A 288,358-nucleotide genomic window follows, 5' to 3' on the forward strand; every position below is an offset into this window, starting at 1 on the left:
GGACCAGACAGCATCCAGCCCCACATTGCTCACTTCCACAGGTCAGCCCACAGATCTCCTGCCGTCCATCAGCGCTCCCTCACTTGAGGATCCCCCTTCAGTCACTCACGGAAGTCTTTCTACAGATTGCCAGACAACCGTCAGCATCACCTCACCTGAACAGTCTTGCCTCTCCACTCCTACATCCACCGGAAGCCTGCTTTCTATCCCTGCCAACAAGCTTCCCAGTTCACGGATCACTCAAAAGCCCAGCTTCAAAATTCTGACCCATTTCTCCACCTGGTCCATCCAGACAGCTACTGATCTCAGTTGCAAATGCCAAGATTTGGACTGTTGCCAGCCTGCAATTTAACGCAGGTGAAGTGTAATTCTGCAAAATTTTACAAATACTAATTCTCTATACATGTACACTGAGAAGAACCAACCTCCTATGGTCTCTACAGTAACCAGTTGCCACATCAGCCCCCTCTGATGACATCATTCCCTGCGCAACTCCAGTTCTTGGCTGCCCTCTGCTCCACCCATTAATTTAACTGCCACGTCTACTCTGTTTTGCAACTCTGACGTCCCATCCATGATGCCTCTGGGCCCAACAATTTCCTCTATATATTCTTTGTTTCTTTTCTTTCTCCCCGTTTCTATACCTAAATTCTAAATTGTACTTAAAATAAATAAATATATACATAAATTAAACCTCTGCATTGTGATACAGAAAAAAGGCTGTCCTGCCCGCTTCTCTTCCCATCTCCCGGTCGGGGGAAATCCCCATGTTGACTCGATCTCTGCCGGCAGGAGTCTAAACTGTTTGGCACAATGAGAGCAACACGACCGACCTCCCTTGACATCAACATCTGTCAACCTCTCGACCATACCATCGACATCTCGACGGGGCTGTCAAAACTGTTGACCAAACGTATCAACCTCGACCTCCACTGTCAACTTCTCTACCAAATGCATCGACCTCGACCACCACTGTCAATTTCTCGACCATCCTTGTTGATATCGACCACCACTGTCGACCTCTCGACCATCCCTTGTCAACCTCAACCACAGCTGTCGACCTTGTCCTACTCCATCGACCTCTCGACATCGATGTTGACATTTGACCTTTCATCGACCTCCAGACAATCCTGTCGACATCTCAACCCTCGATAATTCCAATCGATTTCAAGGCGCCAGGACAACCCGTTGACGTTCAATTCGACAATGTTGAGGTAGACAGACAAGCCAGACGGTGATCATCTTCATCCAGGGCCTCCCCTGCGAGGGTGCAGTCTGCATCCCCCTCTCTGCCTCCTCACAGGTATCCTCCAGAGAGGAGACCACACTCCCCCAGAAGGAGATCCCCAAGGGATAGATGGTCCCGATCCCGCTCAAATCGGAGCTCTACTCCACTTCGAGTTTCACCACACCGGTCCCCTCCCCCTAGAAAGCAAGGGACACCTCCTTCCTGGAGAGAGGAAGAAGAGGAGTTCAAGAGCACGATGCTTCACCAGTTTGGGGAAGTGATGGAGACCTTGGCCAGTCAGCAGTGCATGCTGAACAACATGTGGACGTGGCTGCTGTCAGGAGAGGAGGCCCCACTACCACCCCCAGTTACAGCCGCCACAGCAGGCTAGGAGGCAGCCACAACAGCACCAGTGGAGCTATCAACAGCCCAACAGGCAGTGGCCGAGACCAGTGAAGCCTCCTCTCAGGCCACAACAGACCAGTGGCCCACAGCCTGAACAACGTCGCCGAAGCCAGCCATGGGCGAAGGGTAAAACTAGGCTCTCCAGCTGGAGACTTAATCGCCAGGGAGAGGAAGCCCCCGGCCTGCGAAGCTGCAAGTGCGTCCCTGAAGGGACGTGGCCATCATCACCACCCCCACCACTCCCCAACAGACCGACCGGACTCGACCAAGGACTCCTGGGTGCAAACGACGATGACCCACGGATACGCCCTCCAATTGCACTCTGCCCCCCCCACCCGTCCGAAAGCTCTGTTACAGGAAATCTCTGTGATGCGGGAGAAACTAGTGGCGACACAGGACTCTTGAGCAGGGTTCTATTCGGGATGCTTGCTAGTACCAAAGAAGGATGGAGGTTCAGGCCCATTCTCGACCTGAGGGGCCTCAACATGTTTCTGATGAAAATAAACTTCTGCATGTTGACTGCACAGTGTATCCTCCAGTCTGTCTGGCCGGGTGACAGGTTCATGTCAATAGTCCTCAGGGACGCCTACTTCCACGTCCCCATCCTTCCAGCACACAGGAAATACCTGCGCTTTGCAGGCTTACAAGTTCAGTGTGCAGGGAACAGACACTGGGGGCGGGTCTTCCTCCTGCCAGCAGGGCCCCTGTTGGGCAGCTTTGGTACATGGTTTCAATGATTGGCAGGTCAGAAGGCTCTTCCCATTCAGTAATGGCAGTCTTTTTCAGGGAACCATTTTCCCAGGTTTACTTTTATATATACTATATATATATATATATATATATATATATATATATATATATATATATATATATTACATATATGTAAAACTGTCCACTTGCATACAAAGACAGACACTCTTCATGTATATGCATGTATATGCAAATACAACACACATTTCATGTATAGAATCATTGGGTTAGTTAGTCAACATAAAGATCCAATTCTCTATCTGCCTTTACTATAAAGGTGGTGAAAAGTTGTGCATTTGCAGCACCATTTGCTGTGTCAGCAAAAGAGCATTGCAGCTTTACAATATAAACATGTTTAAGCTTACTTACTGTTATTATCACCTAATAATATTGTATTTTATTTAACTGTCAGGTTCAAAATGTAGAAAGATTTAATGCAGCTATTATAGACTCCTGAGTGTATATCGATTTTAGAATGTGGCTCCAGCTTTCCTTTCAAATGTGTGTTGCCTGCATAAGGAACTGCTTTGCTGGTTAATCAAACAATTTCTTCATTTTGGATGTCCATTAATGAATTCATGAAAAAAAAGGATTATATAAGTCTTCTGTATCTTTATCTATAAAAATAAACCCAACAGTTTTTTTTTTTTACACCTGCTGAAAAGTGGCTGCATTTTCTTTACATTGAACAATACCAATGGTATATCAATATCAGGCAGTATGCCTTCCAAATATCTTTCTGTGATAATGCAGTCCTTCACTAAATTACATGTATACATCTTGGTTATGTATTTTTCATTTAAAATGTGTTCTATGTTATTAGAAATCCTTACATAAATGTTGTGTTACTACAACTGTCATTTTATTGGTTCTATGATGAACAATGACATGAGCACAACATAATTGCATGTCCTTTAAATTTTGATTCAGAGAATACATATGTTGTCTTCAATATTTTGATTCCAGCACATAAAACCAAGTTTAACAATTTATAATTACAAAGTGGGAATATATTTTTAAAAAATCATATATTATATTATTATATCTCCCTTTTGCTTTGTTTATGTTTTTTACCATTAAAAGTCCCTATTGTAAAATACAGAAATAAGTTAATAGACTAGGTTATACTGTTGCTAGAGAACATGGGAGAAAGAGTCAACAGAGGCAAGGAGATAGGCAGCCCTTGGCATTTCTGTAACTATAACTATGTAGTTATTTTCAAGATTATTGTAATGGCCCCATTAGGACATAGAACTACTTCAAGACTGTTAGAAAAAGAGGCCATGAACATCTGTCACATTGTCAAAGTGGAAAAAAAGGAAAAAGGCTTCATGCTGAATGTTGAAGCGTCGTACTAACAAGAATAGGCAGTGACATTTATGGCACATCTTGTATTTTAATTTCATTTTATTTTGAGATCGTAATTAGTAATATGCATAAAGAGATGTTTCACCCTGGGGAATAAACAACAGTATGATTAATGAGCTGCTTAGGAACTGCAATATTTGAAAGATGTTTATTAATATTTAGAAGTTGAGGACATTCAGACAAATCTAACAAACAAAAATGATTAACCAAAATAATTAATATCCATATCCATATATATATATATATATATATATATATATATATATATATATATATATATGACGTTTGATGTGAGTATGATGTCTCACATGGTTATTTATCTTGAAAAAGGGCATATCCTGTTTACATATTTCAAAATAGGAAATTGAATTCATATTTTGTATACAGAAAATATATTCACCTAATGTAAAAGCAAATGTCGCCCTGTTTGTTCACATTATGAAATGTATTCAATAATTTACTGTTATTTAATTTAGTGTTATTATTATTTTACTTTTAAGGAATGATATTCTAGCATACCGTCACAGAGAAGTAACTTGATTACCAAGTGTAAAAAAAGTCAATTGTGAAAAAAATAAAAAAATCTGTGTTGTAGATGTCTTTTTTTGCTTGCAGTGTGATGATGCCATCTCGGATCAGTCAAGTTAGGGGTTGTTTCAGGCATCAATAGTTGCCTGCTTTCCTGTCAAAATACATCAGTCTTGTATTTTATGCCAAACCCCAAAACATTTGACAAATGATTTTGCAAGTTGCATTGTCTTAGTTGAGGTTGTATTAAAAGGATGAAACCGCAGTTTGCTCATAATAACTAATACATTGTATCAATGAATAGGTTTATTATAATAATAGTTTATGTCTAAAAGGTACATTGCATAGTTCCGTTGCTTTTTGTGGTTGAATCTGTAACATTTGTAATCTGTAACATTGCCCAAGAGTTATATTTCACAGATCCCAAAGCACTGAATACATTTAGCATACATACATGGTTAAAGTTCATGGTGTCACTCTGGTTTTAATTCAGGAATTTAACCATGAAGTGAATTTTATGTAAAGTCTATATAGTTATCTGCATCATAGATGGCGGAGTCTGGAGGTTTTTGTGTGCATTCAGTGTCTAACTTCTTAACACAGTCTGAAATGATTTTAAAACAACATTATGAGTAAATTAATGAAAATTGTGTTTTCTCTGTGTATTGGTTTCATAATTCTGTGTTATCGGCCAATGCAGACTAGCAGTAGTTTATTTAGCTGAACTGTACATGTCATTTAACATCATTTTTAAAACTTGTGTTTTTTAAACTAGTATTTCAAAACAATTATACTAGTGAAGCAGAGATCACATTTAAGACATAAGCAATATTATTAATACTGGAAAAAATAAGCAAAAACATTTAAACTAAGGTAGCACGTTTATGATGACAATTTCATATCTCACGAGAGAGTCATTTTCCCATTAAAATGCAATCCATCATTATTTGCTGTATGTATGCAATGTATTGGCATATCCACATTTTATGGAGGCTGAGTACTTGCCAAGTTGAAGCTGGCAGTACTTCCAAAAGCAGAAAAATCCATTGCGAAATCAGTGAATTAGACTGAGAATTGTCTAATGTTCACACCCATGGTACATTACCAGAACCAGTGGCAGGCGGTGCAGGTCTCTTTGGTGATTCAGAACAGTGTTTATTAATTTATCAAATTCTATTGACCTGAAAATTGTTAGTCTTTACAAACTTCTCAGATTAATTGGTTTAGAGAGAGTGGGCAGCAGATTGCTTTGCAGGTTATGTGAAAGGGAATATGAAACTGGATACAGTTAATGTTACTTAAGAAACTAGGTGTTACTCAGGGATATATGTTGGGCCCACAGTGCTAATGCCTATGGCAATGATTTGCTTAAGGAATTACATTAATGTATTACATTACTTAGACATTTTGTATAAGATGATGTGTTTTGTTATGTGTATTCTTAATCACATCATTGTATTTAATTTGAGAATTTACAGTAGGCTAATATGAAAATGAAGTTGCAGTCGGCTGCACATATTTGTATGCCATGAACTTAATAACTTAATGGAAATAAGTTAGTACAAAAGAACATCAGAATTTAAAAAAACAACCATGGAAGCTATATATTTTATTGGTAGACAATCTTGGCAAATCTGCAATAACTAGTATAAATGCTCTCCAATTAAAACATGTAAGCTCGGCTGATGTCCACAACTGACAGTTCTTCGGCTGGCATAGCAAATGGACTTGGCTGAAACCCAATGATACTCCCTGGCTTTGCTGATGCCAGGAACAGTCTGAACATGCCCTACTTATTCACTGTATCAGACCATAAGTATAGTTTTGTTTTCTTACAGCATTGCAAAGACCTATTAACCTTATAAGTAGCAATATACATGGCAATAAATGCTTTCCTTACACCTTCAATATCTAGTGGTCCTTAACAGCAAAAACAAACAAACCAGCACATAAAATATACTGGTTTGTTCTATTAAATCGCACCAACATTTGCTTACATACAGTTAGGTCCATAAATATTTGGACAGTGACACAATTGTCATTGTTTTGGCTCTGTATGCCACCAAAATGGATTTAAAAGGAAACAATCAAGATGTGCTTTAAGTGTAGACTTTCATCTTTAATTTGAGGGTAGTTACATCCAAATTGGGTGAATAGTGTAGGATGTACACCAATTTTATAGGTGGTCCCCCCAATTTTAGGGGCTGAAAAGTATTTGTACAAGCTAACATAATCATTAATTAAATTGTGAGTTTCAATACTTGGTTGCAAATCCTTTGCAGACAATGACTGCCTGAAGTCTGGAACTCATAGACATCACCAGATGCTGGGTTTCTTCCCTGGTGATGCTCTGCCAGGCCTGCACTGCAGCTGTCTTTAGTTCCTGCTTGTTCTTGGGGCAATTGCAAAATGCCGAGCATCACCCGGGGAGAAACCCAGCATCTGGTGATGTCTATGGGTTCCAGACTTCAGGCAGTCATTGACTGCAAAGGATTTGCAAGCAAGTATTGAAACTCATAATTTAATTCATGATTATGTTAGTTTTTCCAAATACTTTTGAGCCCCTAAACTGGGGGGGATGGTACCTATATATACATATACAAGCAAATAAGTGTATGATTATATTGTTTGCACCAATAGCATTCCTGTCCAAAATATGTACATATATTTCTGTATGTATGCATGTATGTATGCATGCATGTATGTATTCAAAACATGCAGAAGACTGACACACTGCAGTTTTAAGTTGAGACTTAACCAGTTTGTAGCTCAAACCTGTAGGATCTCCTTTTCTCTATTGGGAGGCTCATCTTCCAAGACCAAATATACTTCCTCCTACTGAACAGCCCACACAGGCACTCTGAAGCCTACAATATTACAGTATAAAGCAGAAAAAGCAAGAAGTACCCGGCAAACAAGCTCTATGTTTTATCTAAATACACTTCAGATAATGTATCTGTATTAATATATACAGTCACCTCAAAATGTATTGGCACCCTTGAGTTTTTGGTAAAAGCATTATTATGAATGTAAATATGGTCTCAGTAACTATCTGACTATCTCATGATAGGTAATCTTAAAATTGTCTGCAGGGAGATTATCTGGAATTATTTTTTAGCAAAATAGTAGAAGACGATTTTACTTCCATGTGTAAGTAAGGTATGTATGTATGTATTGTGGTGCGGTGCCGACCTGCCCTGAACTGCCCTGTACCTCTCCGAACCCCAGGGGAGGGGAATTACCAGCAGAACATCTGCACCACTGTTCCCAGCTTGACTGACTCTATGCCTCTATAAAACAGGGACGTGTCTGACTTCCTGTTGTGGAGAGGCAGTAAGGAGAGCCTGGGAGATGGAGTAGAGAGTAGCATGAGTGAAAGATAGAGAACAGAAAATGACAACTGTACAGAACTTTGCTTTGTGGATATTTGGATCATCCCATTATCAGCATAGCAGACTGTGATGTTAAATCACATTACTTTTAGAAAAACATATTCTGTTTAAAAATTTGATTCAAGAAGAGGAGTTTGAGGTTTGATCAGAAACTAAACTGTAGACTGATAGATTATCTGTCTCTTTAAATTAACAGTTACAGACTTAATAGTTAAAAGTTAAATAAAATAGTGTAGCGACCTTGCCTTTTTAAAGGTCGCTGATGAAATAAAAGCACTCGAGGCAGAGTTTTCCAAAACAAAAACTGTCGTTTATTAATCTGTTCATAGAGGTACTTCCCCTTTCCCCCTCTTTCCTTCAGATTCTCCCAAAACAAACAGAACCGTCCCTTCATTTAACTCCCACTCAACTCAGACTCCTGGCGTGTCACCACACCCTTATATACGCCCCCATCTGGTGACTCCCTCCCGTCCAATCACTGCTTTCTGGCTGTACCACCCTGAGACGGGGTGAGCCACACAGATACAAATACCCACGACATCCCTCCCTAACCCAACACAATAATACCCCACACGCAACACACATTCACAGTCATGCACACACACAGATAGGCAGCCAGAGTCCACGAACTGACTTACCCACCCTGCATACACACTTCAACCTTTGGGCTGCCCTACTGGCACATACACACAGACACCCACCAGGATCGCTACAATAGATTCATATGTTCCAGATCAATGAAATCTGGCAGACAGAGATACCAAACTTTTTTTTTAAATAATAATAATAATAATAATAATAATAATAATAATAATAATAATAATAATAAAAATATATACATTACCGTTCAAAAGTTTAGGGTCACTTAGAAATGTCCTTGTTTTTGAAAGAAAAGCACATTTTTTCCATTAAAATAACATCAAATTGATCAGAATGTTGTAATGTTGTAAATAACTATTGTAGCTGGAAACGGCTGATTTGTAATGGAATATCTACATAGGCGTACAGAGGCCCATTATCAGCAACCATCAGTCATGTGTTCCAATGGCACGTTGTCTTTGCTAATCCAAGTTTATCATTTTAAAAGGCTAATTGATCATTAGAAAATCCTTTTGCAATTATGTTAAAACAGCAGAAAACTGTTGTGCTGATTAAAGAAGGAATAAAACTGGCCTTCTTTAGACTAGTTGAGTATCTGGAGTATTAGCAATTGTGGGTTTGCGTTTATTTTTAAGTATTCGGACTTTGTGTTCTGTGTGATGAGTACAGTTCCCATCTAATACGATTTTGTAAATCAGAAAGTGTGTAGACAAGTCTTTTATAGATCATGAATTATTAAGACACATTGTAGGGAAGATAAACTATAGCATCTCTTCTGCTTTCCAGTTCTGACTCATCTCTTTCAGCACTCTAGTGTAGTGCTTAGCCACAATTTAAAAATGTACGTGCAAGAGAAATCAGTAAAATTACATCACTGGAAGATAATTAGCTCAATACTGTGTGAATACTGTCACTGCACATCAGCTAGATGTTAACTTAAACAAAACCTCACACTGTGCCTATGTGTTACCTTGCATGGAAATAAAACAGAAAATTTAAAATAATCAAATTAAGAAATAGCAATGCATTTAACACTCATAAAGAATGATAGTAATATAATAATATTACATTATTGTAATGGTGGGCATTTAAAAAAAAAAATCCAAGAATAACAGAAAGATTGTAAAAACGTCAGCTATATCCAGTTACCTATACATATTTAAACCTGACATTTTGCTCCCATTTGAAATGCATCATAAATGAGAATCAAACAACAAAACATCTTGTCTTGAACATGACATTTATGATATATAACCATGTACGTCTCCTTCTTTGCTGGAAAAGCATTTTCCTATTAATCTTTAAATTGGCATAGTTTGATGAAAATATAAGAACAATTACTAAGTTTTGATGATCAAATTGTCTTCCAAGGTGTGTGTGTGTGTGTGTAATAATCTTAATTGACTGCATTATAAAGAATCCAGATGGTAGAGATACACTCATCAGTTTGTACACTTGTCAGTCCCTTTGTAATGTACATAGAGATATCATTTTGATATGTGAGGGAGCACATTTTAAAAAATAAATAAATACTTGTTTGTGGAAACACTGTCAATGATTAAAAATCATCACTGGTCCTGTGTTCATTAATGATCCATGGCAAAATAGAAACAACTTTGTTCATTGGGAGGTATCAATATATATATATATATATATATATATATATGATAAATCTAATGGGATTAAATGTATTACTAACATTCTGATATACTGGGATATACACCGATCAGCCATAACATTATGACCACAGACAGGTGAAGTGAATAACACTGATAATCTCATTATCATGGCACCTGTCAGTGGGTGGGATATATTAGGCAGCAAGTGAACATTTTGTGTTAGAAGCAGGAAAAATGGGCAAGTGTAAGGATCTGAGCAACTTTGACAAGGGCCAAATGTGATGGCTAGACGACTGGGTCAGAGCATCTCCAAAACTGCAGCTCTTGTGGGGTGTTCCCGGTCTGCAATGGCCAGTACCTATCAAAAGTGGTCCAAGGAAGTAAAATCGGTGAACCGGCGACAGGGTCATGGGCGGCCAAGGCTCACTGATGCATGTGGGGAGCGAAGGCTGGCCCGTGTGGTCCGATCCAACAGACGAGCTACTGTAGCTCAGATTGCTAAAAAAGTTAATGCTGGTTCTGATAGAAAGGTGTCAGAACACACAGTGCATCGCAGTTTGGGGGGAAAAACACAATATTGGGCAGGTGGTCATAATGTTATGGCTGATCGGTGTATATCTTATGATTTGGTAAAAACAAGTTAAATTAGAACTAAATGTGCAATTTGAGTGATAAAATACATTGTGGATCAGATAAATATTTGAGTTCAAATTCAAAATAAAATAAACAAAAACACTAATCAAAAGGCAAAGTTGAATAATGTGTATTCATTACTTGCCATTGCCTGTTCTTTCTCTAGAATGATCATTTCATGCAAATTAATTTCAAAAATAGAAAAAAAAAATCAGCAGGTTTTACAAATTTGCATGGTAATGAGAAAATGAGACATCCTTTAGCAACAAATATAGAATTCAGACGTGTGTGAAATGTACCACATGCAAATTGTTCTTACACTTTTTTAAGTGGTCACAGCATGGAAGGCCTTCTTTTTAAAAGCTTTTAGGCTTACTAGCATTGAACACATCTTCAATGTATAACTTAATCAAGACAATACAATACTGCAACTTCTAGCTTTCAAAATATGCCCACATGTATCTGTGGCCATATACAGCAGTACACATTTTTACATTTATGTGAAATAATAAATAAACAATTTAACAAGTATGAAATCAAATATTTATCAGATACCCTAATATGGTATCTGAGTATGCTTGCACACTGCACCAAACAGTTTGAAAAAGTTGTTTCCTTAAACTCAGATTCTATTTTTGTTGACAGCTCCATTTTGTTTAATATCAGACATAATGATAAGAAAATATCAAATTTGGTTCTATGTTAAGGGATGAAGATAAATTCAGCAGTCTTAAAGATTGCAACTGGTCTCATGTATGTATGGTTTACTTTCTATATACAGTTTTATTTTGCCTAAAGACCATAGGGCAGTGTGGTACTGAAATACTTAAATCATATTTTTCATGTCTATCCAGATTTATACAATTATTTTCTGACACACAAATTGAATTTATTTTACTCTTATTCTTAGACTGGTCAGTCTTAAATTGTATTCCCACTTGTTCTAATACTGTTTTTTGCATTAACTGTTTGTTTGGTGGAGGTGCTTAACTCAGCATCAGAGAACTGAGAGATCTCAAATCAGGTAAATAACACTGTTTGTCATCAACTGTGGTTCAGCTTTATAACCCAATGGTTTGTCAGTATATCTGACTTCCATTACTAAGTAGAAAGCACAAAACATTATTTGAATCTGATCAAGAAGCTGACTTAATGTATTCATGTGAAGAGTTGCAACTTGGTTGCTGAAGTTATGTAGAGACCTTTCCTCTAAAGTAGAGAGGGGTGACACAGACCCCTGAAAGAAAGTAATTTATGCTCCACATTCATGTACAAGTGTGTCACTAAGGTTATACCTCAAAGCTCAATAAATAAGTACAGTCCTTACTATGAGGAAATCTCTTGACAATCCAATTAAAAATGCACATGCTATTTGCATAGATATGTAGACGTTACTTAAAGCAATGTGAGGGATGTCTTGGTATTGTAATTTTAATAAGATCATCATTTAAGCCAGTTATATGATTTTATATGATATGAGTTATATGAGCCAGGAAATTACAGACCAATCAGTCTCACCTGCATTACTTGTAAAATTTTGGAAAAAATGATTAGACAGAAAATAGAGGAGCATCTTAATGAAAACCATATTCTTGGAGATAGTCAACATGGGTTTAGATGAGGCAGATCATGTCTTACTAATTTATTGGTGTTTTTTTAACATGCAACTGCTGCTGTAGATCAGGTGAAAGCATATGATATGATATACTTAGATTTTCAAAAAGCTTTTGATAAGGTTCCACACCAAAGACTGATCTTCAAATTGGAAACTGTAGGCATTCAGGGTAATGTAAGTAGATGAATTATGAACCTGCTGATGTATAAGAAACAGAGGTGTCAATCAGAGGAGTCACTTCTAACTGGAGTGAGGTTGTTAGTGGAGTTCCACAGGGATCAGTACTAGGGCCTTTGCTTTTTCTAATCTATATTAATGATCTGGACTCGGGGATAGTTAGCAAACTTGTAAAATTTGCAGATGATACTAAAATAGGTGGCTCAGCAGATACAATCTCAATAGCACAGGTTATTCAAAGGCACTTAGATAATATTCAGTTGTGGGCCGACACCTGGCAGATGATATTCAATGTGGACAAGAGCAAGGTAATACATGCAGGTAACAAAAATGTCCACTATAATTACACTATGGGAGGAATAGAACTAGATGAAGTAACGCATGAGAAAGACCTAGGAGTCTATGTGGACTCCTCACTTTCTCCATCCAAGCAATGTGGGGAAGCAATAAAAAAGGCAAACAGGATGTTAGGGTATATTGTCAAAAGTGTAGAATTGAGAACAAGGGCAGTAATGTTCAGACTGTACAATGCACTAGTTAGAGCTCATCTGGATACTGTGTATAGCTCTGGGCTCCACACTTCAAGAAAGATATCGCTGCTCTAGAGGCAATTCAGAGGAGAGCAACCAGATTTATTCCAGGTCTGAAGGGAATGTCCTACTGAGAGACTGAGGGAACTGAACCTTTTCACCCTGGAACAGAGGAAACTACGTGGGGACTTGATTCAAATCTTCAAAATCGTGAAGGGCATCGACCACATCAAACCAAAGGAGCTTTTCCAGATCTGCAGGGATACACACACCCAGGGACACAAATGGAAATTGGGCTTCAAGGAGACACTTCTTCACACAGAGAGTTGTCACAATCTGGAATAAACTCCCCAGCGATGTGGTTGAAGCTGAAAGTTTGAAAACATTTAAAAATAGACTGGATAGGATCTTTGGATCACTTATTAATGGACACCAAATGAGCATGTTGGGTCGAATGGCCTCCTCTCGTTTGTAAACTTTCTTATGTTTTTTATGTTTCTTATATGATTATTTCAGTTCAAAATTATATATATATATATATATATATATATATATATATATATATATATAGCATATAGCAAAATGAATATGCCATATATCAAAATACTAACTTGATCAAAGTTTATATGTCCAAATCAAACTTAATAAATTATATACCAATTCTATCATATGGAATCATTCCTCATAGAGCAATGCAAGAGTTCTGCATTAAAACTTTAAGTATTGTACTGCTTTTTTAAATACAGGCAAATTGTTGGTAGGTAATATGTTCTGATGATTAAGAGATGTGCTGTTCAGTTACATGGTAATTCCAACTTCCCAAAAGATTCAGCTATGCAACATTAATTTACCTGGTTGTGAATGTGAGATGTTGTTAAATTGTCCATTTACAAAGTGGTAGATTCTACAGGAATTTACAAACAAACAAATACATAAATACCTTTTCTTGAGCTGGTAACTAAATTCCTGTTGAGTTATTTGTTTGATTCTGGGGGGCACATGTAAACATGAGGGGTGCTGGAACCACGCTAAGGCCACAAATCACAGTGGAAACAGTGGAGAAGGTGTCTATTTTATATTTAAATATAAAGATAAATATACAGTGGCTCTCAAAAGTATTCACCCCCCTTTGAATTTTCCACATTTCATTGTGTTACAACATGAAATCAGAATGGATTTAATCAGGAGTTTTTGCCGCTAATCATCATAGAAAATGTTCATAATTGTCAAAGTGAAAAAATATAATCTGAAAATTGTTCTAAATTAATTACAAATACAAAACAGAAAATAACTGAATGCATAAGTAATCACCCCCTTTGTTATGACACACCTGATTGAGCTGTGGTTAAACCAATTGTTTTTAGAAGTCACGTAATTAATTGAATGGAGTCCACCTCTGTGCAACTGGATTACCAAGTGATTTGCCACAATGGTTGGATTGTGGTTTGCAATGGCTGCAGAGTCTGTGGTCTACATCAACAGATAGGTGACCGGAGACCTCCCTAAACTCACATTGCTCACCACCTTCTACTGTGAGCACAGTCCCATCTCCACTTCATCAATGAAGTCCACCTCCCTAGTCTATCCAACACAGCAGCAGATCTCCTCTCCAGAGGAGGTCCCCTGGCCTCAGAATGGCATTTTCATCCACTGGTGGTCCAGCACATTTGGAGCCGCTAAGGCAGAACAGACGTGGATCTCTTCTCAACTCACTGCCCAGAATTTTCCAGGATATTGGAGACTTGGCTTGAGCGAGACTTGTTTTTGCTGGCCATCGTGTCTGCAAAACATGCGAGTGCGCTTTGGGTACATTTGCAGGTGATGGCCTCGATATTGCATATGCTGGAGTATATTCACAACAATTAAAAAAAGAAAAGAAAAGCAGTGTACATGTCATACAGGGTACAAACAAATGTGAGAGGTGATTGAAATTTTGTTTAACACATTGTAGATATTTGAATTTAATATGAAAAAGCTTTGACACTGAACTGAGTATTTCCACATTATACAAGCTATGATTGCTCCTACTTATTTACTTGCTGATGCAATACTTTTATGAATAAAATGTATCAGAATCCTTTCTCTCTTTTTTTTTGACTGCAGTATTTTGCCAGAGGAGAAACTATAAGAAAATCCCCACCACTCTCAGTAAACTAGTGGAATCTCTACCACAGAAACAAATCAATCATTTCTATGTAGGAGGTAGATCATGTGGAGCATTGCAATTAATGTTTAGAGTGTGCATGGCTGGAGGAAAAAGACAGATGGAATACTTTTCAGTTTAGCAGTAGAGTAGAATGGCATCACCAATAGTCAGCTATAAAAAGGTAAAACATGTCTGATTCTTTTTATGTAAATCAATAAAACCATAAAATAAAAATAATTAAATACTACAAGTTCATAAATGCAAATAGTTTTATTGTACAGGGGTAAAATACATGCTCATGCATTTAGTATTTTATATTGATATTATTAGTACAAAATATCTGTGGCTGTTGTCATGAATTTACTTTATATGTAGACTGCTGTCTGTTAAAAATAAGCATATATACAATATATGGGGTTTGCCTTTGCATGCAGCATCACATCTTTTATAGTACTTCATCATTAACATGGAAAATCTACCATGACAGCGGAAGACTAGAATGCATCAGGTTTAGTGCTAGATTTCTGTGATTTAATCCAAGCATGCATGACAAAAAATACAACTTCTGGTTCTAGATGTAATACTGTTTGATATGCTGTTATCACATATTGCAACTGCAGTGTGATGAGCCATGTTCTTCCTACATGTCTGAGATGATTTAATCTTCAATTGGATGTTTCACACAACACATATAGCATTTTGACTTATAACACCATTTTGAATGCCTTGTTTTTTTTTTGTTGTTTTTTTAGTTTTTTTCTGTACCCTCATGTTCGTGCTGCTTGAACTGGTTAAAATGTATTACTCTCTTGGATTTATAGTGTGTGAATACTACAATGCCTCACAGCTATTGCAACTAAACAGGAAACTGGTTTGACTATGTCATCCAGTCAATAAGCAAATGGGTAAGATGGGCATCAGTTGGATGTTGGTGTTTCATGTGGAAAACATACAACAAATGTGTACATCGATGCATAACACAGTAACGCATACTGTACAACTCGCCCATATTTATCATGTGGGACTGATCAGATTAAATCAGAAACTTTGCTGGAATAACCTGTAAAACAGATGCTATAGATCGAAACCAGTGGAAAAATCATTGTGAGGCCTTCATTCAATAGTTGACCAACAAAGGCTTCTGCTGTTCATGATGTTGATAAATATCTATATATATGTACGTGTGTGTGCATGATTGTGTATTCAGTGAAGGAATATCATCTCGATTTCACTCTATATGACTCATAGGTTATGTAGGTTATTCAGTGTACAGTGCCCTATATATATTTGTACAGATTGAATAAAGATCTTATTCATCCTCTTTAATGTTGGAGATGGAATTTACCTTTGTATGGCTGCAAACTCCTGTTCATTATTTGAACTATATTATTTTATGGAATATATAACTATTTCTCACAACCAGCTTCAGCTCATTTGAATATTGAAATAAACCCTCACATATTTGATTAATAATGAAGTTGTTTGCATTTTAAAGCCCAATTTCTCACTCTAAAACATACTCACATGCAAACAGGGATATTGCACTTTCATGCCCACAAAAGCATGAGAGATCTCTAGTAATGCTTTTCACTCTTGACATGTAAATGGTACCAGTGAGACTTTAATGAATTAGCTATATTTAATTGGTATATGTTAATGAGTATTCATATTAGTATTGCTTAAACACCTGATCTCTCTTTTGTGATCCTGGGTCAAGACTATATTAGACATTGCATCTTACCCTGTTGTCCATGTTTACCCTGTTGTAAATGCCACCTCATTTCAGATCTGGATAGCTTCACTACTGTTATTTAAAAAGCAAAGATGTCTGTGACCTACTTTCCATTCACATTTTACCTAACAGCAGCATTAAATCAAATGGAACACATTAAAACTCACACACAAGGCAGACAATAGCTTTTATGATTGCCTGGCTCAGCCTGGTAGCATTGTGAAAGCTATAAAAGTCATTTGTATCAACTCATTACCATGTCACATCATTTCATGCCCCTGCTGGCTAGCCAGCAAAAACGCACTGGCTGGTGTAGTCAGAATTGTCACCATTAGCACAAATTCTAATAGCACCCAGCTGTTGAAGATTACCCTGGACATTTATGAAGATTTAGTAGAGGGACTCCACAGCTGATTAACAGCTTTTCCACAGACTGTTTTACACACTACTTTGGTAAAGGGATTCAAGAGATAATTTTATAGATTGTTCATTGTTTGTTTACCTGTATCCGTTTTGTTTCCTCAACACTCCTAGCAGATTGTGCTTATTAAAATTTAATTAATGATCATATCATAACATCTAATCATTCTAAAGTGCTTCATGAGAGTGTCCTCTTCACTTCAGTATGGTTTTGTTTGTTTTGTATACAGATTGTACCTTTCCTGGTCAGTGCTAAGCAGCAGGAGTAAGGGGCAATATAGTGTGAGTCAGTTAAGTCTCTTGATATGGAAATCTGTTAATGGCATAGTCGCTGAATCAGAACGAAGCTTAAGCAGTTTTTGGTGAACTTATATTTAGATACAGTGAAAGTAGACTGTTAATAATATAGCACTGTTATTGGGGAGCCAGTGATTTTCTGCAATAATGGACTTACCAGAAAAAGTGCACAATTAGCCGTCTGAAACAGAATTGCATGTTTGTTTTGTTTTTAACAGCCGAGGACATTTTACTAGCATTATACGGAAAGCTTCTCTTATCAAAATATTGTTAGCAGTCACAGCTGCACATACTCTAGGCATTTTTTCCACACAACATTAACAAATTATATCCATGTATATTGCTCCTCAGCCTCTTTCAGATCCAGCTGCAGTTTCTTTTCCTTCCTCCTGTTCATGGAATAATATTCAAGTAGGGTTAAGTTTGGGGTCTGGTGAAGCCAGTACTGTCACGGTCTCCCCTGCTTGTACCTTAGTTCACCACCAGAGGTCTCCCTCTCCCGAATACTAACTCTAGTGCTTCTCCTTTCCTTTGTCCTGTTCAACCAGTTCTTCCACATTCTTTCCTTCCAGGTGCACCTGTTCTGTCCTCCTCTCCTGTCATTGGTTAGTCATTCATTCACCTAGTTCAAACCCTCTTTGCTACACAGTATTTAAACCCCTCTGTTTCCTAGCTTCTTCGCAAAGTCTTGCATTCTCTCCCGGATCAATTCTGAGCCTTGTTTCTTATTTGCTTAACCGTGTATTTGACCTTTTGCTACCCTCTCTCGTTTATCCCCTTTTTGGATCTCCCTACTAGCCTGTTCGCCTGATCGATTGACCTTGGACTGTCCTTGTTAACTTTCTCTCATTTTGCCCTTATCGGATGATCTGCTCCATATCTAAGCCTGCACTTAGATCCTTTCCTTTGGTCCTTGAGGACGTCACAGAAGACTTCGCCGTTAACATGGATCCAGCGGCTTTACCAGATGTTGCAGCAGCTTTGACGGCTCAGGGGGAATTATTGGGTGAACATAACGAAATGTTAAGACAGATCAACTCCACTTTGGAACAGCTACTGAAAAGACTACCTGCTTTATCTCCCGAGTCCACCAGAGAGACAACACCAGAAGCACACCCCGGCCCTTCAGCTACTCCAGTTCCCGACAGATCCGTACATCTGGCTATTCCAGACAAATATGGCGGCTCACCAGACTGATGCTAGGGTTTTATCTTACAGTGCTCCTTGTATTTTGCCCATCTACCAACTTCCTTCCCTTAAGATGACGCCTAGATTGCCTTTATTATTACGCTACTTACCGGAAAGGCTCTTCAGTGGGCATCAGCTGTATGGGCTCATTGAGGGGAAATAACACGATCTCTCCCAGCATTTCTTGAACACTTCAAACAGGTTTTCCATCATCCGACAGCCGGGAAGGACACTGGTGAACAACTGTTCTCTCTCCGTCAGGGTACTTCTGCCGCCGAATATGCTCTGGAGTTCTGGACCTTGGCTGAGATCAGTGGATGGGGTGAGCCTTCATTAATCACTCTCGTCATGGATTGTGTGATGATTTACAAGCAGAATTAGCTTGCAAGGGAGACTCGCTCGATCTGGAGCAATTTATATAATTAGCCATCAGACTTGATAACCTAATGAGATCCCAAGACAAACGATCTGTATCTACTACATCCCGGTCATTCAATAGATCATCTTTCAAGTCTAGCCCTGTCACAGATCCAGAACCCATGCAGATAGGAAGGACTCGACTACCTGCCAAGGAAAGACAGAGGAGAATTCAACAGCGCCTTTGCCTTTATTGTGGTCAATCTGGCCATTTCCGAGACGCCTGTCCTAGTCTGCCAGGATCTACTTCGGCAATTCCACGGAAACCAGTACCTGTACCTGTCCCCTGATATCACCTGCTCAGTGTATGCTTTCAGTACACATTCAGCTCCACAATCAACACATCTTTCTGTCTGCATTAATAGATTCGGGATCCACAGGAAACTTCATAGACAGAAGAACTGCGAAGCATTTTAGACTTCCCCTCACACCGTTCCTACCACCACTTAATGTCAGAGCAATCAATAACCAACCCATCGGTTCCAGTCCAGTTACACAGAAAACCAAGCCAATCACCATGTCCATCGGAAACCGGCATTCTGAAAAACTGCCTTTTTTAGTGATCGACTCTCCTGGAGCTGATATAATACTTGGACATCCCTGGCTCGTTCATCATAATCCTGTCATTTCTTGGATCAAGGGGACTATTACTTCTTGGGGAGAACATTGCTTTATTAATTGTCTTACTTCACCTTGCAGAGCTACCCACATTGAGAGTCCGTTTCTGTCAACCCTGCCCGAATTCCCACCGGAATACAAAGATTTGGCTGCCGTATTCAGCAAATCCCGAGCCTCCTCTCTGCCTCCACATCGTTCTTTGGATTGTGCCATTGATCTTCTCCCTGGTTCTACTCCACCTCGGGGCAGAATTTATCCTCTCTCTCTTCCAGAATCGCAGGCCATGGAGGAGTACATTAAGGAGGCTTTAGCACAAGGCATAATTCGGCCATCCACTTCACCTGCTGCAGCAAGGTTCTTCTTCGTGGCAAAGAAGGACGGAGGTTTAAGACCCTGTATTGATTATAGGGGACTTAATGCAGTTACAGTCAAGTATACAATGAGGGAAAAAAGTATTTGATCCCCTGCTGATTTTGTACGTTTGCCCACTGACAAAGAAATTATCAGTCTATAATTTTAATGGTAGGTGTATTTTAACAGTGAGAGACAGAATAACAACAAACAAATCCAGAAAAATGCATTTAAAAAAAGTTATAAATTGATTTGCATGTTAATGAGGGAAATAAGTATTTGATCCCCTATCAATCAGCAACATTTCTGGCTCCCAGGTGTCTTTTATACAGGTAACGAGCTGAGATTAGGAGCACTCTCTTAAAGGGAGTGCTCCTAATCTCAGCTCGTTACCTGTATAAAAGACACCTGTCCACAGAAGCAATCAATCAATCAGATTCCAAACTCTCCACCATGGCCAAGACCAAAGAGCTGTGCAAGGATGTCAGGGACAAGATTGTAGACCTACACAAGGCTGGAATGGGCTACAAGACCATCACCAAGCAGCTTGGTGAGAAGGTGACAACAGTTGGTGCGATTATTCTCAAATGGAAGAAACACAAAATAACTGTCAGTCTCCCTCGGTCTGGGGCTCCATGCAAGATCTCACCTTGTGGAGTTTCAATGATCATGAGAACGGTGAGGAATCAGCCCAGAACTACACGGGAGGATCTTGTTAATTATCTCAAGGCAGCTGGGACCATAGTCAACAAGAAAACAATTGGTAACACACTACGCCGTGAAGGACTGAAATCCTGCAGCGCCCGCAAAGTCCCGCTGCTCAAGAAAGCACATGTACAGGCCCGTCTGAAGTTTGCCAATGAACATCTGAATGATTCAGAGGAAAACTTGGTGAAAGTGTTGCAGTCAGATGAGACCAAAATCGAGCTCTTTGGCATCAACTCAACTCGCCGTGTTTGGAGGAGGAGGAATGACCCCAAGAACACCATCCCCACCGTCAAACATGGAGGTGGAAACATTATGCTTCGGGGATGCTTTACTGCTAAGGGGACAGGACAACTGCACCGCATCAAAGGGACAATGGACGGGGCCATGTACCGTCAAATCTTGGGTGAGAACCTCCTTACCTCAGCCAGGGCATTGAAAATGGGTCATGGATGGGTATTCCAGCATGACAATGACCCAAAACACACAGCCAAGGCAACAAAGAGTGGCTCAAGAAGAAGCACATAAAGGTCCTGGAGTGGCCTAGCCAGTCTCCAGACCTTAATCCCATAGAAAATCTGTGGAGGGAGCTGAAGGTTCGAGTTGCCAAACGTCAGCCTCGAAACCTTAATGACTTGGAGAGGATCTGCAAAGAGGAGTGGGACAAAATCCCTCCTGAGATGTGTGCAAACCTGGTGGCCAACTACAAGAAACGTCTGACCTCTGTGATTGCCAACAAGGGTTTTGCCACCAAGTACTAAGTCGAAGGGGTCAAATATTTGTTTCCCTCATTAACATGCAAATCAATTTATAACTTTTTTGAAATGCGTTTTTCTGGATTTTTTTGTTGTTATTCTGTCGCTCACTGTTAAAGTACACCTACCATTAAAATTATAGACTGATCATTTCTTTGTCAGTGGGCAAATGTACAAAATCAGCAGGGGATCAAATTACTTTTTTCCCTCACTGTAGGTATCCTTTACCTTTAGTTCCGGCCACCTTGGAACAGGTAAGAGGAGCTCGATGCTTCACAAAAATTGATCTAAGTAGTGCTTACAACTTAATCCGAATTCGAAAAGGTGATGAGTGGAAGACAGTTGACATTATGAATATCTAGTCATGCCCATTGATCTGGTCAATGCACCTTCCATCTTTCAAGCTTTCGTGAATGAGGTGTTACGTCCTTATCTTCATCGTTTTGTGATTGCTTATATTGATGACATTCTGGTTTACTCCTCTACTCTCTCGGAACATATCTCCCAGGTTTGACAGGTGCTGAAATGTTTGTTGCAAAATGGACTCTATATCAAAGCCGAGAAATGTGAATTTCATCGACAGCAAGTGGCCTTTTTGGGATACATCATCGATGCCAGTGGAGTTCACATGGATCCTGAGAAAGTAAGAGCAGTAACTGAGTGGCCGCAGCCTCAAACAATTAAGGAGTTTGCAACGTTTCTTGGGTTTTGCTAACTTTTATCGTCGCTTCATCCGAAACTTCAGTTTAGTCGCATCTCCTTTAACCTCTTTATTAAAGGGCTCTGCTCGTCGCTTATTATGGATGGATTCTGCTGAGGTCGCCTTTGAGAAACTCAAGTCCCTGTTCACCACTGCTCCAGTCCTCAAGCATCCAAACCCTAATCTCCCTTTCGTGGTAGAAGTAGATGCTTCTGAAAACGGCGTCGGGGCAGTGCTCTCTCAAAGACACGGTCAACCACCAAAGCTCCATCCCTGTGTGTTCTTCTCAAGGAAATTATCACCTGCGGAGAGGAATTATGACATCGGTAACAGGGAACTCTTGGCAATAAAGTTGGCCTTTGAGGAGTGGAGGCATTGGCTGGAAGGATCCAAATATCAATTTCTAGTACTCACGGATCATAGAAATCTGGAACACATTTGAGCAGCAAATCGTCTCAACCCCCGTCAAGCACGCTGGGCATTATTTTTCACCCGTTTTCAATTTACCTTGACTTATCGCCCAGGATCTAAAAACACCAAGGCAGACGCTCTATCTTGTCAGTTTGACTCGGTTCATGAACCCCTATCCAATGATCCAATTCTACCCTCAACTTGTATTGTCGTCCCAATCAAATTGAATTTCTTGGATGAACTTCAAAGGGAACTTTCCAATCCTGCCCCTTCTATGTGTCCTTCCAATAAGATCTATGTACCTACATCCAAACGTTCTACTCTCTTGCAATGGATACATTCTAACCCCGCTTCTGGACATCCAGGAATCCATCGTACTATTACCTTGATCAAACAAAAATCTGGTGGCCCACTCTGGTACAAGATACAACCCAGTTTGTTAATGCCTGCTCCATCTGTGCCCAGTCTATATCTTCACGACAACCCCTCTCTGGTCTCCTGGAGCCTCTTCCAATTCCATGACATCCCTGGTCTCATATTTCTATTGATTTTGTTACTGATCTTCCCAGCTCTCAAGGTTATACTACCATTCTTGTAGCAATTGATCGTTTTTCTAAATCATGTCGGCTTATACCTTTACAGAAGCTTCCCACCGCGCTTGAAACTGCTGAACTTCTGTTCCATCACATGTTCCGCATTTATTGGATTCCTGAGGACATTGTTCCTGACCGAGGCCCTCAATTCACCTCCCGCGTCTGGTCTGCTTTCTTCAAGGCTTTGAATATTAAGGTCAGTCTCACCTCCGGTTACCATCCACAATCTAATGGTCAGACTGAATGTCTTAATCAGGAGATCATCCGCTTTCTTCGTTCTTACTGTAGCACCTCCCAAGATGATTGGAGTCATTTTTTGCCATGGGCTGAGTATGCCCAGAATTCTCTGAACGGTTCTTCCACAGGGCTCACCCCCTTTCACTGTGTCATAGGATACCAACCACCTCTGTTTCCTTGGAATGAGGAGTCTACCGACATCCCAGCAGGTGATGATTGGTTCCGTCGTAGTGCAGATGTCTGGAATGCTACACACGTCCATCTCCAAAGAGCTATTTGCTGTCAAAAGACCTTGGCTGACCGACACCGACAACCTGCTCCACAATACCACCCTAGACAGTTGGTTTGGCTATTTACTAGGGATATTAAACTTAAACTCCCATCCAAGAAATTGAGCCCTCGCTTTATTGGTCCCTTTCCTCCGCCAAATCAATCCCATTACCTATCGTCTCCAGTTACCTCCTCACTACAAGATAGCTTCATCATTTAATGTTTAATTGTTAAAACCTGTATGCCCCGATCCCTCCTCTCCTTCTGATCTTCCTCAGGATTCTTCTTCTTCTTCTCCTCCGCCTCCTCCTCCCTTGGATCTAGAAGACATTCCAGCCTATGCTGTCAGAGCCCTGTTACGGTCTCGTCGCCACAGAGGCCGCATGCAGTACATTAAATCCCTGTTTATCCCTTTATCATATCACCTTCCCTCTGTATTCCTCTGCCAAAAACCTAGGTTTAATCCATGATCCTTCTCACATATAATCTCAGCATGACTTTTAGGAGACACACTCCTTCTATTTCTTTCTGAACAACAAAATCTACAAAAATCCACTCCAAGGAAGGTTTTTCCAAGGAAAATTAAGACAGATGGCTTATACAAAAGCTGTACATTACAAGTGTTAAACGTTAAGTGTCCAAATCATGCATTTGGTTGATATCAAAGCCTCTCCAACATGGTAACATAGATATTACAATATACAGTTCTTTTAATTAATTAATTAAACACACAATGCCTTGGTAAAATCGAGCCTGTGTCCCATTGCAAAACCTCACCCTCTATGCCCTCCCTTCAAAGTGATTGCTTCCAGCAGTGATTACTCCTAGCAGTAAAAACTTTGAAAGTGTGTAGGGTGTACAGGGTGCAAAAATGTTGCAATTTGAACACACTTAAGCATCATCATTCAAGGACAGAGAAAATGCATCATTATTCATCAGCCCTACAAATATGCAGTCTACAGAAAGATGGATATATGTTGGGAACTCATTCACATTTTTGTTTGTATGTGTAGAAGGATTCTGCATGTTGAAATATTGCATTGCTTAAAATTAATTACAAAGCACCAATACAAAATTAACTTTTTATCGAATATAACAAACCTTGCATTTCTGAAAGGTAAAATATCAAAATTAATTTGTCTTGACACTGTTTTAATTATTTATCTATAAGGGGCAAGTGCAATAATGCAATTAGTGTTGTAATATATAATATTGTTATGTTTTGATTGCAAATTACATTTGTAGGAATGACATGCATCTTCTCTTGTTCCATTTTTGCATTTTTCCATTTTGTCCTTAAAATACAATGTTTTGTGGGATTCATGCAATGCTTGGTGGGTTACAAATTGAAAATCACTTTGGCAGAATGTTCATCACCCCTTCGAAGGGAGCATTTTATTTTCACCACCAGTCCATGGTCCACCAATGATATGTCAGTTCTAGAATTTGTTTTAAATATATCACAGAGTGAATATTTTCTGAATTACATTAAATTAGGAATATATGTTTCAAATTAAGTGACAGATGCAAGTTTTCAGATAAAATCATATACATTAATTTGTTAACTAGTGAGAAGTTCAAATGTAGGGAATATGGATATTTATCAATAGACCCTGGCAGTGAAAAAAGGGAGAAGACTGAAAACAACTTCCATGCCAACTATCCATCTATTTATTTAATAACGTGTGTAAATAATGTTTTCCCTTTGTATACCATCATGTATCATGGGTGAATGGGGATATGTGCTGTTAATCTTGAATGGTTATTAAAAACATGAATTATGCAGTGTTCAAGCAGGAGCAGAAATATGTAGGGCAGTGGTTTTCAAACCTGTCCTGGTGTAACCCATGCGCTGCCGGTTTATGTTCCAACTGATCACTTAATTGCTTAATTGAATCTTTAATTAAACTAACTGTATACGGTTCAGTTAACTAAGGGTAGGGAATACTCCAGGACTGGTTTGGAAATCCCTGACATAGGGGGTATCTGTGGCGACTTGACTCCATGTTGAATACACAAAAATAAAAGTCCAAACATAAATCCCAACAGACAAATATATTACCCCAAAAGTTTAAATAAAATCTTACTGCCCCATAGAAAATGAGAGGAACATGTGAATTAAATGTTAAATATCAAGCAAACACATTTTTGATCCTCTCCAGGTCAGTAAACTTTTTCTTTTTGCAAATAAGAACAATATTACTGTAATTGGTATGTTTATTTAATTTGAACTAGGCATTTTTGCTAGGCTGAAATATAGCTATTTTCTTTCCTAGCTGGCCTTCCTGAATCAGCAACCGCCCTCCCCCCAATCCTACCCCTCCAGCTTATCCAAAACTCTGTATTTTCTCTGCTCCACCTCTCCAGTAAAACTCCTCTTATTTGTACTTTTCACTAACTATCTGTCTCCGGTTTCATCTAATTCAAGAAGCTTGTCCTTTCCTACTGCTCCCTTCATCAGTCCACCCCCTCCTTTCTCCAGACCCTTGTCTCTCCCTATACTTCCTCTTGTCATCTCTGCTCACCGTATGCTGGCTGCCTGATAACATCTTCTCCTTGGTTTACCACCTCCCATTCCTGTTCATTCTCCCCCCCATCCCTTAGCTCCCCAGTGATGGAAACATCTAATTGCAAACATCAGGACCTCACCATCTCAGGCTACCTTCCATCACCTCTTCAATAACTAGCCATACAGATGTACTTGTAGATAATAAAGTCTATCTATTTCTGTCTTGCATCCTATTACATTTTATCGTAAGTGATGCTCTACTTGACATTGCTTATTGCAGAAGATCAATGCTATGGTCGCCAATAATGTATCTTGCAATGCTATATCTTACTATATTAGGTGCATCTTGTCTTAGACATCTCTAAATATTCCAATGTTACGTTTTACACTTAACTGCATCTTTGTGATATTCCTTAAAATATAATCAGGTCTATGGACCTTAACCATTTATTTCTGCTCTCCCTACCTGCTAAACAGATGCAGTTAGTGTTCTTAATAAATGTCAGTGCCTCAATTACAATCCGAGGGATTGTTTTATCAATAATACATTTTATTAAAATGCATCGAGGTGATGCAGATGAATTACCTAGTCAATAAAATAGAGATTCGATAAGAGGGAATCCAGTTATTTCATTTCTTCAAACAACTCAACTGAGTTTGTGCCAGGAGAATTACACTATGGTACAGTGACTAGTTTGATACTCACAAAGGCACATTGCTCTGTAACACCTGATTGCAATTAAAGATTGTCATGTTAATCTAAACCTAATCTCCTAGCTCAGTAGTCTTCCTGTTATACACTTTAAACTATGCTCCCTCATGCTCCTTATTACTTATGTATTTTTAGCACTTCTATGATTTTACTGTAACTTCTCCTATGCCTACCCCACCCCTTTGCACACACCATGAACATAACTCTTGTGTTTGCCCTTTTTAGCTCATTTGTACTAGGACATATGCTTATTGTACTTTTGTACTGATTGTATTTACTGCACTTTGTAATGTTTTGAAAATGTTTCTTGTGAAAACTGTAGGTTGCCCTTGGGTAAGGACTTCTGCAAAGAAATACATGAATAAATACATAAATTAAGAACAATCATTAATAAATGTGTGATTAGTGATCAGATCCTGTGCTTTAATTGAAAAACAGACATGTATTAGAAATGCAAATTACAGCTTTGAAGTCAGGTAGTAACAGCAGAAATAAGTGTTGACAGTAGGCAGCCCTATATATAATTCATTTGAATTATATAACTTAAATCACCTTGGATAACACAGTCAAAATTATTATTGTTATTATTATTATTATTATTATTAGAAGAAGAAGAAGAAGAAGAAGAAGAAGAAGAAGAAGAAGAAGAAGTATAAGGAATTAAACAAAAGAACTAGACAAATTGATAAATTCTGTACATATTGATCCATTTTACTGCTGGCAGTGTGAAAATGTGAGTGTGTGTTTGAGTGGCGAAGTAGCATTGAATCACTGGCATGATTGAACAGAACAAAACAACTGCCACCTGCAGGGAACAAAACAAACAAACAAACACACAAACTTTCAATCATGTCATGTTCTTCTTCATTCAAAGTCCAAACATTGCCAGATGCACACAGCATGATATGATTTATCTGGATTGCCAAATGACTTAAAAAAAGTCCAATATAAAATATAATTTATGTATTCAAAGCAATGGGAATTTAAAGGTGAAATAAAATCCGGATAGATACACACATTACGGAAGTAGAGAAAGGAATAATTGATCATTGCTACAGAGTTGGACTATTGGTCTAGTTTTTATTGTATTACTCTTCTTTTACTCTATCGGATATTAGACTACTCTTCTCTGAGTTATAAACCTACTTTCTGTAGGCTTCTGATTATATATGTATATAATAATGTATGTTAAAAAAAATTGTCATGGTGAAAAAAAAACCCCCAAAAAACATTAATATACTTCAATGTCTCCCTTTGCTTTACAAATACAGGTTTATGCTTGTAGAATTTATAAGTTTAGAGATCCTTTTAACTGGCAAGTGTTGTCAAAATGTAATACTTTTCCAAATGAAAGGTTTTCTTAACTGTGTGGCAAAAAAGTAGACAGAATGATAATGATATGCTAACTTGCTTGTCAAGCTGAAAATATGACAAGTGAAAATCAATGCAAAACATGGGTTGAGTTTTTTTGTTTTTAAATAATGCATACATAACTGTAACTAAGTAAGGCTGTTGTACTGTAATTGTATTTTTAAGGAATAGGCACCCAGCTAATCGCTTATTCTGGTGTCTTGTTTTTAATATAAAAATAATATGTAAAATAACAAACTATTTCAGGTTGAATTGATTACAAACATATAAGTATTGTAAAAGTGTTTGTACTTTATTGTTATCTTTGGAAGAAAGCATTGGTTTCTGATCAAGCTAGCAGAGGACATTATTTTAATTAGTCCTAAATACCAGATGCAAAATTAAAAAGTGAATATACTGTGATAGAATATATGATAAACACACTAAATAACAAAACCTCCAATCCTTTTTTAACATAATAAATGCATGACCATAACTTATTAAAAAGTACATTTGTTTCAAAAATAAGGATTTACTGTGATACAATATTTAACCGTATTTGCGTCACATTTTTGTTGTGCTGAAAGATAGGTAACAAGCAGCACATTACTTAAAATACATGTCTTTCATCATGTGTTTTAAATATAAGTGTTCATTGTGAAGAATAAAATGCATTACACCAAACACCAAACAAGCATTATGGGTCAAATGGCCTCCTCTCGTTTGTAAACTTTCTTATGTTCTTATTATTAAAGATGCCAAGTTCAATATCTTACTGTCTAAGAGATTATATTGCAAGTATGTCACTTCCAAAATGGCTGTTGTGTTGGCTTCATAGACTATCTTTATTCTTTATGTCAGTGATAGCACCAATGTTAATACAAAGAAGTATGAAAAACCTAAATTAGAGATACTACTGCTGTTGCTGTAAATGTTACTTTTGTTCCCGGCAATGTTTCACTGCAAAACATGCCAGACATTATGTAAATGCAGTAGGTCTAAGTTATGAAATGTCTGCGAGTAGTGCCTGTGATAAGTGGTAAAGTAAATAGAAACATAAAAAGGCAAAGTTTACAACACTCTGATGCTGAGAAACACTGGAAATACTAAATTAATTTTATTTTAATGCTGTACATTCATTAGCAGAAGATACATCATTTATCTCATTGGTACGTTTAGTTCTAGGCTGTACAAAAAATGCCACTGCTAACTGAGAAATATGCAGACTTCTGAATCATTAATACATGAGCTGACAGAATCAAAATAACAAAGCAAAAAAAATGGTAACCCAGAAATTGGCGACCACATTATTATTATTATTATTATTATTATTATTATTATTATTATTATTATTATTATATTTTGTGTGTTGGGTGGGGGGGTACTAATAAGGCATTACAAATAGAACATTTCAACATTCATGTGTTATTCGAAATTATTTACACACACATACATAAATATATTTGGTCTTCAAACTCTCTTCAAGGATGTCTGGCAATTGACGCAGAACTATGTACAATTTTCCACTGACTCATTGTTTTGGAGGGCTCAGCCTAACCACTGCTCCTTTTTCATAGACCATCTTCAAAGATAACTTTGCCTTTATTTCTGGACCACCTACAGTGTTAATAAAAAGGAGTTACATATATAAATAATCTTAATCTGTTATGGGAACTGTTTCAAAGGCAGAACTGCCTTGAAGGGAGGTATGTTAACGAATGTTTCTAGAACCATCTGGATTTGGCAGCAAACTGTTAGGAAAGAACAACAATGTCAGCAGTGACAAGTTGAACCAACTCCTCTTCTTTTTTCCTGTCTTTTATGTGTTTTTATGGCATTAGAAAACAGACAGTAATAGTTGCAGCTGTTCTGTTCCTTCAGAGACTGGATGGACAAATACTATTAAAGATAAAACTCTACATCAGTTATACTGGTGCCTGTGATATCATATAATTCACATAACTCCAAGCACATACACATACAATACCAATAACAGATTAATCACGTTAAATTATTCTTCATACAAACTTAAAGATCTCATGTTAATAAAGAACTGAACACACTAAACCAAGAACGTGCAGCTGTGTTTGTTTGCTATAAACTCAGTCCATTGCATTACAAGTCATGATACTGACTATTGCTAAAGAGATTTATTTATACAGTCGAGTCTCCATCTCAAATTAGCATATGCTTTCATTATGAGACTGATTTGCATGACAAGATTACAGAGGGTACACCCTATTCAGCATTTCAGATCATCATGTAAATCACCTTCCCGAATTTAAACAACCAGTGTCCAGCCATCAGGCCACAGACATTTACACTCTATTTTAACTGTAGTCTGTCCCAGACTAAAGTGATCAATGCTTCAACACAAGAGAACAGTGGTCATTCATATTCTGAATATTTCATATTTCTGCAAGTCCAAAATGGGTTGCATATTTTAATAATAGAACATTCCCAACCTAAATAAAGAGGGTTTTAACAGATTTTCTAATACCTCACTTTTGTAATAATGTAATACCTCAAATGTGTGTAGAAAAATGTAACTCAATTGTCTACATCCCTTCCAATGTTTGATACATGTTAGTACTGTGTTTACCAATATTTCAATGTAATTAGATTCTCCTGATTGTGCATTTTGTTTGGTGTGTTGCAAATTGAAATTATATCAAACAGAAGACTACATATTTCTTTAATTTCTTATGGAGAATTTACAATGATGAAGATACAGAGTAATCCTAAGGTTTTTGTTTTTGTTTTTTTCATTTGGTGTTTTTCTTTATTCCAGATATATTGTCACCTTGCCAGTAGTAGATTTATATATTTATTTAAAAACAATAAACCAAATCACCAAAGATAAACATCAATGTAGCAAATTCATGATCCATAACTAGTATCTCAATTGATGGTAATAACTTTTAACTGAGTTTCCCCCAACCTGATGGACCTTAACTATACGAAGCCAGTTCACTGGTAAATAAGAAGTGATTTTCTATTCTGGAGAGGCAAGATCTTTTCCACCTTCACTTCCTTATACAAGTGGAGTGCTGAAAATATCCTCTTACTGAAATTGATCCCACTTGACAGTTTTTTTGTAAGTGTTTTGAGCTTGCAAGAACCTACAATTGCAATAACAAATGTATGGTAGAGTAAGACATTTGAAAACTTGCACTGCTACTTTGCTTTTATGCTGCTTCACATGCTAATTGTTTTCAAAGGCATATTTTCTCATAAAGAACACAATACACTTTTCTGTATTGTGAGAACATAGAGATAATTAATACGTGTTGTGCTCTAGCATCATTACAATGTTTGTCACCCACCTCTATAAAACACCCCAGATAAAATAAATCAGATAGAAGAGCTATGAAGCTGTGATGCCAGTGAAAAGCCCAATGATTTAATATCCTCCTCTACCAATTATGTTGTCCTAACACCTATTTTGAGGAGACTAGCCTGTGATTCATGAAAATAAATAGCTGCTATTGTAACTAGTAGAAGGCTGTTAATCAATGATAGCTTTGCACCAAGATTATAGCCCAGGTTTGTCTTATATGTGTGAGGATAGTAAATGATTGACTGTCACAGGTATTGGTTATCATCTCAGCAACATATGGGATGAATACCTTGTCAAAACATGGGGTGATAAATGTCTTCATATAAATGGATAGATTTAGAAAGATATTGTAGATTGATATACTTTACTGGGGGAGGGGAAGAGGAGGGGGGGTATCACAAATACTTTTAAATAATCTCTTTCTAATTTCACTTAAAATGTGTCTGGTCAACACCGGAATAAAATCTAATCCTTGAATTTTTAGTAAATATTTACAGTGTTGTAAAGGCACCATAAATCTATAGGGTATTATTATTTATTTCTTAGCAGACGCTACATGACACCGCCACCAGGGTAGATATAATTAAGGACTTAATGATATTGCAAGTATTGTCTTGACCTCTAGTAGAATGAATTTCTGTTGGTACTATTGAAATTAATGGTGTTGTGACGGGACAAAATAGCATATTGTGACCTAAGTCCTCCAGAAGTCTTTGCGACTGTAGAAAAGTAGGAAGAACCATGGAGTCAGAGTGAGGAGAGGGAAGGAGGAAGAGAAAGAGAATAATAGAGTGAGTGATCACCACGGTAACAGACAGCATGGACTGGTACAAAGATTTGGGGATTTTGGATTGGCTTTGTTTATTTGGCTTGTTTGTTGTGTATAGGTAAGCAGCTTAGCTACCCTGTTGTACATAGAGATGTATAGTAAGGCTCAACAAGGAGCTAGGTTTTTTGTTTTGGTTTCCTTTCGTTTTTATCCACATTCCAGTTTATATAATAAAGCACTCAATTTCACTCAATGTGTCTGTCTTTTTTTAATACTGATAAACCATCCATCCATTTTTGAAACTGCTTATCCTGGTGAGGGTCATAGGGAAGCTGGATCCAATCCCCCCAGCAGGCATAGGGCACAAGGCAGGAATACACCCAGGACAGGACACCAGTCCATCACTGGGCAACACACACACACACAGCAATTTAGAGAGACCAATCAAAATAACCTGCAGGTGTTTGGACAATGGGAGGAAACCAGATTGCCCAGATCCACACAATACAGGGAGAACACGAAAACTCCACACAGACAGGCCCCCCTGAGGCAGGACTTGAACCCGGGACACTGGACCCAGGACCCTGGAGCTGTGAGGCAGCAGCGCTAACCACCACACCCCTGTGCCACCCAAGGCTGATAATTGTATATAATATATAAATGGTCACTAAACACATAGAATGATACAGAACTGCTAACACCACAAAGAACCATGGCATGATGTATTATTGGATTAACAAGAAGAGACAGAAAAACAAATAAGTGGATCCGAAAACAAACAAAAATATATATATATATATATATATATATATATATATATATATATATATATATATATATATACAGTGAGGGAAAAAAGTATTTGATCCCCTGCTGATTTTGTCCGTTTGCCCACTGACAAAGAAATGATCAGTCTATAATTTTAATGGTAGGTGTATTTTAACAGTGAGCGACAGAATAACACCAAAAAAATCCTGAAAAATGCATTTCAAAAAAGTTATAAATTGATTTGCATGTTAATGAGGGAAATAAGTATTTGACCCCTTCGACTTAGTACTTGGTGGCAAAACCCTTGTTGGCAATCACAGAGGTCAGACGTTTCTTGTAGTTGGCCACCAGGTTTGCACACATCTCAGGAGGGATTTTGTCTCACTCCTCTTTGCAGATCCTCTCCAAGTCATTAAGGTTTCGAGGCTGACGTTTGGCAACTCGAACCTTCAGCTCCCTCCACAGATTTTCTATGGGATTAAGGTCTGGAGACTGGCTAGGCCACTCCAGGACCTTAATGTGCTTCTTCTTGAGCAACTACTTTGTTGCCTTGGCTGTGTGTTTTGGGTCATTGTCATGCTGGAAAACCCATCCATGACCCATTTTCAATGCCCTGGCTGAGGGAAGGAGGTTCTTACCCAAGATTTGATGGTACATGGCCCCGTCCATTGTCCCTTTGATGCGGTGCAGTTGTCCTGTCCCCTTAGCAGAAAAACACCCCCAAAGCATAATGTTTCCACCTCCATGTTTGACGGTGGGGATGGTGTTCTTGGGGTCATTCCTCCTCCTCCAAACACAGCGAGTTGAGTTGATGCCAAAGAGCTCGATTTTGGTCTCATCTGACCACAACACTTTCACCCAGTTCTCCTCTGAATCATTCAGATGTTCATTGGCAAATTTCAGACGGGCCTGTACATGTGCTTTCTTGAGCAGGGGACCTTGCGGGCACTGCAGGATTTCAGTCCTTCACGGCATAGTGTGTTACCAATTGTTTTCTTGGTGACTATGGTCCCAGCTGCCTTGAGATCATTAACAAGATCCTCCCGTGTAGTTCTGGGCTGATTCCTCACCGTTTTTTATTTCTTCCATTTGCGAATAATCGCCCCAACTGTTGTCACCTTCTCACCAAGCTGTTTGGCGATGGTCTTGTAGCCCATTCCAGCCTTGTGTAGGTCTACAATTTTGTCCCTGACATCCTTGGACAGCTCTTTGGTCTTGGCCATGGTTGAGAGTTTGGAATCTGATTGATTGATTGCTTCTGTGGACAGGTGTCTTTTATACAGGTAACGAGCTGAGATTAGGAGCACTCCCTTTAAGAGAGTGCTCCTAATCTCAGCTCGTTACCTGTATAAAAAACACCTGGGAGCCAGAAATCTTGCTGATTGATAGGGGATCAAATACTTATTTCCCTCATTAACATGCAAATCAATTCATAACTTTTTTGAAATGCGTTTTTCCGGATTTTTTTGTTGTTATTCTGTCTCTCACTGTTAAAATACACCTACCATTAAAATTATAGACTGATCATTTCTTTGTCAGTGGGAAAACGTACAAAATCAGCAGGGGATCAAATACTTTTTTCCCTCACTGTATATATATACTTTTGTTTGTTTTCGGATCCACTTATGGAAGGGACTTTTGACTGTGATTATATATATATATATATATATATATATATATATATATATCACACTCAAAAGTCCCTTCCTATATTAAAATTAAGTTACTGTTTCATTTGAAACATATCAGCAGGGCATTGTGCCACTTAAAGCAGAGAAAATAAAATACAAATATGTCTGGCAAAATAAAAAAATTGTGATTATTTGTATTCTTGTGATTCTGAAATGAAAGCTTGCTGTGAATCGTGATTAAAAAAAATGTTCCATACACCAAAAATGATTTGAAAATTCAAGGAAGAAATTAAGGTTAAAGGACGGAGAATAATTATTCATTGATCTATTAATTAAAATGAAGCAATTTGTCCATTAGGGGTTGTAACATGACAAGTAGATGTACAAGTAGATAAGTAACACACTCAACCCATACATGTTTGTATGCAGATGTACAGTGATTGGATAATGTGCTAGTTAAGTGAAAGAAAATATAATAAAACTGCTTTAGCAGTATCACATTTTTTGAAATGCTGGAAGAACAAAATATTAAACGATAACATTTGCTTATAAAAAGGTTCCCAATTACAGGGCTCTAAAAGTGTTACTGTAGACTAATTTAAATAAAGATAGAGTTTACAATACATAATCACTAGAAGAAAATGATGTTCCATTTGAGAACAATAAACCCACTATGCTCACCAATGCAAATAGTACTAAAAATGTGTTTTATCCTCATTTTTTATAGTAATAATTTGGAGAACCCTTTTGTACACTCCTTATTCCCTCCAAGGCAAATGGTTTGAGGCCACCATGGCTACAGAAAACATCAATCCTGACAGCCGTCGCAAAAAATGAGCCGTGTCAGGAACTTGGTCCTGACAGACTCTAACAAAACTGTCAGACACTGCCTGTCTCCTGCTTTACCTGTCATTCTGCTACTGTGTTATATACAGTGTTGTGTTTAGTTACAGTTTTAAATAAGTACTTATGAATTGATTGTGAAATTTGTTTATCGTTTGACACGTTGCAACCTGAGTTTATACAAAGTCATGTGATTTGAGTAATTATGAATTAAAATGCCTAATTTGTTCAATCTTTTGGCATTAAATAATATGAATTGTCCAAGCCAGAATTAAAAAAGTCCCCCAAAAATTAGGGACAATGGTTAATTTGAAAAACAAAAACCATTACAACTATGTGAAATAAATAAATTGCATCACAGTACAATTTTGTTAACTAGTATGTGTAACTTTACAAAAATCTTGAAACATATATGCAACGATTAGTGCTGGCATGAAAGAAAAGGTAAATTATTCTTAGTTCTTCAATCAATACAAACTTATCAAGCTGGACAACCTCAGTTGTTCTTGTCTCTCACTCCCCTACCTGCCTGCTTATTGCCCTCCCTTGCCCCCTTGGGGTTTGGGACTACCTACCCATAAATATCAGGAAAGATATATAGCCTGGTAGGACATTGTTTCCACAGGCTCTAAGGGGTTGCCTACGTAGGTGCTGCAGATGCTGGAGTCTGTGATGTGACATTGCGATCATGAGATAAAGTGTTTCAGCATTTTGGTATTTTATTTATTATGTTTCAATCACAAGATGAATTATCTCACAATGCTGGCATTTCAAAAATTGTAATGTTGAGAATACGAGATAAATTAACCTCAGGAGGTCTGGTCTGGCACTGCAGGTTTAAAGCAATCTAAGGAGATCAGTCATTGTTAGAAAGGGGAAACAATAAGTCATTAGGGGTCAGGATTGGACGGAAGATGGTTGTTGTGCATTATATCATACAAATATACAGTTAGTTATTATGCACTTCACTTACCAAATATCATATTGGACTTAAATGTATTATTAACAAGATTTATTTCAGTAAACCTTACTGGACATAAGGAGAAGAGGAAAACAAATACTATGTTGAATAGATATTTGCCTATACTGGCATAATTAATTCATAGTAAACACAATCCAAATGAGCAAATAAATAACTAAGTTTAACAAGGTATATCTAATCACAGTGTCTACAAATTATATAGGGAATGTATGTATATATAAGGGGCAGCAGTGTGGAGTACTGGTTAGGGCTTTGGACTCTGAGTGGAGGGTCCTGGGTACAACCAGGTGGTGGACACTGCTGTTGTACCCTATAATACAATAAACATCCAATCCCCAATTACAGGTACTTTTGTTTTAAAGTGCTTTAGTCAAGTTAATTACTGCTGGATTTCAGTCTTATGTCATTCTTACAGCAGCAAGTAGGAACAGAATATATATAGAAATAACATTAATTAGGTAAAATAAACTAGTAAGTAGAAAGAAAATGTTATGAATAGTCTGTGGCAAATCTTTTTATTTTTTTACAGTTTCTTTGAATATACAAACTATACCTCCACCCCCCCCCCCTTTATTTCACTTCATTGAAAATCCCCTGTGCTTGTGACACAACTTAGAGGTGATAATCTAGCGAGTGTATCGCCCCATATGGCACGGACAATGATTACAAATACCTTAGTATATGTGATGAAAACTGTTCAATGCATTTAGAAAGGAACCAAAATGTTTTTTTTTTTGCTACCTCCTCTGTGAATTGTGTAATTGAAAATTCATGTTAAAGACAGGTTAGCCACTGGCTGTTGAAGTAAAACATACTCAATTTCAGTACCTCCACAGTACTCCACAATCTTCTTGTTATGCATCTACGTCAAGCCTGAAGGAGTTTAACTGTTTCCATTTTTGTTTACATGGCTTTGATTTGTTTTCTTACTTTGCACATTAACTTGTCTGCAGACCTTAAAAAATAGAATACAAAAAATTACATTATTTAACAATCATATAATGTGGAAACTTGCGGTACTGAAAAATTATCTTTGTTCTGTGCATGTCTTATTGACCTTACATCAGTATGAAATTCACAATAAATGCACATGTGCTTGTACAAACACAGACCCACAATATGGATGTGTGTGTTTGTAAGAATCAAACAGTAAATATGCTCACATGTACGCAGACCAATAAATAATCATGATCAATATGTTCTTTTTTTTTGTTTTGTTTTTTTGCCACAGGATGCTTGCATCCTTGGCACGGCAGCTGGCTTTGGGATCCTGGTATTGGATAGATACTATTTTGTACGTATATGATTATGCAACATGTACTTGGAATAAACATAATACATATGTAAATATATCAAATTCTATAGAAACCTATAAGCCATTATCATAAGGGGACAGCCTCGATTTTATCTAAAAATGTGCATCTGACATTCACACATTTTTTCTAATGTAACCAGTTTTGCTAATTTGATGGAAATGAAAATAAGCTCAGTTTGTCTCTGTATGACAGTGATATCTTGCTTCCGTGTCGAGTGTATAGCATGGGACACACACTCAAAGACACATGGTACCACAGATATCAGTATATAGAGTGTTTCCCTGTATTTTGTCTGATTCGCTGTGTATTTGACATACATTTTAAGAATGTAATGGTCACGTATTTTCAAACATAACAGTAATGGAAAGCACTTTTATTTCAGAAAAGGAGAACAATTAGACCTTTTTAATTAATTAATTTTTAATTTAACACAGACACTGCTGAACACCTCTGCTAACTACTTGAATGATATTTATATTTGGGCATGGGATTGTTTTCTGTAAAATGTTGGCATTTTTGATAAAAATGCAAATTTGTGGAAATGCAAGATTTTGTATATTAAGAAAAACAATGCTACTTTACTGATATGAAGAAAGCTTCAGAGCTGTTCACCATTGGGTTTGGTCAAGTAGGGTGAACGAGCGAGGAAAGGTGTACTACCGGCCTGGGGGTTGGACCTGCCGGTAGTCACGCATAATATATATAGGGTATATAGTGGGGGTTTCACTTGGTTTTAGTTAGTTGGTGTTCCAGTGAAGTGTGGAGCTAACCCCGTGCTGGTTTTGGTTGAGCGCCCTGAGGTGTGACTTTCTGCTTCAATAAAGAAACCCCTTTGATTGAGCAAGGAGCGGAGTGCTGTTGACTTTATTCGTGCCGCTTTTGTTACAATACTGTTTCACACATTTTTGCAAATGCTCATGAGTAAAACAAAAGCATGTTTTTTATGCTAGTAAATCATGTTTTTTTTTGTAGTGACAGTTGTGGAATGAAGGATATTGTGAGCTATGACTGGCAGAACAACTTAATAAGAAAGGTAGGAAACCTGCTAATTGTGAAAGATGTTTGTTTGCTTTTCCTGTATAATGTGATAAATGTAAATTTACAGTGTTTACACAATGGAAACCAAATGCGTTCATTTTGTCTTTTGTAACACTCTATTGTCAACCTTGTGACAGCTTCCATAGTTCTTCACATACACTCAATAGCTACTTTGTTGTCAGAGAGTAAAACAACTTTATAATGCATAAATTTAGAATGTGTTAGATAAGCATAAACACCAAATTATCTTGGACAATCAATTTCTTTAAAAAGACAGATCTTTGATGGTGTCTAAATGCTTGACAGCTTTTCATATTTACATGGAATTTCAGTGTAGGTGTTAAAAGTAATAGCGACAAATAGTGGAACAGTAAATACATAAATAAATAAATAAATAAATAATACATTATTTTTCATATTTGACATACTCTTGTCAAGATACAGAAGACAGCATTAATCAATAGTATACTCCACTCCACAAAAATACTATATAGTATTCTAAAAAGGCTGCCTTTTTATACCATTACTATATGTGTGTGTGTGTGTGTGTGTTTGCGTGAATGTGTGCTTGTGTGTGTGTGTGTGTTTCTCATTAGATGCAGTACACACAAACAAAATTCAATGTATATTGAAGTATTTCTCACTGTATTTCCACATGTGTAAATATTGCTAAAAAGACTAAATGGAGTTGATGGTGTCTTGCTGTGTTGGGGGTTACCCTTGCTGTTCACCTAGCACCCGATGAAGCTTGTTACGGGTGGTCCATCTAGATACTCTGGAGCCCCTCACTTTCCTGCAGTTGCATGACATTGGCTTACCTGATCCAGAGGGAGCACTGTGTCAAATTCTGGTCACCTGCCAAGGCTCTGCATCTTGCATGTCCTTTTCTGGCCCTCTCCCACACACATCCAGTGTCCTAGTGTCTTCTTAAATCTGCTGATAACACTCTGTTCAGTGCCAACTGAATAGTAATTCAGGATGAAGACTTCCCATCTCCGGTTCAATCACAACCATATAGAGCTGTTAATCTACAAGGTGTCATTGTTGAGCCATGGCAAACACATGGCATACTGAATGCCCCAATCTCTCCCCACAGGCATTCACAGCTAGAAGACAGATGGGAGTGTGAAATTGGGCACGTGCCACCACTCATTAATTTCAGGTGTTGACCCCTGATTCAATAACTTTGACTGACTGTTATGGGATGAGTCATTGTTTTAAACAACCATGTTTTTTTTTGGTTGTGATCTGTATGATCTGATAAGAAATAATGCCATTTGTGTTTTTTTGTTTTTTTCTGTGGTGTGGTGTGGCCTGTCTTTCCAGAATCTACAAAGAAATACATTTTTGTTGTTTCATAACAACACTGTCAGGAAAATAACCTCCTACAAAATGAAACATTCAATATGAAAATATTTTCTCTCTTTTTTCCATTGCCTGTTTTTTCCATTGCCTGTTGAATCACCGCAAATTATTATTTTAATCCATTTTCTGTAGGAATGTTTACTAGGTCAAATGCTAGTTTCTATTCTATTGACTGGAGATCTACAGGGTACACAGCTAGAAAAAAATGAGACACCTGTCACTGCCTTAATTGTCCTGCCCTTTTATATTTACTATACTGACTTAGAAGAAGAAGAATTGATGGTCTTATGTACCTCTACCTGATCAAATCAATAGTATTCAACATATGTTTAATAGTGGGACCATTCACACCGCTGATTGACATAATTAGTGAGAAATTGTGTGACTTAAGGTCATATTAGACAGTAAATTTAAAAAAAGTTAAATTGCATCTCATTTCATCATAGTGTAAGTACTGGTCTGGACACTTTAAGACAAGAGACAATTTAAAGTACAAATTCATTAACAAGTGATTGCACTCCGCTGGAGCAGTATGACCAAGTAGAGTGTAACACAAACAAGCAACCCACAAACAGTTCTTTCTGGAATAGGTACTGTGTGTTTCATAACAACACAATCAATATTAAGGTGAAAACAATACATATATAAGGTGTGCAGACCATAAACCACTGGAACAAGTAAAACAACAAGTACAAATAAATCAATATTCTCTTAATCATTTCCTATATGGCTAGGGATAACTATAATTAAGTTTGAGCTTCTACTACCTGTATTCTTCTATCACCAAAACAATTTTTTGAGAAATATATATATATATATATATATATATATATATATAGTATCCAATAACTAGGCTTCTCCTTCTATATGAAAACAGAAATCTCTATAATTTACCTTTAAATATTTCACCTGGAATACTATTGCAATAATAGTATTGTTTTCTCATTAAAAATAAGGAAGAGACATTCAAGATAATTAATTATTTTTCAAGGAAAAAATCTCCCAATTTATTTCAAAAGTGTTCGCACCCAGCATTTGAAATCAATGTTTTTCACAGCTGTGCCACTTAGCAACACAGGCGGTGGACTGCTGGCTGCATCTTTCCCTATTTTATTAAAATGTTCAATTATAACCAGTGAAAAGAAGAGCTCAAAAGTAATATACTTCTCCACAATACTTATTATGTGTCATGTTGCTTCAAAATACAAGGCCTTTTATTACTAAAAAGTAATGCAATATAGTATTATTCAAAAAAGAAAAAAAAGTTAATTCTGTTCCTTCTTTTTCTTTCACATTTGCAGATCAGAATGCCTCTGGCTTTAAACATGGAATTCTCCACAAAGACAAGTATTTTAAATCACCTTCCACCCTTTACTACCTTTCTTCCAACACTGACATGCTAATTCCTTCATATTCGGTGCACAGGAACAATATGTCTTCAATAATTATGATTGTTTGAAACATTACATGTATGCATTTGAAACAGAGAAAGAGAACATTGTTTAAAGTATCATTTGCCTTTTATTAACTCTTCATCACAGGCTAGTTAATTGTGTATCTGTATTCAGAATTTGAAACTATGAAAAAAAAACATTTTGTGTGAAAAAAATGTGTGAAAATGACAGAGATAAAATCCAGTTATATACTATCATATATACTGTGCTGCTGCTGAGAGCAATCAAAGATCTGTAAAATTCCTATTTACTACCTGTCAGTCTTTTTGCTGGTCTGTCTCTCCTCTTATAAAAATGGTGTATAGGTTTGTAATATAGAATGTAATATATTTTCCAATGTATTTATTATGTGTATTCCAAAAATGTGTTGTATAACCATATACCTACTAAATGTTGTCTGTCCAAAACCAAGATACCAATGCCAACTGCCGTGTGAAACCATCCTGTTGTAAAAAAGAAAAGATAGGTATTTCCCAATTTGTGATATACAAACATATATAAAATCATATATAAAAAGAGCCACAACTTTTTTACGTTATTGCAGAATATGACCTTTATTTGACAGTGGAGCATGAAGGTTCCATCTCCTCCAGCTCCCCATTTGTTATCTTTCAAGTCGGAAGCACTGCCCAAGGGGGAGGGGTTTCTGCGCACTTCCGTAGGAATCTGTTCGAAACGTCACTCTATCAAAGCTGCCATTGGTCCCTGCGCTCGTCACTCAGAACAGGTCCCTTCCCACTTCCTGTTCTATAAAACATGACATCAGTGCAGGTTCGTCCTCTTTTGCCTCTTCGCTGGACTCAGGAACGTAAGCTCTCTGTGTCTGTGTCTGTGTTTGTAATAAACATTCAAACTGCGTATTTCGGCTGGCTGGCTCACTTCATAGTGTTGTTCACCATCGTCTCTGTCTTGTGTGTGTTTAGTTATTATTGATAGCTATTCCCGATTCGATCCCGTCTGCGCACTGGAGGTACAGCTGCGCTTTCGGTTTCAGATATGTTCACAAGAGGAGCCTTTTAAGTACTGTACTGTACTGTTTAGTTGAGTTGGATCCTCTTGTGCTGCGCGCTGACACCATGAAGGTCTTGCTGTCACGCGATATGTATATATTGTTCAGCTTGGCTACTCTGTTGACTAGCCAGCTATGTATTATGTGTATTTTTCTCATTGGGTCTGTGGCCCCGCTACTATTGGATCAGGGGTCCACTGCCATGATATTGCGCGGAGGCCGCACAAGTGCTTGATTGCTCGCGCCAGACATTGTACAAGTAGATTACGGCCTCACTCCTAGCTGCACTAGTAGAGCAGCCGGCCTTGCTCTGTAGCCCCGCTTTGTATATGCTGATTGCAGACAGTTCCCGGTAGAGCGTGACTACGGTCCTCACTCCTGGACGGCTCAGGTGCAGGGTACAGGGCCCCTGAGGTCACTGTCTGGAGTTGTGTTGCCGAGGTCCCCTAGCGGTGCACCTCGGGGCAGGCTCCCTTATCAGCTCGCTGCCTCCTCCCTTGCGATGATTTTGTTATACAGTAACCCCTCCCCCTTGGGCAGTGCTTCCGACTTGAAAGATAACGCTAAGTTGCATATGCAACCCCGGATATCTGAAAAAGGAAGCACTGCCCAAGGGTTGCAAGGTCGCGCCGGAGTCCTGCTCCCAGAAAAAGAGGAGGGACCTGCGCTGACGTCACGTTTTATAGAACAGGAAGTGGGAAGGGACCTGTTCTGAGTGACGAGTGCACGGGCCAATGGCAGCTTTGATAGAGTAACGTTTCGATCAGGTTCCTACAGAAGTGCACAGAAACCCCTCCCCCTTGGGCAGTGCTTCCTTTTTCAGATAACCGGGGTTGCATACACAACCCATCGTTCCTCTTTCATACAGCCAGAGAAAGTTTGTGCAGTTGAAAAACATGTTTCAATGTTTGGCTTATAATATAACATTAGACAGGCAATGATGACCTATTTTTGAAACGTTTGAAGTAAGAATACTAAGGGTTGTTCTTGTGAGCCACGAATGTTACAGCTGTGTGATGTCAAATTTCACATTCTTCAAATAATACATTATTTAAAAGCCATTCAAGAACAGCAAACTGTCTGTACATCACTGATACTGCCCTTTTCTGCCTCTCTATATTCATGTGTGTGTGTGTTAGTTTTGTTATATTATGTATAGCAGAAAATTATCACTTCCCCCTTTCAATAAATGGCCTGCCTTAATCTGAGTGCTACTTAGATCCAATGATTTCCCTCTTCATGCACATATTTATGGTTGACTTTACAGATTGTAGTCATTATGTTTTCCTATGTTTTTGATGAACTGTATGAATCCCACTCTACCACCACTGCACTTGCTGGGAAGCACTTTCCTTGTACATGGGGAACATTTCTGCACTCATACGTTTCCAGCTCTGATAAATGTATTATCTGCGAGTCCGAGGGGAAAACGTTACAATGTTATGTATTAGTAAATTCTTTATTTTCTCTAAATCAGTAGGTTTGTTCGACTTGTAAATAACATAACAATGTATGTAGGGCCTGATATTCATACATCGCGAAATTTCCTCACAAAATGAGTGCCACACAAGAAAAATGCGACTTGGGCAAAAAAGGAGAGATATGTGATGCTGGTGTGATTGTGGGCCAGTGTATCAAAGGGTGAAACGATTCTCTGCGAGTTTATACTTCAAACCCTTGGCTGCTGCTCCGTTGGCCACTCACTGTATATAAAGCCCTGTCCTGACCCTCCCACCAAATCCGTAGTTTGGTAAATGTTTTTAATTCAGTTTTTACTGGGAGCCAGTGTCCACTCAGTGGATCAGTGACCATTAAATCCACAGACCGCATCACTATAACACAATCAGACAATTTTATGCCCCGACAATGCACCAAAACGGCTCACATTACGTGGGCTACTGATGTACCACCCCACTGCTGTTAGAGACTGACCTGATCAAAGGCTGTATTTGCATGTTAGCTATATATTTATTTTGCAAACTCCACATTTAACATTTATATTTATATTTAACATTTATATTTAGACTAAATATTTATTTAAAAGCTATATATTTATTTTGTGACTCAGAGATTTAGGATTTAGTTAAATATTGAATCAAATGATACATATTTATTTTTCAAAAATGGAGATTAAGCATTTATTTAAGTATTTATTAAAAAAAACTAAATCTTTATAAATGTGGAAAAAAACAGCTTAAGTATTTACTAAATGTGGAAAAAATCACAAGATTTAAGTTAAATGTGTGAAAAAAGACACTCGAAAAAAGTGTACGCTATTTTACATTTGGCACCCCATACCTCGTAAACCCACCACAGTGCACTATTATCCCCAGCTTGAACACAGTATTGAGCAGTTATTGGATGAATGTGGACGTTGTGGACATAGTAGTAATAAATATTACCCAATAGCCATAATCGTCTGTCTGTATGTAGGTCGTCACAGAATCAAACATAAAAGTATGTGCATTACTGCTGCTGTGTGTCCAAAACAGGTGTGTAGCACTCTGTGTAGCCGCAATATCCTTTAGATTTCCATAAGTAAGCTTGTTTTTATCTTTTGAAAATATATTACTTACACTGCACAAAGGGGTTATTTGTTTATTTATTTTACTTAAGCATTGTTATTAAATTCAGTGGAGATTTTGATGCCCTATAATTATTATTATTAGATTTCTTACATTTAGTTTGGCTGAATTCAATTAATGATCCACTCAAACTGGATATCAGTTAGTTAATTGTCCTTGCATTGTCATACATTTGCTAGGAGTTAACATTTCCTGAACTGTGTTATTGAAACGCAATTCTAATTAAGAGAAGCTGTGTAAAAGCTGTATCGATTGCCTTATAATTGTTCGTTCTCATTTAACGTCATGAAAAAAAAAATATATATATAATTAAATAATAATAATAATAATTTTAAAAAATACATCTCACTTCGGGATTTGAACAGCACTATTCCTTAACCACTGTGCCAACAAAGATTAATATTAAAGTGTGAAACCTGTTTTAAGTAGCCTAGAGCCACCACAAATAACTGTCTTAATTATTTGTATATGATTGCACTAATGGTCACAAATACATTTGGAAATAATAAGAAATTAGAACAAGTGTGTGTGTATATGTATATGTGTATGTTGTATGGCTCTATGATAAGTGAAATCACTCATGGTTACATTAGCTCATGTGGAGAACATATGAGGGGGCGAATTGTGTCTGTGTGAGGCCGGTCACCCTGCAGCATATCTTCGCCAGGGTTGTCGGGGTTGCTGTTGCCAGCTATACAATGCAACATTACTATCCAAATTATTATTATTATTATTATTATTATTATTATTATTATTATTATTATTATTTCTTAGCAGACACCCTTATCCAGGGCGACTTACAAAACATAAGAGCATTGTAAAAGTGTAATACAGTCTAAAATTACAGATCAAAACAGTACAAATTACAAAGAGCATATGAAAATATACAATTAATACAAGTCCTACATCCTAGATTTGTGAGCTAATAATTGTAGATAAGATATAGTCATAGTTAATAGCTCAGGGGAAGGGGACATAGGGGCAATCAATATAAACACGAGTACTAGCAATTACTACGGACAGGCTGCATGCTACTAACTACGTTTCCAATGTATGTATTTATGCATGTATACACTCACCTAAAGGATTATTAGGAACACCTGTTCAATTTCTCATTAATGCAATTATCTAACCAACCAATCACATGGCAGTTGCTTCAATGCATTTAGGGGTGTGGTCCTGGTCAAGACAATCTCCTGAACTCCAAACTGAATGTCTGAATGGGAAAGAAAGGTGATTTAAGCAATTTTGAGCGTGGCATGGTTGTTGGTGCCAGACGGGCCGGTCTGAGTATTTCACAATCTGCTCAGTTACTGGGATTTTCACGCACAACCATTTATATTGTTTACAAAGAATGGTGTGAAAAGGGAAAAACATCCAGTATGCGGCAGTCCTGTGGGCGAAAATGCCTTGTTGATGCTAGAGGTTAGAGGAGAATGGGTCGACTGATTCAAGCTGATAGAAGAGCAACTTTGACTGAAATAACCACTCGTTACAACCGAGGTATGCAGCAAAGCATTTGTGAAGCCACAACACGTACAACCTTGAGGCGGATGGGCTACAACAGCAGAAGACCCCACCGGGTACCACTCATCTCCACTACAAATAGGAAAAAGAGGCTACAATTTGCACAAGCTCACCAAAATTGGACAGTTGAAGACTGGAAAAATGTTGCCTGGTCTGATGAGTCTCGATTTCTGTTGAGACATTCAGATGGTAGAGTCAGAATTTGGCGTAAACAGAATGAGAACATGGATCCATCATGCCTTGTTACCACTGTGCAGGCTGGTGGTGGTGGTGTAATGGTGTGGGGGATGTTTTCTTGGCACACTTTAGGCCCCTTAGTGCCAATTGGGCATCGTTTAAATGCCACGGCCTACCTGAGCATTGTTTCTGACCATGTCCATCCCTTTATGACCACCATGTACCCATCCTCTGATGGCTACTTCCAGCAGGATAATGCACCATGTCACAAAGGTCGAATCATTTCAAATTGGTTTCTTGAACATGACAATGAGTTCACTGTACTAAACTGGCCCCCACAGTCACCAGATCTCAACCCAATAGAGCATCTTTGGGATGTGGTGGAACGGGAGCTTCGTGCCCTGGATGTGCATCCCACAAATCTCCATCAACTGCAAGATGCTATCCTATCAAAATGGGCCAACATTACTAAAGAATGCTTTCAGCACCTTGTTGAATCAATGCCACGTAGAATTAAGGCAGTTCTGAAGGCGAAAGGGGGTCAAACACAGTATTAGTATGGTGTGCCTAATAATCCTTTAGGTGAGTGTATATGTATTGTCATTCTGTCAAAACTGTTAGGAACTTGTTCTGGTGCAGCACACATACAGCCATAAATAAAAACAGACAGCCCCATGGAATATCGCTGTCCAGTCGCTGTCCCCTGAAATAGTGATGTGCGTGGAGTTAACGCCACCCTTGTCAACGCGTTATTTTACGTGTTGCAAACCTGTTTTTTGCAAGGCACACAGCTGCAAATCTAGGAGGAATCATGCATTATTTCAGCCAGAATGGATTGCACCGTGCAAAACAGGGTTTTGAATATGGCAAATAATGCACGTTTGCGCACAAACCCCTACAAATATCTAGTATATTAACATATATATGTGGGTATGTTTCTTTATGCTATTTGAAATTACAACACCATTTGACCTTTAAATATTATAACTTATGGATCTGACTTCTCTCTATATATGTTCTTTTGGGATCTGTGCCACAGAAATTAGGGAGTATAGTTTAACCTTGCTACATACTGCATAATGTACTCTCCAGCTGTAGTCCTCTAGGGTAATGTGAATCCTATTTTACATCTCCAAAAGCAAGTTAAAGGCTAGGTGACCCTCAGACTCATATGAGCCTGGAGACTGAATGGCAGGCTACCAGGACTACTTCAAAGTTTCTCATTTGTAAAAGTATGTTGCCCCCCCAAATTTTTTTGCAAATATATAAAATAGTTATCTTATTTGGTAGTGAATTATTTTAAAGTAACACACACTATATACATACAAGTACTTATATCAGGCTGAAGGGTGCATTACATTACTAAGTGTTATTTTACATGTTTCTGCTAGTTTACAAATAACTAAATAACTAAATAAAAAGCTTTGATTGCATAAATAAAAAGCTTTTTCATAAACTCTTCACTCACTATACAATGTCAGAACCCATAGTAGGCCAGTGTTTAGTAGAGTTCAAGTTTAATAACATTGTGTGCCTTAGTTTGATTGTTATAGCTTATACAACTAACTTTACTTATTTATTGTGTCCAGAGTAACTCTCTTCTTTTTTGATATTCTCCTCTGATACGTTTCCTGACAACATAATTGTCCTGACAGCTATATTGTTCATAGTGTTTGGCAGTCAACCAATCAATCAGTTCTCCAATTCAAGTAGCTCCCCTGGGATTCTAAAGATTGCACCTTCTCTTCTATGCTTAAGGCCCAAGAGATTTCTGTCACAAATAAGTGATAGACCCCTGCCCTTTGCCTTATAGTGTGTCTGTCCTCTTTTTTTTTACCTTCTCCAAGTTACTGTGTCTGTGAAATGTTATAGTTCTCTAAATTGAACAGCATTTTACTACCTCACTGCTTCTAGGTTTTTCCCATTACAATAATGAGTCCCTCAGTATCTTCAATGCTCTATTAATATCCATTTCCTATCATTAATTAGTTTATAACCAAATGGTACCCACCTGTATTAAGAGACAGATCAATATAAAATCACTATTTTGTAGACAATATTTTAAGTATTAACATGTTTTTACAGATCTCTCTGCTGTAGAAACAATATGTAAACTGTAGAAACAAATATACTACTGGTTTAAAGATTCTGTTGGCTCATATTTATAAAACATAATTTCCGATATTGTTTATTGATAAATTATCAATTATAAGTTATTATAGCCCAAAGTACACATATTTATTTTAAAAGTTAGTAAGATTCAACAGCTCTCAATTCCAAAGAACTGACTGACTATAATTATCCCATTATTTAATACCCTCTAGGTGATAATTGTAATTGCAAACTACAGGACTACCTGAAGTTGGTAAGTTTGCTGCAAATGCTACCATATTAACTTAGACCAACAGGGTTATGCTCCATATTAACCAGGGGATCATTTGCTGGTAGTACATTCAATTTAATTTCACCGCCATTGCTCCTAAGTGTATCTGTGAATGGGAGAATTATGATGCCTAATCCCAGTGATGTGAAGATGAAAATGCTAGATGTGCATGAAACAAGGTAATTTGGACCTCTCCAGTAGCAGCATGTAGGATTTCTGTTTTGTTATTCTTTCATTATGTTCAAATTTGATTTATTTTGATGCAATCTGCTGCACTTGACTCCTTCAAGTCTGAACAAGGTACAACGTATGGATGAAAATCCTTGAACTAAAAACAGGTACAGTCTTCTTCAAATCCGTGTTATTAGGCAAATGTTATTACTGCAGTTGCAGGAACATTGCATCATTTGTTTCACTTTACTTATTTTTTAATTATTAAACAGTGCAGTGACTGCATATGGTATCTCTTTTCATCAATCTACAAACTATACTGCAAGCTTTTGATTTTTACAAATACCATCTGATAATGGTTATTATTATTATCATTATTATTATTATTGGTGGTGGAGGAGGTTTTCCTGCTTATTTATATTTGCCTAGATCAAATGTTTTCTTAATGTAACAAAATACATTTTATTCACACTTATATTATGTTTCTGATACACTGGAAGGTCACAGAGGTCTGCTGAAGTATGACTTTGAAGTATGTTAAATATATTGTCGTTTTGCCTTGTATGTAAATTATTAAATTAGGAAATATGTTGTAAAGCACAGAACTCAGTAATGTATTTGTAGAAATGTTGTATCACAGTTTTAGTAGTAGGTTACTTTCATTAAAAAAAGTCTCCTAACAGGAAATATTCAAATCATTGCCCTGAAAAATGATGATCAGCAACAATCAAAAACAGAGATGCAATTATCAAGAGAGTTGAAGTATTCTACAGGAACATATTTAGTAGTGATGATAGCAACAATGAAGAAGAGGTCTCAATGAACACAAGTTAAATAGCAGATGTGATTCCAGAAGAAGAGGGATATGCCATAAAGAAGATGAAAAATTGGAAAACACCTAGAGATGATGGAATCACAGTGGATATCCAGAAAGATACTTCCCATCTCATTTACAAAGATATCAACATATCACCTTCAAGTCCTAGAAATATAAGAAAGTTGCAGAGAATATGATCATCTGCTGTGTCAATATAGATATATATATACACTCACCTAAAGGATTATTAGGAACACCATACTAATACTGTGTTTGACCCCCTTTCGCCTTCAGAACTGCCTTAATTCTACGTGGCATTGATTCAACAAGGTGCTGAAAGCATTCTTTAGAAATGTTGGCCCATTTTGATAGGATAGCATCTTGCAGTTGATGGAGATTTGTGGGATGCACATCCAGGGCACGAAGCTCCCGTTCCACCACATCCCAAAGATGCTCTATTGGGTTGAGATCTGGTGACTGTGGGGGCCAGTTTAGTACAGTGAACTCATTGTCATGTTCAAGAAACCAATTTGAAATGATTCGACCTTTGTGACATGGTGCATTATCCTGCTGGAAGTAGCCATCAGAGGATGGGTACATGGTGGTCATAAAGGGATGGACATGGTCAGAAACAATGCTCAGGTAGGCTGTGGCATTTAAACGATGCCCAATTGGCACTAAGGGGCCTAAAGTGTGCCAAGAAAACATCCCCCACACCATTACACCACCACCACCAGCCTGCACAGTGGTAACCAGGCATGATGGATCCATGTTCTCATTCTGTTTACGCCAAATTCTGACTCTACCATCTGAATGTCTCAACAGAAATCGAGACTCATCAGACCAGGCAACATTTTTCCAGTCTTCAACTGTCCAATTTTGGTGAGCTTGTGCAAATTGTAGCCTCTTTTTCCTATTTGTAGTGGAGATGAGTGGTACCCGGTGGGGTCTTCTGCTGTTGTAGCCCATCCGCCGCAAGGTTGTACGTGTTGTGGCTTCACAAATGCTTTGCTGCATACCTCGGTTGTAACGAGTGGTTATTTCAGTCAAAGTTGCTCTTCTATCAGCTTGAATCAGTCGGCCCATTCTCCTCTGACCTCTAGCATCAACAAGGCATTTTTGTCCACAGGACTGCCGCATACTGGATGTTTTTCCCTTTTCACACCATTCTTTGTAAACCCTAGAATTGGTTGTGCGTGAAAATCCCAGTAACTGAGCAGATTGTGAAATATTCAGACCGGCCCGTCTGGCACCAACAACCATGCCACGCTCAAAATTGCTTAAATCACCTTTCTTTCCCATTCAGACATTCAGTTTGGAGTTCAGGAGATTGTCTTGACCAGCACCACACCCCTAAATGCATTGAAGCAACTGCCATGTGATTGGTTGGTTAGATAATTGCATTAATGAGAAATTGAACAGGTGTTCCTAATAATCCTTTAGGTGAGTGTATATATATATATATATATATATATATATATATATATAATCTCAGTCATCTATGCCTCTAAGAAATCAAAACATTGAGGAAACATACCTTGTATTAAATATATCTACAACAATGCCACATCAACAATTCAACTCAACCAAGATATTGACAAGATTAAGATTTGCAAAGGATTACATCATGGAGACACAATCTCCAACACAGCAACACTTCACATGTTCAAGACATTGGACTCGGAAGGAAAAGGAATCAAGGTAAAAGGAGCTTACTTGCACAAACTACAATTTGTAAATCACATCACAAAACATCCAAAGACCTGCAGCTTCAATTTCAGGTACTCTCAGATACAAGTAAGCAAATTGGACTCAAAAAGAATCTCATTTTCATTTTCATGAGTAAGCTTATGTTCAAGACAATATAAGTAGATCAAAAGATACTTGAAGAAGTTAAACATTATGTCTACCTTGGTCAACAACTCATCACAGATCGAGATCTAAAGAGAAAAGTATTTGATCAATGCATAGTATTGGTGCTCACGTGTGCCTCTGTTACCTGGTCACTAAATGCAAAAATTAAATAGAAACTGCAAACACCACGAAGAAAGATGTATACATGGCAAGAAGAGACAGAGAAACAAATATATGGATCTGAGAACAAACAAAGCATGTGGTGCCATTGAAAGAGCACAAATGTTAAAATGGAAATGGGATGGACATATTGTAAGAAAAACAGATGAAAGATAAAGGCAAAAAAATATATAAAATGCATCCCTACAGATCAAAAAATACACAGAAGAAGACTACATAAAAGATGGAAATTTTGTATAACATTTGCTGGTGTGACCTGGATTAAAAACATTGTACATGCAAAGTACAATGTAAAAACATGTCTGATAATGGTGGTGGTGGTGATGATGCATTCAAATTATATTAAAAATCTGTGGATAATTTCTAATAATTTACAGTTTCTGAGATTTTAAATATTACATTTGACAATCCATTCAAAGTAAAGGAGTTAATTTTCATAAAACAGCTGCATTTCTTTATTTACTTGCTTTTTCTTCTGGCATGTTAGTATTCAAGGTCTCAAAGTTCACAGTACTTTCACAAGAAAAAAAAAAGTATATTATGAATAGTAATTTCCAATTCTGCATATGATACACATAAGATACTGAGGCCCACTTTTCAATGTCAAACACATCATAATTTGCCTACTTTGAAACTCCCCAGGGTTTTGTATCAGTGGTATCATTTGAGAAAAATTGCAAAATACATTTTCTTTGAAGGATTTCCTTGTACCTACCAAAATAATGAATGACATACAAGGATATCTATTTGTTGGTTTATTTTGCAAATGCAGCTTCACTTTAATAATTCAAAACTTTTTGGTAACACCAGAGATACTACACAAGACACTGCAACAAGAACAATACATTATACTGTATATGTATATGTGTTTGTGTGTGTGTGTGTGTATGCTACTACTAATTATAATGCATTATTACTGTTATTATTTGTAGTAGGAATAGTAGCAGCAGCTTACAAGATAGTACATTGTTGTTAAACTTGTATTTATATGAAGAAAGATGAAATTGACAGGGAAGAAAAAACACATGCATACTTCAGTGATACAATCAGTAAATAATGCTACGTTTTGTAAACTTTTACACTCTGTAACTCTTACAGTAAGGCATCAGGGAGCTAAAATAAAAGAATCCTTGTGAAGCTTAAACGTGGATTAAGACTTTATATGTAAGAGGAGAGGGTACAATTATTTCCACAAATAAAGATTAAAACTACTTGGTTTAAGTAAATGCAACAAATTTAATTGAAAACAAAAATAAAGCATACAGATCATTTGTGAAACTTCAGACTCCTTTTTACTGTACGGACAACATACATTGAAGGTTTGAAAATCATCCCCATCCATGGAAAATGTTTTTCTCCCCCTGTTAACCTTGAATTTGGACAATGGAACTCTGACAAAAGCTTCAATCAAACATGCTAATTTCATAAGCTGATTATCATTTTTATATGTAAAAATTAACTGGGGATTAGTAAGAAATTCCAATTCAGATGGGGTTTTGAGCAGGGAGGTGAAGTTAAGTGAGGAGCATTATATGGAAACTATTTTAGTCACCCAAATAAACAATACAAAGACAATATTTATATTCAAATGTCAGATAAAGTTTCTTTACTTGTCCTCTTGTGCAGAATTAGTTTTTGATGTAAAATCACAGATTAGAATGTTAATTTGACATTTATGTTTATGCTACTAGGAATGACTCCAAGGGGGAAAACTATACTTTCAGAAAGAGTCCTTGGAGACACTGAGGGTACCACAGTGTAATGTTTAAAAGACATTCTAAATCAGACATGATCAAACACTAAATGACATTACAAAGTCTGTCACCTGGGGAATCAAGATAAGTGAAGAACTGTATTTTAAATGTGGAAAAGGGCTTTGGTCTGGTGATGGGAGAATAGACATACAAGAATAAAACTGCAAGGATGAAAAACTGAGATTTCGCTTCATGAACCAAAAACAAAATGTCAGCTCAAGACCTTTGAAAAGTTTCTAATCAGACAACCAGCAGTGACAGGGAGATAGATAGTTTAAAATATTTTTTTTCTTGATGGAACAATAAAATAATTACAATGTAATAGTTATACTGGAATAGCATTAAACCCAAGTAGTGAAAAAATTATATATATATATATATATATATATATATATAAATATTAAGCAATTATTCTGCTTTAAAGGGTGTCACATTTGTTTTAACAGCACATTCATGTCTGTGAACTTCATTTGTTTTTATAAAAGTTAATGGATTTTGGAGAACAAAAAAGCTCAGGAGAATAAAAGCGAATGAGTTTAATTTCAGTGCACTAACCTTTAGAAACTGACAGCCCATTCAGTTTAAATTCTTTTTATTTGCCTCGGCTCCATGATACTTTCTTCTGTTTTCATTAATTTAGTGTTTTTGTGATTACAAATGATGTTGCATTGAATTGGCTTATTCCGCTCATAACTGCAGAAGCACTGCATTGTGATTACCTGAGAAGGTTAATAACTGTGGGGTAATAGAGCACACAACACACTGTGAGAGTTGGTACTCGTCAGTACTACAATACAGAACTCCACAATACCACAGTGGGTCGTTTTGACACAGAGATAATATGGATGGAGAACAATAACAAGATCACTTGACTTTCAAAATGTTAGATTTTTGTTCAGCTTGTTTTTGTCTGAGATCTAAATAAAACATCTATGAAACACGAACATTAACTCTGAGACGACGTACAAATCAGAGCAAATATAGACAATATAGAGCACTAACTGATTTGTAAATCATGCAAAACCTGATGCAGGGAAATATGAAGGGAAAACTGGATGTTGTCATTCTAATATGGCAGGGCTCTGTAAAATTGGTACACCAAGCCTGTATGTATATTAATGTTGTTGCAGTAGATGGTGATGACACAGTGCAAGTGCCAGTGGGGGCAAGAACAGCAGGTATGTTTCAGGATCACAAAATAATACTCTAGAACAATAGTAACATGAAAAGAGTTCATCAAAAGGTGACTCTGGAAAATGTGTTTGTAAAATAGGAAGACTAATTTTGAATGCAAATAACAACAAAGATCATTTCAAAAGGTAGATAAAAGAGAAAAAAGAGGAATCTGAGATAAGTTTGATTCCTTAAGGAAATTAATTTGAAATCCTTTTATCTAGGGAAACAATAGTTTAACTGCTGAAATTTGTACTTTCATGTGATTTCAATCAATACAAATAACCTCAGAACATACATTCTAAACAGGCTATTGCTGTTTAACCTCTTTAAAATTACTTTTATATTCTTGCTATACTACAACCGTTTGGGTCAATGTTAAGAGTCAAATCTCATATCAGTGATTGAAAAAGTAGCAAACAGCCTACATATTATAACCTAGCAGGGTTGAACAAATGTGAGGTTAATGACAGTGAGATTGGTGGTTGAATGTTATTGAACCAATGTAATCCCAAGAAGCAGTGTGACCTTGGTTAGATTATAACCTGTAGCTAGGAAACTTGTTCCATATATGGCCATATATATGACCATATTGTAGTAGTGTTAGAAGTATAAGTAGTAGTAGTGGAGTATTAGTGACGTAATTACATTTTCTATTTTGAGAAGAAAACTCAATAGCAGTTACCAATTCATCCAAAAGACAGAAACATGTTTGTTTTGGTAAGAGCTTTGAACAATATCTCTGTGATCCAATTGTTTTATAAAACTGTGTGCATAAACTCTGGGGTTTTCAGATATGCAGAATACAGAAGACAATGGTTGCATTTCCTAGAGCTCAGTATGGATTCTTTTCCTTAGAAATACCTTCTGGAATATTAATAACAAAGAAAACATAGGCCATTAATTATTTTGCCTTGTGTGATACAGGAGTCTTCCCAAGGTCATGACTAAAATTTCAAGCTGGCGCTCTATTGATTTTACCAATTAATTCTGATGTTTTAAATTCGCCCATTCTCTAGAGAACTGGGGCACCAGGGGCCTGAAATATCACAATATCACTCAGATTGATTCCAACAATAAAAAAAATTACATTTCTAACTTAATACCACATAGATGCTATAATTCTTAAAGAAGGGGATTATAGAGACATTTGCTGGTTCTGTCTGTCGAGAGCAATCTCTAATTGATTAGGTAAGCCCCAGAAATTATAACCGGCAGATTTCCGATTATAGACTGTATAATAATTCTGTCTTTTGTATTATGTAGCCCTGTCCATTAATATGCCATCCAGATGTATGACGTTTTACATAGTGTCATAACTGCAAAAATATACTTCATATATCATATATCCATATATCATTACACATTTAAATTTACACTTTAGCGACTGGCATATTGTGTTGTTTTTTGATTATTAAGAAATTATATAAAGTGTTAAATTATTTAACTCTTCTCCTTCTCCAGACCTCTAACCCTTCAGAGGCTGGTCATTGCTATCAGGCAATACAATCCATCAAGATACTCTGTGTTATCTTTAAATCCCACAGTTTAGGGGAGTACAGACATTCTGTTAAACATCCATCATTTCATAGACAGAACCTCCGTCACATTGGCGCCAGCTGTGTCTGGAAGGTGTTGATCTCCTATATATTCTATAAGCAGAGGTGGTTTGATGTCATAAATCTACTGACAGCTAACTGATGAGCAGCCAATTAATAGGTGATCCATCTACCCCAAGTAAAACCCACCAATGAGGAACATACTATAAGGACCCTGAGCATGGCCTGGAACCTAGAATCCATTCAGCATTCACATTAACTTTCCTTGAAAACTGGCGCTCAACTTTGAATCTTCGCTCCACATGCTACATTGAAGCTTCCTGAGACCTTGCAACTTCATGTCAAATCCTCAGCTTACCTCCAAACACAACACAAATCTATGTTTTATGCTGCTAGAGTCCCAAAACAAACTCTGAACCAAGACAGAATATTAGCCTTAGCCACAGACTATATTGAGAATTTATTTTAAAGTCAGACAAAGAGACCTAGAAGACGACCACATTAAAGATGGGAAGATGACATAATAAACTTTGCAGGCGTGACATGGAAAAATTAAGCTTTAGATCGAAGCAAGTGAAAACATCTTAGGGAAGCCCTCATCCAGCAGTGAATCGATATGGGCTGATGGTGATATATATATCTATATGTTTGCAGATCGAGAGAGATAATCAACATTCTGCCATTAGACATTTGAAACCAAATTCCATATTAGCTTTTGATAGACCGCATTGATATTTAGCTTATATTTAACGCAGTTGTGCCCATACAATAAATTAAGATTCCTAGCTATGATCTGTGGGCATTGTAAGCATCTCTTATTAACTGAACCGCTGTTTGAGAACCTCGAAGTTGAATATAAAGAGAGTGTTATAATCACTACTAGAGTAATTGTATCACTTTTGGTCAGAATATCTCTCTATACATACAGTGAGGGAAAAAAGTATTTGATCCCCTGCTGATTTTGTATGTTTGTCCACTGACAAAGAAATGATCAGTCTATAATTTTTATGGTAGGTGTATTTTAACAGTGAGAGACAGAATAACAACAAAAAAATCCAGAAAAACACATTTAAAAAAAGTTATACATTGATTTGCATTTTAATGAGTGAAATAAGTATTTGATCCCCTATCAATCAGCAAGATTTCTGGCTCCCAGGTGTCTTTTATACAGGTAACGAGCTGAGATTAGGAGCACTCTCTTAAAGGGAGTGCTCCTAATCTCAGCTCGTTGCCTGTATAAAAGACACCTGTCCACAGAAGCAATCAATCAATCAGATTCCAAACTCTCCACCATGGCCAAGACCAAAGAGCTGTCCAAGCATGTCAGGGACAATATTGTAGACCTACACAACGCTGGAATGGGCTACAAGACCATCGCCAAGCAGCTTGGTGAGAAGATGACAACAGTTGGTACGATTATTCACAAATGGAAGAAACACAAAATAACTGTCAGTCTCCGTCGGTCTGGGGCTCCATGCAAGATCTCACCTCGTGGAGTTTCAATGATCATGAGAACGGTGAGGAATCAGCCCAGAACTACACGGGAGGATCTTGTTAATGATCTCAAGGCAGCTGGGAGCATAGTCACCAAGAAAACAATTGGTAACACACTATGCCGTGAAGGACTGAAATCCTGCAGCGCCCGCAAGGTCCCCCTGCTCAAGAAAGCACATGTACAGGCCCGTCTGAAGTTTGCCAATGAACATCTGAATGATTCAGAGGAGAACTGGGTGAAAGTGTTGTGGTCAGATGAGACCAAAATCGAGCTCTTTGGCATCAACTCAACTCGCCGTGTTTGGAGGAGGAGGAATGACCCCAAGAACACCATCCCCACCGTCAAACATGGAGGTGGAAACATTATGCTTCGGGGGTGTTTTTCTGCTAAGGGGACAGGACAACTGCACCGCATCAAAGGGACGATGGATGGGGCCATGTACCGTCATATCTTGGGTGAGAACTTCCTTCCCTCAGCCAGGGCATTGAAAATGGATCGTGGATGGGTATTCCAGCATGACAATGACCCAAAACACACAGCCAAGGCAACAAAGGAGTGGATCAAGAAGAAGCACATTAAGGTCCTGGAGTGGCCTAGCCAGTCTCCAGACCTTAATCCCATAGGAAATCTGTGGAGGGAGCTGAAGGTTCGAGTTGCCAAACGTCAGCCTCGAAACCTTAATGTCTTGGAGAGGATCTGCAAAGAGGAGTGGGACAAAATCCCTCCTGAGATGTGTGCAAACCTGGTGGCCAACTACAAGAAACGTCTGACCTCTGTGATTGCCAACAAGGGTTTTTCCACCAAGTACTAAGTCGAAGGGGTCAAATACTTATTTCCCTCATTAACATGCAAATCAATTTATAACTTTTTTGAAATGCGTTTTTCTGGATTTTTTTGTTGTTATTCTGTCTCTCACTGTTAACATACAACTACCATTAAAATTATAGACTGATCATTTATTTGTCAGTGGGCAAACATACAAAATCAGCAGGGGATCAAATACTTTTTTCCCTCACTGTATGTGGTCAGTGGTGTGGAGTAGTGGTAAGGTCTCTGGAGTGGACTGGACTCTTTGGCTTTGACAAGATTGTGAAGTTGCTTTCTGTAGCCATTTAAAAGATCCATCAACTCAGGAAAGATATTCCACCAATCCTCTACTACACCATCTATCCTCTACACTAACAAAAACAATACTCTTGTTTTAAGAAATGTGTGTTTTCATATAAAATGTGTTATAGGATTATGTATCAGTTGCTCCACGTTTTGACAGTCAGTGTTTGATTGTTCATGCAAAAGAGGAGGAAAGACTGAAACAGTCATTGTGAAAGTACACATTTATACATAAGGGGCATAGAAAAAGTCACAGCATTGACAGAACTCAGTGATCAAGTGGAAAAGGTTATTTGATGATACACCTTTCAACTACTTTAGAGTTCAGTTTTTATGTTTGCAATAAGTGTTGCTGGTGTGCATTATGTATTACACATAGCCATGTATGAATTATTGTTGTTATAATGCATGTTTTTGCCAAAGGCCATATTGAATGTTTAATTGTTGAACTTGTAGTTTTCTGGGATGAACTGTTAATACAATCCAATGCTTTATTATTTTTTATTGGAACTTGTCCTGCATTGCATAGAAGCAAAAAGCATAAAACACGGAAGCATACATCTTTCATAAAATATTAAAAACATGAATTTCATCACTGTAAAATCAAAACACGATAAATAAATTCATAAATAAAAACTAATACAACTATGAGTATTTATGAACTGGAGAAACATGTATCTCTGATATAATAATATCGCTATTTACTGCTACAGAAAATAAATATATCCACAACACTTTGTGTTTAATGTGTAGTATTAGAAACCTCTTGTGTAGGTTGTGCCATATTAAATAAATAGTTTCATGCAGATGAAGGTATAAGGATGTAATATGAAATGTAGCTCTCTGCTGTCTTTTAGCAAATAATTATATCAATTATCATCACAGAATGAATTGCTTAAAATATTGAGCCCTTCCGCTAGGTTAAGTGATCCCCTTGTTTCGTTTGTGGTGTTTATGTGCAATATAAAGAGCGCTGATACAGCCCGGGAGTAGTTTGGATTAATTCTAATGACCCGCATGTTACTGATGCTATACGACTAAAGGGGCCGCTATTTGTTTGAGCTGGTTCGAGTGTTATGTGATCCCCTATCACGCATTTTATCTTGGTGAAATTTTACTTTTGTCTATCAAACACTCAGAGTCTGAGTTCTTATGTGAGAATAAAATACTATTCATTGATTCTTGTGCTGCCTATGCTGGGGTGTTATTTGGTCGGTGGTGTGGCTCCCATTCAAAGTTATTTCGAACCTGGGCAGCATTTGGTGAAGGGCAATATATTTCTGGGGTGCAAATCCCCAGTGGCGTAGTCGGAGCTACAAATTTAGGAGTGCCACTGTGACACTTTTAAATTGCAAAAGCTGCACAAAATACAGCAATGGTATTGCAAGTGTTAAAATAAATGCTGTTCCAACACTCCAGCCTAAGGTAACTTTCCTACATACAGAACAATAGATGGATTTTGTATAATCATTATGATAATTTCTCCATGATAAACCTTTGCCTCACTGATCATAAATAACAATATTTATATACACAATGTATGGTGAATTATAGAAAAAAAAATGTATGTGTATGTTTTAATTATCTATTCAATCTGATGATTTTCTTATGTGATTTAAGCTGGCTAGGGGAGAGATGTGTGGCTCATGACTGTTTTAAAAATTGTGGGCCAAAGCATTTTAGGTGGTGGCAAATTGTTACCAGGATTACCTGCCATGGGGTTCAATTTTCAACTGGAGCAATTGTTAGGAACAAATTGTAGTTGGGTCAATTTTCATCTTCCTTGCCCTCTCAAACAGCATACCAGTTGCTTTGTCCCTAGTTAAACTCTGTCATGAGAAAAACCTCTGAATGCTAGAAAATGATTCCCTTACCCAACTCTCTAAAGCTCACCCTGAGCAAAATCAGGAAAAACACAAATGGGACCCTTGCTCATAATGATCTATTACTACCTCAGACACATACATTTGTTTGTGTCAATGTAGAACCCCATAAGCTGCTCCCAAGTCCACTTTTCCTTATGAGCGTAGTAGGGGGGTAACATATTACAATGTTATCTCCTTTGGGGATTTCTTCTGTTCACCGATGTATTTCTCTAGTGATTTCAGAGGAGAGCAAAACAGCATGGTGACTTAACAAAACTGTTTTCCATCAGGCCGTTAGTTATATACTTTTTTTAATGGTAAATTTGAGAATGTTCACTCATGAAACATTCTGAGAGATCACAGGTAAACAGTAATATTAAAAGCGTTTTTTGTCATGTCTTGGCAGGGAGTAGCATTACTTTTCAAGGACTTAAATTTGCTGTCAAGATGTGCTTTGTGGAAGACTGAAAGAAATGAAGATAGCAGTGAGAACTCTGAGAATGTCAGCAGTAAAAAAAAATCTGAATTTTGTGAAACGGGAACAAAGAGAATACAGTATATGTACCCCAGCTGGCATTGTGAAGAGAATGGCGCTCCACAAAAATTTAGAATATCCATGTCTTGATTTTAATGGCTAACCCCACTGAACAGCTATTCAATTTTATTTGCCCACAATTAATGCTGCTGTCTTAAACACACCTACCACCACCTATAGATAACCAGGAGAAAGGTCTGCTATTCCACTACTTGCCCATTACTGGCAGAAGCCTTATCCCAGCACTTTTGGTAATAAACAAATATGCATTGCTGAGGATAAAATACCTTATAATGTAGTTTACAATACGTTTTCACCCATAGCAGTTTATTTGAAATCTATATAATATTAGTAGATTATGAATTACATATTAAAGCATTGTTAATGCAGTTTAAACCCATATTAATAAACTATCTTCCAGGAAAGTAAAAATTAGAGCACTGAAAAGGCAACCTGCTAAGTGCATTTAATCCATTAAAATCAGATATAGTCATCATTAGAAAAAGATTACATGGGAATATATAGGAATTGAACCCCTGCATGTATACATACATCTTCTAAGCTATTTCTTTCATATTCATTGGTCAATAGGGTGAACAGCTGTTTGCACAAGATAGGGTGTAGGGCTTACAGACCTAAGTAAGTATGTATTACAAGAACGCTAAATGCTTAACATAAAGTAAACTTTGATGTGGAAATTAGAGATTGGCATCTATAAAATGGCATAGGCAGCTCAGTTCTGTTAGCAATGTCTACTATGTTTTGTATCAAAGTTCTTTTGATGGGTACATCTGGAAATCTTAAAATTATTATCTAAATATACCCACATTACCAATAACAGCTGCAAATACTAAAGTATTCTGTCTTGTACAGTTAGTGGTGCTTACTATTTTAGTCACTTCTGACTTTATCATCTCTCTGTGCATATCAGTATTTCTATTTTTTGCAACTTCCTTTAATATTTCAGTAGATAAACACTCAAAAATAGATATTGTTCTTCCTTTTAGTAATTTAGGTTCAGTCTGGTAATGTATTAAGGATCAGTCTGATGTTGAAAAACAAACCCTTCAACTACATGTTATGTTAATCAGAAAACTGATATAAAAATGAAATTATACTAATATACCAACAGGTTGCGAACATAACCCTGATGAACTAAAAAAAAGAATACTACCCAAAGCCAGGGGTTGGGATATCGCTCATTACCATTGGGAACTCATTAACATCTTTTCGAACAAAGCTACCTATAGGCCACTGTGTGCTGTCACTCAGGCCGACACTCTTCTGCCTGCTTTAAATACTGCAGCATACAGTGATGCATCATCTTTTTGCCAGAGCCCAAGAGTCATGCGTGACCTCACAACCTTTGGCTAATATTCTCTTTTCAGATAACCAGAGTTGCATTAATAATCTAATGTTAATATTCAAGTCGGGAATATTACCCAAAGACTACCACCCGTGAGGGAGGCCAGCAGCACAGTTTAAGGAAGACAGATCAATGACCACAGCCTGCAAGGAAACATTATAAATCACATATGACAAACCAGCCAATCACAGAGCAGCATTTCTCAAAATGCATATACCTCTTATCTTATGTATAAATCTCATCCCAGAGAACAGAAAACTATCAGTATTCAAAAATAAGGTAATGAGGTAAGCTTCAAGCTCCAGTTTTGTAGAAGAGGAAATGTAAACATAACTTTGCTGTACTTTCCAATGGCAATGGCTATAACTATGTCACAGCACTACAGACCAAAAATCACCAAGGTGATCTTAAAGACAGTCCCAATGTCACTGATATATGGATGTTCCAAACTTCACCCAGAACAGCCAAAGCTTTTTCCCAACTTCCATGAAAAACAATATCAAATGACATCTGGTACAGAAAACATACCCTCGGTGAAAGTTGTATTGCCAATTAGATTTAAAAAACAATTATTTCAGTTTCTGGACACAAGAGCAAACTCAATCTCAAGCATTGTGAGACAAATCCGGATTAAGTGCAAAAACAGGAGTTAAATAATAATTAAATCTCTTTCATGCAATCTTCAAGTAAGCCCCCCCGCAAATACTTATTAATACCATTCCTACACCAAATCGGAGCAACTGTTTCAACTCTTCATTTACTAACAAAGTTTCAGGACAGTTAAATGCCAATGGTGCAAGTTTTACAAGATTCACATTTGTTTAAATGCAATAAATAGTTTCTTTACTTTTGACTTGCATGAAAACACAAAACAGATTGGCTACTGTGTAGGTTAGCTACAGCGGATCCTGGACCAAACCATTCTTAGGGAGAAGGGGGCCTTGATTGTTACATTTTTTAATGCTCAGTTTCACTTTGTCCTCTGACCAAACTGCACAAGATGACATCTCTTATACAATAACAGACACCTTTCACATGATCTATTAACTTATAATATAAAGAGGGGCAGGAAACCAACAGGGACCCCGTACACAAACAATCAAAATAAAACTAAATAAATAAAAACATGGAAATGCCTCAGTACCAACCTGCCACACCATGAGGCAAAGGAGGGTATAAGAGTACAAGAAATCACATTACCCAGAAAATATGTTTTACCAGGTTTCGCAAGGTTGGAAGCTGCAGACTAGAGGTCTTCACGGGTCCAAAAATGTGTGCCCGAACCCAAAGAGACCCGGAAAAGCGCTACCCAGACCTGACTCGGACCCATCTATTATTTGAAAGTTTGGACCCGGACCCGTGCAGAACCGAGAAGTGCCGTAAATGTACAACCCGGACCTGACTCGGACCCGTCTATTATTTGAAATCTTGATCTGGACCCGGCCGGGACACACAGACCCGATTGAATTGGCACAGATCCCACAGCTAATCGCTATTAACAAGTTAATTTACAAGTTTTGAAAATAAAACTTTGTGTCTTACCTAATGTAACATTAGTAGCTTCTCTCCTGTACCTGACTGTGACGCATACAATCCATCCTCCTTGCCAAGAAAGTTGGTAAAATAACATCCATGTTGCTCCTTTCTTGCTGATTGAAAGTGCATGTATAATCCAAAGTCCTTGCATAACTCGGGTATTACACACAATGTTAAACAGACCCGGGACCCGAAGTACAAGAATGGGACCCGACCCGGACCCGGCTGACCGTTTAAAATATGGACCCGAACCCGTACGGGTCCCGGGTCGGGTCCCGTGTCCTCGGGTTCGGGTGGACCCGTGAAGACCTCTACTGCAGACACAACAGTGTAGTACAACCCATAATGCTGACCTCACACTGTATGGAATATGAGTTCATGAGTTCCGCATAGTTAAAGTGAAATCACATCCCCCTTTGGGTAGTATTCTCAACTTGAAAGATAACTATTATTTCACTAAATAGCTTGTATGCCAGCCACATAACTTAATATTTTATTTGTAGAGAAAAACAATATTATCTTTCAATGTCCTATTTTTACAAAGTTCAAACATTTTCATCTATCAGTAAGACCATTTGTAATTTGACCGACCTGTATTATAATAATTCTAGATTGTTTTTTCAAGTTATTCATCATCTGAGCAATGTTTTTCAAGCTGCACCTCTGCCTGTCAAACCAGTGCCTCAAATATGTCTCTTTATTTTGACATGTAGAGATTTGATGTGGAACTGAAATCAGCAACCATTTGAGATCTGGTTGGGAATGGATTAGCCTTAGGCTGTCTGTCTTGTTTTTAGTTCTTTTTCTCTTTTTCCCTTAGGCATTTTTTAAAATAAATTACCATGTTTTTATATGTTCATTATGGTGTGCACTCCATGATGCACACACTGACTTCCTGCACTTATCTTCCAGAATACCACTCCCTGAGAAGGTATGGATACATGAATGACACATTTTATCTTGTTCTTTGTAGCCATAATTTACAGTACACCCCCCTATCCTTTCTTTCAGCAAAAACAAACTAAACATATTTCAGATTTGCCACGTTACACAATTAATGTACAAATATATAAAAATGAGTCCAAAACAGGAATTTCTGGGTAGCTTAATGTATATATATATATATATATATATATATATATATAATGCCCAAAGCTCTCAGTTTTCAAATGCTCTAATTATTACAGGCTTTCCCTGGTTAATCAGAAAATGAAATACTCAGGATCTTTGCCTTTTGCATTGTATCTAATTCTGCTTATGGACTACAGGGACTCTAATCACAATAAAATATGCAAAACATTCATCACATTGTGCAAATTAAGGTACCATAAGTGGTTAGCCATTCATGAGCTTCACTTCATTATCTTCTCAGCAATCTGGTTTCTCTGAAGTGCAAGGTACTCATTTTAAATTTTGAATTTAAAATTAGATCTTTGATTTATATATTTATTTCTTTTTTAAAAAATAAGAATTTTAGTGGTATGTTTTTTCAGATACATGGTTTAAAATTAAGTATCACATAAAATTATTATTATTATTATTATTATTATTATTATTATTATTATTATTATTATTATTATTGTTATTTATCTTGAAATGAAAAATCTCTCAAACAGGTTGGCAGTCAAAATGATCGGCAAAAACTATGGATTCAAACCTTTTATAGAGATAATGCAACAGGGAAAATTATTTTACTCTATTTTCGTTTAATCAACAACTCCCACTTTTTAGCAATCATAGATAAAAATATACTATGCATTCTATCACACAGGTTTAATACTGTGTCACCATCTGTTGTCTATTCAGTCCCAATTATCTCTTGTACGGTATTAATTCAAGTTGGAGTCTTTTTTTCTGTTCTTCTGTACAGCTTATCCTATAATGATGTTGAGTAGTTCTCAACCCTGGTCCTAGGGACTCACTGTCCATATGTTTTCTCTCAATTACCTAATTGAACCTTTTATCCAACAAATCTTTGGCCTAATCAAAACTGTTTATTTATTTTAACAGTTGTGAATTTAAAATAAAATATATCATGATAAATGAGAATTTGAATATCCAGGTATCTGAAAGATTAGATTAAATGAGATATCAACATATTTTATCTAAGTAAGTGCTCTGCTGGAGCAAAAACAAGCAGGACAGTAGGTCCCCAGGACTAGGGGAATAATGACAAGGTCATATGCCTTTACTGTACCTCCTGCATGTGCATCAATGAATGAAGGCCAATCATGCACATTTAGTCTTTGTTGTCTACAGTATATGTTATTTTCCTTTTTGTATCCCAAACTTTTTCTGTAGGCCTGTCCATTGATGTTGCTCTGCATTAAAATATGTTTCCTATTAATATTCCTTCTGTCCATCACAGAATACAATTCACTGTCATCATATTGTATGTCCTGTGGAAGACTGTATTCTTTACTTTTAACCCCCAACCCTATGTAGTGTCAACAAGATTTAAAATCAAATTGTAAGATGTGTGGTCCCTTGTAGTGTCAGACACAGACAACAGGCATATTTAAAGTGTAAGAATTAGAAATGTATTGAGGCCACAGGAACACAAATTAATACATTAATAACATATAATGTAGTCCAACACATCAATTAAACAAGAAGGCTCAATGGCTAGTATTCAGGTTATTTTATTATCCCCCCCACAATAATTGTACTTAAACTGTCATGTACAGTGCTACCTTGGCTCAGTGCTTCAAACTCCCTCTCCAACCCCCTTCTGTTCTGCAGCAATTTCCATGTATTTATCCAGTTTTTCCCCTTTTAATCCAAAACACTCACAATAATCATCATCATCATCATCATCTACAATAATGTGCAAGGCATTTCACGACACACATAATGTCACAATATCATTAAGGAGTAGTATTACACTGTGATAACATAAATCAAGATTATAATATTATTCCCTTATGGAGACTATGCTGCTCACTTTCCACTGTAAGACCCAAGAATACAGCACCCACCAACCTCACTTGCAGGGACCGTTCTCTGCAGTGGAAGGGTAAGTAGATTTATAAATCTTTCCAATCATTTTTACTGATTTCTAAAGACAGCCAATTATCATTTACATTTAGTAATCACTGGTTACAGAATATGTGCACCTATTCTACATAATAACATATACTTACACCACCTGTGTTTCTTTTCTTAAATTATTTTGCTGGTAAGTTTCAAATGAAATTCTCCCTGGAGCAAAATATCCACCCTCCATTAACAGATATGCTTTTTAATTGTGTGTTTAAGCAGAAGTGGTAAACATAAGTCACATCTGGCTTTACACCAGTTCTGGATGTACAGTTCAGTTGTGTTGGAAAGCCTGCTTTATTTCTCTCCATCGCAAGAACTATGAGATTGTTTTCTTCTTCTGATATTTATGCTTTAAGCTCACATTATGCACCATTATGCAAAACAGAAAACAACACATCTGTAGCTCATGGCTGGTATCCTAATGATATCATCTGGCCTGCTCTCTTTTTCTGATTTTCTACAGCAGTGACATCACTGTCTAATGGCATTAAGTTCAACTAATATGAGTCTACTGAGAACATTCACTGTACATCTCAGAACTGTTTAATGAGTCTTTCTCCCATGCATACACATACACAGTGTTTGGAAATAATAAAGTTTTCCCATTTTGTATTCAAATTTCACCATTTTAATAACCTTGTTCTGTTATAGTAAATAAGGTCGGAGGAGTATTGTCATTACTAACCATTAAACAATTGCAAGAATCTGTAGTATTTTAGTATATTCTTATTTTTCCAAATTGATTTTACTGATATGAAGCTAAAGTGCATGATTCATCACTGTTGTGTAAGCATGCGTAGATGTAGGGTGTCACATACAGAGGTATTTTAAAAGAAGAGAATTGGAATTGTCACAAACACAACATTTAATTTGAATTAAGTTGGAATCTACAAGTAATGTATACTTTACAAACATGCTTTGTTTCATGTCAACAGTGTGCGGGGGTGTTTTTTTATGCAGGGGCACATATATACATACACTACAGTTGTATTGAAAAGTATTTACACCCTTAATTTGATGATGCAATTAGTTGAATTAATATTGTTTATTAATATGTGTGTTTGTTCAAAGGCTTAGTTAAAAGTAAGACAATTTATATAGATCAAAAGATACATGAATAAGTTAACAGTTATGTCTATTTTGGACAACAAATCAGTGCAGATGGAGATCTTATGACAGAAATCAAAAGAAGAGTAAAAATTGGATTTCACATTTGGAAGAAACAGCACGCTGTTGAAACAAAATCTACCAATTTGCCAGAAGAGAAGAGAAAAGTATTTGATCAATGCATACTACCAGTGCTCACTTATGGCAGTGAAACCTGGTCACTAAATACAAACGCCAAACAACACAAATAAGCATGGAAAGATGTATGCGTGGAATAACAAGAGACTGAAAAACAAATACATGGATCAGAGAATTACAAAAGTATGTGACATCATTGAGAGTGAAAATGTTAAAATGGCAATAGGCCAAACACATTGCAAGAAGAACAGACCAGAGATGGACAGAAGTAGCTGTAGAATAGATTGCAAGAGATGATAAAAGACTGAGGAAGACCACATAAAAGATAGGATGATTCAATCAGAAGCTTTGCTGGCATGATCTGGAAAAGAGATGCTGTACATATAACATACCTTTTCAGAGTTTTCTGAACTGTAAGCCAACATTTAGGTCTAAGTACCTTTGACTATACTCAAATGCAAGTAAGTGCACAGTGTGCTGCTCTCTGAGTATAAATGGGCACATTCTGATTAATAAAAATTGTAATACAGGATGTATGTGTGTCTGTGTTTTTGTTTGTTTTGTTTTTCTAAAGTAATGTATTAATTGAGTTCAATGCTGCTTAAATTTAAATCCTACAGATCACATATTAGATGGAATTTAATATCCATACTAATGTCAGACCATGTGTTGATAACATAAGGTTTACCGATTTAGTGCATTTTGATAATTAAAATTTTAATTAGGCACACATTTTATTAGAATGTTTAGTTCTGGTACAATAACGTTTGGTGAAGCAATGTCTGTAGAAACAATATTCCTACTGGTCCAGTAGGTTTTTAACAGTAAACAGAAACATAATACAGAAATATATACATTATGCATATTAAAAGATATCAATATTTTGTATCTGGCCTTTCCCCCTGTGTTTTGTTGTTTTTTCTTTTGCATGGATTATCCACTATTAATATAATGAAAATTATAATCTGATCATTTTCTACCATTTTTAATGTGATGGCCAACGAAGTATAATAATAATATTAAAGTAATAATAATAATACTAATAGAAATAATAATACAGAAATGGGCCATTTGAGTGATTAAGCAGCTGTGTGCTTTTCCCGATAGTGGACAGCTGTTATTAGATCAGTAGTTTTCTATAAAAAGAGGACTATTTCATGCTGGGTTTTTTTTCTCCTCTGAGATAAAAAAGTATGAATAAGTACTACCCTACCATGAATATGTGACCTGCGCATAACACAGCTTATATAACAAGAATGGTGGTTGGACAAGAATGGACAATTCAGTTTCCTTTGGTGGTTTTCACTGCCACAACAAAATGTGCTGCACATTAGTATTATCATAAGCTTTCTCATTAATATACATTTACAGATAAAGTTCAATATATATATATATATATATATACACTCACCTAAAGGATTATTAGGAACACCTGTTCAATTTCTCATTAATGCAATTATCTAACCAACCAATCACATGGCAATTGCTTCAATGCATTTAGGGGTGTGGTCCTGGTCAAGACAGTCTCCTGAACTCCAAACTGAATGTCTGAATGGGAAAGAAAGGTGATTTAAGCAATTTTGAGCGTGGCATGGTTGTTGGAGCCAGACGGGCCGGTCTGAGTATTTCACAATCTGCTCAGTTACTGGGATTTTCACGCACAACCATTTCTAGGGTTTACAAAGAATGGTGTGAAAAGGGAAAAACATCCAGTATGCGGCAGTCCTGTGGGCGAAAATGCCTTGTTGATGCTAGAGGTCAGAGGAGAATGGGCCGACTGATTCAAGCTGATAGAAGAGCAACTTTGACTGAAATAACCATTTGTGAAGCCACAACACATACAACCTTGAGGCGGATGGGCTACAACAGCAGAAGACCCCACCGGGTACCACTCATCTCCACTACAAATAGGAAAAAGAGGCTACAATTTGCACAAGCTCACCAAAATTGGACAGTTGAAGACTGGAAAAATGTTGCCTGGTCTGATGAGTCTTGATTTCTGTTGAGACATTCAGATGGTAGAGTCAGAATTTGGCGTAAACAGAATGAGAACATGGATCCATCATGCCTTGTTACCACTGTGCAGGCTGGTGGTGGTGGTGTAATGGTGTGGGGGATGTTTTCTTGGCACACTTTAGGCCCCTTAGTGCCAATTGGGCATCGTTTAAATGCCACGGCCTACCTGAGCATTGTTTCTGACCATGTCCATCCCTTTATGACCACCATGTACCCATCCTCTGATGGCTACTACTCCAGCAGGATAATGCACCATGTCACAAAGGTCAAATCATTTCAAATTGGTTTCTTGAACATGACAATAAGTTCACTGTACTAAACTGGCCCCCAGAGTCACCAGATCTCAACCCAATAGAGCATCTTTGGGATGTGGTGGAACAGGAGCTTCGTGCCCTGGATGTGCATCCCACAAATCTCCATCAACTGCAAGATGCTATCCTATCAATATGGGCCATCATTTCTAAAGAATGCTTTCAGCACCTTGTTGAATCAATGCCACGTAGAATTAAGGCAGTTCTGAAGGCGAAAGGGGGTCAAACACAGTATTAGTATGGTGTTCCTAATAATCCTTTAGGTGAGTAAATATATATATATATATATATATATATATATATATATATATATATATATATATATATATATATATATATACAATGTACATTTAAATCAATTACATTTATTATAATAGCTGCCATAACAAATATAGGTTATCTGAATACTGCCAATTTATCTTAGTTAGTCATGTTGTCAACCCTCCTTGCAAGGTGCATGATGACAATATTTTAAAATGTAGTTTCATTAGAATAAAAAAAAATGTATTAGAATAAGGTGCACCAATGAGAAGTTGAAGACTATTGAAAGAACAAAATAATTGGTCTGTCTTTTTCTCAAAAAAGCAACAACAACAAACAATATCCAAAAACCTAAATCAAAATTGGCTTAGAAAACTGTCTAGAGGTAATCCCCAATTATGGACAATAATACTATTTACATAACAGCTGTCAGGTTGAATTTAGTCCACAAAAAAGGTGAGAAATTGTCAGCAATGGAAAATAGAGCCAATTATTTGCAGGCCAGATGCTGCATGGTTAATCTCTCATCTGGAGCAGAGCTTTCCAAATATGCCAAACTTTGTCAGGCTGCATTTTAATGATATGGGCCAACGTCTACTTCACAAAAACAGTTCACGTCATTGGAAGACAACCAAGAGTTGGGTATTATGCTCATAAGTTTTTGGACTTTCAAGGAAGACCAAGACTCTGTACAATTATGGGTGATTGGCAATGGTGATTATGGCACACTAATATGATGAATAATTGTTATATTATTTTATTATATCCTTAATGTATAGTATTAATTTTTGAAAAAATATGTAGGTGCTTGCTTTGGTTTTTTGGACAAAAGACAAAACTGTCAAACATATAACCCAAATACTACACTTAACTTTTCAAACCTTTTCACACATTTGAACCCCTATATAATCTGTAGTTGACAATATGAATGAAACATAGTACATAAATATGTATACAAATCATGTGGTCTGATTGCGTGTGGGGAACAATATTTACAGCTTGACTGGGGACCTTACCTAAGCAAACAGAAATCTTGAAGCTTATTGCTTGAATAGATTGCATACTACATTAGTTCATAATAAAGGATTCAAATTATTATCCTCAATCTGGTTGCAGACCTGTATATGCAGATTGTTTCCCCATTCTTTAAAAAAATATTACACTGTTAAATAAAACTGAGGTGACATTACAAACAGCACACACACACACACACACACATATATATATGTGTGTGTGTGTGTGTGTGTGTGTGTGTGGTGGGGGTTCTGGGTTTCCTGTTCTCTGAAATATTATGAATCAAACTTTTCTAAAACATTCATGTTCTGTTCTGTTTCATGCTAATTATCATAATGCACAATAATTAAAGCCCAGTAATAAGCTAGGTTAATGTGACATGGACAGATTGTCCTTATTACAGATCTCATTCTAGAGGACAACTAATGTTATGAAAATAAATGTTTCTCTAAAAATGAACTTATGGTTCCTCTTTCCTCTTAGTACAGATTAGTGCAGCACACTTTGACAGTCTTTATTATATTTAATTACATATGTCTTTAGATTTTGAAACAGCTTCCCTTTTTAAAACATATTAACACTGTTTCATACTGTAATAAGAATAAAACATTAATTTTGTGTTTAATTTGGACCTTAAATTACTCAGAGCAGTAGTTTGTATGTTAAATACTAAAGACATATCATTTAATATAAAACTATTAACTGAAATTTTAAGTTATTTCAAGATTAATGCCAAACTTAGGTATATGTTATCATACAGTCTTACCAGAAAAATATATAGTTCAACCTGTTTCATATAATTTAGTCATGACATGACTGTATTTGTTCTTAAAGCTATACATTGATATCACTGCTACAGAACAACTTGACAATGCCCAACATGGAAAAACCTTAAAACTTTAATTCTGAGTTCTACTTGTTCCTGATTCAAACATATTATAATAATGTACCCCATTTGTTACAATGCTGTAACAATTTTTTGTATATCTGTAGAACTCTGAAAGTTCATGAAGTGAAATCAATGTTTTTTATCTAAGGTTTGGGATGCATTTGTGGAAAAAAATATGTATTAGTATTAAATCGTTATAGATTGTATCTCATTCCCAATAATGCTAGTTTCTTGTAGATCCCCAGGTATTACTCTCAGGTTTGAATTTGACTCTTTTCTGTGCAAATTCTTGCATCCTCCTCTTTGCAGTATTAAACCAGCTCAGTATCTTTTTTTTTATGATGGTTAAAATGAATGAAATTACTTTTGACTGAGATCTTAGGACAATTATGTTACATTGCTTGTGATAGCATATGCATTTGTTCAAGACCCAGTCTCATAACCCAGGGATCTGGGGTTATCTGGGCTAGAGCATTTCTGTGTGCTTCTACTACAATCTGAGTCATTCCTGTCATCTTTTCCTGACATTCCTTGATATTTGCACAGATCTGTGTATGATGCAGCTATCCTCTTAAGATCCCTAGCCACCATCCCCCTAACACACACACACACACACACACACACACACACACACACACACACACACACACACACCTAATTTTCATTGATATGCATTGAAAGCAAATTAAAAAAATATATCACCAGAATCCAACATGGCCATAGAAAACCTGTTTCACTTCATGGCTATCAACTATTACATGAATAGCAATTATTTTCAATAATATTTTAAAGAGTAAGAATGGACTTTAATGTCATGTACTTATAAATGTATATGTATTTTTAGATATACTATTATACTATTGATATAAACAACATTCACTTTTTTTAAGGTGGAAAATTATGAATTTACACTTACCATTTCTTTGCAAGTTTTTGTTTCCAAGGATGCATAGTTTGGAGGCAACTCTCTGCCTATATATACAACATCAGAAAATGGCAGTGACCAGTATAAAAGTAACTGAAACTAGGACAAAGTCTTATTGTGAGAACCAACAGCTATCTAACTGTACAATGTATGGTAATATATATTAAATTAATGAATGGACTTGAGTGTTTTAAACCCTATGATGAAACTGAAATGCAGTATTACCAAATAAATTATATTATGCATTGCTTTCTGTCCTGAACATAGGATAATATTTATAGTAAATGGATAAAAATAGATATGCAGGCTGTATATCTATCTAAAGATCTGATTAAGCCATAAAACATGAAAATGACAGTCAGGTGTTTTATGGGCTTTAATCAGACTCCTGAATTGAAACGAAAGCCTTAAGGTATACCTACAACAATTTATGTTGCTCTGCAGATTTTGTTATGACTTTATGTACCATCATATATGATGAAATATCTTAAGTATGTCATGCATCAAATAAAGATTTTATTGGTTTTATTTTTCTAGCTGTTTAGACATACTTGGGTAAGAATATTCAGAGAAGCAACTGATTTTTTTTCTTCTCTATAAGTATGTTATCACCTTATGCAATTTATTAAATGTTTAAAAGCCATTTTAAATAATATATTCACAATGTATTTATTCACAAAGTAAAACAAAGCTATCTTATATACTCATATATTATAAAATGTGTTAATAATGAACATTTAAAACATACTAGTACTACTACTAGTAGTAGTAATCATTATTGCAGTAGAATTGTCATAAATGCATAATTTCTAAAATTAAAAAAACACCAAACAAAACATTCTTAACACAATGACATCAAAAGAAAATTGGTAAGACTTTGAGCAAAGTCATGGCTCAGGCAGACCACTCCAAGTTCAGAAATCAATGTTATGTGGTCTCTTAATTTTTTCCGGAAAAAAATGAGACCACTAAATCCAGCAATAAAGGCTGATATAACCTACCTCAATAACCAGTTTCAGCTGTGCACTTGAATTCTCAGCCTCTTTCCACTCTTCCTCTGCTTGTCTTTGTCAGGTCAGCTGTGGTCAGGCATGGTAGCCTCAACGAGTTATTTTAAGCACAGTGTAACCTGTGACACATGTAGTACTAAGTTTACCCTCCAATAAATCTATTTACATAAATTTTCCTGACTTGTCTTTTTCTTTTCTTTGCAGTCATAAATCTGATTTCTTTTTAATGCCCAAAGGGTTGAGTATAGAACAAACTGCCAAACAATGCAAAGGAAGCTGATTAGCTGAGGTATTTCAAGACAGCTTGATGTGCTTCTTAAGTTAATATTGTCTTTACATGTAACATCTATACACATCAATTTGGGAGTTGCTTTTTTCTGTTGTTGAAACAACCTTTTTTCATATTCTCATACTTTAGATGATAGTTTAGAAGTTATGATTTGCTAACTTACCATCTCAAATGTATGTACCTATGTATATATACAAATAAATAAACAATGTATCAATGTTTTCATGTGCAATAGAAAAGGCATTTTCAAGTACAGAGTACAGAATACAGAACAACATTTAACTTAATCCATACACATTGTACTGTAGCAAAATGGCTGACCTTGGCCACACTACAATACAATACAATACAATACAATACTACTTTATTGTCCACACAAGGTGGACATTTGCCTTTGGTCTCACTCGATTAAAAACACAACAACATATAATCCATAAAAAAGTCAATACATAGAGTCAATAAATACATTATACATAAAAATATATTCTAAAATACTTTTTTAAGATAATCTTGAGTTAAGAAAGCTGATTGCAGTGGAAATAAAATATTTCCTGTATACATTTTTGGTTGACTCAGGGACCCTATATTGCCTTGCTGAAGGTAACATCTCAAACTCTGAGAACAAGGGATGCGAGTCATCATCCAGAATACTCTGGGCCTTCTTCCTAGCTCTCAGTGCATATAGATCTCCTAACTGACATTGTGGTCTATTTTGCTAGCAATGTTTACCACTCTAGTGAGCTTACTCCTATTTTTCTGGCTAAGGTTCCCATACCAGGCAATGATGTTAAATGACAAGACACTCTCGATCAGGGATTTATATACCATCTCTAGAATATTCTGATCCTTCCCAAAGCTATTCAGTTTCCTAAGTAGGTAGAGGCGTTGCATAAATTTTTGAAAGATTTAGTCAGTATTTTCCAAAAAGCTTAATCTTTTATCCAGGAAAGTGAATAGATATTTAAAATGGTCTACAAGAAATCCTTTGGGAATTAATATAGCCTGATGTCACCTGACTAAGACAGCTCCCATGATTAGTCAGGTGACTTATTACGAGCAGGAAGCAGAAGTAGGAGATACGAGAAAGAATAGCTGATTGAAGGAGAGAATGAAAAAGAATTGGAAACATGGTAACTGAAATTTTGAATATTGATTGGATTGATTTTGGATGGTGAATTAGAGATGGCCCTAATGAAGTGTAGTTGGAAGGTATATTTTTTGGGTTGTTTTCATTCATGTCACCCAATAGACCCCACCTTTCTTAGAGGCGGACACAATGTGTTACAAAACATATAACATTTTAACATTCCTCAGGACCTTCTTACTACCATTCAGAACTCTCTCTCTCTCTCTCTCTCTCTCTCTCTCTCCACACACACACATACAAGATTAACAACCATAACTTCCTGTAACTAATGGCATCTTATTTGTTAAATTAATTGTGTATCATATCCAATAAAGCTCACTCAATCTGCTTATACACAGTGCATGTGTGGTGTGCTTAATACACTACACTTTGTACTTTGTTATACCTGCCGGGCACCTGGCAGAACCACAGCAAGATATTGGAAACAAGGTTACAGACTTTTTTATTTTTAAATTAATAAGTTAATCATTGTATTTCCTTATTTGCTTTTGTGAATTGTGCAAAAAGACATTTGAACTCAATTAGAATGTTTTAAATACATCTATTTAAATGGTGTTTCCAATGCAAACCCATTCTCTGACTATAAGGAAGCCATAGTTGGGTGATCATAGTTAGTTGTTAGAAAGAAGTGTTTATGTCACAGATGGTGATGAAGGGGCAGTGGCCAGTATAAGGGGATAGACTGGAGACAGTGGACAGTGGCGGGGGCGGCAGCCGACGGGACGGTCAGCTCAATGGACTAAGGGGACAAGAGGCTCGGCTTCCCACCCAGGGCACGGTAGGTGGAAGAATGGAGCACAACAGATACAGTGTCCCTAACCACTCACTGAGAGCCTGGGAAAGGGTGTGATGGGGCTGAGCACCGCTGGTTACCATTCCGGTTCCATGGAGGTGTGATTGCAGAAGTGTCTTGCCGCTTCATTATCCTACTTTTCTTATACCCAGTTGCGGGCTGTTATTGGGTAGCCTGGGCTTGGGGGAAACCTGGGGAGAAGCAAACAGCAAGAGCGAAAGAGTAGCTGTCTGGATGGATGTGTTCCAGGACACTCTGGACAAAAAGGGAGATCAGTACGCTGGAGATAAGTGACTGTTGCCCCAGGAGAATTTGGAAGATCCTCTGCCTTCAGAGTAAGGTTGGACTACCTGCTTTTCAAAGACACTAACAAGCTGCCTGTGCTTCCTATGGATTTACTTCTCTGTTCCTGTTGTTTTTAGAATTGGACCATTCAGTGCAAGATGTCTTGTGTTGTACATGTAACCTGTGTGTGTGCTGACATGGTTAGAATAATGTTTAATATAGGCTACGAATCACATAAAACGATAGGTTGCGAATGCAACCGTGGTTATCTGAGAAAAGAAGCACTGCCCAAGGGGGAGGGGTTTTCAGTGCACATCGCTGGAATGTATCAAAGACATTTCTCTACCAAAGCTGCTATTGGCCCTTGTGCCCATCACTCAAACAGGACCCTTCCACTTCCTGTTTGTATAAAAGGTGACGTCTGCACAAAAATGTATTCTTTTTGCCGGGAGCTAGAACTCCTGTGCGACCTTGCAACCCTTGGACAGTGCTTCTTTTCTCAGATAACCACGGTTGTATTCACAACGTATCATTATCTTTCGAGTCCAAGGGGGAGGGGTTACAGTATAACCAAACCGTCACAAGGGAGGAGGCAGCGAGCTGGTAAGAGAGCTTGCCCTGAGGTGTACCTACTAGGAGCCGTACCATCTCTATGAAAGATGCCACAGGGGCCCCTTGGGGCCCACATCCGGGCTGCCCAGATGCAAAGACCGCAATCATGCTGAACTGGGAATAAATAAAGAATGGTATATCCACAGGGCAACACGAATCCTTGTGCCTACCACGAAGCCTAGTAATAGCGGCCTCCTGCTCTACTAGCCCTACTAGCTCTACTGCTCTTGGACAATACCAAGACCAATACCAAGACCACACCATATACAGTGAGGGAAAAAAGTATTTGATCCCCTGCTGATTTTGTACATTTGCCCACTGACAAAGAAATGATCACTCTATAATTTTAATGGTAGGTGTATTTTAACAGTGAGAGACAGAATAACAACAAAACAAATCCAGAAAAACTCATTTCAAAAAAGTTATAAATTGATTTGCATGTTAATGAGGGAAATAAGTATTTGACCCCTTCGACTTAGTACTTGGTGGCAAAATCACAGAGGTCAGACGTTTCTTGTAGTTGGCCACCAGGTTTGCACACATCTCAGGAGGGATTTTGTCCCACTCCTCTTTGCAGATCCTCTCCAAGTCATTAAGGTTTCGAGGCTGACGTTTGGCAACTCGAACCTTCAGCTCCCTCCACAGATTTTCTATGGGATTAAGGTCTGGAGACTGGTTAGGCCACTCCAGGACCTTAATGTGCTTCTTCTTGAGCCACTCCTTTGTTGCCTTGGCTGTGTGTTTTGGGTCTTTGTCATGCTGGAATACCCATCCACGACCCATTTTCAATGCCCTGGCTGAGGGAAGGAGGTTCTCACCCAAGATTTGACGGTACATGGCCCTGTCCATCGTCCCTTTGATGTGGTGCAGTTGTCCTGTTCCCTTAGCAGAAAAACACCCCCAAAGCATAATGTTTCAACCTCCATGTTTGACGGTGGGGATGGTGTTCTTGGGGTCACTCATCCTCCTCCAAACACGGCGAGTTGAGTTGATGCCAAAGAGCTTGATTTTGGTCTCATCTGACCACAACACTTTCACCCAGTTCTCCTCTGAATCATTCAGATGTTCATTGGCAAACTTCAGACGGGCCTGTACATGTGCTTTCTTGAGCAGGGGGACCTTGCGGGGGCTGCAGGATTTCAGTCCTTCACGGCGTAGTGTGTTACCAATTGTTTTCTTGGTGACAATGGTCCCAGCTGCCTTGAGATCATTAACAAGATCCTCCCGTGTAGTTCTGGGCTGATTCCTCACCGTTCTCATGATCATTGAAACTCCATGAGGTGAGATCTTGCATGGAGCCCCAGACCGAGGGAGACTGACAGTTATTTTGTGTTTCTTCCATTTGCGAATAATCACACCAACTGTTGTCACCTTCTCACCAAGCTGCTTTGCCTTGGTCTTGTAGCCCATTCCAGCATTGTGTAGGTCTACAATCTTGTCCCTGACATCCTTGGACAGCTCTTTGGTCTTGGCCATGGTGGAGAGTTTGGAATCTGATTGATTGATTGCTTCTGTGGACAGGTGTCTTTTATACAGGTAATGAGCTGAGATTAGGAGCACTCCCTTTAAGAGAGTGCTCCTAATATCAGCTCGTTACCTGTATAAAAGACACCTGGGAGCCAGAAATCTTGCTGATTGATAGGGGATCAAATACTTATTTACCTCATTAACATGCAAATCAATTTATAACTTTCTTGAAATGCGTTTTTCTGGATTTTGTTGTTGTTATTCTGTCTCTCAATGTTAAAATACACCTACCATTAAAATTATAGACTGATCATTTCTTTGTCAGTGGGCAAACATACAAAATCAGCAGGGGAACAAATACTTTTTTTACTCACTGTATACACTGCAGGGTGCAGTAGCCAGCTCACTGCTGACCAACAGTTAGCAGGAACAGATGCTCTACCGATGTCAATAATAAATTAACTATATAAACAGCGGGGCACAAGAGTAAACTCAAAGGACTCCCGCTGAACACAGCAGCAGCGGCCCTCAGCACAGCTAGCATAGCTAGGGTGGGGCCACAGACCGGCTGACAAAGGAACTATGTACAGTGGCAGGGTACAGGTGTAAAAACACATGCACTCCCGCCTACAGAATGAACTATATACAAGTCACAGTCCGGTAGGAAGGGAAAATGGTTCTGCATTGCTTTTCCCAAGCACGCTCAACAGGGGCAGACAGGGATAGAAAAGCCAGGAGCCAATGCCTGATAGGCTACTGAGGCTCAACTGAAGCTAACACTGGATTCCCAATAGAAGAAACCAGGCCCGTCACGTCCAGCCTGTAGAACCGAACAAAGGTGTGCGACGAGACCCAACTTGCAGCCGCACAGATGTCTGCCAGTGGGGCGCCTGGAAAAAGGCCCATGATGTGGCTACACTTCAAGTCGAGTGGGCAACCAGGTGTTCAGGCACCGGGGCTCCAGCCGACTCATAGGCCGTGCTAATGGTGTCCACAATCCAGTGCGAGAGGTGCTGCTTTGAAAGCACCTGGCCCTGCGTCCGTGATCTGTAGGACCAACTGTTTGTGTCCAAGTGCCGAATGTCCTTAGTGCACTTCAAGTAGCACCTGAGAGCCCGCATCGGGAGCACACCCGAGCATGCACCCGAGCGTGGCCCACAGTTGCTCCTCCCCCACTGGTCCGTTCCAGACAGAAGGGGCAGATCACGTCAGTGCTCCAAGCTGGTAACATGTGGTGGCTGCAAATGGTACAGTGGCGGGGGTGGGAGGAGGAGGAATGGGGTCTCTCCATCCCGCCAGTGCCACTGTGACATGAGCACAGTAAACTGGAAGAGCATGACCTCCTACAGCCCCGGTGAGGAGCCCCTCTCGCGGGCGAGGTCTCTTATGACAGACCGAGGCTTAGGACGGGCAGCCAGCCTCGGCTATTACTGCTGCTGTGTGCGCTCTCGCTGTGGAGGAAAAAGTCCTGTCACCTGTCTTGGTGAACCAAGGTGAAGGTCAAAAAGAGGAAGTCTTTGTGCAGATGTCACCTTTTATACAAACAGGAAGCAGAAGGGTCCTGTATGAGTGACGGGCACAAGGGCCAATGGCAGCTTTGATAGACAAAAGTCTTCCATGCGTTCCAGCGATGCACGCTGAAAACCCCTCCCCCTTGGGTAGTGCTTCTAACTCGAAAGATAACTACTTGTGTTTAAATCCTGTCTGAGTTGAGTTTGGCATTCCGAAATCTCTTCAAGCCTGCTGTGGGGATTTGGGAGTTGAGGTTCCTCTTCCCTTGTAAACCAATACGGGTGGTGTAGTCGGGTGAAACAGGAGCCGGTGTTGCGACCACCCGTGACACCAGTAAATTACAATTATAAATACATTCAATAAATAAGTTAAAGCTCATTAGAAGTGGTTATGATTTTAAACCTTCTCTTTGTACTGTGTTGTTAACCTGACTTGTTTATGCATTATTGGCAAAGTTTCTTTGAATTTCTACATCATACAGATGTTTAAACATGTAGTAGTCACTGACTGACAAATGCCAAGGATCTAACACTACACAGTTAAAACTGCACTTTCCTACATTAATCTGAATGTAATGCTAGAATGAAAAAGCCATAATTAAATTTCTCCTTCATATAATTTTATTCAATTTTTAAGATCTGCAACATTAATAAACACACAAAATTTATACTCCCTGTACTCAGGGAAACTTTCAGTATTTTTAAAGGAAATGTTCTTGTCTTTTATAAAGTAGCTGAACAAGCCATTTCAAATAATGGACATGTGAGTTTAGAAGACAGATGCTGAGAATAAAAGGTAACCCACCAACTGTGTCCTCTGCTAATGAACAAGGACGCTATGTCAGGAAAAACTGCACCAAAGTAAGCAATCGTTGTATTTTATATCTTACTAACAATGCATTGAATGATATGTCAGTCTGTTTCATAGTTTAGTAAATGGTATGTATATTTGAAAGGTAGCAGGGGCATAGGAGTGTGGAGGGTGTTGTTATAACCACAAAATTGCACCCATTTGTGCATAAAATATATATCGCCCCTTGTATTAATTAGTATTAATGTTATTGTTGTTTGAAAATGCAATCAAATGTGACCTACAGTTCTCATTGTTCACTATGTGTTGCCTATTCCACTGAGCTATTCAGGCATAACAGCTACATTGACATAATTTCAAATTAAAATGTTACTGAGTGGTAAATTAGATATCATATTATTTGTTTGTCTTAGAGTCTTAACACAAAAACACATATGGTTTAATGTGATACAGTGTGTTGATGTATTATTATTGTGGAGATAGAGTTTAATACTGTAAAGGGAGACATTCTAAAACTCATGTGTTTATAAGATTTTTTTAATTATATAATATACTGATTATTTGTGTAATATAACCTTAAATGCAACCATTTGTTTTATTTTTGTTGTGAAAGCCCTAAGACCACTTAATTGTTTAACCTACATTTATGACTCATCTACTTTCTTCTTCCAAAACTGCACTGTATATAAATAACACACTCTACAGTTATTTGTTAATTAATAAATTTCGTCTTACTAAATACAATATAAACTTAATAACTTAAACTGAACTGCACAGCACAGAGTAGACAAATAATTGAGTTTATGAAAGCAGTGTTGGGAATGATTGCACAGATGTTCAGTTCAATAGATGCTGCACCTACCCCGCTAAGGATGATAACAGAAGCCAGCCAGTACATGTACAGTGGATGTTCCCGTTTCCTTCCTGAAATGTTCTGTTTACTTCAGGGAAAAGTTCCAGCACGGTGGTATTTTTGCAATGCCCTTGACAAGGTACTGTACAGCTTAAAATGGTAGATTCATGCCCAATGATCAAAGAAACAGTTAATTGTGCCAGCGCTTGATGCATGTTAGACCTGACGGGCTCTTGCAAGTTTGTTTTCCGATTCTCTGTCACCAGAGGTTTACAGTCACAGTCTCTCTCACAGCAGATGTTTTTCCCTCACCTTGCCATTCCTCATAAGCTGAGATGACTGAAGTCCTTGAACAGTTGAACAGCTATTGAAAGAAATGCTAGAACAGATGTAACCATCAAACAGGAAATCTCTTGCTAAATGTTTGTATATATATATATATATATATATATATATATAGACACACACTGTATAGAATCAAAAATATGATGGACAGAAGTCACATACTGTGTTGAGGATGTGAATGGTGGCCAAAGGTATACAACAGGCACTCTGCAATACTGTTAAAGCCATTCCTGTTAGTATGCCAAGTGGATCAGAACTGATTCAGTATATAATGGTGGTCTGTTGGAATATGATATATAGACACTTATTTTTTTGTAATTAAAGGTGCTATAAAAAAATAGAAAGAACAACCAAATAATTAAATAATAATACAAGTATAGCAATTGTGGTTGTGGTCTTACCACTGGAAAAATAAAAAATAAACAATCTGTATTCAGTATTTCATAAATAACATCTAAAGAAGAACAAGTTCAGAGGAATGGTAAAAGTAATTGTGGTTATTTCAATTTTCTGTGTGGGGAAACTCTATTCAACTATCTATTAAAGACATTTCAAGTTTTGATTTACATGTTGCTCACCATCAAAGTATGTTACTTTCAGAATGATTACATTTCTATAGTATTACCAACCTCAGTTCTGGGCAAAGTGACTATAGAAATGTGTGATGCCAGTGAAAATATATCTTTGTAGTTGTATTTTAACTTGTCTGGTGACTGATTTGAGGAAACATACATGGAAATATGCACAAATAGAAAATTAAAACAAGAATGGCTAAAGCAAATTTACAGGGAACAAAGTTGTCATATTTTATACAAGCTGGGATTCAAAACAAATATTACGTATATTTTACAAAAAAATATAGGTGTTTTCCTTTTGACCTTTGTGGAATGCATGCGGTCTCATTTCCTTACCCCACTGCAATCTCAATTGAAACAGCATAATCCTGGGAAACACTCAAAGGACACAGAGATGGATAAAGAGCTGGCTGTGTATTTAGAGTGCTGTTGAAATTCTCATTAAATTAAAGAAGCATCCCCGCTTAATCAGGGAGGCATTAGTCACTGTTAATCTTTTGTAGATTTGCTTCCCACTACAAACAAAGTAAGGATGAATTAGTTATTTTTATACTTCTCCACTAGGTGGTGTAAAGTACAGGAATGATTCAACTGTGTAAAATCTCTTCTTTCTTCAGTAGTCAGAATAATTGATGTGAAATGGGAATTACTTTAGTCTGTGGATCAAGGAGCTTGAAATATCACAACGTGGGGATAAGTAAGGATCAGATAAATAGATGTTTGTTGAACATATATATATATATATGTGTGTGTCTATTTTTTACTTGGGCTCACTCTTATAGGATCTATATAAAACTTTGGTTCTGAAAATGATCGTTCAGTGGCCCGCAATTGTTACATTATGACATTCTAGGAAAAGGCTTTCAATTACTGGTACCTTTCTTTTAATGTTTCCATTATTTGTATGAATGCACGTGTGTCACGAGCACAGCTGGTCATGAGTAATATTTATACAAATAAATACCCTGAAGTGTGAGACTGCTGCTGTTATCAGGCCTGACCTTAATGTGGGAGATCAGAAAATGGATTGATATTGTGGTGTGTATGTCAGGAAATGTAATGTGACCACATGCATTTAACACTTATCACAAATGTTTATTCTAGTTTGAGCTCAGAAAGAAAATACAAACTTTGGAAACTAAAAAAACGCTGTAACAAATTTTATGTTTATGCTTTTTATTTGATTTTTAAAAGAAATGTAAGGTTGGGTTAGACAAGGGTTCAGTTTAATCTTAGAAATATCTGACACACACACACATGCACACACAATTATTTATCCCTTTTTAAAAAGAAAAACCTTTGATGGATACATATTTTTTTCAAAATTATTTCCCCCTTTTTAATGAGATAATAGAACATGAACAGTATGTTATTGCCTATGCTTTCTTAATCATTGGCCATATTTCAAATGCTTAAACACTGCTCCTAAATTATTACACTCATATGCTTCTGGACTGATACTATATTCTTGAAAGATGGGTCTACACTGAAGGGATTAGTCAAATTATAGTGACAGCAGTAATTGTGTGTAATTAGGTCAAGTCTTATTATGATCTAACTCACCCATTGAATAGAAATGCATGTTACATTTCACAATTTGGACAGTTGTCTGAGAAAATATAAAAGGGCTTGGCTGAAGTGCTTCAAAGTATTTACCAGAGTAAATCAATAACTAGAAGCACTGAAATAAGAGGAATTGATAAGGACTTGGTTTCCCCCGGACCAACCATATAGATTATTTTCAATGCTTTACTAATAGGTAAGCTTACGTTACATTTTCAAGTCAAAGGTAAAGTTTAAATTTGACTAATCTTTGGTGCTCTGATGGTAACAGCCCCAGGCCAGAACATAATTTACTATTCCAGTCTTGACTCTTTCAGTTTTGTACAAAATGTTGACTAGAAGTGAGACACAGTCCATTTACTGCTAGATGAATCATTTCACATTCAGAAAATAAAAGTGAGAGGGAGGAGCAGAACACCAGGCATGATCCAGAGACACGAACACCAGGGGCTGTAGTGGAAGCACACTACCTAAGAGTGTATTTGTAAACAGCAGCAACTGCTTTTTTGGATGATGGCAGATCGTCCTGACTTATACAGATGGCCGATTACATTTCTGGCAATGTAATGTGTAGAGAACCCTGTTGGATATTATACCTTTGCAGACACAGTGGTAAGGAGAAACAAATGTGAGAAAATAATGGAATTAGATCAGGCAGCCACCATGTCCTTTGTGCCTTCAGGAACTGTGACCCATTGGATTTATGTAGGCAGCTGTACTTGGTTTATACTTTATTGTCTTAATAGCAGCAATTACATGATACAATAATGTGCATCACTATGGTGAATGAGCAGGCTGTGCAAGAAACACATCTTCCATTACCAAAGAGATTGTATTAACGTACTGAACGTGGATAAATACAGTCAAAAGCAAAATAGTTTATATCAGTTTGTTTGTTTTTTACTTTTTCGTTGTGGATTACTATTACTATTCGGCTGAAATCTCTGAGTGTGTTGTATGTAATTTAACGCTTTGATCTTTTCTAGTGAACATAATAATAACAGAGCATGTATTCAATCATTATCTGGAACTGAAACTATTTGTCCACATTTCAAAAGCATGTTCTCATTATGTCTGAAACTACAATATAGTGAAAAAGACAGCACTGTGTGAAATATCAGTCTTCCTAGGAAATTGGGTCATAATCTGTGAAAATATTAACATTTTGTCATCTATTTATTGACAGATGTTTAAATTGTATAAATATATACATGCATACATATATAAATAATATGAAAAAATGTCTTTCCCTTCTTGGAAACTTTGATGAGCTCCATGCACCAACTCAATAATTTAGGGAGCTACACATTTCACATTTCATATTCTATTTGCAAGAACAGAATTCTCTACTCACAATGATTTTAAAATTAAATTGGAAAAGCTCCTAAGTTGCTTATCCTGTTGAAGTATCCACTTAGACATCTATGTGCCAATTGCCCAGTGGTCTCCATTGGATGTGTTAAATTGGACAAGCCCAATTTCTTGTACGATTGGCTGATCATTAGGGAGTTGTGCTTATCTCTGTATGTAAAGTAACCTTTGCTTTGTGTATTCTGGATTCAAAGTGCAAAACATATGACTGGATGATTAGCACTCATATTTCGGAGATACATGTATGGTCTCTAGTTCTCCAAAGTCAGAATATTGGACAAATTGGACTCAATACATGAATCACAATTGTTTCTTCTAACATTAGGCATTGGACAAAAATGAAAACCTGATTCTCCCAAATAATATTAAACATGTAATTTAAATGCCCATTCCAGGTTTAATTAATCTTTATTTAAATGTCATTCCTCCAAATGTAGTACCTACTTGTATTTAGTACCTACTGCTCATGGGAAGATAAAGAAAGAATACTATGATATTTGCAAATCTATTAACAAATATTATCTCCTCATGATTACATAAATACATGATTATGTATTTTACAGTATTGTTTGGAATGCACAGTGTCCCCAAGCTGTATAGAAGAAAAAATGTATTCTACATGAATGCTGCTTTTGTTATCTCTCTGTTAGTATCAAGACTATTTGTAAACCAGTAAGTGTACAGAGTAAATAGATAAGACATCGAAGCCACCATGCTATCCATTTTCAAGCAATCTGAGCATTTGTCCCTTCCAAGAATATAGGCTGCTTATCTTTTTTTGGCTTCATAACACCTTAAATGTTGTTTACATTTCCTTGGCCCCATCAGCAAAATGTAACCATATACACACACACACACATAGACGCATACATACTGTGTGTTCATGTCTGTCTTTGTGCTTAAGAATTAAAGGATTGCAACAGTTGCTCAAACATCTTATAATACATATTTGTATCAATTGCTAGTCAAAAAGAAGTGTGTATGTATGTATGTATATACACTCACCTAAAGGATTATTAGGAACACCATACTAATACTGTGTTTGACCCCCTTTCGCCTTCAGAACTGCCTTAATTCTACGTGGCATTGATTCAACAAGGTGCTGAAAGCATTCTTTAGAAATGTTGGCCCATATTGATAGGATAGCATCTTGCAGTTGATGGAGATTTGTGGGATGCACATCCAGGGCACGAAGCTCCCGTTCCACCACATCCCAAAGATGCTCTATTGGGTTGAGATCTGGTGACTGTGGGGGCCAGTTTAGTACAGTGAACTCATTGTCATGTTCAAGAAACCAATTTGAAATGATTCGACCTTTGTGACATGGTGCATTATCCTGCTGGAAGTAGCCATCAGAGGATGGGTACATGGTGGTCATAAAGGGATGGACATGGTCAGAAACAATGCTCAGGTAGGCCGTGGCATTTAAACGATGCCCAATTGGCACTAAGGGGCCTAAAGTGTGCCAAGAAAACATCCCCCACACCATTACACCACCACCACCAGCCTGCACAGTGGTAACAAGGCATGATGGATCCATGTTCTCATTCTGTTTACGCCAAATTCTGACTCTACCATCTGAAGGTCTCAACAGAAATCGAGACTCATCAGACCAGGCAACATTTTTCCAGTCTTCAACTGTCCAATTCTGGTGAGTTTGTGCAAATTGTAGCCTCTTTTTCCTATTTGTAGTGGAGATGAGTGGTACCCGGTGGGGTCTTCTGCTGTTGTAGCCCATCCGCCTCAAGGTTGTATGTGTTGTGGCTTCACAAATGCTTTGCTGCATACCTCGGTTGTAACGAGTGGTTATTTCAGTCAAAGTTGCTCTTCAATCAGCTTGAATCAGTCGGCCCATTCTCCTCTGACCTCTAGCATCAACAAGGCATTTTCGCCCACAGGACTGCCGCATACTGGATGTTTTTCCCTTTTCACACCATTCTTTGTAAACCCTAGAAATGGTTGTGCGTGAAAATCCCAGTAACTGAGCAGATTGTGAAATACTCAGACCGGCCCGTCTGGCACCAACAACCATGCCACGCTCAAAATTGCTTAAATCACCTTTCTTTCCCATTCAGACATTCAGTTTGTAGTTCAGGAGATTGTCTTGACCAGGACCACACCCCTAAATGCATTGAAGCAACTGCCATGTGATTGGTTGGTTAGATAATTGCATTAATGAGAAATTGAACAGGTGTTCCTAATAATCCTTTAGGTGAGTGTATATATATATATATATATATATATATATGTTTTTTTTTAATTTCAAATACATTAATGGTTTACCAAGACCATACATTAATAATAACAAAAATGTCATACTATCATACTTATTACTTACTTACACTACACTTATTACACTACTTCCCCCATTAAACAACCCCTAAGGACACAAGCAATCCTGGTAAAAAGCTTCATGAGCAAAAGGAAATTTGTCAGAAGCAAAGTAAATGTATGAACAGACCTTCTGCATGGATAGTATGCCATGTCAGATTGGATGAGATCTAATTAAGTGTGCAATCATGCTTTGAGCACAAGGTTCACAAAAGTTGATAATGAGCTTTGAGAAGATTGCCACGACTGATGACAACGAAAAGCTTTCTCCAGTATTACTACTGTAGAGTCTGCTGCAATACTCAGACACTTAATGTTATTTCAACCAGTAGAGAATTGCGAGTTCTTTAATGAGACATCAGAATAGCAGAAGAAAGCCGGTCACTTAGGTTCCTAAAATGCATGGATTACTAAAAGACACATCTGTTCAGACTGTACCTATTATATAGCAGCTTATTCTGCTGAGCTGTTCAGCACTCTTGTAATTGTACAATTTATATAACTATGCTCCTTATGCTCCAGCTTACTTATACCATTGGAACTTCTGGTGTTTTACTGTGATTGCCCCCTCCCTTTAATACATACCTGTGACTTAACTGTTCTATCTGCACTTGTTACCTAATTGCATTAGGATGTAAACTGATTGTAATTTTGTACTGATTTTACTACTGCACTTGTGTAATGCTTACATTGCTTATTGTGAAAACTGTAAGTTGCCCTGGATAATGGCGTCCACCAAGAAATAAAATAATACCAATGATAATAAAATGAAGCAATCCAAGAACTGCTATCCATTTAATATATATTTATAACAAAGTATACTCCATACATTATATGTTTATGTTTGTTTCCAAATGCTAAATATAATTTGGTGCCAGTAGTATAGCAACTAGTAAATGGATACAAATCACGTATGTAGCACAGCTGAAGGCCTGGGAAAGACAGAAAATGAAAGATTGTACACTGAGAGGTGAGCACTCCTGAGGAGGTATAAAGCTGTCATTTTGAAACAGCCAACATGAGAGAGAAGGTTTTTAAAACTATGGAGAAGATGCTAACTTACACATTTACAAATACTCCCTTTCATTTGTTAACAAAACTGGACTGAACTCCTGCTTTAAAAAAGTGTTCTATGAGATATTTTATTTACACACTGTCTCATTTTAAACACTATGCTGTAGTTTACAAATTACGTTAGTACTTTGTCAAGAAATGAAAATATTTTTCTCCTTTACATGGTTGGCTCTTGGCTGTGTTTTAGCATCTTGGCATTAGGTGCAGTTCATCTTGAATTACACATTGGTTTGTAACAATACCAAACCTGTGAACCTTTAATTATTCTAATCAAATGCTGTCAACAAGCACTATGTTCCACAATGTGTGATAAAACTAAACGTTTCCACCTGAATAGGTGGCAAGCAGGCTGTCTATCTAAAATGTAATTTACACAAATTAGACAATCAAAATTACAGCTGCAGTGTTGTGTTTTGGATTTTTTTTTTTTTTTTAAGAAAAACATGTTTATAAAGTTAATTATCGTACAACAACAAAACAAGCCTAGGCTAATCAATATCATCATAATCATCTTCATCATATATTTAGGTTTGGATTATGAAACTGAAAGATCTCCTAGTTTCACATCTGGGTTGCCCATCATCTGCCATCTAATTTTCCAGTATGGTTATTTTTTTAATCAGAAAAAAAATCACAGAGCTGTGGTTTCTTATACAATATCTGTACTGAACAGAACACCAACAGATATTTGAGCATGTGATCATCAGGTACATATCACTATAGCAAGTCAAATTATCATTTAGAGATATCTTTAGTTCATTTAAAGAAATCTTCAAATATTTCGAGATATCTCTAAATCATTTAAATATATCTGCAAATAAATTAGAGATATCTGCAAATAATTTTAAAATATCTCATTTCAAAGCACATTGATTTGCAGATATCTTTAAATGATTTAGAGATATCTGCAAATCATTTAGAGATATCAGCAAATCATTTAGAGATATCTTTAAAAAGCACCTTATTTAGATATCTCTAAATAGTTATATCACCAATTTATAAACACCTGTAAGTATTTCATTCTGATAAATGAAGCAGGTGGTGTGGTAAATTCAGTGCTTTAGAAACCATTGGAGCAATGATCTGAATACCTGCAGCCTCCTGAGGGAAGAATTCCCTTGGTTGACTTTCTTAATTGGTTAATAACTCACATGTGTCCCCAGTATTAAGACATTGGCGATTTAGGGTGACCTATAAGAGTAAGTGGATTTGTTTTATTTCTATACATTGTTTATATGTTTCCGGAACATCTGACTGGTTCCCCCATCGATAAAATGGGAAGAGACCTGCTTCCTGAGAGATGAGAGGCAGGGAGGAGTACCAGTGATGGACAGTCATTTAATTGAATTGAATTGAATTAGAAGAAAGAACTTGGCTCAAATAAGAGTTAGGGTTTTGTTAGTTTTTATGTCTGTCTATTTAATTTGATCATGGACCACTGTGTAAATAAATATTCACTGCCTTTCAATACATCCTGAACCCCGCCTACTACAGAGCCCCAGCATCCGGTGCCACAGTATACACACACATATAATCCTACCTGTTTTGTTAATTAGTTTGCTAGTAGTGTATTAAACAAAGATCTACGTTTGAAGGATTGCAGAGACTTTCAATCAACAATATAGCTCTGTATATTGCTCTAATCAGCCTGCATGTAGAAATGTGATTTTTAATTCCTGAAGTTTAGAAATTGTCCAGATTGAAAGAGAAAAAGTTAATCAAATATCTCTTACCTGATATGTGATATGTGATTACTGCAATGTTTATTTTAACATATAAAATAATATAATGTATTAATACAATATTAATATTACAGATCTTAATAATCTTAATGATTTGAATGTATATATATATATATATATATATATATATATATATATATATATATATATATATATTTAAAAAGGATGCAATACCCTAAATATTGCTCAACTCTTCATTATGTAATTACCCCCTATAAATAATGTGCTGCCAGTGATATGAGTTAATATTTAGTGGCTCAACATTAGCCAACTTAGAAATTAAATACAGATGTTAATGGAGAAGGATTTAAGTGTATAGTGGCTTCCTAATGCATATTGATTTCATTTATGTATTTTTATGTCCTAATTTCCAGTCCCAATAAACAAAGGTGTACAATTTACATGGACAGATTTACCTGATGTTAACTTTTAGGCTGTCGTGTCTCTGTCTTGTACTGCTCAATAGGGAGTGCATTGTGAAATATTAATACACAATATTGTATTGAGGTTTCTGATAGCAGCAGAGTGGCTGCTTTGTGGTTTTCTACTAGAGATGTATTGGTGATTCCGAGAAGCCTGTGGCGCCCAAATGGGTTTTACTTAATATGATTTTGAAAGCTGATAACATCTTTGAAGAGGACTCTGAGTTTCAAGGCTGCAGACCTTAATGACCCTAACAAATTACCCATATTTGTCAGCCCTTTGTCTTATACATTTTTTACTTGAGCAAATGCTGATGCATTAAATGAGGAAAATGACTCCTGGTCACAATAACCAAATAGCTATAAATGTCCTGACATAACACTGTAGTCGTGTGTATAAAATATAAGAACAAGGATGGTATAACAATAATAAATTAATACATACATACATCTTCACAAAATAGTAAAGGTATTTTATTATTATTATTAATAATGATAAGTAGATAGATTCTCTGATTAATGTTTAATTACTTGTATTCGGGCACTAGGGCTCAAAGAGTGAAACATCATTGCTATTTTATATATACAAAAACATTAATTATCTTGAAACCTTCACTGCAAGTGATTTTACTGAAGATGTGCCTCTTGGGAAATCTCAAAATAATGAATCTGTGGAAGCGTAATGATTTTTAGCTTGCATAGACAAGCAGAAAAAAAAAGATCTGCTGAAAAGCAAAGTGTGCTAGATATTAATATAGTAGGATCATCTGAATTTATATGGCAGGTTAAAAAAAAAATCAATGTCCATTTTATGAAAAAGAAAACAGAAAAAGTATCCAGAGTGTTTGTCATGCAATTACACTATCACAAGTGATCATCTTTCAAAAACCATTTAATATTACACTCTGGAGTGTTTCTGGTAGGATATTAACTTTTTTGTTTTACCGGTTGTTGCAGTATTTGAATTAACACACACACACACACACACACACACACACACACACACACACACACACACACACACACACACAACTCTTGAATAAGACAACATTATTTTCATATGGGGCTTTCACATATAGGTTTTTAATGAGGTTTAATTTCAAGGTCTGCATATGTGATACATGGATACACATGGCTATCATTTATAATACGCTATCTTATCCAACTCATGAACACTACAGCAGTAACAACAACAATATTAATAAAGATGATGATGATGATAATAATAACATCCACAATTTTGTAAAATATTTTATGTAGTATCACAATAATTTTGCAATGACTATTCTGTTGTATAATCTATGTTAAGAAAATGATTAATCTTATATTAATGTGTCTCCATTTATAGCTTTTAATGAAATTATAATTGCTGGTTTAATGCCTTTTTGCAAAGAATTATAGACACATAAAATTATGTGTCTATAATGATAAGTACTGATCTGAATTTTTTTTTTTTCAAATTCATTATCCCTATTTGACTTTTGGGTGATAATGTTTAAAATTAGATCAAATTTAAAATGTACCTTAAGTATGAATCTATCTGAGATTCTTTATTAAATGTACATGTCTGCTATATTGTTCTAGAATACGCTTTTAGGTTACCAAGATAATTTGATAACTTTGTCATGGAGCATTAGTATAACTATGAAGTAGCAAGTGTTCTGGAACTGAAATGTGTCTTGACTACAGATGCTTAAAATTGTAGGTAGTGTAAATTCAAAACTAAACAGATAGCGTCTGTAATTATACAGCAGTATAATACCCATATTTTAAACTGGTTACTGCTATACTTAATATATATATATATATATATATATATATATATATATATATATATATATATATATATATATAATTATTATTATTATTATATAACTTGTGTCACTGTTAGACATAAATTATACATCCAACTTACAATTTCTCCCAATATGTCAATGCAGCTTACAGGGGTCATTTTATATTTTGAGAACCACTTATGTGCCACCAAACTGTCACAGCTTGTAATTTATACAAACATACATTGAAGTGGGTATTTTTAAGTAAAGTGATTTAACCAACTGTGTATAACAGTGTTACCGTTATTACTATAATATGTAAAGCTCTGCAATCTTCCCAGGTGGATTCAGATGACTGCACAACCTGACCTCAATCACGGACCTTCGGAGGAACTGACCAAATTAATAATTAAGCCTTTTAACTTAATTAAACCTATTAACTATTATCTGACTATAACAGGACATCTATGGTCATTCTACATCCAATGTGTAAAAACTAAAGCTAATATTTATAATGACAAGAACACATTTCTCATTAATAGAGTCATTATTTGTACATTTCATCACTCCATTGAGATTTTGGAGAGAAAACCAGGTTAGTCAGTCATCCATCTGTGAATTGTGTTGGGGTATAAACATACTATTACTACTACTAATAATTATAATAATGTACTGCATCCTTTACTCACAGAAGGATAATGCAAATATATGTTGCACAATGGCTGATTCTAATTAAAACATGATTTGCAAAAAGTATTAAAAGTAAGTTAAATCTACAGTGGTGTTAAATAATTTGTGAATCCAAATTTGTAAATTAATTAACTGAAGAAATTCACACAAGTGAGTTAAAATCTAAAAAGCCATTAAAGTTAGAGGATGGGGTGTCATGCACAATTATGACACTTCACTAAATCTTCCATGCTGTGCAGTAAATTGGCATGTTCAACTTGTTTCAAGAGCCTGCATAGGAATAAAGTGAAGGCTTTTATGTTTACAGTATAGCTAATTATACTTTCATCTTTTCAAATCTGTAAACACACCATTCCACCCAAAGTCACTGAACCAGCAGTGACATTCACCCAATAATTTTATCACATTATTACACATGCAGCTAAATATTGTATGCATAAGTTTCATGAATAACCGTGAATTTCCCTGTTAACATTTATGTAGTTCTTATCATATTATGGATAAAATGAACAACAACAAAAAAGATCTATGCTTCCACTTGATAGTTTGGAGAATTGGTTTATTTCAAATATGGTCATGTTGTTAGCGCAAACGACAGGAACAATTGACATATAATATTACTGAAGTACTGTTATCAGCAGGCGACAGTAACCCACTGTTTCTTTTATGCACCTTTTTATGGTTCATTTTTCTTACATATATGTTTATGCTGGTTACATCAATAAATATTTAATGAATCCACTTAACTTTGAGGAAAATAAAAAATGGATTGCAGCTTTTTATCCTTGTCTTCCTGTATGATGTTCCTATTGCTTACATGTTTGTCAAGATATATTTACAATTTTGTTTTCACCCTGCTATAAAAACTTCTCTAAACCCATCTCCAACCAACTCAGCCTATACACTTCTGTATGCATGGTCTATTATTTTAATACCCAGTGGCTATTATGGCAGCAATGTATTATGTACACAGTGCTTTAATTTTAATATCAAGAGACAGTATAGCAGGAGGTAAAAGAGATGCATGTAAAATTAGAGTAAAATGTTTGTTTGTTATAAATCTCTAAATAACAGATGAATAAATAATCCTTTACTAGACTCTGCATTATGAAGCAAAAATGAGGAGCAAACCACTGGTTTATCAAGGGCAATTACCATGTTTATTGTAAATGCACAGCAGTGAAATTGGGTCTCAGTGGTGTTTGAACAACTATATTGATACTGACAAGAAAAAAGAGTACTTGCAACAGAAGCTCTTTTCAGTCCAAAACATTAGCTACATATTTAATCCTTGTTCTTTATTTTCTCACCATGTGCAAACAAAAACATAAAAATATTTGGCATAAAAACAAATGGTGAAGATTTCAATCAATACGAAATTAATAACATAAAATCAATGTTATTGTAATAACTAATGACTGACTTTCACTAGGCATGAAATACAATAAGTAGATTAGGTAGGATAACAGACCTACATTTGGTAAATAATGAAAATATGAATAATGAATAATGAAAGGTCCAGTAATGCCCTCATTGAAAATTGACAGTGGATTGACCTGGATTTACTCAACTGCACAGATTTCCTTTACTTTGATTACTTCATGTGACAAATATTAGGAAAAGGCACTAGTAGTTTAATAGTGTGGATTGAGTTTTGTTGCTGAACATTAGATTGATATCTGATGCTGAAGGACATCCACAAAGTCACAATTGTAACCATTACTGAATAACAGTATAGCAGTTGCGTTAGAATGTCTCACACAAATAATATGTTTGTTTATTAAGTTTCTATCCTTCCTATCAAGTTCTGTTGTATCGCAAGATTACCCATCAGAACTACAACTGGTATTGGCCTATTATTATTTTCGTGGCAACAACACGCCCCATGGTTGTTTTTTTTTCCACCCTGTGGCAGCAATACGCTTCCATACTTGACAGCATAAATAGTAAAATAAAAAAAGAATAATTATTACATACAGATCATCTCTTACTGCTGGATTTCCAAATTCAATACAAAAATAGCAAATATGTATGCACCTGTTTTTGTTACTGATATTCAGTACAACAAAAGGGGTACAACAAGTCTCTCTAAGCTGTGCTAGCAATTAAAATACAACTCCCACCATTACAAACACCAGCACAATGTGAAATAAACCTTTTATATACCAGTCAAAATGTTGGCAACAACTTTTATCATCCCACAGAAGTCAAAATGTTCAGCATATACATTGTCACCAATGCTTACAAAAATAATGTATTTTTCTTGGTAACAGGGGCAGCTGCATAAAACCTGTTACAGTCTCAGGTGGTTTTGAAGACATGGAATTTATATCTGGCTGATACAGAATGTCATTGAATCTGCCATCAAACCAGTCACCTAATTTCACACTGCAAATCTGAAAGGAAACGCATGCATTCAGTGACAATTGGAAGACAGCCACCTTTCACACTTCCACCACATGGCCCGATAGGTGCAATGTAAGCAATCGAGTGTTGCTGTTGTATCAGCTCACAGGAATTTTCCTTCTAACTGTACCTAACATAATACAAGGGGCATTTTAGACAATTTAGCACAGAACGTGGGAATCCTGGTCACTGCAGGTGTCGGTGTGTTGTACAGCCAGAATGTGAATCTGAATTGCTTATATTGTAAGGCAGTTAGGGCATGGCTGCCAAATACCATTATTAATTCATACTTTGTGCCTCATTAAATTACATCTGAAAAAAACACCATTTAAATATGCTGAAAAAAACTAAACAATCTTAACATGGTGCTCAGTAAATCTACAAACTCAAACACTTACAAAATTAAAGTGACTTAATAGGGTGCTGGACCACCATGTGCTGCCAATATGACCTGTATGCGTCATGCCATAGAGTCTACCAGTATCTGGAATTCTGCAGGAGGGATGTTGGCACAATTCTTCCAAGTTCCAAGTTCTCATTGGACTGTTTTTTGATTAAACTTGCTGTTTATGCCCCAGATTGAAATTTGCAGTCAAATTGTCTGCAGTTGCTCAATTATATGCTTCAGCCCACTGTTGTCCTTTGCTCATGATATCTTTCCCTTGGAGTTCCAGCAATGTAGTCCTAGTTATGTGCTAAAGGGAGGGGGCATAGGAGAAACCGTGCTGAATAGCTCAGGAGACTAAGCTGCTACATTACAAGTACAGTCTGCACAGATGAGTCTTGCGTAATCGTCAGAAGGTGGTCAGGGACTCTGCTTTCCTGACCTTAGTGGGAAGGTCGTTCCACACTTAGGGGCAATGGTTGAAAGTGTGGTGCAAAATAGAGACAGAGACAACAGCAGATGAGCAGCAGAGTTCTGGATGAGCTGGAGTAGGCGGGATGGAGTTGCAGGCAGGCTGACTGGCCAGGAGGGAGTTGCAGTAATCCACATGGGAGAGGTCCAGGGTCTGGACGAGCAGCTGAGTCGAGTGATCAGTGAGGAAGGGGCTGATTTGGCATATGTTGCTCAGGAAGAATTATAATTAGGTGTCAGCGTGGAGATGTACTGAGAGTAGGAGAGGGCAAGGTCAAAGGTGACTCCTAAATTGGAAGAAGAGGGGAAGTGTGTTAGATTCGTAGGGTATTGAGATGGAGATCAGATTAATAGAGGGTGAGTTTGAGGTGACATTTAGTGTATCCAGGAGGAAGTAGTAGACAGACAGGAAGAGATGTGAGAGAGGATGAGGGGATGAGGGGGTCAGAAGAGGGAAAAGACAAGGTGTTCTGGGTATCATCTGCATAGAAATGGTAGGAGAATCCATGGGACGGGATGAGGGGGCCCAGAGAGCAGGTGTAGAGAGAGAAGATGTGGGGTTCCAGGACAGCGCTATGGGGCACACCCATGAGGAGAGGTTACGGTGTGGATGAATATCTGTGCCATGTCACTTGGTAGGTCTGGACGTTGAGGTAGGAGGAGAACCAGTCAGGGCTGTCCCAGACATTCCAAGGTCAGTGAGGCAGGAGAGGAGGATGGAGTGATCAATGGTGTCGAAGGCTGCTGAAAGATCAAAGAGGATCAGGACAGAGGAGATGGAGGCCGCCCAAGCTGTAATGGTCACTGAAGCTACTGTAAAATGCGACCCAACAATCACCCCTCTTTCAAAGTCACTGAGCTCTCCTCTTGCAGCCTTGTTATAATTATAGCATTTTTATACATGACCCTAAGCATGCTGGGATGTTATTTGCTTAGTTAACCCATGAGCTGCAGTATATATAGTTCCTGAGTTTCATATTTGCCTAGAATATATATATATATATATATTGAAATGATCTTCTCAAGCTTGTGCCGTGTTTTGAGTGATTTGTGTTCAGGGGTTTGGGTTCAAAGGGATTTGGGTTCACTTTTGTAACTTGTGACAAATAAATATATTGTATGTATTTATGTAGCGTTTAACATATGCTCTGAAAATGTCAGCTGCTGACAGGTTAGTGCTGCTTAAGATTTATAATCTCAAGGAATTTTGTACATCATAAATCTTTTTAGCATGACCCCCTTCTGTCAATTTAATACCTTTTCACCTGCATTAAATCTTAGTCTCTTGCTGTTATTTTCCATTGTATACTTTGTGGTACCTGCAGTACAAAAATAACACATTTCCCTTTGCATAGACACAGGGTACACACTACCTACAGGCACTGGTTAACTCCTACATATCCAGAAGACCAGCACTTCTTCAATTTCCAGATGATCACAGTGGAACATGTTCTATAGCTGTCCAAAACTGATACTCAAAATGCCAGCAAACCCATACATATGGATATATTCAAAAATGTGTACATAATCGATGCCAACAACCTTATATACATTTCTTTGCAGGGATTTGCAATATCTGATGAAAAATATCAGTTACCCCCCAAGCAGGGTTAAGATTCAGCTTGTAAAGACTGGTAGTGGACAGTGAACTGTTTTGTGTGGGATCAACACTGCCTAAGATCACGTGTTTCAGTGAATCTTCGAATAATGTTTATGATCTCCACAAGAATGGACTGTAATATGAGATCAAGAAATGTGGGAAGACTTTACAACAGTGAGAACAATGTCTAAAGAATTAATATATTAATATCACAGAAATAAAACATCTCATGCTCTCCCTGTGAGTTCTGTTGTTGATCACATATATAAGTCCTAACTTCAAGCCGAGTCTATAAACCTAGCCATCAGCCCAAACCATAACCTTTACTGTTATACAATGGTATGAACATCAGAACTCAGAGAAAGTGAATTGGGTATTAAGGTGTTCCTGTGAAGTTCATAAATTAATGAGGAATCTGTGCTCACTATTGTAAAATATTACCAGAAATATATAACTTGATGATTACAAAGCAATTATTAGTCTCCACAATCACTTATCTGCAAGTACAACTGAACTCTGTGTCAGACACTAAATGCTGTTTTGTTTCAGAAAATGTACATACTTATATTTATATGAGAGTAATTTAGAAGAATATGATGGTCTGGTAAATGTTAATTTGTTAAATTATATCAAATTAAAATACTCAACGCATATTTGCTTTAATATGTAATACACATTGGGTAAAAGAATAATCATGCGAATACATAATTGGACTACAGGGAGTTTGCTGCTTTCAAACCTAAATTGTGGTTTTACAGAATAAAAATAATTATTTTGTATACATGTTTGCTCAAATGAGCTATAGTAAATTACTCTGACCTCCTATACTTAATGTTTTTCTTTTTGCAAATTGCTCTGAAGTTCAGAAGCACTTCATTATATTATTACATTAACTCTACTTTAAAACTTTCATTACATTAAAATCAATATCTAAAACAAAACATATAATGGAACATTGCAATTCTAAAACTTACAGCAACTTATGTATGATTCTACTGTGATTAAATGAATGAAAACATGTATGCATTTATATTAGTTAAATTGGCTATGTTGTGGTTAAAGAAAGTGTACTGCTTGGATAAAACTAATTATGTATATTGTATAGAATATATACTGTCATAAACAATATAACTTGTTATATGTAAATACCATGTAGTGTCTATTTAAAAGATTGTTATATTATATACTATATTATACTTTTATTCATTCATCTAGCTTTCCTTTTGGTATAATAAAATGGTGCTAACCTCAACATTATATAATTTGCATTAAGTGAACATAGGGCTTGACTTGAATGCATACCTTATTTACAAGTTTTAGATGGAGCTCTTGGATATTTGAGCACAGTGGACAGATAAAATTGAGAAGACACGAGCTGGCGCCACATATAAAACCCTGTCAATTTTGTTAAGTAAACAATAATACCAGAAATCTATACAGTCCTGTGCTAGTAAGAAAGCAGCATAATCATATCTGATTACCAGCTTGTGTAATACAGGACATGTGCATTGTTTGAGGGGAAGGGAGGTAGCCAAAGCTGGAAGACCTTTGCTTTGGCTGTAATCCTGACTCCGGGCACATGTTCCTGGAAATGGTTCCTCTTAACTAAATAATTAATAATGAGACCTCTCTATTGTTGGGCTTACTTGGACTTCTGAAAATCATAGATTCTCTCCACTCTTTAATTAATATGAAGAAGAAGAAGAAAGAAAAAAAGAAAACACCAAAGCACAGCAATCGTTTATTTGGGACTACAGGAAATAGAGCGAACCAGATGTGGAAGAATATGAACAGAGACAGATAAAAGCAAAACGCAAGAAAATAAACAGAACAAAGCAAGTGAAATTGATTTTCTGTCTCTCTGGGTGCAGCACATTTTTTACTTTACTTTCTGTATCCAGTCATCTCTGTGTCTTGCCACCATGTCTTCAAAGCCACTTTAATTCATAAATCCTAACTCCACATTCCTATTTAATACAGTTGACACTAAAATGGAAAATAAATAATGGTATAACCATTAGAGGCATGTGGGTTGACATTAGCATGGTGCTGAAAAAATATTTTTGTCTTAAATGTCCTGCAATTACCAGAAAAAGACCAATAATTCCCTTTGTTCTCATGCATCTTGGATGAATTAAGGTATTATCCAAGGAATCAACAGAGTTAAATTTAAAATAAACAAGCAACATTTGAAGACAGTGGTGCAACTGTCATTTTACCTTCATGCAGAGTTCAAATCAAAACATCCATTTACATTTTTCCCTTGACTTAATTACAGATTCAAGTACTGTACAAGAGGACATTATCATCATTATTTTATATAGCACAATTCAAGTACCAAACATCTCCAAGTGCTTCACAAAGTGAAGCACAATTAATGAATGGTACTTCATGTAAACAGTAAATGTATTGTGTTTCAACTCATATATAAATATATATATATATATATATATATATATATATATATATATATATATATATATAATTCCCATTTGTTCATTTCACTGGTAATGTATAAACATATATACATTTTTATTATAGTTTAAAAAACTATTTAATAATGTATTGTTTTAATTGTTTTTGTATTTTGTATTTTCTCCTGTACTGGTACATTAACATTCCTCTTTTACACTGGAAATCATTAATCCCATACTTAGAGAGAGAAAAAGAAAGTCAGAGGACTGTTTAGATTATATTTATTCCATTACTTTCTGCAGGATAAAATGGATTACATTTTTTTTTTTGGGGGGGTGTGAAGCAATAAACAATTGTACCTGGATTTGAATCCTCTGTCTGAATTTTGTGACACTACCTGCACTTGTAATAAGAAGTTAGTGTCAAGAGGATAGGAATGTCTACCCATATTACACATTTAATTTAATTATTATTATTGGTCTAAGGTATTTTTTATTGCTTTCCCAGTCTCAAGTGTGCACCTGCCTATGCTTTCACCAGAACTCTGAACTTTGCGATGGCCAACTGGGAGGGGATTCACACTGGATTCCCACTGTTTAAGTGAAAATGGGGGGTAAAGTTCATAGATGTATAGTTAGAAATAATAAAAAAGAAACATTTGTATGTGTATATCATGATGGGAGGGGTCAATATAGGTAGCAAGTATCAAATAAAAAAATGGAAAAACAAAACAAGCATCTGAACAAATGTATAGCAAATGTATATATGCTACTAAACAACTGAAACCCTATACATAAGCAACACAAAACTTTAATTAAAAAGCTTATAGCAACAGAAACAAAAAAGCACATCAATAAAAAAAAAAAAAATGTCACGCTGTCCTGCCGGGAGACAGCGCTGTGTCGAGGAGGGGGAGGGCTGCTCCAGCATTTGCATAAGGGACAGATGCATGCTGGGAGGCAGCCCCCTTGTAGGAGATGGACAAGACTGGGGGGAGAGTGGGAACTTGTAAATAGTTTAACCATCCTGTTTATATTTGTTTAATTGTCCCGTGACCCCTAGACACTTCTGTGTTCACCCTTTTCTGTCCACCTTGAGTTAATTGTAGGAGTCCAATACCACCCCTCTGATATTACCTCCCTGTCTGTGTCTCTTCAGGTGTCAGTTCATTGCTGTTCTTTTTGAATGCATGAGCCAACACTTTAGAGCTGTTTTTGCCTTAAACTGAAGTCTGCACCTACTCTGAATGCACAAATGATTGAAAGTGTTACAACAACAACAACAACAACACATAAATGTATCTATTCTGGTATATACTGATTATACAAAACTATGCAAATGGATAATAAACAGAACATTGAAATTAAATTTGAATTTGTATGTCAGATATAAAAGCAAAGGAGAGAGAAGTGGGGGAGGAGAATGCTGTGTTGAGGGCCTGGAGAAGCAAGTAGAAGGAATCAAGAGGGATATATACCTTGTACTGAGATACTGCAGCAGGAGAAAAGAAAAGCTGGACACTTGCAGTTTGGGAGTGTTGGTAGTACTGAAATGGACCTTGAACCAAACTAGCTGACAAAAAACAAGAAGACAAACAAACCACTCTCTTTATCGGTTGTGGCATTTCCCTCTAAAATAATAATGCTTAGAAACTACATTTAAAGTTGTAGCTGCCTATGGGGGTTTACAGGTGTGTGTGTGAGAGAGAGTTTATCATCATTTCAATCAAAGGATATTATTTTACTTGTTTATTGCACATTGATTTGCAATGACGTCATTAAATGGACGGATTGTCAACTGCAAAAATTAGTTTGTGTGTGTGTAATTTTGATTCTACGTGTTCATGTTTGGTTAAGAGTAAACACTTTAGTTTGTGGTTGTATCATGGTTTGAATTATATGTTCTATGTTCGGTCATTGATAACACTGCATCACTTTACATTGCTGCTAATGTTTATTGATAATTATTGAGATTTAATTGTATGCGAGTGATCTTTATTTAGCCTACAAAGTTGAAGTTATTATTTACTTGATTGTAAATAAATATGCATATCATACATTTGGCTACTTAATTTAAATGCAACAGACACTTCATAACGTTTGAACATTTAATGTAGGCAGTGTTTCTCAACCCAGGTCCTGACAAACCACTGTCTCTGTCCATTGCATTTAAATTAAGTAGCCAAATGTATGATATGCATATTTATTTAAATTCAAGTAAATAATAACAATACGTATTGTTCTATTCAACAAATTAAATTTTATTTCAAAACCACACACAAGTTCTACAAAACTTACCAACATACACTGTTTTTCCCAAAAGCCATTTGCTTTCTACATGCTGTCAGCGCCAGCACTCTCTTCAATGCCACAATGCTGACTGGGAAAGGATTACTGTGATCATGGAAAAGTCATGGAAAAAAAAAAATCTGATTTCCATGGGAACCCTGAGAATGGCAGCAAGCAATTAAAAGAGAAATCAATCAAACAGACATAATTATTTATTGTTTAATTACTTTTAACATGTAAGGTTCTATCATTGTAACAGAAGTGTACAATTAATTAATTCAGTTAATTTAGATGTAGTTAATATTGGAGTATATAGTACTGCATGGAGCCACCAGCAGAACAATCAAAGTCCCATTTTGCAATTATGAGTTATTGTTTCCATCTTTATTTTTTGATACTTTAATAAATGATTGTAGACAGTAAACTTGTTTACTTTTTGCCATAAATTAATGTCAGGAATAGTGGAGAGATTTGTGCATTTACATATATTTCTGTTTAAAAGTGTGACTTAAATTCTGCCGTGTTTCAAGGTGTACCAGTGACTATGGAGACACATTTATCTAAACAGTGATTAGTATTTTCAACATATTCATGCTGACTTATTCTCAACATTCGTGTATCTCCCTCTCTATACTTACAGCAGGCTGTGACAGAACCACTTTTATCTAAAAAGCAATTTCATGATTTCAATTTGTGGGATTAGTCATGATAATAAAAATGAAAACAAGTTTTACCTTCCAAATGATAACAAGAATGGACAGCAGTTATCACACTGAATATAAGTATGGATAATATCACAATAAAAGCCACCATGCTTATACAATTCATTATGAACTATTCAGAAAATAAAAGTGTTGGACACACTGTTATATATATATTAATCCTGTATATATCATAAAAAGATAGACATATTATATAGATTTATTTAATAGACACACTTAGGACCCAGAGTTTAAAGCAGTACTGTAGGGCATGCTAAAAAACCAAGGGGTGTTTTGTGTTAATTGTTCACTTCAAACAAAATCAAATTTGCAACGAGAGAATATTAATTCCCACAGACATGTTTGCGATTTTCAAACTAATAATGTAGAAGAAAAAAGTGTTAAAGAACACCCTGTGGTTTTGATTAAAAACACACTACATAGCACTTCAACCCACACATCTTAAGTTTTTTTCTGAAATATCATGTTGAACATGATTCAAATAGTTTTTAACACATACATCATACATAAAAGATCAACTTGTCAATTTTAATCCCAATAAAATCAACAAAACATTGCACTTAGACTCCTGAAAGTCTAAAGCTGGAGTAAACCCTGAGCTGCAACATCTAGGTGATTTATTAAATAGTTTCAGCCAACTGTCAACTAGTTTCCCAGCTAATACATTTTGTTCTGGCAAAGTTATGTGATGTTGTAGTTTGGTTTTATTTTGGTTCTGACAAAGATTATGTGAGAAAAATGTTGCATAAACATATAGCTTTGAGCATACGGAATCATTAATGTTCCTTGTGGCACAATAATGCTGTCTCCAACATTAGGTGCTTTTATACTGCCATTTCTAATCCGGATCAAATGCATCGGTAGCATTTGATCAGGATCAGAAGTGGCAGTGTAAACGCACGGCAATCGGATCCAATGTAACTCTCAGGGAGATGGTACAGATCCGGATCAAATGCATCGGTAGCATTTGATCCTGGCAGTGTAAATGCTCGACCAGCTCAAGTTCCGGCATGCACTGCAGCTGCGTGTGTTTTAAAGGCAGGTGGCAAACATTTTTCACCTCAGTGGAGCAGATAAGAGCGAACCTTCCCTACTTATTATAAATATAATATTGTTAAAATGAACACTAAATGACTTGTTACTTTATCTTGGCAAAAAATATAGAATTGTATTTTAATTTAAAATGCTTCAGCTGTGAAAAGTAACTTATATTATGTTTGCAAAAAAAAATGCAAGCGCATTGGTTTTACTTGTTAAAATAATTAGCAACAAGATAAAATGACAGTTTTTCATATAACTATATGAGGACTAATTTAATAATTGCATATAATTAATTTTGGACTTGCGTGCTAGTGTGCATGAGAGGACCCCTGTGGAGCTGTTTCAATGTAATACTGTTTCAATGTAATACTGTGCGCATACGTATCTCCAAGAACATGTTAACATGTGCAGGTTAAAAACATATACTTGTACCTCACACCATTACAGTATGTAATTTAAAATATATGTAGGATGCTACCTGATAAATTGGGATTAAGAATGAATTGAACAAAAAATACACCGAGTAAATTGTTATGATTTTATATTTTGCATGACTCTTATTGAATTGTAAAATGGACCTAAATTCAGTAGATTTTCAGGAATGCAAATAAGGTAGTGTCGATGATGTAGTCCAAAAGCATTCACAAGGGACACACGTTAATGTCTAAAATGTATTTTGTTAAGTGGGAATCAATAGGATATAACATCGTGTTCTGAGTTAGGGAGTATAAAAGTCAAAAGCCATCTAATGGTGTCAGAGAAGACCATTAAAAAGAACAGTGTGTCTCATAAATGCTAGTAGAATAAATTCAGCTTTATTTTGAATGCATTTAAATTATTTCCTGGATCCCATTTTTCTACATTTAAATGAAAAGTACATGCATTCACATGAAATGTTGATTCACATGTTTTATTTAAATAAAATGAGAATGTCAGAATAGACAGGACCAGACAAGTGAAACAAAACTTGAAAGTCAGAACCATTTTTACATGGAAACATTATGTTCACATCAAAAAAGAAAAAAAACTAAGCTCAGGTCACATAACAGTAATTTAAAGAAAGGAGTATTAAACATTAAAATCTGACTACTAAATTGAAAATATGTTGGGGCTACATTTTTGAAATCATGCCACCAATACAACTGTTTGAAAACATCACAGCCAATTTGTAAATGGATACACTTTACAATTTAAGTGGTATTGCAGAAAATTATAATAAAGCCATATACAGATGGGTGACAATTTAAAGGAAAAACCAACATAAAGTATCTCAGTAAGATGTTGGGCCACAATGAGCCACCAGAACAGCTTCAATGCTCCTGGCACAGATTCTACGAGTCTCTGAACTCTACTGGAGGGATGGAACACCATTCTCCCAAAAGATATTCCCTCATTTGTTTTCTTGATGATGGTGGTGGAGAGGTGGTTGTGCTGTCTAACATCTCCCATAGATGTTCAATTGAGTTGAGATCTGGTGACTGCGAAGACCATAGCATATGATTCACACCATTTTCATACTCCTCAAACCATTCAGTGAGCCCTCGTGCCCTGTGGATGGGGGCATTGTCATCCTGGAAGAGACCACTCCCATCAGGATAGAAATGTTTCACCATAGGATAAAGGTGATCACTCAGAATAACTTTGTAATGATTTGCAGTGACCCTTCCCTCTAAGGGGACAAGTGGACCCAAACCATGCCGGGAAAATGCCCCCCACAGAATAACAGAGCCTCCGGACCCCCCTCACTGTAAGGGTCCTATGACCTAACCTTGTAAGGGATTTGTACCGTTCTCTTGGTGTCACCACACATGCACTCGCCCACTTGTCCAGAACACTAGCCAGATGAGCGTTTTTGTGACTTAAGCTCCTGCCATTCATTATTATTATTATTATTATTATTATTATTATTATTATTATTATTATTATTATTTTTATTTCTTGGCAGACCAGGGCGACTTACATTCATGCCAATAATGACCCCTGTTCCAAAGTCACTTAGATCATTTCCTCTTGCCATCTTGATTCAAAAGTCAACTGGTCAACTTGAAATTAAGAAAATTCCTCCAAAGGGTATTGGGTATAACCTTTCCTCATGGAAGACTGAAAAAGACCTATGCCAAAGTTGCTGATAGAGCCCTGTGTGCAGTCAGTCACTTGGCCCACCCCCTGCTTCAGCCCAAGTACAGTCTGAACAGGAGAAACACCCTCTTTGTCTTTTCAATGGGACACAAGAGCCTTACTTCTGAGTTTTGAATTTTTCATTCACAAGCTCTCTTAAGACTCAATACATATATTTTACATATATTTATTATAATAGCTAGTGGTGCGGTGGTGAATATATACCGACATATATAATATATTATTTGATTCCACTAACATGTACCATCGTGGGATAAGTGTTTTCCACCTTCTTGCAGACTACAAGGACTGGTGAGTAACATTTGAGTGTCGATACATTTTTTCCATTGCTTGAAGTGAGATGCGGTTTACTGAGGCTCCAGGAAGCCTAAGCATATGTGGTTTGTTGAGGTTCAACATGCTCACAAACCTCTGCATCACCCAGGCCATTTGGCAGGGCAACTTGTTCACGACTGTGGACTTAAAAGATGCATAGTTTCACATTCCCATACGTCCTGGTCATTGGAAGTATCTGAGGTTCACATCTCAAGGCAAAGCGTTTGAGTGATGGTGTAATGCTTGGTACATCCAGGCTGCAGTCTGTACTTGGGCTGAAACAGGGTGTGGGCTAAATGACTGACTGCACACAGGGGTCTATCTGGGACTTTGGCATAAGGCTTTTCAAGTGTTTCCGTGGGGAAAGGTCATTCCCAACACACTCTGGGGGAACTATTTCGAAATTGAAAAATAATCATCTCTATGTTGGTTCAAACCTTCTTAGACACGCTATTCATTATGTGTATACCGGGTATGTGTTAAAAGCCCCTGAAAATGTAAATTAAAGATGTGAATATTCCTCATCACTTAACATTTATGAAAAGACACACTGTATTGAAATTGTCATTGGAAATGTAGGTATGGAGTGGTTGAAAATGTAACATTCTACCCCTTATATCATTGAAATTCACAATTGTATAGATACTAGAGAAAAATAAATCAATCGTGTTATGAAAGAAAGACTATGCGATGATGGGAATCAGTTGACATTTATAAATGTGATCTTCTTTTAGAAAGATTAAGATACCTTGGGGAAGGTACGATTTTTTTTTCTCTCTCTGAGAATCAGGTGTAACATCTTTATTCCCACAAGACTATCAGCTCCAACAGCATGCTAATTAGCCTTTGTAGGTTTTGCTGCTGACAAAGACCTTTACCAAAAAGACAGCCTGACACAACCAATTGAAAGTTGCTAATGAGGAAGCCAGGAGAAGCCCATTAGAATGTTAAACAGAGCCTTGTACAACTCTTACAGTTATAGTATAACCATAGATTGGCAATATTTTTCATCACTGTACTCTAGTTCCTGCTGTCTGTTCCATATTTTGTCATCATTTATTTCTTGAGATAGTTATCAGAGATGTGTACTTCATTGCTGATCTAAAGGAATTGTAACTATGAATTCCCTTTTGCTCATCAAAAGAAAATTAAAAACTGTATGATTTGTATCATACAATTATATTTAGCTGTAGGGTCCTTGCTAAATTTAATACAAAAATCAGTCTGAGAGACTGTCTGATAATAATAAAAGTTGTTGATGCAGTAAATAATTAGCAAAATAACCATAGTTAACAGAGCACGCTTTTTAAATACTATTTCAAACCAAATATTGGAAAGACGAATTTGTACTAAGAATAGACTCATTTTTAGTATAGTATGAGATGCTCAGAATTATACTGTTTATTAAAGATGTACTTTTCTAAATTAAACTTTGCAAAACTGTAATACTTAACACAATCCTAACTTCTTTGCAAATAATGTTTATCACATGTGCAATGTTTTTAAGGTCAACATCGAAAAACATTTACTTGAATATGAACATGTTTCTTACCCCTTTCAAAGTCTTCGATTGTCATTGTCACTTTAGAAATACATTTGCTTATTTTATTTTCATCTCTATACTTGTGAGTAGATAGTAGGGTCCTATGGGCACGGCCTATTTTGTTATGACGTATGACCTAACCTTATTAATATTCCTATGTCATAATTGGGGGGCGTGATTTTAGGTAGAGTTATTTCCTTAATTATTCCTACGTCATATCCGTCAGAAAGTGTACACCCATAAAACCCTGAACAACAAGGCCACCCATAACCCCCCCCCCCCTATCCTCTGAAGGCACTGCCCCCGAAACTCTCCTCTCTATTTAAGAGCCCGCACTGCTTTTAGGCAATACCGCTTTAATTCTCAGCATCTGAAACATCCAGCTTCTTCAACATGGCCAGCGACATCAACGTGAAACCCCGCAAGAAGCAAGCCCGGGCAAGCGTTCCTGCACTTACCGGTTTGAAGATTGAGCGCACCTGGGTGCTGTTCTGTGGGGCTCAATTGCATCAAATTTCAAATAGAAACCAAGATGGTGCCGATCTCTCTCCTCTCAACTCTAAACTTTTATTAGAACCTTTTTGGCTCTCAAAAAAACATTTTTAAATCACCTAGACCTATAGTCAACAACCACTAAGAATATTTCAGGCCTTTATAAGAGCTAAAAAACAACCTGAACCAAGAAAATAACTATAAAGATCTAAGATAACCATTGCTCTAATAGTTTTTACGGTGATTTTTTTTTTTTTTAAATAGTTATGCATTGTTTGGTATTAAACATGTCACAAACTACTCAGAACAGCGTTTATCACCGCAAAAGAGATATTTGGGTTTATTTTACAAAGCTTATAAATTATATAGGTTAAAAGTATTCTGAATGTTTTGATATCACACGTCATACCTACTGTTGTCTGACCCATCTCCCGCGGTGTGAGCGATTTAGCCTTGAATGATGTGATCTATTTAGCATTGAGTGATCAGCTGTTTTTATTTTTTAAACGATGCCTTATCATTAGGTATTGAGACAGCTAAAATACATTAAAAGCACATCATTATCTTAAGTCTAACTCTTACGAGCTTTAAGACCCTAGAATATATTTAAGTAAAATGAATGAACACATTATGTGAGAGAGCTAATATAAAATAAAATATAACCACAGCTTTTTTTTTTACAAAAACAATTAACCTATACAGACACACGCACACACGCTTTTTTATTTTATTTTTAATTAAATTTGTCTTATTATTAAACAAACTGGACATCCTCAGATGTTTCCAGAGAATCGTGGGGAGAGACAGAGACAGAGACAGTGTGGATAACATAAGTACCCTATGCAAAACTGGCATTGTTAGGACCTGGGACCATTACAGACAACAGACCTTGTTGATCTTATAAAATGATTGGGCGAGAGAGACAGACAAAGACAGAGACAGAGACAGTGTGGATAAGATAAACACCCTATTCAAAACTGGCATTGTTAAGACCTGGGCCCATTACAGACAACAGAACTTGTTGATCTTATAACGGTTTAGATTTCCTAATCCATTACATGTATATTTAAAAAAAAAAAAGCCCCCAAACCACTACAGGAGGATCTGACCCATTCACACTCTACAGTTGACCAACAAGAACAACAAGAACAACAGGGTTATGGGTGGCTTTGTTGTTCAGGGTTTTATGGGTGTACACTTTCTGACAGATATGACGTAGGCATAATTAAGGAAATAACTCTACCTAAAATCACGCCCCCCAATTATGATGTAGGTATATTAATAAGGTTAGGTCATACGTCATAACAAAATAGGCTGCGCCCATAGGACCCTACTATCTACTCTTGCGGTCATACTCAGTATATTCTCCTTTAGCAAAAAAATTATAATAACAAAAATGCTATGTTCAATAACACAAATCTTAGATTGAAAAAGGTTTGCTAGGCATTAGACAATTGGTCTTGTTATCAGAACCCATCATATGGTGACATATCTCTCAGAATCTACAAAGGGAAGAGTTTAGTTTACTTTTGTTCTTTGTTCATATTGAAATAAAATAATATTAAAAACTGGATGGCCCTGCAAAGCATACAGACGTGCTCAAATTTGTTGTTACCCCAAATGAAGAATGAAGAATGCACATTTCCCCTGAAATAACTTGAAACTGACAAAAGTAATTGGCATCCACCATTGTTTATTCCATATTTAATAGAACTCAGACTTTGCTTTTGATTTTGTTTTTAAAGATAATATTGTAAATAATAAAACAAATAAAAATGGCATGGACTAAAATGATGGGACCCTCAACCTAATATTTTCTTGCACAACCTTTTGAGGCAATCATTGCAATCAAACATTTTCTGTAGCTCTCAATGAGACTTATACACCTGTTAATAGGTAGTTTGGCCCACTCTTCCTGAGCAAACTGCTCCAGCTGTCTCAGGTTTGATGGGTGACTTCTTCACACTGCAAGTTTCAGCGCTTTCCATAGATGTTCGATAGGATTCAGATCAGGACTCATAGTAGGCCACTTCAGAACAGTCCAATGTTTTATTCTTATCCATGCTTGGGTGCTTTTAGCTGTGTGTTTTGGGTCAATATCCTGTTGGAGGACCCATGACCTGCGACTGAGACAGAGCTTTCTGACACTGGGCAGTACGTTTCGCTCCAGAATGCCTTGATAGTCTTTGAGATTTCATTGTGCCCTGCACAGATTCAAGGTACCCTCTTCCAGGTGCAGCAAAACAGCCCCAAAACATAACCGAGCCTCCTCCATGTGTCACTGTAGGTATGGTGTTCTTTTCTTTGAAAGCTTAGTTTTTTCATCTGTGAACATAGAGCTGATGTGACTTGCCAAAAAGCTCCAGTTTTGACTCGTCTGTCCAAAGGACATTCTCCCAGAAGGATTGTGGCTTGTCAAAATGCATTTTAGCAAATTCCAGTTTGGCTTTTTTATGTTTTTCTTTCAAAAGTGGAGTCCTCCTGGGTCTTCTTCCATGGAGGCCACTTTCGCACAAAAGGCGACGGACGGTGCGATCAGAAACTGACATACCTTCACCTTGGAGTTCAGCTTGTATCTCTTTGGTAGTTATCCTTTTTCTGCCATTCGCACTATCTTTCTGTTCAATCTGTGGTCAATTTTCTTCTTGCGGACTAGCCCAGGGAGTTTGGCTACAGTTCCATGGACCTTGAACTTCTTAATAATATTTGCAACTGTTGTCACAGGAACATCAAGCTGCTTGGAGATGGTCTTGTAGCCTTTACCTTTACCATGCTTGTCTATTATTTTCTTTCTGATCTCCTCAGACAACTCTCTCCTTTGCTTTCTCTGGTCCATGTTCAGTGTGGTGCACACAATGATACCAAATGACACAGTGACTACTTTCCTCCATTTAAATAGGCTGAATGACTGATTACTGATTACAAATTTGAGCAAGTCTATATATTGTAGGATGCATATCCTCTTCACTTCTCCAATTCTAGGGTTTTAATAGTGAACCTAACTGATTAATTATGGTCAATTCCACATTGTGTCAGTATAAAGGAAAATACAAAATGTATATACTTATTTATAAATCTCTGGAATCTGCATAGGTCTTCTTAAATTGATTATATATAGTAAATATGTATAATGTAGGGTGATGCCACACTTATACCATCATCACTTTTGTCCACATAATATTCGTTTTCAAATTCAAACTTCCATTTTGTGAACATACAACCATTCAACCATAATGTAAGAATAGTAATGTCTTCCATTTTATTTTACAACACCAACAAATATGTATGTGTAATCTGTAGACTGTATGAAAAAGTTATTTGGGTCAAATCAGTTTTGTGTATCTATAAATATAATGACAGTACTCATCAGCAATTTATTCAAATAAGTTATTTCTTGTGGTGTAGGCTATATTATAGTCAGTGGGAAATGCTGCAATCTGTGACATCTGCCTATTGTAAAATACTTAATAACATAATAGCTTTTCCGGACCAAACAAATACTTATATGAAATGTGTAAAAGAAAATTACCTTTGGAATTAATCTTGCTTTTTATTCTTGAATCCAAAATGAGTGTGAGTGAGTATCTTGGATTTAAGGCAAACTGTGAAGGGTCAGGGAGACTGAATTTGCATAATATAGTATAGGGCAATGACCTGGCAGGGGATCCAAGAGTATCTTTTTAATGAGCTATCATGTAAGCAAACCAACTGTCCTTGATTTATTTCCTAATTTGCGTCCATCTGGAGAACATACAAAATGATGTCTAAACTCTATATTCAATAATCTCAGTAAAAGCAATGTCACTGGTTAGAAAGCATTATAACAACATATCCTCTTTTAAAATGCAAATGAGATGCTGTTGAAACACATGATGAGCTGATTATAACACGTTTGTATTATTTTTACCAGTTCTCTTGCCAAAAGAAAACCAACAACTAGCTATGCACTTAGCCAAGCCAATTAGACTCAGAATAAGATGAGACACAAGGTATCATGGAGCAAGGCAATTTTGCATTTACTGATGAAGTCAATAGGTATATGAACACATCAGCAATTTTCTTGACAGAAGTTCAATACATTCTTATCAGGCTGGATCTATCAGGGTGGACCTGTACCCAGTGCTTACATTGTGGATATCTTAAATGAAAACTTCACTGGACTTCACATACTTGAACCTTAATTGTGTTAAATTTGAGAATTTAAATAAATTTTACTCTGCTATAATTTAAAAAAGATTACATTTTATACTGCTTTTTATTTTATTTATTTTTTTACGTGAAATAAGAACATTATATAGTAATGCATAATCTAGGATAGAACTTTCTGTTTGTAGAACATCATCTTATCCTAGTACAGGCCAGCAATTTACATGATGGCTATTATATTGTTTGCTAAAGAATTAAAGCACACAAAGATTAAAAGCTAGAGGGGTCTTTTAGCCCATCTTGCCCATTAGCTTATTCCAGAATTTCAAACATTAAGTTATTTGAGACATCAAGATAGTTAGCTAAACCTATGAAGCTGATATTATTATGGACACCACAGATGACAAGATAGACCTATCTCTTAAAAATGCAGTTTAGAAAATGGAGAACAATGTGTGGGTACATTGATGTTCAGAATGCCAGAATACATATTACTGGCCTCCTTCACAAAAGACAATGGTTCCAATGCAAAACGATGAGAAAAATCTATGTACTATCACACGGCTAATTCCAAACATAACAGTTGAAACAATATAATGTACATGGAAACATTGTCTGAATTGCTTGCCAGCAAATGTGAGCCTGCAAATAAAAGGAAATATGTGTAAGACTGATGTGAAGATCCAGCACAACGTCAACACAAACTATTCGCCTCTTTGCGAAAAACATCCCACAGATCACAGTCTCCCAATGTATGAACATGTAATTTTTCTCTGCTTTTAAACTGAGTACAAGAATAGCACACAAACTCAAGGCAGTAGATAATTTGAGATCAACATCAAAGTGAGTCTTTCTTTTGCTTATCTTTAGCCTGCAGGCAGCTAATTACTCATTCAATAGTTTCATGTGTCTTTACTGCAAACCTCACTTGTTATTTTAATTTTCTTCTTGTGTTTCACTCAGAAGTTCAAACAACTAGCTAAGGTATTTTACTTCCTTTAAAAAATTAAGTATGTTTAAATTTAAATTGGCTTGAACGATGGTTGTGATGTTTTATTTGTTGTCATTTTCTCTTGTACCTAGTATTTTTATAACATATTATGTATTACATGTACTACATCTACATTTCATAATAATCTGATACCAATTATCCTACAATTATCAATAATTACAGTGAAATATGAAGGCATGTGTACAGAAGCTTGAAAAATAAGACCCATATTCCAATACAGAAATATTGAGATGAAAAACATATTTTATAACTAGAAGTAGCAGTATAACACAACCTGTATTAAATTAATGGTGCTTATTAATTCTTACTGCATATGTTCAGTAAGATTCCCAAGGCTTTACTGTCACAGTGTTTCACCACTGTCATTAATGTTTACAACAAAAATAATTTATTGTTTCCCTATTGAGAAGGCATTAAACTGTAATAAACAACGGTTATAGAAAACAAAATGAAACTACATGATAATATGAACACATGGAATGAGTGTCTGAAGATTCTATTTGTATGTATTTATTTATATTAAAGAACTGACTGTAAATATACCCTTGGTATTTTTATTCGATTTTCAAGGAAAATTCTATGTTGATATCCCAGGTATAATAGAGCAAATTGGGTATAAATGAATTACTTGGTGTAGAAAATGTTCCAGAGCTGGCTTGTGTAGTTTAACGGAAATATAGAAATATTGCAGGCTACAGTTTTATTGTCAAAGATCGCTAGGTTAATAATACGTTAATACAAACAGTAGGCAAACTATAATATTCTATATTAAATTTAATCTCTGATAAGAATATGATCACATAATGTGGACAGAGGAAAAAAGAGGTTATTACCTGAGCTGCAAGATATGATTTTGGCAGCAAATATATCAATAAACAGCACCAGAGGAACATGTGTGATGTTATCAGAGGCTGCCATGAAAGTATTAAATATGGGAAGTGAACCAAAAGAAATGGTTGTCATATTCTTTACATTCATCTCAGCTGTCCCTGCATAGCACAGCATTGAGTCATACTGGCGCTGTGGCGTAGACATTCCCACAGTCTGACATCCTCAACAGGATGGTGAATAAATAAAGTGGATCCTTACTGACAAGAGAAAGAAATGCATTATGGTTTCTATTTAGTGCCTTAATACATGAGTATTCTGTGATATTGCTCATGGGATCCATCAAATTGCAATGACACCTCCTGCCGTTTGCAGAGAAAAACCTGCCCCAGTGAAGTAGCAAAGGAACAGTATTTATCTAATAATAATGAAAAGATCATAATAAACGATTCAGCAAGGTGCCATTTATATAAGAAGGTGTTCGGGGTATGCACAAATGCCAGTTAGCAAGGCCAAGGTTGTACAAGTCATGCTGTCACTTACTCTTATTAGTATTCACAGCAGGACTTGGCTCTGTCTCCAGTTATAAGTTATAGAGCATAACAAGCAGTTGACATGTTTAATAAAATTACAAGTTAACTGTCACCTACTGTATGTATAAAGTGTATTAGGGCAGCAGGGAAATCTGTTGCCATCAAAAAAAAAAAAAAAAATCTTGTTCATACATTCTAATTTTACAAATAGGTAAATGGACAGGTTATTGAATTAATAACTAATAATACATTGCAGAAATGTTAAAATTATTATATTAATATTGTAGAAGTATGCAGAACCAGGAGTGACTGGATTATTTTGTTCAGAAGGTACGTGGCACCCAATCTTTATTAAACTGCTACAAACTAAACAGTCATTTTCAGCAGTCTGTCCGTCTCTTTCTCTGGCCAACTCAACTCAGCTCTTTACAATGAACATGTTCTCCGTACCTGCAGGCTCTTGTGGTCCCAGTGGACTTCCCATTTATACTACACACACTGCCTATTGAAAATCCCAGATGTGAGCTTGCATCGCACCCCCTAGCCATTGTACTTCTGGTTAGAGAGCTGTGTGACACAAGTTAGCCTAGAATGTGCTCATAGCATGGGTAAACTTTCCAGTTCCCTGGAACATGCCTCTGGTTCAGACATTTCTGTTCCATTAATGCCGTTTCCTCTGGATTGCAAATGTTTCATCTGCCACTAGATTTTGTCCAAAACCCATTGGTCTGATCTGATTATAACACATTTGCTGCTGAAATGGACACACTATTCCATCCCGTTTTCATTTGATTGTTTCCTCTGATGCCTGTGTTTGACTCTGCTTGTGAACACATGTAATGACAAGCTATACCAAGAAAATCTGGAAGCTTCTGTTCAAGGAGTTAATGTTTCACCTGATGATTTATTTCTTTATTTTTAAGAAAGAAAAATAATGGTGTACAAATATTTGGCCACTACTCGCATAGTTTTCAGCATCTCATGCACAAGCAAGCTTCCTCTGTCACACTCTGCCGTACAGTGGCGAACTCAACTGTAGCTCTCTCAGCTCTCCCTCACTATTAAATATCTTTCCTCTATAGAGTACTTTTAAAATCCTAGAGTTTGGAAAAACCTATACATGCCACACACAACCTATCAGATAACCTACCTGGTACAACAATCTGTGTTCAATCATTGAGCTAATTGCTATATTAAAAGACTTAGGAACATGTAAATATTGTAATTGTATGTATACATGTTGGTGGTTAATTTTACAGTTTTACTTTTCAAAATGGTTATTGATATTAGAAAAAAAATTAACACATTGGAATAATGGATTGTCATGCCCTAATTCAAACTTATTAAAAGCAAACAATTCTCTCTGATACATGTTCCATTTTGTAAAGCATTTTTATTGTTTTAATGTATTCAGTGAGACTGAACTGAACACATAGCTATGGCTTAAATCATTTCTTCGACCTGTCAACCTGTTAAAAGTGCTTCCAAAAAATAAATTAAAAAATCATACTACTCATTTTAAAGTGCAAAGTACACTGCAAATAACATACAGAATTATGATAAAACAGAAACGAATAAAAGACAAAAAATATTTGTATTATTATTTGATGCAATATATAGATTTAAAGTTGTGAATTTTTAATAAACGTCAATCAGTAATTTTAAAAGTAGATTCAATATATTGGGAAATATATGCACAATAGAAAAATAAATGGACGATAGTAAATGGTATTGTTTAGCCAGTGTAATTGTTTTTATTATTTAAGTGGGCATGCCTTTGTCTATTTTTAGATTTCATATAAAAAAGCTCAATGTGAAGAGAAAGACTATATACGATTCAAGTAGATTATTATGTATACAACACAAAAGCATGGATCAGGTTACAGCTGGAAAGTATCTAAAATAAAAGCTTCAGTAAAATAGTTTTCAGTAGCATAACCATTTCCTCCTGCAACAGCATGTACATTAGATAGCAGAGAAACTCACCCAGCCATTTTACTGCTTCTGTCCTCAAAGGTTCTACTTGCTAGAGTAAATAATGTCACTGCATGCATAACAATGTTTGCTATATCAAGGCTCTCCCACTGGACAATATATCAGATTTCTGTCTTTTTTTTAATACTAGAAGAATGCCTTACTCCTGCAAGCATATTGCCACTTTATAAATGCCGTAAACACTGCAAGCCTGCCTTGGCAGCCATTCTGTTGATATTGAATTATTATCAGTCTGATCGCATAAAGCAGCAGCCCACTTGATTACTTAGATACCAAACAGATTGTTCATGACTCTTCATAACTGTAACAGAAGACTGAATATAGTACCGATGCAAGTAATGAAAGCAATCTGAAAAAAGAAGTCTCATCACAGCTGGCTGATGATTTTAATAAAGACGGAGTTTATTAAAATAAGAACTTGCTGGCTAAGCATTATCAGGACACATAAAAGACTGAAATTCATACATCACAAAACACTGGTTTATACTTAATCTTAGGTGGCAGAAATGATAGTAGTAGATAGGGAGTTTGGGGAGAAATACCTCTGGGAGCATTTATACTAATTAGATATGTTCTCCGTCACCTTTTGTGTTGGTTTGTGGGTACAATTGCATGATAAACAGTGGAACTCTCAGGATCATGCTTTGCTCGGATAACTGAGTGATCCGACTATTGCATTCAAAAACAATAGCTTTCTTGGAGGTAATGACATGAGCAAGTGACCTCAGTGAGTCATGGTTAAGATTGGTTCCCAGTGGGTGATTTCTGATTTGGTTGGGAAGTGCACAGAACACTTCTCTTTGGATGTCAGTTCCCTTGGGGATGCAAGTATGTTTGATGTACCGCATAGTCTGTAGACACTCTGAAGTCTGTGGGTTCTGCATGCCTTACACGAGGGTTAGCTGCATTGTGTTAGGTCTATCTTTTGGAAAGGTTCATACATTGTGGTCCCACTGTGGGCAACTGGGTATGAATATGTTTTGCATTGTAAGAACTCAAGAACTTAGTACTGACTGAAGGGAATGTTTCATGTGGCATTTTCATGGTTGCATGTTTTCTATATAACAGGGTTTGTTGCTGACAAAAACGGTGCAACAGTGAGAGCTGAGTAGGGCCTGGGTTTCAATGCTACATGAACAAATTATGTTAGATAGTGTAGCTACATAGAGCAATAGTATATTGTGATACAACCCTGACCACCAATGTAATATTTTAAAATGTATTTATATTTATATTTAAATAGATACATATTGTTGTAGTTGGTAACATCACATTTTAAACATTACAAGCTGAACTATGCAAATATATTTTCTTCATTTTTTCCTTAGGATAAATGTGATTAAATGAGAGTCCTGGAATCCAAAGTGGGTAAAAGGTTTTTGGAGTTTTCCATTACTTTATAGAAACAATTTAATTCATATATGTACCAATTTATTTATGACTGTGCTTCACCCCCAAGATCTCTGTAGTTCAGTTAAAGCCTTCCATATCTCCTGCATTGAATAGTTTGAAATTGCAGCCTTTTTAAAATTCCATGGGAAGTGTGCCAATGTTAAAGTGTGTGCAGTATGACACTCTCAGTGAACCTGTGTAAAGCTTACTTTCATTTAAAGGAGCAGTAAAAATAATTAAAATAACCAAATAACAATAAAAATATATATAATATTGTGTGGTTAGACAGACAAGACCTGGGCAGGGGCTCTACTCCGGCCCTCTTGTGTGCATGAGCATTAAAACTACATAGGCAGTCGTATTAAAATAACAGAAAACGAACCAAAATCATGATACATTATTAGTATGCTTTCATGGTGAGTTGCACACACCTCCAAAACAGCTACCATTGCATGTTTGTTACAAATAAATAAAACAAAAGTGTCCTTAACCTGGATAATTGATTGAATGAAACAATATTGATAAACTTCACAAAGAGTAAATTTGCAAATGCAAATTATATCAACAAAGCAGAAATATCCAGAATTTAAACTGGATCTATTAGGCTTAATCCATTATTACTTGCCAAAGTGACCTCTAAATATTATGTTTGTCCTCTTAAAAGTTGTAAATAGTATTTTGTCAGATATATTCTGTTTATAGCATGGAAAATAGGAACTAGAGTAGATGAGACTGTTAGAAACATTGATATGCATGACAGAGCAATATATGAATAGTCCAAACACTTTGTCGCAGCTGAGTTATCACAGTTTGTATTCAACTAGACAGGTATTGACAGATTCATTTATAGGGTTCTTGTTTTTCATAATAAAATGTACGCTTTTATTTGTGTGTATCATTGTTAATGGGCTATCAAATGCTGTGTTTGGTCTATAAGATAATGTACAAAAAAAAAAATAATACAGTAATTATAGTATTCACTGTGTTTAACATTGTGCATTTCCTGTCTGTAGCAGTGATGTTGAAACAATATGGGTCCAATGAAATAAAAAATGTGGAATTTGCAGCTCTGAACATCACAACGCAACGTCTGTCTGTATTAAACACTCATACTATTATTTTCCCAAAGTATTTGCTTATCCAAAGGATGTCCAACAGTCAGTATATACTTGATCTCATACTCCAAGGCAAGGTTCCAGCCTAATTCTACAATTATACACTGCTGCTCTGACTTTTCTGCCAACAAGCTTTACCACTCCCATAAAAAAATGTGCAGATATGCCTATGTAACACTTGTACAGTGTTTTAATTTTATATTTTCAAAATGTGTTTGTTTACATCTTCGCATAGTCACAAAAGGCTTTTAGACAACGTTGAAATGGTCTAAAACAAACTGAAACTGCAAGGGCATTTTCAGGTTGTTTTCTCACAAACATTTTATTGAGTTCATTCCCACAGGATTGTTTTGTAAAACAAGATCTGTGAAAAAGTGTGTTTGGCACCGCAGATCATTTTAGATTTGATACCATGAAAGTTTAGCAGTGCGATACGGATTTGGAAAAGAAATCCACATTTTCATTATCATTATTACCATTGCACATTATCAGCTTTAATTGCATTGTAATTACATTGCAGTAATTAATATTCTGTTGTTCAGATCATGGACATTTCAAAATTTTGCATCTTAATTTTAAACTCTTTCTTATATATCTCTTTCTGATTTTTAAAAGCATTAACAGAGTGGTTTTGTTTTAGAGCGCTTCATAAAAGATACTTTTGAATTTAAACCACCAGCCCTATTGAAACAATTCTCATCAGGTTGCAGAATACACAAGTACTGAATTGTGTTTTAAACAGCAAGTTGACCTACTGTTTACAGCATATGAATGAACCTGAGTACCTGTTTCTATGAAATCTATTTTAAAGAAGAAGCCATGAGTTAATTTGCATATATATGCCAGATAAGACTTTGCTCATGGAAACAAACCCTGTAGTTAATTTACATACGCACAAGATAATGTGCTTTTCAACCTTCTGGAGACAGACACCCAAGTCATTTGTATCAACCATGTGAAAGTCACACAGAGGAGAAACAGAAGACATTTTGAGGCCAACATCTAAAATAAAGTTTATATCAGGCCATACATACAACATGTGTGTGTGAGCGTGTGACCCAGCAGGAATAGGATTGGAGATTTCTAGTTTATAGACTCACTATTGCAACACTATTATATTTCTACATATGTCTAGTTTATTTAGGTGCAATACATTATTTTCATGTTTTAATTCATGTACATTTCTAGAATTATGTATCATCATTCATATTGAGCACTACCATATAGAGAGATATTAGTTCTCAGGTAGACCCAGGAATATCAAATCACTCCTTATCTTTATGTGGCTTATTGTATTCCTTTATCTGTCCTCTATTTATCAAAACAATAAAATTAAAACACACATATGTATGCATGCATATATATAGCTCTGGAAAAAATTAAGAGACCACTGCAAAATTATCAGTTTCTCTGGTTTTACTATTTATAGGTATGTGTTTGGGTAAAATGAACATTTTTGTTTTATTCTATAAACTACGGACAATATTTCTCCCAAATTCCAAATAAAAATATGAATGGAATGGAATGGCTGCCATACATGTAGAGATGCTGATTTAAGACAAATTTGCAGTGGTCTCTTAATATTTTCCAGAGCGGTATATCTGTGTATGTGTGTCTTCAAAACTGTGCATCATCCATATACATTTAAAATTACCATTGGAAATATTTAGCTTGTGTTTAGTAATATATTTTGTATACTTCACTAATAAGCTTAGAAGCCTCTTGTAGTCTAGTTTTGATCTTGCACAGATCTCACAGTTTTTAATGATCTTTTGTACTTCTTAGATTCTATTGACCTGTAAGTACATATTTTAATTATTCTGCATGATGCTGACATTTAACCAATGTTGCATAGTATTTACATTTCATTGATGCTGTAGACTCCTTACATTTGATTGACCTTTCACAGTTCCTTCATTTTACTGATCTTGCAAAAAACGATTCAGTGACATTATGTTGAACCACTTTACATTCATTCTGAAGATGTTGATAGTAAACTCCTGATTATGCACCTTTAAAATAATGATGTGAGTTAAAGTAACTAGATGTGCTATACAATCTTTCATCGGCCTCCACTGCTCTGCATCCTGGCAAGGAAATTTTATACAGACCAAAATTAGTAGTATAGTTTGTCCTGTACCTTTATATTGTTTCAGTTGGCCAATGAAGAGAACCTATGCAAAATCTTTCTGTTTTCGTTCATCCTATCAATCATGTCTTAATCTAAAGACTACATTTGTATACCAATTAGTGGACATGATGGAGTTGCAACCAAAAGATAAAACACCTTTGGAAATGCTGGAACAACTAGTTAATACATTTTACTTTTTTTTATCCCATAACACAGTCCACATTCCTATCAGAATTATTACAAGGATATTGTCATGAATGCTGTTTAAATTGCATAATAACAATACTAAAGGGAAAACTCATTTAATTTTAGACTTAAAAAGCTATGCATGACATGGTTAAGAACTATTCACTCACACTGTTCTTTATGAAACAGTAATGCCATCAAACAATAGCCTTTGGGAAGACTTTTTTCAACTGAATTCTGTTGAAATATGTTTGTTGTTGTTGTTTCTTTTAATGCTTTCATGCATATTAAAAAAAAGTGACTGCAAACCTAAATTCAAAAACGTAATACCCTGATAAGCTCTCCTTTCCAAGGGAATTATAGTGTAATTCGAATACAATTAAAAATATATCATACTTCCACATTCCTGTGAGGACATATTTTCCTAATGTTAATACGTATGATAACAAGCTATGAAATTGCTATTATGGTTTCATTAGCCTTTGGTTGACTTCCACAGAATAACCTATTATTTAGCTATCCATTGGACAGAATGCTTAAAGATTCACCAAATATTGTGTTAGGGGCTTGTTGCATTAATTTCCATAGGGTATAATGACTGAGGTTAATTTATCTTTCCAGATGATCAAACACACACTACATGTTATGGACCATATATGTATAGGACTGTTCGTCAAGTAGCAACAGTCGGTTTTCCTTAGAATGGTTTTCACTATATTTTACTGTGCTTCTGACCAAGGTCAAACTCAAATTATGCTTTTTTGGTTGATGGCAAAGCATGATGGATTAAAATGTGTTTGCAACAGGCAGCATTCAGATTCACATCTAGGCCAATATGAGATGTAGTTCCACATGTGTATGCTAAACCCACCGTGTATCATTGCTGTACATATTTTTCAGTGAGTTTCCTTGAATAACAATACAAATAATAATAATAATAATAATAATAATAAATACATATATACATATATATATAAATATATATATATATATATATATATATACATATATATATATATATATATATATATACACACACATACATGTATATTTATATATAATTTATGTGTGTGCATATGTGTATGTGTTGTTATGCTGGTATATATGTATTTGTTATATCTTATAATTTGTCCTCTAGCAAAGCAAGCAACGTCTGATTAATCAGTCCAAAACCACAATCAACTCCAATTTTAAACACAGAACTTTATTGTTAAAAGTTTACAATCACAGAAGCACTGGTGCTTACATAATTCAACTTCGTTGTCTTCCTAAATTGGAGCTGATTGTACCTGGACTGATTAGACGGGAGTTGCTGTCTACTTCGCTGGAGGAGAACTCATAGAGTATGTATGTTTTTGGACAAGGCACCCTGACTTTGAAAACAAAAGTGGAACACTACTATAGCACTGTTTTTTCTGTAGCTTTCAAGATATACATACATATATTCATACTGTATAATTATAATTTTGTTTCCAAAATATGCTCTCAGACAACAGCAAAATTAATCAGAGAATAGTAATGAGTTAAAGTAGAAACCTGATTAAAACTCAGTATTATTGCATTCTGTAGTTTTAAAGAACAAAGTACAGCATTGCAGGTTCAACAAGATTGATCCTGGAGCCTAAAATGTCAGACTTTATTTTCCTTATTCCAATGCAAAACCTCCATCTAGCACTGAGATCCCAATAGTGCTCACAAAGAGTGATTATCCTCATTAGTTAATCAAATTAAAGTTCTGCATAATGTGCAAAATGTAGAATTAAACCTTTCTAATTTCTAAGTTGATTGCATCCATCTTGTAAAATTTCCTGGAAGTGCGTCTCAGGAGAGGAGTATGAAACACTTCTGTGCAGCGCAGTGATCTTTAAACCTGGTTTAGACCTCCAGTTTCTTAACATCAGTGGTCAAAGATTTCAGTGCGAACTTAAATACAAGTAAGCAAGGAGATATGATTGTTAATAATTTTCTAAACAAAATACCACAGATTATATGGAAATGCTAGATTTCAGTTGAAAATATTCCCATCCAAATATATTAATCTAATTAATTTAAATATTACATTTATTCTACCTGTGTGTTTACAGGCACTATCACATAATACAAATGAAAAAATAAAATAATACAAAAAAACATTGAATGCCTTCCTGAAGGTGATGTATGACATTTTAAAATACATTTTTTTTTCTTAAAAAATAATATACATTATATATATATATATATATATAATAATTATTATTATTATTAATTTTAATTTTTTTACGTGATCTCTGTACTTTCCCTTGACAAAATGAAACCAAAATATTATTTCTGTGTATTACTGTGGGTTATATACAGCATTTTGACAGTCCCTCACCAGTTTTTCACCCTGTGTACTGTTTTGTCTTAGAACTGAAATACTGAGACAATGATTCATAACAATAATATTTGTATTGGAGTATTGGTATTGGAATCATTCTACTGAATAAGGTACTGATTAGGTGATCACCCGAACCAAATCTTTTTTAACGAGGAAAAGTATAAAAACCACTGCTGTGGCCATCACTATACTCTTGCAATAGGACCAGCTGGATGGCGAAAACAGTGCTAGTAGTACCTCAAAAGTAATTGAAAAAAATAAATAACCATTGACCATGACAAAAGAGTTGAAAAGGAAAGTTGTGAGTGAGGAAAATAAGTGTTCAATACTGGCTTTACTGGCAGAGGGATACAGTGATACATTGCTTCCATCCTTAAAATTTCAAAGACGGCGGTTCATAAGAACAAGGTCAAGCAGCAGACATTGGGGACAACAAAGCTACAGACTGGCAGAGGGCGAAAACAACTCTCCACTAACCGGGATGACCGCCAACTCATTCTAATGTCACTCAACAACCATAGGATGACATCAAGTGAACTACAAAAAGAATGGCAAGCGGCAGCTGGGGTGAAGTGCATGGCGAGGGCGGTTCAAAACAGGCTCCTAGGGGCAGGGCTGAAGTTGTGCAAAGATGTTCATCAATGAGAAGCAAAGAAGAGACAGGCTGAGGTTTGCAAAAGACCATGACTGTAGAGGACTGGTGTAAGGTCATCTTCTCTGATGAGTCCAGGACTCCGTTCACACTTATTAGGCCGGCCCTGGGCCACCTCAAATTTACTCCAGCTTTTTTTTGAGACCCCGTTCACCCCGGTTTTAGGAGGCATAAGTGCGTTCACATATGCGGGCGAAAAGGAGGCCTAAACGAAATGCATGCCGGGAATAAACAAATCTGCTCAAACAAACCAGTTATGCCTGATATATTAGGTATGCTTACAGGTGTATGCAATATATTTATAATTATTAATATCGATGTATATAGGCTATTGTTCAGTTCTATATTTTCTTTGAAAGTAATCTATACCCTTTGAAGTCGAAACTTTTGAAAATAATTAAAAATGTGCTGGTTCAATGGGGAATCAAATGAATATACAGTGAGGGAAAAAAGTATTGATTTTGTACGTTTGCCCACTGACAAAGAAATTATCAGTCTATAATTTTAATGGTAGGTTTATTTTAACAGTGAGAGACAGAATAACAACAAAAAAATCCAGAAAAACGCATTTCAAAAAAGTTATAAATTGATTTGCATGTTAATGAGGGAAATAAGTATTTGACCCCTTCGAATTAGTACTTGGTGGAAAAACCCATGTTGGCAATCACAGAGGTCAGACGTTTTTTGTAGTTGGCCACCAGGTTTGCACACATCTCAGGAGGGATTTTGTCTCACTCCTCTTTGCAGATCCTCTCCAAGTCATTAAGGTTTCGAGGCTGACGTTTGGCAACTCGAACCTTCAGCTCCCTCCACAGATTTTCTATGGGATTAAGGTCTGGAGACTGTCTAGGCCACTCCAGGACCTTAATGTGTTTCTTCTTGAGCCACTCGTTTGTTGCCTTGGCTGTGTGTTTTGGGTCATTGTCATGCTGGAATACCCATCCAAGACCCATTTTCAATGCCCTGGCTGAGGGAAGGAGGTTCTCACCCAAGATTTGACGGTACATGGCCCCGTCCATCCTCCCTTTGATGCGGTGCAGTTGTCCTGTCCCCTTAGCAGAAAAACACCCCCAAAGCAAGTTTCCACCTCCATGTTTGACGGTGGTGATGGTGTTCTTGGGGTCATTCCTCCTCCTCCAAACACGGCGAGTTGTGTTGATGCCAAAGAGCTTGATTTTAGTCTCATCTGACCACAACACTTTCACCCAGTTCTCCTCTGAATCATTCAGTTGTTGATTGGCAAACTTCAGACGGGCCTGTACATGTGCTTTCTTGAGCAGGGGGGCCTTGTGGGCACTGCAGGATTTCAGTCCTTCACGGCATAGTGTGTTACCAATTGTTTTCTTGGTGACTATGGTCCCAGCTGCCTTGAGATCATTAACAAGATCCTCCCGTGTAGTTCTGGGCTGATTCCTCACCGTTCTCATGATCATTGAAACTCCACGAGGTGAGATCTTGCATGGAGTAAAATGCATACTGTTAAATTTCAGACTTCAATCATACTTAGTACAAGAAAAAACAATTGCAAGTTTACCAGCTACACACACTTTTATTTTAATCGAGTAGTTTGAACTGTTTACATCATTATAACTCATTACTTAGCCTAGACTTTTTAAAATATATATAAAGATGTGAGCTAGCGAAATGTATCAGTACATTTAAGGCTATAGATTGATATGACATTCAAACAATATAGAGACAATACTGTGTGTCCAGCAGTGATTTGAACTGTCTTGGTGTGCGTGTTTATCCTGCGTCTCTTTGACTCAGACACTGAGTCTCTGGGGGCGGGGCTTGAGTTGCGTCACACACTGGCGTTTTTCAACCGGCCCGGCCTGGCGCATTCACATTCACATTTAGGTCGCCTTTAGGCCGCCCCAAAAGAATTAGGCTGGGTCTAAAAGTGGGACTAGTTTTGACCTGGCCCAGGGCTGCCTTAAATCTTTGAACCTGTTCACATTTCAGTTAAGGCAGCCCTGGGCCGGCCTAAATCTCAAATGTGAACGGGGACCGGTTTTCAGCTTTGCCCAACACCTGGTCGTCTAATGGTTTGACGGAGACCTGGAGAGGCCTACAAGCCACAGTGTCTCAAACCCACTGTGAGATTTGGTGGAGGATCGGTGATGATCTGGGGGTGCTTCAGTGAGGCTGGAATCGGGCAGATTTGTCTTTGTGAAGGGTGCATGAATCAAGCCACATACAAGGTTGTCTTGGAAGAAAACTTGCTTCCTTCTGCTCTGACAATGTTCCTCAACTCTGAGGATTGTTTTTTCCAGCAGGGCAATGCTCCATGGCACACAGCCAGGTCAATCAAGGTGTGGATGGAGGATCACCAGATCAAGACCTTGTCATGGCACAGCCCAATCTCCAGACCTGAACCCCATTGAAAACCTCTGGAATGTGATCAAGAGGAAGATGGATGGTCACAAGCCATCAAACAAAGCTGAGCTGCTTGAATTTGTGCACCAGCAGTGGCATAAAGTCACCCAACATCCATGTGAAAGACTGGTGGAGAGCATGCCAAGATGCATGAAAGCTGTGATAGAAAATCAGGGTTATTCCATCAAATATTGATTTCTGAACTATTCCTAAGTTAAAACATTTGTATTGTGTTGTTTAAAAATGAATATGAACTTATTTTCTTTGCATTATTTGAGATGACAATATTTTTATTTGGAATTTGAGAGAAATGTTAGTAGTTTATAGAATAAAACAAAAATGTTAATTTTACCCCAAACACATACCTACTGTATAAATAGTAAAACCATAGAAACTGATAATTTTGCAGTGGTCTCTTCATTTGTTCCAGAGCTGTATATATATATATATATATATATATATATATATATACCTGGACCAGCTATCAGTAAAAGTATGCAGTGGTATCTGTGAAAATAAGCAGATGTTTTACAAATGAAAATTGTGGAGAGAGCATGTACATTATCTTAATCTCTCTTGGTCTGTGCAAAACTATTCTACACCTCTATCTCATCAGCCAGCAGTCTATAAAGGAGCCCACCCAGCAGATTGTTGCAGTGCTGGAGGGCGTAGAGCACTTAACAGCCATAGAGACTGACTGGAATATTGAATAACAACCCCAGTTTGGACTTGAGACCCCAATTTGTGAACTGACCCAGCACCACACTACGACTGTGAACATGGATAAAGACCTGCTTGGAAAACAACTGAATCGATCACTCTCTTTCATTCTGAAACTAAATTAAAGTTGGACACCCACATTTAACAATAGGGAAGTAGTCTTCTTACTCTATCTTGAACCTATACAGTAATTCTACTTTTATTTAAAATCAATGGCTTCTACCGTGTATAAACATTATTGTCCTTGTTATATTTAAAATATCCACCAGTATATAGTCTCTATGTTCTATGACATGGTTTACCTTGCTTCCGTTAATTACTAATGATAAATATGGAAGTCAAAGTACAAAGATGACATTACCCTGTAGATTAACTTATTCTGAAGAAAAAAAAAGTCCTGAAGTAGATCTTCAGCTCAAGGGGCACTTTCCTAATATCACTGATCATTAAACCGCTGACACCAAATTCATCAGCAAACTTTTTCTCCACTCTTAACATTGCCATTTAACACATTTATTTATGTGTCCAATGTCGTGTGGGTGTTATTGACAGTATGCCTCCAGGCTAATGTAGTGTTATTGTGTTCTAATGACTGGAGAATGGCAGTTACGCTACATAATATTTAAACATTTGGTGGAGAGCCCAAAGGACAATAATGACTGTGAAATAAAGCACTACAGAGATAAACAGTTATTGTTCTGAAATCTGAAGACAAAGGTCTCATTCAACACTTAGCCTAAACATAATTTGGAAAGTATTTTATTAAACCTGTGCATTCATGAAAATGTGCTGTATTATGCACTCAAATACTTCTGTTCCTAATTATTAGAATGCAATACATTTATTTCTAAAACAAGCATCTTCTTTATCGCAATTTAAATATTTATTTTGACCAGTCATTTAAAATTCATGATAGTCACTTGCTCTATCACACTCATCTATGTTATCTTGACAGAATATATTATGTGTGAATATAATTTAGGGTTTCAGAATCCTGAAAGAAACAAAGTCAATGTAAACAACCATTTCAGTATATGAAGCAGGCAAGCCAAGGAATGAAGATAGCAAGTCTTCTTATCATGGAGATCACAAACCTCACTCAGTTCTTACAAATCATCTTTAATGTCAACTATCATGGCAAAAAGACTACCAACGGAAAAGACCACAATGTCCTTTAAATAGTCTTATGTTAAATTGCCCCCTGGCTTAGTATTTATTGAAAAAGTTTAACCATATAGAATATAAGGTCGAAATTGTATGTTGACTAGAAAGAATGGCACAAAATCTGATGGGTATTCCTACAAAACACCAAACAAAACCTTTCAAGAATCACCTATCATTTCAACTGTGTAGGCAAAAACAATGGAAATAAATAAGACAATAAATAAATATACCTTTTCATTTTAGACTTTCTTAACAAAGCCAGCTGCCAAAGACCTTTGTTCAATTGTACCAATGTGCTACACCCACTCAAATGCACTCCAGATAATAGACTCTCGGATCAGTGAGGCTTTATTGTACTGCCTGCAATTACATTTCAAAATGGTTCATCTTTAAAACCTTCTGGCACTGTCCTGCACACCCCATCTTACAGTGACTTCTTGTAAGAGACGTGAGTGATTTCTGAACGCTGCACTGGTGGGGCACTCACTGATGGACATTTGAACCATTTATTTAACAAGAATCTCTTGTCTGTTCGCTCTGTATGCTACCTGGCCAACATGCTCTTGCATTGCATATGCTATTTGTATATTCCCTTTTAAAAAGTTTTTAAAATACAATTAATTTACAGAAGTCAACCATCTCGAAAATCATCACATTCTCTAGTGGGTTCCATGTCAAACAATGGAAAACATAAAACAATGGAATAAAACATATAATAAAATTATAGAAATAAAACATACAAAAAAAAAAAACTTGGAACACAGAAAGGAAATAAATCCCGTAACCATAAGTGATACAAAGGCATGTTGAATATCAGTTAAGTTAAGCAGTATATACTCTAAGCTTGACAAAGCCAGATAGGCTGCAAAGTATTTTTGCATATTTAATACAGTAAACCTTAATAATGGTCACTAATGTATGTATTTTAGGCAGACTTAGGTATTGTGGTTAAGTAAGCATTAGTAAATATATTTTATTGTATGACAGGTTTTTGAACCTATGTTTAATATTAAAGCCCATGTAATACCCATAATGCTGATATAATCCATAATCACATAAGGTATATTCCTCACTCCAAGTGTAACCAACACTTAATTTAGCTTAGCTAAGTGTGAATCTCTAGATTTGTGGGCATCATTTATGTATGCATTTATTTGTTTAAATTGACCTAGAAATATCACATTGCCAGATTATGCCTTCATGGCTTTAGCCATAAATTTGACTGACAAGAAGATAATAGTTGTGTATCTTCAATATCTAGATACTGCAAATTTGTTGGCAGAATAACGCCAACCTTTACCTTTTATCTGACTTGATTATACCCCAAAAGGCAACCATCTGATTTTAGATTGTCTTGTGATTCTTAATCACAGAGGTCAGATAGATCTTTATTTATGAATTTATATTGTGCTGAAACTTCAATTAGCACATGCAGATAGATAAATAGGTATGCATGGCTGTGTTTGTGTGCTCAAATGACTACTTACAAAAAGCAGCTTTTTTATTTTTATTTTTAAATAGCTTCCTGACTACATTTTTCTTCTGCACACATCAAAGACTGGACACTATAATAGTCACAAACTCAAAACACAATAAAAAAAGCAAACATTCCTGCCATTTATATTCACCTTAGCCTGCAATATCCTTGATGAAAATGCTCTAGTGTTACTAAGGAGAGATTAGGTGAAGAGAAATCAAATCTGTTGTTTAAATTGCACTAAGGTGGACAAAACAAAAAGCACAGAAGAAATAGATGTACATATCTTAAGTTTAAAAGGCAAGTATAATTTATGGATTGTGTTAACTTGAAATTACCTGTTAGTTGTCTAGAATGTGTGCACATGTCATTTTCCTGAAGGAGAAGTCACTGATTTGAAAGAAAGAAAAACATATATCGCAGGTACCCCATTTAGGGACAAAAGATATTCTAGAAACATACAGTCTGGCTCAGACTTAGGGCTCTCATATAACAATTTGGGGAATCTTTTAAAAATTCAGCAGCATCAGACAATGTTGCACACAATGTCAAGTAGCAGATAAGATGGCTCTGTATTTGGAAAATCCCAGAACCACTTTCACTGAAGTAACATCAGAGTTATGCATGATCGGGTAGCTTGCATTTTGAATACTATTAATCTTTCACTTTTTATAAGCATGCAATTCATCATGGATCTACACTTTTTCTCCAACGCATTCATCTGTCAGGCTGTAATGCTAGAATAAGGAGGACCCTATTCATGCTACTTGTGTGTATATGCAATTCTCTAAAGCATTGTTCCCCTCTTTTACAGTGTATGAATCAATCAATCTATCTTTCTATCTCACCTAATTGTATTCTTATCATTCTTTAATTTCTAACTATAACTGGCCTAACTTACAAACCGTTGTGTCATGCAGCTAGGTAAGAATTGTGAATATTTCTTGAGAAAATGCAAGTTTCATCAAGCCCTGCCAATAATTATAATAATAATAAACCATAATATTGTAAATATAATAAGAACAAGACATTCATTTTTGTTTTAATTTAATCATGGATTACTTCATTTGCAAGTTACCATTACTGTTTACTCCACAAGTCTCTACAAGCTATTTAATTAAAGGGAGTTATTTTCAAAAAGGGATTTTCCAATTTAGCTAATATGATATATATGTTTGTACTATTATATTGTACTCAATAAAATGATTAACACAACAGATAAAAAAAAAATGATTTTATGCTGTATTGTAACAATGTTTATGAACAAATGTTTTATGTATTGTTACTAACAGAATTTTCAGTAGATTATTCATTAAATATTGCTGTACTGTCAGTGACACATGAAGGTTAAGGAAGGAGTTATTAAGTAATGAAATTATAATTTGATTTCAATAATATTTTTTTATCTTCATTGCCTGTTTTAAGTAACTTTTTTTTTGTACACTGCATAAGAGAAGATTATATAATTATAAATAACTAATAAGATATATTTGTATAAAAATAAATACTCAATGCATGTACTAAGAAAAGGAAAATATCATGTTACTTAAACAGCTGTAGCAGCATATGGGGACATACACCAATATAAAGAAACTGCTTTGCACTTTAGAAGAAAGTAGAAAAGTAGCCCTAATTGTGTATTAATAAAGACGGGCATGTTTGAAAAATAATATGCATGTCTTCCAGATTTATATACATTTGTACAATGGAGGTAAAGTCTAACATAACAAACAGCTGTTGTCTTTGGTGACTACAGATGGCAATGGAGTTTTCACTAAAGTGCAGTCTAATCAAATATCATCTCTCACAGCTGTTTGTCTAGAAATAGCCAAACACCAACAGTGATCTTTTACAGAACAAGCTGGTCACCAAACGACGACTCATGCAGATTAATGCTAAATATTTTCTCTCACCAGAAAGATTGTCAACATAGTAAATCAGTGCAAGCATGGTTCCTGAAAGCACCACATGGAGAACAGTTCATTGACTTTATGCTATTCAAATCTTACACATTTATGACACTGTCAACATATTAGTATCCCTGTACCACAAAATATAGGAATGTACTAGAATATTCAGTAATCAGGAAAAACAGATAAATGTGTACAGTGAGGGGGAAAAAGTATTTGATCCCCTGCTGATTTTGTACGTTTGCCCACTGACAAAGAAATGATCAGTCTATAATTTTAATGGTAGGTGTATTTTAACAGTGAGAGACAGAATAACAACAAAAAAATCCAGAAAAACACATTTCAAAAAAGTTATAAATTGATTTCCATGTTAATGAGTGAAATACGTATTTGACCCCTTCGACTTAGTACTTGGTGGAAAAACCCTTGTTGGCAATCACAGAGGTCAGACGTTTCTTGTAGTTGGCCACCAGGTTTGCACACATCTCAGGAGGGATTTTGTCCCACTCCTCTTTGCAGATCCTCTCCAAGTCATTAAGGTTTTGAGGCTGACGTTTGGCAACTCGAACCTTCAGCTCCCTCCACAGATTGTCTATGGGATTAAGGTCTGGAGACTGGCTAGGCCACTCCAGGACCTTAATGTGCTTCTTCTTGAGCCACTCCTTTGTTGCCTTGGCTGTGTGTTTTGGGTCATTGTCATGCTGGAATACCCATCCAAGACCCATTTTCAATGCCCTGGCTGAGGGAAGGAGGTTCACACCCAAGATTTGACGGTACATGGCCCCGTCCATCGTCCCTTTGATGCGGTGCAGTTGTCCTGTCCCCTTAGCAGAAAAACACCCCCAAAGCATAATGTTTCCACCGCCAAGTATGACGGTGGGGATGGTGTTCTTGGGGTCATGGGCAGCATTCCTCCTCCTCCAAACACGGCGAGTTGAGTTGATGCCAAAGAGCTCGATTTTGGTCTCATCTGACCACAACACTTTCACCCAGTTCTCCTCTGAATCATTCAGATGTTCATTGGCAAACTTCAGACGGGCCTGTACATGTGCTTTCTTGAGCAGGGGGACCTTGCAGGCGCTGCAGGATTTCAGTCCTTCACGGCATAGTGTGTTACCAATTGTTTTCTTGGTGACTATGGTCCCAGCTGCCTTGAGATCATTAACAAGATCCTCCCGTGTAGTTCTGGGCTGATTCCTCACCGTTCTCATGATCATTGAAACTCCATGAGGTAAGATCTTGCATGGAGCCCCAGACCGACGGAGACTGACAGTTATTTTGTGTTTCTTCCATTTGCGAATAATTGCACCAACTGTTGTCACCTTCTCACCAAGCTGCTTGGCGATGGTCTTGTAACCCATTCCAGCCTTGTGTAGGTCTACAATCTTGTCCCTGACATCCTTGGACAGCTCTTTGGTCTTGGCCATTGTGGAGAGTTTGGAATCTGATTGATTGATTGCTTCTGTGGACAGGTGTCTTTTATACAGTTAACGAGCTGAGATTAGGAGCACTCCCTTTAAGAGAGTGCTCCTAATCTCAGCTCGTTACCTGTATAAAAGACACTTGGGAGCCAGGAATCTTGCTGATTGATAGGGGATCAAATACTTATTTCCCTCATTAACATGCAAATCAATTTATAACTTTTTTGAAATGAGTTTTTCTGGATTTTTTTGTTGATTGTATGTTTATTGTCCTAACTATATAACATACTACTTAAGTATTACTTTAATCTCATTACAGATGCTAATAATGTAGTAACCCCCCCCCCCCCTATTATGGACAAAGACTAGGATCAAACAAAGCCATCAAAACAATGGCAGTATTCAATTATTTACACAATTGCACATAACCCACATATAGATTTAAAATAGGGCAAGAGAACTTCCTTTCAATTGGACAGGTAACAGTTGTTGTAATACAGTGGTTTATAGTGAAATGTTTCTGTGGTCTACATTGCAAAGCAGTAGCAGAGAATGAAATAAAGCTTCTGCATGTTATTGCAGTGTTAGGCTGATTTATTGTTTTCATGTATGAAGTGAGGGTTGCAGTGTGGATTAATGGTCAGGGTGCTGTACTCAATCCCAGTGGGGGACACTGGTACTGCACCCTTGAACAAGGTGCTTTACCTAGATTGCGCCAGTAAAAACTCAGCTGTATCAATGGGTATTTTTATATACAAATAATGTGATATCTTTGTAATTGTAATTGTAAGTCACCCTGGATAAGGGTGTCTGCTAAGACATATGATAATATTAATAATATTGATAGTAAAGAAACAAATGATGAATATCCAAAATCAGAAATACATTCCAGTCCATACAGAGAATCTAGAGACAGCCATCATGTGTAAAGTTTTTGTAACCAAAAGGTCATAGACTTCTTTGGCAAAAAAAAAAAAAAAAAAAAAAACAGGCCCTGATGGCTAGATAAGAACCAATGGAGATTGATAAAGTGATAGATGTTGAAGCCGAGGTTGATGAAGTGGAGGAAGAACCCATAGAGGTTGATTTTATTTTTCCTGTAGAAGTGGAAATGTTGACCGTTGCTCCCCTGACTATTCCACATAAGTACAAGTCCAGGAGAACATAGAGCTACAGAATTTGCCCATACCGGGTATGTCGGGTATGTAATTTACTGATCTAATCCAGGTGTTTATAGTTCAGGATTGTCTTCTTAGCAATGTGGTGTAATATAAAAGTTTGGAATTTAGACCTTTAATATTATTTAGCTACTGGCCTAATTCACAACGTAGTCTCACTCCCAAACGCCCTTTATATAGCATGCTTTTGCGTCACGATTTAATTTGATTTCACCTGATGAAATTGTGCAATTTCACGCATTCGAGTTTCATGAAATCCAACAAAAGCGAACACATTCGCATTTCATGAAATCGTATTCCATGGAAATTTCATAGTGTATCGTGGTCTTAATGTATGTATTTGATAGTTTCTCTTTGGTCTTGTAGAGTGGCCTTCCAGATGGCAGGCAACTTGGTCCTCTCTGTGCTGGGAGACAGAAGCCTCTGCCCATGGTCCTCTTTTTCAAGGGCCAGCCCCAGGTCTAGCTGCTCTCCTCCCTCCTCCATCCCCAAGGCTATGCTGCTGGAGGCTCAGCCGGAGGGTTTCATGGAGGAGGAGGAGATGGAGATCTGTATCTCAAGGGTGTGGCAGAAGCACATGGACCTCCCAGTGTTTAACTTCTAGTTTTGACCCTCACTTTTCGTTCTTCAACCATGCCTATTAGATTACCTTAGATTATATATGTGTGTGTGTGTGTGTTTGGGTGTGTGTGAAACAGGAAAAAGTAAATCCAAAGTAATGTAATCATGGTGAGAAGAAAGCATATCTGTTGTATATCTTTTATACTATTGTATATCTTTTATTGGTAAAAGACAGCTTATTAAACTTAAAAATTACCACTACCTTTTTAATTAATATTAATAAATGTTAATACAGTGACTAAATATGGGACTGCATTGGGATTCAGACAGGACTTCACTGGTAGTAAATCTTTTGATTTAGATGCTTTAACTTCAAGCAAAGCATGTACTCAAATTGCTTTAACCACCCACACAAGTCTCTATTGTCCATTTCTTGTACCTTCTTGAACTATTTTACCTATTTTGTCAGCAGTTATCTTTTTGAAAATAGGCTTTTTAGTCTCTTGTGGGAAAGTACACAATACAACCATAAAATACCAACCAGCAAACTGTCAGTGCTTACAAATGGGTGGTGTAACTAAACAGACAAAGGACATGATAAAAAGAAAGAAGCAATAATGTAGATGGACCTGTGCAGAAAAGGAACATAGCAACATTAGATTCAAGGTTAATATGCCACTTGTCTTATTGAAACACTAGTAAATGTGTCATCTCTCAAACTCCTTTTCATAGTAGGTTAGGTTAGGATAGGTTTTCTCCGGGCACTCTGGTTTCCTCCCACCGTCCAAAGACCTACGGGTTAGGTTGATTGGTCTTTCTAAATTGGCCTGTGTGTGTGGCGTCCCATCCTGGGTGTATTCCTGCCCTATGCGTGCCGGGATCGGCCCCGGCTTCCCCACGACCCTCACCAGGATAAGCGGTTTTGAAAATGGATGCATGGATAGAATCACCTATTGTATGAGCTCAGTGAAAAAGGGAAGTAAAAACATCTTGCATAGTTTTGGCGCCAAGAGAAAGTGAATTGCAGAACATGATAGGATTGACTCTTAACACTTGAGAATACAAAGAACTGAATTCAAGGAATTAATTAAGTGTAGAATTGAAAACAAGGGCAGTAATGTTCAGACTGTACAATGCACTAGTTAGAGCTCATCTGGATACTGTGTACAGTTCTGGGCTCCACACTTCAAGAAAGATATCGCTGCTCTAGAGGCAGCTCAGAGGAGAGCAACCAGACTTATTCCAGGTTTGAAGGGAATGTCCTACTTGGAGAGAATGAGGGAACTGAACCTTTTCACCCTGGAACAGGGGAGACTATGTGGGGACTTGGTTCAAGTCTTCAAATTCATGAAAGGCATCGACTGCATCAAACTAGAGGAGCTATTCCAGATCAGCAGTGACACATGCACCCGGGGACACAAATGAGAATTGGGCTTCAATGCATTCAAAACGGAAAACAGGAGACACTTCTTCACACAGCAAGTTGTCACAATCTCGAACAAACTCCCCAGCGATGTGGTTGAAGCCGACAATTTGGGAACATTTGCAAATAGCCTGGATAGGATCCTTGGATCACTTAGTTATTAATGGACACCAAACGAGCACAATGGGTCGAATGGCCTCCTGTCGTTTGTAAACTTTCTTATGTTCTTATGTTGTAAAATAATTTGACAGTACCAGATCAAGCAAAGAAGACTGAAATCAAGATTTGTGTTAGCTTGGAGTACTATAAAGTGGCGAGATGCAAAAATTGTCACCATCTATAAGAACAAGTGTGACTCGTCCATCTGCGGTAACAGCCGGGGGATATCCCTTCTGGTTGTTGCTGGCAAGATCCTGGCCAAGGTGAGGTTATGCATGCTGGTGAATAACATCACAGAGGGTCTGCTGCCAGAGTCACAGTGCGACTTCAGAAAGAACAAGAGTACAGTTGACATGATATTCATGACACGGCAACTCCAAGAGAAATGTCGTGAATAACATCAGGACCTGCTTGTGGCTTTTGTCGACCCTCTCCAAGGCCTTCGACACTGTGAACAAGGAACTACAATAGGGCATCCTATTCAAATTTGCTGTCCAGACAAATTTGTCAACATTCTTTGCTAGTTTGATGGTCAGATGATGGCTCAGGTGGCCTTAGGAGAACAGGAGTCTGTGCCCTTCAGAGTGCTAACTGGTGTTAGGCAGGGGTGTGCGTTAACATCTTCCTCCTATGCGTCACCCAGCTCCTCCACAAGGAGCTTGAGGACACCAGTGGGATTGCGGCAGATTTAGGTTTGATGGAAATCTCTTTAACATCAGGAGGCTCCAAACAGCCACTGAGGTTTTGACAGTGCAGGTCCTTGAGCTGCAGTATGCTGATGAAGATCTTCAGTCCATCCTGGTAGCAGCAGTGAGAGCCTATAGCAGGATGGGACTGTCTGTTAACACAACCAAAACAGAGGTGGTCTGACAATGGAGCTCCAGCCCTCTGCCCTATATGCCTATCTTCACCATTGAACACAAACCACTGGCAATAGTGCCATCTTTCAAATACCTTTATGATGACTGCAATATCGACCACAACATTCAAAACAGGATCAAGCAAGCCTCAGCTGCCTTCAGAAAGCTCAAATGCAAGGTCTTCCAAAACAAGGATCTCCACCCCCACGTTAAAACATCGGATATGATGGACTACCTAGAGAGAGAGAGAGAGAGAGAGAGAGAGAGAGAGAAAGATTGACTAACACTTGAGAATACAAATCACTGAATACAAGGAATGAAAATTGAACAGTGCCAGATCATGAAAAAAAAAAAAAAAAAAAAAACTTCAATCAAGATTTGTGTTGGAATTGGAATACTATACAGTCACTGCAAGGTAAGAATAGCAGCATTTAATTTGGCTCCACAAAAGGGAAATGATACCCTTCAATGCTTATTGTATACAAGTTAGAATACAGACAAGGGTTTGTATTCTGATATAGGCTAGCTTATTATTGAAAATTATACCTTTGAACTTGCTTCATATTGCTAAGCTTTGACATCATGTGGTTAAGTGTTGCAGCTAATGGCATTTACTTGCTTTAGGACTAAAGCAATTGTTAAATTTAAAGCTTTCTGGGCCTCCACTCAATTGTAACCTATTTTTGTACACTTTAATTTGTGTTAAAAGTTCTTAACACAATCTCAACTGGATTGAATTGCTAAACCAATCAATTACATCTTTTCAAAGCAATGACTACACCTGAAGGCAACTTTCTTACACTATTGTATTTGTTTAATTTTTTTATATATATATACACAAGTCTATTTTGCTTAATATTTATAGAATATATTTTAAAAATACAATTGTCAGTTTTCTTTGGAAAGAATAGACTACAGGAAATTCATCTTACCATGGTATTTGTCACAGGTGGTGGTGGCACTACAAATGAAACCAGTCAACCACGCCACCCCCAAGATTACCCGAGGCGGGGGGACCTCGACCACCCAATATTCCCCGCACAGGCATACACGTAATTACACACAGTGCAGGAGAACAACAGATGCAATGTACACTTTATTTATACAATAGACTAAAAGTACAAACTCAACCACGATGAACCTATAATGGGCAGGGCACAGGGGAACTGCTAAAAGTATAATTAGAACAACTAATCAAAATGCCTTTAATAACCAGGGCTACAAAATAGCCTAAAACTAATAAAATAAATAGCCTAACAGTCTGTGCCTATACTACAAAGAGCTCCTTCCGAAGTATAACTAACCATAAAATGAGAAAAGGAAGAGAGAAACCAAACACTAGTCCAAACTCTATTAAAAATATATATGGATCTAGGGTGCCGTCACAGGCGGTCTGTTATAGGGTGAAATAAAAAAAAATTCCCGATGTCCCGTTGTGTCGTTCTGGGAGATGTCCGTCTCATCTCTATTCCCTCAGAGGCCAAGCAGCGCTCAAGGCGTTGGTGGGAACGATATCCGATCGGGAAGGACAGCACTACAGGGCAAAATAAGATAAATACAGCGGGCCATAATTCCTACGACTACTCTTAGTCATCTCTTCTCTCTTTGCTGATGCTGGAACGAATTAGACTCGGACAGCGGGGAGCAGGGAGGGTTGCAACACAGACATCAGCACAATGAAGTTTTCCATTACACTCTCTGCAATAGTTACTCTCATCATGGTCTGTCTTTACTATTGCAAGCAATAACAAGCGATGCACTTATCTTCCCGACTCAGGCACGTCCCCCGGTCTCTCTCCAGGCTGGACGTGCACTGCTCAGTCTCCCAGCTCCCTGCACCCAGCTCCCTGCCCCCAGCTCCCTGCCCCCAGCTCCCTGCACCCAGCCGGCTCACCATCCTCCTCTCTCATCCACGTCTCAAACAGAAATTAAGCCCTCGTCTCTCTGCCCCCACACCCCTTTTTAAAGCACTCAGCGGGGGGGGACAATTAGTACTGGGGAGCAGGTGGAAACAGGTAATTGGCAGGAGAGTACAGGTGACACGCCTCATTGTCTAAGTGGATGTCCGTCGGTTTAAGAAGCTCACAAAAAACATGCTCCACACAATGACCAGTGAATATAGAGTGTAACGAAAATACTTCAATACAAAAGAAACCATAATACAAACCAATAAATCAATATAAAGAATAATTAGTGATAATCAAATAATCAGTGATAAACAAATTAAACCCACACAGTGGTAAATTATAGAAAATTAGCCTCTGTCACGTCTGTGACACTTACTTGGAATGCAATGCTCTTTTTTGTTAGTTTGAATTTTTTCTGTTGTTTTATGTTCCAATATGCATATACATTTACCTTTGTGATACAAATAAAATGCTTTACTGGTGGATACTGTGACTGATGTTCTAAAATGGTCTGGAATTTAATATTTATAGTCTCTGTTCATCCTCCTGGCAGAGACAGACTTAAACCAATCTACAAACAGTACCATACAGCCTAGTTTCCCAAAGGATTTTACATTTGTCAATTGCACTTGCTAGCTTTCTGGAAACCATGTGACTATTGTCATGTGATCAGTGGGAAGCCTCCCATGATTACTATACCTCAACTTCCTTTGAAGAAAGAACTGCAAGGCACTAAACAATAAATGCAGAAGGTAAAGGCAATAATGATTTTTTTTTTTTTTTTTTACTGGGGATCCATTTACTAGTTGTTTTTTTTTTTTTTTTTTCCTGTGGGAGAAACTCGGGAGATCATTTGCTCAGGTGCATGCTGTGATTGTAGATCAATAAATTGTCTCTGTTTGGCCAAGGGCACTTTTCAAATGGACTACCTGTGCCATTGCAGTATGCATTTTAAAAGGCAATTACATATACTTAAACTATAGATTATTGTATATACTGCTTACATATAGATACTTTCATCTCACATCCAAGAAAATGTCATGATTACATTAATGATACTATTTTATATAACCTCTCAGAGATGCCATTAGCTATTAATAATAATAATAATAATAATAATAATACATTGTTTTGTAATCCTCCAGATCTGCTCCCTCTTCATTTTTAAATATATTACTGTTTCTGATTCATAAGTGTTTTTGTATTGTAGGTAAGAAGTCAAGACAACTCACATGTAATCTTTGGATAAGCTGTCTGTCATTGCCTCTGTAAAAAACATCAAATCATTTATTTCAAGCTGCTGTGATGAAAGTGCTTCAGAAAGCCTGTGGAGCAGGTGTATGACTCAGTCAAAGGTAAAATGTTCACTTTTTGGAACTAGTAAAATACATCAACCTTTTCTTAATTTACAATAATTTAAACCCAGCTTGACCCATTCAGATTCATATCTTAGATTTCCAAATGTACCTGCTTTAGAGAGTTCACTTGACTTTATTTGTGTTATTTGCCACCATCACTTAAAAGGTTTGGTTTATTTAACAGCTTTCTTTGACACAAAAGGTTACATTTAGCAAACAGCATATGGTAATATGCTTCTTGTTACTAGTAAAAAGAAAATGTGAACCACAGCAGAGAAGAAATGTATAGCTTTGAACCTTTTGACTGTTCAAGCAGCAGATGAAGTCAAGTGCACTCTAAACAGATGCATAATTAGTCTTCAAAATTCAAAATAGTTTGCCAATTAAACACACATTCTAAATCATGAAAAACATTTCACAAGATTGTAGATTTGGGAACTGTGCTACAACTTTTAAAATAGAAACAGGCTTGTTGGTAAAGCTAAATGTCCATTTTGATTGGTGTGCAATATGGGACTGTTATGAATGAATGCTGTGTGTATGTTCAAATCTTATTTATTAAGACGGAGGGAATCTTATTGTAAGCTACATTATTAACATTCATCCTGCAACTAATCCTTAGTTTAAAATATCAAACAAGTAAAAAAAAGCATCTTCAAATGTTAATAAGCAAATCTTAAACTAAGATAATACATCTAAAATGGACATTTGGGAAGGAACTGGGAAACTGAGGTGAGAAGAATTATTCTTAGGAAATTAGGCATTAAAATATAAAATAAAGGTCTGTGACCAAATAGGTCGTGAAATAAATAAAAGGGCATCTCACAATCTGTCAGAAAATCAGCACCAAACCATTATCTTTGTATCCCAGGAAGCCAAGCGTACTTAATTAGTATTGTTGTGAGTCACACGTTTTCACACTTGTCAGTATGCACATTGTGACATTTTATCTATTTATCTAACTATAGAACGATGCAAATGTATTCAGACCCATGATGAACTGCAGGTATTCACAATTTTCTTCAAAAGTAAAGACATTATATAACTATCAATATTGTGAGCATTAATATATATCAAAATAACTACATTTATTTACAACTTATTCAGACATCAATCAGTATTTTTGTTAATCCACTTTGGATTTGAAAACATGGAGGAGGAAATTCCTGTAGCCTTTTAATAGGTATAAATGTATTTTATTTTGCTATCGATTCAAAAGGCAGGGAATACATTAACGTTTAGTTACACTTCATCAAGGGTCCAATAAATATGGATATAGAGGTATTTGCACAAGTATAGTCATCAGATTAAGGTGAGAAATCCTTTATTGGATTGCTATTGATGAAATTTGTAGGCAATCTTTGTTCTTATCTCTGCTCTCTATTGATTTCACTCAGAAATGTTATGATTTAAAATACTGCATATTCCTCAGTTATGATATGTGACACATTCTGAAGAGATCTAAAACCGCATCCTTAAGCAAGATAAGTGTACCTTCTGAATGATAAATGTATAATATCAAGGATGTTTTCTGAGTGTAGTCTTTCAATGTCATTTTCATTTCTTGAGTTAAAAATCTTCTCGATTTTTATAATTGTAGAGAAAAAACATATAATACATCCCTATACACTTAAAGTAATCCGAATTTAAATGCAATGTAAATTAGATGTAATAAAAGATTTTATGACTAGCTAATTTACTTCAGAACATTAGATAAAACAACTATATATACACACAACTTTAATGACTTTTTATTTTTATACTGTTTCAATTAACCTGTCTTTCACCGGCGGTGTAGAATATTAATACTATTTTGGTACTGTAATATCTTATGCTATTATAATATATATATTAACAAAATTCGCAAATGAAACTGAGATCGCTGACTTCTGATAAGGCTGATTGGGAAAGCTATTATTGACTTCTGACCACTACTGATCAACAAGTGTGCGATAATACAAGGTTTGCTGGATGAAAAATAATTTGCTTGGATACTCTTTTGGGGCCCTTTGTTCATTTTGACTTTGAATTGGAAGGTGATTTTGTAACTTGGGAGAATGCATTTTTGTGTGATGTTGTTTTTATTTCAAAGAAAGATCCTCAAGGAGTTCTTCTTTGAAAAGCATTGTTTTAATTATGTTTTATGTATTGACTGGTTGCCAATAATAAACTGGAAAGAGGATTTATAGTAGCACTCTTCATAATCTCCACTACAGGAAATTGCTCATCCTAATCTGATGCTGCGATATCAGAGAACACTGAGCAGTAGGCAGATGCCCTAGCAGATGCCAACTGTCATTACCCCAAAGGGAAAACAATTCTGGATAATGTGCACATAAACCCAGAAAATAACCACAGGCAAAAAAAGTAATTAAATACATTAAAATGTGCCTCTATTTTTTAAAATAACCTCCTTTAGTATTTTACAAAAGCAAGACATCAAAATAGACTATTAAAATGAAGAGTGACTAAGAATATGGGTGAAGGGGATATTCAGTAGTATAAGAAAAAGCTTTTGACAATCATCATCTACATCATTGCAAAATAATGTATTATATAACTAATGGATAACAATGATGCTATTTTCTGCCTGTTCAATGAAAGTCACAGAATGTTTATGCTCTACTCTACTATGTAGGCTTTCGAAAGGCAAGCCAAGATAAAATCTGGACAGATTCCTTGATAATTTTTCATGATAAATGGCTAACTTTTCCTTGACTGAAAACATTGGAATTTTCTCTTTTTCTTTTAAGTTATAGTTTAATTTGTGTCCCTGCTAAAATAAACTAGCATGTTGGCACAGTTATATCTTTGGGCATCTTAGATTGTTTTTTCTAGGGGTAAGGAAACCCTTGCTGTTTCAAAGCCAACTGGCATTTGGTAATACCATGTGAAGATTTAATATGTATATATAACTGAAGCCAAAAGTATTGGAACACTTCATTTGATGCAAAGTTTAACATTAGTTTGTTAAACTGGATAAATATTGATTATAACTATTAACTAACAATTAACACAGAAAATAATCCAGAAAACTGCAGTAAAAACCTTTAACAAGACCAAAACCTTGATTAAATTAGTACATGATCCATCTGCCAATTGCAAATAACAAGCAAATTACTAGATGGCAGGTTTCCACTGAGAAAAAGAGAAACAGCCTCTGGGAAACAATAAGCCACAATCAGGAACTGGGTTTTAACTTTGCAATCAGTGAAGATGGCCATCTATTTCTCTCCACACAAAGGGGTTATCATGGGCAGAAGAGCATTAAACTTGGAACACTGAGGACTGTGCTTTAATCCTATTAAAGCAATTATGAGGTAATTAAACAAGCCTTGTAGATAAGGATTACAATGACATAGTTTTCCCATACATTTTTCTAGACGACCGTTATATCACAAAATAGTTTGTACTGTCCACATTATATGTTGTAGTAATGATAGCTGTCATTGCTAGGAGATTTGGGGAGGAATTGCATACTACTGTTATTGTCCCAGCAGTCATATTTAGCAGTCAAACAATTATTCTCTTGTTAATCGATTAGTTGTGATTATTGTGAAATGTTTTGAATTGATAATCACACACCTTATGCGGTTCTGTTTTCACAAGATGATCACATCCCAAGAAATTAATCATTTGATAGTACTTTAGGATATACTTTATCAGTTGTCCACCAAGACCTCAAAATGAAATGAAAACTTTAAGAAAAGGAAAATAAGTACAAGGGGTTTTCTAATGCTGGAATAAGAAAAAGATCATTGGAATTGGCACCACTGCCTTAAAGAGTCTCAACAGTAAATGTGTATGAAGGTATTTAACCTTGTTTTTACTTTCAATAAAAGGAGTATCCCTAAACTGTCTGATTCCTTTTCAAATTATTACAAATCACACAACATTTCCAGCGGTTCCTGTTTGTTTTGGCTTTGGATGTACTTTTTTATTACTGGACATTTGTTGTGATTGTAGAACCTTTTAAAATACTTGCCTTTATTAAGTGCAGATAGAGAATTATTTCTTCTCCTGGCTTCTAAGACCATCACCTGAGACACAAATCTATCCCATCTCATCTCTTCCAGACTTCTACTCCACCGCTGCTTCTTTAATTTATTTTCTTCTCTCTTCAACATCTCTCTGTTCTCTTGCTGTTTCCCTCCTGATTTCAAAAAGGCCCTCATTACCCTAGTTCTTAAGAAACCTTCTTTTGACCCCTTCTCGCCCTAGAACTATTGCTCTATCTCTTTACTCCTGCCTTTATAAAACCCTTGAGTGAGCGGTTTACTGCCAGCTCTCTATCGTATTCAGTTAGTATCCTTTGAACATAAACTCCACAGAAAGTGCTTTTCTCTTTTCTACTGATTTTTCAATCCCGACTGTTTTGTGCTGTCTCACTTTTGTCTGACCCAAATCTTCTTGAGTTTTAAGGTGCCTTTGACATATTTCAGAACTACATTATTTTCTTCTCTCTCTCTAATTGGAGAATTTCAGGTCTGTCTCTTATGTAGTTCTCTTCCTGAGTCTCTAACCAATCCTAAGTTTGATGTTTCAAATTCTCTTTCTTGCTCTATAGCTGTCTTTGCTATGTCTGATGCTAGGAACCCCATTTTATCTTTTTTTTCTTCCCTATGCACCTTTACCCACTCTCTGCATTCTCTTTATCACCTTTGCTCACTTTTACATGGCCATATTTTTTCAGTAAATTATCTGATGTTCATCATGTGTATCTGCAGAGGTACAGCAACATCTGTGTGTCTGCTTGCTCTTTATAAAGCACTCATACATTTCAGAATGACATTGAAAATGTGGATCAATAGGATTGTCTTTTATTTCTGTTGGGAAGGTGAATGAATAATGCTCAAAGTAATTAAAACAAAACATACTGAGTGGAACATTGTCAGAAAATAAATGTCAGTATTTGTTCAGCATTATATTGTCTCACTTGTCTGAAGCTTGAGAAAAATGTTTTAATTAATCATCTCACTGCAAGCATACAGCTTAATTTAGGAACAATGTCATTCTTTGGGAAAGGAAACTTGAAAGGAAACACATAATTTTCTCTTTTTATTATGCATATATACATATACCAATAGATACCCTAGTGGTCAAGGTTTTGGGGTCATGTGAACAGCTTGCAATCCTACAAAGGAAGAATATTACAAATAACACAAAATATTTAACACTGCAGAATACTTCAGAACTGAGGCAAGAGATATCTGTGGAAGTGTGAACAAGTGTATGGGGAGTTATTGTGGTTCCAATTATATAGAATATAAAATATAAAAACTGTGTATCTCTAATTACAATATAGAATATATTGGGAGAGACATTTATAGTTTAAGTAGGAAGGTTTGAGGAATCCCAACTCACCACAGAGTTGCCATACATATATAACAGTAAACAAACAGACCACACCGAGAAGAAAAAAGCATACAGAACAACATGGGACAATTACAAATAAACCTAACAATGTTATAAATATTCTCTGTAACACACCCTCCCAAACCCATGAGCCCACAATTTACACACTGGGCAGTCTTGCCTACCATATTGTTGTATGAATTTATGATATTATGCATGAAGATTATTATTACATGACTTAATATAGAACACCCTCCCAGCTCCAGAGAGATACATTGCTTTAAAAAATATCAGTGTGGATGTTTCTACTGAGCCGTTTTCCTTGGCTATATTTAAATATTAAGTGCTCCATTTATTATGATGCCTCATGGTGCCTAGTAGCTCTTAATTCCCTGCACTACATTGTACAGTTTTTATCTCATTTAAATTTATTATTGGGTAATTAATACAAGTAGATGATTAAAGGCATGACAGAGGTACAGTTTAGGCCTGGAAGCCATTTAAACACTAACGAAGAGATCTTCCTTTATGGTAATAAACCTTCATGTCTGCGTAATGGAAACAGTAGTATTTGCAAATGCCACTAGCAACAGGCTAATTACTGAAGTTCTCTGTCATAATGCAATATGTCAAAACCTTTTTCATGTTATCTATCAGTTGCAGAAATGTATTGGTTTGTATCAAAATGTCTATTATGTAATTTGATTTGTTCCTTGTTACGCTACTTATTTCATAAAGGAAGGGTTACATGTACTGTGGGAAACATCTTATTTTTATTTTTATGTTATGTATCCCTTTAGGTACAACCCTTTAGTCATATACAGTATATAATTGTATTTTGCATAGTTTTTTTTTTTAATTTTATGCATTCTTTAATGGTATACCTAAGGTCTGTAGAGGATTTTTGAATGTTTTCTTGATACAATACACCAGTAAAATGATCACAGAAATACACTGGGAACTACTATGCAGTTACTGAAATGTAAAACTACTTCTGGGTATCAGCTAAAGATGATAAGAATATATTATATTAGGGGGGTTAAAATACAATCTACTGCTTTTGGTAAACTGAAATATATATTTTTTAAATGTGTTAATGTGTCATTAAAACTGAGCTAAAAAAATAAAATGTGTGTGTTTTCAAAATGGTGTTGATTGTTCTGGTTTTCAAGGTTCTGACAAATGGAAAAGAAATATTCAGAATAATGCAGAATATAACTTTCCAAAAGATCCTTAAAATGGTATATAAAAATGGTATATATATATATATATATATATATATATATATATAGAATGTACTTACCACCTACACATTACAATATGTTCATTTACTGTAAAATGTACACATTACAGAAACTTAAGCACAGTCGAACAGTTTTCCCCTTTTTATACTAAGAATACGTTAGATAATATACTATTCGGTCAATCAAATAGGATTCTAAGCAAATAAGTGTATGGAACCGTGCCATTAATTTAATGGCTGAGTGTGATATTGTACATATCCAAATAACAGGTTTGGTTTCGTGTGTGTTGGGGTAGGTGGCTGGAGGATCAGCAAATATTACAGAGGAAAAATAATATATATATATATATATATATATATATATATATAACAAAACAGGCTGATGCTGGGATATCCCCACAGGAGTCTGATTGACTGGTTCACCAACCAGTGTCTGCTATGCAACAGCATGCTGGCCAATCAGAGCTCCATGGAAGCCAGCACTACAGACCTATAACTTATTACACCTAATCACCTTGTTACAATAATGAATGCAGTTTGAAAGAACCACTTCCTTTGTGTTTGCATATGGTTAGTACTGTCTATGCCTGACACTGATGTTTCTAAAAAGCTCTACTCATGGTGTGAGCTCTGTAAAGCTGTTGCTGCAAAATCCTGCATTGCATTGAGTTCTCAATAGGGTTCAGATCCAGATATCTTGCTGATCAGACCATTCTCTCAGTTGCTCCCCCCCCTGTCCCCCCAATATATTTCAGTAAGGAAAAACCAATGTCCTTCCCCTACATTTATTTACAAACTGTTACTTTTTAATTTTTTCAGCAAGCATTCACATATGTATCACATTGATAGGCTATAGATCCAACTAGGAATAAAAATAAACACACCCCAGCCTCATGTACTGTAGATCACATGCTACAAGGTAATAGTTTTACCAGACAGACAGAAAGGATTAATTTAGAACTGGTTTTAATGTATTTGACCTTCGACATTATGGTAACATTTGAGTATTTTATTATGAGACGTACATACATTAATGAGATTTTAAATATTTTTCTACATCATATCTGTACAGATTTTATCAAACTATAGAACCAGCAGTGAATTTACTGAAGCTGATGGTTGCAAAAAAACAAACAAAAAAAACATACATAATTAGTGTAGGCCATTATGATTTTAAATAAATAAATACATAAAATCAATAGTTCTGGTACAGTCAAGGATATAACCAGCTACCATCCACTATCCCTGTCTACAGTTGTGTAGAAAAATATATTTCAAGATTTTTAAATCTATGTATATATTTTGTAAAGGAACCTTTAATTACAAATTATATGGTACAATCCTAAATTCTAACTTAGTGTTTTCAATAAAATAAATAAGTCGCTTAAACATTTGCCAACATTTTAAAGACCCTGTGACAGAGAGGGGGTTAATTATCCATCCCTGCCTGCTCAATGGACTGCAGGTCCATTGATCAATCAACCCCAGTCACCAGGAGGTATAACTCATGATTTAATATATGAATACTATAGGATTTAAACATCAATACATCATGTAACATCATGATGTTAACCCTGACCCTAAAACCTAACCTTAACCCTTTTATACATGTGATTAACACAATACCTTAGATGAAGTGCATGACATATTCATGTGTTTATCCTGTGGTATTCATATATTAATTCATGAGGAATCACAACACCTTATTATAAAGTGTGACCATTATGTTTGCTTTCTGTTCATGCAGAGTGACCAACAATAAGGAGGAGAAAAAGCACAAGACAAGATCAGAAAATAATTAGCCATTATGCAGGACAGTAGTAATGTATTGGACAGTAGGCATAAATTCACTGCATTTTTTGAGTGCATTTAAAAACTTTGTTGTTGATAGCTTCTCAGTTGCAATTCACTTGCATTATTTCCTCACTGCATGCAAAACATCAGTCAGGTTTCTTTCCTGGACACAGTACCAACAAGACACCTCTGATCAAAGCTTTAAATGACTTGCTTTTATCCTGACACAGATTGTGTTACTGTCCTTGTTCTTTTAGACCTAAGTGCAGCCTTTCACACTACTGACCTTTCAATCTTGATGGACCACTTTGAAACCCTAGTAAGTTCATCTAGTCAGGTTCTCTCTTTGTTCAGATCTTATATAACAAAGAGATTTGATTACCTGCACATTTATGATAACTCCTCAGATCATTTGGAAGTAACATTTGTCATGCCATAGGACTCTGTTCTTGGACCTATGCTTTTATCACTGTAAAGTGCACTGTGGCAATTCTTTATAAATGAAGATTGATTGATTGATTGATTGACTGAGATCACAGCCACTTACACAAAAACATTTGATACCCACTTGATACTTTAAGTTAGTCAATTCTTCATCAGCAAATTATTTATTTATTAAACGTCTTTTTGTTTTTCTTTCTCTAAGCACTTGGAGTATTTTTTGTAAACTACATAGATTGTTCTCATAGATTGTAATCACACTGATTTAACTCAGTTAAACGTTTGATGAGGGAATCTATCAACATCTATTACAACCCAAAGTGCTGTCATTGGGGTGGAGTGTACTTAAAAGCTAGCTTCCTAGCATTTGTGAGCATGCTTTGTAAAAGCATGCATCTGTCAGCCCTGTTTAGATCACTTCAGCAGCAGAAAAAAGTATTTGCTGCTTTCACTTCATAAATACAATTATAAGCCTGCCATAACCAACCTGCACAAAGGAAGACACGACAGTTCATAAATAATCCATTTGACAGAGAACAGGCATGTGTATAGAGGCACAATAATTATTCTAAGATGAAACAATGTTTTTTATGCTGGTTTTGTTTTATTGGTGACAAAAGGCACTTGTCCATCCCTGTAGGAACTTGATGAAGATGTAGACCAAATAAAAATCTTGACCTTGCCGTGAATCGCAAATTACAAACCTATTAAGTAATTTGCATTTGTGTGTAAAGAAAGGATATAGCTGATTACATAGTCAGTTTTAGTATTTCCTTTACTGTTGTTGCCAGAATACTATACATAACCAAAATATACTAAGATGTTTCCTTAAAGCACTGACAGCAGTGCATGGTAAAACTACACTTTGCAGCTGTGACCTTAAACTCAAAATGTTTCTTTGTATGTTTGTTTGTTTTACATGTTAGAAATGTTTAAATGTTTAAATGCTAATGTTTCTGCATACTCTCATATGCATAACACTATCTTCACTTATAATTTGAACTTAAACTGCAGTATTATGTTGAAATAAAGTTGAATACAAATTGAATACAAAGGTCACTAAATTCTTTGGCCTAGAAAAAATGAAGGTCATCATATAAGCCTGCAGCCAATGATGCTAAATAATCAGATTGGCTTTCTGCAGTAGCACAACAACATACACTGCCCTTTGCATGACCTTGTCAATAGTCATATAACATTATATCATTACTCTATATTGTTATTAATAAATAAATCAAATATAATATTAATAAAACGTACCCAAGATCTTTCCAAAATAATTCAATTCCTGAAAGATTTCAGTGTATTCAAGAGCTGATATTGTTTTTCATTATTTTCATTAAATGGTGTCCTGCTGGTGTAGATCATGATTTTCAGTGTCAGTTGAGCCATGAATCAGGAATAGTGCTCGTTTGGGTTTCTGACCTTTGATGGTGAACTGCAACCTCACATTCAGGGGTTAAGAAGGGAGAATCATATGAGATACATTTATTTTATTGCACCCTGGGGAGCTCTACTGAATAGCTGACTAAGCACCCTTCGAAGCAAAGTTGATATCACTTTGGTTGAGCCCTGTCCTTCATCGTTCAGTAGCTATGCAATTTCAACTTTTTACTTGATTAATTTTCAGTAAGAAAGAAGATCTGAGAATGCTCATATTCTATTGTAACACGTGATTCGCATGAATGAGGTAAAGTTGGTAAAGCCTGACTGGAAAAAGCAGCTGGAGACACCTGCCTGGAACTTATTTTCCAGAAAACTCTTTTTATACTAGAGCATTGTGTTGCCTTTAATTAGTACTTAGCTTTTCACAACTTAGCTATGGATTTTATTAAGCAGTCTGATACTATTTATATATATTTACATTTGTATATTTTATATCTATGGGCAAACCCCCATACCCTGCTAAAGCTTGAAATTAGACTAAACTTTAGAAAATAGAAACATAATAGTAAATCTGACAAAAAAATAAAATAAATAACAATTACAACTGTTAACATCAGTTGCTCTAACGATTTTCTGCCACTATCATGACCCCTGTAAAGGTAATACACAATCTGTGCAATTCTCACATCCAAAGTGCTCAATACTTTGGACTATGCTCATGCCACTAAAATCTTTCTAAATTTACAATTTAACAGGTTCAGACCAATCCTACCAGATCATATGAACATAAGAAAGGTTACAAATGAGACAGGTCATTAGGCTTGCTCATTAGGATTTTAGAAGCTAATCTATCCCAAAAATAGATGTTTCTTCAAGGAATCCAGAGTCCACTTCATTTACATAGCTGGGTAAAATGTCTCAGATTCCTACAATTCTTAAAAGAAATAAGTGGTTCCTATTTTCCATCCTGAACTTGCCTTAACATAGATTAATTTCCAGTATGACCTTTGACTCTTATTTAATTTTGAGCCTGCAGTCCTGGGATTAACTTCATGTTTATTTATATATGAAAGAGTGAAAATATTGAAATGTCAAAGGGCTAGATACACTGCAATTAGAATAGACAAAAGATGAGACCAAAAAAAAAAAAAAGACCAAGACCACCACATAAAGGCTGGGAATAAATCAAAAGTTTGACCCACCCACTGTTAGAGAACTACAGAACCATACTCGGCTTCATTTTTAGTAAGATGACACTTTCTTCTAATCATGAATGTAAACGCTATGATGTACATGTTTGTAATTTGCTATTAGCGGGTGGGTCAAAGTTTTGATTTAATCTGGCCTAAAATATGGGGAAATTAGTTATGAATATTTTCTGGTGTGACCTGGAAAAAAGATGCTGCACTGGTTGTTCTTAGTGTAACTTTAAAATGAGGCAGTATTCTGCTAATGTGATGTTTGTGAAGTCAAAGATTAATTTAAAAAGAATGGTTTGTACATTGCATTTTCTTTAGTTAATCTAAGTGAAATCCATTAATGTATTGAAGATTAAGTATCCCAATGTTTTAACCTCCATTTAAAGTATACGTGTGTTTGTATACATGTGTATATTTTACCATTGTATTTAGAATATAACATGATATATTTTTGCAGTCCAATTAAATATATTCACAGTATACTATACATACACTATGAAATATATTATTATATATTTAGCAGTATACTTAATGTATATTTATAAGTGGACATATTTATGCATATTTTTATATATTTAGTAGTATAAAATACATGTGTAAATATGTTATAGTATATTAAAGATATATCAAGATATATTAAAAATATAAGTTTACATATATTTCTGAATGTACTATATGTACTATAATATAATATATATTTCAAAATATGTAACAATATAAGTTTAAATATGTTGTTCTTGTAAAATATAGTATACACTCGCCTAAAGGATTATTAGGAACACCTGTTCAATTTCTCATTAATGCAATTTTCTAATCAACCAATCACATGGCAGTTGCTTCAATGCATTTAGGGGTGTGGTCCTGGTCAAGACAATCTCCTGAACTCCAAACTGAATGTCTGAATGGCAAAGAAAGGTGATTTAAGCAATTTTGAGCGTGGCATGGTTGTTGGTGCCAGACGGGCCGGTCTGAGTATTTCACAGTCTGCTCAGTTACTGGGATTTTCACGCACAACCATTTCTAGGGTTTACAAAGAATGGTGTGAAAAGGGAAAAACATCCAGTATGCGGCAGTCCTGTGGGCGAAAATGCCTTGTTGATGCTAGAGGTCAGAGGAGAATGGGCCGACTGATTCAAGCTGATAGAAGAGCAACTTTGACTGAAATAACCACTCGTTACAACCGAGGTATGCAGCAAAGCATTTGTGAAGCCACAACACGTACAACCTTGAGGCGGATGGGCTACAACAGCAGAAGACCCCACCGGGTACCACTCATCTCCACTACAAATAGGAAAAAGAGGTTACAATTTGCACAAGCTCACCAAAATTGGACAGTTGAAGACTGGAAAAATGTTGCCTGGTCTGATGAGTCTCGATTTCTGTTGAGACATTCAGATGGTAGAGTCAGAATTTGGCGTAAACAGAATGAGAACATGGATCCATCATGCCTTGTTTCCACTGTGCAGGCTGGTGGTGGTGGTGTAATGGTGTGGGGGATGTTATCTTGGCACACTTTAGGCCCCTTAGTGCCAATTGGGCATCGTTTAAATGCCACGGCCTACCTGAGCATTGTTTCTGACCATGTCCATCCCTTTATGACCACCATGTACCCATCCTCTGATGGCTACTTCCAGCAGGATAATGCACCATGTCACAAAGGTCGAATCATTTCAAATTGGTTTCTTGAACATGACAATGAGTTCACTGTACTAAACTGGCCCCCACAGTCACCAGATCTCAACCCAATAGAGCATCTTTGGGATGTGGTGGAACGGGAGCTTCGTGCCCTGGATGTGCATCCCACAAATCTCCATCAACTACAAGATGCTATCCTATCAATATGGGCCAACATTTCTAAAGAATGCTTTCAGCACCTTGTTGAATCAATGCCATGTAGAATTAAGGCAGTTCTGAAGGCGAAAGGGGGTCAAACACAGTATTAGTATGGTGTTCCTAATAATCCTTTAGGTGAGTGTATTTTGCTATATATTTCAGTATAAAATTAAATATACTAAGGCAACAATAACTGATATATAAAAAACTATATTTTGAACTTAAATGACTATGGAAGAACAATATATTAAGTATATTTATAAAATATATCTTTCAGAATAATGTATTTTATTTTCACATTTTGAAATGCATTGATTATTTATTTCTGTCATAAATCCAGGAGTCATGTTAACAGAAATTAAGTATTACAATTGTCTTTCCATAGTCATTTAAGTGGAAGTGCCAGTGAATAAAACACAACAAATATATAGTATGATTTTCACTATACAACAATTTTTTATATGAATATTAAATACATAAGATTTTCTAAAAAAAAAAAACAAGCCTGTAGTGTTTGAAGTCTGATGTTATGGAGTTTTGTTGGCAAGTATGGAATATACTCTGTAAGTGAACCTGGCACAAAGTGAGAAATTGTTCATTTCTGCAGAGCTGAGGAATTGAAGCACCATGTTTTAAAATTATGCAGTGGCAAATCTTACATAATATCTAACCTCTGATCTTTTGAGTGAAGCCCTTACCTTCATAAGCACTGCACAATCCAATAAAGCATTAAAAATTAAAAGAGCAATGTAATGTGGTGAACATTTACTTCAGGCTGCTATTAAAGCTTAATGGGACACAATATATATTGTGTTCTAATTAGTTAGCTCCAAAATAATTACCATTTAGTATGTCTGAAAGATCAGTTTACAAGCAATAAACCGAGTTTCTTTTTTTCAATCCTTTGTATCAGTATAGTTTAAACATTTAGATTGTATTGCTATTTTCAATTTATTAAGGTCACTTATGCATGTGTTTAATTAATTAAGAAAATTACAACAAGCTGCACTTGAATATGCTTTTTTAAACAAATCTGATGTAAATGTCTGTCATTTATCATAAAGTTAATGTGATAATTAATTATATTGTATAATTGTATTCACCATAAAAATATTGATGATATGATATATACAATATACACTCACCTAAAGGATTATTAGGAACACCTGTTCAATTTCTCATTAATGCAATTATCTAACCAACCAATCACATGGCAGTTGCTTCAATGCATTTAGGGGTGTGGTCCTGGTCAAGACAATCTCCTGAACTCCAAACTGAATGTCTGAATGGGAAAGAAAGGTGATTTAAGCAATTTTGAGCGTGGCATGGTTGTTGGTGCCAGACGGGCCGGTCTGAGTATTTCACAATCTGTTCAGTTACTGGGATTTTCACGCACAACCATTTCTAGGGTTTACAAAGAATGGTGTGAAAAGGGAAAAACATCCAGTATGCGGCAGTCCTGTGGGCGAAAATGCCTTGTTGATGCTAGAGGTCAGAGGAGAATTGGCCGACTGATTCAAGCTGATAGAAGAGCAACTTTGACTGAAATAACCACTCGTTACAACCGAGGTATGCAGCAAAGCATTTGTGAAGCCACAACACGTACAACCTTGAGGCGGATGGGCTACAACAGCAGAAGACCCCACCGGGTACCACTCATCTCCACTACAAACAAGCTCACCAAAATTGGACAGTTGAAGACTGGAAAAATGTTGCCTGGTCTGATGAGTCTCGATTTCTGTTGAGACATTTAGATGGTAGAGTCAGAATTTGGCGTAAACAGAATGAGAACATGGATCCATCATGCCTTGTTACCACTGTGCAGGCTGGTGGTGGTGGTGTAATGGTGTGGGGGATGTTTTCTTGGCACACTTTAGGCCCCTTAGTGCCAATTTGGCATCGTTTAAATGCCACGGCCTACCTGAGCATTGTTTCTGACCATGTCCATCCCTTTATGACCACCATGTACCCATCCTCTGATGGCTACTTCCAGCAGGATAATGCACCATGTCACAAAGGTCGAATCATTTCAAATTGGTTTCTTGAACATGACAATGAGTTCACTGTACTAAACTGGCCCCCACAGTCACCAGATCTCAACCCAATAGAGCATCTTTGGGATGTGGTGGAACGGGAGCTTCGTGCCCTGGATGTGCATCCCACAAATCTCCATCAACTGCAAGATGCTATCCTATCAATATGGGCCAACATTTCTAAAGAATGCTTTCAGCACCTTGTTGAATCAATGCCACGTAGAATTAAGGCAGTTCTGAAGGCGAAAGGGGGTCAAACACAGTATTAGTATGGTGTTCCTAATAATCCTTTAGGTGAGTGTATATATATATATATAAACATTTATTAAGCTATTTTAAGTTAAATCATCAAACTGTTGAATAAAATGTAGCACAGAAAACGAATGACCTTTCTTTTACACTAAAAATATGTTTGAATGCCTATTTCCTTCCAACTATATATAAGCCTGGTGTATATATATCTTTATCTGGTGTCATCATTCTGTGTAATAAAGTGAAGACCTGTCCCAGGGTGATATCAGAAAAACTCTGCAGCATGCAGTGGCCATTTAGACCTCTTAAAAGTTGGTAATTTTACTCAGCATGATTTCCAGATCATCTGCCAACCTACACTTCAAATTACACCCCCTCACTTTATAGGATTGTATTGTGTGCTCACAGGGAGCTTGGATGCATCATAAGTTAATATTTTCTCTGCTCAATTAACCCAATGGTGAACTAACCCATCTGAGTTGGCTTGGGCCTGAGGTACATTAGGAGTTCATATAAGCTATCAACCTCCCACCACCAATGGAATTTGGCAATACTGTTTTTGGACCAGAAACAGTCTGTAGACTACAAGTTACATGAAGGGACGCTACTCTGAAGCAAGTCCATCAGGTAGGCTGAAGACAGACAACTCAGAGATTTTGTTTTGTTTGAAACTTATAACATATAATAAATCTGAAATAGTTTGCTAAAAATTGCATATATATATATACACTCACCTAAAGGATTATTAGGAACACCTGTTCAATTTCTCATTAATGCAATTATCTAACCAACCAATCACATGGCAGTTGCTTCAATGCATTTAGGGGTGTGGTCCTGGTCAAGACAATCTCCTGAACTCCAAACTGAATGTCTGAATGGGAAAGAAAGGTGATTTAAGCAATTTTGAGCGTGGCATGGTTGTTGGTGCCAGACGGGTCAGTCTGAGTATTTCACAATCGGCTCAGTTACTGGGATTTTCACGCACAACCATTTCTAGGGTTTACAAAGAATGGTGTGAAAAGGGAAAAACATCCAGTATGCGGCAATCCTGTGGGCGAAAATGCCTTGTTGATGCTAGAGGTCAGAGGAGAATGGGCCGACTGATTCAAGCTGATAGAAGAGCAACTTTGACTGAAATAACCACTCGTTACAACCGAGGTATGCAGCAAAGCATTTGTGAAGCCACAACACGTACAACCTTGAGGCGGATGGGCTACAACAGCAGAAGACCCCACCGGGTACCACTCATCTCCACTACAAATAGGAAAAAGAGGCTACAATTTGCACAAGCTCACCAAAATTGGACAGTTGAAGACTGGAAAAATGTTGCCTGGTATGATGAGTCTTGATTTCTGTTGAGACATTCAGATGGTAGAGTCAGAATTGGCGTAAACAGAATGAGAACATGGATCCATCATGCCTTGTTACCACTGTGCAGGCTGGTGGTGGTGGTGTAATGGTGTGGGGGATGTTTTCTTGGCACACTTTAGGCCCCTTAGTGCCAATTGGGCATCGTTTAAATGCCACGGCCTACCTGAGCATTGTTTCTGACCATGTCCATCCCTTTATGACCACCATGTACCCATCCTCTGATGGCTACTTCCAGCAGGATAATGCACCATGTCACAAAGGTCAAATCATTTCAAATTGGTTTCTTGAACATGACAATGAGTTCACTGTACTAAACTGGCCCCCACAGTCACCAGATCTCAACCCAATAGAGCATCTTTGGGATGTGGTGGAACGGGAGCTTCGTGCCCTGGATGTGCATCCCACAAATCTCCATCAACTGCAAGATGCTATCCTATCAATATGGGCCAACATTTCTAAAGAATGCTTTCAGCACCTTGTTGAATCAATGCCACGTAGAATTAAGGCAGTTCTGAAGGCGAAAGGGGGTCAAACACAGTATTAGTATGGTGTTCCTAATAATCCTTTAGGTGAGTGTATATATACACTGATCAGCCATAACATTAAGACCACCTGCCTAATATTGTGTAGGTCTCGCTTTTGCCACCAAAACAGCCCTGACCCATGAGGCATGGACACCACTAGACCTCTGAAGGTGTGCTGTGGTATCTGGCACCAAGACTTTAGCAGCAGATCCTTTAAGTCCTGTAAGTTGCAAGGTGGGGTGAAGACTCTGTATAGGACGTTGAAGAAAATGTTTTTGTGATAATTATATAATGTTTTATATTAATACTAGCATTAGAAGTAGTTTGTATACAGACTGAGCAGATTAGATTTAGCAGGACAAGTAAAGGGTCAACAAGGTTGATTTGTTAGAAACTCCTGTCAGTAATGAAAGATTACACAGTGCCGAAATAGCCTACAGATGTCTGCTGAGAATTTGTTTATGACTTAATCATTTCTCAAGATAGGCAGAAATTGTTTCTGTTAATGAGCGATTGACACTAGGTAAATGACGACCATGGGATCGCATCTTCCTAGTGCACATCAAAGACAGACATCTGCTTTTTGTATCCATCACCTCTCCACGGGAGGAAAGATCGTAAACGGACCTGGACCTGTATCTTCTGATTGGATGAACGGTCATAAGATGTTACGTCACTTTCCTATAAAGTTGTACTCATGTTTGTAAACATTAAGTCCTCACTGAAGGAATTATTCCTGACCTGCGGCTTCCGAGCCGGCTTGATTAAAGTTCTGTTTGCTTTATCTCCGCGACTTCTCCACTTATTTCTGAGACGGTTCTACATGGGGCCTCCATGGATCGGACTTGTATGTCCAGCACATCCCACAGATGCTCGATTGGATTGAGATTGGGGAAGTCAACACCTTGAACTCGTGATTCATCAGACCAGGCCACCTTCTTCCATTGCTCCTTGGTCCAGTTCTGATGCTCACGCGCCCATTGTAGGTGCTTTTGGCAGTGGACAGGAGTCAGCATGGGCACCCTGACTGGTCTTCGGCTACGCAGCCCCATATGCAACAAACTGCGATGCACTGTGTGTTCTGACACCTTTCTATCAGAACCAGCATTAACTTTTTCAGCAATTTGAGCTACAGTAGCTTGTCTGTTGGATCGGACCACACGTGCCAGCCTTTGCTCCCCACGTGCATCAATGAGCCTTGTCGCTGGTTCACTGCTTTTCCTTCCTTGGACCACTTTTGATAGGTACTGACCACTGCAGACCGGGAACACCCCACAAGAGGTGCAGTTTTGGAGATGCTCTGACCCAGTCGTCTAACCATCACAATTTGGCCCTTGTCAAAGTCGCTCAGATCCTTACGCTTGCCCATTTTTCCTGCTTCTAACACATCAACTTTGAGGACAAAATGTTCACTTGCTGCCTAATATATCCCACCCACTGACAGGTGCCATGATAACGAGATTATCAGTGTTATTCACTTCACCTGTCAGTGGTCATAATGTTATGGCTGATCGGTGTATTTATTTATATATATATATATATATATATACATAATGCAACCTCTTTAAAAGCTATTTTATTCACATGCAAATAGCACATGGCTTTTGATTTCTCTGCACACTTAATACTTGATGCACTGCACTAATTTGAGCAAGTGGTATTTAAATCAAATGTGCAGGTGTGCATCTGGTTGTTAATTAAAGAACATTTCTTATGTAATAAGGGGTTTGTTTGATGTTACTGTATTGTTTCTTTTATGTCACTGCTCACAATTCATACACACCCCCTGTCTTAACAGTTCAATCAACTGGAATCTTGATAGTTTTGCGCAGTACAAAGGCATTGTTCTAATGCTTAAATTCCACTGATAGTACAATCATTAAATTAATAACTTAAGATAAGTTAAAGAAGGATTATAGAAGCAATTGTACTGGGGCTCAATGTGTACATTAGCTCGTTACAGTGATGTAACCCCTGAATTCAGTAGAGTGTATAAACCTCCCACATCAAGATATCAGTCTTTTGACTCTACTGGGTGAAGCTGTGTGGTGCAGTGGATCTGTGTTAGATACATTATATATATAGCAAATCATAATAGTGTATAGATTGTATTAAGTTAGTTTATTTACTGCTTTTTTATCTATTTATGTATTTATCCATATAAAGTATGTATATCATTACACTGGCAAACTTGTATCTATGTTGCTGTACCTGATAAGCCAAGAAAACCAGTTCAACATAGATCAGAATTTTCCAGTTCCAGAGGTATATCTACAAAAATTCTCCCCAGAGGATCAGATGATTGTACTATTGGTCATCTGGAGTAGCATGCATAAAAACACTCTCGGTTTAATGCCCATGCCCCTGCTGCATGCCACACCGAGCATTGCTGATTGCCCCCGATTAAACGTTGCAATGTCTAGTGTTCCAAAAGAAGGTTGTGTGTTGTGTTTCCTTAATGCTTATGCAAAAATGTGCCTTGTGTACTTGAGTATCAATAGCTCCTAAGAACATGCATAACGACACCAGCAAATAAAGCATTGAGGTAATCAAATCTTGAAGCCATGTGCCAGCATCTCCACATCAGTCAGAGAAAACAATATGATAGATGGGCGATGTTGCACAAATAGTAAGAACACACCCCAGCAACATAACAATAGTTTTTTCTGACAATCCTATGAAACTCTCCTGTCTCAGGATTCAACTGCATACAAATTGTGTTGCATCCCTAATTTTATATCTGTCAAACAATGTGAAAGAAGAGAAACAGTTTCAATTTCAGATCTATGCTTGGACCAAATCAAAATGTTGACCCACCCACTAATAACAAATTACAATTGCCATACTTGTTTTATTTGACAGAGGACTCTTCCTCCTACCTAATGTAAACCTGCCATCAGGTTCTGTGCTCTCAATTTATGATTGTCAGGCAGGTCAAAGCTTTGATTCGGTCCAGGCCCTACTCTACAGAATAATGTCAGCTTCATCAGCATAGCAGTAAAAACTGATAGTGGAACTCTGTGTGATTTACACAATTGGAAGGTTAAAGATGCTGATAAAAACTGGGCCGGGAATAGAATCCTCTGGGTAAGATAGGTCTGAATTGAAGCAAACAAGAATCGGTAAGTACCTTATGCATTTAAGTTGTTGAAAGTCCGGTAAGCATGATTTAATGTAATTCACTTGCATTGATTCGGTGGGTTAACATTGTTCAGTCTGCTACCAGAGAAACACTTAGGTTCTAACCTTGATGTGATGGAAGCACCTGTAATTGGCTTTTCTCAAACAGCTGGGAGAGACGTCAGACATATAGCAGCCTTGAAAATATACCCCATGTACTAATGCAGGCTGACATATTGTGAGTGATTTCATTTCTTTTCATTCGTTCACATCCTGATGAGTTTTTAAACTTTTACATTATCAGTCCAATGCAATCACTAGCATGATTTCAGCTTGTTTTCCTGCAGGGGGTGTGTCCTCAAGCTGTGGAGTATTAGAAGTCTCTTGCAGCTGTTGGAGACAGCAGCTTCAAGTACACAACACCTGCAAGATATACAAGTCATATAATCATTATACTCAAAACATTAAAAAACAAAAGTCAAGATGTGAAAAATATACATAGGGATATTACTATCAGAGTGATGTATAATATTAACACTTTTAACCGTGCTGCCGATGTTTAATCAATAGAGACTGCAATTTTTGTAAACCAAAATCTAAAGGCCCATTCACGATGGACAAGCGTGAAAAATTACTCAAGTTGAGTGATGCAAGTGACATCACCTTCAGAATGTTTTGTGTCCTTTAATTAAATTGTTCATATGTTTTCATTTTCACCTCCAATAGTATTCTCAAAGAAACATTCTACATCACAATGTATCTTTATATTCAGTATCATAAATATATATAAACTCTTGCATGTATCTGTATTGTAACTGTTGCACAATTTAACAGACTGTGAGTTAGAAACTAATGAAAAACTATTTGTATAACTTATTAATTACTTAATTGGCATTTATATTGTAAAGATACAAAGTACAACATATTTTTTTAAGTAATAATAATCCTGTCCGTTTTGTTAGTAACAGTTGTACATTTAAAAAATGTTGGAAAACAGTTGTGCATTAAGTCATTGACATACAATATGAATATTTCATGCTTAGAAAGTGATCCCAGTGGGATTAGGAATTGCATTTTGCCAGGTGTTTACATACAAAAGGCTTTTATGCAAATCAATTCTGTTTCAGTTGTCTTAGGGCAGTAATAATTTAACTGGCAGTGAATACTATCATTTGTTAACATTGCATTGCAGCCTTTGTTATGGCCTTCAATGCTTTTAAGTCTCTTCAAGCATCTGTCATGTTTTTAAAATTAAACACTTAGCTCTCCCATTTAACTAGCTTGTCATATTGTCTACCAGCCCATATAAATGAAAGCTTTGGGAAAACAATCTTCCGAACTCAAAAGTAATAAATAAATGCAATGGTGGCAAATCATGGGAATAAATCATGGGACAGGGTTGGGGGGGGGGACATAATATATAAATATATATATTGCATACTTTTTAAACTGAATACCACACATTTGAGATTAGTTATTGGAATCATAGGTTTAGTGGATTTGTACTGTGAATCACATTGTATATACACAGCAAACATGTTTAACCATTTTATTTGCATACTTTTTCCAATTATTTCTGCATCAGTCTTCTTTTATATTTAACACACAACTGGCAGTATTGCATAGAGTCTTAGGCAACCAATGTTGTTCTTTTTTAGATCATGTTCTTTCAGTAGGACCCAGTGATAATGACCATTTGGAGACAAACAGAAAGGGATTTAAAGAGACTAGAAGGACATAGGTTGGGAGCAGAATTTGAGATGTTATTTCTTGAAAGCCTAATTTCCAAACTATGACCACATTGTTTATGTATTCAGGTTTCTCAAAATCAGACTTTTCAGAAATCACGGATAACATATTGTAGGCTTATTATTTCTAAGATTTCAAATGATTAGTTCACTTTTGCTAAACACTGAAATCAAATGGCAGTAGACAGAGGAATGTGATCAAAGGTTTCAAGAAGCTTAGAAGTTGTCATTTCTGACACAGTTCTTTCTCACTTTGATCCATCACTACCTGTCATGCTTGAATGTGATCCTTCACCTTAGGGTATAGAAATGTCATGTTACACATTATTGAGGTGGTGAGACACCCATAGCCTTTGCAGTAGATCACTTACAGAAATAGGACAAGGCTTACTCTTGCAACAGATCGCCAGCTATTTAAATCTTCAGTGTAGATCTTCATATCCCAACAATTCCAGCGATACACATACAATGTTAGGATTTGTTCTATGGAGACTAGTGTGATTAATTGAAAACAGACTCTGAGCCATTCAAATGTGTACTTGTCTTGCCTATCCTTAGAACAATATGAAACACAAATGATGTGTAGAGTTACCTCACACGTGCTTTCCTCTACCACCAGACTAAAGGATTATTATCACTGCTGGTGTGATAAAAAAGAGAAGTGTGCAACATGAATTGAAGTATACAAAGCTACTCAAAAAGGCTGGAGACACCAGCAAAAACATGTTTTCCCTGATATCCACATACAAAAACAATAAGCCACTGGCATTGGGTGCTTCATGGGTGGGTGAGGAATAGGATTCTCACTAAAACAGACTGATGGAAAAACAGTACATAAAGTAAATTTAATTAGTCCAAATGAAGACTTTTGGCAGGAGATTTGTCTGGTGGCCAAGAATATTTCAGATTATCAAACAGCATTTTAAAGGTTGCTCAGGATGCCAGCATACCCTTGGGAATGAACATCATCCCCTGGCAGTGGGTGCACATAGAGGTTGCCAAACCATTTATTGAAGTAACGCATCTACTGCAGTTGACACATGTTGTAAGTTGCCTGAAGTCTTTCTCAGAAACTGTACTACATTTGCAAGGTCATTTATGTGCTTAGACATCTGTTAGTGATGACTGGAGGTCCTGAGAAGGTGGCGAGTGATAACAGACTGCATTACACTGCCAAAAAATACCAGACATTTGCCACAAATCTCAGTTCCAAGCCATTTATCCACCAGATAAATTATTTGTTCAGTCACTAAAAAAGTGTATCCTAGTTATAAGAGGTAAGAAAAGACCACTGAAGCAAAATCTCGACCAGAATGTAATACATGAAAAACAAATGCTAAACAAATGCTAAACCTGATAAACATAAATAAATGTAGCATTTAACACTCAGACCTGCCAGTTTTACACAGGTCACCAAGTGTTTACAAGAAACCTTCAGAATAATAGGAATTGGGCTCCCAAAAAAAAAAAAAAAAAGACCAGGGAAATTTTCTCCAGATAATATGCCTTTCAACCATATTGATTTTTTTTTCAATCTACTACTGTACCACAAGAAAATGACTAGATGTAGAACTAGACTCTCCTAGATGTTCCTTTTAGGACTATTAAGTGTTGGCTGTCTGTACTGTTACCAAGCTGCTTTTTTTTTCTAATAATCTAATAAATTCTCTCATGATTCTTTTATATTGCCATTTTATAAAACATTGAGTTTTTAAACTTTAAAAAATTATGTGTGGCTACTTCTTAATATTCACCATATTGAAAAATAAATAAATAATGTATTAGGTAAAATTTTTTCATTTGCATCATTCTTTTAAATCTTTATTTAATTCTGTTTGTGTGTATTTGTTACTAATACTTTTATTTTGTATTTGTGTAGTTCTACTATTTGAATGAACAATAAAACAGAATTGGAAAGTGAATTTGAAGTCTTCCTACTTCTTAATGAAGTTTGGAAAATACGCCCCTCCCTCCCTCCCTCCCTGCCTGATGGTTACCATGGTAAATTCTTCAACAGTATAGCGATACTAAAAATCTTTCACCAACATATATATATACATACACTCACCTAAAGGATTATTAGGAACACCATACTAATACTGTGTTTGACCCCCTTTCACCTTCAGAACTGCCTTAATTCTATGTGGCATTGTTTCAACAAGGTGCTGAAAGCATTCTTTAGAAATGTTGGCCCATATTGATAGGATAGCATCTTGCAGTTGATGGAGATTTGTGGGATGCACATCCAGGGCACGAAGCTCCCGTTCCACCACATCCCAAAGATGCTCTATTGGGTTGAGATCTGGTGACTGTGGGGGCCAGTTTAGTACAGTGAACTCATTGTCATGTTCAGGAAACCAATTTGAAATAATTCGACCTTTGTGACATGGTGCATTATCCTGCTGGAAGTAGCCATCAGAGGATGGGTACATGGTGGTCATAAAGGGATGGACATGGTCAGAAACAATGCTCAGGTAGGCCGTGGCATTTAAACGATGCCCAATTGGCACTAAGGGGCCTAAAGTGTGCCAAGATAACATCCCCCACACCATTACACCACCACCACCAGCCTGCACAGTGGTAACAAGGCATGATGGATCCATGTTCTCATTCTGTTTACGCCAAATTCTGACTCTACCATCTGAATGTCTCAACAGAAATCGAGACTCATCAGACCAGGCAACATTTTTCCAGTCTTCAACTGTCCAATTTTGGTGAGCTTGTGCAAATTGTAGCCTCTTTTTCCTATTTGTAGTGGAGATGAGTGGTACCCGGTGGGGTCTTCTGCTGTTGTAGCCCATCCGCCTCAAGGTTGTACGTGTTGTGGCTTCACAAATGCTTTGCTGCATACCTCGGTTGTAACGAGTGGTTATTTCAGTCAAAGTTGCTCTTCTATCAGCTTGAATCAGTCGGCCCATTCTCCTCTGACCTCTAGCATCAACAAGGCATTTTCGCCCACAGGATTGCCGCATACTGGATGTTTTTCCCTTTTCACACCATTCTTTGTAAACCCTAGAAATGGTTGTGCGTGAAAATCCCAGTAACTGAGCCGATTGTGAAATACTCAGACCGACCCGTCTGGCACCAACAACCATGCCACTCTCAAAATTGCTTAAATCACCTTTCTTTCCCATTCAGACATTCAGTTTGGAGTTCAGGAGATTGTCTTGACCAGGACCACACCCCTAAATGCATTGAAGCAACTGCCATGTGATTGGTTGGTTAGATAATTGCATTAATGAGAAATTGAACAGGTGTTCCTAATAATACTTTAGGTGAGTGTATATATACATTTACAGATGGGTGACAACTTTAACCTGAATAAATGAGTGGAGGAACATAACGAATGCAGATGCCTCCAAACAGGTGTACTGCATGATACAATTAAGCAATTATACATGCTCTGTGGCATGTATAAAAATGCTGAGCAGGCCCAATAGACCTCGATTTTGGATCAAGATGGCAAGAGGAAAGGATGACTTTGAAAGAGGGGTCATTGTTGGGGCATGAATGGCAGAAGCTTCAGTCACACAGACGCTCAACTGGCTCGTGTTCTCGACAAGTGGGCGAGTGCATGTGTGGCGACACCAAGAGAACGATACAGGCCTGACTGCTTGACCCCTACAGTGAGGGGGTCCGGAGGCTCTGTTATGCTGTGGGGGGCATTTTCCTGGCATGGTTTGGGTCCACTTGTCCCCTTAGAGGGAAGGGTCACTGCAAATCATTACACAGTTATTCTGAGTCATCACCTTTATCCTATGGTGAAACATTTCTATCCTGATGGGAGTGGTCTCTTCCAGGATGACAATGCCCCCATCCACAGGGCACGAGGGCTCACTGAATGGTTTGATGAGTATGAAAATGATGTGAATCATATGCTATGGCCTTCGCAGTCACCAGATCTCAACCCAATTGAACACCTATGGGAGATTTTGGACCAACATGTTAGACAGTGCTCTCAACCACCATCATCAAAACCCCAAATTTAATTATTGATATCAGTAAATACATTATTTATATCATAAATTATGGATTAAATGTCACAACGGCTTGCCATAAGTGTATGCCTTTAGAAAAAAAAGCACTTTGATGTTATTTATACCAATAATTGTAATGTTTTATGTCTGCTTTTAAGCAGCTTTTAAAGAGCAATCGGTTAAAATGAGCGGTTTTGGCTCTTGTAGGTAATTCAAAATGTCGGAGCTTCTAGTGTTACCCGTATAAAAAAAATGCTTGATTGAGAAAATATTCATTGTTGATCAATTAATTAGTTGATTAATAGACCCGATTAATCGAGGCAGCCCTAGTGTGTGTATATATATATCTATATCGGCACCATCAACCTATGCTTTGCTTTGATCTAAAGCTTCACTTTTCCATGTTATGCCTTCACATTTTACTATTTAATGTTCCCATCTTTAATGATTTTTTTTTTTATCTTTTGGCTTCCATTATCCATCTTTGATCCATTCTTCTTGCAATATGTCAGGCCCACTGCCATCTTAACATTTTCACTCTTTCAATAATGTCACATTTTCATTTTCTCTCAGATCCATTCATTTATTTTTCTATCTCTTCTTGTTATTCCAAGCTTACATCTTTCCATGCTCCTTTGTGTCGTCCAGTTTCTGTGTATTTTTTGTGTAAAGCGAGCAGGTTTCATAGACTGAAAGTGAGCACTGGTAGTATGTGTTGATCAAATATTTTTCTCTTCATGCAATTTGATAGATTCTCTCTCTCTCTCTCTCTCTCTCTCTCTCTCTCTATATATATATATATATATATATATATATATATATATACATACATATAAGCAAGAAAAGAGTGTGACATTTATTGCACTTTATTATTATTTATTTATTATTATTATTATTTAAGCCAGCAGGGGAGAGACTCTTTGGGGAAGTCCCTCAGTAAGTCTCTCTGATTAACAGAATGGTTACAGCTTTATAGATCAAATGATGTATGGTACTGCAGCTTGTATCCAATCATGGGCTTGCAAATAGTGTGGGCTTGGGGTCATGTCTCGGGCTGTATGTCCATTAGGTTCCTCCAGTCTTGGAAACAGATGCAACCCATTAATACATTCAAAATTTGTGCAACCTCATGGCTTTAACACAGTAACAAAGTAACTGTAAATCAGTGCAATGTGATATGTCCTGCCTTAACTTAAAAATAGGAAGACCACAAGTGGATGCTGAAAGAGGATGTTTGCAGAATCAGCTCTCGTAAAACAGCCTAAATAACTAAATAAAATTGTCTTTAACATGCCAGTATTATTTTATTTTTATTTATTTTTATGTTAATATAAATCATTACACAGATGCGTTTCACTTGCGTTTTAGAAGACAGACAGTGAAAGAAAGTAAAGTTTGCTAAGGATGAAAACTTATATTCAGCTCTTTACCAATGGTCTGTTCAAGCTCGTTCTCAAGGATTCCCTATTTCCGATCTGATTCTGAAAGCTCACAAAGAAAAATTTGACCACAAGCGAGAAGGCTTTAAAGAAAGGAAGGACAGAGTCACCGTTTTGTTTTGTGTTAATAAATTTGGCAGTCAAAAATTGAAGCCCCTCCTGATTGGAAAGCCCAAATCCCCTAGATGTTTTCATCATGTTAGCATGAAAGTGCTGCCTTTTGAATACGCTCACAGTAAGAATGCATGGATCCACGGCCCAATGTTTTAAGCCTGGTTCCATAAATCCTTTGTTCTGGCTGTTAGAGCTAATTTGCCTAAACAATCAGGACCAAAAGGCTCTTGTTAGATAGCTGCCCCCCAGATAGCTGTCTTTTCTCCTGAAGAAAACAACTGCACAAATACAGCCACTTGATCGAGGCATAATCTCTGTCTTCAAGCAAAATTATCATCGCAATTTAAGAAAGGATGATAGCAGATGACAACTCCACTGTTGAAAAGGCACTGGCATCACTCAGCTTGAAAGAAGTTTGTCCCCTCAGTGGAAAGGCGTGGGATGTTATCTCGGCAGCGTGCATAGAACGATGTTGGATGAAAGGGCTTTGAGCAGCTTTCTAATCGCCAACATTTTCTTATCATGGTGATGATGAATGTAGAGGATTTACGGAAGAGGATGTACATTTTGGGAAGAGAACATATGTTTGGGTGAAGAAGCATTGACTACATTTCAATACGAGCATTTTGATATTCTGAATTGGATTTTGATTGATGGTCATGCTTGTAAGTGCCCCACTCATGAGCATGTAACCGACAAGGAAATTGTTACAAATGTTCAAAGACAAAGTACAGCCACAGTGTCAGAGACCAACAAAACTGACAATAATGCAGAAGATGACGAGGAAGATGCCAGTCCACCTAGTCCCCCACCAAATGTATCAAAGGCTGTGGAACATCTAGAGAAGGGTTTGAAATGGCTAGAAAGTCGGGATTTGGAGAGTGTTAACATTTTCCAGCTCTGAAACATTCTTGACTTTGCAAGGACTCGACAGAGCTGTAGATAATTTCTGTAGGAAATTATAGGTGAGTAAAAGTTTGAATTAGTATGTATTAATACAGTTACCTTTTCAGTTACTTTAAAATATTGTTTTTCATTAACCTCGCAATAACGCAATGCTACATTTTACACAATTGAATTAGTCAGACCTCACATATTGCGTTATAGGGGAGTTTACTGTATATACATTCACTGCCACACACTCTGCAACCCTTAATAGCTAAGGAAACCAAACGGTTACCAACAGTTATTCACAGACAATATCTAACCTTTATCTTTTAATGAGCTTTCCATTCACCAATATGTTATTTTACAGCTGACATAAATTCTTACTCTATTTATTCATTTAATGAGAGTCACAGTAAAAGCATCATCAATTTATATCAGATATTCCCCCGCTCCCTTTGCTCTGATCCCACACAAAGTAGCATCAGACCTCCAAAGTGCACTATGCTAATTTGTATTGATGGCTATCATCAAGAAATTAGCAAACAATGCATTCAGGGCTTCAGTGATGGAAATGAAAGGTAGAAAAATAATGAGAACCTTCACAGATGCATTGTCCCAGTATGTTCAAGGGAAAGAAGAGCTTTAACTTCTGGTGCTACATATTAAATGGGGCTTGAAAATGGAAGTAAAATCAAGGCTGAACACAACTGGGTTCCACCAATGGAAAAACTGATTCATCCTCCTTGTAAAGAATGCATCATCACATTTCACTTCAAACATAAACTCTGACTGCACTAAGAACATTAATTGAAACTGTAACTTAGTTCAATACATACAATACAGAAAGGATGCAGCTTACAAAAGGTTAACCATTTGAAATTATACTTATATTTAAAATTATTTCATTAAAAAAATATCATTAAAAACACGTAAACATTTGGTATTTAGAAATATCATTGTTTTATGTACAGTATATATACACAGCATATTAGAGAATTTGTTAAATTAGTTTAGAAGATTTTTTTTTTTTTAATTATACTTCAACAAAGCAATTATATATAGAGATGTATATATATTTCGAACTCTGAAAACTGTAAATATTGCTTTTGATAGAATGGAGATAATATGGGGGGATAAACATATAACAACCACTGCACAGAAATCATATTTTACTGCATACTACAAAAATAACTATAGCTAAGTTTGTATAAATAATGGCAGATGGTATAGAAATAATGATAAATGTCATTGAAAATCTATGCATTTATTGCTCATAAGATGTCACAAATGTCACATCTTATGTATGACTGTAGTGCATGTATGTGCTAGTAATAGTATTACATATTTAAACAAAAGATTAATAGAAGATAGATATTCTCTTATTTAGGATATTTGGACATGTATTTCCAAATATGTAGTGGCTTTTGAAATGTATTAAACATAAATCTAAAGAGTATTTTGTTCATTTGTAGATAAAATGTATCATAACATGTTCCAGCTTTCTGTCATCTCTGTAGGGTACATTTATTTAAAGAGAAGCCAAGAGGTGGCTAATTAATGTAAACAAGCAGTGATAACAAATGAAGTAAATAAAAAAAAAGTGGAATAAGGGAAGCTACAGGGAATCTGATCTTTAATTTGACAGTTACATTCCCTACCTTTGGTCCCCTAGACCTCGTAGTTTTGTTAAACGTGGTCTTCAGAGGTGTCAGTATGCCCTCCCCCATCCTCTGTTGTTTCTAGAAGATAAAGGTGAAGATACAAAAAAAAAAAAATTAAAGAAAAGAAAAAAAAACTAGAAAAGGTTCTAATCTGTAGAATTATCAAATCTATTCTTCTGTCTCCCCAATCATTTTCAAAGCTAATTGCATATACTCTGCTCACGTGAAACAAGTTTAGACATATGTAATCAGATGGAAAAAAAGAGCAATATCTTTCAATTCCAAAAAGGCATAACATAAGTCCTTCATGGTGTTGCTATTTAATGCTTTCATTAAGAGTATCATTGCAATAGTTATGGCTCAAGACAAATGCAAAAAAACAACAGACATTGTGTTGTATGGTGATAATATTTGTAGTTTAATTCCCCCCCCCCCCCCCCATAGCTTTATTGATGGGAAAGGTATATTTTAGCAACTTGAGATTTAGAATTGGATGTAAATATTTAGTAGGTTATTTTTTGTTTGGAAATACAATTCAGTTACTTCTTGTGGCCAATGGTATGGTGGCCCTGAAGTGCAAACCTGAAAAACAAAAAGAAAAACTGAAAACAAAATGAAAACTTGAAAAACAAAATGAAAAACTGAAAACAAAATGAAAACCTGAAAAACAAATTACAAAACATGAAAAAAAATTGAGGACATAAAAAAATAAGAGGACCTGAAAAACAAATCAGAAGAACTAAAAAACAAATTCCAAGACATGAAAAAACAAATCCGAGGTCATGAAAAAATAAATACGGGGACCTGAAAAACAAATCCGAGGACGTGAAAAATTCAGAAGCAATCACGGAAAGGGAGGGTACATAGTCAAACAGATTGAACTTCAGCGATTGGACGAACAAATATGTCAATCACTGTAAAACGCCATGCACCGAGGAGTGGCTGTGAAGTGTGTTGCTGCTTTTCAAATCTGTTTGAGCTGTTAAACATTGGTGGCACTGGCGGATGCGACATCCCCGCAGCCCCCGCGAGGTGTGGGGGCCCCCACACCCCTAGGGCCCCCACTCCCCACCTCATAGAAAAAATAAACAAATACATAAATAAAGATTTTGGTGCACGAGAACTAGCAGCAATGATATCTAACGTGCATTATGGTCCACAGCGAAATGCTTTACTTCATCGGTGGGGGGGATAGAGGGTGCACTATATTAACTGTATTTACAAGGTTTTCGTCCGACAGCGACCATATCTTGCGTGCATTACATCATTACGCCGCTTGAATCGCCAATTTCAAAATTGCTAATCAGTAAGCTGTGTTTTGCTAGGTGACGGTAGACATGAATAAAAGAAAATATGCAAGCGGTGCTCAAAAGCGGAGCAATACATTGTTGTTTGAACAAGCTCGTGCAAAACACTCAAACATTACGTCGTTATTTAGACAGACCAGAGAGGAAGATATCAGAAGCGTTAACATCTGAAAAGGACTCAATAGCCTACAGGCCAGAATGATTCTAGTTTTATTTTGTGTTAGTCTATTTAATTTCACGTAATGCATTTAATTTATGTGCAGGCTAAACAACCCAAGTCAAATTGCCTATTATCTATATATTTTTTCCTTTCCCACCATTGATCATGTGTTATTTCATAGTGGCGGCAGCGCTGTCAATGGTGCCGATTCAATAATCAGCAGGCTATAGTATTGTGCTGTCATTGGTGTTGAACAATGATCAATAGGCTATAACGCAGTCCATTTTGCTTACGCGATTGTGGTTTTGTAGTTAGGCAAATCGTTTTTTTTTTATGTGTTTTTTGAAAGTTACTGTTTCGTGTACTGTCTTATTTTGAGTGAATTATATTTGAAATGTTGTGTGTTTAATAAATAATAATTGTCACTGGCTCTCTGTTTAAAAAAAAAAAAACTCGTCGCATTCCGCTGATTCCATTTTATTGTTCAATCAACAGCAATTCGGACTTTATGCAGCTACAGCAGGAAATAGAATATTGTTACTATTTAAATAATCGTGAAGTGAGTGAGACGTTATTGGCGCTTCAGTGTTCCCATAAAAATTGTGTTAAGTAATTATTTGATAATTATTGATCATTGTATGGTCAAAGGTCACGTATGTGGGTACTTGGCCCCTGGTCATTACTGCATGCAGCTCTGTTTATTATTATAATTGTTGAAACGGACAGAGTAAGAATTATTTCCCACAACCCCTGAATGGGAACACAGCAGTAGTCGTAAGACAAAGCCAGGCAGATAGTTGTAGTTCTTATATATATACAAAATAGACACCTTACTTAGCAAACAAGCAAATGTACTATTGCTATTTAACTTAACAATTGTATCTTCATTGCAGATATCATGTATTGTATCTTTTGTGGTGAACAGTTAGGTGATAATGAGGAATACTGTGCATCTTGTGGAAGAAATCAACAAGATGCTGAAACTGCTCAACAACCTCACCAAGATGAAAATACTTCACAGAGTGCTCCATCTTTGCCAGTGGATTTAATTAAACAGTATTTTGTTTTGAAGGCCATCCATACAATGTTATACTGTGTAGAACCCGTCTCGGAAATAAGTGGAGAAGTCGTTGAGATAAAGCAAATAGAACTTTAATCAAGCCGGTTCGGAAGCACCACATCAGGAAAATTCCTTCAGTGAGGACTTAATGTTTACAAACATGAGTGCAGCTTCATAGGAAAATTACATAACATCTTATGGCCGTTCATCCAATCAGAAGGTACAAGTCCGGTTCCGTTTACGATCTATCCTCCTGTGGAGAGGTGATGGATCCAAAAAGCAGATGTCTGTCTTTGATGTGCACTAGGAAGATGTGATCCCATGGTCGTCATTTACCTGGTGTCAATCGCTCATTAACAGAAACAATTCCTGCCTATCTGGAGAAACGATTAAGTCACAAACAAATTTTCAACAAACAGCTATAGGCTATTTTGGCATTGTGTGATCTTTTATTACTGACAGGAGTTTCTAACAAATTAACCTTTTTGACCTTTTGCTTAGCCTGCTAAAGCTAATCTGCTCAGTCTGTATACAAGCTACTTCTAATGCTAGTATTAATATAAAACATTATCTAATTATCACAAAAACATTTTCTTCAACTTTTCCTATACAGATTCTTCATACTGGATTTACTTTTCAATGTCCATGGAATTCAGTACAGCTTGCGGACATTAAAAAACAGGTTAAAGCACTTAGGGTTATCCCAAAGAAGTAACTATTCTTCATTAAGGGATGTGAGAAATGCCATTGTGTGTGAGTTGCGAGGACCGGGACAGCTCTTTGGTTATCGCACAATGTGGCAGGTATTAAAACAAAAATATAAGTTAAAAGTTAAACGCTCAGAGGTTGTGAGACTGGTATCTGCACTTAACCCAGTAGGAACCCAGATAGCACAGCATCGTTGGGCCAACGTTGGCCCATTGGATCATGAGTGGTCAGACCGACGTTGGATGTTGCTCAACGTGCCTACGTTGGCCTGATGTTCAAAACGACAATGGTCTGACGGCGGTCAGTTGGTCCATCCATGTTTTGACCTGCAAATGTTAATTTCTCAAAGGTATTCTTTGCTCTTATCCTGTATCCAGTGTTGCTCGTTGCTTTGCTGTCCTCGTCCTGTAGCCGCAGTGTTTTCAGAACCTGTTGTTGTAGAAATACATTACAGAAGAGCAGAACTACAGTCACACTTTGTTTTCTCTCTCCCTGAGTTATGAATGCGGGAAGCTTGACCGAGTATTTCTAAAATGTGTCTTTTCCAATACACACAGTTATTTAAAAAGGTAACATCTTATACAGGCTCAACAGAACCAAGCCCAATTAAATAATGAATTTAATATTAAATAAGAATGACAGATCCCCAGATCAAAACACAACAGAAACACATGTAAGATCGTATATTCAAATCATTCAGCTGAGGCATTATTAAGGAATAACAAGCACCAATTTTATTCACAAATAGTAGATGAAACATTTAAAAGAATAAACGACAAACATCTGCTCTTGCTTCTCAGTGACCGAGTGCCTGAATCCTCTGGACACGTCTGATCAATTTTAGATAAACAGATAAACAAAAAATAACTAAACTATAAGGCATTCAATAATTCATTCTTATAACTGTATTTTTTATTGTCACTTTTTAAATAGTTATGTGAAAGTTCCCTTCTGTCCTGTAGCCATTAATTTACATTCGTGGCTTTTCTTATAAAGAATAAGAAAATCAAACTTCAATGTTAAATCGGGATCATAATCATGGCTACCGACCCACTCACTTCAAGGTAATGAAAGGTGTGTGTAACAAACAATCTCGGCGAGTGAAGTAAAGTTGTCGAGCTAACCGCAGTGCCTATGCGATAGACTTTGTGTTGTTGTTCAACGTTACAACTTAATTTGAAATACAAAACTACGTTTAAATTGTGTCGAATGTCTGCTGGGACAGTGCACACAGCAATGCACCACAGTTTAGATTATTTTATTTTTCTGGTTCTTTTGATATTGAACTGGTGTACTTGCCCTCACTTGTATATCCAATGGCTTAATTTAAAAAAATAAAAATAATAAATCAATAAGTAACGACTACATAAACATGTATTTCTCCTTCCATCAGTACTTTACGAACAGATTTGAAAAGCAGCAACGCACTTCACAGCCACTCCGGTGCATGGTGTGTTACAGTAATTGACAGATTTGTTTGTCCAATTGTTCGACTATGTACCCTCCCTTTCCGTAATTGCTTCTGAATTTTTCACATCCTCGGATTTGTTTTTCAGGTCCCCGTATGTATTTTTTCATGTCCTCGGATTTGTTTTTTCATGTTTTGGAATTAGTTTTTTAGTTATTCGGATTTGTTTTTCAGGTCCTCTGTTAGTTTTTTCAGATCTTTAAATTTGTTTTTTTAGGTCTTCGGATTTGTTTTTCAGGTCCTCTTATTTTTTTATGTCTCCAATTTTTTTATTCATGTTTTGTAATTTGTTTTTCAGGTTTTCATTTTGTTTTCAGTTTTTCAATTTTCTTTTCAGGTTTGCACTTCAGGGTCACCGTACAATGGAGATGCTTATTATTGTACATATGTCAATCTTAATTTAATTTTATAATATGGGAATGCTGTGATGTTTTATGTTTTTTTATGTTTTATATTTTCTTACGTAGCTGCACAGATTTGTAGGCCTATTGTGTCACAGTTTGAACTGAAAGCAGTGGTTTTACCCTGGTTATGGAGCACCTGAGTTTTTTTGTTATTTGATTCTAGGTGAGATCTCGGTTAATTAATTAAATCTAAACTAAAAAAACAAAATTATGTCCAACTGTTTACCAGCTGAAAGTAATTAAAAATCCTTGTTTACATGTTCAATTAAGTAATTTGGATCTCAGTTGGAACAAAAACAGAAGTCAGGGGTACTTGTAACTGAAGTGAGCAAAATAATTTGAAAAAATAATTGAGGTTATTTGATGATGTATTTAATTGAATACTGTTAATTAAACTATAAACCTATATCTATCAATTTTACTTTTTTTCATGGCTTGATGATAATATGTAAAAAAGTAAATAGCATAGGTGATTGAACTGAGATAAGACCGAGAATATGTAGATATGTTGATCAATTGATAGAAAGGGGAATAATTTGTATGTGCACAAAGTAGTTTACAGCATTAAATATATATCCAGGGTGATACAAAACACACACATCAGGTATTAAAGATAATTAAGTAATTTAAGATTGGGCATGTTGCTTCATTTGATTTATTGTTGCATTTATTCTGAATTAAACAGTAATGACCAAAGGGTATTTAACTCAGTAATACTCTTTATATTATCATTGTACTATAGATTCTTGATAATAGCTAATGTTTTAATTCCTGGTGTTTTTTATGGGGAATGGAAACTGAACTTATTGTTTAAAAGTCTATTTGTTTAGGAGGTTAATAGACTTTGCAAGATTTACAATTGGTACTTTGATCTTTTGTTTCTAAAATCAATATTATCATTATAACAAATAATAGATATATTTTATAATAACACAATTTAAAAATGACTTAGGGACATCAAACACAATAATCTGCTTCACTATCATTCTGCTACTTGCTATCTGGTATAAATTAATTTGTAAACTGTATGAGACAAACATTGCCAAACAAGATATAGAATGATGAATGAGATCACTTCTTAAAATCACTAAACTATAAAGTGTTACGATAGTTTGAATGCAACGGTGAGATAAGTATTGATGAAATAAAGGAAGTTAACTGGCCAAATGTCTTATCTCTACCAAGTGACAAATGATATCTACAGCAGCTTGGAAATGCATATTAATATAGTCTATCAAAAAGCAGATCATTTAAGGAAACAATATGTCACACTTGCTGTATTGAACAGAAAAGAGCTAAAACTAAAAGTTGAGCCCTACCAAGTTCACCACCCAATTTTCCAGTTTTCACAGATTTCATGAGCTTGCAATTCTAAGTCTTACATTTAACATATATATATATATATATATATATATATATATATATATATCATGTATCATGCAGTACACCTGTTTGGAGGCATCTGCATTAGTTATGTTCCTCCACTCATTTATTAAGGTTTTTCCTTTAATTTGTCATATATATATATATGACAAATTAAAGGAAAAACCTTAATAAATGAGTGGAGGAACATAACTAATGCAGATGCCTCCAAACAGGTGTACTGCATGATACAATTAAGCAATTAACATCCTATCATGCTCTGTGACATGTATAACAATGCTGAGCAGGCCCAGTTGACCTCGATTTTGGATCAAGATGGCAAGAGCAAAGGATCTAAGTGACTTTGAAAGAGGGGTTATTATTGGGGCATGAATGTCAGGAGCTTCAGTCACAAAGATGCTCAACTGGCTAGTGTTCTGGACAAGTGGGCGAGTGCATGTGTGAGACACCAAGAGAACGGTACAGGCCTGACTGCTTCACCCCTACAGTGAGGGGGTCCGGAGGTCACTGAATGGTTTGATGAGTATAAAAATAATCATATGCTATGGCCTTCACAGTCACCAGATCTCAACCCAATTGAACATCTATGGGAGATTTTGGACCGACGTGTTAGACAGCGCTTTCCACCACTCTAAAATGTATCTCTATCACAGCTGCAATTGGCCCCCCCGCTGCACGTTTCCCTGTTCACGCGCATGTGCGCTTGGTGATGAGCTCCTCTCGCCCTCGTCATTGCACCGCTTGTGGCCGACGCACCTTGCACGCCTGGAGTGGTGAGGTCCTCTGCCCCGACAGTGGGTGCAAATTGGCCATGACTTCCTCCCACTGGGCACCCTGACCCCCCCACATCTCGAGTCTCCACCTATGGAGAAGGGCAGCAGACAGGTAATCTGGGAGGAGGACCGTCTATTACTCAGCCCCTACGCGAGCTTGAAGTCAGAGGCGGAGCTCATGGAGGGGGAACTGGCTTCGCCCCCCCACTTCATTTAGCAACAACAGTCCCCCTGCTCCTCTAAGTCAGGACCGGGAGTTTTGGGCGGTGATCCAGAAGGTCGTGGACTGCTTGCAGATCCCCTGGCCCTCTGACCCAACCCACCCACGCTCCAGGTTCGAGAGGGAGCACCAGCCGCAGTGGCCCACAAGGGCCCTCCCAGTGCTGCTGGACCTCCTGGACAACCTGAGAGCCACCTGGGACCGTCCGGCAATGGCCCCCGCCCAGGCTCGGGCTGGGGAGGCCTATGCCAGAACCTAGGGCGTGGTGGAAGCAGGCCTGGTGGACTTCCCCCGAGTGAACTCCACCAGTCTGCCACCAAGTGGTGATGATGACAGACGCCTCCAAGCAGGGTTGGGGAGCAGTCTGTGATGGATGTCGTGTCCGAGGCAGGTGGATGGAGCCCGCACGGGCCCTCCATATCAATGTCCAGGAGTTACAAGCAATGCTCTTCGGACTGTGTCATTTCCTGCCAGTCCAACGAGATAGACATGCTGGTTCGGACGGACAACACAATGGTGGTTGCTTATATCTACAGGCAAGGAGGTCTCCAGTTGCGCAAACTGTACTGTCTAGCATGCCGTCTACTTCTGTGGACGCAGCTACGGCTGCGCTCCATCAAAGCAGTTCACCTCCCCGGCCTATCCAACACAGCGGCCTCTCTCGGGTATCTGGCGGCCATCTCCACATGTCATGTCTGGATTGATGGCAAGCCCCCTGAGTCTCATTTTCTGGCTGTGCAGTTTCTGAAGGGAGCTTGACGGCTACGGCCTCCTTGCACCCCTTCACTGCCACATGATGTCTTGATGTAGTGCTGGACGCACTTTCCCAAGCCCCATTTGAGCCACTGAACTCAGCTGAGCTGAAGCTGGTGTCACTTAAGACTGCGTTTTTGCTGGCAATCACCTCTGCAAAACGCGTGAGCGAATTACACGCCCTGTCCGTACACCAATCGTGTGTTTTGCGGGAGATGGCTCCAGGGTCATGCTACGGCCTAACCCTGCATTCCTCCCGAAGGTGCTGTTTCCATTCCATGTCAACAGGCATACTGAGTTGATGGCTTTTCATCCTCCTCCCTTCGCTTCAGAGCAAGAGAGTCGGCTTCACCTGCTCTGCCCTGTGCGGGCCCTCAGGTGATATTTGGAATGCACTAAGTACATTAGACTCTCGGACCAACTGTTTGGTTCTCATGGAGCGCGGACACAGGGCTAGGCGCTTTCAAAGCTGCGCCTTTCGCATTGGATTGTGTACACCATTACCATGGCCTACGAGTCCACCGGGACCCCGGTGCCTGAACACCTGGTGGCCCACTCGACTCGAGGCGTTGCCACATCATGGGCCCTTTTTCAAGGTTCCCCCTTGGCAGTCATTTGTGTGACTGCAACTTGGGCTTTGCCCCTTCCATTGGGAACCCGGTGTTGGCTACAGTCGAGCCCCAGTAGCTCATGGGCTCTGGCTCCTGCCTTTCCTCTCCCAGTCTGCCCCTGTTGAGCACAACCTGATGGAACTATTTGAACCGTGTCTTTCTCTTCCACCAGACTACACCTTCCAGTCAAGCACCCATGCAAGCTGCTCCTGGACGTACTGACAGCCTATCAATGTATTCCCAGGGTCTGTCATGCGGCCTTCAGGTACATTGCCTTATGAGGCCGCCCTGTATATAGTTAATTAATTATTGCATTGTGTTGCAGTGCTGCATGCATCTGGCTTGTACCCTGCTATATATATATGTGCTGTTCTCAGCTGATGGTGCTCGAGTTGTTCTCGCTGCCTTGCTGTGGAAATAGTTCCTTGGTCAGCATGTCTGTGGCCCGCTCTGGCTGTGTTCCATAGAGCAAGAGACCGCTGCTGCTGTCCTCAGCAGTAAGCACTCGAGTGGGCTCTCGTGTTCTGCTGTGTACATAGTTCAGTTGTCAGCACAGTAGAGCTAATATTGCCCTGCGTTAGCTGGTCTAATCAGCAGTCAACTGCTTCTGTGCTCGCCGGGTGGCGCATGAGTTGGTTCCCGCACCCCGTGGTGTATTTAGTTTGTTTGTATGACATTGTAGAGCTGGGGTGGTCTCCCTCCTAGCTGAGCTAGTGGAGCAACCGGCCAATGCTCGCATGGTATGCGAAGAGTGCATGAACGGTTTCCAGCACACCACAATGTTTATGGTTTTGATTGTTATGGTAGAGCCTGCTGTTGTCCTGCAATAGCTGCACTAATAGGTGACAACTGCTCCCATGTTATGTGGTGGGTGCATGATCTGCTTCCTGCACCCCGCGATGTGTATAGTTCTTATGACAGCACAGTGGAGCTGGCCTCTCTGTACCATTCAGTGAATGGAGGATGCACAAGTTACTTGATTGCCTGTGCCATGTATTGTGCAAGTAGATATACAGCCTCACTCCTAGATGCACCTGTAGAGCAGCCGGCCTTGCTATTGTGAGCGGAGGGCGTACGAGTTTACCTCTGTAGCAGAGACATCCCACTAAGTGATATTTTGTGGTCATTTCCATTTTTTTTGTCCACTACCTGTATATATAATGTAGCGTGTGTGGTCAGAGCCCTGGCATGGATGCAAACCGCCCTTTGATGCACACCTCTGAGCACCCCGCTCTGCACAGCCACAGCAGAGTGACAAACCTGATGTGCCAAAAGACTGGTCCCCTGATGTGGGGGATTTACATCAGAGAGGGATTACATCACCATAACAAACTCAAACACTATGAGCACCGTTACATTCTCCCCCTCTAAACTCCTTTCTGCAGCAACCTCAGCAACTGAATGGCATCAATCTCACTGATCTGAGACACAGCACCACTGTAGCATGTGTGGTCAGAGCCCCTGCTCAGATTCGAACTGCCTGGTCTCCAAAGACCTGAGGGATTAGTACACTCTCCTACATTCAGAGGGGGATTATGTCACCGTAACGAGCTTATACACTATGAGCCCTGTTACAAATATATATATATATATATATATATATATATATATATATATATATATATATATATATGTATCACTTTAAGTGACAATAAGGTCTGAAAAACATTGCAGCTGGACCTGATACATTCTAATAATGCTTTCCAGGGCAAATTGTGACAAATGGCAAGTGAGTTCAGACAGCAGTGGTTGTAGAGTAATCATTGTGGTTGTCAGGACGATTTCTTCCACCCATATGTTTTTTTTGTAACCTGACAGACACTCTTTACAAGATTATGTTTCTTTTAGAAAAGTACAAAAATGTAAATGTTTACTCAGTGAGGACTACCTGCCCTTAGAAAATAGATATATGTGACCAAGGTACAAATCTGCATCAACTATAGCTTACTTTTCATTGGTTAAAATAATGTAATTATTTTGTGCTAATGGGTCTGGTTTATATAAGTGTTTATTATGTAATTGGAATATAAAGAAAACTTGTACATTTTAAAATTGATGATTTCCCTAGTTGCTTACCATACTCCCATTGAAATATTGTGATATTTATACTGAAATACTGAGTATAGAACATGCTACAGCAACATACCAGCAAAAGATGGCATTTTACTTACAAACGTAATACATGTTCATGTTTATTTGATAGTTTGTACTTTAATATGATTTATGGGTGAAACCCTGATTTTGACCACCAATGTGTGAATATATATAAATATACACTGGTATGTTTAAATAGTTTTTCTTTTGTAAGTTATTGTCTCCAGCTTGTGATAAATTGTTAGCCTACCAGCTGACCTGTTTTTCGTCTGATGCATTCGATATAAGTATGGGAGGTAGGGGATGAATACAAAATTAAAGTCACTGATGTGATGTATTCAATTTATATGATGCTGACTGAGCATTTTTGTTTAAGTTAGTGGGAACAACAAAAATACTTAGTTTGTCCTTTTATAGATTGCTTTGTAAGCATAAATGAACACAATCATAGCTTAAATTGAGCAGTAGCCTTGTGTAAAAAGGCTCGTAGTGTGAACATTCCCTTAGCCTTTGCAGAACATTTACAACTCTGCATCAGAGAATCAATCTTCTGGGTTTCATGCACATTCGGGGCTGTATGGATGGGGCTCTCTGATGGGTTACTGACATGGTGTTTCAAATCTGAGCGTGGTCAGTAACACCAATGCCATGGTTGCATTGTTTTTTTGGTAAATTCATCAAAATAGTTGTTTGCTGGTTGTGTAAGAGACTTTTGTTTAATCACATTTGCTAACCATACCACAAAACTTGCCAATCTCAGTCTGACACTGAATGCATTATGTAAGCAGGCCACAACTCTCCCTGCAAGGAATACTACAATGTCTCAGAGCTTAAAGACACTTTGCCCACTGGCTCCTGGCCCCTGGTCCCCCAGCTTCATTTAGGTTTTTCACAATTTTAATCTTAGCATGTACTCTAGCTAGTCCATTCATTTTGAGCTATTTCAAGTATATTACCTATTGAGCAACACTCCATAAAAGCAACACAGAAGCCACATAACAGCAACATTTATTAAGTTTACACACATTTTTTCAGAACATGCAATGATTATTTTTACAAAACTGACCAAATGCCGAGATGTTTTTTGCTTAAACAAAGCCTTGAGATTTTCTGACCCTGCTGAGCTCCAGTTGCAGCCAAGTCTGAGTTGTAGCAGTTAGATATTTGCAGAATATGTCTTAAATATTATTATAATGTAGGTTGTTGTTGAATTGTCTTCAAATATTAATATATTTTTCATCTTTGCAAGCGTAATTATAAAGTGTATGTTCCTTTATCAGTACTGGTAAATTAAAGTGCTGTGCGAGGACAGTTCAATATATTAGAAACATGAAGTTTCTCCAGGATCGGGTTTTCATTTTATGACACAAGAGAAAATATGATATACAAGAAAAACTTTGATGAAAGGTTAATGGTCAATTACTTTCGAAGTACTGTACACTCTGTGCCTTTTAGAAAACTATCACCTTACTGAGACTGTACTTTCTGCTCACAAATGCATGTCTAAAAGAATATAGTGTCATTACTGTCACTTCTAAAAAACAAAATCTCCAAGACACAAATTTTATTTTAACATTAAATGGCACTTTTAACCAATTAAGCCCAATTATAATTGAGTAATATGATGCTGAGCTTCAGAATAATTCATCCCTGTGCCACTACAAAATTGGAATTGTATCTCCAGAACAATTGTAGTAAAAGCCATATATGAAATCTTACAGAAGAGGTCAATAAAGTGATACTTCTGTGATTCATTTCTATTTGTGAATTAAGATATTTCAGACACCTCAAATCAAAGTTTGCAACAAGCTGTCTAAAGCTCATCCTGACTTAAGGCTAGACCAAATGAAAACTTTGACCCGTCCACAAACTGCAAATTACTAACTTGTACCCTATCACATTTTGATTTATGTGACTTCTAACAATAAATCAGGATACAGATTTGTACTTTGCAATGTGTGGATAGGTAAAAGTTTTGATTGCACATATGAAACCCTAATCCTAATAAAAAATACCATAATATTTTGCCAACCAGCAGGCTAAAACAAAACAATAAACAATATGCAATTTATTCCAACTCTGTTAACCCAGTACAAACACAACCCTAACTTTATTAGAAGTCAAACTTGATTGCTAATTTGAAGCCCTAATCTCAATCCTATAAAACGTATAAACACATATTACTAAAACTATAATACACCAATGACCAGAGAAAAAGTTAAATTATACAAGTCAAACTTGACAGCGAACATGAAACCCTAGCCAAAACCTTGTACGTAACCACAACAACATTCCTGCCATATGCAAAAGATAATTTAAACAATGGACAACCTGTGGCACAGCAATATTTAACCCAGTACAAATACATCTGTGACCTTATTTGCAGTCACAGTTGACTATAAATATGAAAACATATAAGGACAAATCATAACAACTATTAGCCGTAAATATATATATATATATATATATATATATATATATATATATTAAGATAAAATGTACTGATGGTTGATTTGACATATAGAGCTTCTTTTTCAGTGGCAATTAACATTAGATTATTAAATTAGATCAACATCTGTCCATACATTCTTAGTTTTCTAGTGTTCTAAAAACAAAAAAATGTATTTCATGTGTATGGGATTAATCCACTGAACCATACCATGGTATTAGTTATTATTATTATAAAAATAATGAATTTGCATTGTAATTTGTAATAAAAAGCTGATATATTATCCTAATCTGTGCTATCTAATTTATATGTACTTCTGTGTCTGCTTGAAGGCAAAATTGCTTTTTCCCCCCAATTCTTATTAAGCATTTCTTTGCAGCTGAGGCACCAGTCATTTCACACACACACACACAAAACAATACTCTTATTAATTGGGCTGCAGTAGACCACAAACTGTTATGCCATAAGTTTGCCCATCAAAAAGCCTTTTCATTTCACATTTGCAGCTCTATCAATCACAGAGTAACATCGTGCCCTTTCATGGTACAGCATTAGCTTCAACCTATCAATCCACAACACTATCTTACTTTCTCAATTGCCTAAATCCTTAGCTCTAATCACCTTTACCGAGTTTCCTGATAAAAAAGGACATCTACTCCTTTTAATCAGATAGCAGACAACTATATTAGAATTTTGAAGAAACTGTTTACACGTTTAAATGTTACCTCCCATGTGCAATTGTATGCTTTATAGGCATTTAAAAAATGTCATCGCCAAGGATCAACTCCAATCCAGATTGACAATGCTCACCACAGATAACCATATAGGGGCATTCTGTTGTCATATAATTGTCTTATGCAATCCAGTTATGTCTGTCATTGTAAGACAAGAAAAGCAAAGCTGTCAAAAAATCATTAAAGAATAGATGCATGGGGAGCTAAATAAGTCACATATCTGCATACATTTTGGTAATGGAACAAAAGGTTGTTGCAGTTAACCACTGTTTTATATGTGTTCCACAGATGTTTTATTTATGTTCCATAAACAGTAAGTACCCCACAACTTAATTAGCTATGTGAGTGACATTTGGCATATGACTTGAATGGAATACAGGCTGCATATGTATATCAAGATGCTACTGAATGACATGTAATTAAAATGCTTGAGACAGTCAGAGGATTGTCAACAGATCTCAGGAAAAGGGTGAAGTCTTCGAAGTCTTGTTACATTTGTTTAAATATTTCAATAACTGAGTCCATCTGTAAATAAGTTAAAGGGTAGCAGGCTACTTACTATCTTACCAGGAAGAGGAGGCAATTATGTTTTAGCTAAGCATGGTTGGAAAAGTAGTTTGGGAGCCTAATTGAAATCCATTGGTTAAGACTGGGGAATCTCAAAAGTCTATGGGATCTGTGGGGTATATAGGGCTACAATTTGACATGAGGTACATGTCAAGTTGATTGGGTCTATATTTTGTGGTCAGGTGACACAAATACTGTTTTTGTTGGATATACAGAACAGCTGTATATTTCGTATAGAAAAGTCACAACTGACATCCTTTCTGTAAAGCATGGAGGTGCATCTGAAACTCAGTCTTGGTCACAAATGGACTTTTCAGAAGCATAACAATCTGGAGAATACTGTATATAACCAAATAGTTATGGGTATGGAAAAACAATAGTAATGTGTGACCATCACTGTCATTGGTTGTATTAACTAAAGAAAAAATTCACAGGGACAAGTCACACAACTAATCCAAAGAATGGATAAACATCTCTCCAGATAAATGCCTGAATGTATTAGACGACTAACAACGGCTTCTATCTGTTCAAAAAGCCATATCATGATCCACTGGTTGTCGGCATGTAAATGTATTCAAACATAGTATAATTAGAAGTGTACAGTATGTCATTATTTTGATAGCTATGTTATTGATGTATACAATATTGATAGTTATTAATGTTTTCATGTTTTGATTTTATAATCACTTAATATAAATGTGCAATTTGTTTGCTTAACTATCATTAGTTACACCTTAGAAAGAGTGTTAAAACATTTGACATCTAGATCATATATGTGACATAAATGTTAATAATGTAAAGTTTCAATTAACTGGCATGATCTGAAATATGGAAAATTGTGTGTTTTTATGCTGTTAATAATGGCTGATTCAATCGCCTATAGGGGGATTAGTCACCAAACAGATATCACTCCTTCAAATGTCTCAAAAATATATAGGGAGCTTTCATTTTCACAGCAGGCAGCACTTTCTAATGTGTCATTTGAAGGATGGCACTTTTTGCTGTTACCATGCTGAAGAATTGATCCATCCTTCCCTTAAGATAGCAACATAAGCCCTCCTGAATCATTAACATCACAATCTGAAGTAACCTATTTTGATCCTATTAAGGTTTTTGTCTTTTCATAAAGTTACTCTACTGGTGCTGGCTGTCATCATTTATTAATCAACAACAGTGCTAATAAACCTGTCACTCCAACTATACTAGTATTCAAATTTATTTTTGTGATTTAGTTAGCTGTTTCCATGGGAGGTGGTGACTATTGATTAAAGTGTTTATCACTTGTATTTGTTTATTTTTCACTATGCCCTTGCACTTATTAGTCCACTGAATAATTGCTTGCACATTTTTTTTTAGCCCTGGCTACTGACTGTGCTCACCTGTGGGAGAATGAAGGAGTCGCCCCATCAACAATCACAGTGTCCATCTGTAACAGGCTCATAGTGTAAACGAGCTCATTACAGGTCATGTAACCCCTATGTAAAATTAGTTTACAGATAAGCTTCCGCATCGGGAAACCTGGTCTTTTGGTGTAGTGTGCTTATCGCTCTACTGGGGGGAGCTTTTGTGGCATGGCGCCCGGGTCATGGGACGCTCTTTAGCCTCCCTGGTCATGGCGAGACCCTATGGCTGACACAAGCCACAGACACCAATAAATCCCCCAGCTCGTAGACTTCTCCGAGCTAAGCCCCTCCTTCTCTCAGTCAGAGACGTTCATCTCCCAGGACGTCTGAACATGGCATCTCCTCTTCTCTCCTCACAAATAGTGTCCTCACATGCAGGTTTCGCCTCAAACATAGCTTTATCCCTGTCTAATCCTGTTATAGTCTTTCAATTGAGATTGACATGACTGGCCTGGGTTCCTCAATTGGGAATCTGGTGCTGAATTCAGTTGAGCTGTATTAGCTTGCTGGGCTTTGGCTCCTGTTGAATATTTCACTGTTCTGGGCAACTGAGTCTGGGTCTTTTCCCTGATGGCCAAGTCATATTAATTTCCTCAGTGTAACATTGCAGCATATTTGCAGCTTCCCGGATTTTATAAAACTCTCATACAGCTTAATGTAAGTTTACTATCATCTCACAGTTCGGTAAGCTGACAGTAGGGTTCTGTTTCCTGTGGATAATTTTGTGTCCATAGTTTGTAAATAGTTTTAACTTGAATGCACCTTTGGATAGGCTGCATACTGACAGACAGACATTTATTAAGATTTCCACTAGATGTCAAAATAAAATAAAAAAAATCCAGAAGCATAGGTAAAGCCTGCAATATAGGTTATTCAAAAAATCCAGGAACTGTTAAAGCTTCATTACTTGTCTTGGTCTGTAGAAGCTTCCTAAATAATGAATAAAAAGAGCCAGTTCAGTCTTCTGTTTAAACTCAAGGTGTCAGCACAGACATATACCTGCTCTGCAAGTCAAGTAATACTTACCATGTCACTATGGCGATTCAGTACCATAACATGTTTTATGCTGCTATGAAGGGCAACATAATGTAGGCAGTAAATCGCTCTGTATTGGGTTTATGTAGCTAATGTCTGTACCAATTGTATTCTGAGTGGCATTCAAATGGTAAAGGATGACAACTGTTGAGCAATTCCCAATTTGATGTTTTATAACTTTTAAAGAAAAAGCAAGTTTAACTGTATAATAGAAGTGATTATAAACTTCAGAATACTCAGAATATATGTACTTTTGTTGCTTTCTCTTCAATCAACATTATAAAAAAAAAAGTGTGTTGGATGCTTAAATGTAGAACATTGGAAAACATACTTATAACAGATTTTAAAACATGAATTTCGATAACAATGCTTATTATGTGTGGTTAATTTTTCTTAATTCTGGTCAGTTCAGAATGCTTTTTTGAGATGAGAAAAAAAATGTCAACAACATTGTGAGTGTGTGCACATCAGATATCCTGCACAACCAGCTGCCGGCACTAATCACTGGAGCACTATATAACGAACCTGCATCGAACATGAGATTGTAGAGTACCTGAGGGGAAAAGCGAGGAGGGCATTTGTGGAGCTTTAACCTAGGAGAGAGATCGAAAGAGAAAGAAAGAGGAGTGCAAACCATGAACTGACCACCTAGATACCGACCACTGTTTGACCTAGACCCGGATTTGGATGCCTGACCTGGACCCTTACTACGAACCTGGTCATGATTTACGACCCACTACAACAGCGAGACTTACACCTGAAAGTAGTTAGGGTGACACTAATAGTTTTCCTAACCTGGGCTAGGAGTTATTTTTTTTTAGAGCCCAGGGTTTCCCCCAGAAATGTGCATAGGCATGGTGGGATGTTTCAGGTTTGTTGACTGGGGGTGTCATTATTGGTGAGTGATGGCAGGCATTTCAGTGACAAAGGGTACAGAGACTACTATTGTGTCATGAAGAACTGACATAATGTACCTCTCATACATTTGACTAAGCATAACTGTTTTTTTCCCCCAGAATTTGAAAGGTTCTGCTAACCAACAGGAATGTATAAGGCATTTGTTATTTGAATGGCATAGCATGTCATTGATGGTGGCAGGTAGTCTGCCTGCGAAGCTTTTCATTTGAGGAAATGCAGTGATTACAGATACTTTTCTGTGAGACTGTTATTAAATCTTGGAAATATTCAAAGAAAAGTAAAGTCTGTTGAATACCACTCTGTTCTGTTAAAATACACACATTTCAGGGGTTCATAATCTCATATCTTTTATATTGTATACCTTAAAAGCATATTATACATATATATATATATATAAATCAAATGGTTATAAAAATTGTATATAAAAGATTTGACACTGAATCTTTGGTGATGGACATTTTTTGATTAGTCACTGATTATTGGATTCTACAGAGTTTGCGAGAGGTGGTAATGAAAATCTTTACATTTTTGTAGTAGTTTGTTCAACAAAGTGACAAGCTGGGCAGTCTCTTTGCATTTGAGGCCTTCACTTCCACAGTTTTGTTCTCTGTATGAAGCGGTTAGTTTCTAAGTTACTAGAATATGTTTGCTTTCACATTGCAAAACAAATTGGTGCCGCAAACATACCAAGTTTATTTTCAAACAAACACTAGAAAAGTCTGTTTGTTTTGATCTGCATCCCGTGGGATTCAACACTATCAGAGGTTTGTCCGAATGCCATAGGAGGTGACTATTTTTATAATGGTTTGTTTTTGGTAATTATAGATGTTTTGTTCTTGTTGGGTTTATTTATCTTGTGCAAATTGTGCCTTACACTTTAATTGATTTTCACATTGTTCTTTTCCCACATGTGGTTGTTTTGATTATTGACATGTTTAATTATTTTAAGCACTGACCACATGCACCTGCAACTGATTTATATATTTATATATATATATATATATTTTTTTTACATTTTCAGCATTATAGTTATGCCCATTGGTCCTTCTTCAGAAAACCTCTTGGCACTTCTGTATAACAGTGAAGGACATATACTTGTTTAAAAGCAAAAAATGTTTTATGAAAAACTCAATAACATATCATTTGCATTAATATAAGCCATCCATTTTCTGTCCTAACAACATCTTAAACCTAAGGAGGCTCATTATCAACACACAGGACATTCAAGTACCCTTTCAACTATTTCAACTTAACTGACTTGTTGTCAGAGAGAAATGGTTGAGAAGTGAGTACAGTCCTGTAAGCATCAAATATGTGATTGACAGTGGAGTAATGAAACCCAATCTGTCAAAAATAATTGCCAGGCTTAAACAAATGATCAACATGGATCTGTTGATTGTGGAAGCAAGTTCCTAAAAGCAGAAAATATGTCTGAGAAATGATCAGAAATATGGTTCTGCTTTTTATATTGTGTGTAATTTTGCAGGAAACAAGCACAGAGCAAAGTACATTTAGTGGTTCCATGACATATATCATAAGTTATGATTGTGTACAATTGAATACTATATTTTAGGTAACATATATTTTCTTTAAATATAAACATACAAATAAATACAATATTTGTATTTCAATATTACTTGAAACTTTGTAATCCAACTTGCTTCCTGCTATTTTATTAAAACCATGCTGATACAATTGTGTTCTATCTTTCCTTCAATGTGTACCTTATACAACCGAGTTGTTGAACAGTATAGTTTCTATATATTCAGCAGAATCCCACATATTTCTTGATGACCATATACTTTTTTTGTACCCTTTTTGCTGGTGCATCAGCCATAAAATCAAGCACTTGATAATAACATACATGTTTATTTGCTAGTCATATCTAAATCTAAATAGATATAGAAGTGTACAGCATTTGGAAATCCTCCTTGATAAGATAAGCACATATTAACTTTTTGAAAATTGAATAACTACAATCTGTAATATTTGAATTATTGCTTAATGTTATATTGTACTGCAGCTATTTCCACAAAGCCTATAGCTTGAAGCCCTTTAAGTATGTTCAATACTAGTATGGTATCTTATACTTGTAACAGGCCATTAGACAACAGATGTACATAACTATGTTTACACCATGTGTTTCAAATACACATTGTCTCAAGCTAAGTCATACTCAACTCTCCTGGCATTCTTTATATAATCTTTTCAAATCATTTTTTTTTGTTCCAGCTACTAGGTAAAACCAAAAATAAACAAATTCCCAAAGCATTTGTAATATTGCGTATGAATCAGTGTGATCATTGTTAGTAGTAATATTGAATATTTTTTCAAAAACTGTAACCAATGTCTTCAGAGGATTGTTGTGTGTTGTCCATATATTTTATTGGAATTATGGTTTTCGGATGTTTTTTATTATTATTATTATTATTATTATTATTATTATTATTATTATTATTATTATTATTATTATATTCCTGGTAGTGAATTCAATAAAAATTCATATCAATATATTAAGGTTCATGCTGCTTATTTCAGACCAAACTATATATGTCAATAAATGTAAAATGCTACTATTTTGTTTCAATTTTACATTCTCAGTAATATACTAAATATCTTGTATGTATAAAACGAATGATAGGAAAATGATAATGCCTGAATGGATAACAGGTGAACAAACATGTTATGTAAAACTATGTATTGAACAAAAATGTTAAATATGACTATGCTATTTTAAATGCATAAAGATTTATACAAGTTTTATTTTTACTATGTTACTGTATGTTCCAAATAAAGTTTCTCATTCTTTTCAAAGGTTGTGTCAAGTTTTCCAACACTGCATACCTAATAGTCTGACTCATTGTCTGCTTCAATGTCTGTTACATTTTGTTTTAGTTATTTTTTCTTGTCTGTAGAAAGTTCGAGAACTACTAAATAATTATACCTTAGTCTAAAATAGTCTTTGTGTCTGTAAGCACAAGCACTATGATACACTATAACTTGTACATAAATACAGGGGCTTTCCGACTTCCGTACTTATGACAAAGCCCATAAGGCCCATTCAATTTCGACTTGCACAGATGCTGTTGTTATGAGCGGGGCAAAGGATTGCATCATCTCCAGCACCATCGCACTCCTGTTAGTTTCAAGTTTTCCTCCTCCAAAAATGCCCCTTCATGTGTGCAAACCCGCATGTTCAAGTTTTGATTTTTACCTACCATCTCTGCCTTATGTGTAAATATCAGCAATTGTCAACTACAAGCATTATGTAAAGATGCCTGGGTGAGTTATATACCTTTATTTTATTACCATGTTTGTATGTTATTGATTTAATATTCATTCTTGTACATTACCCTGTTTTTGTGCAATTTGTATGTACTACATTGTATATGCATTTAAATATAGGTTAACTTATGATTACAACTTTTAACTTATGTATCAATAGTAATAAAATAATTCCGACCTATGTTTACGAATCATAGGTCATAGGAACGGAACTCTGTACTAAGCTAGAACGCACCTCTAATTGTACCTAATGGCTTGTGACAATAAAACAACAACGTTCACATATGCAGTGCTTAAACAATATATATAAAACAGAACCGTAAAAATTTGAAGGATCATCAAATACTCATAGAAGGGGGTGGTATCTCCACCATAGCTGCATTTTGAGCGGCTTTTGAAATTCAACAGTAAATATCTCTGTGTATGTGAATTTTTCTCCCACATTTCCATTCAATTATTTTTCTTAATATTTTTATTAAATACCTAGACGTTGTTTCAGTTGTAAAGTCGTAAAATTGTATAAGTTTTGAAAAGTTTCTTCTTCAACCGCCGGACCCGCAGTTTATGCGGTAGGCTATGTTAAATACCAACAAAGCCGTCAAAGCCGACAATATGGGCTTTGTAATAAAATCAGTAATTGTGAAAGAATTGTAATTGTGTTGACACGTGAATTTCTACATGTCATATATTCATATATTATCATTATTTATTTCATTATCAGATGTCACAAAATGTACCCAATTGAAGAATTGCAGGTGATATCGCTTTCATCTGTCTGTACTCAGATCAGCTCAACAAGTTTCTAATTTTCCTTTGGAATTTAATCATGATCACGTTGCAAACCCAGGTCTCTGGATCAATGCCTTGATCAGTCACCTGTTTGATCATGTATGCTAATATTTTGTTGCATCCCAACCTGTAATTTAAATGGATTTGGATTTCATGTAATGGACAAATTGGTGACGTGAAATGAAAAAATAACTTGTTTTAAAAAATATGTAGTCACCCCCTTTGCTATGAAGCCCCTAAATAAGATCTGGTGCAACCAATTACCTTCAGAAGTCACATAATTAGTTAAATAAAGTCCACCTGTGTGCAATCTAAGTGTCACATGATCTGTCACATGATCTCAGTATATATACACCTGTTCTGAAAGGCCCCAGAGTCTGCAACACCACCGAGTAAGCGGCACCATGAAGACCAAGGAGCTCTCCAAACAGGTCAGGGACAAAGCTGTGGAGAAGTACAGATCAGGGTTGGGTTATAAAAAAATATCAGAAACTTTGAACATCCCAGGGAGCACCATTAAATCCATTATTAAAAAATGGAAGAATATGGCACCACAACAAACCTGCCAAGAGAGGGCCGCCAACCAAAACTCACGGACCAGGCAAGGAGGGCATTAATCAGAGAGGCAACAAAGAGACCAAAGATACAAAGATACTATGGAGTATCTGTCCATAGGACCGCTTTAAGCTGTACACTCCACAGAGCTGGGCTTTACGGAAGAGTGGCCAGAAAAAAGCCATTGCTTAAAGAAAAAAATACGTAAACACGTAAGCTGTTCACCAAAGACTCCCCAAACATATGGAAGAAGGTACTCTGGTCAGATGAGACTAAAATTTAGCCTTTTGGCCATCAAGGAAAATGCTCTGTCTGGTGCAAACCCAACACCTCTCATCACCCTGAGAACACCATGATGTTTTTCATCAGCAGGGACTGGGAAACTGGTCAGAATTGAAGGAATGATGGATGGCACTAAATACAGGGAAATTCTTGAGCGAAACCTGTTTCAGCCATCCAGAGATTAGAGACTGGGACGGAGGTTCACGTTCCAGCAGGACAATGACCCTAAACATACTGCTAAAGCAACACTCGAGTGGTTTAAGAGGAAACATTTAAATGTCTTGGAATGGCCTAGTCAAAGCCCAGACCTCAATCCAATTGAGAATCTGTAGTATGACTTAAAGATTGCTGTACACCAGTGGAACCCATCCAACTTGAAGGAGCTGGAGCAGTTTTGTCTTGAGGAATGGGCAAAGATCCCAGTGGCTAGATGTGCCAAGCTTATAGAGACGTACCCCAAGAGACTTGCAGCTGTATTTGCTGCAAAAGGTGGCTCTACATAGTATTGACATTGGGGGGGGTGAATAATTATTTCTTATTTCTTGTTTGTTTCACAATAAAAAAATATTTTGCATCTTCAAAGTGGTAGGCATGTTGTGTAAATCAAATGATACAAACCCCCCAAAAATCTATTTTAATTCCAGGTTGTAAGGCAACAAAATAGGAAAAATGCTAAGGGGGGTGAATACTTTTGCAAGGCACTGTATATAGGACTGAGAAGATGCCCCTCACCCTTGGCACATAGCTCTGATATGTTTGCATTGATTGCTGAGTTTGTTTACCGGAAGGGTATGCAGCCACTTCTATTATAATAAGTCAACCCTTTAAAAGTTAGTCAATGTACAAAGGCCCATGCTCCTGTTTGCAAATAGTTTTACATAAAACTTTCATACTTATTGTAAATGGTGTCCAGCTTTGCTTTCTCTGGCAGCTGTTGGTGTGTCCCATTCCCCTTGGACATACCATGGAGGTGCTCACCCGCAAGACGTCCATGCTGTGACCAATGTCCTTACAAAAGGTGAGTCAGAGTTTGCATTTACAGCATAGGCCCAGGCCAACAAACAGCCCTGTCCCTGATTGAATCTCAACCTATTTAAAATGGAGACAATGCTTAAATTAATAATGTCCATCAATTACAATATGTAAAAAGAATAAAGATAATATGGGTGAATGACATAAATGTTGACCCCCAATTCCCTGTGTTCACAATAACTGGTCATTGGTAATTGAACACACAAGGGACAATTCTGTAGCAGTAATAAAACTTAAATGAGCCTTACCTTTGGCTGTGAGGGTATCGGATGATCTATGTAAATTGAGTTATCTGACTCTTAGGCTAATTTTTTGGGTGGAACTGATGGCCTTTTGTTCTTTTTGGGAGAACAAGTCTTTGGCAAGTGAGTTAATTGTGTTTATTGTGTGGAATCTGTTGTCTGAAACAAATTCACAGTTGCAATTACAATGATTCCAATACAATTAATCTACAGATCAACAACCAGCAATGGAACTGTTTTTGTATTTTGGGTATTGGTGTTCCACATCATGATAAATATTACCTATTCAGTGACACTGATTAGGCCCCCTGGCACTGGAGTTGCCCAACCCTGGTTTAAGGGAATCTTCACCCTTGAAATGGGTGTGAATGTTGTTTCATTCTGAATACTTAGTTTAAGACTAGAAAAACTTGTGTCATAATTCACAGTATTACTATATATAAATATGCACAGTAATTGCTTTTGTACTATTCCTTCACTGAAAATAAATAAACAAACTAACAAGTTAACCCTTTCTGTGATATCATGGGAGTAAATTGTAATTGTTAACTTACCTAACTTTGTTTTGTACTTCACACTTCTTGTTGTGGTGACCCGCTGACTGCAGAATTTCAAATTTGTTTTTATCTACATCGCTACGTCACTACATCACCCTTGCGTGAAATGGATCAGTGCAAAAATATATGTTTGCTGGCTGTCTAAATGCAGTGGAGTGCACTGGATGTCATTATGATTGAATTAGAGAAATTATGCAGACAAGAAAGTATTCCAGTAACATGGGAGACTGACTGAGAGATGGGGCCTGTACTGTACTAAAAAGGTCTTACCTTAAGTCTTAGCCTTAGTCTAAGTCCTGTGAAATTGGACTAACATAAGACCTTGCAATAAGACTTGATCGAAACCAAACCATACAGGTCCTACGTTAGCCCTGGCTTACCTGTTGTTGCTAAGCACCAAAGTCTGGTCTTATACTTTTTGTGAAAAACGTAAAAAAATCAGTTTCTCTAGTAAATTATTATATATATATATATATATATATATATATATATATATATAAAGATGATAAACTTGCGATAGCTAATTGTGAGAAAACAAGTGTTTAATGCAAATACACATTTTAACGTTTCTAAAGGAATTGCCCTTTCATTTAAACATTTTAAATTAACTGCCATATTGGTTTCATGTCAGTTTCTAAAGCAGCAGACATTATTCAGAAATCCCTCAATGCTCCCCTAATGTGCAGAAAAAAATTGATTTCATTGAAAAACTCAGAAGAAAGTGTGAGAATCAAGCTGGGCCAATAACCTACAGACTACTTGATGGTACAAGGGGGTTCCTGTACATAATGTGCCGTTTGTGCCGAGGTCTACATCGGTCCAACATATTAACACCTTCTTCTATTCTCCCATTTCAGTCCTCTGATTGGCAAATGTGCTTCATTGACTGAAGCTGACAGACAACAAAGCCCAGCCAATTGGAAGCAATAGGTTCTGAAAGGGTTGGCTTAAAACATTGCAAACAAAATTGTGTTTGTCCTGTCTAGGAGGTTGAGATCAAAGAGTCTCTGGATGTCCACATATCTCTTGCCATAATCAAATTGAGCTATCACAAATTGAGCTAATTTAACACACAAAGGAATTGATGTCCTGCTTTTAGCTGCATAGTCTGTTAGCATGCTTAGGAGCCATGATAATTATATTTCACTTGATATGATAGAGGCGATACAATTACTGGAGACTGGAGGTTTGGAGCATGTATTGCTCCTCGCTTCTGAGTATATCAGTCTGCCCTATTGTGAGTCCTGTAGGAAGCACTGTATATATAGGAATTATATTAAGACACAACACAGATTCATTCAAGGAACATTACACTACTCATACCAGAATAAAATCATCATTACAACATGTTTGGGTTTAGAGATTTGTATGCAGGATGTGGAGTTTGTGGATCGCAGTTTCCAGTGGTGGCACAAGATTGGTTGAGAGCTTCTAAGATTGGATGGGTGACCCATGTTTTCCATTTCATAATAACTATTAAAACCTGCATAGTGCCAATGGGTCTGGTCTGGTATTAGTGGAATTTTGTTCATATATTTCCATTCTGGATGTACAATGCAAAAAATAATTGGAAAAGAACTAGGAATTGAAATCAGCTGCTTGAGTGTAAAATTGTAATGCCTTATATGGTTTAATAACTACAGCCAAAAGAGAACTTGGTATAGAAAAGGACACTAATTGTTATTTGTATGAGTAAGTAATGCAATTTCCTTCAAATTCCATTCAGATTATTAGAGCATATGTGATACACTAAATTTTAGTAAAATAAGATAAGTAACTGGGTCATCTCGAGATAAGACTTTAAAATAATTGTATTGTAAAGTTCAAAGATTTTGAATGTTAATATAATAAATTGCGTATGTTCAAAAAGACAACAAAAATGTTAATTTACAGAGCACACACGGTTTAAAAATAAAACACAAAATATGAATAACTTTTTCTCCATAATTTTTTGAAATTCACATGGCTTCCTTTGAATGTGAATACTTATGAAAATAATAATTGTAATATTTCAGAGCTAAGCTATAGTAACAAAGATAATAGAACCTCTACATTAATCTCATTCTATTTTAGAATAAAGAGTACATTAAATGGGAAAAGAGGTGTTGAATATAAGAGATATGTAGCCATATTTTTATATGTTGCCTGTAAGTGTGAAGTGTATAAAATAGGTTTACAAATAATACAAATAATTTGAGATTTGTACAGAAATCAGTGAGTATTGTCAAATATTGTTAATGGATATAGTTATAAAGAAAGGCATTCAAATGGATTAATACATAGACATGAGAACATCTGCAGTCATAAATGTATAATTATCTTGCAGAAATCAGATTGTGAAATAAGCAATGTGACAAAAGAAATGTATAGCAACTGTGCCAAAAATAGGGAGTTATTATAATAATAATAATAATAATAATAATAATAATAATGATAATGATAATAATAATAATTATCATTATCATTATTATTATTATTATTATTATTATTATTATTATTATTATTATTTTTAAATGTGATCATTTTTTGTGTTGGAGTTATCATTTGTACTTCTGATTTGTCCAGTCCATCCACCAGCTTTTCAGAGACATACTTTTATTTGAATTTCCAGACTAGTGCAAAACTTTAAAATAACAAATAGAAACATATTCATTCAAAGGTGACAAATGGAGTTCAGATGTCTGTTGTGTTGTTTTAGCACACTGCTCCCTTTACATATCAATCAGTTTTCCTCCACCAAAAAATGTGCCTTTGGTATCACTTGAGATGTCATCCTTCAGACAAGGCATTAAACTTAACTCCTGTCTTCCTCCATTGGTATTAAAGATCGCACAACACAATTTTGAATTAGAGTCGAGCACTGCTTGCTTTATTCTGCTATATCAGCACATCTGAAGGAGGGAACCAAAGCAGCATATTTAATCTCACTTTGTTTCTTGCCTTCACCAATGACACAGTGGGTGCAGTTCCTATTGAGTTTACTCTCTGCTGATGACACTACCTTACTGACAGCAGTAAACTAGCTGCCACAGGAACAATTAAGCAGAACTCTGCTTTAGTAGAAAAAAGTTATCAGTACCATGAGCTGACATCTTCATGTCATTCCTTTTATGAATTGCAAGGGAAATGTCTGTTGTCCACCTAATAATGATTTATGACTTTACATCTTGAATTTGCATCATAGAAGCAGTCTTTGTGTTCTTTTACATAAAGGGGAAGGCATTTCCAGAAACACCTCAGACTCTTTTCCTATGTAGTTTTCTTTGGTGGGAAATTAATAACTTGCTCTTAGCTGGCACCATGACTCATCTGCCAGGAGACTGAAACGTGGCCGCAAGTGAATCTTCCAGCAAGACAATGACCCCAAGCACACATCAACATCCACAAACAAATGGTTAATTGACCACAAAATCAACTATTTGCAATTGCCATGTCAGTCTCCGGATTTGATTCCTGTTGAAAACCTGTGGTTTGAATTGAAGAGAGCAGTCCATAAGTGCAAAACGAAGAATATCATGCTTCTGGAAAGATTCTGTATGGAGAAATGGTCTAAAAAGGGTCAGTACTGGTATCCTTGCAAGGGCCGGGTAAATGTGTAATTATGGATGATTCCCTTGAATCATTAATAAAGTACAATATATTCCACAATATAGCTCATTAGCTGTGTTGTTAATTTTATAAAGTATTTTGTGCTCATCTTTATCAAGGGTGCCAGTGCTTTTGGAGGTGACAGTACATACTGATAAGACTTGAGGGTCTAATGCCTCATTTCCACTGCCTTCACGGATGGATAGCGGCTGGCCTTGCCACACTTGTCTAATAAAATTGCATTATTGAGCTTCTTAAGTATAGCTAGCATCATACGTTTTTAGATTGTGGCAGGAGGTCAAGGAGGCATTATGGGATATTATTGTTGTGCCTTGATTGGTCATACAGTATCTATTCAGTTTTTGGGGGAGGACCAGTAGATTAACATGGTCCATTCATGCTAAATTTGTAATTGTCTGTGTTAGATCTAGGCCTGTGTATACGTTACTGATAGTATTATTAAATGTATTATTGTTGTATGTTGCTTGGATTTTTACACTTTTGCTGATAAAAAGATTAAATAGATTGACATCAGGGATAAAATAATAATGTAATATAAAAAATATTATTTCAGCTAAATATATCTGTTGGTTTCAGATGACAGACTGAAAATTCACTCTACTGCACAGTTAAGACTAGGCAACTGCAGCTAGGCAATTTGGTTATTTATATATATATATATATATATATATATATATATAATGTGTGTGTGTATGTATGTAACTCACCATTTGTTGGTATTGTGGTGAGAAAGTGTACTGTACTGCTGAAGCCACATCACTCCCTCACCCCCCGCTGCAGATCCCCAAATCAGAATAACCACACAGTAAAACCATACACTGCAGTACAGTATTACATCACTGCTCCAGTCAGTACAATACCATACAGTACAGGACAGTACATCAAGGGTCTCTGCCAGCCCAGGTCCTAGAGAGCTACAGTAAAGTACATAGGGAGAGAGAGATACAGCTAGTGATACAGATACACGTCTTTAATAGACACAAAATACAAAATAATATTGATATTGTAACTGTAATGTTTGTAGCTTTTACTATTATTGTCTGGAATGGAAACCAAAAAATACGGTAACTAGGGAGGCAACTCATTCTTCTTTTTAATATGTACAATGAAACAAATATGTTGCTTCAGTCAAATAATATACTGCTTATGGTATTTTGTTATAGAACACAAATACATTTATTCTTTCTAGTCCAGAGACTTATTATCTTCACTGCTGCCAATAAGAAATTATAGCAAGGATGTAGCCTATACTTTGTTTTATCGTATGCCCTTGAGTTGTTTAATTAATATGTAATATGTAATTAATTAGGATAGTATTCACCCCCTGACACTCTTAAATAAGCTGAGGTGCAACCCATTGCCTTCACAATTCACACAATAATTTGAATGGAGTCCATCTGTGTATAGTACAATTCACATGATTTAAGATAAAATACACCTTAAGATAATTTTATGGAAAGGCATAGATTAGGAGATGGGTATAAAAATATTTTAAATGCATTGAATATCCCTTGGAGTACAGTAAAGGTGATCATTAAGAAGTGGAAACTATACAGCACCACCCAGAATCTGCAGGCCATCCTCCCAAACTGAGCAGCCTCGTAAGGAGGCCATTGGTCAGAGAATCTACAGCATTCCATGCCTGCGATATTTTCCATGTGTCAATGATAGCTCATGTACTCCACAAATCTCCGCTGTATGGAAGAGTGGCAAGAAGGAAGCCATTTCTGAAAAAGCCCATGCAAAATCCAACTTGGAATTTGCAAAAAGTTGTGGCAAAAGATTCTGATTGAAATATTTGCCCTATATGCAAAATGGTACTTTAGCACAAACCCCAGACTTCAAATCACTCAGGTAACACCATCCCTACTGTGTAGCAAGTGTTGGTAGCATCATGCTGGGGGGAAGCTTTGCTTCAGCAGGGACTGGGAAGCTTCTCAGTAGAAGGCTAAATGGATGGAGCACAATACAGAAAAATCATTGTGGAAAACCTGCTTCAGTCTTCTAGACTTCTAGAATTTATAGTATTGATCAGCAACTATATTGAACTTATCCAAATAATTACTTTTCAGCTTATACAGGGCCTGTGTGTAACTGCCTTGCTTTCTGTGTCTTGAGAAGTATGTAGCTGACAGAGACACTCAGTTCTTAAAACATTAGATTTTCCTTGCCTTGACACTTTCAGGAGATGAGGTAAACATGGTTACAGTGAAAACAAACCTTCCTGTTGTTTTCTGAGATTCATCCACAAGGTCACAGAAGTGGTAAATTGGAATTGTACATAAGGGTATGACATATTTACTCATTAGCTATAATGTTGATTATTTGGTAGCCAAAATAATATGTTAGACTTGCATGTCAATAAGCATTAATGAATATGCATTGATTCTTCCAGTAATTCCTATTCACGCACTTTTTCTTTGTTTGGTTTTGAGTCTGTGGATTCTCTGTATCTCTGGATAGTTTCACCTTTCAGCAGGACAATGACCCCATGCACACAGCCAAAGTGACCCTGGGGTGACAACGTCGTAAATGTCCTAAAGTGGCCCAGTCAAAGCCTAGACTTCTAATTGAGAATCTGTGGCAAGACTTGAAGATCACCAATGATCCGAACCCAACTTGACAGAGCTTCAATAATGTTGTCAAGAAGAGTGGGCGAATATTGCATAAACCAGGTGTGCAATCAAAGCAAGACATTTCAGTTGTTTTTTTTTCAATCACTGTTGTTTCACAATAAAAATTATCTTGCCTCTTCAATGTGTTGAGAAGGTTGAGTAAATCAAAGGAAAATAAATCAATTTAAATGTATCAAAAGTTCAAAACAAAATGTGAAAAAGTCCAAGGGAGATGAATACTTCCTATTATACATACATACATACACACACACACACACACACACACACACACACACACACACACCATCATCATCATCCTATATCAATCCACTGCCGGATAAAGGCCTCCCCAAGATGTTTTCACTTGCTTTGATCTATAGTTTACCTTTTCCATGTCTTTCCTGCAAAATGTATATCTTCCCATCTTTATTCTATCGTGTTTTTTCATCTCTTGGGATCCATTCAAAGGCTTCCTGTGTCCATCTTTGATCTGTGCTTGGAATGTGTCTGGTCCATTGCCATTTTAACATTCTCTCTCTCTCTCTCTCATATATATATATATATACACACACACACAGTACTGTGCAAAAGTTTTAGACAGGTTTGAAAAAATGCTGTAAAGTAAGAATGCTTTCAAAAATAGACAAGTTAATGGATTATATTTATCAATTAACAAAATGCAAAGTGAGTGAACAGAAGAAAAATGGACAACAAATCCATATTTTTTGGGACCACCCTTTACCTTCAAAACAGCATCAATTGTTCAAGGTACACTTGATATATATATACATAATATATATATATATATATATATATATATATATATATATATTACTGTACTCTGTTTGAAGCAGTTTATCACACACATCAACACTGAAATCAATGACTATATATTGTCTCCAATTAAACTGGAGACCAAAGTGTAATGATGAAAATAAAAGCCAGCTGAAGACAATAAACTAGGTTTCAATGTCCATATTTCACTGGTAGGGCAGTATAAAATTAAACAGTAATGTAATTCTCCTTCAGCACAGTGGTTTCTATTAGCATGCTGTAACATAAACTAATAAGGCATGCATAATGAGCCCATACAAAATAATTAGCTGCATTTCTAAATGGCTAGAATTATATATATATATATATATATATAGTACAACCAAATAAAGGTCTTAGTTTACCATGTCAATAAAGTGGATTAGGTATCACTTAAAGTAAGTGACGTACTAATCTGCCAAAGGCCTATGTCCCCAGTAATCTCTGTAGGACACAAGTCAGTTTAAAAGCATGAGCTGTTCTCACAGGTAGCAACTATTGAGCCCTTTAACATGAATTCAAAGGCAGGGCTTATCAGTGGGATTCAGAAATTGCTTCACTGAAGAAGCTGCCTATAAAATCCTGCTCTGCCCTGAAATCCCTGGGTAGGTTCCAAGTTTTCACAGTGCCCGCTAGCACCTGTTAATTACAAAGAAACCAGGATTGACGATATCTGCTCTGTGACCAATTGGATTAGAGGCATTCCTTCTGGCTGTTATTAAGCTAAATCCACCATGCCCCTTTGTTAGGTTCAGTATGATCAAAATGTAAAAATAAAGAAGAAAGAGCTCTATTAGGAGCTAGACTACTGTGCCCTCGTGAATTAATTTGCCCATGCATGAGAATGAGCAGCAAAAATCTCTTCCCTTTGATGATCATTCATAATTACAAAAGAATTGAAAAACAAATAATTTAAATATTATATATTTAACATACATTATCAATAACCAGGACTGCTACATGAATATATATTAATGTGAAACTGGATAAAATCATATTCTGTTATCACTATCACTACTGCACCAGAATAAAATGTAAATACAACCCTAGGAATGGTAAAGCACTGTGGTTTATAATACTGTCTGACAATATTATTAATATTGTATACATGTGTTTAAATTGCTGTGTCCAAAACTCTGAAGTGAGACTTTGATATGGCTGGTGATTTTATCAAGTAAGATTTGTGTCCTGTAAGAAAGGATTTTTTGTTTTTGTTTAGATTTACTAATACAGATTTGGTTACAATTTTTGATATTCAGATCAGCTTTATTCCCTTACTATAGTATTGTTACCTTTAATATAAAGATATATTATTATTATTTATTTAAAAAAAAGTAACAAGTATGTGGACACCTGCTCATCTCATTCCAAAATCATGGGCATTAAAATGGAGTTGGTGCCGCCTTAATGCAATAACTGCTTCCACTCTTTCTCCTAGATGTTGGAACATTGCTGTGGACCTTGCTGGAACATGGAACATTGCTGGAACATGGACCTCGCTTTGTACACGGGTGCATTGCAAAGGAAACAGGAAAGGGCCATCCCCAAACTGTTGCCCAAAAGTTGGGAGTGTAAAATCGTCTAGAATGTCATTGAATGCTGTAGCGTTAAGATTTCCCTTCAGTGGAAGTAAGGGGCACGAACCATGAAAAACAGCCTCAGACCATTATTCCTCCTTCAAACTTTACAATTGGCACTATGCATTCAGGCAGGTAGTGTTCTCCTGGCATCCGCCAAACCCAGATTCGTCCATCGGACTGCCAGATGGTGAAGTGTGATTCATCACTCCAGAGATTGCGTTTTCAATGCTCCAGAGTCCAATGGTGGTGAGCTTTACACCACTCTAGCCGATGCTTGGCATTGTGCATGGTGATCTTAGGTTTGTGTGGCTGCTGGGCCATGGAAACTAATTTCATGATGCTCCCAACGAACAGTTCTTGTGCTGACACTGCTTCCAGAGGCAGTTCGGCCAAATATTGACTGAAGGGGGTGATTACTTATGCATTCAAGTATTTTCTGTTTTGTATTTGTGTTTAATTTAGAACAATTTGCAGAGATCTTTTTCACTTCAACATTACGGACATTTTCTGTGTTGATCAGTGACAAATATTCCTGCTTAATCCATTTTGATTTCATGTTGTAACACAATGATATGTGGAATAGTCCTAGGGGGGTGAATACTTTTGAGAGCCATTGTATACAACTGTCAGCAATGGGTGTGGCTGAAATAGCCATATCCACTAATTAGAATGGGTGTCCACATACTGTTGGCCTTGTAGTATAGTCCAGTCCAGTAAAATACTAATTGCCACAGACATCTTTACAATTTTCTACTTTTTAGTGTTTGAATGGTTAAACAGATGTTTGTTATTCATATTTTGGCTTTGTTAAACAGTTATTTACATAAAAGAAGTAAAAAGGGAACCGTTATAAATAATGATCGCATCCTAGTTTGCACTGTTTTTTGTGGCTCCAGCCAGCCTGGAGCTGGAGCTGAACCTCCGGAGCCACACTAGAGCCGGAGCCAGCAAACCCGGAGCACTTTCAACCCTACTGTGTAGCTTGTGTTTCTCTGTACTCCTTGTTGCCTACAACAATTGGTGGTTTCTAAAACCTGTTGCCTAAACTGTATCAAATTATGCAATAGTTCATTCTAATAAAAGGATTGATCAATGCATTTATCTGCTTGCTGATTATTCGCCTGTTGTTGTTACACTTTGGTATGGGCATGCAAATCTGGCATATTATGTGTACATCTCTGGTTATTTATAAGATATGATAATTTATTTCTCTTCAACATCCTTTTGGAATTGAATGGTTCATAGTACAAATTCCCTAAATGTAATGACTGATCTAATAATAAATCTGCCTTTTGTGTTTCCCTTTCTTAAAGCATATTTTTATTTGGTATTATATATGAATATAATTGTAATTCTGTAAACCATGTGTGATTTAAAATGAGACCCAATACAAACACTTGATAAAAATGTTCCTTAAATCCAAGACATAAAATAGGAAACATAGGAAAAGAATAACAGATGTAAAAATATTCATAACAGAAAAACATATTTATATCTGGAAAAGTGATTTAAAATATAAACACTACCAAAGCACAGTATTTCCTGAATCTGTGAGATTGCTTTCATTCCATCTTCTGTGGAATTGCTCAGAACATTATTTTAGTCACAGTACAAGCCAGTGCACATGATTTTCAAAGCAGATGCAAGGGGAAATTCCTGGGAATTACAAGTGTAGAGGTACTTTACTCTTGCCAAAGACAGAACAGCTTCTTACAAATATTTTAATTCAGTATTTGTTTTAGGAATAGCACAGCTCCACTCACATTTCAAAGTATCCCAGTTGAAAAGTAAAACTAATTTAGTGGTTTGGTTAAGAAAAAAAGCTTCTATTTCTCTTTAAAGATTCTGATTTATTAATACGTTTTTCACAATATTTAAACATAATGACAGATGCAATCTGGGATAAGTACATTTTAATGTATTCACTGCCATTATATATGCCACCTAGTAGTCCATTATTAAGAACATAAGAAAGTTTACAAATGAAAGGAGGCCATTCGACCCATCGTGCTTGTTTGGTGTCCATATCTAATATCTAAGTGATCCAAGGATCCTATCCAGTCTATTTTTAAATGTTCCCAAACTTTCAGCTTCTACCACATCGCTGGGTAGTTTATTCCAGATTGTGACAACTCTCTGTGTAAAGAAGTGTCTCCTGTTTTCTGTTTTGAATGCCTTGAAGCCCAATTTCCATTTGTGTCCCCGGGTGCGTGTGTCCCTGCTGATCTGGAAAAGGTCCTCTGGTTTGATGTGGTCGATGGCTTTCATGATTTTGAAGACTTGGATCAAGTCCCCACATAGTCTCCGCTGTTCCAGGGTGAAAAGGTTCAGTTCCCTCAGTCTCTCCGAGTAGGACTTTCCCTTCAGACCTGGAATAAGTCTGGTTGCTGTCCTCTGAACTGCCTCTAAAGCAGCAATATCCTTCTTGAAGTGTGGTGCCCAGAACTGTACACAGTATTCCAGATGAGGTCTAACTAGTGCATTGTACAGTCTTAACATTACTTCCCTTGTTTTAAATTCTACACTTTTGACAATATACCCTAACATCCTGTTTGCCTTTTTTATTGCTTCTCCACATTGCTTGGATGGAGAAAGTTAGGAGTCCACATAGACTCCTAGGTCTTTCTCATGCATTACTTCATCTAGATCTGTACCTCCTATAGTGTAATTATAGTGGACATTTTTGTTACCTGCATGTATTACCTTGCACTTGTCCACATTGAATTTCATCTGCCAGGTGTCGGCCCACAACTGAATATTATCTAAGTCCCTCTGAATAGCCTGTGCTGCCAAGATTGTATCTGCTGAGCCACCTATTTTAGTTTCATCTGCAAATTTGACAAGATTGCTAACTATCCTAGAGTACAGATCATTAATATAGATTAGAAAAAGCAAAGGCCCTAGTACTGATCCCTGTGGAACTCCACTAACAACCTCACTCCAGTTAGAAGCAACTCCTCTAATCGACACCCTGTTTCCTAGACATCAACCAGTTCATAATCCACCTACTTACATTACCCTGAATGCCTACAGCTTCCAATTTGAGGATCAGTCTTTGGTGTGGAACCTTATCAAAGGCTTTTTGGAAATCTAAGTATATCATATCATATGCTTTCACCTGATCTACAGCTGCAGTTGCATGTTCAAAAAATTCTAATAAATTAGTAAGACATGATCTGCCTCATCTAAACCCATGTTGACTATCTCCAAGAATATGGTTTTCATTAAGATGCTCCTCTATTTTATGTCTAATATTTTTTTCCAACATTTTACAAGTGATGCAGGTGAGACTGATTGGTCTGTAATTTCCTGGCTCAGTTTTGTCCCCTTTCTTGTGGATTGGTATGACATTTGCTGTCTTCCAGTCAGTTGGCACATCCCCTGTTCTAAGTGTCATTTGGAATAATTAAGTTAGTGGCCTATAAATAATTTCCCTCATTTCTTTAAGTACTGTTGGAAATATACCATCTGGCCCAGGTGATTTGTTTGTTTTTAATTCTGCTAGTCCCTTTAGTACCTCCTCCTCATTTATCCTGATCTCTCTTAGGGTTTGACTGGACTGATTGTCAACCTGTGGCATGTCATCTGTTTTTTCTTTTGTAAAAACCTCTGTGAAATACTCATTTAGAACATTTGCCACATCTTGTTCGTTTTCCAAGATAGCTCAATTTTTGCCCTTTATCTGTTTCACTTCCTCCTTTATTGACCGCTTGCTGTTGTAATATTGAAAAAAGCTCTTTGCATTGGTTTTAGCTCCAAGAGCTATGTTTCTTTCTATTTCCCTCTTTGCTTTCCTGATCCCTTTCTTAAGATCTCTTTGCATACATATTGTATGTATTTTGTTTCATCACCATCCCTTTTGTAAGCGCTATACAACATTTTCTTTCTCTTGATATTTTTTTGCATACCTCTATTAAACCATTTTGGCCAGTGTTTTTTGGTCCTCAATTTGCTAAATTTTGGTACAAATTGCTCCTATCTGTATCAGTCACAGATAAAACTAGAGAAAAAGTCATTGCTGTAATGGCAAATTTGTAGAACGGTAATCTACAGAAAACAAATTCTGCATTATTGCTAATCATATGAATAAATACCTTATGTTCATAAATATTAATCACAAGCCTTTCAGTTGGGAGTCACTGTGTCTGTGTAGTTACTGTGCTTTGGTATGAGCAGGTCAATACTACTTCCAGTAAAAGTAAATGCAAATAATTTATTTAAAAGTTATTTTCCTCTCTAAAGAATGCTATACTGACACTGTTCTAGTCAACACCTTAAAAGTGCCCTTCATGTTTCATGGTTTAACTCACCAAATAGGTCTGTATGTATGTACTCATGGTAGATTGTACAAAATATTACATCTCAGGATTAAAGTTGATCTAATTTGAAGTTTAATGTTTGACACGGAAAGTGACAATGCTCATCATTATTTATTATCACTTTTGTTATTCTTTTCCTTTCCTGTGTGTATAACTTTCTTATTCAATGTTGACGGAAATTTAGGATAGTTCACCCAGGCACCTGTGGAAATGTACCCTAATTTAAGCAACGTATAACTTTATTCTTAAATTGCTCTGTGAGAGGGCAACGTAAGACTCAGTAGACACTCAGTAGATGCATTTAGATACTGCTGCCTCCTCTTGTCTGGTTCAGATAACATGCCCTGCTGTGGTACGTGAAAAAGATACCGTAAAAGTTAAGAGATTTTCTTCAGAATAATGGGCTAATCAAGTCTTTAATGAGTTGTATTTGGAGCTGATCACTAACTCAGATAACTCAGATAAGTGCTGATCACTATTATTTTGACATACATTGTTAAAAGAATGCCTTTAGAACTCAGATGAAGTGCATAAGATGTTGTGATATTCATCCAGAATGCATTATTTGAAATTGTTACCATTGAAATTGTATATTTTCTTACAAAAGTAAGTGAGTGTTTGAACCACCATGTGATTTAGCATCAATAGAAAAAGCTAGACAAGTCATGCTGTTTCCACAATACTTTGAGGGGCACATGTAAGAAGATAGTAGATGAATAATTCACAGATACAAACTGTGTTCTAATATGGACTAAAAAAGATGTACATACTCCCCCAACTGAAAATGTATCTGGTGGGCATTGACACAATTTTTGTTTGTTTTGAACAAAGTGACAGGGTTATCAAGAATGTTTTGTTAACTGACATGATCTGATTAAGATATTTAATATAAGGAGTCTGTTATCCTCAATGGAAAAGGATCCTAAGACACATACATGAGATGTAGAAAAAGTTAAAATGTTCACAAAATATTTGTATAGTTTCACATTTTTCCCAAATTCAGTGGGGTGCCAAATATAGATAGATAGATATATGTGACTGATCTAAAGCAATGCTATTCTAATTTCAATTAATTTTGAAAAGAACATTACTTAAAAATGAAAAAAAAAACATAATAAAGTGCTGAAATAGAAAAGCATGTGTTTAAAGTATAATTGTTTTGTTGCACATCTCCCAATTCCCTCTTTCATTTACCTTGAGGATATCTATGCACACAACGTCCATTAGTACTTGGATTTATGCCATAACAAAAATAAACAACTTCCAATTAAAAACCATACGTGAATATGCTTGTGTGTGAAGAAAATTACAATGTAATAATTTACCAAATTGACAAATGCACAATACAAGTTAAATCTAGCAGTTTATAGTTTATCAATATTACTATTCAGATATGTTTTAATTTGTCATTGTGTTTTTTTTCTTGCTGTTGTTAAGAGCTAATATGAGTAAAAGACTTAGCTGTTGTAAATGTGAAATAAAAAAATACCGTAATGTTTCCTTATATCCTAATCTCAAAGCTCCTTTATATTTAATCTCTTAAATGCTATAATAAATATTAAAATATGTAAAGTAAGTACAGTATATATCATATAGTATGTTCCTTAAAGTTTGTGTCTTTTAAAATTACATATTAAATAATTATGCAAAGTGTAGCTAATAACCTGCCCATGGATAAGAGAAGCAGCTATTGGTTGTCAGAGAGACCAAAGAGAATACTCAGACTGTAGATATTTGGCATTAAGCTTTAAATATGCATTTAAATGTCTTTTCAAACACACATTAAAGCCCCAATATTCACCACATGCAAGGTTTATAGCACCAGTAGCCATAGGCCAGATTTATTAATTACATGTATATTTGGAAAAAGCATAGTTTCCTCCCCACACAGGGAAAAAAAATGAATGTTTTTGACATTTCAATCAGGGCATTTGCTTTTCAACATGATACAGTGTACACATAAGTCGAGACAGAATAACTTATTGGTTTGACTGACAAGCTAGGTCAATTGAAAATTTAATGCCACTGAAGATCTGCCTCCACAGCGTGAGCCAATCAGAAAGTAATCTATTGTCATGTGCATGGTGTATATCTCGTGTCACTTGGACTGACAGCAGAAAAGCATTCAACAGATGCATTATCAACAAACACTGGATTGTATGATTAATACACTGGCATTAGTTGTACAGCAAATGTATATTTTTTACAAATAAATTAGACTATTGCTTAGAAACATAGTAAAGACAAATCAAATATAATGACATGTACATCGTTTTTTTTAATGTATGATTATAAGTACATTTATAAATTCTAATAGATTCACTTTCTTCACAACAGGATAAGGCTAAACCACTTAACAGCACCCACTTCAGTAGTTTTTTTTTTTTTTTTCTTGTCTGCTCATAAAAGGCTTGACTGCAAATAGCATAAACAATGTAAGGGTGGGCAGACCTTTAATGGCAATGTATTCATGTGATGGCAAGGAGGATTTTGGCATCCTTACTGAGTGAATACATCCTGTATTAGAGTGTCCTTTGCTATCCCCATTTGTTCCTGTCACCTTTTCAGTTCCTCAGATGTTAGGGTAGAATGGCAGAAAGCTAGTGCTAAATGAAGCAATGCTATTGTTTTACTAAGTGCAAATCAATCTTTCTTCATGGTAATCTGCAATATATCACCAAGTAATAATATTCATTGATAACATTCAAAACTCTGCTCTGTTCATATGTTCTCTTGTCCTCGTGATTACTTATGTATTTAAAACACACCCCTTGGCAAACACTGGGGATGGAACCCAATTATGTTTTGCATTTGTTTTATCTCATTACTAGAATGTATGCATATCATGTTTTTCACTTATTGTATTTTCCACACTTTGTAATGCTTTGAAAATGTTTCTTATGAAAACTGTAAGTCACCCTGCTTAATGATGTTTATTAAGAAAAATACATAAATTAACCATAATACTAATAAAACATTTGAACATGTTCCACTTTAGAAAATTGTTTTGAAATAATATTTTCTGTAAATTTGCTAAATCCATGAACTAGTAAACATTACTGAGACATATATAGTGAGTATTGAGATATATATATCTAGTTGTCTTAATACATTCAAAATATGTTTCTAGTGACAAACGTAAAACCAGCAGACTACACACACACACACACACACACACATATACACACATATATATATATATATATATATATATATATTACAGTTACAAAACAGTTGATAGTAAGGGATTGCCAAATAAAAATGTAATGTACAAATTTGTAAGCCACAATTTTGTAGTGAATACCCGCCAACGTGTTACTGCTCAATCGATACGAAAATACACATTGGGATTATATTAAAGGTTATTTGCACTTTTCATTAAGTAGGTACAGTATATGCTACAAGGAATAATATGTTGAAGTACTTTCAAGCACTGTTAAAAAAATAAAAATAAACAAACAAGTACTTTCAAGGCCTTGAATTTGTTAGCTGTCAATTCAAGTACTTTCAAGGTCTTCAAGCACCCGTACGAGTCCTGTAATCAGAGAATATCATAATCTTTTTGTTTTAGGCAATGACATCTCATTATGTCAACAGCATGGTGTAACAGTGTTACATACAAAACAATATTGCACTTCATTAAATGTTATTTTTTATTTTGATTGATGACCTTCATTGATAAAATCACTGAGACCCTCAACAATATTTCTCAGTCTAGGATCCCAGACACTCAACTCTGTATATTTGCATTTGACCCTGATTCTTTCCGCTTAATATTCAGTTTCAAAGTAAAAACAAAAAGAGAGAGGGAGACATAAGCCTTCCCTGTAGCTTATTAAAAGCATTTAATTTGGGGGGGATGTTTTCCTTTCAAGTGGTATATAATGATGCTTATGTTGCTCTCATATGCCAGTGTTGTCACATATTTTCCAGTTTAATATCCTCTTCCTTCAATTAAACAAAACCTAGACTAGCAGAGAAATTCACCTCACAAGGTTGAACATCTTTTTTTTGCATTAAAAATATGTAGATGCTGCCAATCTCATGGGTCACACATGAATAGAGTGTACAGATGTCGATTCCTTAAGGGTATTCTTCAGTTTATCACAAAAGGGTACTTCACTAACTTATGCATTTAAAAATTCTGAATTAAAAAGCATTTTGTTTTATACAAAACCCAGTATATTCAACTAAATTAATATAATCGCAGATAATTGAATTGCTAGTGATCAAAGAAGCATGGTGGGTTGCATGGCCTTCTCTGGTTTGTAAACGTGCTTGTGTTTTAATGGATGATGCACCTTTGTGTTATGAATAACTGAAAAATTAAAACGGAATAGGGAAAGTGCAACTCAGCATCCTACAGAGGTGCTTGAGATCAGCTTAATGTAATGTATTTTATGAAGGAATAAAGGCAACTAGTGAACTACCAATTGAAAAAGTTTACTACCCCTCACAAACTACTTACATATGTAATTTACTTTTTTGCATTAACAAAGTTATGCATGCCAAGCTAATGTAGTCACAGCACAGAACATGTTTTTTGGAAATAATTATTGACTGCAAACCAGATGTTCTCCAAAGTGTTGATAAAGATGGTTCACCAATCATCTAGCAAAACATCTAATACTTATACATATTTTCTCAATGGGAATACAAAGTTAATTAACACATACACACACACACACACACACACACACACACACAGAAACCAACAAAACTTCATAGTTCTCAAAGCAACACTATTGGATCATAGTTTCAGTGCTGTTATGACACCAAGCTCAGAGACTTCAGCTGGGATTTTACTCATGCCACCTCCATATTCTGATCAATAAAAGTTTGGCTGTTTCTCTCCGCTGTTCCTATGTGAAACTGTTATTAGAGGTGTGTCCTGTCGATGTTAATTATAATTAACCAAGAATCTTCAACAAATGAGCAAGTTATTATGACCCTGCCATGTATTCTTTGGCTCACACATGTTGCCTGTGGCTTTTGGTGACCACAAAGTTTATTTGAAAGTAGTAAATCTTTTTTAAAGTATTTCAAAATCATTGCTTTTGTGTTTTCATGGAAAAGGAACAAAATTTTAAAAAAGGAAAGGAAGAAAACGGGCCTTATATTTTGTTCATGTCTGGGTAAGCAATCTGGTCATGCCACTGGAGTCATTCATCATGGTTATTGCCTCTGAGGAGGATGTCCAAAGCTCAGGGCCAACTCTTTCCTAGGCATATCTCTTGGGAGTCTTTAAACTAGGGCAGTCAGAATGAAGAAGTGGCCACAGTAATTCTCCTGTGCTTACGGGTACAATTGTTTTAGAAACATATCAAGATTGCTGGATCCTGACCTTTTTTTTCCAGCTACTTTGTGCTACATTCAATTAAAAAGTTAAAATACATAATTGCAAAAATTAAAATAACAAAATAAACATTACAAACTCAGTATGATTACAATACAGAGAATACGTTACACACTGGCTCAAGTACAACTTTTTAAACATATCTGGTAATATTGCAGCCCTACATTTTGCTGTTGCATACATACGTGCGCAAAAGTGTGTTAAAGTATTATGCTTTTAATTCTGAACACAAAACCTATTACAATACTGTAATATGCACACCACATATTATAATACTGTAATATGCACATCCACAGAGCAATTCTGAGGAGCCCATAGCCTTTGATTACTGCCTGGCCAGGGGATCTGGATCTCAGGAGAAGCAGCAGTGTGTGGGACATCGGGGTTTGCTTCCTGGTGCCAACCACCTACCTGTTTAATTTGGAAGAAGATCCACACATCTGTTTTTTTTGTTAATTGCTATAATCTAAGTTAACTTTGTTTATATTAATTTTATATAATTTAAAAGTCTATACTAAAATTACATCTGAAAGGCTTTTTTCCCCCTTGCTTAACACCTCTATTTTGCGTCATTTATTGTAATCTGTACAAAACAGTAATGATAATGTCACGAGTGGCAGTGAACACTAGTTCTAATGTAGTCGTTCTACGCCACCCCAGTTTAATAACACGTTTAATAAATAAATAAATGTTTTATTCTACACAGTTCTACACATATTCACAACAGTTACAGCACGGGCAACTAGTCTGTTAGTCCCGGGTTGAATACTACACAGTTAAAATTGCCTTTAATAATACTGGGCTATAAAAAATACTAAAATCGATACAAAACCTTAAAGGTAGAATAACTATACTAAAACCCTCGTCTAAAAACCAGTTCAGAACCCAGATCCCCAGATAACCAAAACAGCAGCAATACAAAGAGAAACGAAGGAAAAATAGTACCAATACACAATCCAGGGTAGGGTGTTTGCACTAAGTCCCCGCACGCGACTCCCCAACGGACCTGCTCGTCCACGCAGCCAACACCAAACAAGGGGGAGAGAGGGAGAGAGAGAGAGAGAGAGAGAGAGAGAGAGAAAGGACAGGCTTAGGAAAAAGAACACGTGTTACTATTCCACACACACTCGCGGATCGTATTACATACATCCCTTTCTCACCCTCTACTGCACTTCTCTCCCTCTGTGCTGCTCGGTCCGGAGCCCGATGTGCCATCTGCCATCACGGAACTTGAGGTCGTCAATCCTGCAAGGTAAGTCCACTAGTGCATACAACTCCAGATACGTTATTAATTCGATCGTCCTTTGTCCGTAGTAATCCAATTTAGATCTCTCAATTGTACTAGGAACACAGACTGCAGCAGTCGCGTCCTCCATCCAGCAGTTCTCCGCAGACTCGACTCCCACTGGCTGGCACCCTCACAGCCCGTGTGCTGGAGTACACAAGCTACTGTCTGCCCGTCCTGCAGCCCTGCGGTCACTGTCTTCGCTGGCGATCGCGGCTGCTCTTCCTTCCGTCTGCCTCTCGGTCTCCCCTTTGTTCCGGTCAGTCCAGCCTTTATCCAGTGCTTAGTGCCAACAGCTGTAGTGCCTGTGAGTGAGGGGTGGGGCGTTGCTCAGTGAAGCAGGTGCACTGCATTTGCTGTCAGTGTCCCGTGCGTTTGTGTAAGTGAAAACAGGTGAAACAATCAATCAGTGAAAAACAAAAGAAAACAAATAGTGAAATAAATAATTAGTGAAAAGAATTAATCAACAACCAAAAATAGAAAAACAATTTAAGTGCAACAACAATATTTAGGAAACACACAGAGCCTTGTCACCCTCTGTGACACTCCCCCCCACTAAACAACTAGTCATCCTGACCACCATTCTCAGCCGGATAATTTGTTTCCTAGCACTCGTCTCAGTATCGTAAAGGCCCCCACCTTTGTTCTCTCGTTGAGACCCCCAGACCTCTCTGCCCTGAACAATCAGAGGAGGTTGTCCTAACTCGACCTCAGGGGCATTTAGTTCCCCTCCCCCCCTTGGTCCTCCCACCCCTGGGGGCTCTAACTCTGCTGGTATCAAGGGGACGTTCTTGGCCTGCCAGTCCTGGCGTTGACTATCCCAGGACTGCTGTTGATAAGCCTTACTAGCGGCTGCATTATACGCATCCTGCATCCTCCGGTTATGACCAGCCACCCACCCCTCTAGCGTTTGTGGCATCTCAGATGGAATCGCTCCTGTGCCCACATACACAGGGAGCCAGGCCTGTCTACCAAACATAAGAAAGAAAGGAGATTAGCTGGTACTTTCATGCAACACATTATTATAAGCGTGAAGTAATTCAGGAAGTTTATCAGGCCAATGGCGTTGTTCTGCCTCCCCCAAAGTCCCCAACAGGGAGAGCAGGGTCTGGTTCATACGCTCACAGGCCCCATTTCCTTGAAGGTGATAGTGGGTAGTCCTGCTCTTTTGGATCCCATACATATTAGCAAGATCTGTCATTAACTAGGATTCAAAGCTAGCCCCCCGGTCACTATGAAACCGTTTGGGGCAACCAAACGGCTGTATTATGTTCTTCCATAAGACTTTAACTGTAGTAGCTGCTGTCTTGTCATGCACTGCCCAAGCATAGCGAGTAAATAAATCAATAATAACCAAGTTATAGGGAAAATAATCCTCAGGCCTTCCCAGCAACAAGTGATTGATAGCCACTATCTCTAATGGGAATGAGGTTATGATAAATAAGGGGGCACCTCCCTTCGGCCTCGCCTTGGCCCAGGAGCACCGGGTGCACTCAGCCGTCCATTGCCTGGAGTCTTCCCCCATCCCGTACCAAAAGTAGCTCCTCCTCAGAACGGATAGGGTGCGTAGGCTACTTACATGACCGGCCGCCCCGTGGTATTTCATCCACAGTCCCCTTCCTTGGCTCCGTGGGATGATGATCTGTGCCACTCCTTCCCCACCAGTGGACTGCCCCCGTGTCAGCACACCCTTGCAGACCTTAAGCTCCGTCCACTCCTGAAGGATCCTTTTGGCATCAGGCAACAGGGTCCGATGTACAGCCAAGGAAGGCAACTGTCCTTTCGCCACCCACTCACGCACCTGCTGAATTGCGGGATCTTCTTGCTGCCATGGTGTCCATGGAAACTCTTCACCCAGCTCGGTCTCTTGGGGTACTGGTCCATTCCCAGCTTCCACAGCCTGCACCCGATGTGGCTCTCCTTCTAAGGCCTCCCTTGGAAGTCTAGACAAAATGTCTGCATTCTGATTAGTCCTGCCCGGTCGGTACTTAATCTCAAAAGTGAAATTAGACAGTTGGGCCATCCAGCGTTGTTCTACCGCTCCCAACCGGGCTGTACTAAGATGGATCAGGGGGTTGTTATCTGTGTAGACTATAAACGTTGCCCCCCAAAGAAAGTCCTTAAACTTTTCTGTTACTGCCCATTTAAGTGCCAACAGCTCCAATTTAAAGGAGCTATAGTTCTGGTCATTCTTCTCCGGGGGGTGCAGGCTGCGGCTTGCGTAGGCGATAATTTGCTCCTTCCCATCCCGAACCTGGGAAAGGACAGCCCCCAACCCCTACAAACTGGCTTCAGTATACAGTAAGAATGGTTGCGCAAAATCGGCATAAGCTAAAATCGGCACACTCACCAACTGATCCTGGAGGCGCTTAAACGCTTCCTGGCAGGTGGCCGTCCAGTGGACAGCCGCTGTCTTCTTGATGTGAGTGGATTCCACGAGTAATTGATGCAAGGGGGCAGCCACCTTAGAGAATGCGAGAATGAAACGGCGGTAATAGCCCATGAAGCCGAGAAAAGACCGTACCTGCCTCACAGTGGCTGGCACCGCCCATTCTTCCACCGCTGCCACCTTTTCCGGGTCAGGGGCCACCCCACTCTGACTGACCCGGTGGCTCAAGTAACCCACCTCTTTTTGTACAAAGAGGCATTTCCGTAGTTGTAATTTCAGGCCATAGGCGTGAAGGGTGACAAAAACCTGCTCCAAATGCTTGAGGTGCTGTTCAAAGGTAGGGGAATAGACAATAATGTTGTCAAGGTAAATCAATAACTCAAGGTATCTCAATCAATAATCAATAATGCTCTCCTAAGCATCTCTGCATTAACCGCTGGAAGGTCGCAGGTGTGTTGCAGAGTCCGAAGGGCATCCTCTCGAACTCGTACAGTCCCAATGGTGTGGTGAAGGCTTTTCACGATCCCGCGGATCCACATTGACCTGCCAGTAGCCACTGGTCAGGTCTAGAGTCGAATACCATTCGGCACCGGTCAAGTTGGTCATGGACTCTTCGATACGGGGTAGGGGGTAGGCGTCTTTGTGGGTGACTGAGTTGAGCTTCCAATAATCAACACAGAATCTCCACGAGCTGTCCTTCTTCTTCACGAGGACAACTGGTGCTGCCCATGGGCTGCTACTTTCCTTTATTACTCTTTGGCATTCCATTTGTTGCTCACGTAATTCTCGATACAAAGCTGGAGGCACCGAGCGATAGCGCTCGTGGGAAAGAGGGGCGGCCCCAGTGGGAATATGATGATAGGCCGCACTGGTCCGCCCAAAGTCTTCTTCATGAGTGGCAAACGTACACTGCCACTTCTGCAGGAGCACTTGTAGCTGTCGTCGTTGATCTCCCGTCAACCCTGGAGTTGAGGGCATCCAATCGGCTGTAGAGTCTGGTCTAATCATCTGTACAGGACCCACACTCACTTCTACTACATCTGGTTGGCAATACTGGATAGTCAGGTCTTGGTCGGTCCGGACCTCACATTCATTAATCCGGGTGACATCTGCTAGTGGCCGACGCTGTGGAACCTCGACAGGGTAGCGGTGAAGATTAATCAATCTCAATGGGATCTTACCCTGACGTACCCAAGCCATTGAACGTGCTACTTGCCACTCAATTATTCCCTCCTGGAACAGTATGCACTGCTCTTGACGATGGGGAATTTCAGGCACCTGCGCCCATACGACCATCTCGCTGCACGGGGGAATATACACAGCGGGTTGTTGGATCAGTCTGGCCGTCCCGCAGTCTACTGCTTGTATCGCCTCCGTCTCTAGTCTCCTGCAGAGAAAGAAAGCCTGCTCCCAAGACTCAGTGCCCCCGGCTTCCCCCTGGAATTTTGCCCAACTTGGCCTTCAAACAGTTCAGAACCCAGATCCCCAGATAACCAAAACAGCAGCAATACAAAGAGAAATGAAGGAAAAATAGTCCCAATACACAATCCAGGGTAGGGTGTTTGCACTAAGTCCCCGCACACGACTCCCGTCCCGGGCAGGGGATTAAGATCTTCCGTAATGGCATTCCTCCCCAACGGACCCACTCGTCCACGCAGCCAACACCAACCAAGGGGGAGAGAGGGAGAGAGAGAGAGAGAGAGAGAGAGAGAGAGAGGACAGGCTCAGGAAAAAGAACATGTCCGCTCACAGGTGTTAATATTCCACACACACTTGCAGATCGTATTACATACGTCCCTTTCTCACCCTCTACTGCGCTTCTCTCCCTCTGTGCTGCTCGGTCCGAAGCCCGATGTGCCATCTGTCGCCATGGAACTCGGGGTCGTCAATCCTGCAAGGTAAGTTCACTAGTGCATACAACTCCAGATACGTTATTAATTTGATTGTCCTTTGTCCATAGTAATCCAATTTAGATCTCTCAATTGTACTAGACACACAGACTGCATCAGCCGTGTCCTCCAACCAGCAGTTGGGGGTTGGGCGTTGCTCAGTGAAGCAGGTGCACCGTATTTGCTGTCAGTGTCCCGTGCATTTGTGTAAGTGAAAACAGGTGAAACAATCAATCAGTGAAAAACAAAAGAAAACAAATAGTGAAAGAAATAATTAGTGAAAAGGATTAGTCAACAACCAAAAATAGAAAAACAATTTAAGTGCAACAACAACATTTAGAAAACACACGAAGCCTTGGCACCCTCTGTGACAATTAAGCTTATAAGCAGCCATTGGAAACTGCATCTAGTTTCCATAATCATTCATTCTCATAAAAGTATCCAAGTAATGCTAGCATATTTCACACACAAGAGTAGAAAACAAGCCAAAATGATTGGGGCTGCAAGGGTTAAAACATACACTCTCCACCTGTGTATCAATAAACTCCATTAGGAAAAGCATGCGGTTTTCTTGTGTCTCCTCCCATAAACTGTGAAAGACTAATTGCAGGAATTTGCATATCAACAGTTCATTCGATCATTAAGAATGTCAAGCCACTGCTGACTAAGGGATAGTGTTACTTCCTGAATTACTTGAGATGAACCCATTTGCTTCCATTAACATTTAAAACAAGCTTTTGCCAATATATTGCCAACTCAAGCCAACTAACATACTGTGCCCTTGTTGTCCTTAATTAAATGCTATGGGTAGGATTAATAAAGTACTGTGTGCAGGTAAATTAAATATATCATGACTTTTTAAAAGGGCATTAGAGCTGATTATCATTTTAGTGATTTGTGGCCCATTAATTTAATTATTTGTATTAGTGTTTGTCACTCTAAAGTAATATTGATTATTCCACAGCTAGCAAACAGCTTATTAACAGTACAACCAGGTAATGCACACTTGCATAGGCAAATTAGCATTTCTGAAATAATGCAATAATTACTTTTGAATATTTTTGAAGTATTATTAAATATTATATATATATATATATATATATATATATATATATATATATATATATAATGTATTTATTTATTTATTTTCCAAACACAAAATCTCAAGTAAGAAATTAAATAAAACAGTTTAAAACTGAACATTAAGCTGGGATCAGTAAACTAATTAAGTGTTCTTTTAAAACATTGCATTTAGGGATGTAAAAACAGTTGTCATACCGTTGCCATTTTCTCATTCAAGGTATTGCATTAATATAAAGTCAGGATTTTTTTCTGAATTGTTCTAATCCAATCAAAAGTAATTAACGTTCCCATTGTAAAAATCAGTTAAATTAAGAGAGAGTCGGCTACATTTACACAGCATCACATAAACTTCATGCGATAAAATAAATCCCTAAATTGAGACATCCTCCGCTTTCATTCAACCGTCACTAAGGCCACACACGCGATGGCATGTCAGAGAACGCAGCACACCAAAAAAGCTCTGTTTCCCCCAACTAAGTGGCTGAAGTCTGCGGTGTGGGAAAACTTTGGATATTTAAAAGACCCACAAGGCACCATCAATGTTGTTGGTTACCCAATATGCAAAGCATGTCAGAAAAAAGTGTCAGCTCAGGCGGGGAACACTTCGAACCTGATGTTCCATCTCCATGAGCATCATCCCACTGAATATGCAGAGATGAATGTAAGTGAAAATACAGTATAGGCTAATCAATTATAGATGCCCCTTTCATAAATAACACAGCCAGATACAATACATTTTTCCAAGGTTGTAATGACTAATTTGGTCTATAGGTAGGCTAACGTTATGTTTGTGCTGTCTGTCACACTCGCAGCAAACAGAGTTAAGCACATGTTAAGGCAATGTTACGATAGGCCAACTGTATGTTCATGGGTTAATTTGCTTGAATGCAGTGCAATATGTTTAATACTACTAATAATATGTTTTATTTACACTTTTTTAATAACAAGGTTTACAAAGTGCTTTAGGCCTACCAAAAATGGACAGTAGTGGGGAAAAAACACGAATGAATAAACTACAAATTAATAATCTTGTTTGACTGTAATAATGTAGTGTCTGAAGAAAGAGAACATAGTTTTTAAGAAGTACACACACCTTTGTCCGTTTAGTTTTGTTTTCTATTTTTTTGTCAGTAGTATTGTTTAGAATCAAACTAAATTACGAAAGCAATCAAATGCATTTCTGAACTGTTAGCCTGAACAGTAATCATTACAAAATAATAATTTCAAATGTATTTATTTATCCATCCAGAAAAATCATCACATCCTGGGCCGTCATCTAGACAGTCCACTACTGCGGTGTCTTTTGCCAAAGGTGTAAAATTTGCCCATCAAAACAAGCAAAAGAGCTAAATGAGGCTGTGACATACTTTACTGCCAAATATATGACGCTATACCAAATAGTGGAAAAGCCTGGTTTCCTCCATCTTATCAAAAAGGCATCCCCACTGTACAGTGTGCCATCAAGCCCGTACTTCTCCACCCAAGAAATCCCAAAGATGTACGAAGAGGTTCGAGCTTCTGTTGCAAAGAAGGTGTCTGATTGTGTATGGTTTTCAGCTACCACTGACCTGTGAACCAGTAGCAGCGGTGGAGGGGAACCGTACATAAGTTTCACAGTCCACTATATTACCTCTGATTGGCAACTTAACTCCCACTGCCGTGAAACTCTGTACTTTCCAGAGGATCACACTGCAAGTCACATCATTGAAATGGTGGAAAATGTTCTATTGGCATGGCACATCAACAAAGGAAATCTGTCTGGCATTACCACAGATAATGCTACAAACATGAAGAAGGCCTTTGCACAATTTCCCTGCATCTGGTTTGAATGTTTTGGCCATAACCTCAACTTGGCTATCTCTAGGGCCCTCAACATCCAAAGGGTGAAAAGCACTGTAAGAGCCTGCAGGCATGTGGTTGAGGCATTTTCATGCAATTGGAAGAAGAGAGAGATGAAAAAAAAGACAGAAAGTTCCTGAACATGCCCTCATTCATGATGTTGTCACTCGATGTGGTTCAACTTTTTCAATGATTAACCGGTTCCTGGAGCAGCAACAGACAGAGATTAATGGTAATTTACACCCAAATCTACAGACATAACTGTCCTAGAAGATCCTTGCAAACTTCTTGGGCCTCTCCATGACTTCACAGATGCCTCAGAAAAGCGAGTGACTCTGTCCTCTCTGAATCCTGTCATTGACCACATTCGCAAAGTGCTCACTGACACAGATGAAGACTACAATATCATCAAACAGATGAAGCTTGCCATGCGGGAAGATCTGACACAGAGGTATTCTGAGGAGATGAAGAAAGTGTTGGACATCACATGTTTTCTTGATCCAAGATTTAAGGGGAACTTCAATGAAAGTCTGGAGGATACCTTGAAAGCATGCACTGATGAGGCCACACAGCCTCAATCCATACAACCTGCCCCAATGACAGAAGAGATAGCATCAACATCAGCTGACTGCGAAGCAGGTGAAGGGAGCAGCACTGCAAGCACTGCCAATGAGAAGCCAGATAAAAGTCTATCTGGGTTGTTAAAGTACATCACCTCAACAAAGGCAAGACAGGACACCTGCAACACCACCACCACAAAGTCTCCTGAAAAAGAATGAAGTAGGAGTTTAATATTTTTTAGGTACTGGCCAAATTAATTACTATACCTGGATGCAATGAAGATTTGGATGATGCAAAAATCATACATTTAAAATGCAAAAATGAAAATCCACCCAAGTATGTTTTAATGTGGAATACAGATGAAGCTAGGAATGGTCTTACAGGTTTAATATTTAGATTTACTATAGGTAATCATTTAGAGATATGTAGCAACATGATGCATTTAAATCAAGTTCAATTAAGTTAATTTTCTTCCAGACTAAGGTTAGAGTCCCTAGTATACCCAGGCTTTAGTTAAGGTTATGGTTGTTTCTCCACTGACGTCAATGCATTGGGTGTAGAATTGTATGGTATGATAATAGAATTGTATTATCACAGTTAATTGTCCGAGGTTGTGTGCCATTTCCTTGCTGATGCCGGTGCTAGCCCCAGTGATCAGCACAGTTCTCCCATCCAGCCAAGCCCGTCTCTGGCACACACCGCCCAACATCCTCTTCCACAGCAGACCCAGACATGCGACACAGATGCACAAAATGGATACACAAGAGAGATTATGATTTCAGTCTTCCATATTAACATGGAAATCATAGCAAATGGTGTTTTTTTGTTGGTAAATAGTTGCTTGACAAAGTCCTAACATTTCAGAAAGATTGAAAAAAGAATTTCAGAATTCTGACTTTTTTTTTTAACCCTTGGGGTTTAAAATAACCCCTGTTGGCACATAGTGTTAATATCAATAAAAAGCATATTATTTCAATATATAATACCATGCCATAGAATTAATTGTGCCTCTAGAAAAATGTAAACTGCTTAATTTGCATACTGTGTAAGCTTAGGTGGTCAAAAATGAAACTGAATTAAGAAGAAAAATATATGTATACATTCCGTTAGTGATTATAATTTTAAGGATAGTAAATATGTTGTTTAATCTTTACATCATGGATTATTATACAGTGAGGGAAAAAAGTATTTGATCCCCTGCTGATTTTGTACGTTTCCCCACTGATAAAGAAATTATCAGTCTATCATTTCAATGGTAGGTGTATTTTAACAGTGAGAGACAGAATAACAACAACAAAATCCAGAAAAAAACGCATTTCAAAAAAGTTATACATTGATTTGCATGTTAATGAGGGAAATAAGTATTTGACCCCTTCAACTTAGTACTTGGTGGCAAAACCCTTGTTGGCAATCACAGAGGTCAAACGTTTCTTGTAGTTGGCCACCAGGTTTGCACACATCTCAGGAGGGATTTTGTCCCACTCCTCTTTGCAGATCCTCTCCAAGTCATTAAGGTTTTGAGGCTGACGTTTGGCAACTCGAACCTTCAGCTCCCTCCACAGATTGTCTATGGGATTAAGGTCTGGAGACTGGCTAGGCCACTCCAGGACCTTAATGTGCTTCTTCTTGAGCCACTCCTTTGTTGCCTTGGCTGTGTGTTTTGGGTCATTGTCATGCTGGAATACCCATCCAAGACCCATTTTCAATGCCCTGGCTGAGGGAAGGAGGTTCACACCCAAGATTTGACGGCACATGGCCCCGTCCATCGTCCCTTTGATGCGGTGCAGTTGTCCTGTCCCCTTAGCAGAAAAACACCCCCAAAGCATAATGTTTCCACCGCCAAGTTTGACGGTGGGGATGGTGTTCTTGGGGTCATGGGCAGCATTCCTCCTCCTCCAAACACGGCGAGTTGAGTTGATGCCAAAGAGCTCGATTTTGGTCTCATCTGACCACAACACTTTCACCCAGTTCTCCTCTGAATCATTCAGATGTTCATTGGCAAACTTCAGATGGGCCTGTACATGTGCCTTCTTGAGCAGGCGGACCTTACGGGCGCTGCAGGATTTCAGTCCTTCATGGCATAGTGTGTTACCAATTGTTTTCTTGGTGACTATGGTCCCAGCTGCCTTGAGATCATTAACAAGATCCTCCCATCTGGGCTGATTCCTCACCGTTCTCATGATCATTGAAACTCCACGAGGTGAGATCTTGCATGGAGCCCCAGACCGAGAATAATTTTTGATTTTGAGAATAATCGCACCAACTGTTGTCACCTTCTCACCAAGCTGTTTGGCGATGGTCTTGTAGCCCATTCCAGCCTTGTGTAGGTCTACAATCTTGTCCCTGACATCCTTGGACAGCTCTTTGGTCTTGGCCATGGTGGAGAGTTTGGAATCTGATTGATTGATTGCTTCTGTGGACAGGTGTCTTTTATACAGGTACCAAGCTGAGATTAGGAGCACTCCCTTTAAGAGAGTGCTCCTAATCTCAGCTCGTTATCTGTATAAAAGACACCTGGGAGCCAGAAATCTTGCTGATTGATAGGGGATCAAATACTTATTTCCCTCATTAACATGCAAATCAATTTATAACTTTTTTGAAATGTGTTTTTCTGGATTGTTTTGTTGTTATTCTGTCTCTCACTGTTAAAATACACCTACCATTAAAATTATAGACTGATCATTTCTTTGTCAGTGGGCAAATGTACAAAATCAGCAGGGGATCAAATACTTTTTTCCCTCACTGTAATTGTTTGTATCTCAATAGTTTAAGAAGTTTCTATTTGATTGTCAGATACACACATTAAATTTAACCAAGCTTACAATTTTAACCATTACACATTAGACATCACCTTTATGAAGCTATTCTTAGCTGAGGCCAGTACAACAACAAAAATACGTTTTCAAATGTGATTACTGGAAGTGGCACTAAGCCAAGAGTAGGGAGTGGATATTGACTAGAATGGAAATTAAATGCATTAGTGTAGGATTTTTAACAATAAGTAGATGGATTAAATTTGTAGTTGACATAAAATGAAAACTGAATTACAATAAGGAAATTGTGACAGGGTTAGGAGGCAGGGGTAATTGTTGCCTCCAACTGATGGTGGCGTATTGAAAATGCCCTTCTTGCATTACCAAACAGCCTGCTGCACCCAAGCTATGAGTTTAATGTCAGTGGCCTCTGAAAACGCAGGCAAGTAGAGGCAATATACTGGCATTAGCAGGGAGGAAGTTTTTAACATCATGTAAAGGTAAACTATGATTTACCTCTCTATAACTATAACAATAATAAAAAGGTTGAATTAACTTAAAGTTATCTGCAGCATGTCCACCATTTCAGGATATTTCACAAAATGTATTAATTGATTACAAACAACAGATACAAAATACAACTTGAAAAAATAGTTCCCCATTTACCATATAAGATATTTTGTTTCTAAAGTGATACTAATTCACATTCAGATTCCCCCTCATATGGTTACTATATTATTTTAACTGAGCCAATATTAAACATGCAGATGGGTGAGAACTCAAACATGGGCATTGATTCAGCAACACACCCACGTGAAGGGGAGGCAAGGCACTCATTACAACAAATACAGTTTACCAAGAAGTTATAAATCAAAGGCAGTAGGCAGTCAACCACTACTTGTTGATTAATCTTGGAAATTCCTCATACCACTAATCATTGGTAACATCCTCTTTACACACCAGACATGAATTCAGACAGAGATGGTCAAACTTAATATGGTATGAGACTGAGGTTTTACTCTCCCTGCAGAGGTGTTACTCACCATTACCTCATAGTTACTTAATTTTCTCTTAATTCAACTTGAATCCACAGAATTATCTGAAAAATAAATATAATTACCAGTGTCTGCCATATGAATGATTTAAGTTGAGAAGTATTTTAATTATTAATATTTGTAGCATGCAAAATTGAGCCAGTTGAAATGTTATAAGGTGGCAGTTAGAATCATACCCTTTCCCCAAAGTGCAGATGTCATTTTAAATGTGTGCGTCTTTATTATAAATAGTAATAAACAGTTATGATTTCTTTTGCGTTTAATGGCCCATCAATAATCACACAACATGTTATAATTTTACAAGGTCATTTTTGAATGAATCTCATTATTGATTCTGCCTCAGTGAAGTATGTGAAGACTTCAAGTGCAAACAAAGTAGAAGGTCAATTAACAACTTTAATTAAAATATATCTAATTGCCTGTCATTTAGAATCACATTTGCATTTATGTAATAAACTGGGTTTATTTATGTTCCTCATCTTTTTTTTTTTATTAAAATATGAAATACTTTTCAAAACATGTAGACATTTATTGCACTGCAGCTGCACAGCAGGCACAATTATATGGTTGTATTTTATTACATGAATATGCTTCAGGATGGTGAGAATAAATATGTAAATGTGAATTCTTAGTTTGTGACGTTGTCATGTGTAAAACATATCCCTTTAAAAGAAGGCTACGAGGTGGAACCCTTCTACAACAGTAGGAATTGATAGAGTTGCATGAAAAAAACAATTCAGTGTTCCATCAAGGTAAGGTTTAAACTGCAAAATTATAAACTGATGTGAGATATTCCCTGTCTGTAAAGCAGTGAAAAGTGTATTCTGTTGCAACAAATAGAGTAATTGTGTGTCAAGTACAAGAATATTCACATACATCATCAAATGGGCAGATGAATGTAAAGACTTTGATAAAACAAGACCATTTTCAATTGGAAAAAATACATGCAGAGGAGTGGAGGATATTCCATTCTTTTTAATTAAAAAGCTTTTGTTAATCATGAGGTTAAAGTTTGTGTTATTCCCTGACTCTGTGATCAGTAGTTTCCAGTATATTTTAAAATCCCGTTTGCAGCCTATTATGAAATCTAAGTTGCAAAAAACAACCATCAAATAAGATGCTCAACTGGAATTCCAGTGCCCTAGTGCCATAAACAAATGAGAATTTCTATAGACAGACTTCATTTACAGAATATACAATATTGAACTAAGGTTTTAACTCAGTTGGAAAAAAAAGCTGGCAAACACTAACAGCATCATTTTATTACTGTTTGTTTTGTTTGGTTTCCTCCCCTCTTAAATAGGTATGAAAAGAGGTTTATTTAAGATGTCAGCACAAAAAGAAATAATCAGTCATCTTACCACAAAAACTATTGAAATGTTTAAACCATATATGTGCACTGAACTGGTGGGAGGCAGACTCAGTTGCTTATACAACCATTACATATTTTAACATTTGAAATATAATTATTTACATAATTGTAGTGGTGTAGTCTAATGGAAGAAAGAAAAACATGATATAAGACAAATACAATTCTAAATAAATAAATGTAATATTCTGTTGAATTTGGGCAGGACATTAAAGTGTTGAAAACTTTAATTACTTAAAAAAAAGGTGTAAAGGAGTAACCATGTGCCTCTCAATGCGAATAAATCCTTCTAAAGCTAAAGACATGATGTGTAAAAATATTAATATAATTAAAAAACAAAATAGTAACTATTAGTAAGATTATTTTCTTTTAGCAATTATTTGCTGCACATGACAAGGCTACTACAGCAGACACCTCCAGTCAGTTGTTTTCCAAATAATAATAATAATAATTTAAAAAATAGATTTTCAAAACGTTTAAGCATTTCCTTCTGTTTTTCTGCATATTATGGATAGTTGAAGCTGAAAAAACATAATAATTCTGGTTAACATAATGTTACATAGCAATGTTTATATACTTTTATTTGAGTGTTTGAAAGATCTGAAGCTTCAGTTTGTGCGGTCCATGTCATTTTGCAAAGATCACACCTACAGCATTTTATCTGCTGTCGACAGCTTGAAATACAGGAATGCCCCCTTGAAAGCATTGTACTGTTTTATTCACTGACAAAAACTGAGGAGTTACCAAAACATGTCCTCAGTAGTTTAGTCTACGTTTACACTTTGAAGTACATTTCTGGGTGGCAGGACATTTTCCTGTAAGTCATTCACTGCCAAACTGCTTTAGAACATTGACCCCCAGCCAGCCCAGAACAATTCTTCCCGACATATGCAAACTTGCAATTGGCACGTTGGTCTAAATGGATTGGGTCTTTAAGCCTTATTTGTCTTCAGTTTCTAATTACCAATAACTGGAATGTAGAACTGAAGAGTCAAAATTCATCCAGAGAGAGATGCATGGTCAATCAAAAGGAGTTTAACGCCAGCAGCTGCACTGAAGAGGTCCAAGAGGCAATCTCAAGAACAGTCTTGAAAAGTTATGAAGTACAGCTCTTTTATGCAGATCAGACAGGAGAGAAATATAACCGGCCCACATGTCTGTCCTGTGATGAGTAGGAGTTTGGTTTCTGCCTGACAACTTGTCAGGAAGACCCATATATGGCTAAACTAGGGGGAAATTAAGGCATAGTAATGTTTAATATAAGGGGGGCTTGTATGATGTATCAAGCCTAAATTGCTGGAGAAAACTGGTTCTTATCAGGCACAGTGAGACAGTGACCTCATTCACAGACACAAAGGGAAAGACATGCAGTTCTTTAGAACCACAAAGCATATGCTGATACCCCTCCCTATCAAAATAAATATATATGTAATGGTTGAAAAGACACTTATTACTCGACTATCCCATGCCAGATATTTATGAGATCGGGGAGCTTCCTCAAAGCTGCTCCCCAGAAATGTTTGGTTTGGATCTCAGAACCACCCACACAAAAGATGCGGGTTAGAAACATATATGTATCATACATGTATCCACTCGGTGAGCCCTCTCCTTCCCCATCTGTGATGAGCTCCTCCCGGCAGCTCCCTTCCCCTGACACTGCTTTCAAACCTCAGAGGAACTGGACGGTTCTTCAGCACCACAAGAGCAGCCGCGTCACATGGAACTGCAGGCTCAGAACTATTGTATCATGCCATTGATATTACTGTGTAATTGTTTTCGAATAATCCGTTATTGTCTCTGTATACAAAGCAGCATACAATAAAGTGCATTGATTATAGAGTTTTATTTAAACATATTAGTCTCATATGTTTCTTCTTCATTAATTGTTCCCACAATCTGACCACTAGTCGTTCCTTCCTCAAACCCTCTTCGGCTTCTACAGCTGATCAGCAGTCCTGGATATGTGGTCTCCATTCATTAGCACATTTATTAAACAAAAACAAACACAAGTGCAGAAGAAATCATAGATTGGGAAAAAAGCTAAATACATAACATAATACTGAAAGAAATTTGAAAATTAAGCAAATTATAACTAATTTAGCTTGTCATCATATGTGACTGCATCTGTAAAACCTTGTTTTTCAAGTATATTTTTTATCACTCAAAGGAAAGTAATATATATATATATATACATTTATATGTTCTTCTCCACGCTGAAGATAGTTCTTTATGACTTTTGCTGTATGTTTGGTGTCATTGTCATGCTGCAGAATAAATTTGGGGCCAATCAGATGCCTCCCTGATGGTATTTCATGATGGATAAGTATCTGCCTGTACTTCTCAGCATTGAGGAGACCATTAATTCTGACCAAATCCCCAACTCCATTTGCAGAAATGCAGCCCCAAATTTGCAAGGAACCTCCACCATGCTTCACTGTTGCCTGCAGACACTCAGTTTTGTACCGCTGTCCAGCCCTTCAGTGAACAAACTGCCTTCTGCTACAGATTTTGACTCATCAGTCCAGAGCACCTGCTGCCATTTTTCTGCACCCCAGTCCCTGTGTTTTCGTGCATAGTTGAGTCGCTTGGCCTTGTTTCCACGTTGGAGGTATGGCTTTTTGGCCACAAGTCTTCCATGAAGGCCACTTCTGACCAGACTTCTCTGGACAGTAGATGGGTGCACCAGGGTCCCACTGCCAATTCTGAGTTGATGGCACTGCTGGACATCTTCCGATTGTGAAGGGAAGTAAGCATGATGCGTCTTTTACCTGCTGCAGTAAGTTTCCTTGGCCGACCACTGCATCTACGGTCCTCAACATTGCCTGTTTCTTTGTGCTTCTTCAAAAGATCTTGGACAGCACATCTGGAAACCCCTTTCTGCCTTGAAATGTCTGCCTGGGAGAGACCTTGCTGATGCAGTATAACTACCTTGTGTCTTGTTGCTGTGCTCAGTCTTGCCATGGTGTATGACTTTTGACAGTAAACCGTCTTCAGCAACCTCACCTTGTTAGCTGAGTTTGGCTGTTCCTCACCCAGTTTTATTCCTCCTACACAGCTGTTGCTGTTTCAGTTAATGATTGTGTTTCAACCTACATAGTGAATTGATGATCATTAGCACCTGTTTGGTATAATTGTTTAATCAAACACCTGACTATATGCCTACAAAATCCCTGACTTTGTGCAAGTGTACCTAGAAGAATTGATGCTGTTTTGAAGGCAAAGGGTGGTCACACCAAATATGGATTTGATTTAGATTTTTCTTCTGATCACCTACTTTGCATTTTGTTAATTGATAAATACACTCACCTAAAGGATTATTAGGAACACCTGTTCAATTTCTCATTAATGCAATTATCTAACCAACCAATCACATGGCAGTTGCTTCAATGCATTTAGGGGTGTGGTCCTGGTCAAGACAATCTCCTGAACTCCAAACTGAATGTCTGAATGGGAAAGAAAGGTGATTTAAGCAATTTTGAGCGTGGCATGGTTGTTGGTGCCAGACGGGCCGGTCTGAGTATTTCACAATCTGCTCAGTTACTGGGATTTTCACGCACAACCATTTCTAGGGTTTACAAAGAATGGTGTGAAAAGGGGAAAAACATCCAGTATGCGGCAGTCCTGTGGGCGAAAATGCCTTGTTGATGCTAGAGGTCAGAGGAGAATGGGCTGACTGATTCAAGCTGATAGAAGAGCAACTTTGACTGAAATAACCACTCGTTACAACCGAGGTATGCAGCAAAGCATTTGTGAAGCCACAACACGTACAACCTTGAGGCGGATGGGCTACAACAGCAGAAGACCCCACCGGGTACCACTCATCTCCACTACAAATAGGAAAAAGAGGCTACAATTTGCACAAGCTCACCAAAATTGGACAGTTGAAGACTGGAAAAATGTTGCCTGGTCTGATGAGTCTCGATTTCTGTTGAGACATTCAGATGGTAGAGTCAGAATTTGGCGTAAACAGAATGAGAACATATATCCATCATGCCTTGTTACCACTGTGCAGGCTGGTGGTGGTGGTGTAATGGTGTGGGGGATGTTTTCTTGGCACACTTTAGGCCCCTTAGTGCCAATTGGCCTACCTGAGCATTGTTTCTGACCATGTCCATCCCTTTATGACCACCATGTACCCATCCTCTGATGGCTACTTCCAGCAGGATAATGCACCATGTCACAAAGGTCGAATCATTTCAAATTGGTTTCTTGAACATGACAATGAGTTCACTGTACTAAACTGGCCCCCACAGTCACCAGATCTCAACCCAATAGAGCATGTTTGGGATGTGGTGGAACAGGAGCTTCGTGCCCTTGATGTGCATCCCACAAATCTCCATCAACTGCAAGATGCTATCCTATCAATATGGGCCATCATTTCTAAAGAATGCTTTCAGCACCTTGTTGAATCAATGCCACGTAGAATTAAGGCAGTTCTGAAGGCGAAAGGGGGTCAAACACAGTATTAGTATGGTGTTCCTAATAATCCTTTAGGTGAGTGTATAATCTATTAACATGTCTATTTTTTCACACCTGCCTAAAACTTTTGCACAGTACTGTGTGTATATATATATATATATATTGCACAAATGGCAAACTACAAACCTGTACATCACAGTAGTCACATTTATGAAGAAAGCAGCATTTTACATGAAATGGAGCTACAACCAAGTACAGTTTTGTCGTTTACTATCGTGGGTGGGCCACAGTTCTGATTTAATCCCAGCCAATAAATCTGTGTTTTATGGACTTCTAGGTTTTGCTTAAATCTGCTTGAATAAGTTGCATACAGCCTGCCCACATTTATATTGTTAAGTATGGTTGCAGTTTGATAAAGGATAATGCATTTAGATCTCTCAACTAAATGTTCCTTTTAAATTTCACTGTAGAGTAAATTAATAATACAAGCCCTTTAAATGTGAGGGTATATGTTCATGTTAAAAGAATTCAGAATTTGGCACACTGCCACAGCATATATTTAGAGCTGTCACCAAAGATTTTTACTAATGTTTTAAGTGCTCCACCATGTGAGATGAATTAAGCATACAGTCGAGTCAGTTCTGCTGCAAATGTTTTCATTATTCCCAAAAGTAAATGAAAATTAAAAAATATTACAGCTGAGACAATGGCATGCTTTATGAAGCTAAATTCTAACTACATCTTGTAGTGTTTTTGGTAACACTGCGGGTGGCCCAATTTGATATTGAATTTATAATAAATTAACATTCAACTACTTGATCATTTCAAGTTCAATAGAATGATAATGTAATATTTAGCTTTACGAAAACATTGTCAACTTGAAAAAATAAACAAGTTACAAAATGGCTCAGCCATCTAAAGTGTGTCTCAGTTGTTTCTTGTATCTTGGCTTATAGGTTTGATTTCTTCACATTAGATAGCCGAGGAATTTTGCAACTTGCTGCTCTTTTCATGCTGACATTTTTGGTTGATTAATATTACATTTACACTCTGTTGACCTTTATTTATCAAGTATTTGAATTTTAAGAGATTATCAATTTAATATCTACTTACACAATGTAAAGCGTTACTATGTTTTTCTGTTATAGCTACATTTATTGACGATGTAAACCACCCTCATAAAAAGAATGGTGACAGTTTTACTGAGTGTTAAATGGAGCATCTTCAATTTTATATATAGCATAAAGCTGAATTGATTTCTATAAGTATTTATTAAAGTACTGGGACAAACAAATACTCCAAGCATCCTGATCCCTGTCCCAAAACATACGATGAGCAACTTCAAGATAGAGTTTCCGACTATATCGCCACCGTAAGCAGTAGGCCTACAACTGAAAAAATTACAAAAGACAGCTAATTAAGAAGACTCACTTGATTACGTAGCGTATGGCATGGATGTGCTAACAAAAGTGGTTATACAATATTGTCAAACATAGAGGTGCCTTGTCTGGTGATAACTGCATACACAGGTAGAAGAAGACCTATACATTGAAACATGTAAGCTGTGGTTGTTATAAAATTAAATAAGGATTATTGGTTGTATGAAGAAATCAACGTGGATGGTCTTGATTTCAACAGAAGTTACGGTCTCCTGTTCTCCTTTGTCCACAGGAGAACACATGCTATAGAGGTGTAAACATACGTGTTGGCACTTACATTTGCTGTACTCCTACTTGCTAGGAAGACTAATATATTTACAATACATGTTTCAAAATGTATAGTAATATACATATATGGCAAATGTAATATATATATACATATATTATATCCACAATCTTTGGCTTTTGAAGTAGCAGGGATACATATTCACCTGCTATAGACACAATACATTTTTATTTATAAAAGTCAACAGAAAAAGCAGATAGAATGATACATTGTTTTGTATACAGTTGTCCTTTTTGCTGGGGCAATTAAAACATTCTGGCAATTTGGCTATGATACCCAAATCTTTAAATCTATTGACATTTTTTTCCCAAACCACAAATCAAGACAGTAGTGGAAACTGAGACTATTAAGTCTAAAAGAATGAGACTACTTTACACACTGCATTACCACTATGTATAATTAACTATTGACTATGTTTTTGATTTTGATTAATTTGGATGCATTAGTCTCTTGTATTTGGTATGTTCTTCAAACTGGAAAAGAAAGACTGTCTGAAATACCTTCATGGGTATTGTTGTTAAGAAAGCAACATAAATACAGTAAATATTGTAAAAAAAAAAAAAGCTTCCTTCCAATGTTTACTTTAATGTCAGATTAAGCTGTATTATATAGAACAAGGTGTCAGTTGTTTTCCCCTACATTATATTATCTTTTGTTGCAATTTATTTAATATTATATTACACATTACAGTTTTCTATAAATGTATTTATTTTTTATAGAGATCACAAAATCCTTTCAAATGCTAATGATCCATCATGTTTGTCATGTTCTTTTCTCTAAGGAAATAAGCTTTGGCAAGTTACATGGCTGCCAAAAAAAAAAAAAAAAGTAATATTGCACAAAGCAAGGATATAGTTCAATTTGATTTAGCCGGGAAAAAAGGTGCCAAAGTAATTTTGCCAGTGTTGTATAGCTCCTAATAATTCTAAGATAACACATTTTTCTCACTGATCAAAGTAGAGATGTGGTGTAATTTAAGAATTTCCAAATTAGAGGCTCAAACACTGGGACTGTGCAGAAGAAACTGGTTTTGAACAAAATAGTTTGCTTTTCATTTTCACTTAGATACCGTATTACTGATACAAGTGTAATAAAGTTATCAAAGCAATGTTACACTTGGTTCATTTCTTCCCCGTACACCATTGTATTACACTATACCAATTTTGACAGTGCACATGTTCATATCTATCCATATTTCATCTAAAAAGGAAGAAACAATAAATATATAAATTGAAGTATCAATAGTCTTAAATGCAATTATGTATTATATATTTATGACACATATAATTTGAATTTTACAGTTCAGAAAGTTTCACTCTGTAACACAACCACATTTTACTTTGTTTCTCTTCATAGGAGTTGAAATATTCTTGTTCCTACTTACTTCAACTATTTGAAAAAGTAATTAAGAATATAAAAGGTTAAATCATGCTAACCAGTCCATCTGGAAGGACTGACTACCCCACACCAAACATCTAAACATTCCCCATGTTTATTTCCATTGTTTGTTCTGTTTGCTAGTGATATCATGAACTAACACCTTTTTTTTTTGTTTTTTATTACAGATGTAGACCTGTGAACCACATTCTGAACCCTTTTCATTCATGATTAGCACAGCAGATTCAAAAGTCAATGAAAATCAATGGAAATGGCCATTTAAGGATTACATTAAATTTAAAAAAAAAAATCATGGCTGGAATCAAGCCAAGGGTAAAAGCAATCTTTGAAGTGGGACCACCAAAAGTTTCCACATGGGGTTTACTCTTTTTATCTTATACATTGTTAGCCTGGGTATGTAATATAGTGGTCCTCTTTAGGGACTGGAGATGTTAATACCTGGTCTTAAAGGCTTTATTGACTTTTAACTTTTCCCTCACTGAGGGCAGCTGCTTATTGGGGCAAAAGGGTATAAACCAAACCATTAACAGGCTGAAACTTACATATAAAAAAGCAAAGGACTTTAAGGTCTCCCTATTCCACATTCAACTGTTATCTAGTTATGGGTTGTATCTATATTCCAAATTGTAACACTGGATTCTAAAGTTTGTGTGCCAACATATTCTCTATCAAATATTAAATGTGAGATAAGATCATAATGCCATTTTAGTTATTTTGAATTTCTGATTTGCTCTTACAGATAAAGGAAGAACATATTAAAGGGTTAGTTTCTTAGATGCCCAAATTAGAATTACACTATTCCCAAGTCAATAGAAGTTTGGAAAATGCAAGTTACGTATGGAGCATTTTTATTAAAGTTTTAGTACACTTTATTGACTTTTCTGAGCTATTGAGATAACAGTAGGGGTGCACTTAAGGTATTGACTATTGTCTCCCATAGAACCAACACAATGTAACTTGAAAAAGCAGTAAACAAGAGAAAGTGTCCAAACTAATGCAAATTACTTATCCCTTCCCAAATATTATTGTGGATTAAGTAAATATGTGTTCCTGTATACTAGAAAACAGCAACTTTTAGTATTGTGAGTAGAGCTTCATGTGTTGCCATAAAAATTCCCAATACATATTTGGATTAGAACATTTAGATTAGATTAGAACTCGGGCCAGACAAGTATTCTGCTGAATATCAATACTTAAAAAAATAAAAGTAAATAATACTGATCACAAGAAAAGGGACAAGACTTAAATAAGTAAATTGTAAGAATACGTAGCAATCCAGTTGTAGTAATTTGCAACATTGTTTCTATTGATAGCCTATTGAAGCCTACCTAACGAGCGCATTATCATCACCATTGTGTATGCAGACATCAATAGAGGCTCTCACAGACTCCGTTTTCATCATATGGAGGTACAAACTTGTATATTCTAAAAGGGGAGAATCAGACATGTAAAAAGAAAGGTTACATATTATTATTATGTAGTGATTTAAATGTAGTTTACAAACGTGTCTTCCTTCATGTCAAGACAGGGGTCAGTGTTCAGGGGTGATGATTTATGAATTAAAGAAGGGCAAAATATAAAAGGGCATGTCTTTCATGGGATAAAAACTTGTTACAGATGCCTACTTCTATCACACAGAAAGAAAGAAACAAAGATTCTGACAATACATACATACGTACATAAATTAAATTAAAGTTGTTTCCATTTAGTGCCTAACCGGGTGCATGATGACACATTAATTCTCATTAAAATAAATCAAAGTCAGCTATTGGTAAATCAGGATTCTCCCCAGAAATCCTTTATTGTGGGGTGGCACAAATTTGCCAGGAGGCAGAAATTTGTCAGGAAACACATTTTATATAGTCTATAGTTGGATTTTTATTAGATTCTGTTAAACATTCACTAAAAATAATCTGTTTATCTTTAGGCGTGCTGTATTTCTGCCTTTGTTTTAGAAAGACATAGCTACATTGTGTCATGGGTGCTGCGTGACACTGCCAACCCCCAACCCCAACTACGCCTCCCCTGTTATTATTGAAGGAGGGGAACCTCACCAGCCATCTTTAATTGGCTCCCCGTACAGGCTTGCAGATCTCGGGAAGCCCAACACAGACACAGGTGAATTCAATTATTTTATTTTATTTTAGTATTAATTATAAGGGTGCAGGGCATGGCGGCTGCACTAGCACAAACAATTGGAGAAAGGGGAATACACTAAATTAAAACTAATCCTACAAAGAAAATCACTTCATTAAAGATACAGGGCAAATCAAATACTATATAAAACCCTACCTTAATGCAAAGCAATAGAAGGCAGCAAACGATCACTAAGCTAAAACCTAATCTGAAACCTATTTCAACTCCCCATGAAATACACAGAAACCAGCAGATACAATTATAGACAAATAAGTGGTCTTTTTTCTGCTTGTGTTGCTTTTGCTGCCATCAGGCTCTCCTTTTTTAGAGGAAGTCTGCCTTTGTTTAGAGTAATGGTAAATCTTTCTATTACATAATAGGACACAACTACAATAAATGAATAGCTAATGAGCAGTTAACAATAATATTAGTATGCCTGGGGATGGGGAGTTAATACTGTATTAAAGCTATGTGCATCACCAGTAGAATTAGGAGAGATAAGCATTCCCCCCCTTGTGTAAGAACCTAGGGCCAGATTAAAAACTTTGACCCACCCGCTAATAGCAAATTACAAACCTGTACATCATAGCGGTTACATTTCTGATTAGGAGAAAGTGGCATCTTACTAAAAATGAAGCCGAAACTGAGTACAGTTCTGTAGTTTTCTATTAGCGGTTGGGTCAAAGTTTTGATTTAATCTGGCCCCTTGTCTATTTTATGGATTTTTATTTCAGAAAATTAATAAATAAAAATATATTTTGTGGCAGCAATATGATTCTGTACACCATCTAGAAGTAAAAAAAGAATCCTGAAATATGTAATGTATTAAAAAGATTAAGTTTGCAACAAAATTGAACAAGATAAATTGATGTGAATTGAAAATCCAATTAAATGGTGTGTGTGCATACTCTTTCCCAAATAGTCTGTTTACTGGATGGGAATCTCAAGATAATTTTGTGGCCTGCATTCATAGTGAATAGATATTGCTGACTGGCAGAGACAACAGCATTATTGGTTTGTCTTTTCTCTACACCCTGGATCATGAACTGTTCCGTGGCAACTTGTTGCAAAGTGCTCTATACTAAATAAAATTAAACTCAACTGAATTGAATTGCTAATATATTTTTTGCATTATGATCTAATAATCCGTTACTTAGAAAGAGCATCAGCCAGTGACAGGATGAAAATATTTACTGACTCATTTTGTGCCCATAAGTCACAAAGTCTCAAAATCATGCCCGTGGAGGTAATTTTCAAGTGCATGCAAACCCAGTCAGTGTTGCACGTGCATAACTGAGTTATGATATGAATTATAATTTATAGTAGTAGTATAAAAACAATTAAACATGGTAGAAATTATATGATTACATTACCTTTATAATACTTGGAAAGTACCTAAAATAAATATGATAAAAATACATAAAATCCAAAATCTCTATGCTTTGCATGTGACCTTTTCCTTTCTCTTTTGGTAAAATTTCAGGGTTAAAGATCTAATTTGTCTGCTCCCAGTGAGAGGATTTCCATCAAACTCACAGAACATGATATGGAAATTCCAAATACATCCTGGTAATAAAGTCTAGATCAGAGATGTTCTCCAGAAACAGTAATGGCAAAGCATTATAATAGTTGTATAATGTGTGTGTAATTCTACCACATAGTATTATCCCTTGCACTCAATCATCTATATTTCAAAAGTGTTCAAAACAATATAACACTTTTCGAATTAGATATCCGCACTCATCAAAATGAAAAAGCAATTTAATAGATCACTTATTCATATTTTATTTTGGAGGTTAAAGAGAACACAAACCTGAATATTACCTGATAATTCAACTCTGACCAGCCCCCTCAATCTCAAAATAGAATTCCAGTACTTGATGGCAGCTTTTTATTTGACAGATGGTTCTTCCCCTATCCCCTATCTAAAGCAAACCTACCATTAACAGGCCATATTGTGTTTTTAATTCGCAATTGGAAGATAGACTGGTGTTTTGATTTGCTCAAGACCTAGGTCTCAATCAACTTGGACCTAACATCCATCTATATTTAGATTAATTTTTGACAGTGGATACACACACAAACACGCACAAGCACACGTACACATACACACACACACACACACATATATATATATATATATATATATATATATATATATATATATAATCTTACAAAGAAAAATAACAAAGTTTGCACTTTTAATATTGTAAGTTTTATACTTAAATTGCTGTCCAATAAGTGTTTGCATTGCACAGGATGACATTTCTGTAAAATTTGCTGTAGTGGGATTTTTTCTTTTTTTTTTTTTTAAAGGCTGAGCAGAACTTAATGATTTATGATGAAATGCTGCGTGGGCAATTGTTGTGAAAATGTTACTCTATATGCTATGTATGCAGGTCATGTAACTGGCACTTCTAAATGGGTTATTTATATCCTTGGCAGGGAATATCCATGTTACCTATCTATCTTGTTTCACTTAGCTTTTAACTTTAACCAACAGCTTTAATATTCTATTAACATTTTTGGATAGACATTCAATTTACAGGAAACGTTGATGTTATTATAATTTAATACTGTATATAACTTCCTTGTAGTAATAATTTGTAGTGTCATATAATAGTATGGACGCATATTGGTGCTACATAGAAAGAAAGTATTTGGGAACTATGTATCTCATAAAAATGTAAGCTATCATTATTATGACTTAATTATACCATACAAATAAAAGTAAACTTTGGATTTTAAGGGTTAATTAAATATCAGAGTTTGTTGTCTATGCCTTTAAACAAATTGTGTCTCCATTTTGCACCCTTAATCCAGATCATAGGATAAACCATAGGAACCATAAGATTTAATTCATGTGTCACGAGATATCTGGCCCTGGGTTGTTCGCAATTTCAAATGCTTTGTTAGTTCAAAATGTACAATAATGGACACACACTGCTAATTAATGAATGTATAAATACCAGAAGAAAAACACATGCACTTCATCTGAGTTCTGATGTTAATCACATGTATAACAGGGTTATGGTCAAAGTTAGGGATAGGGTTAGAGTTTATATGTACATATATACATATTCCTCAAGCCTCCCATTTTAAGCATGCAGAACATAGGTATATTTGACACCTTGAGTAAAGGATAACATTGCAACTACTTTTTCAATTAGTCAAGTTACTGTATATTTAAAATCAGTTATTTATTTATTTATATATTTATTTCATGATGTTTCAAGGATTGTCTGGGCTCAGTCTCAATTATCAAAACGAATGGCTTTCATGTTCACTGAGTATAAACGCTTCCGCGGTTTCAGTTCCATGATTGAACAATGAATGAATTCAAGGACAAAGAAACACTGTGTTTTTAGCAAAGTTCTGCCTGCTTTAATTTTGGCTCATGATTAGTCCCAGAAAAGCGAAAGTAATTCTTCCTTGTCTCCACTAATGCAGATGTCATCTGAGTAAGACATTTAAACAGAGCCACTTATTGAAATTTATGGTAGAGTGGAATTAAAATTCCATGGTAACTTAAAATCTGTAATGCAGGCCATCTTTTTATCATCTTTATATATCTGTCTCATACAATTCATAAATATTGTACTTTTAAGACTTTGACAATATTTGCACACAATTCTTGTTCTGCCAAGTGAGACAGTACAAGGGTAAAACCAAGCTTCATACTATTCAGTTTTGCTGTACCACAAATTGAAGTAAATGTTTTGGAAAGGATTATATGTGGGGTCCAAATGTATGCAGAGTGCTGAGTGTGCAGTAAATTACTGTCTTTGAAAAAGATTTATTTTACTTGTCAAAAAATAAATCATTATATTAAATCAAAACCTTATCTGAACCACTAATAGAAAACTGCAAATATGTACTTGATATGGCTTTTAGAAGAAAGCATTTGACAATAGATAAAGCTGCCACGGAGAACAGGTCTGTAGTTTTCTATTAGCTGGTGGTCAGTTTTAATGTAAACCCAGCCTAGATGTTACAAAGCAATACATACATACATACAAAGCAAATGTGAAAGATAATATTGGGCTATGTTTTGTTATTTTTCATTAAATGTTTTATTGGAATTGCATAACATTAACAGCTGCATTTTTAAATATAAATATAATTATTGACTTCAGAGCTTTATTACAATACAATGTCACTATAATTCATCATCATTATCAGCCTTTGTCATTTCTCTGCTGGGTGAAGATGTTTCCACCTGTTTCCATCTCTTTTCTAGGATATGCCAACAAAGGTTCTGATCTCATTTTCCCATCTTCGATGTTGCCTTCATTTTGGTAATTTTCATTCTATAACTTTTTTGGACCTTCTTTAGTCCATCTCTGATCTGTCCTTGTAATGCATCCTCACTATTTCACTGATGTCACATTTTTCCCCTCTGTTAGCAATTAATTAATTAATTAATTAACCTCTTCTTGATGAACATCTTTCCAGTCTTAATTATGTTTGGAATTTCTGGTATTTCATGTATTTTATAACCAGGATTCAGAGCTATAGATGAGCAATGGTAATATGCCTTTTTTGCTAAAAGGTAAAGGAGAAGCAGCACTCTGCTACTAAAAGTAACAGTCAACTGAAATTGTATTCTACCCATAGAGATTAAAATGTATAGGACCTTGCTTATCTTTTTTTTTTAGCTTGTGCATAAAATATTACATCATCAAGTAATCAGAATATACATTACATTTTGATTAATTTGATCTTACATATATACATATGCATTTTCCAGGTTTTTTTCCAGACTTGCCAAATTGCAAAACCAATAAATAGGGTAAATGCAAAAAGCCTCCTGCAACAGGAAAGCCATTAGGTTTGGATTTTAACTGGGCGATTGGTCGGTTGTTTTTTAAGCTGAGCCAAACTCAGATCAAAGTAACTTCACTTCACATCACTTCCACTATGTGTGAAATATCAAGTACTTTTTGATTTTAGAAATTGGTAATGTATTGTTGTACTTCAGTTACATTCTCCAAGGGATACAAGCTGCAAATTCAGTAATATAAGTTTAAAAAATACAATTAAGGTATTCCGTGCTTGGTAATATGTTATTTATGCAATCAAATGTTGTTTTATATCAGAATTCTCAATGGAATTTATTTAAAAATATGTTATACATTGACAATTATAAGTGGACTTTCAAGTGCAGTGAGTGCAATATGCAACACCCCCTCATAGTATCGCTGGTGTTGGTGTCCAAAAAAACCAAACGCAATATAGCCAACACAAAGAGAAAAAAGAGTCACGAATACTGCACAGCAATATTGCAATATTGCATACTGCAATTGTTTAATTGCAAAATTCAGGAATTATAAACAGGGCAGCAATACATCTAGAAACACAGAATAGTTAGGAGGCTAATACAGTGCATAGTGTAAACGTATTACTGTACTGTACATTGTTTACTGATCCACAGTTGCTTTACAAACAAAACGGTGTAATCACTATATACAGTATACAGTGAGGGGAAAAAAGTATGTGATCCCCTGCTGATTTTGTACGTTTGCCCACTGACAAAGAAATTATCAGTCTATAATTTTAATGGTAGGTGTATTTTAACAGTGAGAGACAGAATAACAACAAAAGAATCCAGAAAAATGCATTTCAAAAAGGTTATAAATTGATTTGCATGTTAATGAGGTAAATAAGTATTTGATCCCCTATCAATCAGCAAGATTTCTGGTTCCCAGGTGTCTTTTATACAGGTAACGAGCTGAGATTAGGAGCACTCTCTTAAAGGGAGTGCTCCTAATCTCAGCGCGTTACCTGTATAAAAGACACCTGTCCACAGAAGCAATCAATCAATCAGATTCCAAACCCTCCACCATGGCCAAGACCAAAGAGCTGTCCAAGGATGTCAGGGACAAGATTGTAGACCTACACAAGGCTGGAATGGGCTACAAGACCATCGCCAAGCAGCTTGGTGAGAAGGTGACAACAGTTGGTGCGATTATTCGCAAATGGAAGAAACACGAAATAACTGTCAGTCTCCCTCGGTCTGGGGCTCCATGCTAGATCTCACCTCGTGGAGTTTCAATGATCATGAGAACGGTGAGGAATCAGCCCAGAACTACACAGGAGGATCTTGTTAATGATCTCAAGGCAGCTGGGACCATAGTCACCCAGAAAACAATTGGTAACACACTACGCCGTGAAGGACTGAAATCCTGCAGCGCCCACAAGGTCCCCCTGCTCAAGAAAGCACATGTACAGGCCCGTCTGAAGTTTGCCAATGAACATCTGAATGATTCAGAGGAGAACTGGGTGAAAGTGTTGTGGTCGAGCTCTTTGGCATCAATTCAACTCGCCGTGTTTGGAGGAGGAGGAATGACCCCAAGAACATCATCCCCACCGTCAAACATGGAGGTGGAAACATTATGCTTTGGGAGTGTTTTTCTGCTAAGGGGACAGGACAACTGCACCGCATCAAAGGGACGATGGACGGGGCCATGTACCGTCAAATCTTGGGTGAGAACCTCCTTCCCTCAGCCAGGGCATTGAAAATGGGTCGTGGATGGGTATTCCAGCATGACAATAACCCAAAACACACAGCCAAGGCAACAAAGGAGTGGCTCAAGAAGAAGCACATTAAGGTCCTGGAGTGGCCTAGCCAGTCTCCAGACCTTAATCCCATAGAAAATCTGTGGAGGGAGCTGAAGGTCCGAGTTGCCAAATGTCACCCTCGAAACCTTAATGACTTGGAGAAGATCTGCAAAGAGGAGTGGGACAAAATCCCTCCTGAGATGTGTGCAAACCTGGTGGCCAACTACAAAAAGCATCTGATTGCCAAAAAGGGTTTTGCCACCAAGTACTAAGTCGAAGGGGTCAAATACTTATTTCCCTCATTAACATGCAAATCAATGTATAACTTTCTTGAAAAGCGTTTTTCTGGATTTGTTTGATGTTATTCTGTCTCTCACTGTTAAAATACACCTACCATTAAAATTATACACTGATCATTTCTTTGTCAGTGGGCAAACGTACAAAATCAGCAGGGGATCAAATACTTTTTTCCCTCACTGTATTAGCAAAACTTTTTTATGAATGTGGAAGAAAGATTAAATGTATCTCTGTTTATGTATCCTTTTATGTTATTTACCATTGTACAATTTGAATTATATCTTGGAAATGTGGTCAGTGATTCATAGCTGTATTATTAAAGCTTAGTTTTCTCTCTCTTTAAAAAAAAAAAAACTCTCCCAATGTGGAATCACCTCTAGCTCAATACTGTCTCTTAGACTTTTACAATCCTGGGTTACTGCAGTGTAGGGATGACTAAAGCAGGTCTCACCTGAGCACATGAATATGTATCTCAACCTGTGGTATAAGTGGAGGCTTTTACTGCAAGAGGCTATTGGAGGCCTTTCAAACTATGAATTCTCTAAAGGCTATTGAAACATTGTACCTGATGGTAAGCCATTCTGTCACTGAATTTCAATGTATTTTTGGAAGTTTGTGAAACAAAACTTGGGTATCTTGTTTCTTAAAGGCCTGCATCAGAAACTCTGAAGATTCCAGCAAACTGCTGTTTGATTGGACTATTATAGTATAGGAGCACAATGATTTTTGATGAATGAGGTGAAAATCCCACTGGAGTGAATCAATCTCTGCTGGAAGCCTTGGGCTATTGATCTACCTAAAGTATTATATTACTGATTCTTTGAGGTTTAGATGTGGAAAATAAAAGCTGGGGAGCAGGAGAAAATGGCTTTAGCGTGACACTCAAAGAATGCTGATCTAAACCTGTGCCATAAGGGCCTTTAACCTGACCTAAACCCAAAATGCACTTAAAAATATATCTTGATTAAACTAGTCTTGATTATTTCCTATGATAAATATTGAAGTACAAATACAGACTGCAATCACATCTCCAAGGTCTGAAATTCATGAAGGCAGTGTGTCTGAAGATCACCCGCACAGAGAACCTTAAAGATTAACTGGTGTGGCCAATTAGAAAGAGGTCCCAGAGAGCAGACATTGAGGACTGAAGATGGCTATTTGTTCAGAGGAGTGGGACATCATAAGTACTCATGATACCATGGAAACAAGCAGTGACTGAAATGTACGAGATCAAAGCAACAGGATACACAGACCTAGAAGCTAAATATTAAAGTCTGGAAGACCACTAGCTGAAAACGTATATTTTATGTGAGGTTTAATCAAGGCCTTTTGTAAATCTAAATCCATCATATAATATGATTTATTCATACCCAAATACTTAAAAAGTTAGATTTGACTCCTGTTGACTATCCTCCTAGAATACTGTCAGCATATAGATTATTTTCTAACTCTTATGAATGTGTCTATAACTTGACATCTTACAGATGGAGGCCAGAGATGTAATGATCTGTAGTTCACAATACATTTAATAATTAAAGTGACACATGAGAAATCATAATTTATTAACTGAGTATATTTGAAAACACCATCTACCTTCTCAAGTCTGATTTGTAAACCTGAAACTTAAAGTAGAAATTATAAATGAGGTGTATTTGGAATGAGGCAGGCAAGACTTAAACAAAACAGGCAAGTCTACCAGTAAACCCTGGATGCCCTGGATGTGCATCCCACAAATCTCCATCAACTGCAAGATGCTATCCTATCAATATGGGCCAATATTTCTAAAGAATGCTTTCAGCACCTTGTTGAATCAATGCCACGTAGAATTAAGGCAGTTCTGAAGGCAAAAGGGGGTCAAACACAGTATTAGTATGGTGTTCCTAATAATTCTTTAGGTGAGTGTATATTCATTATATGTATAAAGGTTCACAAGGGATGGAACCCAAATGAACCCTTTTCAATGTGACATTTAATGGTATTTAAAAGAAGGAATCAAAAGAATAAAAAAATCTCAATAGCTATAAGCATTATTCCTAAAGGTATTTGAATCCCAATTTCCATTTTATTGATTTTTCAATAAGGTTTTAGGTGGTGTCAGGCATAATTAGAAGATGTTTTTTTAAAAAGGGAACTTGTTTGAAGTACTAAGGAGGCATGCACCGCACATCTCTTTAATATTAACTGCAAGTTAAACACATTTTTTCTATTAAGTTTATATTAAGTTTTGCTACTCTACACTAGAAGAGGAAATTCCATGTGTTTTATGATAAATATGTTGGATTGATGATAACATGTGTCTCGAGACTTGTAGTGTAAGGCATTTTGAAAGATTTATATTTCTTGCATCAGATATTTCTCAGTGGAATATTCATGGCCACGGGGTGGATTGAATCCAAATGTTAAAGATTTACCTTGTTCAAAGATTTACAGAAAGGTAGTGAGAGATGACTTCCATTGTATCCTTGCAGCAACAGAAAGCACACTTCTGTAAGGGACTAAGCTGCCGAAAATAAATGAATTAATTAATAAATATAACAAAATATGACAGTCCAGTGCTCATAGCCAACATTTCTTATTTCTGACTAAAGGTTATTTGCTTCAATATGTCATCAAGCATTTGAACTAAAAAGTAAATAACAAAAAGTGAAATAGAGACATATGAACATCTTCCACAATTATTTTACTTACTTTTCTTACCTTTTTAATGGCAGTTGGATGTGCCATTTCAATGTCATGTTCGTGCATCCCATGCCCAGTCAGAATATCATCCCAATAATGAATCAATCAATGCATTCGCTTAGGTTATTAAAACTCTGTCCTAATACGTCAGAACTTTGAAAAACTGGTGAATCGCTGTATTGTATTAGAATAAGCATTAAATCATTGAATGTGGGTTACTTTATGCAGTTCTGTCCACATACCAGCAGAGAACAGGAAAACCTACAGTTGTGAATTCAACTTAAAATTTATTACTATGAAATAAGATTGCATCACCTTTTCTCTTCCTCCTTGACTTTAAAAAAGCATTTAAAATAACATACATAACCAAGGTGCATGGCCTCTCTTACACTACTTGATTTGCTACTTGAATTGTGACAAGAATTTGTCATGTCTGAGTCCTTGCTCTGCAGTCACTATGTAGCTGACATAGATTAAACTGATCTAAAAGTATATATAACAGATGTAGTTGAAGTATCATTCAGTGAGGTTATTTTAAAATAGGTTAACTCTGGAGGTGTTGGCACTCGGATTCGGCCTTTTGGATTGCCATGTTTGTTTTGAAACACTTTTGTGCTGCGAATTCATTCTTATTATGCAGCCATCAGTCTTTATATTTACAGGAATCTAAAGTGATTCTTATATCACCCAATCAGCTCCTTAGTGCTGTAAAGTTCATTCAAAGAGTCAGTTGGGTATCAATTGTGCTGCTCACCATAGACTATAGTCAGTGCTTTCACAAACCAACTGTCATTGAACGCCTGAAATTATGAACTTAAATTATGAAATTATAAAAACTGTTTTACTGTTTTTGTTTATGATTTTACAGTAAATATAGTAAGATTTAATCTATCCAAAAATTACACTGGCTCTCTGTAGTACTTCTGCATTCATGCAAGTAGAGTCCTGTTTAATATTAGTCCAGTAATACACATGTATACCCCTTAATGTGTATAAATAAAAAAGTAGATATTTTAGTTAAATAGTCAGATATGTATTTGTCCTGGCAGTAATTACCCAATTACCTTAAATAATAATTGAATTCTTCAGTAAGCACATTTTTATAATTTATATATATATATATATATATATATACTCACCTAAAGGATTATTAGGAACACCTGTTCAATTTCTCATTAATGCAATTATCTAACCAACCAATCACATGGCAGTTGCTTCAATGCATTTAGGGGTGTGGTCCTGGTCAAGACAATCTCCTGAACTCCAAACTGAATGTCTGAATGGGAAAGAAAGGTGATTTAAGCAATTTTGAGCATGGCATGGTTGTTGGTGCCAGACGGGCCGGTCTGAGTATTTCACAATCTGCTCAATTACTGGGATTTTCACGTACAACCATTTCTAGGGTTTACAAAGAATGGTGTGAAAAGGGAAAAACATCCAGTATGCGGCAGTCCTGTGGGCGAAAATGCCTTGTTGATGCTAGAGGTCAGAGGAGAATGGGCCGACTGATTCAAGCTGATAGAAGAGCAACTTTGACTGAAATAACCACTCGTTACAACCGAGGTATGCAGCAAAGCATTTGTGAAGCCACAACACGTACAACCTTGAGGCGGATGGGCTACAACAGCAGAAGACCCCACCGGGTACCACTCATCTCCACTACAAATAGGAAAAAGAGGCTACAATTTGCACAAGCTCACCAAAATTGGACAGTTGAAGACTGGAAAAATGTTGCCTGGTCTGATGAGTCTCGATTTCTGTTGAGACATTCAGATGGTAGAGTCAGAATTTGGCGTAAACAGAATGAGAACATGGATCCATCATTCCTTGTTACCACTGTGCAGGCTGGTGGTGGTGGTGTAATGGTGTGGGGGATATTTTCTTGGCACACTTTAGGCCCCTTAGTGCCAATTGGGCATCGTTTAAATGCCACGGCCTACCTGAGCATTGTTTCTGACCATGTCCATCCCTTTATGACCACCATATACCCATCCTCTGATGGCTACTTCCAGCAGGATAATGCACCATGTCACAAAGGTGGAATCATTTCAAATTGGTTTCTTGAACATGACAATGAGTTCACTGTACTAAACTGGCCCCCACAGTCACCAGATCTCAACCCAATAGAGCATCTTTGGGATGTGGTGGAACGGGAGCTTCGTGCCCTGAATGTGCGTCCCACAAATCTCCATCAACTGCAAGATGCTATCCTATCAATATGGGCCAACATTTCTAAAGAATGCTTTCAGCACCTTGTTGAATCAATGCCACGTAGAATTAAGGCAGGTGAAAGGGGGGTCAAACACAGTATTAGTATGGTGTTCCTAATAATCCTTTAGGTGAGTGAGTGTGTGTATATATATATATATATATATATATATATATATATATATATGTGTTTGTGTGTGTGTGTGTGTGTGTGTGTTTGTGTGTTCTACCCAAATACTTACAGACCCTTTAAACAGGATTCCCAAGATGTATTTGAAAAAGCAATGCTTATTTTCATAGTTCGTAGTTTCGTAGTATTTTCACCTAATTCCCATAAAAATCTCCTAAGGATTTTGGACTTAACAGAAACCCCAGCTCAGAATACTTATGTGTGTCCTACATTTTGGCTTGCAGTCAGAAAGGGTTTTTAGACCTCCTACACAACCACTTGGGCAGATTATTGTACATTAATGGCATGGGTTACTAAGCCTCAAAATCTCCCACCATTATTCAAATTGTGGTACTTGATTAGCGCTATAGATCTTTAACTTTGAACCTCATAAGTTTGGAGAATTGCTCTAAGCTTTTAAACTCAGACATTTAAACCACTGTTTTAAAGCTATCATATATTTTGACCTTGCCTTCTGCTAAAGATGGATCTGTCTTCAGAAGCAGGCAGTAGACTTCTATACTCTGTAGGCTTAGATTAAAATATGAAAAGCTTCAAAACCCTTTTTAATTGCTAAAATGAAAAGAGGACAGACATCAAAGAATCTTCATATGATTTGCATTTTGACGTTTAGAAAGCATTTTCAACATCCATTTATAGCTGTTATTTTTCCATCACAAAATCGGCACCCCATGGACATTGTAACAAATGGTAGACTCTGATTTCAGTGTAAAGCAATTAAAAACAGAAGAATTAATTACTCCGAAAATGATTACATTATAAAATAAGTATTTACAAATGTACACTTTGTATGTGTTTTTGTAAGAATATTTTTAGACACTTAATTGATCTCCCACCCATGGGAGCTTTGTAAGCTGTAGGCACATTTTCAGTATTAGAAAATAAAACAAGCTGTTTTTTCTCTGTTATAGTAACCTTATTGTACATGTTCCTGTCTGCAATTGGTTTACTGTTTTTCAAAGCAGTTTATTCAAAACGTTGATAGGCTGCCATACACAGATTACATATCTGACAACAGAAGATGAAGCCTTTATAATAATATCATATCATGAAGGCTAATAAATAAATAATAATTCCTGCACAGTATTACTTAAATATTACATAAATTACCTGCATGATTTGATTGATTGAAGTACTAGAAGTACTAGGTTCAACTTATTTTCTGTATGTTTCTGTGTGTGTGAAGACTGTATAGGAAATTTGAAGAAAGTGTTTTGTGATAATTATATAATGTTTTATATTGATGTTAGCATTAGAAATGGCTTGTATACAGACTGAGCAAATTGAAATTATTCTCTATGCGTCTTCTTCTGTTTTTGTATGATAAGAGAAATGGGTCTCCTCTCAAAGCTAAAGATGTTACCCCGTTGTTAAGAAAACCACAAGATCGTACCGTTTGTATGCTGTAACAGGACCAGACATCTGCCTCCATGATGGCCTCCTCCCTCAGGAAGGGCAGCCTACAAACTTTGCAGAGCCTGCATCTTTTGAAGCTTTTGATTGGATGAATGGCCACAAGATTCTACATCATTTTCCTATAAAGCTTCACTCATGTTTGTAAACATTAAATTCTCACTGAAGGAATTCCCTGACGTGGTGCTTCCAAGCTGGCTTGATTAAAGTTCTATTTGCTTTATCTCGATGACTTCTCCAGTTATTTCAGAGACGGGTTCTACAGTGTGTTTTTGTTAACCAGGTAATATGTCCTTACCATGTATCAACTATGTATTTATGTGTTTGTTTATTCTGTGTATCAACTATGTATTTATCTGTGTATTTATATTTGAAATACTAATAATAATAATAGACATTGTGTGTGAATTCTGACACTAAACCAAAGACCCACAACATTCCAACAGTAAATTATTTTGCTTCTGCCCATAATTTTGCACAGCCCTGTCATAAGTATAAGCATTCCTTTCTTTCCCTAACTTCAATTTATGTTTATGTTTTTACTTATTCTGTAGAGAAATACTCAGACTTTATTTAATAAAGAGGCTACAGAATGTCACTTTATTTTACAAGAATCTAATTCAGATTCCACAAGGCTTGCAGGCATTGGATTACAAGATGTTACTGTATCCTGAAAGATCTGCTGTTCCTAGCTTAGCATTCACACATTAAACGCAGAGATTTCAGATGAATGAACATTAAAACATATATCATATTCCCTACAACTGCCTCCAAACCCTGATTTTTATTTTTTATTTTTATTTTTTCAAGTTCAGCTGATCTGCAGGTGAAATACATTTTGGGGATTTGGGATTACAAATATCCAAGGTAAATGCTTTAACACATACAGATTTACTTCTTTCATAATATTCTTGTAAGACAATCCCAACAGCTACTGGTCCTGGAAGAAAATCAAGAAAGTTGAACTGCTAGCTTGCAGCACAACCAACTGAATAGATGATTTTGAAATACATTGTTGAACTATCTGGAGGATTTTTTTCAAGGTATTCCAGAGGAAGGTCAAGGGAACATGACATTTCAATATTTGTTTTGTTCCTGGTTGAAGTGGTAGTTAGAAATCATTACTGGTAGTATAGTCCTTCAATACAATATCAGTAACAGGCAAGACATTGTTCCAAATGGTCATGAAAATCTGTTTTTTATTTGTCCTTTATATAACCATTGCTGACTTGCCACAACCATTTAATGGGTAATGTTAAATAGATGAATAAGAACAAAATACATAATAGCATAATTTTTATAATTAACTCACTTTTAACTTATTAGAGTAATCCATCAACTAATCAGTTGTTTTGTGAATTACTGTAGTAAAATAGATTTGATCCTTAAGGATGCCCTCAGCACAAACAGTGTTATTTGAGAAAATGCTCCTTAATTACAAGTACAAACCTTTGCGAATGGCCTACAGTTATTTCATTTAAGAATTAATTCAGCACATATGAATCTCATAAAAAATGAAAATACCCCAAAGTACTTGCATGTGAAATTGTAAAAGTACTAAAACTTTCCAAACTGTTATTGAATAAATCTTAAAGTAAAAAATAAATAAAAAATAAAGTCAAAGTCCAAAAGAAACATGTGCGCTTTAAATATTAGATTCCTTAATGTTTTTGTGATGTTGCATTTTCAATTACCATTTTTATATATGCATATTTAAATTTTGGCATGCCATTCATCTCTATGCATATGCCCCTCTATTTTCAAACATCCTTTGTAATGGCAAGGCTTTCATCATGAAAATAATTTTTAAAAAGCTATTAAAATAATCAAAGAAATCACATCAGTCTATTGCTGATATCTGACACCTTATTTTTGTCTGCTATAAACAAAAAAAAAACCTAAAACAATGTATTTCACCAAACCTCATTCAAAGTAGATGTATGTAGTCCACACAAACTCATGTTAGTTTTTCAGTTGTCATACTATAGAGATATACAGTAGTTTAACTATAATAATAATAATAATAATAATAATAATAATAATAATAATAGCTACAACAGTGACACACTTTTATACATTGATTCACAAACAATAGTCTACCCAGACACTGCTACTGGTAGCATTTAATGTTTAACAAAAGTTAAAATCCCACTACCAAGCTGGGGCCTTGTGGGTTGATATGAATGGTTTTGACAAAGTGCAGCCCCACTTAAGTATATAACTAGATATAATTTGTGCACATAATATTTAGTAGGTTAATACAGAAACCAGCTACACAAAATCAGAGGACACTTATCTACATTCAGATTTGACTTTGAGTAGGTGGAAAACCAAATGGATTGATCGTTTTACTGACATCACTGATTGTAAGATATCAATACAAGACATTTCAATGGCATAAATCAGCCAAGCACAATAAAACCAAAGCATGTGTTTTAACAAAGATTAAATATACAAAATGCATGCATATTGTGAACATTTAGTCTAGAATTAATCTGTTTATCCCATATTTGAACATTAATGAATGATTCTGATAATATACTACAGTAAACATTCAACTTAAATATTACCCAAAACATATTGGATCAACTGTAAATACTACAACTTTAAACTGCCAGCTGTGTATCTCTTCTTGTGTTTGCTCTTCCTATAAAATATTATCTTGGAAGCTTAATGACCTTTTGAAGTAATTTTGTTTCCACAGGCCTGTCGCCATGACTTCCAGTGTTTAGAAGTTAATGCTGTTTAAATAGATGTGGTGCTAGGTTCTTCTAGGGTTGGAAAGCAGTCTGAATGCATATTTTGCCCTTAAGCATATGCTAATATCTCACACAGTGTTCAGAATTCTTTCTGAATTGGAAACAAGAAACCTAAGACACTGTATTTCCATTTCAACTACTTTAAGTCACCAGATGGCCCTATTAGCTTTTTGGCACAGCAAGTATTATTATAATGTCACACACATGTCAAATACAGACGCATCATAGCTGGTGTTCTGATGGTGCATGTTAAAGGGCATGTTAGACTTGTTAGGTTGCAAAGCCAGCATTCAGGCTTGGTTCTTTTGGGATTACTATTATTTATTTATTTTCAAAGTATTTGCATCAAGGATTTTATTTCCTAATTAGTAAAGGTATCGTTTGTAAATTTCATGATGAATAAATTAAATGCCAAAAAAGCAGTATTAAATCAAGAAAATGCTTCAGAGAAAATAGCTAATGCTCTCACCACTCCTCTTGTTTAACACAATTTCAAAGCCTCAGTTATTGCAAAATGTAAACAAAGCACATTCAGCAAATGTAAAATAAATAAAGCTTTAAATAGGCATATCTACACATCTCCGTGGATCCTTGTGTATACAGTAGAAATATAGATTGCTTACAGTAACTGAAGTAAAGTTGTACATTACGCGTAACAAATGAGATGTTGTCCCCAACATCCATACAGACGAAATGTACTGTTCATATACAGAGTTCACGTTTACTATGCACCTGTGAATGCAAAATGCATAAAGTTTTGTTTCAGTTTAAGTTGTTAGTATAAGTTGGTAGTAGCAGTATAAGCGTGTTTACGGATGAATAATTTTCTTCCCATAACATTTACAAGTGCTTCACATACATAATTTAGGTAAAGCATATGGAGTGGTCTGAATGATATTTATGGGACAAAATTCTTATGACTATATGACTTATTCTTCATTCTAAACGTGTCTCATTGTTATTTTATGATTGTTAATTATTATTATTATTATTATTATTATTATTATTATTATTATTATTATCATCATTATCATAGGCCTATAGCATTTCGTTACCGACTTGAACTGAAACAAAAATTATACCTTTATTCATTCACGTGCTCATAGTAAACATGGGTTGGTAAATGTTTTAATCTGTTCTCTCGTGGTGACCTGTTGTGGCTCCCATCATCTGTTTTAACTTTAATAACAACTGGTGTGATTGGCTCACAGTGGATTTTTCGCTGCCTGCCATTTTGGAAACCACACCAGCAAAACTTGTGTAGTTGATTTGAATTAAATAATTAGTTGTTTGTTGCATGACTCAAAGAAACCTTTACAAGCATGTCCACAAATGACATTTCCTATTTATTGTATTTATCTTGTACTTGACTTTCCAACATTATTCCACATGCAGTTGCACTTGCCCTATACAACTTGCATACTAAAAAGTGAAACTATTAAAGTGAATTAGGTGCTATAGTTACTGTACCTGTTAACACAATCAATGGAATTATTACTTTTTGAAAGCATCATAAAAGCACCGAATTAGCATAATGTTAGTGAAAGCAGGCAGTAGGGTTGTTTTTAATGCATTGTCCATAATTCCCATAGGCCTTATTTATGAAAATGTGTAGTTGCTGATTGTGAACCCTTCACAAATAATGCAGAACTAAGCAAAGAAGCCTAGGTCTCAGGGGTACAATCAAACATTACCACTAATTATGAGAGGTAATTACTAAGGGCTATTCCGTGATGACCTTATTGAATGTGTGCAGTTGCAAGAATGTTGTAATTAGCAGTCAATTGGCAAGGTCAGAAATCAAAGTACAAATAGTTTCTAGAGTGCTTAAAACCCCAATGGGGTGGTCGTAAGCTTTTTCATATCTATTTTAAAGTATTCTAACAATAATACAAGTGCAAGCACAGTTTTTAAAAAGGAATCCTACAAAAACACTACTTTGTACATATTTTTAATTCAAGATATACATATACATATATACATATTCAGCATATTGTGTTGAACCTTGTCATTTAATTTTTCTTTTTTTATTATTATTTTGTTATTTACTAGTGATCAATTAAATTACTTTTCTTCATCCAGAAGGAATCTAAAAAGTCACATTTAACCTAGGCTAAGAAAGGAGCGAGGCATGAAATACTAACTCTCTTTTATGTGGACAATTAGCATCTGTTACCCCTGTTTTTTTCTTCATAGAATCCCTTTCATCTTTGTGAACATATCAAAGGAGTGGACAAAGAACAGTCTGCTGCATTCACTGGTGCACCTGCACTATTTATTCAATGCACCTGTAGCAAGTGATGTTCTGTGAGAAATCCTGCCCTTATTATAATTTTCTTTGCCAGTTTATTTATGTTAATTTTAATCTTTGGTGAAATCTTGGTGTTAGAACGTTTATATAGTATGTTTAGTAACTGTGGGAAAAAAAGCCAAACAAAACATGTACAAGTCCTTGGAACAACACAGAGGACATAATTGAGACCATTACATTATTCACTCGACCTAAGAAATTGTGGTTTGTAAATTAATGGCGCTGCTTAAGGCATTTTAAGAGTGTGACCAGGGCAACACTTTTATATGTGCTCACCAGCAGCCTTTGTTTTAAATCCCAGCGGTTTTAAAAGCAGTCAGGGTGAGGTATTCTGGCTTTGGCAGTTTTTGCTCTGTGCAAATGCCAACTGTTAAAAGACCTGAGGCAACTCTTTACAATTTGTAGCAAAGAGATATACTGTTCAGTGATGCTGGAGTTATGCCAGCCTTAGACCTTTAAGCATATGAACAACGTGTTAAAAAGTGTTGATGGACCTGAAACACATAAAAACTACAAATCCATACTACTTGAGGTATTTAAGGCCATCAGGGCTTGGCCCTTAAATATTGTCAAGGTCTGACTGTCAGTCTTTTAAAACATTAATGTGTTCCACACATTCATCATATTACTATGCATTAAAATCAATACATGTGCTACAGACATCTTACATATTTTGATATGTAGACTGGGGAGGTGTTTTGATCACATGGTATTGATGTCCAATACATTTCTATTTTAAGATGTTGGCCTGCCCATGATTTGTTGCCTGTTGAAGTGTATAATGTTGTAAATGGCTACTTTGGATGAATGGATGAATTTAATAGAAGTGTTTATTTCTTGGGACATCATCATCAGTAACATAACATTAATGCTAACAAAATGCAGAACTCTAAATGTAAAAAGGAATAATAGTATATAAATGTATATAACATTTAACTGCATGACTGGAAGTTAATTTAATTAATGATTAAATACAAAAATGACACGGCATTCAGATGGCATTAGCATCATTACTACATATTGATTTTGCCCTGCTAAACTTTTGTGGTATGAAATCTAAAATAATTTGCAGAGCCAAACAACCATCTCACAGATCTTGTGTTGCACAAATGCTGTTGGAGTTTTCACATTCAAGCAGTATGAAATCAAGAAAATACCCTTAGAGAAAACAACCTGCTCTAGTAGCTTCTCATGTTTTGGACAGCTTCAAAGTTGCCAGTGTTGTGCACTTGTTTTCAATTAACCACTCTCAAATTTGGTAAGATCAAGCCTTATATAACTAAATGTATGGTATATAGCACCATAAACATACAGGTGCCCTGAATCTTATGCAGACTAAGCACACCATTTTTAGTTCTCCTACAGTATCCCTCTGCATCACAACATACGTCTGTTGCCGCATCTCGATAGACGTTGTTCTTCAAACTTTCATTTACAAATTAGTTTAATGTGCAAATACTGCTACTGGTACAGAGAAAAAGAAAGTGCGATCTGTGCTAACATTAGATGAAAAGCTGTGTCTCCTCATTTCCTCATATAGCCGCTGTACATTTTATTGTCCTATAATGTAGATTTATAAGCAAATTACAGTACCTATACATTAATGCATAAGTATACAAATAATATATTTTACTGGGGTGTGATTGGCAGTGTTTATAAGAGTAAGCTTAGCTATACATGGTTTTGGCTTTATGGAGTGGGGCCAGGAATGTAACCCCTGCGTAAGATGTGGGGCACCTGTATTACAATTAATTATTCTACTTCAGTTTTGAATAGCCATGTTATTCTACTCATCTTACCACTACACTCCCACACTTGTTCATAAGAAGAACCTGATTCTGAATTTCTATTTTGTTTAGGAATTTAGGATCTTCCATCTGAATATAGATCAAACTATGCCAAATGGAGGATCCCTACTCTCCAGCAGCACACAGCCCAGCCAGGATGTGACCTGGGAACTTTAAATTTATGGGGCTCATCCTCTATTCTCGATACAGGCTTTTACCAGATGAGCCATTAGGGATCTCCTGGTAATGTAACGTTCAATAGTGAAAGACTACAGTAATTATACATGTGACAAGGTGTTTTTTTTATTTTTTGTCTTTAAAACTCTGGTAATCTGACTCACTGCCCCTGAAAGGGTAAGTGCTATCTAATGAGTGATTTAATGAAACTGAAATTTACAGACATATAAAACCCTTGTAAAAAAAACAATACACACACAAACGTATTGCACTGAAAGCAAATCAACAATATGTTTATCTCTGATTGGTTTCTGTTTTGTTTGTTCAAAAAGCCATGTTAAAGTAGAGTTCTGAAGGAAGCTGGAGAAGTCAAAATGACTGGGGTTAAAAAGTTTACTTTTGTGCTGTATAAGAGTCCTAGTTTTTGTATTTGTCTTTCATTATCTCTCTGCCTCTCTCTCTTTCTCTCCCTCTCTTTGTTTAATTTTAGGAGTAATCTCCTTAATGCAGTAGTTAAAGGACAACTGGGGATCAAGCCAAATCCCAGGATATTAATACTGCCTTACTATCCCCAGGGTGGACTCATCAGCTTCTCTAATTATATGAATTGCTTCTATCTTTTTCAGTTTCTCAGGAAAGCTTAAATGATGACTTTTTCAGTTTAAGACTCTGAGTTTTGTTTTCCTGGTTTTTAAAAACAGCATGAACCATATGGGACTTGAAAACATTGCCTTTAACCTACCTTACGTAAATTACAAAAAAAAAAAAGTATGAACAGAGCACTTCAACCACTTAAATGGGTGTAAAAAATGTACCATTTTATCTATGTAAAACTAAAATCTGAAGCCATACATAAATATGATGCTGTATATAAATTAATAAGACTACCTGCAGGTCTCACACTGCAGGTTCAACAGATATTACCGTAAAATACAAAAACAGGTATTTTGAAAGATGTGATGCAACTTAAAAGTTCAATCTATTGTGACCTCTTATCGGACACCAGTCTTATATTTCAGTTATCAACTTGGTAGATCCATTCCAATTCATAATATTAGTAAATAGCTTCTACTGAACTCAGCTTGTGTGGTGGAGAATAGCAATGCCCTCTAAGGTACATATGATTAATATACAGGATAGCCCTGGTATATAACTATTATAACAAACCACAATTGCACAACAAATTAATCTTTACAACACGACTTTCCAAAATAGGTCTGAATGGGGATTTGTTTATACTTTACCCCATAAAGTATACTTTAAAGCACTTTGTATTGCACTTACGTTGTAAGTCGCCCTGGATAAGAGCGTCTGCCAAGAAATACAAATAAAATAAATAAAAATAGCCCAATGTACCAGAATTCACAATACAGCCATTCAGGATATAGATAACATTTTTGTAACATTCACGTTAAGAGGTTCAATGGATCAGTACACCGATTGTTTCAATCACGGTTATATAACATAATTTGTTTTATTGGGCTTTCAGATTTCAATAGTTTTTCTTCTGATTTCAGCCTCTCAATCAGAATCCCCCACTGGTAAACATCTGAATAAAAGAGAAGACATATTATGGTTTAATTACATGTATTATTATATATATTTTTAATTCATAATCCATGGTTATTGCTGGTACTACAGTATAAAGTGCACATGCAGAGATGGCAGCATAATCTGGTAAACGTATAAACGAATAGAGGTCCATCATGCTACTTCTAAATCTTTATATAACGTCACCCAGATGGTGGTGTGCCGATGCCTGCTTGTAAGCCATTTTTTTCATACATGCCTAAAGGCTGCAGTTGTTCCTATTAACATGCACAATCAATCAAAATAATAAATCAAATGCAGCATATGATGTCTAGCCACTCTCGTAAAATGACCAATTCATCTCAAGGGGACACTCCCAGCAGTGCAGTAGCTGGCATTGATACACTTCTGTAATCTGTTAGGAAATTTATTGTTTTACCTCTGGTCTTCTTATAGTAATGCTGGGGAGTAGATCAGGAAGCATTGATATCCTCCCCAGATAAGGATAAAAAAAAAAAAAAGCTAGACAGTACCAAATTTTTTTGTGTTTCATTGGAGGAAATGCACTAATCAAAAGCAATTCATATAAAGAGACAGTATTCAATATACATACCAGACATACCAGATTGTCATTGTCATGATTGTGAACGATGTCATCTTCATTAAGTAAGTGGAGTCTGCATGCTCAAGAAAAGCCAAAACAGATCCCTCTGGGTATAGTAACCTACGTCTTGTTCCTCTTGATTTAATGGTTTCTATTTTGCATTTAAAAGTGATCTGAAAAGAATGTGGAGTTCGAAGTATGATGAGTCATTTGTTATAGGAGTTGAAGGGGTTTGTTCTTACATAGTGAATATAATGTGTTACATTTGTGCTGAAACACACTCAGGACAACTGTTAATTTCAATAGCATGACTTTGCTTTGGTTTTGCTTTTTTTTTATAAATAATATTAATGGTGCAATACTACCAAGATATATTTTAAGGAAGAGCAGTTGCATTGTGTTTTGGAAGACCATTTCAGTTTTCTATTCCTTTCTTGTGCAATTCATTTTCTTTTTTTTCTTTTTGTGAATGTAATACTCAAGGTTACGGCAAATATCTCTACTTTCTTTAATAAAAGCAAACTTTTAAATGAATCTGGTGCCCCCCCTTTATTTCTGACAGTGAATTTGATTGTGTGTGTGTGTTACTCTATTATGTAACATTTGACAAATATATCCTTCCATCAGGAGAAAGTTACCATTTGAGTTTTAAGGAAACTGTTACAATGTGGTACAGTTAAGTCATGGCTCTAAAATCTGCAATGTGTGTATAAAGAGTTTCTGCATATATTAAACTGATATTTTTCTGATGATCTCAGTACCTCCATTCCACTCCTCCACCAAAACATCTGTGTTGCCCATATTGATATGTATATCTCTTTTTCCTATTATAATCACAGTGTCTCAGAAACATACACATTAAACTGTTAATGTGCTGCAAAATCAATCTGGGACATGGTACTGCCATTTAGGCAAAATCAATGACAATGCCAAATTTATACATTCAATTTACAAGCAGAACATAAGCATACAAAATAAAGTGTGAGAGAATCTATAAGACCCACAGTTTTCATGGCTCCTAAGGCTACGAATTGGAGCATTCAAATACAAATAACGGAGCTAGACAGTTTGGCAAGATCTGTCCATTTTAAAACCAATATTTTACTGCAATATTCTGGGAAACATATTCCTATCAAAGTTCACATTAAGTTGTATTGATTTGTGAATCCCGTATTTCACATACAATACATTCTAATGAAAAAGAGAGATGTGTATAAATCAAGTCATTAGAATTTTGCTGTGAAGTCATTCACTATTATAAGACATCTTTGAATGTGTTCATTCCAAGGGGAAAATCAGAATAGGGCATCGTTGCCTTTTTCTCATTTTACCAGTTTAATGGTTTAATATATGACCTTCTCACGGTCTAGAAAGTGAAAAAGTGCTTTATATTTCCATGAAGTACTAGATTACCAAGTACTTTAAAGGTAGGCTGTCTCAGTAGCTTAAAGCAGAATTGTTCTTTTCCCAACTATTTCTTTGATCTTATCATTGAAATACTAATCACGATGACAAAGACAGCACTATCCATTGGGGATAGCCTTAACTTTGATGCAACTTTTATAACTCATTCCCAACAAAGCATGTTGCTTTTTAAAGATTCATACAAAGGGAGCTCCATCTGCTTCATGTTTGCATTTCAAACTGTGGAATTGTAATCAGTATACTCTTTTTATACACAGTTGTCAAAAAAACAAAAATGGTTTATTTAAAATAAAATAAAGCTCTGCAACTCTACAGCTCTCTGAAAGTGAGCTTTTATGGTGATTTTTTATTTTTTTAATTAGAGAACTAGGAATTTACATTAAAAAAATAAAACAAGCATAATCTCAAATACACTGCTTTCAGGTAATTATGGTGCCATAATCACCCACAGAAACTGGATAATAAGAAAAGAATATGAGAATCAAAGTGCCCTGGGGTCAGAAAAAATGATTCTGTGGTTACATAAAGACAAACTGCACATTACTTTGTCAGCAGACTACTTATCACCATTTAGTTTTAAATCCCTCACAAATATTTCCATATACATGCTGGTTTCCACTAAGCCTTTGATCTTTACAGGACAATACATACTAACTACTTGTAACAAAAGAGTGAAACTTATTAAAAAATCTAATAACTTGTTAGATTATATCAGTTTAATCAACTATTTCATACAAATTACTGTAATTTAAGATATACAAAGCTGAGCAATGGTGTATCTGTGGAATTTGCCTTTGGGCACAGAAGACAGAAGATTTTGTATTCTGGGTTATTAATTATCCACTCAAAGCTTTTAATATATTAGGTATAAGAATAATGATATTATAAAGCTGACTTTGGTTTACTGATATTGCATTTTTTTCTGCCCATTTTGGAGTGGGGGTTGAAGAGATACAGTTTCAGTTTTCATCCAAAAGATGTATTTATTACATGTACTTATCTACATGGACTGGCATGGTATCTATCAGGATAAAACAAAGAAGTTTGACAATAATAGATTGCACATGTGCAATACACTTAAAGATTTTACCTGGTTAAGTCATTCAGGGTGCTTGAATAATGACATTTCATTAGGTTGTATATGATAACATGGACTTGTAATGGAAGTTACAAAATAATGTGTTAATTTATTTTTATTATTAAATAGAGATAGTAAATAAAGCTATGTGATATTACTTTTTCAAAGAATGGACAAAGAATAAAAAGATAATTTTTAAAAGGATCTTATGTTTTTTTAAATTTAATTTTATTATTATTATTGTTGTTGTAATTATATAATTGCCATACAGAGATAACAGAACATACAAACATCTACTTTGTTACTGATTTTTTTAAAGGTGCTAAACTTTATAAATATAAGCAACACTAACACAAATGGAAATGCTTTTATCATTCTAAAATGTCATGTTTAGTAAAGTCAATATAATTTAAAACTATTAATTATTCCATGTATTTGCTGCTCCTTATTACTCAAATTAAATCAAAATTAAAGCATTGGATCTGTGAAAATGCTTGGACCTGTGACAGAAAACCATGTTATGTTCTGTAAAATACACAGACAAAATCAATACAATAAATGCATCATTGCAATTGCAGTATAAATGTATAGGCTGGGAATGTCTTTGTTCTAGGCATAGTTCATCTAGTTTGTACAGGAGTGGAAGAAAAAGTCAGTATGGTGTATGGGTAAAATAAGCTAAATGAAGTTCAAACACATAGCTGCTCTATTTGAACTCTTGGCATCACAGAAGATGAGCACAGTTACATGGAATAGACAATTGCAAGAAAAACATGTATGTGTAATTTCAAAAATGAAGTACAAGGGTTGTAATGACAGTTGCTGTGGTGTTTTAAAATAGTTTCTTGTTCCACTGTTATTTTTTACTGACACAGTTATATTTGCTAGACCTTCCCCATGCATGTACCACTAAATACAAGTTTCACTGACAGACTTTTTTATGTTACTTTTGTTTAATTAACAATGAAATAAGTATGAAATAAGCAATGACTTATATTACACTTTCTTTAAACTATGTAATCATTATACATATACTTTTGATGGAAGAACTTACTTTTAAATGTAAAAGCTTCACCTCATCAATCATTAATAGACAGTGGCTATAGGAAATACTCACCCCCTTGGACATTTTCATTTGTTTTGTATTACAGCCTAAAATTGTTGTGCATTTAAATTTGATTTATTTTCCTTGGATTTACACTACCTACTCAACACTTTGAAGAGTCAAGAGATTTTTTATTGTGAAACAACAGAAAAAAAAATACTCTTCTGAGATCCACCTTTGTCAGCAATTACAGCTGTGACTCTTTTGGGGTCTCTACCCAGTTAACACATCTGAATTGTGCAATATTCACCCATTCCTCTTGGCAAAATTGTTTGAGCTGTCAAGTTGGTTGAGAGCAATCTTCAAGTCTTGCTTCAAGTGCAAAGCAACTCCATAATATGATGCTGCCACCACCATGCTTCACAGTAGGGATGGTGAAACCTTGGTGATGTGCTGTGTTTGGGTTGTGCCAGACATAACACTTCTTGTATTCATGCCAAATAGTAACATTTTTGTTTCATTGGACCACAATGTCTTTTACACATCTTTCTGCAAATTCAAAGTGGAATTTTACATGGGCTTGTTTCAGAAATGGTTTCCTTCTTGCCACTCTTCAATACAGGCCACACTTGTGGAGTACTTGAGCTATTGTTGACACATGGACAGTTTCTCACTCTCAGCCATGGAACACTATATTGGCCTCTTGTCACTGGCCTCTTGGTGGCTTCTTTGACAAATGCCCTTCTTACACGCCTGCTCAGTTTGGGAGGACGGCCTCCTTAAAGCAAATTCTAGGTCGAGCTGTATATCTTCCACTACTTAATGATCCACTTGACTGTGCTCCAATGGATATTCAATGCTTTTGAAATATTTTTATATTTGATTTTAAACAGTAGTGACTATACAGTTATAGCATATATATATATAAGTATGAGGCACAAAAGCATCCATATTGGATAGCTTAGTCTTGTGTATCATATAGCACTTACAAGAACTACAAACAAAACAATGTCAATGTTTCTCGGGGCGCTGATTTTAATTTGACGTGACTTTGCATATATAAGACAATTTTAATATTAATAAATTGTGCATGACTTGATGTACAATGATATCATTTAAATCCCTGTTTTAAAGGCATGGATAATATAATTCTGGCACTTATTGATCATTAGGATCTACACATTGTTGCCAATCCTGTATGAAAATCTTTAATGAGAAATATTGTGCACACAGAAAATACATTTAGACTGACAAATAAATAGTATTAAGCTACATCAAGCAAGATTAAGGCAAGCAATCAAGTATTGGTTACTAGGGAAACCAGGACCAACGTTATTAAGTCCCAATGACCAATCCAGGATAAGGTTTACTAATGGGAACTGGACAAATGTTTTTTTAAAACCTTAAGTGTAATTCCAGATGATATCCTGTTCAGCTGTGGATAATCTTGTGAATCCCTTGGATTTTAGTCATAGAATATTTGTACTATATTTCACAACAATAATACTGTAATACTAAGGATAATAATAAGGATCTTTGACTACTATCACCAAAGGAACAATATTCATTAATCTGTATTTAAAACTGGATTTGTAGCTTTGCCCAATGGATGTTTTACATATTTTACATGTGATGGAAAAGAGAATGTTTTATATATATATAGTGAAAAATATATATTTCTGCAAAAACTCACACAACAGTCTTACCGTATCCAGAGTTGATTAATAATACTTATTAAGATTTTATAATACGTATATTAATGTTCTGCAGAGAACTGTATATACAGTACACGTTAATATGCAACACATTTGCTAAGATATCACAGTAAGGTACAGAATTTTCTACTTTTGGAAAAAGACAGTATGACCTTTAAGACTTAAATTATAGTAATGAGCCAGATTTTCACACATCCTGTATAGTATTTGTTAAGCATGCATCAAAATGAGCTAGATGGGTCAAAAAGCCCTTTTCATTTGGAACCTTACTTATGTTCTAATTTATACGGAAAACCTTGCAAAAATCTATCTTAATTTTACCAACATTTCCAATATCCATCAGAGGCCTGCAGTAGTCAAGAATATTGATTTATTTACAACATTTCCACTTCTGATACTGCACTTAATTTCCCAAATGCAGAAGTAGAGTGCAAATGATGTATAATAACTTCCTGACCCTCTGACACACCATTGTAGAGAAGTTTATGCCTGTGTGTTCTACCAACAGTTGGTCTAATGTAATCGTTATAATACATTAATTTATTGTGACCTGGACTCAACTATTGAATCAAGATGCAAGTGTTAAATCAGGCTTGTTAATCTTTTACTATATTTTAACGTAATTAACAAGATTAATTGTGATAAACACCATTTTTTAAAACCTAAAACTATAATCTCCATCCCCTCCAAGTAACCTGTTTTAGTTGGTGTTACTCCCATACTCCTGATACCCACACTCACAATTACAGTAATTTCATATAATTCATAACATAATTCACTGTCAACGTTAGTTGAAAATAAGAATAATTTTTCAAAAAATAAAATTCACAACAAACACAGCACTGACATAACCATTTTCATATCAACTAATGTTTATCAGTTTCCTTAAAAAGTTTAAATCAGTGGGAATTACCCCAGACCATTGAAAGTATCTTCACCTAAACATCAAAAACTTTTGTCTGAGCATAACTACTTTAAGCAGTAATTTGGAACTTTGCATGTGCGTCATTATGTCAGTGTTTTGGACATAACATTTAAAACTGATCAAATCTTTTAATTTTGAAACCATTCCCAAGGGATTATTTTATATACGTCAGATGTATTTTGAACAAAGTGGAAACATACAGTGAGGGAAAAAAGTATTTGATCCCCTACTGATTTTGTACGTTTGCCCACTGACAAAGAAATGATCAGTCTACAATTTTAATGGTAGGTGTATTTTAACAGTGAGCGACAGAATAACAACAAAAAAATCCAGAAAAACGCATTTCAAAAAAGTTATACATTGATTTGCATGTTAATGAGGGAAATAAGTATTTGACCCCTTCGACTTAGTACTTGGTGGCAAAACCCTTGTTGGCAATCGCAGAGGTCAGACGTTTCTTGTAGTTGGCCACCAGATTTGCACACATCTCAGGAGGGATTTTGTCCCACTCCTCTTTGCAGATCCTCTCCAAGTCATTAAGGTTTCGAGGCTGACGTTTGGCAACTCGAACCTTCAGCTCCCTCCACAGATTTTCTATGGGATTAAGGTCTGGAGACTGGCTAGGCCACTCCAGGACCTTAATGTGCTTCTTCTTGAGCCACTCCTTTATTGCCTTGGCTGTGTGTTTTGGGTCATTGTCATGCTGGAATACCCATCCACGACCCATTTTCAATGCCCTGGCTGAGGGAAGGAGGTTCTCACCCAAGATTTGACGGTACATGGCCCCGTCCATCATCCCTTTGATGTGGTGCAGTTGTCCTGTCCCCTTAGCAGAAAAACACCCCCAAAGCATTATGTTTCCACCTCCATGTTTGACGGTGGGGATGGTGTTCTTGGGGTCATTCCTCCTCCTCCAAACACGGTGAGTTGAGTTGATGCCAAAGAGCTTGATTTTGGTCTCATCTGACCACAACACTTTCACCCAGTTCTCCTCTGAATCATTCAGATGTTCATTGGCAAATTTCAGACGGGCCTGTATATGTGCTTTCTTGAGCAGGGGGACCTTGTGGGCGCTGCAGGATTTCAGTCCTTCACGGCGTAGTGTGTTACCAATTGTTTTCTTGGTGACTATGGTCCCAGCTGCCTTGAGATCATTAACAAGATCCTCCCGTGTAGTTCTGGGCTGATTCCTCACCGTTCTCATGATCATTGAATCTCCACGAGGTGAGATCTTGCATGGAACCCCAGACCGAGGGAGACTGACAGTTATTTTGTGTTTCTTCCATTTGCGAATAATCGCACCAACTGTTGTCACCTTCTCACCAAGCTGCTTGGCGATGGTCTTGTAGCCCATTCCAGCCTTGTGTAGGTCTACAATCTTGTCCCTGACATCCTTGGACAGCTCTTTGGTCTTGGCCATGGTGGAGAGTTTGGAATCTGATTGATTGATTGCTTCTGATTACAGGTGTCTTTTATACAGGTAACGAGTTGAGATTAGGAGCACTCCCTTTAAGAAAGTGCTCCTAATCTCAGCTCGTTACCTGTATAAAAGACAACTGGGAGCCAGAAATCTTGCTGATTGATAGGGGATCAAATACTTTTTTCCCTCACTGTAGTCATCATAAAATGAAAACATGAAGAAAGCAATAGTTATTTGTGTATACTGGATAACAGTACCAAAAACTTTGATAATTTCATTTGTAAAGAAAGGTGAACATATCCATTATCAAAAGTTACATTTATAAGGTAAAAAGCAGAATGCAAACAGTTTTCTATGTGTATGGTCTGAAAGCAGAAACAACACATAAATTAATAAGAAAGCAATATGCACAATACATATTATATATTTGGTCCGAAATTCCAGTTGAGAGAAAAAATTATTGCTTCTTTACACCAGACCACTTAAGTATAATATACCAAACCATGATATATTGTATTTTACTTTAAACGGGTTACTATAAATCATAGATGTGGTTCAATTCAATGACCCCTTTTTAATTATTAATATTCATAAAGTCCTCTAATGTATATGATGCATGTGTTGCCTTAAATCACTTTAGTGGACAACTCTACTTTTAATTCTAAATGCTTTATTTTTTTTATGATTATAAACTGTAAGCATTTGTTGATTGATTTTTCAACAATATTACTTTTTAGTACTGGTGGAGTTCATCCCCCACTGATACTGCTTCTGTCATATTGAAGAAAAAGCAACATACAAAAGTTTTTTTTTTAATAGCTTGCTCACATTTTCTATTTCCAAATGATAAAATAAATTATTATTTATTTATTTTTAAAACACATGGATTGAATACTGAATATTTTGAAATACATCTCTCTGCAGTGAGACATTTTGATCTAGAATCAAATCTTTCTTCTTCTTTGTGTGATTGTTATTCTCCTCTTTCAACAGCTTCTTCTCCTACAGTTTGAAAACTATCAACGTGAAACTTGGCAATTATATAGCTACAGTATGTGTGAGGTGTGCTTTTTTAAGTAGAAATTATGTTTACTTTCTGACAGCATGGGATTTGAGGAGACAAAAAGACAAATTCACCAGGTTTACTTTATTTCATTAAGTTAACATAAACTTTTCATTATGCAGTATATTTGTTTTAAGAAAGTTCATAGAAATATAAAATTGATTAAATTCACTATCCCTGGCCTTCTTTACCCTGTTATATTAAAGACTATTGGAATACAGTGTATTATTGTATTGTCCTGCAGGACTGGCTAACAGCAGTGATGTTTTTGTTTGTTTGATTTTGTATGTTCTGTGGTCTACATGGCATTACTACTGTTTCCATTTCAGATAAAAGCAGCCTCCTTTACAGCAGACATTGTTATTCTATGTTCATATCTACACATAAGTGGTCTGCTGTACAAGCACACAATAAAAAGCAAACTTAATCATTTAGCATGAGAGTCTGTATGAGAGAAACATTAATGAGACTACCAGCCTAAAAGCAACACTGGTAGTAATTATATTTTCCTAGAATGGTTTAACTTCGAACCCTTTCAAACTGCTTTACTTTCAAACAGCCTCAGTCTGGTTTATTGGTGGTTTGGTTTAAAGCTGTATTGATATGCTAGTTGCTCAGGCTTAACTTGTCTAAAACCAAAGCAAGTTCATTTGGGAAGTGTTTGCTTACATGTGGGGACATACTTAATTTGTGTTCATGTGTATTCAAGTGAACTCATTAATGTGTAGGTGAATAGTGGACCATATATATATATATATATATATATATATATATATATATATATATATATATATATATATATTCTTGCACGAGAGTATTTCTACAAAAGTGTCTGAAAGATTTTAGGTTTGGTTGTTAGATCATTTATTTTAACGTGGAGATGTTGTTAATTTATTTAGTTTTTCTACAAAATATTGCAAATTCCTTCCAAGTGGTAAATTATTGTGTATTTAGTGGTTTATGTTATATCAAGGCTGTTTTTATGCAACAATACATTATGTATATTCCCCAAATAACAAGGCTTGTCAGATTAATTTGCACTCCACCATCCTTACAATCAGCCATTTCCAAAGTAAAATGGGACTGTAGTGTAATTCAGGACTGAGAAACAGTGACACCAAATGAGTTAGTGATCTATAAATGTCTGATGACTATTCAATTGGCAAGTTTGCAATTTGAATACTTTTAGGGCCACCTCTTCAGTTTCCTTAATCTAGTTTCTATACTGAGATCAATCCCTTATTTATATTCTTATTGCAGTTTGCATTTGAGACCCACCATTTCTCTTACTGCTGCCCGGCAAAGCATCACTATCTATCACTTGCAAAACTGAAACCCAGATGGTTTATCTTTAATTAGAGATAACACCCCCAGGAGGGGCAAAGACCAAGTCATTCATTATACATTAATGTGGTTGGGCAAAATTTAACTATAAATTGCTGGTATTACTATGTTGATTCTTTGATTGGTTTTGTAGAATAAGAATACACATCATTTGAGACTTTTTTATAGATATGTATAATTTTCGGTGACAGCATTAGTGATTCAGTAAAGTGGCATAAAAAAAAAAATAGTGCCAATATCCCTTGTCAATGTCCTCTGTTATAGCATCTTAAAAGCCTAAAAGTTGTATATTGTAGTGTCTGAAGCTTCTGGAAATAACAAAAGACCTTTGTCTGTGAGATCAATGGCATGACTGTCCAAACTTTCTTAAACATCTCAAACATCAATGAAGACATTTACAGCTCCTATACAGGGTAATTTCATGGTGGCAGAAGTTTGACATAACTCACATTGAAATTACAAAAGCAATCTTTTGAAGACCCCCAACCAAAGGCTTTTTATGGAACCCAATTTTGCCCCATGAGGTACACAGCTTGTGAGCCCACAGCTTGTAAAAACTTATTCAAAAGTGCCTTATGTACAGTTACATTTCTTACCATTAAAACAAAAAAATCTGTTTTCATCCATATTAAGTACATAAATAGCTGGCCCAAAATAGACAATTAAAAACACTCATATTAACATTTTACATGATGTAAAATACAAAATAGTTTTATTTTTTCAGTTTTAATTCCAGCTCTTTATTTACACTTTTAAGCATTTATCAGATTTTTATCCTACACCATACACTGGTACAAATCCTATAGGATTGCAAAAAGCCTGTCCTGTATTTTTAATAGCCCCAAGTACAGCTTTCATCATTCTAAATGACTTGTACTGAAGATGTCATTATGTGCACATGTAAAAGTGTCTTCTTTTCTTACTGTTTCCCTCTGAGATTTGTCTAATCATTTGATCTTGGTTTCCTATAGAACTACTGGACTGTAAATAACTACAATGAAAACAAAATGTATTTCAAAGTGAATTTGACAGGTTCAGTTTCAAAGCCAATAAATGACCTCTGAGTTCTGTGTTTATGTTTTTGCTCTCTCTTTAAAAACACATCGCATTTTTAATGATGTTACTTTTTGTCTGTCGTGTTCAAACCAGCAGATACTTACCATGACAACATTGTAAATGAATTCTAGTGACCAGCCAAAGCTTTTTTAATCTCCTCAGATAAGAAGGATAACAACATTTATAAGTACACAAACTGCAAAGATCTCTTCTTATTGACTTTGGTGGGTTCATCTCAGAACTGTAATCGCTGCTACATACACATGGTAATATCCACATTGTGACTCTTCACGAGTCAAGCTTCTTGACCTTATTTGCCATAGGTGATGAAAAGCGGATTCTCCACTTCAGTTAAGGATTTTTTGCACAGCTGCACAAAGCAGTTTCATTTCCTGTTTGTGAAAGTTTCCTTCTTTTTTTGTTGCAGATCAAACATAATACTGATTTTGCCTTGAATTTGTGACAATTTTCAGATAATATCTGCAAAAAAGGCATCAATTGTGTGATTCCATTAGTTTAAACTCTTAAAGCATCAGTTGCTTCTGTTTGAACTGATAATAATGCTATATATATATATATATATATATATATATATATATATATATATATATATATATATAGTGAGGGAAAAAAGTATTTGATCCCCTGCTGATTTTGTATGTTTGCCCACTGACAAAGAAATGATCAGTCTATAATTTTAATGGTAGGTGTATTTTAACAGTGAGAGACAGAATAACATCAAAAAAATCCAGAAAAACGCATTTCAAAAAGGTTATAAATTGATTTATATATATATATCGGTCTGGGGCTCCATGCAAAATCTCACCTCGTGGAGTTTCAATGATCATGAGAACGGTGAGGAATCAGCCCAGAACTACACGGGAGGATCTTGTTAATGAAGGCAGCTGGGACCATAGTCACCAAGAAAACAATTGGTAACACACTACGCCGTGAAGGACTGAAATCCTGCAGCGCCCGCAAAGTCCCCCTGCTCAAGAAAGCACATGTACAGGCTCGTCTGAAGTTTGCCAATGAACATCTGAATGATTCAGAGGAGAACTGGGTGAAAGTGTTGTGGTCAGATGAGTCCAAAATCGTGCTCTTTGGCATCAACTCAACTCGCCGTGTTTGGAGGAGGAGGAATGATCCGAAGAACACCATCCCCACCGTCAAACATGGAGGTGGAAACATTATGCTTTGGGGGTGTTTTTCTGCTAAGGGGACAGGACAACTGCACCGCATCAAAGGGACGATGGACGGGGCCATGTACCATCAAATCTTGGGTGAGAACCTCCTTCCCTCAACCAGGGCATTGAAAATGGGTCGTGGATGGGTATTCCAGCATGACAAAACACACAGCCAAGGCAACAAAGGAGTGGCTCAAGAAGAAGCACATTAAGGTCCTGGAGTGGCCTAGCCAGTCTCCAGACCTTAATCCCATAGAAAATCTGTGGACGGAGCTGAAGGTTCGAGTTGCCAAACGTCAGCCTCGAAACCTTAATGACTTGGAGAGGATCTGCAAAGAGGAGTGGGACAAAATCACTCCTGAGATGTGTGCAAACCTGGTGGCCAACTACAAGAAACGTCTGACCTCTGTGATTGCCAACAAGGGTTTTGCCACCAAGTACTAAGTCGAAGGGGTCAAATACTTATTTCCCTCATTAACATGCAAATCAATGTATAACTTTTTTGAAATGCGTTTTTCTGGATTTTTTTGATGTTATTCTGTCTCTCACTGTTAAAATACACCTACCATTAAAATTATAGACTGATCATTTCTTTGTCAGTGGGGAAACATACAAAATCAGCAGGGGATCAAATACTTTTTTCCCTCACTGTATATATATTCCTTTTGTTGGTGTGAATATCTGACACTTAAAAGTTAATGTAAAAAATGATATTATTCAAATATTTATTTCGACTAAATAATAAATTAATATGTAGCCTAACTTAAATGTAAAAATTAAAAGTGACTTCCATTTCTATTTGCTGCTTTCAGGTCTGCTAACACTGTTATAGTGTTGAATAGCCAATTATAATGTTAATAATAATTATTTAATCAAAAACTGCACAGAAGCTGCACATTCACAATTTCTCATTTTAATACTCTGTTCTCATAAAAATAATAATAATAATAATAATAATAATAATAATAATAATAATAATAATAATAATAAAAACATTTTATAAATGTATTTGCTAGACTAAGCCAGGGAAACTTTTTTGAGATCAAACAGACAATGTATGGTCATGGGAAATGGATATTATTACCTATAAATAACATCCACAGAGCATGATTTAGTAAGTGATTATAAAAGGAAGCAATTTAATATGTGTTATGGTATGATTTAGAGAAACCAATAGCTTAATCTTTTTTATTATTATTATTATTAGACTAGCATGATCTTACAATTGATAAAAGGCTGCATTGGGGCATTTGGACCTCCTTATTTGCAAAATATACATGTACAAGAAATCTAAGGGATCACCTTGAAGTCATAATTAATTATATCAAATTAATGGTATTGTGCAACAAATACCAATGTGGAAAACATGCCCAATAAAATGCTAGAACATGTATCTTCTGGTTACAAGGAAAGATATCAAAGGTGAAATTACATGTTAGTTATTTATTCACATATTTATGTTACCTGTTAGTGTGTTATGGGTAATGTGCCTAAAACAGTATATGATCTTCTAAGTAAAATCAGATGATTAGAACAAGTAATATAATTCATATTACACTGTTTTAAAAAAAGTAATAACATGCATGGGGGAAGGGTGACCTCCATATATAATTAACAGCATGGACAGATGTTGGCTAGATTGGTTAGCAAATCTAAAGGAGTGAATGTAATATTTGACCTAAAATGCTTCCTATCAGTGAATATAATTGTAATATGTTCAGAGTATTGTACATGGTGTTTTTGATGTCCCCCTCATTTATGAATTTCAGCAGTACAAATCATCAGACACTGTTACAATCTCAGTTTCCTTGGCTGAAAGTCATTGTGGAAACTTACTCTGGAATAAAAGTGAGACTTAAGAATCAAGTGTATACTATAGCTGTTGCACATATCAGAAAACATTTCAAATGGCACTCCTATAACTGCAACAACTACTTAGGATCAATACAACATTAGCACACCAATATGGTGCTACTATAAGCATCTACTATACTATCCTGATTTTTGTCAACTTTGCCAAGTTACTTATACCAGATTTCCTCCCCAATGTCATATATAAACATATTTAACAATTGCCATAATTATAATGAACCACATTATGGCTTTCAAACCACTTGACTAAGTATAAGCACTCAGATCACTGGCTGTCTACAGACACATGAATAGCACCTGCTTTTCAATGGAGGAATATTGTAGGGTCACTTAATGTCAGTACAGATGGTGTATGACGTATGTCTCATTAAAATATTAGAGCAATCTACATGCTCCAACAAACCTTTTGCTCTTGCATGTGATTGAGATGGGACACGTCTAAAAATACATAGAGTTAGGTCCATAAATATTTGGACAGTGACACAATTGTCATTATTCTGCCAGGCCTGTTCTGCAGCTGTCTTTAGTTCCTGCTTGTTCAAACAGAGAGATAGCCAAAACATTAGGTGTGGCCACTATTTGGTACATTCTTAAAATGAAAGAATGCACTGGTGAGCTCAGGAACACCAAAAGTCCTGGAAGACCATGGAAAACAACTGTGGTGGATGACAGAAGAATTATTTCCCTGGTGAAGTAAAACCCCTTCACAACAGTTGGCCAGATCAAGAACACCCTCCAGGAGGTAGACATATCTGTGTCAAAGTCAACAATCACCAGAAGTAGATACAGAGGGTTTACCACAAGATGTAAACAGGAAACAGGAAGACCAGATTAGTTTGCCAAAAATCATCTAAAGAACCCTGTACAGTTCTGTAACAACATCCTATGGACAGATGAGACAAAGATCAACTTGTACCAGAATGATGGGAAGAGAAGAGTATGGAGAAGGGAAGGAACTGCTCATGATCCGAAGCATACCACCTCATATGTGAAGCATGTTATGGCATGGGCATGTATGGCTGCCAAGGGAACTGGTTCCCTTGTATTTATTGATGATGTGACTGCTGACAAAAGCAGCAGGATGAATTCTCAAGTGTTTAGGGCTATATTATCTGCTCAGATTCAGCCAAATGCTTCAAAACTCATTGGACGGTGCTTCACAGTGCAGATGGACAAGCATACTGCGAAAGCAACCCAATACTTTTTTATGGCAAAGAAGTGGAATGTTCTGCAATGGCTAAGTCAATCACCTGACCTGAATCCAATTCAACATGCATTTCACTTGCTGAAGGCAAAACGCCCCAAGAACAAGCAGGAACTAAAGACAGCTGCAGTGCAGGCCTGGCAGAGCATCATCAGGGAAGAAACCCAGCATCTGGGGCCGGTTGTACTAACAGGATCAGAAAACAGGATTGGATCCGGGCTCACTGGATCCGGATCATGAAAAGGCCTTGTACAAAGCAGATCAAGATCCGGCTCCGCTGATACGATTTTTTGATCCCATTGTTAAGCAGCGCGTGTGGTAACTAAGGAGTTTCCTGTTGACATAAATCGGCTCGTCAGTGTCTGGTGCGGCTATCTGAACATCTACAGCTCTAATGACTCAATGACAATCATAAACCTTTCAGAAAACTATAATGTGGTATTGCTGATGAGTATATTGATTAAATAAGCTTAGCTGTTCACCACGTTTCCCAATGCATGTTAATGTCAGTGTGCGTATTGTCAGGCCCACCATCAGGGGGGGTCAAAGGATACAGAGGGGGGGGGGCATACAAAGGTCTATGGTTGACCCTTAAATGGGATCAAGTACAACAATTTACTTACTGACTTTTATCACTAAAAATAGAATGTATATGTATTTACATGATAAATAAATGTATCGTTATCATTAAAACACATTTTAACTTGTCATGTGATACCCCATCCCCCCGCTGTTATTGTGAAAATGGTGCGGTCAAAACACTTGGCCAGTCAGATGTGCGGAACACACACGATGTGCATCGTGCAGCTCATGTGAAGCGGGAACTGACCAGCGAGTCAAAATGCCTCAGCAAAGGCAAAAATCTGGTGCTCAAAAAAGGGGGCAGGGAGGAAAAGTAAACGAAAGAAGCAGACAGGCAATGGCTACATTTCATGCCAAGCATGAAGCACCAGGTATGACAGGCGAAGCTGAACGTGGCGAGAGTGAGGAGCGAGGTAAACTAGCAAAAAAACTTCAGCTCGCTGGCTTAACCTTTAAGTAACATTAGCACGTCCACTTCACTAGATAAGAAAAAAATCACTGCTTCACTGGGATGGGTAATAAAACCCAGGATTAAACGGGCCCCGCTGCTAAATTATTAAAGACCATAGTATTGATAAGCTTCGACGTTACGGTTCTTTTTAACATTTCGGTGTAATTGATAATCGTGCAGCTGCAGCCTCTCCTCTGCTCTGTGTCGGGGCTGAGCTGCACACACACACACACACTAGGGTGACCAGATCCCAACAAACCACATGTGGGACAAAGAGTATGTTTGTGTGGGACAATGTGGTACACGTTACCAATGCTGAGAAGTAGTCTAAAATTAGCGTTATAAGTCAGTCAAAACAGACAAGATCAAATAGGCAACACGGCATTAGCAACTCAAGAGTATTTACAAAAAAAACCTCCTTAAAGATCCTTAAAAGCTTTTTAAAAAAGAAATGTCTTAAAACTGTGGAGTGTAGGGGCACTTCTCAAAGTGTTGCACAGCCGTGGAGTTGCTATGTCAGCTCTGTCACTTTTTGTCTTGAGTTTGAAACGGGGGTGCTGGAGAAATAAGCGCTTTTACATCGTTTTTTACAATGTAAATAAATAAAAACCTAATCGTACACAAACTACACCTCCCCATAAAGACACAAAAGCAGAATGCACGGTTCAACATTATATTGTTTATTTGAAATTGTAAATCTTGTAAGTCACATTTGTGTTGTTTATCTGTGCTTAACCAGTCTTGTCTACACTGATAATGTTATCTATTTGCTGAAATCTGCCAGTTGCAAAATATCTCAACAACAAACGCAGGTTCAAAAGTTTTGGTAAGGCATGACTGCGCTTCGATGTAGGTCCTAAAACAGGATCAATTATGTCTGTGAGGTTTAATATGCTTTGTGCTGTTAATCTATAACGCTTTCATAAGCCTTCCTCCCAAAAAACCTCGAAAGGCTTTTGGATGTCTTTAAATACCCGCAGTCTGCGTGCTTGATGCCGGCAAACTAGTATAAACAGTTATTCCTGCATTTTAAAAAGTTGGATCAAGCTCTGATGCTGCTCAAAATCAGAATCATTTTTGAGTGCAGATCTGAGCTCAGATTGAGCCCTGATCCATTTAGTACAACACAATTGAGATCAAGAGCAAGATTATGGCAAGCCAAATTATCATTTAGAGATATCTCTAAATGCATTTAAAGATATCTTCAAATATTTAAAGATATCTCTAAATCGTTTGCAGATATCTCTAAATCATTTAAAGATATCTGCAAATCATTTAGAGATATCTTCAAATGACTTCCTGTTCATTTAGAGATATCTGCAAATCATTTCAAGATATCTTCAAATGACTTCCTGTATTTTGGCTGAGATGATCACTTCCTGTTTCCTTATTCAGTTACATAGAAATGAATGAACAAGTTAACAGGAAGTGATAATCTTGGGCTACATACAGGAAGTCATTTGAAGATATCTCTAAATGATTTGCAGATATCTCTGAATGATTTGCAGATATCATTAAATGTTTTAGAGATATCTGCAAATCATTTAGAGATATCTTCAAATAATTTAGAGATATCTCTAAATGTACTTTTAAATGAGATCTTTAAATGATTTGCAGATATTTCTAATTGATTTGCAGATATCTTTAAATATTTGAAGATATCTGGAATTATTTGAAGATATCTTGAAATATTTGAAGATATCTTTAAATGATTTAGAGATATCTCTAAATGATAATGTGGCTTGCCATACCCCTGGTGAAGTCTGTGGGTTCCAGACTTCAGGCAGTCATTGACTGCAAAGAATTTGCAACCAAGTATTGAAACTCACTTGGTCCCCCGTAAAATTGGGGCGACCACATATAAATATGGGTGTAATTCCTACACCGTTCACCCAATTTGGATGTAACTACCCTTAAATTAAATATGAAAGTCTACACTCAAAGTACATCTTGATTGTTTAATTTTAAATCCATTGTGGTGGCGTACAGACAATTGTGTCACTGTCCAAATATTTATGGACCTAATTGTAAATGTCTGTCAGCAAAGGCAGCCTCTGGGGAAGCCTCACTGTGTGTTAAAGAATCACAAATATGGAACAAAGATTTTCATGAATATGATACTGAAATTCTACCAGACCAGCCTTGATATTAACACTTTTCACAACATTAATGCTGGTGCAAAATTTTGATGTATTATCCCCTACTTGTTATATTTCAAAAGTGCCAAGTTATTACACCAATGAGGTCCCCCCAAAATAAAAACAGCTAATGAGGGGTACACACGGGATTTTGCTTTATGGTTTGTATTACTTATTTTAATTCTTTCAAAAAAGAATTGGGGGGGTAATAATGTAATAAATACTCATGCAAACATAATCTGAATACTAAAATAATAAAATTATGGATCAAATTATCTTTTCTTTTCACCTTATCCATATCCCTGTCTCTAAGGATCCACTGTACATATTCATGTTTAAAAGAAAAAAAAAAAACAAAGACAAAAAAAAAAATACACAGAATGTGCTGTGATATATGAATTATGATTAGAAAGTTTCACATACTGACAAATAAAACTTCCCCTTAAATGCACAGTGATGCAATTTGCTTACTGAGTTTGTATAATTAAGTGTTTGGTTATATGAATAACCTCTGATTTTGGTATCTAGGATTCAGGCGTATCTAGGAGACCTTTATTGTCATTTGAGGACTGAATGTATGAATAATTTCTGCACAGGAAGATGTTTCTCTCATATGTGAGCTCTATGATAATGAAGTGGCAGAGAAAGCAAAGAGATAGTGGAATTAGCAGGATCAAATAATCAGGAATACTTCTATGTGGACAGAAGGATTAAGTCATACAATTGCTAACAACTTAACCTTGTGCACTTTGAAGAAGTTTTTCAGTGCTTTGATTTCCAAGACTTGTCTTACTGTCTTATGGCAATTAAGCACTAACAGTGGAACCCATGATGCGTATCTTCCAGAAAGAAGAGATGAAGGCATAGTGATGCCAATAAATCACATTTCCGTTGATAAAGGCAAAGGAAAGTTATTGCAGTACTGCTAAAGATAAAACTGGTTCTTCAAAAACTCTAAGCCATGTTTCAGTGGAATTATGCAGTGAATTAATACTGTGTGACCTTCTTTTGGGAAATGGTGAGCCATCCTTATCATACTTGGATGTGTTTTTTTATTCATAAAGCTCTACATACACTGCATTAAAATATATTCTGTTTAAAACAACACAATGTGGTGTATAGACAGGGACAACAATGCAGTGCCAAATTCAACATATACCTCAGTAAAGCATTCTTTAAAAAAGTATGTCTTCAGAATATTTTTTAAGAAAAACATGTCCCTATTTGAATGAATATACAATGACTTGTTGCATGATCATTTTATTGTATACATACACAGATCAGCCATAACATTATGACCACCTGCCTAATATTGTGTAGGTCCCAAAACAGCCCTGACCCATCGAGGCATGGACTCCACTAGACCTCTGAAGGTGTGCTGTGGTATCTGGCACCAAGCCGATAGCAGCAGATCCTTTAAGTCCTGTAAGTTGCGAGGTGGGGCCTCCATGGATCGGACTTGTTTGTCCAGCACATCCCACAGGTGCTCGATTGGATTGAGATCTGGGGAATTTGGAGGCCAAGTCAACACCTTGAACTCGTGATTCATCAGACCAGGCCACCTTCCTCCATTGCTCCATGGTCCAGTTCTGATGCTCACGTGCCCATTGTAGGTGCTTTCGGCAGTGGACAGGGGTCAGCATGGGCACCCTGACTGGTCTGCAGCTACGCAGCCCCATATGCAACAAACTGCGATGCACTATGTGTTCTGACACCTTTCTGTCAGAACCAGCATTAACTTTTTCAGCAGTTTGAGCTACAGTAGTTCGTCTGTTGGATCGGACCACACGGGCCAGCCTTCGTTCCCCACGTGCATCAATGAGCCTTGGCCGCCCATGACCCTGTCGCCGGTTCACCGCTTTTCCTTCCTTGGACCACTTTTGATAGGTACTGACCACTGCAGACCGGGAACACCCCACAAGAGCTGCAGTTTTGGAGATGCTCTGACCCAATCGTCTAGCCATCACAATTTGGCCCTTGTCAAAGTCACTGAGATCCTTACGCTTGCCCATTTTTCCTGCTTCTAACACATCAACTTTGAGGACAAAATGTTCACTTGCTGCCTAATACATCCCACCCACTGACAGGTGCCATGATAACGAGATTATCAGTGTTATTCACTTCACCTGTCAGTGGTCATAATGTTATCTGGTTCTGATAGAAAGGTGTCAGAACACACAGTGCATTGCAGTTTGTTGCGTATGGGGCTGCGTAGCCGCAGACCAGTCAGGGTGCCCATGCTGACCCCTGTCCACTGCTGAAAGCGCCTACAATGGGCACGTGTGCATCAGAACTGGACCACGGAGCAGTGGAGGAAGGTGGCCTGGTCTGATGAATCACGGGTTCAAGGTATTGACTTGGCCTCCAAATTCCCCAGATCTCAATCCAATCGAGCATCTGTGGGATGTGCTGGACAAACAAGTCTGATCCATGGAGGCCCCACCTCGCAACTTACAGGACTTAAAGGATCTGCTGCTAACGTGTTGGTGCCAGATACCACAGCACACCTTCAGAGGTCTAGTGGAGTCCATGCCACGACGGGTCAGGGCTGTTTTGGGACCTACACAATATTAGGCAGGTGGTCATAATGTTATGGCTGATCAGTGTATATTACTTTCATAACTTTAGGGCAGATTTAAGAAGGGATCAATTTCTCAAATAGCTGACAAATAGCCATTTAATAAATACAACACAAGTCGTTAAGAAACCCAGGTTTGTGTATATCTCCCCATTCTTAAAACTTTCTTAAGTTGTTTTTACATGTATTTAATTACAATTTGACAGTGCTGTTTACTGAAGCATACACTAGGAATAGCATATTAGGGATAGTGGTATTGCAAGGTTTAATAAAAAAAGAAAATAAATCTATCAAAATGATATAGACCTATTGCTGACTAATAGAAGATGATGACCTAATAAATATGTTTAGAATATCAAGTTTGTTAAAATGTGTATATTAGCATTATTTTTTAAATTGAAATCCTCATGTCACAAATTTGTGACACAGATTCAGTCAGCATTCATTAATATTTCTGATTTTAAATTGTATCCCCATTAGTATCTTTTCTGGGTGATTAGTCAAATGCTTTTTACCGAACTGCATACACAGTTTATTCAAATGTCACTACACTTTTGTCAGCTGGATTAGAGTGTTTCATGACCTTATGTCTGATAGTTTATCTGCTATATGGAGACTTGTTAATTGTTTTTTCTTGTTAATCAAACCATTATTCACATTTTTTGAGTTCTATGTTAAACAATATGCTTTGCAACAGACTTTTAAATCCATACTGTACTTAGTGTTTGCTAGTAAAGATTGTGCAGTCTGCCAAATGCTTAATCACAGTGGATCAGTGGAGTTTATTTGCAGATCAACACTGGATACGTTTAATTGCAACTATGTGGAAAAACTAAGAACCCTAAACTTAGCTCCACAGATCCATTATAATTAAACATCTGGCCTTACTGCGGTGTTTTCTTATCCGTGGTCAAACTGGGGCAATTACAAAAGATATGGAACTCAAGATGCAAAGATTTTAACCTAATGGTGGTCTTGGGCTCCAAATCAGGATGAAGAAACAGATGTTCCTGCTGTTGCTGCAAATTCTGCAGTTTAAACTCTTCACTTTGGATTTCAGTAAGTATCTTGTTCCTTTTGCCAAGAAGAGATTTTCTCTTAATACTCACCCGTCCTTTAAATCCTAGGAGGCTCATTATGCAGTAGTTGCGTTCAAGGAAATTATGGCACACCAAACTAACAGATTCCGAACCAATGTACATTTGTGCAAAGTCCCAGTGCTGTTATGACATATGTTGCTACCTCTCCAGATATGAGAAATGACTATGTACATTTTTAACTGTCATTTTTTAACCAGCTGTGATTTTCTAACTCTTCCTTTTGTACTATAAATGTCTAGACTTCCATTTATTAGACCATTCAAAAGTTAAATGCAAATGCAAGATAAACATGTTCATGTGAGTGTGCAGCTCTCAAGGGCTAACTAAATTCTGAGCTGCTCAGCTAACAATATATGGACATAACAGTCCATCTTTCTTATCAGAGCCGATCAAAGAAAATTGACTTGTTTCTCCAGGAGCTGTTATCTCTTTCACTTGTGCATTTACCAGCTAATGCTGCAAGGTAGATAATATTGGCATAGTCTAAAGGCCTCAACTTTGCAAACACAAGGTACATTTGTATTCTAAAGTTGTACTGCTATGCATACACAGAATGCATATGTAGTACTCTTATAAGCAAAAAAAAAAAACTTTCTGTCAACTACCAGAGCCTAAACAAGCATAAACTACTTTATTATTTATTATTTATTACTACACCCTGTTAAGCATTATTTTGCAGTGTTATGCGCAGCTCCTGTGCATAGAAGTTACACTGTATTCCCACAATGTGCACATCGTTTGAAAGCTTATTCTCATACCAGCGCGTTTCAATCTCAGACACATCCAGTTTACAGTTTCCGTGTCGCCCGCCATCATTCAGAGCCCAGGGGGTAAATGCACAGTCTGTGGATGGTCTTGTTTTGATCAGCAGACTGTCTGGTTCCAGAATATGTCATAATTGTCAATGTTTTCTGAGATTGTGTATTCCTACTCAGACCAAGTATGCCCCACCCCCCATTTCAGAATTCATGGGGGTGTTGAGGGTGTAAATGTGGGGAGGGGGGCTATAAAAAACACATTTTTCACATCAGAGAATGATTCACATCCTTAGAAAGCTGAGAGTATCAGCTTTCATGGGATACCAAACACTTGGCAAACAACACAACAGTTGAAGAGTAGCACACGGATTTGGTCCCCTTTTAAGGATACCAGAGGGGTTTGTCAACTTAACGGGTTACATTTTGTTAAATAAATCAATTCCATGATTTATTTTTTTATTTCCAATTGTTTATTTGTTCTATGCTTTAATTTCAGAGTACACTGAGACATTAAACTGTGTAAATTTCAATTAAAACTGGAAAAAGTTAGGTGTTCTAAAACTTTTGACCAGTAGTGTATATTTTATAGGAAATTGATGGACTTTCTGAATGAATGACGAGTATTAAAAATAACATATTACCACTAAACAGTAGTACTGTGCCATAGTATTATTGAAAAAAAACATGCTTTTATAGTAAAGCATCATTACATGTAAATTATGGTATTACATTACCATTTACAAATCCATTAACTGCTATCCAAGCTTTGGAGTACAAATAACAATATTTGTATTAGGAAGAAACCATTTCACAGCAAAGCAGTATTTTTAACATTGTATTCTGTCTATGAATACAACACACCTGGTAGCATTTGATAATTTTATCATTATCATCATGTCTTATAAGTTATTCTAGAAGTAACACAGCCCCACCACATATTTCCACATACATTATAGCTGACTTTAATAAAGTACAGCTCTGACATATGTGTATTTGTGGGTGTAATATTAGCATCTGTTTTCATGTTTTCATATTTATGTTATAACATATCCACAAGTTTTTATTTAGTCCTAAGTGGATGCTGAATAAAAGCGTTGCTGAATAAAATATTCGTATGGATCTGTTTTTCACATAAGCGAACATATCAGCATTAATCCACCAGCTAATAGATAACATCTTAATAAGGGCGTCTGCCAATAAATAAATACATAAATAATAACTACACAGCTGTCATCAATGGCAGCTTCGGTTTGTATTTTATCAATTTTTCTTCTACTCATATGTCTAACTGCTACAAAGTACGGGATTGTAGTTTTGTGTCAGCGGGGAGATTAATGCTTTTGATGTACAGCAGGAGTGCCAGGTTTTTGTGTTTTTATGCTTTCATGAGTCATTGCTGCCTCTCGCTGGGAGCCTGGTTTCTCTTGAATAACAAACACTGTGATTGGCTCGTGGTGCCTCTCGCACTGCTGGCCCATTTCGGAGGCCATGCCAGCAACACGAGTCTTTTCCCAGTTCACAGGTCCTTATATTTTAGATTTATTTCAGCACGGAGCTGCGATCTGAGATTCTCTCCTGCAACTCTCCCGCTAGTTTCACATTGCATCTTGCGAACATTTTTTATTTAATCGAGC

The sequence above is a fragment of the Amia ocellicauda genome, chromosome 13 (assembly GCF_036373705.1).
Source record: "Amia ocellicauda isolate fAmiCal2 chromosome 13, fAmiCal2.hap1, whole genome shotgun sequence".
NCBI lineage: Eukaryota > Metazoa > Chordata > Actinopteri > Amiiformes > Amiidae > Amia > Amia ocellicauda.